The sequence below is a fragment of the Grampus griseus genome, assembly GCF_964374135.1.
Source record: "Grampus griseus genome assembly, chromosome: 6".
In the NCBI taxonomy this organism is placed as follows: domain Eukaryota; kingdom Metazoa; phylum Chordata; class Mammalia; order Artiodactyla; family Delphinidae; genus Grampus; species Grampus griseus.
This window is the reverse complement of record NC_139000.1, coordinates 95,654,633-95,942,990: the sequence shown is the minus strand read 5'-3', so window position 1 is coordinate 95,942,990 and position 288,358 is coordinate 95,654,633. Positions and strand designations below refer to the sequence as shown.

Sequence of the window (288,358 nt, the reverse complement as noted above, 5' to 3'; positions counted from 1 at the left end):
AGAGAGTCAGACTTTGAAGGCTAGCAGGATTTCACGGCAAGACTTCAACAGGACCGGGGGAAATTGAGACTCCACTTTTGGAGGGCACACACAAAGTAGTGTGTGCACTAGGACCCAGGGGAAGGAGAAGTGACCCTATAGGAGACTGAACCAGACCTACCTGCTAGTGTTAGATGGTCTGCTGCGGAGACAGGGGTGGCTGTGCTTCACCATGATGAAAAGGACACTGGCAACAGAAGTTCTGGGAAGTACTCCTTGGCGTGAGCCCTCCCAGAGTCCACCCTTAGCCCTACAAAAGAGGCTCCAGTGTTGGGTCACCTCAGGCCAAACAACCAACAGGGAGGGAACTCAGCCCTACCCATCAGCAAACAAGCGGATTAAAGTTTTACTGAGTTCTGCCCACCAGAGCAACACTCAGCTCTACCCACCACCAGTCCCTCCTATCAGGAAACTTGCACAAGTCTCTTAGGTAGCCTCATCCACCAGAGGGCAGACAGAAGAAGCAAGAAGAACTACAATCCTGCAGCCTATGGAACACAAACCACATTCACAGAAAGATAGACAAGATGAAAAGGCAGAGGGCTATGCACCAGAGGAAGGAACAAGATAAAACCCCAGAAAAACAACTAAAAACTTCCAGAAAAAGATTTCAGAATAATGATAGTGAAGATGATCCAGGACTTTGAAAAAAAATGGAGGCAAAGATCAAGGAGATGCAAGAAATGTTCAACGATCTAGAAGAATTAAAGAAAAAAGACATAAAAGAATTAAAGAACAGAGATGAACAATACAATAACTGAAATGAAAAATATACTAGAAGGAATCAATAGCAGAATAACTGAGGCAGAAGAACAGATAAGTGACCTGGAAGACAGAATGGTGGAATTCACTGGCAAGGAACAGAATAAAGAAAAAAGAATGAAAAGAAATGAAGACAGCGTAAGAGACCTCTGGGACAACATTAAACACAACATTCACATTATAGGGGTCTCAGAAGGAGAAGAGAGAGACAAAGGACCCGAGAAAATAATTGAAGAGATTATAGTTGAAAACTTCCCTAACATGGGAAAGGAAATAGCCACCCAAGTCCAGGAAGCTCAGAGAGTCCCAGGCAGGGTAAACCCAAGGAGAAACATGTCAAGACACATAGTTATCAAATTGACAAAAATTAAAGACACAGAAAAATTATTGAAAGCAACAAGGAAAAATGACAAATAACATACAAGGCAACTCCCATAAGGTTAACAGCTGATTTCTCAGCAGAAACTTTACAAGCCAGAAGGGAGTGCATGATATACTTAAAGTGATGAAAGGGAAGAACCTACAACCAAGATTACTCTACCTAGCAAGGATCTCACTCAGATTCGATGGAGAAATCAAAAGCATTACAGACAGACAAAAGCTAAGAGAATTCAGCACCACCAAACCACCTCTACAACAAATGCTAAAGGAACTTCTCTAAGTGGGAAACACAAGAGAAGAAAACGACCTACAAAAACAAACCCATAACAATTAAGAAAATTGTAATAGGAACATACATATCTATAATTACCTTAAATGTGAATGGAATAAATGCTCCAACCAAAAGACTCAGGCTCACTGAATGGATACAAAAACAAGACCCATATATATGCTGTCTACAAGAGACCCACTTTGGACCTAGAGGCACATACAGCCTGAAAGTGAGGGGATGGAAAAAGATATTCCATGCAAATGGAAATCAAAAGAAAGCTGGAGTAGAAATACTCATATCAGGTAAAATAAACTTTAAAATAAAGAATGTTACAAGAGACAAGGGAGGACACTACATAATGATCAAGGGATTAATCCAAGAAAAAGATATAACAATTATAAATATATATGCACACAACATAGGAGCACCTCAATACGTAAGGCAACTGCTAACAGCTATAAAAGAAGAAATCGACAATAACACCATAATAGTGGGGGACTTTAACACCTCACTTATACCAATGGTCAGATCGTCCAAACAGAAAATAAATAAGGAAACACAAGTTTTAAATGACACAATAGACCAGATAGATTTAATTGATATTTATACGACATTCCATCCAAAAACAGCAGATTACACTTTCTTCTCAAGGGTGTATGGAACATTCTCGAGGATAGATCACTTGTTGGGTCACAAATCAAGCCTCAGTAAATTTAAGAAAATTGAAATCAAATCAAGTATCTTTTCTGACCACAACACTATGAGATTAGAAATCAATTACAGGTGGGAACATATGTTTATGTATGACTGATTCACTTTGTTATAAAGCAGAAACTAACACACCATTGTAAAGCAATTATACCCCAATAAAGATGTTAAAAAAAAAAAAAAAAGAAATCAATTACAGGGAAAAAAACGTAAAAAACACAAACACATATAGACTAAACAATATGTTACTAAATAACCAAGAGATCACTGAAGAAATCAAAAAGGAAATCAAAATATACCTAGAGACAAATAACAACAACAGCATGACGATCCAAAACCTATGGGATGCAGCAAAAGCAGTTCTAAGAGGGAAGTTTATAGCTATACAAGCCTACCTCAAGAAACAAGAAAAATCTCAAATAAACAATCTAACCTTACACCTAAAGGAACTAGTGAAATAAGAACAAACAAAACCCAAAGTTAGCAGAAGGAAAGAAATCATAAAGACCAGAGCAGAAATAAATGAAATAGAAACAAAGAAAACAATAGCAAAGATCAATAAAACTAAAAACTCGTTCTTTGAGAAGATAAACAAAATTGATAAACCATTTGCCAGACTCATCAAGAAAAAAGGGAGAGGACTCAAATCAATAAAATTAGAAGTGAAAAAGGAGAAGTTACAACAGACACCACAGAAATACAAAGCATCCAAAGAGACTACTACAAGCAACTTTATGCCAATAAAATGGACAACCTGGAAGAAATGGACAAATTCTTAGAAAGGTGTAACCTTCCAAGACTGAACCAAGAAGAAATAGAAAATATGAACAGACCAATCACAAGCACTGAAATTGAAACTGTGATTAAAAATCTTCCAACAAACAGGAGTCCAGAACCAGATGGCTTCACAGGCGAATTCTATCAAACATTTAGAGAAGAGCTAACACCTATCCTTCTCAAATTCTTCCAAAATATTGCAGAGGGAGGAACATTCCCAAACTCATTCTATGAGGCCACCATCACCCTGATACCAAAACCAGAAAAAGATGTCACCAAAAAGGAAAACTACAGGCCAATATCACTGATGAACATAGATGCAAATATCCTCAGCAGAATACTAGCAAACAGAATCCAACAACACATTAAAAGGATCATACACCATGATCAAGTGGGGTTTATTCCAGGGATGCAAGGATTCTTCAATATATGCAAATCAATCAATGTGATACACCATATTAACAAATTGAAGAAGAAAAAGCATATGATCTTCTCAATAGATGCAGAAAAAGCTTTTGACAAAATTCAACACACATTTATGATAAAAACTCTCTAGAAAGTGGGCATAGAGCGAACCTACCTCAACATAATAAAGGCCATATACAACAAACCCACAGCAAACATGTTTCTCAAAGGTGAGAAACTGAAATCATTCCTATCAGATCAGGAACAATACAAGAACGTCCACTCTCGCCACTATTATTCAACATAGTTTTGGAATTCCTAGCCACAGCAATCCGAGAAGAAAAGGAAATAAAAGGAATACAAATTGGAAAAGAAGTAAAACTGTCATTGTTTGCAGATGACATGATACTATACATAGAGAATCCTAAAGATGCCACCAGAAGACTACTAGAACTAATCAATGAATTTGGTAAAGTTGCAGGATACAAAATTAATGCACAGAAATCTCTTGCATTCCTATACACTAATGATGAAAAATCTGAAAGAGAAATTAAGGAAACACTCCCATTTACCATTGCAAGAAAAAGAATAAAATACCTAGGAATAAATCTACCTAGGGAGACAAAAGACCTGTATGCAGAAAACTATAAGACACTGATGAAAGAAATTAAAGATGATATGAACAGATGGAGAAATATACCATGTTCTTGGATTGGAAGGATCAATACTGTGAAAATGACTATACTACACAAAGCAATCTACAGATTCAATGTAATCTCTATCAAATTACCAATGGCATTTTTTACAGGACTAGAACCAAAAAATTTTAAAATTTATATGGAGACACAAAAGACCCTGAATAGCCAAAGCAGTCTTTTTTTTTTTTTTTAAATGTATTTATTTATTTATGGCTGTGTTGGTCTTCGTTTCTGTGCAAGGGCTTTCTCTAGTTGTGGCAAGTGGGCGTCACTCTTCATCATGGTGCACAGACCTCTCACTATCGCAGCCTCTGTTGTTGTGGAGCACAGCCTCCAGATGCGCAGGCTCAGTAATTGTGGCTCACGGACCCACTTGCTCCGCGGCATGTGGGATCTTCCCAGACCAGGGCTCAAACCCATGTCCCCTGCATTGGCAGGCAGATTCTCAACCACTGCACCACCAGGGAAGCCTGCCAAAGCAGTCTTGAGGGAAAAAAATGGAGCTGGAGGAATCAGACTCCCTGACTTCAGACTATACTACAAAGCTACATTAATCAAGGCAATAAGGTACTGGCACAAAAACAGTAAGATAAATCAATGGAACAGGATAGAAAGCCCAGAGGTAAAGCCATGCACCTATGGTCAACTAATCTATGACAGAGGAGGCAAGGATATACAATGGATAAAAGGCTGTCTCTTCAATAAGTGGTGCTGGGAAAACTGGACAGCTACATGTAAAAGAATGAAATTAGAACACTCCCAAACACCATACACAAAAATAATCTCAAAATGGATTAGAGACCTAAATGTAAGACTGGACACTATAAAACTCTTAGAGGAAAACATAAGAAGAACACTCCTTGACATAAATCACAGCAAGATCTTTTTTGATCCACCTCCTAGAGTAATGGAAATAAAAACAAAAATAAACAAATGGGACCTAATGAAACTTAAAAGCTTTTGCACAGCAAAGGAAACCATAAACAAGACCAAAAGACAACCCTCAGAATGGGAGAAAATATGTGCAAATGAAGCAACTGACAAAGGATTAATCTCCAAAACATACAAGCAACTCATGCAGCTCAATATCAAAAAACAACCCAATCCAAAAATGGGCAGAAGAACTAAATAGACATTTCTCCAAAGAAGATATACAGACTGCCAACAAACACATGAAAGATACTCAACATCATTAATCATTAGAGAAATGCAAATCAAAACTACAATGAGGTATCACCTCACACCAGTTAGAATGGGCATCATCAGAAAATCTACAAACAGGAAATGCTGGAGAGGGTGTGGAGCAAAGGGAACCCTCTTGCACTGTTGGTGGGAATGTAAATTGATACAGCCACTATGAAGAACAGTATGGAGGTTCCTCAAAAAACTGAAAACAGAATTACCATATCACTCAGCAATCTCACTACTGGACATATACCTAGGAAAAACCATAATTCAGAAAGACACATGCACCCCAATGTTCATTGCAGCACTATTTACAATAGCCAGGTCATGGAAGCAACCTAAATGCCCATCAACAGATGACTGGATAAAGAAGATGTGGTACATATATACAATGGAATATTACTCAGCCATAAAAAGGAACAAAACTGGGTCATTTGTAGAGACATGGATTGATCTAGAGACTGTCATACAGAGTGAAGTAAGTCAGAAAGAGAAAAACAAATATCATATATTAACACATATATGTGGAACCTAGAAAAATGGTATAGATGAATCGGTTTGCCGGGCAGAAATTGAGACACAGATGTAGAGAACAAACGTATGGACACCAAGGGGGGAAAGTGGCCGGGGCGTGGGGTGGTGGTGTGATGAATTGGGAGATTGGGATTGATATATTTACATTAATATGTATAAAATGGATAATTAATAAGAACCTGCTGTATAAAAAAATAAAATAAAATTGAAAAATTCAGAAAAAAAAGAAAATTAGGAACTTTCCATATTTTATAGATACAGATACAAAAATTTTAAATAAAGTATTGACAAATCTGATTCAGGAGTATATTAAAAGAATAATAATTGTCATTAAATAGTTTTAGCCTGGATTTTTCTAAATTAGATTTTTGATCAGGATTTTTCTAAATTAGAATGTCAGGATTTTTCTAAATTAGAAAACCTAATAATATTAACAGATTAAAGCAAAAAATATGATATATGAAGTTATATAGGAAAAACATTTATATAATTTATATTAATTCCTAATAGAAAACAATGAGTAACAGCAGTAATGACAATGAAACTGCTTAGCAAGTACTAAGTAGAATGTATATTGATAAAAGGTATGTGTTATATGGCACTATAAGTCTTAAACTTGGACAGAGATAAAATTTCCCAGGATCATTCTCCCTCAGAACTGTACAAGAATTTATAGCATAGACAAAAAAAATGGAAGATGATAAAAGTTTCTAAAGAAATTGTCAACATTTTTTAACTCTATTATTTGCCTACACATAAAATCCAAAGAATCAAGACATTAGAATATAATAATTCTCCAAGTTTGTTAGTTGTAAGTTCCATGCACAGATATCAATAGTGTTACTGTAACTAGTCATAGCATTTGAAAACTGTAAAAGAATCTTTTCAAAACAGTTATCACGTATTTGTGGCCAGGATTTAATATAGAAAAATCATAAAGAAAAAAAAAATGAATAAGCAGAGTGAAATAACATGGTATGCAACGGAAAATTCAAGGTTATAAAGACATAAAAATAACTCCATACTTATTGATAAATCTAATATAATTTGAATCAAAATTTCAAGATAATATTTATTTAACAAGGTTGTTAGCAAAACTCAGAAAATTCTGAGATAGAAGAACAAGAAGTTCATATATACATGTATATACACACACACATGTCTCACAAACATATTTATTACAATTAAAAAGAATTAAAAGAATTTGATCTTAGCACAGAGAGTAAAAATATATGCCAATGAAACAAACTACAGAGTCCAGAAGCAGCTACCTTTCTATATGATAATGGATATATGATACAGGTTACATAGAAAATCAGAGAAAAAAGATGGATGGACTTTATAGTACATGATGCCTGAGCAGCTGGTTTTCTGGTACCAAAAAAGTAAAATTGTACCTCAACTTCAAACCATCTTATACAATAAATGCCAGGTGGCCAACATAAATGTTAACTACAAATCTTTAAAGTGATAAAAAAAGAGAATATTCTCTTGGCTTTGGGGTAGAAAAAGATTTTTTTTCTTTAAGCAATAAAAATAAAATCACATATCATAAAGGAAAAGAAATTTGACTACATCAACATAAAAACTTCTGTACAACATAAGAAACAGGGATTAAGATAAAAAAACAATTGGTTATAAAATTACATAGACCTATGTTCACAGATACACCAATGAGTGCAGGTAAAACTGGTGAAATCTAAAGATGCTCTTTGGATTGCAACAATGTCAATTTCCTGGTTGTGGTATTGTACTAGAATTATGAAGATGTCACCATTCGGGGAAGCTGGGTGAAGGGTACACAGTTACCTCCCCTGTCCTTTTGCTTTTCAACACCTGTGACTCTACAATTATTGCAAAATAAATAACATATTTAAGAATTGATGAAAAATGATATTTGCAGCATAGGTAAAGGAAAAAATATTGACATCCAAAATAAAGACTTCCTAAACTTCAGTGAGGATTTTTTTTCTTTGAAATAAAGAAAGAGAAAGAGTGGGAGAGAGAAGGGACTGAAAGGGGGGAGGCAGAGCATAAAAGGAAGGAAAGGAAAGGAAAAGAAAAGATAAAGGGCAAAAGTACCAGCAGTTTAAGAAATAGAAAACTTAAATTAAAAATATATTTAAAGATTCTTAGACCCATTGGTAATTAGAGAAATGCACGTTATAGCAATAATGAGATTGTAATTTTCGTTATCTGCTCTTGCAAAAACGAAAGAATTGGAGAGAATCAAGCATGGATGAATTGGAGATAAAGGAGCTCTCCCACGATGTTGGTGAGAGAATAAACGGAAACAGCTACTGTGCAGATGATTTGCCTATGCAGTTTACAGGTGACTATGCCCTAAAATCCTCTGCTCCAGCAACCAGACATCTTCCATGATCCAGGCAAATGGGCACTGGGGTGTCCTTGGAGGCCACACCACTCGTCTTGGTGCCTGCATGCTCTCAGTCCTCACAAGGTGATGCTATTCTAGGTGTCCTGGTGTGTTCTTGACACTGTACACTGACCCCGTGGCAATCCTACTTCTGACTGGGGCAAAATGATATAATATGTATTTGTTTGAAGACAGTTTGCAAAGAGCAGGAAGAATATAAAAGAAACATATTTGTGCCTGTGTATAGATACCTTGAAGCCATCACTGGCCTCAGGTTTACAAAGTCTCATCCAGAATTTAGCTAGCGTGTTGTCTTTCCTCCAGACACAGTTATCTAGCTGGACCTGAGTGTAAATCATTTTGTTATATTTTCCATGGCACCAACCTAGAAAACAAAATCATGCTCACCCCAACTCTGTTACACTTTTGCCAACACTACCTCCTGTGGAATTTTCAGAACATATTACAAATTAGTAATGAAATAACTTGGCATTTGAATCTACTTGGCCTCAGTTTTGGAGACATCATGGGATTGATAGGCACTGTGGCAAACAGGATGGTCTATTTTCCATACAGAGTGGAACCACTGCTCAGCAGCTGTGCATTGTTTGTCATGAGCAACGTTCATTTATTCTTCAAATAAATATGATGACCATATTTAATAATAAACATAAAATAATAAAAATAAGCCATATTTATTCACCGAATAAATATAGTATTCATTCAGCGAATACCATAAGTCAGTCACTTTCTAGATGTTTGGTAAACACTGATCAAAATAAAACTCTTGCTGCCTTGGAGTGAAAGTTCCACTGAAGGAAGATGGGTGGTGAGCAAACACCCAAAGAAATGTCAGATGTCTAGTGCTATAGGTGCACAGGGGAGGGCCAGGGGGCATGACAGTGGTGGGGTGAGCTTGCTGTTGTTTCATAAGACAGTTGGGAAAATCCTTAATAGTAGGATAACCTTTGAGCAAAGAGGTGAACCGAGTGGGAGACACTCTTCTTAGTATTTATAGATCAACACATACTCAGGAAAGGCAGGCAGTCCCAGTTTTTAGGCTAAGTCTGCAAATATTTAATTGGACAAAAAATTTAAACCTTGTCCCTGATCAGAATTTAGCATTCATACCACAATTTTCTAATCCCCACCATAGTGGAAAAAAAAAAAAAACCCACCCTGGGACCAGAGGCTGTGAGCCCCGTCCATCAACAACTCAGGGCTCTAAGTTTCCAGGGCTCTTTGATTCTGGGTCTTTAACAAAGTCACCACACCCTCTGGATCCTGGTCTCTTCATCTCACAAATAAGAGGATTAAATCCTACAGGCATACAATGCTATGATTGTATAACTATTAAGTATGATGAAAAAGGAATAGAAAAGATGATTTTAAAAGGCATAACAGAATGGCTAACATCAAAAAGACCACAAACAACAAGTGTTGGCGAGGATGTGAAGAAAAAAGAATCTTGTGCACTCTTGGTGGGAATGTAAATTGGTGCAGCCACTATGCAAAATAGTATAGGAGTTCCTCAAAAAATTAAAAATAGAACCACCATATGAGTCAGCAATTTCACTTCTGGGTATTTATCTGATGAAAACAAAAACACTGACTCAAAAAAAAATCTGCATCCCCATGTTAATTGCAGCATTATTCACAATAGGCAAGATATGGAAACAACCTAATTGTCTCCTGATGGATTAATGGATAAAGAAATGTGGTATATATACACAATGAGAAATTATTTGGCCATAAAAAAGAATGAAATCTTGCCATTTGCAACAGCATGGATGGACCTTAAATTACGCTAAGTTAAATAAGTCAGACAGAGAAAGACCATAAATACCAGATAAAATACCATATTATCTCACTTATATATCTCACTTATATAAACAACAACAACAAAAACTAACTCATAGATATAGACAGATTGGTGGTGGCCAGAAGCAGGGGATGGGGTGGTGAGAAAAATGGGGGTGGGAGGACAAAAGGTACAAATTTCCAGTTATAAAATAAATATGCCATGGGTATTAATGTACAGCATGATGACTATAGTTTAAAATATTGTAAAAAGGAGGCATAATCTTCTTAGCAGAAGTATTTACTTCATAACTGAACAGAAAAGGGATAAATCTCAAAGCAGTGTCCACATTTCTTCTAGCTCATAGCGTGATACACAAACTCCTTCTCCCACCAAGTGCTGTAAACCTTTTAAAGTGAAAAACAAAGAGAGGAGCTGGCATTAAAAGAACAGACCCGTTAGAAAAAGGAAGGTGCAGGTGAGAACAGAAAGACAGAAACATGGAAATTCCCCATGTTCTTATTCTTCTAAAGATCACGGCCAGTTCTCCCCAAAAGCATCTGTCCTTGGTGCTGCCCAGCAGGTGAGTCCATCCCAAAGGCCTGTCCTCACCCATCCTGACAGGATTAGACAGAAGAGCAGGAACCAGCCAATTTCCCTGGATGAGCCTATTTTTGACCATTTTACTATCTGCTCCCACAAGTTTATTCTGAGCCAAAAGATCAAAGACAGCAAATAATCATGTTACCAGGCACAATTTTTTATAATAACAAATAAAATACTTCCCCAGTGAAAAGTTTGATCACACCAAGTAAGATTCAGTGCCTATTTAAAATGACTGACCTTGGACTCTGTGTTTAACCTCGCTCTGCCTCAGGGTCCTCATTTATAAAATAGCAAATAATGATAATAATAGCTTACCTCATAGAATTGTTACATGAGGTAAGCAAATTGAAATACCTTATATATTTAGAACAATACCTGGGATATTTTAAGCAACATATCAGGATTCGTTTTTATATTTGCAATTATATCTGCCCCCGAATTAGAAGGCCCTCGTGTTGGCCTTCTCATTTCTCTTACATGCTTACAGAAATCTAGAGAGTCTATTTGTTCATTGATTCATGCATTTGCATTTATACAGGCTGATGTAAGACACAGTTCCAGGGAAGTGAAACCCTCATTCTGATGAAAGAGAAGAAGAACTTATAAGGATGGTTTTATAAAGCACAGGACTGAAGGGTTAGGGAAGGCTGCTCTGAGATTTGACTACTAAGCCCATATCTGAGGGATAAGGAGACTTTAATCAACACAGAGGAGTGGATGGATGGCAATCGGTAGAGAATTTTAAACAGAAAAGTCAGCAGAGCATAGTCCTTGTAGAGGAAGGGGCAGGGAGTGACTGAAGACTGGAAGGCAGCCCATAAGACTGATACCAACTGAGGGATCTGGAGAGGCACAAAATTGGGCCCCACAGCACAATGAAACTGGTGGCCCATTGGCCACAAACAGCTCGTGGAGGTGCCTCTGAATTAGGGCATGTATACATATTCGTAACAGGTAAGAGTTTAGCTAAGCTGGGTGTTGGCTGTAAGATTTGATGAAAGAGAAAATCTGAGAAAGCAAGGGCTTTGCTAAATAGAAAAAAGAAATTGTGTATCTATTCCAAATCCTGCCCATCAGGCACCAGGCACCAAGCCAGCATTCTCATATCTGTTTGTACAATGCACATGTTATCATTACACTGGTAAATTAAGTGATATGTTTGCCTTATTTCAAATCACTAAGTTTTATATTAGAGTGATATATTCATACCACTTTGCTCATCAAACCAGAAAATTCATCATGCAAAGTCCATTTTTTCACAGCACATCTAAATCCTTTTCTCTAGGCAACAAGCCTGGTCCATGTTAATGCAATTCCTTTAGACATCAGTGCCAAGCTAGAAAATCAGAGCATGCCTTCCGGGGACACCGAGCACATGATGGTAATGGCTTTCTAAGATTACTTGTTTTTCACAAAATTGAAAAACTTGATACAAAACTGTGTGTTATAGGACACTAGAAATCTTTATATAGGGCTTCCCTGGTGGCGCAGTGGTTGAGAGTCGGCCTGCCGATGCAGGGGATACGGGTTCGTGCCCCGGTCCGGGAAGATCCCACATGCCGCGGAGTGGCTGGGCCCGTGAGCCATGGCCGCTGAGCCTGCGCGTCCGGAGCCTGTGCTCCGCAACGGGAGAGGCCACAACAGTGAGAGGCCCGCATACTACAAAAAAAAAAGGAAAAGAAAATTAAAAAAAAAAAATCTTTATATAAAATTGAGCACAATAGTAGCCTATTTATCCAGTATGAAAGCCCAGGTTCTTTTCTTAAACAACTCCTGAATAAAAAGAAAATGAGGGCTTAAATTTAATATCAGATCCTAATATTAAATGTATTATAAGTGTTGACACAGAGAATTGACTCTATTCTACAACTGTCTCCAGGTACAGGAATATAAATTCAAGGCAATATGCATTGGTAAGTTGGCATTTGGTGTTTCTGAATTTTCCATACTTTCATTTTTCTTGAACTAATTTTCCAATATATCATATTATTCTTTTAATTAAAATATATAACCTAGATTAGAAATAATCGCTTATGAGTTATGATTTTATCTTCAGAATAAGTCAACCCAGAACCCAATAGAAAAAATGCTTTTATCCAAAACAGTTCTCTATTTTTGCTTATTCACTAAAAAAAATTAATTAGGTATTAATTCTCATGGAACTATATTAGAGAGTGAGAAACATATCTAAAACATTAGTACAAAAAAAAAAATCCTAAACATTAGTAAGCAGTCATCTTCCCCAGCATATTTCTTTTGTCAGTGTGAATGAGATAGAGTCCTAGGCAGGAAAGCAAGGAGAATGTTTTGTGTAAATTTAAATGCTGATATATTTTTAAAAGGTACAAATGTCTTCAGAAACACATGAAAAATTGAAGGGCAGGGTGACAAAAGACATGTAAATTTCATTATATGCCTTATATTTATATCAAGGGGTTGATAGAAATATATTTAGAGTTTGGGTTTTTGATTATTTGGATTTTGAGAGATTAGGAAGGAACACAAAGGAATAAAGAAATGTTCTTTTTTTTCTGTGATCCTCATGAAGTTTCTTAATATGGAATCATTGAAATGTCTGTTTCATCAGATAGATAGTTTCTATTAGATAGATAATAGAGAAAGAGAAGGAGAGAGAGAATGATGTTAGATAGGTAGATAAATAGATACATACATACATAGATACATAGACGATGGACACATAGAGATTCCCTTTGGATATACATAGTCATCTCCTTTGGAGGTACAAAAGGAAAATCCCTGGGCCAATGCCACCTTGAAGCAAGATCAACATCCTGTTGGCCTTTGTCATTCTCCTACCAATAGAGTGACCAACACAAGGCAATGCAAAAGGGGCAAGGGGGTCATCTCTGGTGTTCCTGAGAAGCTGTTCACAGCAAAGCCTCTAATTACCATGACTCACAGATGGAAGAAGCTTACATTGACCCTCCAAGTTTTCTTACTGGTGTGTTGCTATATTTTTGTCTTCTTTCGGGTGACCTAATTCCCCTTTTTCTCAGCCAGTGGTTCCCCGCCCCCACACACTAAAAGGGAATGCAGCAGGGACAGGTGTCCTCCATATCCCTGGATCCTCCCTGGACCCCACAGTCCAGAGGTCCAGTGGGTGGGGAGGTGGCCCCAGTCCTAGTCCACAAGCATCTTCTCCAGTGATGCAGGCAGTCATGGACCACAGCATCGCCTTTCTCCAGGCTCACCATGACCCGGCCTTCAGGAAGCCAGTGTCCCCTTGCAACCAATGCCATCAACTGCTCAGGTCATGACATTGTCGACCTTTCTGGTAGAGGAGGCAATCTCCCCCGGGCCTGGGAACCGATCATCTGAGCTTCTGTACTGGTCAGGGGCCAACAGGTGCCTCTGTGCCACCTTAACAAAGCATTTTCTTTCTCCTAACCCATCCCTACTCTTGTGCTTAGTTAGATGTGAATTTACTTTTGAAGAGTATATTGTTTTGTGCATGTTTTTGGAAAAGCACTGTGCTATACATAAACCTCATTAAAAAAATATTTTTAGGTTGTGTTTTTGGATTAATTCGCATCTTATTTCGTACTCTTGGTTATTCCTTCAGTGGTGCTCATTGGTGCCAAGTCAGAGTGTGTGGTGCCCACCTGGGCTTCCCTCTGGCCAGTTCAATGGCTGTGACTATTCACTTAACTTCTCTGTACCTCTTGTGTCTTTCCCTATATGGGAAGATTTGTAATATATTGTCTTCAATGAGCTAATACATATATGAATGTATTGTATATATCATAATACATATAGGTATTATAATATTATATATGTGAAGATACACATATATATATACTAATAATATACATATTATAAATACATGTATTAGAACAGTGCCCAGTATATATTAAGCACTCTGTACTTACTAGCTATTATCATTTCTTCTTTATTCTCTACAGACCCTATTTTGCTTATTTATTCTACTATTGAAAAATCCTAAGTTGGCCCAAGTCTTCCCTACAAAAGAAAATAGTGTGTTGAAAAACTTTGCCAGGTCTTCTGTGGGCCCTGGGCCATAACAACTGCACCTCTATGCTTAGTTGTGAGATTTTTGGGTAGTGGGGTTAATAAATACTCATATATCCTGACCAGGTATAACAACTTCCTGTCCAGGGAGGCTGGACCAGTTAGCAATTTCACGAGTCATGTGTGACTGTCCTTATTGCCCCACATTCTCACTGATATTTAACATGATTTGACATTACACTTTTATTTCCATTAGGATGGGGATAATTATTTGTAAGTTAGATCATTTTTATATGCTTATTTTTCTCTTGAGTGTCCCCATCTATAATATGCCTATTTGTATATCTTCCTAATTTTTCTATTGGATTTTATGGCTGATTTGTAGGAATTCTTTGTATTAACCACTTACTAGTTTTAGTTATTGACCAAGTCCTCCCGACCTGACACCTTTGAGTTTATCATGCCTTTCACTAAATAGGAGCTACAGTTCTAATATTGTCAAATCTAATTATATTTTTTATTCTGGTTTGTGCTTTGGGGTCTTGATCAGTGAATCTTTCCCCACACAATATCACAAAGTTATTTTACCACATTTTTCTTTACTTTTTGTTCAGTTTTATGTTTACATTAAAGGTTGTAATTAATTTAAAATTTATATTTGTACATGGCTTGAGATTGAAATCTATTAAAAGCTTCTACCAACTAGTAACACTGTTTCTCTCTAAAATATTTTCTTTTAAAATTTTTTCTAGGGAATTCCCTGGCGGTCCAGTGTTTAAGACTCCATGCTCTCACTGCCAAGGGCCTGGGTTCAATCCCTGGTCAGGGAACTAAAATCCCACAAGCTGCACAGTACGGCCAAAAAATAAAGAAAAAAAACTTTTTTCTAAAGAGATAATTTTGCACATATGGAAATTTAATCCTATTATTATTTCTTTACTTTACTAAAAATGAACATGCTTTACTTCCCTGCTGAAAACTCTTCAATTGCTAACAGTATTAGTTATGATAAAATCCATACCACCTACCTTGAACTTCAAGGTCCGCATGATATAACTTGTGAGTCACTCTCTGGTCTTGTCTTCTACCATGTTTCTTATTGACATGATATTCAAGTCTGATATCTGGTAAATATTTAATACACATCTCATTTAAAGATAAATAAAGGTGATGCTAAGCTTTTCCTGCAGATTCAATCATTTTTGATCTCATGGACGTGTCAGTTGAAAATAAAAAGTGTGTCCTGATGTCCATGTACTAGTGTTGGACTTATTTTGGTTTAGCTCAAAATGAACATCTGGTCCGACACTTTAGTCTTGGTGCCTCCAGTGCACAATCATGTTAAGGAACAGAGATCCCAGGAAAGTGTACCTCTTGCATAATAAGGATCGTGATAATCTAGGTCAGACACCATCTCTCCAGGACAGGCATACTTTCACACTTTTAATCTAACCTTGCCCTGTCTGTTCCAAGTGACCTAGTGGCTTAAGCCTTTGTATACATCAACTAACATGGCTTGATGGCATCTGCCTCTTCAATCACCCCACCACCTCTCCTTGCTCCCTTCCCCAAGGTTTTCATGATGATAATGTGACTTTGGGTACCACTGCCTACGCGGAGAGAAAATACTGATAAGAGAATATTAATATACTGTCTACCTGATGGTTTGCTTTTTTGATGTAAATTATGAAATTAGTATTATGGTCGCTACCCTGCTCTCTTTAGTTCCATTCACATTCAACTGTGAAAATTAATAAATTCTGGGTATAATGAAAAAAATAAATGTCTTCACCAATAAACCAGTGTGCCTGGTGAGGAGTGCCCTCCACACCACCCACAGGATCCTTCCTCAAAGAAGCACGTTTCTCTCTCCTTGATATTTCTGCTTTATCTTTTCTCTTGGTCACTTTCTGGAATGATCCTTCCTTGCAGTCCTGATACCCTCCTCTACCTGAACTTACGTTTCCTGGGCTTAAACCCAATGGTTTTCCTTCAAGATCAGAAACATCTGAATGAACATTCAAAGCACGTATTCTTTTTGTTATAGTTTAAATTTTATGTGATGCATTGTCTTGGTTACTTCAGGATGTAATTGTTTGAGTAGTTCAAAAGGGGTTTCTGTTGGTGACACACATTAACATGTCATAGGAGTGACTAAAATGTCTACATTATGAATAGGAGGAAATTCAAATAGATGAAAATGGATAACATAATGTTTACATCTCAAGAGAAATTTATAGTAAGTATGCATATCAAAAAATGATCTCTTTGAAAATATTCAAGGCTCACCAGATACATAAAACTTTCCAAGTTTTGTAGGTGATAGAGTTGAACATTCCTAGATTTGCAAGTTTAGAAACCAAGGTTTGTGATGTCAATTTTTAACAATTATCATCTTTTCACTGTATGAGTGTGTGAATTTCACCCAAATAAGTCTAGAGTCTCTGTTTTCTTGGGATGGGAAGAACATCAAGAACGTGACAAGAGAAAGAGAAGAGAAACATTGGGAAACATCCAGCTCTTACTCTATGGAACACAGAGGAAGAGTCCAGAGAGAATTCCCTGGTTCCTCCTTCCCAGGCAACAGGAAGCTCAGCTCAGCAATAGTCTTATAGGCCCTTCATCAAATGAGCACTGTCCCAACTTCACTAAGTTCTTTTCACTTTAGCTTTAGTTAGTCAGTTTTCATTTTTCCTTCCTAACAGTATTTTACAGAACACTTGATTTGTCACTGCCTCCTTGATCCTGATTCTGGAGACTTTGAAATAGAAAGAGAGCTAGAGAATGGAAATATATTCATAAGATTACTGAATAAGATGAAAGGTTAAGACTACCTTTTTATTAATATATTCTTATTCATCAGAATGCATTCATATAATATTCTTTCTATTGAAGAACATACTCAAGGATACATATACATATATGTAAAAGAATATGTTCTTTAAGAATATATTCCTAGTGTATACATTATTTGTGATAGACTTATAATAAGCATTCAGCAGTGACAAGAATATATTCATAGGAAAACTCTATTAAGAAGAAATGATCTATTTCACCAGCACATTCATATGGACAGACTTTTCTTATGTCCCACCAGCTTGCCTCTCTCTTTTTTAGCTTCCAGCTACAACCACAGCAAGCTGGTGCCAATAAATTAGACATTCTTTAACATGTTCATATGAAGAAAATATGAAAATGAGTGAAAAGAAACACATTCTGCAAATGAATCATTCAACAGATTGAACATTCAGTGGACTGGCTTTGTCTTTTAGCCCAGGTATGAGCATGTGAGACCTGCTACTGCAGGACCTGCCATGGCAGGGAGAGATAACCCCAGAGCAGAAACTGGGGACAGTTGGCCAGATGGCGAAATGGCAAAGTCTCAGTGGTCTGAACTCAGCAAGCGGGAAAGGCAAGCTAAGTCAGTAGGGAACTATGGTTGGCACCATCCAGACATATTCCCAAACCCAAGAACAAGCAACAAAATATGGTGAAACCCTGGATGCTGGAAGCTACCAGGGCACCCAGTGACTAGGATATGTCCCAGGGGACATCCCAGGACATAGTGACACTGGAGGCCCCTCTTCATGTCCACAACCCCGATAACATATGGAAGATTCATATTCCTGCTTTAAATACACACATGAGTGTGGGGGGAAGGGAAACTGCCTTGAGTCTGAACATTACCTCACTGCCTAGAGCACTTTGTAATCAGAGCAGACCAGAGATGGATTGGATTGGCCATTTAGTTACTAACTTTGATTGGACTGTCCAAAGTTACTAACTTTGGGTTTTCTGCTTACCTAATGCATGGAAGCTAAGATGACAAATCAATATTAGACAAATAAAGCAATATGAGCTCTTTTAGTGACCCCGTTACACAAGCTCATCTGTATAATTTTCTGATGCCACTAAGATGCCACATATTCCTCTAAACATTAGAAAAGATTCCTAAAGTAGAGCCTGAATTACTGTTTTCCATGGAGGATCATTGTTAAACTTTATAATAGCCCTGTTTCCTTCCAAGTCCAGGCTATGAACGTTTAAATCAATTTAAGATGATTTAGTTATATTAAATGGTTTCCATTCATATTATCTGCTGAGCTGGAAGTAAATAAGTCTTTTCTATCCCACAGGTAGTCGTAAAAAAGCAGAAGCATTTTTTAAAAATTATTGACCTTGATTTTTTTGTTTGTTTACTTTGCCAGGATGCTTCCTGGAATTTGAAAAGAAAGTTTTCAAGAAGTGTTATTTATCTTTATGGTAATATAATTAAACTGTGAAGATGTTTTGAAAAAACATATAAAAACATACAAAAATAATTAAGTAGATATCATGTACTCCCATGCTGCACTTTCCTACAACTATCAACATGTCAGCTCTTTGAGGAAATGTGCCCATTATCACGCAATTGTTAAGCAATTTGTGGTTCAACCTAAGATCAATGCTTTATTGAAAAATAAAATTGTACATCAACATTATCATTTTCACTACAAATTGGTTCCATGCTTGTAAAGTATGGTTGATATGACAGCGATAAAAGTGATCAGTAATATATGGTGACAAGACTGATTCTGTGTGTATCTGTCCCTTGTCAAATCAACCAATAGTAACTCTTCACTACTTTTTTGCACCACCTATTCTTTTCTGTTCAAGGGTATAACCAACCACGTCCTACTTAAATCTGAATTCCTAAATATATTCACTTTAACTTACACTGAGTTAGGTTTGTTTGAAATTTATTCTTATGTATGTTCACGTTCTATAATTGCCATGTTATTTTTAAAAAATATAAATTATCAGACTTGTTATGCAGCATGAAATAAACTACATAGAAAAATATCTTAACCCCAGGAATATTTACTTTTACATCATCCATCGAAATGGTTACTAATAAGTTTCTGATCAAAAATCTAAAACTATCATCTTCCTCATTATTCCATAATTTAGAATATGCATCAATATTTATACTAGCTGCATAAAGCAATGTATAGTCACACGCACTTAACATCTGTTTAAAACAAGTGATTTCAATTGAAAATAAAAATTCATCTAGGTATATGGGTGGCACTAATAAAAGAACAAAATTTATTTTCCTTGCCTTGAATTTCTAAAAAATATATTAAAAGCTTAAAGCATATCCTGAAGTTTAACTGGAATTTCTTCAGATGAAATGACTGTGCTACAAACAGAAAGTGTATAATGCTGTTCAAATCTCAAAAGGCATCTGTGTGTAGATTTTCTCTTGGCCAGTTCAGTATTTATACACCACATATGCTGCATTGATGTGAAATGAATGCTCCTTATCTTCTTGACTGAAACACTTAAACACGTCTGTCGGGTTCTTCACAAGTATATTTTTACTCATTGATTGATGAATATAGCCATTTTCATTTACCTGTAACTGTCAAGACTCACAACCAGTGTTTATATCAAGAGAATGCACCAACATAGAAAGTAATTCCATCTAAAAAGAAGAACTTTATCTCTGTATTTATGAAATTCCCTTTGTTACAGGATTATTTTTTTTAAAAGGTAAAATTATTTTTCTCATAGGAATACAAAGTGAACACGTGGTAGAGATTTTATTTAGCTCATTAATTAATAAGGGAGCCAGCAAGATGTAATAAGCAATTTGAAAAAGAATCCAAAGAGCAGACAATGTAAAGAATATTAAGAATGCTAAAAGGAATTTGCTTAATAGATGTAAAACTGGCTGAGGAAAATCAATTGCATTTCCACTGGACAATTCATTCGTGTGTCTATGAACAAGTATCATTTGCATTGCTGTAAGTTATCTACAACCCACAGAATACGCATAATAGCTCAAAAGAATGAAAGAAGGCAGAAACTCCAATGGAGGTGCCGTCAGGGCAGCCAATTCAAAGCCATTTACAATTTTCCTGACACCTTGCTCTTGTAACTATTAATCATCATGTAAGTGTAAATAAATTGCATTGTTTGGCTGCTTAAAGAGGTGATTCAATTCCTAAGAAAAATATCACTCAAATAAATGTGTCTTTTAAACATCCCTGTCAGAAATTCAAATATAAATTTCTTTTAAAGAAATGTACATTCACTCATACAGCTCAATAGCAAAAATTCTCAAACAGTCTTATTAAAATATGGGCAGACGACCTGAATAGAAAATTTTCCAGGGCTTTCCTGGTGGCGCAGTCGTTGAGAGTCCGCCTGCCGATGCAGGGGACATGGGTTCATGCCCCGATCCGGGAGGGTCCCACATGCCGCGGAGTGGCTGGGCCCGTGAGCCATGGCTGCTGAGCCTGCGCGTCCGGAGCCTGTGCTCCGCGAAGGGAGAGGCCACAGCAGTGAGAGGCCTGCGTACCACAAATAAAAAAAAAAGAAAAGAAAATTTTCCAAAGGAGACATATAAGTGGTCAATGGGTTCATGAAAAGAGCTCAACATCATGGGTCATCAGGGAAACGCAAATCAAAACCACAGTGAGATGTAACCTCACACCTGTTAGAATGGCTGTTATCAAAAAGAGGAGATAATAGTATTGGTGAGGATGTGGAGAAAAGAGAACGCTTGTGCACTGCTGGTGGGAATGTCAATAGGTACAAGCAACTATGGAAAATAGTTTGGAGGTTTCTCAAAGATTAAAAATAGAACTACCATTTGATCTAGCAATTCTACTTCTGGGTACTTGTTCAAAAAGAAAAAAAATAAAACACTAACTCAAAAAGATATTGGCACCCCTGTGTTAATTGCAGTTTTATTCACAATAGCCAAGATATGGAAGTAACCTAAGTGTTCATCAATGGATGAATGGACAAAGGAAATATCTTATAAATCTATTAAATGGAACATTATTCAGCCATAAAAAAAATGAAATCTTGCTATGTGTGACAGCATGAATAGACCTTGAATGCATTATGCTAAGTGAAGTAAGCCCGCATTATGCTAAATGAAGTAAGAAAAAGTCAAATACTGTATGCTCTCACTTATATTTGGAATCTAAAAAAAAAAAGAAAGAGAGAGAAAGAGCTCAAAGGTACAGAGGACAGATAGGCAGTTGCCACAGGTTTTCTGATTTCAGCAGCTTTTTGTCCATCAATGCCACAAAAGAACTTTCCTCCGTGTAGCATCGCACAATGGAGGGAAAGTGCACAGGCTGGAAATATATTGGGGTTACATTAGAGTAACAAAGAGGGGTAGAAGAAAAAACTCTCAGGTACTTATTTTCTAAAGTCCGTTTGTTATCAAGATCATAGACATTGGAGATCATCTAAAGCTTCACGTCATCATCAATGATTTGGCAGACTAAGACCTGGTCTGGATATCTTGGGAAATCTGTCTCATCAGATGGCATCTGCTTCAATTCTGAGAAATCTTTACTTTCAGGTCACCAGGTGATGTACAGTCAGAGATTGGTGCTTTCTTTAGTTGTGTCATGTGAATCCAAGAGTCTGTTCCCTGGAGTATGGCAGCAAAAGGGTTGGTTAGCAGTACCTGATAGGGGCCTTTCCAGCAAGAGGTTGAAGAGAGTCCTTCTGGAGGTCTCTTTTTCAATGGACAAAATCACCAGGTACAAGGTATGATGCATAAGTACTTCATCTTCCGAAAGCACACTGTGAAGAGATTATTCTACCAAAGCATAGTTATTTTTAGTAGAAGCAATTAGGCCTTTACAATACTGGAATATCTCTTCTTTTATCAACTATGGGTCAAAAGAAGCAGGAGCCAAGTGCCTCAAGTGCCCTGTGACTATGTCAAAGGGTAAGAGTTTATGAGTTCCAAAATGGGTGGATCAGGTAGATCTGAGATTTAGAAGGCCCAACAGCATTGCTTTTGGCCAAGGTATTTAGAGGGCCTTCACAAATTTTGCCAGTTGAGTCTTAATAATGCCACTAGTGTGTTCAACTAAACCAGAGGATTGAGGATGGTAAGCATGGTGAAAGTGTTGTAAAACCAGCCACACAGCACAGACTTGTTGCAGCAACTGGCCAGTGAAATGAGTTCCTTGATTACTATGATGTTTGAGAGGAGTTGCCCAGACAGGGATAATCTTTTCCAAAAGGACTTTGGCCACAGAAGATGCAGTGGCCTGCCTGCAATGGAAGGTTTCAACTTAGTGTGAAAACTTACAGACATGGATATGTATATCCATGAGAGAGAAGAAATTGTATGAAATCCATTTGCCAGATTCCTAGTGGCCTAATGGTCTATTAGGCAGTTTAACATATCTGGGAGCAGTATGAACAGGTTTCCCTGGGTTGCATTTCAGACCAATGGGACAACTGAGATAGGCACTTGTTAATGTTTCCCCACCAATATTGATTCATGAATGCTATCGTTTTGTCAGTAGACCAATGGTTTAATGTATGTACAGTGGTGAGGAATGGTAATATTAAATTCTCTGGTAGGACTAGCTTGTTATTTGGTCAGAACCAGAGCTTTCTTTTTTTATCAAACAATTGTTGAATTTCCAATATTGCTTTTCCTTTTCTGAGGCCAACTAGGCTTCTATAGCCAGTTTTTTTAAGTTTTCATTTGGGGAAATATCCCTTTGGACCATGACAGAGCTTTGGCTGCTGTCAGTTCCTTTAAGGGCAGAAATCCTTGCAGAAATGTCAGCAATGTGATTTTCCTTAGCTTCCAGAGAGCCAAGTTTAGAATGCTCCAGAATCTTATTAGTAGCTAAAATGGCAGGTAGAAATATTACATCCAATAATTCCTGAACATAAGGGCCATTTTAAATTTAATTTCCGCTGTAAATAAGGAAGCCACGTTGCTTCCACAACATTCCAAAATCATGAGCTACTTCAAAAGCATATATACCAAACTATCAGTATAAATATTGGCAGTTTTGCCCTTGGCTAAAGTGCAGGCCCATAGAAGTGTATAATTCAGCCTGTTGGACTGAAGGAGTAGCAGGTAAATATGCTGTCTCAACAACCTTAAAAGAAGTTGCAGTAGCATACCCAGCTCATTTGCCATTGTCACATCTTAAATAAGAACCACCAGTGAACTACGAGGAGTCAGCATTACTGAAAAGAATTTCCTGCAGATCATGAGTCAGGTGGTGATCCATCAGGATTATGCAGTGGTGCAGGATGGAGGGGAGAAGATTAGTAGTGTTATGGTTATTACAACATAAAAGAGTTAATGAGGAACAGTTAACAAAAGGAAATCATAGGAGGTGAAGTACCTGATGGAGAAATGTTGAGTGTGATAAGAATTCAGGAAGGCTTCTGCCTGAGGTACAAACGTGGTTGAAAGGGATCCCACAATGATTTTCTCAGTGGCCTTGACCAAAAGGGCAGTGACAGTAATGACTCTATGGCAAGGGTATCCCCATGTACAAGTCCAGTTGCTGACTATAATATCCTAGGGGTTGATGGTGGTCCCCATGTTTTTGGGTGAGTATCCCAAGGACATTTCCTTCTTTTTCATACACGCAAAGGAAAAGGAAATGTGATAATTGGAATGCCCAAGGGCACATGGGTTCATCAAACTCTCCTTTGAGGCCTTAAAGTCAATGTCATCTGATTTTTCCAGATAAAATTGGGCCAGGGTTGTTATTCTTTAGTAAAATATACAGAGATTTGGCCATAAGAGAGAATTTGGAATCCAATTTCAGCAATCATCACCTAGCCTGAGAAAACCGCATGTTTGGGTTTTAGGAAACTTAGGACACAGTGAAGCCTATCTGGATCTAGGTGTAGCCCTCGTTCTGATATCAGATGCCCTAAATATCAAAACTGGATTTGGGCAAACTAATTTTTCCTTGGTGACCTTATGTCCCTTTAAGGCTAAACATTTTTAGCAAGTGGATACTCTCTTCCTGTGAGGAGACTTGAGAAGGAGAGCAAAGAAGCAGATCATCCTATGTTGCAACAAAGTAGAGTCTCTAGGGAACTTTGTATCATCCAGATCAGCCTTCAGGGCTTGTGATAAATAAGGACTCTCAGTAAAACCCTGAGGCGTTAATGTCCAGGTAAATTGTTTTTCTTCCTGAGTGAAGGCCGAAAGGTATTGGCTAGCTTCATCAACTGGAATACTAAAGAATAAAATGCCTAAATCAGTTCCAAGTGGAATAGATGTTAGTAGCATATGAAAGTTAGGAGCAGCATGGTGTCATAGGACAACAATGTTTTTTATTGTTCAGAGGCCCTGGACAAACCTCTACCCTTGGCACTTAGGTTTTCTCACCAGTAAAATGGAAGGGTCACAGGGACTAGTACAAAGTAAAATGGGACCTTAAGCCTTGTAATCTTCTATTATTAGCTTTCTCCCTTGAAGGACTTCTTTACTTACAGGGTATTGATTAACTCTAGGAAGAAATTTTTGAGGGGTCTATTTAAATTTGGATGGGAGGTGCACTGTGGATTTTGCCAACCTCAGTTGGAGATTTTCGTTCTAAGGAAAATGGTAGCTGATTCAATAGGGACACATGATCAGTGTTTCCAGAATCAACTCTAGTACCATCAGAGACAGAAAAAGTAAAAGATGTCAAAGGATCATTTAAGTCACCTGGTTGGTTACTTAGATGACTACTATCAATTTCTAGAACTATTTACCCCCTTTGGGAGAAAGAAATTTTGGCATGATACTTCTCTAAGAAGTGTCAGCCTAATATATAAGTACGGGCAGAGGAACAAAGGAGAAAAGGGTGTGTATCTCTCAAAGGGCCTAAACAAAAGGTAATAGGTTCAGAGACAGGAACCTCTTGAGGTTCATTAGAGATCCCCAACATTTGAACTGTTTTAGTACTCTGAGTCAGGGGCTGTTTTATAGTAGTGGGGTTGAGCGCCAAGACTGTGGCTCCAATGTCAATTAGAACTGGAAGAGATTCATCCGAATCTGGAGAAATATTTATCCAAACTGATTAAGAGGAAGGATTGGAAGAGACTCTATAGCTCCTTGGAGCCCCTCCATTGAGAATTGGGAGTACGCTGGAAAGGCTTGTTAGAGGGCCAAAGGCACATAAAGCACTTAAATTTGTGACAATCTCTTTACCAATGTCCTTTGCAACAGTAACAGAAACTGGGAGGGTTTTGATCTGTTTAGGAGCCTTCATTTGCTAGAATTGAAGATTAAGAATCTTAGCAGTGTTTTTTGTTGTTGTTGTTTGTTTGTTTTTAGGTGACTCAACTAGACTGTGAGAACTGATTTGCCAGATTAACTAAATCTGGAGTGGATATGGTTCCCCATTCCATCATGGTCCTTTTTACTAGAAGGGGGAGGCCCAAGTTCAGCCCATTAATAAACATAGAGTTAAAAGCTACCTGGCTGGAATCAACGTCTGAAGGAAGACCAGAGTTTTCTTTAAAAACAATCTGAAGTCAATTATAATGGTCATGAACAGGTTCATCAGATTTTTGTGTGTGAGCCTGAATTTTGTTCTAGTTATCAGGCTTTGGAAAAACCCTGGGAATTTCCTGATGAAATTGCCTGGCACTGCCCAAGCCTGATCATGTAACCAGGCTGGTCTCCCGATTGTAAATAATTCTAGAGACCTTTCAGAATTTTCCCAGTGATCAGTTTCACTGAATGCTGCGCCTGACCTTCACTGACAAGCATATGAACCAGCTGATATAAGTCAGAGAAACCAGGTTAATAAGTGTGAATGACTATATTAAATTCCTCAGCAAGTCTGTGAGGATCTTCGGTTACTTTCAGAAAATCTTTGACTATGGCTCACAGTTCAGCTTTACTCCAGGAAATATAAGAAATGAAAGGTTTAGCCTCTGGGTGCTCAGAAGGCTTTATGTTAAAGGGAGAGGTCCGGGCTTCCCTGGTGGCGCAGTGGTTGAGAGTCCACCTGCCGATGCAGGGGACGCGGGTTCGTGCCCCGGTCCGGGAAGATCCCACATACCGTGGACCAGCTAGGCCCGTGAGCCATGGCCGCTGGGCCTGCGCGTCCGGAGCCTGTGCTCCTCAATGGGAGAGGTCACAACAGGGAGAGGCCCGCGTACCGCAAAAAAAAAAAAAAAAAAAAAAAAAGGGAGAGGTTCTGATAAGTTCAGAGGAAAAGGGAGTGGGGAGAGTTTCAGAGAAAAAGGGAAGTTTGATAAAAGAATTAGTATGAGCAAACTGAGTGTATAGATGAGGTGGCAGCAGCATAGAAGGAAAGGAGGAAGATGGTGCTGGAGGTGAGCCTGAGACAAAGAAACCAAGGAAGGGGAGCTTGACACTTCAGAAGCCATTTTATCTTTCTTTAATTGTTTGTTTGCCTCAGGTAATCTTAAAATCTTATTTTTTTATTTTATTTTATTTTTTTTTTTGCGGTACGCGGGCCTCTCACTGTTGTGGCCTCTCCCGCTGCGGAGCACAGGCTCCGGACGCGCAGGCCCAGCGGCCATGGCTCATGGACCCAGCCGCTCCGCAGCACGTGGGATCCTCCCGGACCGGGGCACGAACCCGCGCCCCCAGCATCGGCAGGCGGACCCTCAACCACTGCGCCACCAGGGAAGCCCTAAAATCTTATTTTGTAGAGAGGCAATTTTAGGCTCAATAACATTTGGAAACCTTTTTTGAAGGCATTGAAATGGGCATTCCATTCAGTTTTGGAAATTTGAGAGCTATGGTTATTCAATTTACTTATTTTTTTAAAGTAAGTTTAGGGATTTCAAAAGTTTCTCATAATGGCCATTGATATTCTAAATTGCCTTTGGTCAGGTCAATCCATTTAGTAAGAAATGAACATGAAGAATGACAATAGTTTTCAAACAAAAAAACTGGTCATGGTCCCTGAAGGGGGGCGGGCACCCTCAAAATATTTATATAACTAGAATCCAACTTCTCAGAGGTCTTTCTCTACAGTAAGAGAATAATTTTTAAATAGCCTAAACATCTCAAATAGGCCAAATAGACTTTAGGCCTAAAACCAGTCAGTTTTCAGGGAACAGTCTGATCCCAGAGGAGCCAGGCTGAAACTGCTCAGCACAGTTCTGATAAAACAGCCCCTATTCCAAAGGGAATTTGGCCTAAGGCTGAAAGGGCACAGTTCCGTGAAATAGCCCCTGTTCCCAAAGGAATGGGTTGAAGACAAGCCAGCTCCCAGAGGAACAGCCCCTGTTCCAAAAGGAATGCGCCAAAGGCTAGCAACGTCCAATTGGAACAATCTGATTTCAAAATCAGGTCAAAGTGCCAAATGAGTACTCACATATAGAACAAGGCCTTAACCAGAGAGGAAAAAAACCTTAAAATACATCCCGAATAAAACCTGAAAAGCTTCAAGATGCAATGAGGGCCAAAGCTTGGATCCGGGAGGAAGATTTACCTCCAAACCCCAGTGTTGGCAAGAAAAGCAGTGACCAACAAAGGGCTCAATGTGGGTACTGCACCTGTTTGCTCACCAGCCTTGGAGCATTTGGGGGTCTCCTCTGGATTCCTGTATGGGCCACGAAAATGTTGACCTATAGATGTCCAGTTATTTTTCCAGAAAAAAATTAAGTTTACTCGGGATCAACAAAGAATTGCAATTTAGGATTAGTAACCATAGCGAGACATGTGAAAGTCCCCCAGCAAAAATGAAGAGGAGAACTCTTTTATAGAGGGGAAAAGGAAGTTGGGAGGGCCATAGTAAACAGAGGGCATTGGAGGAATTGAAAGTTGAAACTACGGTTGCTTTTCATTGGCTGAGTTATGACAGTCTGTCATTGGCTGAGCTCTTGCAGGGCAAAAAGAGGAAGTATTCCTTCTTCCTCTTGGGCTCTGTTATCCTTGTAGGGTGTGAGAGCTCCCCTTTCTCGTCTCCAGCTCTATTTTAATTGAGGTTTCTGTTTATTAACTTTTTACAACATTTTACCTGGAAGTTTTGATTTTTCCCACTCTCAAGAGTCTCCATTCTTCTGTCTGACTTTGAGTCTCTGCCAAACACAAGTGTTGGTGGCTGACCTCCTTGCTCTAGCAAGCACTGAATAAATAGCCTTTGGTTGTTCTCATTGGGATGATGAATCTTAGAGGAGTGTAGGACCTGTGTGTGTGTCCGTTTCTCTTTACCAGATGGCTTGCTCCTTTGCTGTCTGGGGACATGTCTAATTTACCTTGGCATTAATGCTCAGCACATGCCAAGGCAGTGATAAATTTTGCTGAGTGATGGAATACACACATGACTAAGAATCCAGAACTTTGCATTCTTAAGTCTTTTGATTCCTAAGAGTAAAGAAACAATTGTCATTGGCCTGTTGTACCTAACTGAGGTAAAGCAGGTAAAAGGAAGAAGGAAGTAGAGAAGTAAAACATTTGTTCTGGGGATGGATATGAAGCCAAATCCAGCCTCTGTACCCCGACACTGAATTAATTCTCGGGGACAGAGTTTTGGGTGAAGTAAAAAAGAATAGCTTTATTGCTTTGCCAGGCAAAGGGGGCTGAAGCAGATTACTGCCCTCAAAACTGTGTGTCCCAACCTGCAGTGGGTAGTGAGGAGTTTTATAGTAATGGCTCAAAGAGGGCGTGATCAGCTTGTGGACATACTTCTGACTGGTTGGTGGGGAGGTAAATGGGAATGAGCATCATCAACCCTCTGGTTCCAACCCGTCTGGGGTCTACATGCTTGTAAGCAGCAAACTGTTAATCTATCCCACCTGGTGCCGGTTTCAGTATCTGCAAAACAGCCCAAAGATATTGTTATGTATATCCCTAGGGTGAACCAGGACCCTGCCCTAAGGCTGCACTATTGTTTCTCTTGACTGTTCCTTGCTGGTCTTCCCCTCCCTTCCCTACTTAGTAATTGTTTGAATCTGCTCCTTGGAACTAAGGGAAGGTCATGGAGGCTGAATGAAGCCTATTTCCTGTAATCAAGAAATGGGGGACATAGAAAGGCTTTTGTGCCCAGGAGCCCTACAGGGTCCTGAGGCTCAGTATCAGAATGGCTAGGAGGGGGCAATTAATGTGACTGTGACTTTTGCTAGTTGGACTATGGATGTAGCAGGTCCAGGTTTTATAAAGCCATTTGGGGTTCTCTGTGAAGCAGGCAATAGAGATGTGTATACACGCCTTGGAACAGGCTGGCACACGTGGGAGCCTCAAGCTTAAGCTTCCTTAGGCTCCAGGTGAATCTGTCTCTGGATCTGTTGATGGCAAAGATGAGTTGTAAAACTGTAGCATGTCCCTCACAGCCGACAGCTTCAGTGTTAGGAACTGTTAACTTTTCACTTGAGTTAAACTTAGTTTTTTTTTTTTTTTTTTTGCGGTACGCGGGCCTCTCACTGTTGTGGCCTCTCCCGTTGTGGAGCACAGGCTCCGGACGCGCAGGCTCAGTGGCCATGGCTCACGGGCCTAGCCGCTCCGCGGCACGTGGGATCTTCCCGAACCGAGGCACGAACCCGTGTCCCCTACATCGGCAGGCGGACTCTCAACCACTGCGCCACCAGGGAAGCTCTTAAACTTAGTTTAACTCAACTGAGGCATATTAAAAATTTTAAGACTTTATTTCAGCAAAAATCAATTTGAATACAGCAGCATTCGGTCTAGCGGATAGAAAGGAGCTCCTAGGAGCTGTACAAAATGAAAGACTTTTCTAGACGGAAGGAAGTGGAAACAAGGAAGTTATAATAGGCAAAAAAAAAAAAAAAAAAAAATCAGGTTTGTTATAGTAAGGTGTAAGGGGATGGCAAAGGGTTATCAGGCAGATTACCCCTAGTGCTGACTAGGCAGTTCCTGACTGACTGGTTTAAGATTCCATTTCTGGGAGAGTTGAAACGGTAATTAAGTCTTGGTTTGGTGAGATGGGGCTTAGCACAAACAACTCCATTTTGAGTCTGTTGTGTTTTTATCAGAACACTGAGCAGCAATCCAGGATCCTGCTTGAAAAAAATCTCTTAGGGGACAAGAGGAGCAGCCATACCATGAGCAGATGGCATTAAACAATTTGTTGAGCTCACTGGACTCCATTTCCAATGCTATATTTAAAGTCCCAGAGCTCTTTTTATTTTTCATTTTTATTTTTTTATAATCTGGACTGCTCATTATACTTTACAAAATGTCTTGCCAGGCAACATTCAAAACTGTCCTTGTGTTATCTCAAATACAGAATATTATCCTGTGGCCTGGAGAGGAATATTAGAATAGAAAAAGGCACTGGGAAATTAAATTAAGCTGCTGTAAATCCCAATTCCTAACTTGTAATTTTTCTAGCCACTCTTTTCATTGCTTCTTCACTGTTTATAATGACAATTCCAGAGCTCAGCTGCAATGTTGTCACTGCTTTGGGAAAGTTTTGATTTTTTTCTTTGCATCAACTGGGTTGTTTAATTACATAAAGCTCACAAACACAATTCTTATGATAAAGACACATGCACATGAAGCAAGGACATACAAGAAAGATTTTTAAATACCTGTTTTGCTTAGGGTTTTACCTCTATCCATAATTGCTCAAGGAATAGTTATGAAAAATACAGTCTAGGGATCTTGTAAAAATTAAGTTTACCTGTTTCTGCACTAAACTTCTTAGCTGCAAAGTCTGAGATAAGGTTTCCTTTATTTCATATTTTTTGCATTAGGCTTTTCACACGAAATTTTTTCACAATGACATGTAAAAAAATAAATAAATAAATTAGAACTGCTATGCTTATAATGAAGAGAAATTCCCCAAGCTCATAAAGTTCTACTCTCAGTTCTTCTAGCCAGATGTACCCATTATGGTAAAAATGTGTGCTTCATTGGAAAATTAGGTGCTGTTTAGAGCACATTCTTCCAGGTTATGTGACTAATTCTGTGCTTGCTCTGATCCTTTTATAGCCTCTCAACTATTTAACATTTGGGAAAGGTTTTAATAGCAATGTTAAATAATTTTCATCTATAGACATGCAAATAAACTTTTTAAGGTGGCCATTCAATTGACCGACCCGCTGTGGTGAAGGGGAACAAAATATACCACCCAAAACATGCCTCTTTGGCATAAGGTTTATCTTGAACTGATGTGTTTTTTTTAAACAGCAGACACAGGAAAAGCTCTGAAAACTGGTAAAAGTTACGCTTTTGTAAGAATCATTTACATTTACAAGGGAAATCTCCATTTGTAAGGGAAGAGGAGGATAACTAATCTCTAGAAACTCTTATCAGTGGAGAAGTCTAGGACCTAAATCTGCATAACAACCATGCCCTCATTTACTGTGCCTTGCCTGATAACCTCCCATAACTGGCCTCCCCCGCCCTCCAACGTCTTTCTTTTTTCTTTAGCTGAAGATGGTATTTTAGGAGGTAACTTGGGCCATTTGGGGGACTTACTGTTTTTCTGAGTATGAAAGGAGGTATAGAGGAGGTATACATGTCATTAAACTTCTGTTTGTTTTTCTCCTGTTAATCTGTCTTTTTTTTTTTTTTTGTCGGTGGGGAGTTTAGTTAAGAACCTAGAAGGGTAGAGGGAAAATTATTTTTCTCCCCTAAAGTGGAAAAAGCCAGTTTTGCCTCCAGTAAAAAATTTATTTCAATATTCCTGATGTATGAATATGTCTATTTTGGGATTCCCCTTTGAACCAGTTGCAACATTTTCCTACTTTACTCATTAATACTAAGTTAAATAAAAAATTTAACACATATTTATGTTATATCTTCACTAGATATATGATTTTATCTTTTCACCTTGTTTTGAAAATCGTCTTTAAATCCATTTTATAACATATATAGCTTAGGTCTTCTAGTGATTACAAATGCAGCTTAAAATAATTTGGTTCTTTTACTATTTCTTAATTTTTTTTCTTTAGATAATTCTGAAACTCCTCTCCTAAAATTTGAGACTTATTTTCTCTTTAGTTATTACTCAGAGTTAGCCAAACTCAAGGGTAAGGGCACAATCTTCCCGTCTGCCAAGTCTGTCTGTTGCCCTTCCAGGGCCCAAGAGTGGGCTTGTCTAACACTCGAAAATGAATTGTCTGAGGAGACATACATGCTGACAAAGCAAGAGACTTTAGTGGGAAGGGGGACCTGGGTGGAGAGCAGCAGGGTAAGGGAACCCAGGAGAACTGCTCTGCCACATGGCTTGCAGTCTCGGATTTTATGGTAATGGGGTTAGATTCTGGGTTGTCTCTGGCCAATTCTGATTCAGGGTCTTTCCTGGTGGTGCATGCATCGCTCAGCCAAGATGGATTCCAGTGAGGAGGATTCTGGCAGGTTGGTAAGACATATGGACTAGAGTCTCTGCTCTCCTTTTGACCTTTCCCGAATTCTCCTGGCTGGTGGTAGCTTGTTAGTTCCACATTCCTTACCAGGACCTCCTGTTGTAAGATAACTCATGCAAGTGGTTATTATCTTGCCTGGCCAGGGTGGGCGGTTTTGGTCAGTGGTTCCCCTAACATATCCAAGGCTTTAGACACCCTCACTTCAGAGCAAGCCCAGGACCACCCTCACTTTGTTGCCAAATGCAAGTTCATGCGCCTGATGCACAGTGAGGCCGAACAAATGGAAATGTCAGAGTTTGGAGCAGAGAAAGCTTATTGCAGGACCAAGCAAGGAGAACAGGTGGCTTATGCTCAAAAACACTAAACTCTTCAATGGTTTTCAGGGAGAAATTTTTATAGGTGAAATTTGGGGTGAGAACTGCAAGTCAACTGTGTGACTTTCTTCTGATTGGTTGGTGGTGAGTTAAGAGGCTGGTGCTCTAGGATCTTTTGCTAAGCCTGAAATTGCCATTCTCCACCTGCTCAGTTTCAACTTCAGACCAGCTTGTTACAAATTTTGGGGTCCCCATGATCACCTTCTGGTTTGATAACTCACTAGCACGATTCACAAAACTTAGAAAAACTCTATACTTAAGAATAAAGTTTTAATCGTAGCAAAAAATACAAATTAAAATCAGCCAAGGGAAGACCTATGCATAAGGCAGCGATCTGAGAGGTGTCCAAATGCAGAGCTTTCCAGAATGCCATGACTCCATGACTCCCATGAAGTCATGGATGACGACACTCCCTCACAGCCACAATGGTGACAATATACACAGACTATCACCAACCAGGGAAGTTCTCCCAATCTTTGAGTCCAGAGTTTCTATTGAGGCTTCATTACTTAGGCATAATTGATTTATTCATTGCCCATCTTGTTGAACTAAATCTTCATCCCCTCTCTCCTCCCTGGTGGTCATGCTTTATCACAGTGCCCAAGGGACCCACCCTAAATCACCTTGTTAGGAAAAATCATCCAGTGTAGCTCCAGGAGGCCACCATGAATAACAAAAATGCTCGCATCACTCAGTGAATCACTCAGAGTAGAAGTTAGTTGGGAACAAAGGCCATACCTCTCTTTGAGAAAAGCCATATTCCTTATTACATATTTATACTGTTTATTTTTATAACTTTAAGTAATAAACATATCTGTTTTTCTCATCTCTAGACCTCTGAAATCCCAGAAGGTGAGATGAGAAAGAACACAAGTGCCCTTATAATCCCTTCCTCCTCTTTCGCTCCCCCCCCACATTTCAACTTCTTTCAGCTATATCTTAGACTTTACTTAGTCAAAGTCTTTAAAATCTATTTTATTATATAAGCATTGGGTAATTATTTTTTTCTGATCCAAACCAAGTTATTAGTATTACAACTGCATGTAAACATTCTCTGCTATAGAGCCTCATCAAATACTCCTATGTTAATCTAAGGTCATGACTCCTGGCTACTCAGAGAAAAATGGTTCTAGCACCAAGGTAAATTAGATTTTCTCATTTTCTACTACTTACTCAAAATTACACTTCATTTTAATTTGCATCACATTTGCAACACTATTTTCTTTTTCAGATTTTTTTTCTCTAGAGTTTCTAATTATTATTCTTTTTCTCTTTTTGACAAAGATTACTATGACTTCAACACATCATCAAAATTATTCTGCCTCTCAATCCCATTTTTTATTATATATCATCCACTTAATTTTTAAAGATGCTTTTTCCAGGGAGGGCCCATCTAATCTTCACGTATCTTTGTTGTTTTGAAATTTTATGAGGATGTTGAGATTTCAAAACAATAATAAGATGTGGGAATTTTTTCATTCATTCGTCTGAGAGGAGATAGGAAAGGGTAAGGTGTTATTTGTAGTCAGTCATTACTCAGTGTGCAAAAAGAGTGGGAATTCCTCAACTATAACTGGTATCTAGAGTACCAGTCTTAGATAGGTTCAACACTGTCACCTCTGTTGACTGAAATAAAAACACACAACATGAGAGCTGTGAGTTTCAGTTTTACTTGGGAACTTACTGAAGACTACAGCCTGGGGGACAGCCTCTCATATAGCTCTGAGGAACTGCTCCAAAGAGGTAGAGGGAGAAATCAGCATATATGTGATTTTGGAGAAGGAATATGTGCAATCAAGCACACATCTCTGTAGAAGGATGCTGCTAGTCACAAGGCACAGGTATCTTAGTTAATGATTTTAGTGTTTTCCTAAGTATGGGAAGGTGCAAGAAATTGGGTTCATAAAATTTTCCCCTGAAAATATCTAACTATCTGAAGACTTGTTCTGCCAGTTTTCCCCGAACAGTGTGCCTCATTCCTGATCTTCACCCTGAACTCCTTTTAGGGTGTGTTGAAGGTCAGCGACTGCAGTAATGACTCAATCTTTGTTGAGCTGGATGGTGAGTATCAATCCTTAGTTGGTACCTCTTAAATCGATATCAAATTTTCCAGATTCGGCCTTTTATTGTTTTTGTTGACAGTGAGAGAACCTGGGCAATTGACTCAACTTTATCCTCTAGCTCAACTAGTAAATTCATGTTTAAAAATATTTTCCAAGTGCAATTTTTTTTTTTTTTTTTTGCAGTACACGGGCCTCTCACTGTTGTGGCCTCTCCTGCTGCAGAGCACAGGCTCCGGACGCACAGGCTCAGCGGCCATGGCTCACAGGCCCAGCCACTCTGCGGCATGTGGGATCCTCCCGGACCGGAGCACGAACCCATGTCCTCTGCATCAGCAGGTGGACTCTCAACCACTGCGCAACCAGGGAAGCCCCTCCAAGTGCAATTTTAATTTCTAACTATTTTCATTTTCTTAATATCTTGTTTGGGAAAGTATTTTATATATGCAATATTTCTTTGAATCGCTTTGAAAATACTAATTCGAATTTTAAATAACACAGTTCTTCCTGTTTCCTGAATTATTGATCTTTCCTTAGGGAATTAGTTTTTTATTTTCCCTACCTTTGTGTTTCTCTTTCATCTTTTCTGCATATATCTAGTAATCTCTGGTTGTACAATTATTTATTTATTTATTTATTTATTTTAAAAATATTTTGTTGCAGTGTTTTTCTTTTTTATAAATTTATTTATTTTATTTATTTTATTTTTGGCTGCATTGGGTCTTCATTGCTGCATGCGGGCTCTCTCAAGTTGCGGTAAGTGGGGACTACTCTTCGTTGTGGTGTGCAGGCCATTGCCGTGGTGTGTGGTGTGCAGGCCATTGCCGTGGCTTCTCTTGTTGCAGAGCACAGGCTCTAGGTGCACAGTCTTCAGTAGTTGTTGCTCTAGAGCTCTCAGGCTCTAGAGCACAGGCTCAGTTGTTGTGGCACACGGGCTTAGTTGCTCTGCGACATGTGGGATTTTCCAAGGCCAGGGCTCAAACCTATGTCCCCTGCATTGGCAGGCGGATTCTTAATCACTGCACCACCAGGGAAGCCCTATTTATTTTTAATCAAGGATTAGAAAGCAAATTGAGAAGAGAAGAACTGAAATTACATTTGCCCAGCACATCATAAGATTGATATGCAGAAGAAGGCTGATGCAGATAATGGGGAGACATGGTCCCCAAGTCCCCCACGAGAGTTGTCACTGAGTAATTATAAGTGGGGTGGCACAGGTTTCCTTTGCTGTGCTGAAGGGAGAATTTCCCCCAAGAATCCTTTCTCTAAGTTATAAGTCTTCCTGGAAACCCTGTTGATAGAGGCTGGACATAGCAATAATAAGGCTTGCCTTAACTTCTCTAACTGAGGTACCAACTCTTTGGAAATACTACACCTGAAAATCAAGACTATTTACCCAGCCCATCTTACTGTCTACATTAATGTGCCTTCACTATTCCACTGTCTTCATCAACGTAGTTCCAAGAAACCCTTGACCAGGATGATAAAAGTTGCAATGAATTTTATGAATTCTAAGAACTTCCTGAATGACTCACTGATCCACTACAGCCATCCTGCAAATTCTGGATGGATATACCCCACTAGGTCACATCCATTACCATGTTGCTCTTTAGGCTGCAGAAACTCAACTGCTGAGCCCCAATTACACAATCACCACTATAAAAGGTAAACTCCTCTTTGAATACATTTTCACAGAAATATGTTCATGGCAGAATGAGAAGACATACATAGGTGTTCATTCTACCATTTTCTACCAGATTATTCAGTGATGGGCCCAGAGTTTGTGAATTTGCCATAAGTTAAATTTTACTTGGATTTTAAAGAGATAAACTTATGTTTAAAGATACCAACTAGTATTTTTCTAAACATAAATTTCCAAGTTTACAATTTCCAAAGCCTAGATATTAAAAAGTAAGCTCACAACTTTTATGCAGTTCCATTTCATTGATTCATCCTGGAGGCTCTTGGACTTATAGGCCCCTTCTCTACTTTTTTGCACCTTGCCCTCTGCTTGAGAATAACCAGTGTGGATGACAGCAATGAGTTTCTGTGCCCTCTGGCCAGTGGGGAGCTCTGTCAGGAGAATAAAGAGAGGAGGAGAGAGGTCTAGGTATCATTTTCCTAGTTCTCTCTCTGTGTTGTTGTCTCAGGCTGTGTCCCAAGATAGAAGGTCACTGTTGTTCTCAGGTCGCCTGTTCTATGCACTCTTCCTCTTTCCAGATTCTGATAATCTCTCCCCATGGGCCTTCTGACTAGGGGTCATGGCAGCTTTACTGCTTCCAGCCTTGGGTCCCTGTACTGTCCTCTGTGGCTTCCCTGAAGCCTGCCTATACTTTGTAATTAGATTTTTTGTAAATAAACACTCCTTGAAGAATCTTCCCTGGTGTGTGTCATCTGTTTCCTGTTTCCCACCTGACTAATACAAGACCTTAGTTTGAAATAAAAAATATTGTTTACCTGCACTACAAGAAAGTCATGCCATTGGGACTAGCTGGGTAATGTTTATAATTTATTTATTAAATAATTATGATGTTTTTACTCTACATAGCATTAAATAATATCTATATTTTTATGTTTATTCAACTTTGGTGTATGTATCAATGCTAGACTAATGTACTTATTATTACATGATAAAATGATGATTCTCTAAGTATCTTATTTTTTTTTTTTTTTTTTTTGCGGTACGCGGGCCTCTCACTGCTGTGGCCTCTCCTGTTGCGGAGCATAGGCTTCGGACGCGCAGGCTCAGCAGCCATGGCTCATGGGCCCAGCCGCTCCGCTGCACATGGAATCTTCCCGGACCGGGGCTCGAACCCGTATCCCCTGCATTGGCAGGCGGACTCTCAACCATTGCGCCACCAGGGAAGCCCAGTATCTTATTATTGATACAAGGTCTAATCACTTGTACTATGCCTGCTGAATCACAGAATGAATTGTTGTCTTTTTGTGATTTTATTCACCTCACTGTCATAAAATTTCCTTATTTAGGATCTGGGATTCTGAACTGCCTAACAAAGTTAAGATCAAAGCTAATTCTTAAGGTGTTCCTTACCATCATATGATGCTCTACAGGGATCAGATCTCTGCTGACCACACCAAATTGAACAACAAACCTCAGTTCACATCCCAGGACACTCTGTCCAGCCCTTACTTTATCCTGCTTAATTTTTCCTCAAAGCATTTATAGCTATCTGACATGTTATACATTTGTTTATTTAAATTTATATTATTCCCCTTACTGCAATATAAGCCTCATAAGATGAGAGGTTTTGTTTTGTTCCTAGCTCTATCCACAATGCTCACTACAGTTCTTATTGGTTACTGCTTCGAAAGTACCTGTTCAATAAATAAATAATCGATGTGGCTTTGGAGCTTAGGAATGAGATCTGGAGAGATACATAGATAAATAGATAGATAGATAGATAGATAGATAGACAGATAGATAGACAGACAGATAGATAATTTTATTGTTATCAGCAAAGAAATGGTGATTGAAAGTTCAGCTATAAATCTGACTCAAAGTATCTGTGAAGGCTGAAGATAGAAAAGATAGAAAGATAAAAGATAGAAAACAGGGGAGAAAGAAGGCTGTAGGGGTCCTGAAAAAGGGAGACCAGAAAAGAAGAGGAAATCTGGAGAGAGTGCTGTCAAAGAAAATGATGTCATGAAATGAAAATTTTGAGAAGGATGAAATTGACATCTAATTATTAAATGCAGCAGAAACACCACGTAAAGTCAAAGAAACATCCATTGGATGTGGCACTGCCACAGTGAATGTTGACTTAGCACAGTTCCAGGATTCCTATGCACTATCTCAAATTCCCCTCCCTTACCACTGCATAGGGTAAGAGTTGTTGTGTGAATGGGGAAGGGCTGATCTAGATCTACCTCCTGTTCCATGTGTGGGCAAACAAGAAGGTCTTCCAAGTCTGTGCACAGGTGAACAGGCAATAAGCTGGGTCACTCTGAATTCTTCCCATGCCATGGCTGGTGGTTTTGAGTACCAGTGGGGCCTGGAGGCAGGAGAATGAGTGAGTCAGAGGAAAAGCACATGTGAAGAGCAGACCCACAGCCACTGCCAAAGAGATAGCAAGAAATAAATGTTTATTTTTGTAAGCCCTGAGGTTTGTGAGTGGTTTATCGTGACAGCAAAGCTGATTAGTGCACCTTAATATGCCATATTCTCTTACTTTAATAACTATTCAAAAGCAGAAAAGAAAGCACTTAGCCAAGTAAAAGCCAGGTTAATAGGGTTCATTGCTAAGGTCCTAATGATCAGCAGGAACCCTGATATGATCCCTTATCAATTATTATTGAATATTCTATGATCTATATATTATAGTCCATAATAGGATTTATGGAAGATCCAGCACTCTGCAGAGATATGATTTTAAATTATTGAAAATATAGACTTCCACTCAATTACAATAAGACTGAATGGTTAACAGTAAAATCAGCAAAGGGCAGGCTTGCTCTTCACCCCTCATTCTTCCTTCAAACTCACTCTGCAAGTTCCTATCAAAATGAACTTAGCCAACTATCTCATGCCAGCTCCAAGTAGCTGAATTTTACTGGATAAAATTAGAAAAGCTGAGTGACATCACTGTAATTAATTCACAACCATCTTAAATGAGCACTCAGAAGTGCCCAGAAATCCTACTACGTTGCTGTAGTAAGCTCTATCTCCTATTAATACAGAATAAACTTTGATATATTGTCTAATTTTTTCAACTATCCCAACCTAAAGTCACTTTTACCTACATGAGCTGTCCTTGTTTCAAACTTCACTGAGAAAAAACTTTGTCATATTTTCAGTAGCACAATAACACATCTATGTGTGCCCTTACCTTCCTTTCTATTTTTCCAACTTTTATAAAAAGAAACATTTCATCTCAGATCAAAGGACAGTCCTAACATGTCCCACCTTGGAGTGCAGGACCCTCATCTCTCCTGCCTTTTCAGGGAATATGTCCCATTGAATGCTTCAGTGACAGAGGGGTGAACATCTCCTATGTGCCATGCACATTCTAGGACCACAAAGCAACAGTGAGCCAGACACTTGAGGCCAAAGAAGAATGATGTGAGTCTTGGACTGGAGTAACTCAGTAGATAGCAGTGGTGTTGACTGGTGTAGAAAATATTAAGGACGTCAAGACAGGGGAAAGAGGAAGCCAAGAGTTCCATTTGGATGCTTTTATATTTTAAGTTATCTTTTTGACATACAAATGAACATACTTGTCTGGAGAAGTTCAAACTGAATTTATTGAGAGGCAGTGGAATTACCCACAGAGAGAGTATAGCTACATGAGAAGATTCACAAGTGGCACTGAGGGCTTCTGACACTCAGCAGTTACATGAAGGGGACTCAGCAAAGAAAACTTAGAAGGAGCAGCAAGACTCTAATATGAAAACCAGAATCTGGTGAGCAAGTTATTCTGGACTTGCTGAATCCAGATGATATGAGTATTATCACTTAGAGTTTAGCATCTCTGTCGGCCTAACCCAGATTTCAGATGACTGGTAATAATATTATTCAAGTGTTTCAAGATTTTTCCTAAAATCTCATCAATCCAGATTGCATCCAACAGGCATACTATAAATAATTTATAAGAATTGCTAATATTTGAGAGCTTAGTTAGAAATTACAGTCTTTTGCAACCCATATTCCAGGAGTAGAGAAAGTATTTAAGATGTTGGAATACAAATCATTCATTAAAAAGTAAAGTAAGCCAAACTGTAATTAACACAACCAATTGAATGCATTCCATAACTCATGACACAGTCTAATAGCTAACCAGGGCAGTTATGCTGTTTAGAAATGTATATGTTATCTTTACTTCTAAATCTGAGTTTATTGTTTAGATACTGCTTTCCCTGACCCAAATAATGCAAATTTTATAGTGTCCTGTAAGTAGAGAATAGCACTAAATAGACATATAAATAATCTGCTTATTAATTAATAAATCCCAAAAAATTTTGAAGCCTGACTAATAAGGACGTACTTTAAATTTTATTATATCTACATAGAGAATGAGTATATCAACAATGAAAAATATATTTTATTTATTGCATCAAAGAAGATATCGCAGAAGGAGAGGAAAGGTCAAAATGACATAGTAGGAAGACTGTGAGCTTATCTCCTCCCATAGACACATCAAAATTACTACTGTTTACAGAGAAACTATCAATGAGAACAACCTGAAGACTAGCAGAAAGAAATGATATAAAGAAGAAACTACAATGAAATGGGTAAACACTCAAGCTAAACAGAAAAAAGAATTTTTAAAAACATTATGACAGGCTAAGAGACCTCTGAGACAACACTGAGTATACTAATAGTCACATTATAGGGGTCCCAGAAGGAGAAAAGAGAGAGAAAGGGGCAGAGAATATTTTTGAAGACGTATTAGATGAAAACATCACTAACTAAATCAACATCTTGGTCCAGTAAGCACAGAGAATCTGAAACATGATCAACCTAAAGAGGACCACACCAAGACACATTTTAATTAAAATGTCAAAAATTAAAGACAAAGAGAGACTATTAAAAGCAGTAATGGAATACAACATTGTAAATCAACTATACTTCAATAAAAATATTTTTAAAATTAAAAAAAAAAAATTAGTATGGGAAAAGCACCTAGCTACACACAAGGGAACTCCCATAAGACTATCAGCTGACTTTTTAGCAAAAACTCTGCAGGCCAGAGGGGAGCAGCACAATATATTTAAAGTGATGAAAGGAAAAAACCTACAACTAAGAGTACTCTATCTGGCAAGGCTATCATTCAGATTTGAGGGAGAGATCAAGAGTTTTACCAGCAAGCAAAAACTAAAAAGCACCATGAAACCAGGTTTACAAGAAATGTTAAAGGGACTTCTCTAAATGGAAAAGGCCACAACTAGAAATATGAAAGTTACAAAGGAAAAATCTAATTGATAAAGGCAATTATACAGTAGAGGTAGTAGATTAGCCACTTATAAAGCTAAAAAGACAAAAGTAGTAAAATCATCTATATTCACAATAAATATTTCAGGGATGCACAAAACAAAAAGATGCAAAATATGATGTCAAATACATTAAATGTTGGGAGGGAGGGGTAGTAAAAATGCAGGGCTGTTAAAATGAATTCCAACTTAAGAGATCAGTAGCTTAAAATAATCACATGTGTACATATGTAGATTGCTATATATAAACCTCTTGGTAATGACACACTAAAAATCTATAATAGATACATACACAAAAATGAGAAAGGAATCAAACATAATACTAAGGATAGTCATCAAATCACAAGGGAGGAGAGCAAAAGAAGAAGAAAAAACAAAAAAGACTACAAAACAATCCCAAAATAGTTATTAAAATGGCAGAAAGTACATACCTATCAATAATTACTTTAAATGTAGATAGACTACATTCTCCAGTCAAAAGACATTGTGGCTGAATGGCTACAAAAACAAGACCCATATATATGCTGCCTACAAGAGACTAAATTCAGCCCTAAAGACACACACACAGACTGAAAGTGAAAGGATGGAAAAAGGTATTCTACAGAAAAAGAAAAAGAAAGCCAGGGTAGCAATACTTATATCAGACAAAATAGACTTTAAAACAAAGATTATAACAAGACACAAAGAAGGACATTACATAAAGATAAAGTGATCAATTTTTATTGGAGTATAATTGCTTTGAAGCAAAAAAGAAGCAACAAAGAAGATACAGCAATTGAAAAAATATATATACCCAACATAAGAGCACCTAAATACATAAAGCAAATAAATAACATACAAAAAGGTAGAAACTGACAGTAACACAATAATAATAAGGACTTTAACACTCCACTTACATCAATGGATAAATTGGCCAGACAGAAAATCAATAAGGAAGCATTGGCCTCAAATGATGCATTAGTCTAAAAGGACTTAATAGATAGAAGTAGACCTTCCACAGAAAAGCAGCAGAATATACACATTCTTTTCAAGTACACATGGAACATTCTCCAGGATAGGTCACATGCTAGGTCACAAAACAAGTCTCAGTAAATTTAAGAAGACTGAAATCGTATCAAACATGTTTTCGGGCCACAATGCTATGAGTCTAGAAATCAATTACAAGAAAAAAAAAAGCTGTTAAAAAAAACACAAACACATGGAGGCTAAACAATATGCTGCTAAACAACCCCTGGGTCACTGAAGAAATAAAAGAAAAAAGCAACAAATACCTGGAGAAAGATGAAAACAAAAACAGGACAATCCACAACCTATGGGACACAGCAAAAGGAGTTGTAAGAAGAAAGTTTATAGTGATACCAGCTCACTTCAGGAAATGAGAAAAATCTCAAATAAACAGCCTAACCTTACTCATGAAGGAACTAGAAAGGGAAGAAACAAAACCCAAAATTAGTAGAAGGAAAGAAATAATAAATATCAGAGCATAATAGACTAAAAAAATAGAAGATAATGCAACTAAGATCTGAAAAGATAAACAATATTGATAAACCTTTATCCTGACTCATCAAAAAAAAAAAAAAAAAAAAAGGATAAACCCTAATAAGTAAAATCAGTGGGAGAAGCAGCTCTAAAGCTGGTAAAGCTTTTTGTTGTCTTATTTCAAGCCAATCCATGCCCCAAGTTCCTTGATGCAACAGGGCCACTGGCTTTGGTCTGCCCATTATCAGCTCTGCCTGCATGTCTCTGGGTTTGAGTGTTGCTGGCTTACACAATTTTCAGGTGTTCTCACCTGCCCTTCCGATCAGATGGGTCCAGGAGACACTCTCCACAGCAAGTGGGGCTGTATCTCGGTTCCCTTCCCTGGGCAGGATGGAAAAAGGCTACTCCAGGCCTCTCCCATTTTGGGGAGCCAAGAGCTACCCTCAGCCTTGACTATGAATTAATCTCCCTTCTGGTTATAGCCACGGAACCCTCCATGCCTAGTACTGGCTTTATTCTGGGATTGATCAACACTGCCTACCCACTTCTTGGTTTTTGCATTGCTGGTTACACAGCTTCCAGAGGCTTTCACCAGCCCTCTGGCCAGATGGGGTCAGGAGACACTCTCCCTAGTGGATGGGGCTATGACTCAGCTCCTTGCTGGGTTATGGGCAAACCAGCCTCCAGGGCTGGCAAAATTCTTCCTTTGAGGACCTGAAGCAGGCAGTTCTGCACCCCAATGGGTTCTCTGGTCAGAGTCTGCCACCAAGTTGGCTCTGCAGATTAGCAAAGCCACTTGTTGGGATTATTACTTAGGCACTGCAGGTATGGACTCAGTCTGCCAAGATCCATGTGCTGGTTGTTGTAAGCCCCTACCCCCTTTCTCTGATCATAGTCAGACTCCCAGTGGTTGAGCTCTGCAAATCCCCTACAATCCCCATGGGGGTGAGACCACAGTGGGGACTCCCACAAAGCAACCCACAATGCTGGGTGTGCTGGTTGACGCCCCTGGACTCTTTTCCCACTAGAGGAACAATAGGCTCAGGGTAGACCTCTCTGTGTGATGCTGCCCTGTCCTGTGAGAGGGTCAATGCAGTCAGTGCTCCTCTTAACTTTCTAACACAGTCGGTCTTGGTCTCTGTGGTACAGGGGGTGCTTCAGCCTCATTCCCATGTTCTAGGATCCTCTCAGTCATATCTTGTTCAAGAATAGTTGTTAGTTGCTCTTCTTGCAAGGGGAAGTGAAGTCAGGAACAATCTATATGTCCATCTTGGTGACATCACTCCTGGCAGTTATTAAAGGTAATTTCCAGAAAGGAGAAAATCATGACTCTCATAAACATAAAATAAACATGCATTAAAGATTTTGTTTAAATACCATATGTTAACGTACATATGTGGAATCTAAAAAAACGGTACTGATGGACCTAGTGGCAGGGCAGGAATAAAGATGCAGATATAGAGAATGGATTTGAAGACACAGCAGGGGAAGGGGAAGCTGGAACGAAGTGAGAGAGTAGCATTGACATATATACACTACCAAATGTAAAATGGATGGCTAGTGGGAAGCTGCTGCATAGCACAGGGAGATCATCTCGGTGCTTTGTGATGACCTAGAGGGATGGGATAGGGAGGATGGGAGGGAGGCTAGAGGGAGGGGATATGGGGATATATGTATACATATTGTTGATTCAATTTGTTGTACAGCAGAAACTAACACAACATTGTAAAGTAATTATACTCCAATAAAAATATTTTTTAAAAAGGTTTTGTTTAACTTATTAATTAAATGAAAGAACCAAGCAGAATGCACAAATGGAGGCAAAACAGTTTTTTCATAAGAGGGCTGTCCCTCCAGACATTTCATTTGCATGTCTATAGGCAAGAATTATTCTGCATTGGTGACAGTCACCTACAGCTTGCAGACTTGTACAATAGCTCCTATAGAGTCAGCATCAGGTTACCCAGAAAGTTGTCCTATGCAGACAATGCACACTTTTCCACCGAGGCACACACTTTCCCACCGAGGCACACACTTTCCCTACACAGCCCACATCTCAGAAATGCTCATGAGTGAACCTAATTAGGATGCCATGTGGGACCTGCTGTCCTCTGTACTGCGTCTCCTCCTGTATCCCTTGGCTGAGGTATCAGCAGGTAGCCAGTGCAGCAGTGAACAGGTGTGATATTGAGTGGGTCTTGTCTGCCTGCCCTCCAGGCTTTAAAGATGACAGGCTGGTGCCTGCAGGGTATGAAGTCTTCCACAGAGACCCTCCAAAATCTGTGAGAAGCTCCTGGGGTCCCTTGAGATGACAGATGTTTGAACACTTCCAGATGACACATCAGAAGTGCTTCTGCTTATAGTTTTGGTCACTGTTATGGAAGGAAATTCTAATTCCTTTAGATATCAGTCTCTCGAAGGAAGGCGCCATGCAGTTTCTCCCAGCATAACATCCTCATGGTAAATAAAGAAAACTACAGATTGGACCTCAGTGTGCAGAGAGTATTAGCAGCAATGTACCAGTACGTATGCCTAGCACAGCTATAAAATGCAGATGATGATGTATGAAATATTCACATGCATGCAGACCACATGATGGCCTTACAATGAGTTCTTTCACTCCCCAGGGTTTTATCACAGATGTCTAGGTCATGTGTTCAGAAGACATATTATAGGATTTTTTAAAAAAAATCAGAATAATTAACACATATGTTCTGGGGGTGAAGGGGGGGCACTAGTGTTAAAATTGTGCTTTACTTAGTCTCTTCAGTACTGAGTTGCTAATCATTCTGCATATGTTAAAACCAAGAAGTAGAGGAGATGCATGAGAGCATGCCTTTGTCTGGATACCTACAGTTTTTTTGGAAGAAAATAAAATTATATGTTCGACTGATGACTAGGAAAGTATCAGAAAGCCTTCCAACAGAAAAGTTTTATTCTAAATAAGCAGCGCTTTATGACCAGGAAATTGATCACACAAAACCTATGTTTAAATGATTTTAACCTCATTATGTAAGTAAGCCCAAGTCAATAATAATATTGAGGTCTAGAAATGTAAAGTGACCATTCATTTCCTTTGTGACCGTTCAGGGTTACAGCACATGGACACAATTCAGTTTGCAAGAGAAAATGGTTATTATGAACCATATTTTACAGACCACATTTAAAATGTAAATTCCCTACCAGTAATTGTGAGACACTGAGTTGGGGGGAAGGGAGACAAAGCAGCTTTCACCTGTTTATGAGAAAAGAAGAATGAATTGTCAATTTGGAAAACGAAGAACAGGAAATATTTTTATACTGTGGATGGTCCGCTTTGCATTACCGAGCACCTACCCTGCTCTGCCTCTCCTTCTCTGGCTTGGACAACCAATTATCAATCAGAAAAGATGCAGGTAAACCTCAGCTCCAGAAGGCGGACCTCTTCCTCTCTTTCACGGGGGCATGAACTTTCGAAATCATCAACAGCATAAAGATTCTGAAGCATCTTTGCAGAACAGATGACAGTAAGAAAAAATGCCAGGTATTTTGAAAAAGTGGATGAACAAAGATGGAAATAATCATTGGAGGGTCTCAGACTTCTTGATCTGCTTTCTGGTTCTCTTCCCGCATTTCTGTCCATACCGCTGTGCTACATTTACCATCATTTCAAGTGGTTTCCATGTCTCTTTAGTGACATTATTGTCACGTGGGTTCTCAGTAGCTTGGTGAGCAAAAGAATCCCTCCAAATCATGCTCTGGAATCCCCACATTGGACACCCCAGGAATCTTCCAACTTCCTGGAATCTTTACAGGCAATGACCTGGACTAATATGTTTATGAATGCACGCAATTATTATTATTTTTTAAAACCATACTTCCTGTGATGCCTTGAATTCAAGCTATGCCTCACTGTATTTTGTCTGCATACTTCTCTCAGCCAGAAAGTGTCGATTCATTCTACTTCCTACAATGAATTATAATTGCCTCTTTCTGTTTCTATGTATAGTTCTTTACGAATTGAACTTCCACTAAATATAAATTATTAAGATATATGCTCGAGGGTATAAAATAATGAGTTGTATTGCAGGTCCTACTCACCCACCTCTAAAAATATTCTTGAAGAATACATGCATCGTTGATACAGTAAACCAGGAGTAACTCTAATATATAATTTGTGCTAGATCAGATGTCAGCTGATATTAAATAACAGGTGATGTTAAATGCCAAAAGTATAACAAAATTAAACCTAACAGAGGAAATGTATTTTTCGTATGAATTAGGAAAATGTCACTTTTTTCAGTGTTAGTAGCAGAGCACTTTTGTCATGATCACAAACTGTCAGAAACCAGGAGAAACAGAGCAGCTTGTGGGAACACTGCTGGAGGACCACTGACCTAAACCAAGCACAAAACACACTGGAATGTATGTTTCCTAAATGGCAGAGTGAGGACTTTGGCAAACTGCTCTCCCATGAAAAAACAGAAAATGTCAGTGAGACATTTAAATTTAACTATTTTTGAGCTCTGAAAATTAACCAAGCCACAGAACAAACTGAAAACCACCTGTCCAAAAGAAACTACTAAACCTTGGTATGATAATGGTATTTGGAGTGTTTTAATTCCCATCCTCCCCCCAACCCACCCCCAGCTCAGTGGCATGATAGTCATTGACAGTCTCACAGCCAATGGAGAGGATTGAACTATTTCGGAACTTCATTTAAAACATCCCCAATGGCACAGTCAAAATTTTCTCTAAATGTCCAACTTTATGGAAAATCTCTAGCTCCAGGCTTTTGTGACTATTTGATTAAACTCAGAGCTCAGATCAAAAGGGAGAGGGAAGCAAGGAAGGATATGCCCTATCCCCAGTGTATTTCTGAAACCATAACAATCTTTTGGGGACATTGTAGCTGTTTAAGTCTATTATTTCAGTTGAGGCAAACAAGAGCTTAGCCGGCATTTTTAAAGGAATTTCTGGAAAAGAAGATAACAAGAACTGTTAAAATCTTCATATATTCCTGAGTATCTAAAAAGCTGGGTACAGGTGCAATAATTTGTGCATGACCAATAAAGACTTGGGAAAGGAGAAGAAACCAGTCACTCAACCTTGAGGCCCTGCACAAGCAGGAAGTGAAAGCTAGGCTGCTTTATAAACTTCTTGAAGTTTGAAGGCAAGCCTTCTCACATAGATTCCCTTGTCAAAGAGTGGAAGACATACAGATGAGGAGTTTGAGGAAATCTTGTAGATCTTTGGCTGACCAATAAATTATACTAACCAGCAGTGGCCCCTAGGAATATTGGCCTAAAAATAAAAACAAAAAGTTTAAAAAAAGTGAGAAGGGAACTCAGTGGCCACACACTTCAGGGAATATAGAATCTGTATTAGTCCAGAATAGTACCTAGATAAATAAGCATCAGTGAGAGAAACAACAACAATAAAAACAGAAACCTTGCAATAGTAAGAAATTCAGGGAAGAGTAAAGAATTTGATACCATACTTGTTACAATATAGTATCTGTAAGGTTCAGTTTTCAACAAAAGATTATGAGACATGCAAAGAAACTGGAAAACAATCAACCACAGAAAATCTCCTGATATGACCTAGTTGTTGGAATTAGTAGACAAAAAATTCTATCAGCTATTATAAATACATGCAAAGAATGTAAACCAAGCAAACCACATCTAAAGAATTGAAGGAAAGTATGATAATAGTGTCTCACCAAATTGAGAAATCAATAAGGACATAGAAATTATAAATAAGAACTAATAGAAGTTCTCACTGCAATTAAAAACTCACTAGAAAAATTTAATAATGGATTTGAACTGGAAGAAGAAAGAATAATTAAATTTGAAGATAAGTTAAGTGAGATTATCCAATCTAAGGAGCTGAAAGAAGAAAAAATGAATAAAAATAAACAGAGCCTCAGAGAGATGTGGGATACTGTTAAGTATACCAACATATGCATAATAAGAATTCCAGCAAGAGAAAAGAAAGAAAAAGGTACAGAAAAAAATGTATTGAAGAAATATTGGCTAAAAAGTCATCAAATTTTATTAAACAATCAAAATCTACACATCCAAGAAGCTTAACAAACTCCAAGTAGAATAACCTCAAAAAGATGTACACATCTACATAGAATAGTCAAATTTATTTGCTCATAATTGCTTATTGAAGCTTTTTTATGATAGCTGACTTAATGTCTTTGTCAGATAATTCTAACATGTCTGCCACCTTGGTCTTGGGATCTATTGATTGTTTTTTCTCATTCTGTTTGGGATCTTCCTTCATTCTTGATATGATGGATGATTTGCTACTGAAACTGAATATTTGGGGTATAAATATAATACCTCATAAATATAACGAGAATGTGCATCTTCTTTAAACCTCCTATTTTAGCTAGCTTATTTTCACACTGGTCATATAGAGTAAGTGGGGAATACCAGCTTAGTTCTGGCAGGTGGAGTAGAAGTGCTTCCACTCAGCCTCCATTGATTTCCCATGAAGGGTTCTTTTTACTCCTAGGCAGGGGTGGGGTTCTGACTCCACACTAGGGTCTCTATGATACCTCCCTGGCTGAGACAGGTAGAAGTATCTTGTGACTTCTCTCTCTATGGCCTCCAACAGCACTGCTGGGAGTGGGGAGTGGTCTTGTTTCCACAGGCAGGTAGGGAAAGTCCTGACTATCCACCAGACCTCTTTTTCCATCACCCCTGTGGGGGCACCATACTACTACTGGGTAGGGGTGAAAATCCAGCGTCCCATGTGCTTTCCATGATACCAACAGGTGGGGATGAATGCTGGGACTGCTTAATGAACCTTCTCTGACACTACACTGGTGGGGAGCATGGATTGGGGTAATTCATTATAGCTTTGTGAGGGTAGATGTCTAGGATCTCCATGTGATATTTGGTAGCATGTTTGAGGATGGGACTACAGATTTTTCTGTGATGTTGTCTGGAGTAGAGCAGTTCTTGTCTGAAAGTTTTCTGTCTTGTAGGCTGCCCTTCCTGTGTCCTTTGGCTAGAGGGAGTAGGCTTTCATTAGCATGTGTGTGTTTTAATTGTTGTAAAAAAAAGCACAACATAAAATTTCCTATCATAACCATTCTTAAGTGTAGCATTCAAATTGAGTAGTATTAAGTATACTCACCTTGCTGTGAAACGGATCTCCAGAACTTTTATATCTTATAAAACTGAAACTCTATACCCATCAAAAAACTCCCTTTTTCCCCCTTTCCCCAGCCCATGGTAATCACCATTATAATTTGTTTCTATGAATTTAAAAAAATTTGACACTTCATATACACAGAAGCATAGAGCAGTCATCTTTTTGTGATTGGTTTATATCACTTAGCATAATGTCTTCAAGATTCATCCATGTTGTAACACATGACAAAATTTTTCAATGATACTGAGTTTTTGAAAAGATCAACAAGGTTTTTGTTTGTTTGTTTGTTTGTTTTTGCGGTACGCGGGCCTCTCACTGTTGTGGCCTCTCCCGTTGCGGAGCACAGGCTCCGGACACGCAGGCTCAGCGGCCATGGCTCACAGGCTTAGCCGCTCCATGGCATGTGGGATCTTCCCGGACCGGGGCACGAACCCGTGTCCCCTGCATCGGCAGGCAGACTCTCAACCACTGTGCCACCAGGGAAGCCCGAAAAGATCAACACGTTTTTAGCTACATTATGTAAGAAAAAAATAGAGAAGACTCAAATAAATACAATCAGAAGTGAAAAAGGGAACATTACAACAAATACCACAGAAATAAAAAGAAATATAAGAGAATACTATGAAAAGTTGTATGCTAACAAATTGGATAGCCAAGAAGAAGTGGAAAAATTCCTAGAAACTCACAATTTATCAAGATTGAATCATGAAGAACTAGAAATTCTACACATATCAATAACTAGTAAGGAGATTAAATCAGTAATCAAAGACCTCTTAACAAAGAAAAGCTAAGGACCAGATGGCTTCACTGGAGAATTCCACCAAACAATTAAAGAAGAATTACCACTAATCCTCTTGGAACTCTTTCAAAAAAATTGAACAGGAGGGAACACTTCCAAGTTCAATCCATGAGGCCAGTATTACCATGATACCAAGGCCAGATAAAGAAACTACAAGAAAAGAACATTACAGACCAATAGCCCTGATGAATTTTGATGCAAAAACCCTCAACAAAATACTAGCAACCTGAATTCAACAGTATGTTCAAAGGATATTCACCTTGACCAAGGAAGGTTTATTCCTGTAATACGAGGATGATTCAACATATGAAAATCAATCAGTATAATATACCACATTGTCAGAATGAAGGACCAAAACCATATGATCATCTCAGTTGTTGCAGAAAAAGCACTGACAAGATTCAACATTCCTTCCTTGGGTATAGCCTTCAACAAGCCATCATCTAAACCTGTCTTTTATATTATCTTTGTCTGGCTTTGCTATCACAAATGTGCTTTTTTATCCTGAAATATTTTGTGTTACATTGGAGGAACTGTTCCTTGAATAAGTGAAGAACTTGAGTCCACCAGGACTTAGACTTTTTGTGAAAAGATTTTTGACTGCTGATGTCTAGGACCCTCTTCCTGCCTGGGACACTTTATCTAAGAGGAAAGGACCACACAGCTCCAAACACTCTGTAACACCCCACTGCTCAGGTGGGAAGGAAGAATCAGATACAAAGGATAGCTTTTGTATAAATGCCTCATGTGACTCTGTTCCCTGAACCCTTTAATCCCTTTAAAAAAGGGTTGCTGGATAGTTGGAGCTGCCAATGGCCAGCTGTCTGCCCCTACATACAAGGGCTCAATGCAGAATACTAAGGTAATTTTCTCCCAGCCATGCACCTTTGGCTCTTTACTAGTCTTCTAAAGCAGAGTCTCTCTTTTTTAACCGTGCCCTTACCCTCTTCTCTAACAATGTAAGAACCTAGAACAAATTAAGTTGAACGGTATGTAATTACCATGTCATTAAGTTTATCTGAATATTAATAGATTCACCATCTTATTGACGTATTCATTCTTTTTAAAAGTTCTACAAGAACACTATTATTATTGTTATTATTATTTTGTATATTCAGTTCTTATTCTGATTTATTCACATATTTAACTCTGTGCACCTCATTTCTTCTTTCATCTCAGACCCTATAGTTCCTAGGAATGCTTTCTTTGCGCTTGTTTTACATCTTTTGGTGACATCCAGTATGGTAACCATTAGCCACATGTGGTTAGTTAAATTTAAAGTAATTAACATTAAACAAAATTAAAATTTAGTTCCTAAGTCAGAGTGTTATCGAATGAATCGGGTCCTGCTGCTCACCGCTTACAAAAACTCATAAACAGTAGAAAGGAAAGTTGTCTTTAATCAGAATGCCGGCAATCTGGGGAGATGGTGGACTCTGTCTCCAAAAAACCACCTCTGGGGTCTTCCCTGGTGGCGCAGTGGTTGAGAGTCCGCCTGCCGATGCAGGGGACACGGGTTTGTGCCCCTGTCCGGAAAGATCCCACATGCCGCGGAGCGGCTGGGCCCGTGAGCCATGGCCACTGAGCCTGCGTGTCCGGAGCCTGTGCTCCACAACGGGAGAGGCCACAACAGTGAGAGGCCCACGTACCAAAAAAACAAAAACCAAACAAACAAAAAAAACACCTCCGAAGAGTCTGCTCAGCCATGAAAGTTTTAAAGGAGAGAAGTGAAGTAATCTCAGTTAATTACTGAGATAGAGGGTCAGAGCCCTCGCCATCCCCCACTGCATGCAGGCTCGTGGACTTCTTGTTATCTTCCTCTGGATGTTACCTTGTTCACACAGTTTGGTCACACAGTTTGTTTCTGGGATTACCGAAGGGGAAGCTAGGGAAGAGATGTGGTCATCCGTTAATTACATATTCTTCATTCCTACTTCTTTTGATCTACAGAAAGAATCAACAAGATAGGCAAGGTATTGTGTGATTAAAAGGTTTGAAAGGAGTGCTCCTGGGGGAGAAAAGTAGAGCATGGGGGTGACTGGTTAAAAGTTAGTTACAATATAGTTTTGCTAAAGTGGCAAGGAAAGGGGCTTCCTGCAGAGGGCGGTTTCCTGTGAAGAGCTGCTTACAAGAGCAGCCGTATTTCACATGCTCAGTGTGGCTGGTAACTACTTTTCTATCCTCATAGAAATTTCTACTGAGCAGCACAATTAATTAAAATTTCATTCATGAGGCTCTTAATGGGACAGACTTGCTCATTTTTTGTTTATCCAAAATATCTTGACTTTGCCCTCATTTTTCAAAATCTTCTGAATATACAGTTCTAGGTTGAATGCCTGCATTTGCATACAAGAGAAAGGTTGGTACTTTAGTAATCATGCAGCTTAAAAATCTGATCCTGGTGTGCAGGCCCCAAATGGGGGGGGGCAAACAGGGCCTGGCCCTCAGGTGTCCTTGCTCCTGTAACTGTGAGTTTCTCCTGATGTGGAGGACCACATTACTCTCTCTCTCTCTTTTTTTTTAATTGGGGTAGAGTTGCGATACAATGTTGTGTTAGTTTCTGTTGTACAATGAAGTGAATCAGCTGTATGTATACATATATCCCCTCCCTCTTGGACCTCCCTCCCACCCTCCCCCCTACCTCATCCATCTAGGTCACCACAGAGCACTGAGCTGAGCTCCCTGTTCTATACAGCAGGTTCCCACTAGCTATCCGTTTTATACATGGCAGTGCACATATGCCAATCCCAATCTCCCAATTCATCCCACCCCATCACCGTGTCCACAGGTTCATTCCCTACATCTGTGTCTTTATTCCTGTCCCGCAAATAGGTTCATCTGTACCATTTTTCTAGATTCCACATACATGCATTAATATATATTTATTTTTCTCTTTCTGACTTACTTCACTCTGTATTACAGACTCTAGGACCATCCACGTCTCTACAAATGACCCAATTTTGTTCCTTTTTATTGCTGAGTAATAGTCCATTGTGTTACTTCTATTACTTCTCTATGCTCATAGGTATAATGGTCCAAATGTTTCCAGCATGGAGATAAAATTGCAATTAACTTGTTTCTTTCTTTTTTTAATGAATGTGTATTTTTTTAAAATAATTAATTAATTTTTGGCTGCATTGGGTCTTCATTGTTGTGTGTGGGCTTTCTCTAGTTTTGGCGAGCAGGGGCTACTCTTTGTTGCAGTGCATGGGCTTCTCATTGTGGTGGCTTCCCTTTGTTGCAGAGCATGGGCTCTAGGTGCGCGGGCTTTAGTAGCTGTGGCTCGTGGGCTCAGTTGTTGTGGCTCGTGGGCTCTAGAGCGCAGTCTCAGTAGTTGTGCCACACAGGCTTAGTGGCTCCATGACATGTGGGATCTTCCCGGACCAGGGATTGAAGCCATGTCCCCTGCACTGGTGGATTCTTAACCACTGCGCCACCAGGGAAGTCCCACTAGTTACTTTCAGTGGATGCAGTTTCCCCATGGGGCTTAAAATATTTGAATCCACAGCTCATATTGAAAAAATAGCCAAATAATCTATTTAAATTCCATTTCAGCTTACTTGATATATATGACATCTCCAAAGTATCAATTGACTCAACCAAAGCAGTAAATTATAATAGCATATACTATGGGCCAGGGGCTGTGCTAAGCCCTTCATATGGGTTGGTTAATTTAACTTTTTGTTAGAAAAATCTATGTGCATCATTAACCTGAAACTGGGAATATCACTTTGAATTGATTACCTTAAAATATTATTTCCACCCTTGTCTCTAAAGTGGCTTAGCAATCCTACCTTTCAGCAGTATGCATGAGAAACATTCTCATATTGTTTCTATTTCAGTTTCTAATACTTTACTAAATGAAAAGATAACTCCTTGAGGGTAGTTAATTTCATGTCTCAGGACAGAGTAAAGCAAGATGTTATGGATCATCATGTGGTGAACAGAAAGCAAGGATCCTTTAAAAAAAAAAAAAGAGTCCGGAAGAATTCTGGAAGAATGATGGAGTCAGGTGACTCCATTTGACTCAATTTGATGAGACAAGAGAGAATACCAATTATCATATTAATTATAGATCTTCGAGCAAGTTGAGACTGTAAAGATCCATTTAATGAAAGCTTGATATGATGGAGATAAAATATAGTTGTTATTAAAAATTATTGTAGAAATAATTCTAATTAGATTACCAATCAGTGAATTTTCTGCTTAATTTAGTTTATCTCTGTATTTAAGGAATTGTTATAGGCTTATGTATAGAAGTAGGAGAGGCTGAATAAATGAAATTATGATGAGTTTTTTTACAAAAGTAATTTATTACCCCCAAACAGAGGTTCTGAAAATCACATAAAATAACCAAATAGCTATCTGGTCAAACAGCATGGCAAAATAATGAATTCACAGTCTATTCATAAGACACTGGAAGACACAGCCAGTACATGTCCTGGCCGAAAATCTTTGGCTGGCAGCTGAAACCTTGCACCCTGGCTGGTCTGAGAGATGTATTTTTATTCTAGGTGAAGCAAATTGTTAAATCTCCTAGAAGGTATGAGCATAAGTATTGCTATAACCTCAGCAAAGTAGAAACATTGAAAACAACACAAATGAATATAAACCACCTTGTCAATGGCTTTGTAATAGGTTGGGCATAAGTGTTACAAAAATTTTTGTCATCACATTCATAATTTGAGTGTTCTTTTTTCTGATTTTAAAGTTAATTTAAAAATTTAGGAGAAACTGACATATTAAACATTCTAAGTAATAAAATGTTTAAGGTAATTTGATGATGGTTTTAGTCAGCCTGATTTTATTTATACAGCTAATTTTTTAAAGTAATTTTATTTATAAATTAAAGTAATTTTATTTATAAAGCTAATATTTATAAGCTAATTTGTATATTGTGGAAGTATATAAAATGTTCAGAAAAATTCTATTTGATAGATTCATATGTGCTTAAAATTTTGAGCAGTAAAGAAAACGGGTATTTCTCTATACACATTAAACATTCTAGGAAATATTCAAAGAATAAATCTGGCACCAGTAGGTAGAAAGTCTTGCATGTGTGTGTGTGTGCCAGTGTGAAGAAAATGGGAGCAAGTCAACTGTTAGAAGTGTCAGGACCTGCATTGCACTGTGTCTATCAGGAATTAATTATCTGTGTGACACTCAGCTAAGCAATGAAAGCCCTTGTGCTGCAGGTGTCTGATCTGTAAAGAGGGGATAATTATAAACATTTTACCTCATTGGTTGCTTTTAAGAATTAAAGTCAAAGATTAGTTATGCAAAGTGCTACATTCGGTTATAGATGTTCTATGTTAAGAAATTTCTTAAATGTTAGGTAGTTTATAAAATTTCATTTTTCAAATCTAAAGGGCAAGTTTAGACCTGAGAGCATTTGTAGTTACAAAGTCAGTGATAAACTCTGAATCAAGCATCTCATCCTTTTGTAATAGAGAAGAACAAGTCGGACTCCATATTATATCTTCCTTTTACTTTAACCTATGTGCTCTGTTGCCTGTGCTTGGTCATGTTGGCTCTGCACATTTTGTAAAAGAATGTTGCCTATAGCCTGAAATATACAGGATAGCCTGTATTCTCAAGGCTTTGACCTTTAAAAGTATAACACTTCTCCATTTATATAGAGATAAAAAGTTGCAGAAGAGAGGATAACATTTGTCTTGTTAGCTGTTTATAGGAACATCATGACCTGACCCGCATGGACAGAGGCAGGAACAAAGGATTCCAACACCAAGAAGTTTGCAACAACTAACCATGCCCCTCCCGCACCTTGTCTTCAGAAATGCTTTGCTGAAACCCTTCAGGGAGTTGTGGGTTTTTGGGCACCAGCCACCCATCTCCTTGCATGACCCTGCAATAAACAGTTATCTACTCCAAAACTTCAGTTTGTTTGGCCTCACTGTGCATCAGGCACACAAACTTGCATTTGGTAACACTTTTAACACAAACAATAATACAGTAAAGTGAATATACATCATTTTTCAGTCATAATCAAAGGATGGCAAATGTACTGCATTACTAGTAATTCTGAAACAGAGGTTTCATAGGAAGTAGCAGCTTATTTTCCCAGCAATGTGATCTACGTATGATAAATTCAGTCACACATCTTAGGCACACACACCTATCTTCCTAAAACACCACCCATACTTGTACTAAACTTACAGCACATATTAGTGGCTGATGGTCTGATGAAACTTTCAGCAGTAGCTAGCAGGAGCTGCACCTGTGAGAACTTGTACAGCAAAACGAGGCTCAGGGAACCGAACTTAACTACTAATAAATGGTTGTTACCCTGGACGAAGCAACTTAGACTTGCTTAGAAGGCCTGTGAAGGGAGAGGAAAGGATTGGATGGCAGGATATTTAATGCTCCTGCCAATAGACAATCTCTATGATTCTGCGAATATGAATTGTTTTTTGTTTTAGGTAAAAATATGATTTTTTTTCTGAACTTAAATTTGCTAAACCATTGTTTATGAATACTTTCATCCTTTCAAAAAGTGATAATAGTCATATGTAGGTTTAGGTAGTCCATAGATCTATCATTAAAAATATTTTTATTCATCTGAAGTAGTAAGTTATTTTCAATGTGCACAAAATCTATTAATATCCCCCAACCTATAAATGTGCCCATGGGCACTGTGAGGCTGTGGGTATACATAAACACCAAATCCATTTCCTCCACCACTTTGTGTGCAGACCATTTTATGTCTATCACTTTCTTTTTCATTCTTTCTTCCATGTTGCCACTCACCATAGACACACTTTAAAAGGGAAAGTGACAGCCGGGATCTATTGAAGGTACGGAGGGACTCAAATATTTTTGTACATGGATTGCAAAACAGTAGATTAAGTAACCCAATACACATGCTTTTATTTAACATATGTCCATTTCATCTCCTTTGTTTAAAGAATGGCTTGATAATCCAACTGCATAGTCAGACTTAATACTAGATGGAAAGTGCTTCAATCATATTTGTCTTCTTTCGAGGCAAAGACCATGAGAATCATATTTTATTTTTAAAACTCCATTGAAAGCTATTATCTATCAAATGTTCTACATGAAAGAAATTGAAAAAAAATCCAGAAGTAGTGTTTATTTAGACAAACAGAATATAAATTCCCCAATATGTTTTTCTACATTACTAAATAATACTGGGGAGGTAGTGGGGGGAAGGGTTCACTTCATAAGGAAGTAAACAGAAATTCCTAAATTCTAGTCCCAATAATGAGTGTTAATTATATGCTATTTTCCTTTTTTTATTTGAAAATAAAACTTGAGGAATTATTATTATTTTTGAACTTTTATTTCATAGAAGGATGTTATTTGGAATCTGTATATATATAATTAGTGCTCTAGAAACCCAACTGTCTGGGGAAAATCATGTTTAACTAGTTATGAGTATTAGTAAACATTCAACAAATAACTTAGTGATTGTTAAATTATTGTTCTCTGGCAAAGGTTTAAATATCTATATTGATAGGTATTTTAACTTGTAGTAGTAGTCGGTAAATATCCATTACTTTGTGTTTCACTTTTTGTATGATAATTTAAATACCACCATAAATAATATTAACAGATCACGGCATTCCCTATATATACCGTAGAGATAAAGTAATATACACACCACTACAGAATGTATACATTTGCACATTTTTTAATATTTTAAGGGAGAAACAATATAATTTCATAGTTCAAATTTCATTCAATTTTTCTTAAAATATTTTCCTAATTTAATTCAAAAATGTTATTTTATTAACAAATAAGCAGGAAAAATTTACAAATCAGTCAGGGACAGTGGATGAGGCATCACTGAAGTTTGGTAAAAATATTTTAAAGTTTTCCCTTTAGAAAAGAGAGCATGGTGCAGTGGATTTCACTATCTATAAATTTGTAAAATTTCAGGTACCAAAGTGATGCATTCTTTTGGAACATAAGGTGATCACTTGTTAAAGTTGCAGTGATTTAATGATGTTTACACTCAGCTATGCATCTAATGGAGCCTGTAATTTTTGTGTTGAATCCTTCCCCAAACTGCACATTCCTTTGGGAAAACAACTACATATATGTAGTTTTTCATTTACCAAGGTAGGTCCTTTACATATTGCTAGAGTGACATCCTAAACTTTTTTCATCCTTTATTTAAAGAAACTTGAATATAGATACAATATTATGGTAGATGGACTTTAAAGGGGTCCCCATGATCTCAGCCTGCTGGTTCAGGTCCTTATATAATCCCTCCCCTTGAGTATGGGTGAGACCTGTGACTTGCTTTTAACCAACAGAATATGGCACATGGTATGCGATGTCATTCCCATGATCACATTACATTATACAAGACTTCCTCTTGCTAGAAGACTTGCTCTAGAGTCCCTCTCTCTCCTCTGCGAGCTTTGAAGAAGCAAGCTTCCATCAATCCTCCAGCAGTAAGGAATGGAATGCTATCAGTAATCATGGGAGCGAGGAGGCAAATCCCTCCGTAGCTGAGTTTCCAAGTGAAAACACAGCCCTGGCAGACACTAGATTGCAGCCTTGCAGAAGTCTCAGTGAACCCATGTCCAGATCCTGACCCACAGAAACTGTGAGATAATAAATGTGTGTAGTGTTAACTCAGTAAATTTGTGGTAGTTTGTTACACTGTGTAGAAAATTAATACAAAACCATAAGAAAAATTTTTTGAGAAAAGACAATATAAAGGATCTCTTTTCCCATTCTTTAAAAAGAACACAGAAAAGTAGGCATACACTCAAATGTAATAGCAAGGCAAAATGCATATAAATCCAGATAGTCTTATTGTGGTCAGAGTAAGTACCTGGCAGGCACATGGCAGGTGGGATATAGAGAAGGCAGTGCATTTTTATTATAACTGGCTTTTCAGCACAAATGGTGACTCCATGCAATTATCTAATGACCACTGCCACAAAAGTAGTTATTGGATCAATCCCCAGAGTTAATATGAATTTTTTGCTCTCGTAGTATTCAAATATACCCTACTTAAAATGAACTAGTTGATTTTGGGTGCTCTATTGGAAACGTATCTCAAGATTCTAGAATCTTGACTAGAATGACAAATTTAGTTCAAATCATATAACCTGTATCTTCCCTTAACATAAGCATCCTTCCTCTGATATTCCAAGTAGTAACAAGGTGAGAGGATAACTCAGGGAATGTTTTGCCTAGATCGGCTCAAAATTTAGAAAGGAAAATGAAAATATTTGGTTCAAATATGACTTCTTCCCTAATAAATGACCAGACCATCACAGGAAGTCAAAGGGTTGCTGACATAACCTTCAGAAACAAAAATCACAGGACTACAAAGAAAAGTGAAGCGACTTAATCACCTCATATATAAAGGAAATAAATTTAGGATTATATTTCATTCAGATGTGGATGGAGGATACATTTCCAATGTTAAACATGGAGTTTATATATGGGCACAAGTTTAGTTAGAAAATATACATTTTTTTGTGAGCTCATTAGGTGATCGTTATTACAATTTACAAAGAGTATAATGACAAATTACAAAGAAAGATAAGCAAATTATCACAGATTGAAATCCTTTACACATTTTTCTACCTATGAATTCTCTGTTCTGTATCTGAACTTACTAGCAGAATTTCATAGCTGACATTCAACACTCATTTCGTCACTAAAATGTATCAAAACTGATTTAAAAGAGACAAATAGTAAAAACAATCAGCCAAAAAAATGTTTTTCAGGTTTCTAATGCAGTTTTGGCCACTGGGCTCTGGTTCACAGGAATATGGGAATGCAGCTGAAGGCCATCCAAGAAGCACTTCCCGGTTTATAAATGTCAGCAGGTGATTGATAAAGGAAGCATAATGGAGGTTTCCACGAGACACAAAACATTAGAGTCCAACTTTGACTTTCATAAACTTCCGTGTTGAATTTTTAAGAGTAGGGCCACAGCTCAAATTCTTATTCTCACTTAAAACCCAAAATAATTATGCAAAATACATTTCAATTTTAGAGATCAAGTCAGAACAGTCAGAAACTGCTGGACAGTAATTAATGAGCACACCTAAGTCACTGTTACATAAGTAGATCAAGAAGTAGCACTGAGCAGAGCCTCCAGGGACCATGCGTGAGCAAGTTGATGGCGCTGCACACCCACCGTCTGTCCCAGGAGGCCAAGAGGGGGGGCTTCATCCACTGTGAGCCTCTGGCTTAGCAAGACAGTCACATCATCATAGTAATAAGTAAACGACCACTGCTGATCAGAAGAAATACTCTTTCTGGCTTTCACTGACTGTACTTTGCATGTTGAGCTCACTTTTCAGAGCAGTCTCAGCATTGTCTCCAGTTTTTGGAATGTTCGACTCATTTTTTTCATATAGCCATCTCTGTTGATAAATGCGTACAGCAATGGCAGTGATGCAGAGCAAGATAAATATCACAACTGCTATCACACCTACAGAGAAAGGAAAACACAAAGTCAAATTATAAACTGTAAATGTCAGCCTAACTAGAATCTACACTAGCATCATTTATCATCAGAAAATTTGAAACCAAGTGGTGTTATAACATTAAGTGTACTTCTAAGTCCATGCAAACTTTAGACACAGAGGTTTTATGCCTTAATTTCCTAAAGACATATCATGATTGGATTTCAGTGAATGTTTTCACTCTAAAATGCAGAAACACAATGAGGTCTCTTAGGTTATGCCTACACTTCATGCTAATTGAGCAAGCAGGTTTTTATTATTTTAAAAGTGTAGAGTGTGTAGCCCCACCACAGAGTGATTAAATGCTTATGTGTATTTTAATGAAAATTCAATTAAATTTTAATACTGATATACTGTTGAACTACAGTAATGTGGTGTGTATCCCATCTATCTCTATGAGACCAACAGAGTCTTAAGTGATTGCTGCCTCTGGGGGGTCCACACCTTTGTGTGATCCCCCGTGACCTGCTTCTAACCAAAACAATATGACAAAGGTGATGGGCTGTACCTGATTATTTGTAAATGATTACATGATTATGTTATATAAGCTTGTAGCATCTGTCTTGCTAGAGTCTCTTTCTTCCTGCTGGCTATGAGGTGGCAAGAGCCATGCTGGGAAACCCCACATGACAAGGAACTGCAGATGGCTTCCAAGTGCTAAGGAAAGACTCTGTCCAGGAGCCAGCAAAAATTCAGAAGCTCTCAGTCTTACCTCTGCAAGACACTGAATGTAGCCAACAACCATGCAACTGAGGAAGTAGCTCCTTCCTCAGTGGAACCTTTAGATGAGACCCCAGCCCAAGACCCCTGATGAGGCACCTTGATTTCAGCATTGTGAGACCCTAAGCAGAGGACCTAGCTGAGATGTGCCCAAACTCCTGACTCACAGAAACTGAAGGATAATACATGTGGATTGTGTTAAGCTGCTACATAGGTGGTAATCTGTCATGCAGCAACAGATAACTAATATACCATTTTATAAAAAATTGTAGACATATTAATAACATTCAGTTATCTGTAATTAAAAGGAAAACATTTCTCTTGTTGGAAATGTATTGAAGACATTAGGTTTGCCAGCAGTTCTCAACCTTGGCTGCATAGCAGACAATAACTCAGAATCTTTTGGTGGGAGGCCTAGGTATCAGCATTATTTTAAAAGCTCTTCAGATTATTTTAATGCACCATCAGTGTTGAGACTGTCAAGCTAAGCCATAGGAATGTTTACTCAAGCTATATCACATTAGTGAAGAAGGAATCCATTCTGAAACAAATAGATAAAAAGAAGCATTCACTAGTTAATATAGTTTTAAGATGACTGACACAGGCATTAAGCATGAATTAATATCTCCATTTAACAAATGTAAGCAAACATATGTTACTGCTTAGTTGTATAAATCAAAATTTGTATTGCAAAATGAGGGTTCTTCATTATACTCTGGGACAGACATAAGCAACTGTAATGGAGCCCAACAAACTCAAAGCTTGGTTGGGTATAACTGGTCACAGAGATTCCTGGGCACATGCTATCAGGAACCCAGACCCCTTCTTACCTGAGAGGAGGTAGCATATTTATTATTTTGTGAATATTCTTAAGTATTCATAAGTAGAATATTCATTACTTTCAATATATTTTGCATCTCACTTGGGAACAAACAACACAGTTACTTTAGTTATTTTTATGTCTAGCTACAGGACCTTGCTTTAAGAGCTATATCATATCCAATTTTAGTGTCAGGGACCAGTAACTCTCAATAACATTGATCAAGCCTCTTGATTATATGATGACTCTCACTATTACACTGACCCACCTACACATCCAGGGTTTTCTGTATGTGATTGATCACGTCTAACTCTAGCTTGTTTTTGTTTCATGAGGTTTGGTGGGATCCTAGAAAAACTTCTATCTCTACCCCCTATCTGATGAGATTGAGAAAATTTGAATAATGCATCTGATGCCTTCCATAATCTTCCTATCAGCAACTCCAGTGTAAGGGTGTTTTTGACAAACGCTCATGTCTGCCTGTGTCTCTGTCTATCTACACATCTGTCTCTTTCTCTATGCATCCACCTGCCCATCTACAATATGGATCCCTTGGCAAGAAACCCTCTGTGATCTCTGGCTTACCAAGTCTGAATATTGCTTAGGTTGATTCTCCTCTCCTATAACACTCCCTTTGTTTACAAGAGGAGAAAATAATGATGCAAAATGCAGAACATGGAGAAATCCACCTATTGGGATAATCCTTTAAACAGATCAAATATTTCACATGTGGGTGCAGTCTGTGATCAATTAGAAAAAAGTCTGATAATTCTTTTTGGAAGTTCCAAATACACTGGAAGTCTGTATACTCAGTGACTGACAAAGCACCCAGCAACCGGCCACCACACAGATGGAAGGCAGGTTCAAGTGAATTGTAGGGCCTAGTAAACTGAACCATTCTGTCCCTAAGACCTTCTGTGCTCTCATTCTCCATCCCATGTATCAGGAACCAAGTAGGATTTCTCAGGGGAATGATATTCAGCAAGAGCAATAAAACTCTAAGGACCACATATTTGTTCTATCATCAATTTGACTATTATCTCTGGTCTTGCTAATAAAAGGGAACAAACTATGATAATTTGTGAAATTTTGAACTTGGATTCCTACTTTGTAAATGTTAATCACATTTAAGTTGATTTATTTTCACTTAGCTTTGGCATTATAGTGAAGTCTTCTCATTAAAAATAAATTAGAATGATTTAGGATTAAGGTTTAATTTAAATTTTAAAACAAAAGTTAATCCTTTTAGATATGCATTCTAAATAACATTTATGGTTTTTATTTGTTCTTGGAGTTATAAAATGGAGGTCATATTCCTCACTCATTACAAAAATAAAAGGAGTTGAGACAGAAATGGAAATGTTAAAATTCTTACATAGATATGGTCAGCACTTTAAAATGTCTGAATACTTTCCTAATCGTCTGGAGAAAACTGGTGTCTGGATGGATACAGACGAAATGAACAGATCCAATCTGAGCAGGTGTGTAGCCGGCCTGAACAGTGGGCGCCCAGTCCTATCACCCAGCTCTAGCAGTAATTACCTCACTTTGAGGTAGCAAGGAATGGAGAGCAGTTTAGTTCTACTCACCAAGCAGAGTTTGCAAATTACTCACATTCCAATAATCTAATTAAACAAATTAAAACGTTCCTTGAATGATAAGGAGGGAGAATTGAATATTAATTTTTTTGAGTCAGACCTGGATAAATTTTGCTTCAAAGGATATATTAGAAGATATTTAAGATGTGATTACTTTTACTTCTTCAAATATATATATATATATATGCATATAGATGAATGGATTTATTTGATGGATATCGCTTTCTATCTATCTATCTATCTATCTATCTCTCCATCCTAAGATAAGCTTGATGCCAGACACAGTTTTATATCTTTATGTTCAGGAAAATGACAATTTGCATAGTTTAGGTGCTTCTCCCAGTATGTTTTATTTTTAATCTTATTTTTAAATGTTTTGGGCTAAGGGACTGAGAGGTCCATGGCTATTTTAAATCAAAGAAGTAAAAGTAAATGCATCTTAAATATGTATATCTCCTGAGAGATACTAATGGCTGTATTCAAATGAAAATCCTCTTATTATTCTGTAGTTTGGCAACCATCCTTTAAAAAGTGTTTCAGTGGAGCCATCGATTCCTTCTAAGTATCTCCAAAGGGGCTGAATTCGGTACAATCACGTCAAGAACATGAGCAATTGTATGTGGCCTGCCACTGCCAGTGATCTCACAATCAGCACGGATTCTCACGGATATGTTTTGGACTTTGCTAACAGTGACAACAACGCCAAGGACGAGGTCATTCGCGGCCTCGTTACCTCCAATGACCGCGGAGTCACTTCTGTTCGCATTAACTAAGGGCTCTCCCTCATCTGTTGATCCAGAACGACCTACAGTAGAAAAAGAATGACAGAGGAGAGTGGAAAGGAGAACTTTTGAGAAATCCACAACATTTGAAAGAAGAGCAGACAACGCAGAGACAGAAATGAATTTGAAACGAAGAACCGAGAATGGAAAGACTAGGGAATGGGGAAGGTGTACGAAAAGAGGACTTTTGGAAACCTCTGGGATGAAGACTGGGTGGAAGACCGCGGTCAAAGGGCCACGCACCTGCGCCGCCTGAGAGCGGTCGGGTCGCCTCCGGCGCTGGAGCGCCGGGCCCCGCCCCCTCCGCGCAGCGGGACGCGGCGGCCACGTGTCCGCGGACAGTGACCCGGGCGGGCCCGCCCGGGCGCAGCGCCGCCTTCAGCGGGACGGCGGGACCGAAGCGCACAGCCGAGAGGCAGCCGGTGAAGCCTAGCGCGCCAGCCCGCTGCGTGTCGCGGTCCGCGCCGGGAGGTCCTGCGGGCAAAGAAGTGGGACACACCGTTAGGGCTCAGGAGCGACTGGCGGGGACGCAGGAATAGCCTGAGTCTGCGCAGCAGTGATGAACTGAACTTCCCTCCGAGCCCTTCGTGTTTAGGAAAGAGCCAGAGTCGGTACCTGCCGCCTTGGTTGATGCCCTGCGGGTGCTCACTCCCCGTGTGAGTCAAGCGAAGCTTCTTTGGATGCAGTCACGGGGCACTGACGAATGAAATCCTCCGCCAATGCATTTTTCAAAATATTTTTAACAACATTTGTGGCCAGTAATTTAGGTCTCCTGGGTTGGGGGACAGCAGCGTTCTGGGAATCCCTTCTTGCAGTTTCCTCACAATTAACACCTTATTCTGGCTGACTGTTCTGAGCCCCACAGAGAGGGCCTCTCCGTAACTGCAAGTGCTGCCCTGGGAACTCCGCACCACACTTCCCTTCCCCCTCTTCACAAAGGTGGTCTCTGTCCCGGGTCCATAAATCAAGGCTTTTGCCCCCCATCAACCCCCTTCTGATCCCCGCCCTCATCCCCAACTGACAGAAGTTGGTTATTAAGACCGAAGAAGAGCAGCGACGGACACAGGAGAGAACATCAATTCGTTCACTTCAGTTATGATTACATCCCGCAGTGCGCTTGCTCAGTGGGCACGAAATCTGACCAAAGGCCCTTAGCTGTAGACTTCAAGTTTAAATGTATCAGTCTGGGAAGCGTCCATGTCCCCCACAGAGGAAACCACATAAGTATGAGGCAACTTTGGCATCTGCTGTCAAACTCCCTCTCACTTCACCTTGTGTAGAAAGGCGCGTTGCCTCCTCTTTTTCAAACAATCATCAACAGCTACCAAGAATTTACCAAATGATTCCCATAGGCTGGGCATTGTGCTAAGTGATTTATAGACTCGTGAATAGTGGCATTTGAACTCTGAAGCCAGGGGTGTGTAACCACACTTCCAGCTAGCCTCGCCTGGTGCATCAGTTACAGAAGGTCACTCTCCTTGGATCATCCCTCTCTCATGCAACATGTGGAAAGCCCGTGGTGGGCAGTGTGTTTTATTCTTGCCTCCCCCTTCACTTAGCTTAATGTCTGTTACATAGGATGCATGCAATATATATTTTATAATCGAAGAATAAATTTAGTCCCATTACCACCCTTCTGTGGACAGTTTGGGTATTGAAATTTTTAAAAATGTGTCCCTTTCAAGGTGTGACCTGAGAAATTCAGAGGACTGACCTTGTGATAAAAGATTACTTGCATTGGCTCCGGACAAAAATGTACATCCATAGTTGGCTGCCATCTTATGCCACTGAGTTTTACTGAATGTCGTGGTAACTAAACACATCCTCATTGTCGCTAAAGTTAAACAACATACCCTGAAGCTTCTATTTGAAGGATAGCAGAATATGCCACCCCCAAATATGCCATTTTGGCATAAGGATTATTTTCTTGAAAAACAGCAGGTACAAGGACACTGACATCCGCTTTCTGTTCCTGAAAGCAGGAGATAAAACTCTTATGGGAAAGCTGCCCTTTTTGTACCAGGAGGAAAAATACATTTTTATGACCAGAGATGAGGAGACCAGCCCAGAGAAATCTGTACATACAAACCTTGTTAAAATAACCCCTATCTTCCTTTCATCTCCTCGTACATTTTAGTTGCTTTTTCACAATCACCACTCTCTGTTCAACCTCATATATAAACACTTGGACCTATCTGCGTTTTGGGTCTTCATTTTCCTGTAGGGACTCCCATGTACATTTAAAAATCTGTATGCTTTTCCCCTGTTAATCTGTCTTATGTCAATTTAATTCTCAGGTCCAGCCATAGACCCTAAGAGAGGAGAGGTCAAGTGTTGCCTCCCATACAAACCCATGGGGTGGATTTCCTGAATCTTATTACAGGTCTCACCGTTTTTCCTATTAAACTTCATCTCACTATTTCAGTCTATAATTCCTGGAAACCAAATATTCTGTATCCTTATTTCTTCTGGCTTGGAAAAGAGCTGTACCTTCAAGAAAAATGGCCTAACTTTGAGATTTTCAGCAAATGTATTGGGAGTTACTTGGGCTTACAAAATTCTGTTCATGATTTTAAAGTTGCAAAAGTAAATGTTTGCTATGGAAAAGACCTCTAAAAACAACTAAAATTGGGGGCATGCATTTGCATTGTTATAATCATAATAGACATCTATCTGACACATATAGCTACCTTGGCCAAGTTGATTATACGAGACATCAAAGATCTTTATGCATGTGGAATTTCAGGTAGCTCCTTAAGTACACTGAAGTAAAATGAGCTAGGCACAACCCAACTAAAGGATTATCAATTAAAAGCGTAGTTTAAAGATGACTTTACTTTTTAAATTTTGCATTCAGATATTATCTATTTCTTAAAGAAAGGCACCCTTGCTTATGCATACTTGAGAGAATGTCAAGAAGAAATAAAATGGGAGACACTGCAATAGTAACACAGGACTTTTGCAAGGCTAACATCTGAAAAAAAAAAATTACAGGTAAAATAAAAGTTTTAGTTGTTGGACAAATACTAGCTTTCCTGTTCCTGGTCAAAGTCTGACCTGAGCACTACTAGGCAAGGGTAACAGAAGGAATCTCAGGCAGACATTTATCATAATGAATTAGGCCAATTTTGTGGAATTCATTTTTTAAAGATAACCTAACTTCATGTCTTTAGATAGTGTTGTTACTAAGGAAAGAAACATCAGTAGCATATCATATTGCATTATATTTTCCTGTATTTCAAGACTGTACTTAATATTTATACATATATGTGGATTTGTGAGAGTGAATGTGTATGGGTGGATTTATATGTACCTGGAGAGCCTATCATTAATCATGTAGCTGTAACTATGTTATGCATGTACATGTGGGTATAAATATACATTGAAAGGTTTGGTGCTCAGTTTCCTGTCAATTTTCCATCCTGAGGTCATGGTTTTGATTCACTTTTTGCTTGGAGTAATTCTCTAGTATTTTCTTAAGATGGGAAACTTGATTAGTATTTAATCTCAATCATCTTTCCTTGTCATCCAAAATATCTTTTTTTAACCTGGTCAGATAAATTATATATTAGATGTATGAGTTGCAACCATTCTTCTTAGCAGTATACCATTCTCTCATTTTTATTCTATTGCTGCAAATGAGAAGTTGGATGCTGATGTCAATATCATTATTTTCCATTTTAGTAACTTCTGTCTAGAAAGTCTGGAAGATTTTTCTCTATGGTTTTGTAATTCACGGATTTTCCCAGAATTTCCCCAGATGTGTGTCTTTTCTCATCAGAATCAGTGAGTCCTTTCAATCTGCAACTCAGGTTTTCCTTTAGCTCGGAGAAATTTTTTTAATACATAAGTATTATCTTTGCTTCTAATTCTCTTTCTGGATCTCTATTCATATTAGGTTTTCTAGATCTAACTTCCAAATGTTTTATTTTTCCCTCCTAATTTCTACATCTTAATCTTTTTGCTCTGTGGCTTGAGACATTTCATCTACATGATACTCCATGCCACTATTTAAGGATAACCAGTGATGATTTTCTCCTTTAGATCACCCAGTGAAATTTTGAAAAATCATATTTATTTTAATTACTAGAGTTGGTGCTTGTGTCTGTGTGTGTGACTTTATTAAAATCTCTTTGAGTGCCAAGTTTCATCCTAGTTGTCTTCCATCTTCTTCAATAGCTCTATTTTTTTTTTTTTTTTTTTTGCGGTACGCGGGCCTCTCACTGTTGTGGCCTCTCCCATTGCGGAGCACAGGCTCCAGACGCGCGGGCTCAGCGGCCATGGCTCACGGGCCCAGCCGCTCCGCGGCATGTGGGATCTTCCCAGACCAGGGCACGAACCCATGTCGCCTGCATCGGCAGGCGGACTCTCAACCACTGCGCCACCAGGGAAGCCCCAATAGCTCTATTTTGATGCAGGAAATTTTATTTGTTGTTTTTTCTTCTTTCTCTACCCCTACTCTTGCTTTTAGATTCCCTTAGTGGTGGCATCATTATTTACTTATTTATTTATTGGGACTGCTTATTGGGACTCCATGGTTAAGGATGTTATACGATACACAGGTCCTGACACTGTGGACAGTGCAGCTTCTCTGCCCTATAGTCAGCAGCAGACCTGCATTCAGACTATCTGACTTCTTATAAAGCATAGGAAGAGGTCTCTCACCCTCACCCTCACCACGGTAGGAAGGATGTGGCCCGATAATCCATCCCTTTCTCAGCTCCAGGAGGAGCAGAGAGGATGGGGACCGTAATGTGGAGCAATGTTGACCTTCCCTTTGGAAGTCTTGAGTTCCCTGAAAGACAAACTTTCCCCAGGATCCACGGTCTTCACATACCACCCTAAGACTTTGCTGTGTACTACTCCTCCAGTCCAGAGGGCAAACTCCTACCCCAGCTCTCTCATTCACACTTTCCTGCCTCCTCTTGCCTGCTGGGCTGGCCCTATAGTTCCTAGGTTCAGGGGCACAAGCAAGTTGAACCGGGAGTAGAGGCAAGTCTTATGGTCCAAGTGGCGTTTCCCAGAAACAGGTCCACACAAAGTCAGCATCCGAATTAAAAGAACTGTACTTTTTTGTTATTGAGCTGCATGAGCTGCTTGTAAATTTTGGAAACTAATCCTTTGTCAGTTGCTTCATTTGCAAATATTTTCTCCCATTCTGAGGGTTGTCTCTTGGTCTTGTTTATGGTTTCCTTTGCTGTGCAAAAGCTTTGAAGTTTCATTAGGTCCCATTTGTTTATTTTTGTTTTTATTTCCATTTCTCGAGGAGGTGGGTCAAAAAGGATCTTGCTGTGATTTATGTCATAGAGTGTTCTGCCTATGTTTTCCTCTAAGAGTTTGATAGTTTCTGGCCTTACATTTAGGTCTTTAATCAATTTTGAGCTTTTTTTTTTTTTTTTTTTTTTTGCGGTACGCGGGCCTCTCACTGTTGTGGCCTCTCCCGCTGTGGAGCGCAGGCTCAGCGGCCATGGCTCACGGGCCCAGCCGCTCCGTGGCACGTGGGATCCTCCCGGACCGGGGCACGAACCCGCGTCCCCTGCATCGGCAGGCGGACTCTCAACCACTTGCGCCACCAGGGAAGCCCCATTTTGAGCTTATTTTTGTGTATGGTGTTAGGGAGTGATCTAATCTCATACTTTTACATGTACCTGTCCAGTTTTCCCAGCACCACTTATTAAAGAGGCTGTCCTTTCTCCACTGTACATTCCTGCCTCCTTTATCAAAGATAAGGTGACCATATGTGCATAAAGACACAGACCTACTGAAGAACGGACTTGAGGATATGGGGAGGGGGAAGGGTGAGCTGTGACAAAGCGAGAGAGAGGCATGGACATATATACACTACCAAACGTAAGGTAGATAGCTAGTGGGAAGCAGCCGCATAGCACAGGGATATCAGCTCCGTGCTTTGTGACCGCCTGGAGGGGTGGGATAGGGAGGGTGGGAGGGAGGGAGACGCAAGAGGGGAGAGATATGGGAACATATGTATATGTATAACTGATTCACTTTGTTATAAAGCAGAAACTAACACACCACTATAAAGCAATTATACCCCAATAAAGATGTTAAAAAAAAAAACAGAACTGTGCTTAGAAAGACAATGAGTGCAAATCTATCTTCCCTGTTAGCTGACTCCTGAAATTCCATCATTAAGTTCCTTCCTTTTGGCTCAAAAATTTTCTTCCCTTTAAAGTGTAAAGAGAAAAAAAAGATGGGGGAACCTTAGGAGAATACTTAGTGCATTATTAGAAATTTACACATCAGGATGAAAATGTCTGATAAACCTCTAGTTTGAGAACACAGGCATCAACAGAAAGTAAGGGGAAATCAGGTGCAGTTTCATGCTAGGAAAGAAGGGGAGGGGAAAGTGGTTTGAGCGTGGATGTGAAGAAAAGTCATGTTTAGGAAAAAGTGAGCTAAGGGCTGAGGATAAAGTTCACTTCTACTGTAATTTTGAGTAGAACCCCTTAAATCACTTTGGATAAAAACAGATTTAATACATTTTTTCTCTTAAAAAATGTCTATGGTACGAAATCTTGAGAGCACGATCACATTTCCAACAATCTAGGACATAAATATTCTCAACTGTCTCAGGTATTGGGTAGTGTTGCCTTTAAAATATATTGCCAAGGCCATGCATTCCAACACACGAGATGATTTCTTGTTTTGTGAGGAACAAGCATGTTAACAAAAGGTTCACAAGGAAAAGGAAGGAACAAAGAATTAAAATGTGTGTGGAGAGCTTTCTGCTACCCACAATGAGCAGTGTTTCTGAAAGGCACTGGCAGTAAACAGTGGAATAGCGAAAGGAGCATTTCCAAGATTCCCTGAGGCTCTCATCTACAAACAAGAATCAGGAAACAGGGTGAATTGTCCATGGAATTGCAGGAAGCAATGAAGAGCATCAGAAAGGGTAAATATGTAGATAATTGAAGTGAATATCGACTGTTTAAAACAACAGCAATAATAATGTCTTGTGGAAAAAAATAATATGTAAAAGTAAAATACATGACAACAATGGCAAAAGGGGTGGAAGAGGAAGTAAAATGGAAAAAAAATAAGGTTTTTACATAGTTTGGGAAGTGTACAAAGTAGTATATAATAAATCAAGGATGAATAATTAATCTTAAGAGTAACATAAAAAAATACAAAGAGGTACAACTATAAAGCTAATACAGGAGATTAACAGTCCCAAACTGGAAGCAATCCAGCTGCCCATCAACATAAGAATAAACAAACTGTGGTATAGTCATGCAATAAAAGACTACCCAGCAACGAGAGCAAGTGAACTACAATTACATGCAACAACATGGATGAATGTTAAAAACATTTTAGTGAATGAAATTGGCTAGACTGAATATAAGTATCAACCTGCTATTTATTTTGGAGTTGATGAAACCAGAGTGAACTTCCTTTATGCTAGCTAAATAAATTACATAATTAGAAAATCATGCTAGACAGACTTTTTCAGTCTTGTCTTTCGAACAGCTCAGGGTTGGAGGGACCTGATTTTCAGAGTCAGAAAGAAGTGAATTATTCCCTCTCCCCGGCACCCCACCCCACCACACCAAACTATTCCTGGCACTTGCAACAAATACCTGGGAAGAAATCAGGGGTGATTTGGGACCCTAAGCACTTTAACAAGCACTCCTAGCAGGTATTTACTGGAAGAATATTCTTTAGTAAATTATATCAACTCTTCCTATAATGACATTTCAATAGTCTCTGCCACTCTTTCACATGACAAGGAAATAATGTCAGAATCTACATGTGTGCTGCTTTTAGCTCATCAGCTCTTTTTAAAATTGTGACTAGGCTTGTCCAGCCTTCTCTTGATGTGCCCTCACTCCATCTCAGAGGTCCTTAATCCTGGGCCTTTCCAGTTCTCCCCCTCTATTTCCCATCAAACCCTGTTCTTGAATAAACTCATTCACACAAGAGAATAAATGTCCAATTATGACTCAGTGTTCTAACTCTCCCAGGTACATGTGCAGAAAAGGCATTAGCAAAAGAAATAAATCTCTAATGGATTTTTTTCCTTATTTTTGAGATTCATTTCAGATGCCATAAAATTCACCCTTTTAAAGTGTACAATTCAGTGGGATTTTTACAGGGTTGTGATACCTTTCCCAGTAATTGCAGGATCTATCACCCCAAAAGAAATCCTGTACACATTAGTGGTCACTTCCCACTCTAACCTCCCTCCCAGCCCCTGGAAAACCTAAACTACTTTCTGTTTCTATGAATTTGCCTATTCTGGACATTTCATATAAAAGAAATCATACATTGTGTGGTCTTTTGTGTTTATCTTCTTTCATTTAGCATAATGTTTTCAAGGTTCATCCACGTGGTCCCATGTATGAGTACTTCATTACTTTTTACGGCTAATATTCCATTGTACATCACTTTTGTTTATCTAATCCTTAGTTGATAGACACTGGGGTTGTTCCCAATTTTTGGTTATTATTAATAATACTGCTCTGAAAATTTGTGTACACCTTTTGTGTATGGATATATATTTTCAATTCTCTTGGGTATATACCTAGGAGTGGAATTTCTGGGTCACCTGGTAACTATGTTTAACATTTTAAGGAACTGCCAAACTGTTTTTCCACAGCAGCTGCACAATTTTACATTCTCACCAGCAATGGACAAGAGTTCCAGTTTCTCCATGTCCTCTATGACACTTGTTACTGTCTGTCTTTTTGATCATAGCCATCCTATTGGTTGTGAGATGGTATCTTGTGGTTTCGATTTGCATTTCCCTGGTGACAAATGATTGTGAACATCTTTTCATGTTTGTATTTGTATATCTTCTTTGAAGAAATGTCTAGTCAGATCCTTTGGCCATTTTTAAATTGGGTTATATCTTTTTACTGTTTAGTTATAAGAATTCTTTATGTATTCTGTTTAACAGATACAGGACTGGCAAATATTTTTTCTCAATTTTGTGGGTTGTCTTTTCACTTTCTTGAGAGTGTCCTTTGAATTACAAAAGTTTTTAATTTTGATGAGATCCAATTTATTTTTCTTTGCTGCTTGTGCTTTTGAGAATCCATGATCTAACCCAAGGCTTTTAAGAAAACTTCTCTAAAAAAACCGTTGCCTAATCCAAGGTATATGGTGTTAGGCAGGGGTCCAACCTGATTTTTTAAACTTGTGGATATCCAGTTGGGCCAGCACCATTTGTTGAAGAGATTATGTTTTCTCCATTGAATGGTCCTGGCGCCAATGTTAAAAGTCAACTGACCATGAATATATAGTTTTACTTCTTGACTCTCAATCTAGCCCACTGACCAATATGTCTATCTTTTGCCAATACCACACAGTTTTTACTACTGTAACTTTGTACTAATTTTTGAAATCATGAAGGGTCAGACCTCAAACTTTATTCTTCTTTTCAAGATTGTCTTGCATTTCCATATGAATTTTGGGTTCAACTTGTCAATTTTTGCAAAAAAAAGGCCATTTGGATGTTGATAGAAATTGTGTTGAATCTGTAGACAAACTTGGGGAGCACTGTCATCTTAGCAATGTTGAGTCTTTCAATCCATGAACACAGATACCTTTCCATTTATGTAAGTCTTACATAATTCCTTCCAACAATGTTTTGTTGTTTTCGGTGTACATGTCTTGCACTTCTTTTGTTACAGTTATTCCAAAACATTTGATTATTTTTGATACTATTGTAAATAGAATATTTATTCTATTATTTCATTCTTCATTTTATTCTTGTATTGTTCATTGCTAGTATATAGAAATATAGTAAATTTTTGTGTTGGTCTTGTATCTTTTCCAAAACTGTTTATTAACTCTAATAGCTTTTTTCATGGATTCCCTACTAGATCATGTCCTTGACCAACAGAGATAATTGTACTTCTTCCTGTTTTATCTGGATACTTTTTACTCTTTTCCTTGCCTAACAGCCCTCCTTCAAATCTTCACTACAGTCTTGAACAATAGTGGTAAGAGTGGACATCCTCATCTCATTACTGATCTTAGGGGAAGACTTCCATTATTTCACCATTAAGTGTGATAATAGCTGTAGGGTTTTTGCAGATGCCCTTTCCATGTGAGGAAGTTCCTTTCATTCCTAGTTTGTTCAGTGTTTTTATTATGAAAGCATGCTGAATTTTTTCAAATGTTTTTTCTGTGTCTATTGAGGTGATCATGTGTTTTTTGTCCTTTAGTCTATTAATATGGTACATTACATTGATTTTTATCTGTTGAGCCAACCTTAAATTCTTGGGATAAATCTTACTTGGTCACGGCATATAATAATTTTTATATGTTACTGCATTAGATTTGCTAATATTTTGTTGAGGATTTTTTCATTTACATTCATATTCCTGAAATTTTATAAACTCTTTGTGTCTTTCTATGTGAATTTCTTCTAAATGAGATAAACTCTTAGGCAGAGCATAGGAAAGACTAATATATGTCATATAAGTCAATGGAGTTTTTAATATCTAAACTCTAGTCTCTCTATTCAAATCTCAGTAGGTAATTTCCATGAATGATTTATGGAGCTCCTTTTCAACATACAATTCTTCAGTGGATTTTCTTTACCCCACAGATAACTGGCCTACTAAGGTTTACTCACATGACTATATTGATGTGAATTGTACTCTCCCCCAGGAAGAGATAGGAAGACATATCTTTAGTCTGCACACTTCAAAAGCAGATTTTTGTTTTGCTTTGATATTTTGGGTTTGTTATTTTTGTTGTTTTTTTTTAAATGCACAAAAAATGAAATGAATAGAATACCAAATATACAAAAGTCTTTAGAGAAACAAAATTTAGCAAAAATGCTAGGGCCCCTTACTTGATATTTTAAAGCTCTCATACTTTGGGAGTATAAATCCTATCAGAGTTAAAACTACACAGAACACTAGAAATCTAAAGATTTACATTAAAGTAGGATTATACTAAAACTATTTTATAGTAATTGGGAAAACTTAACCTGATTGGTCATCACTAATAAGATCATTGAAGAATGGAAAGAACAAGAGCATGTTAATTAGAAGATGATGTGGAACCATTCTTCCATAGCACACTAAGGTAAATAATAATAATGACTAGTTATAATAATGACTAAATAATAATAATGACTAATGATTAGTTAATCATTAGAACACTGTTTTATTGTTTGTATCTCGTATTATACCACAAGTGCTTTGAGGGCAGGTACGGTAGTATATTTTGCTATGAGGCATTCGAAATGTCCAATGAAATATAAGTGCATATTAGGGACCACCAAACATTTCTGAATGAATGGATAAGTCAGTGAGTCAAAATAGCTAACAAGAAATAAGTACTGGATAACTTGTCATAGTTTGGGACTATTTTATTTGGGAAATTAGTAGCTCCTTATTAGCCAATCTGTTGGTCTACTTTACTATAAGTTAGTGAAAGGCAGTTCTGCTTATACTCGCCAAATCTGAACACAAAACTGTAGTCCTCTTGTACTCAGTAACTGATTTGAGAGTGGCAGCAGAACAGAAGCCATCCTAAAATAAAGTTATCTAAAACATGAAACATTTAATTAGCCTTTGATCAAGATATATACCTCTAGGTACAGATGAAATGGATATTTACAATTTTATTAGATTCAATTGCTTCAGGCTATAAACTTCATTGCTGAGTTTCAACTTTAATTTCTGTGGCCTGAGAGAGATGTTTTTGAATATATCACCCTTGAATAAAAACATTAACACCTTCAGTTCCATGCTACTGTCCTCTATATATTAACTTATAGGAAAATAAAAATTTATATAACAAAATTTATTATTCTACTTTTTTATTAAAACAATCCCCTCATATAATGCAGTTCAATGATTAAGTCGATTTTTGTAATCTATTGCCTATATCTTTATAGATCATACATTTGAAGCCGAATTGTCCTTAAAAATATTCCTCTGTCAATTTCACACTTACTGATAGCAACTTTCTATTCATACTTTGGGTCACAGACATTTCTGAATATGCCTCATCTCTCCTATCAGATGCTGGAGTCACTGAGGGCATGAAGTTGTGTGTGGTCTGTGTTTGTTTTGTTTATTGACCATATCTGTCCTCCAGGCTGGGAAAGAGTAAGCACGGACTTCTATCTGGTAGTGGAGGAGGGATCAGATCTGGGGGCAGACAGAACCATCATTCTACACACAGCTTGCACCCACTCGACAAAAATTCAGCTCTGCGGCTTGCACATCCCTTGGGTGATCAATTACTCACTGCTCAGACCAAGGATCCGTCGGGCCAGAGAGTAGAGCTCAATATCAGATAAAAAAGGGAGCAAATTCTTCTCCATTTGGATATTAAAAACAATTATAACTGTTGGGCTGACAGCCAAAGATAGGGTTCTATCTCACTGTTCTCTAAAGCTCAACGTGGTCTTTGAACTTTTAGGAATTTCATAATCTCTATTTAAACATATACTGTTATTCTCATGGACAAAAGTTGAAGGAGCAGTATTCCTTTGAATTGTTTTTTCAATTTGTTTTTGTTTTTTGGGGGTTTGCTTGTTTTTCCAATTCTTTTAAAATTATGCCACTATTTTAAATAGAATAAAAAAATCTACTAATATCATGAAAACAGGGATGTCAGAAATGCCTGAGAAACATCAAAACCACACATTGGAGACTGGAATACTCACCTCTACAATGGGTTGTGATAGGTATAAACATCTCCCAGCACTCAGTGGGAAACAAATGTTCTCATTTTTATTTCTGTGGTAACTGCACCATTACTATCTCACATGTGGGGAGTGCGACTAGAACAATGAACCACAGGAAAGGACCTTCAGCACAAGCTACCACTCTGTCAATATATCATCAAGGCCAGAGTCTTCATCTACCTTTAAGGCATGATTACAATGCAGGACCACCGCCGCTTCAGCCTGAAGTTGTTATTCACTATACCATGCTAAAACTCTATTCTTACCAGTGAAGGAGCACTGGATTAATCTGCCTTTTTAACAGTTGGGCTGTTTTAACAGTTAGGCTGCAGCGTCTAAATGTTACACTTTTTGCGGTACGCGGGCCTCCCACTGTTGTGGCCTCTTCCGTTGCGGAGCACAGGCTCCGGGCGCAGGCCCAGCGGCCATGGCTCACGGGCCCAGCCGCTCCGCGGCATGTGGGATCTTCCCGGACAGGGGCACAAACCCGTGTCCCCTGCATCGGCAGGCGGACTCTCAACTACTGTGCCACCAGGGAAACCCTACACTTTTGTTATTACCATTTACAAGAGCACCCTTGGAGAGCACTAGCATTCATAACATTTCCTCTGTCTGAAAAATAAGAAGTCATCATTTCATTGCCTATCATCTGTTTGAAAGACGTGATCGCTTTAATAGTTACTATGATTCTCGACATATTTTGAACATCCATTCATGTGCCTTTTCTAACATTCTCAAGTTGGTGATGTAACATATATCTGTGGGGTAGAAGAAATGACCAAAAGAATCAATGTATAAATGGCTGAACACCTAATAAGTTTCCATCGATTACTTAGGACGAAATATAGCCATATGAGTATCAAGTACCAGAGGAGGAATAATAAACATGCCACAAGAGGATTTCCCCTAGATATCATTTAAATAGCAATAAAACATACAGTTTATATATAATCAAAAATAAAAGAAATAACTTTCAATATCTGTTTTTATTGCAATGTAATTCTTGGTGACAAGGGGAGAAAAAAGGCATCAAGAGTTTGATGTCTAAATAGTAAAGTATGCTTTTTACTTCGGCATTTTTATGGAGCATAACTGGAAGCCATAAAGGATGTCTGTAGGATATTTAGGCTGTGATTTTCCAAGAGTAGCTGGGAGCAATGAACACATTTTACCTCAGCTCACAGGCAAGGCAGGGCCCAGACCACAGCCCAAAGCTTGCTTGCTAAGAGAAAATAAGCAGCCTTTTCTCTTCCTTCTTAAACATAAATCTAGATTTATCATTAAAATGATTTCTGCATTTGACCCCTGATTACTACAGAATTTGTGAACTTATATCTGCTTTGATTTTGCCTTTCCTGAATTGTTAGAAAAATGCAAAGTTTCATTATGCTTGATTGCCAAGTGAGAGGGTAAGTGTGGAGGCATTTTTCAAGGAACGCCCTTGTTCAACTCGCAAGCAGCACTTACTTGTGATTATATGCACACTCAGACAAGAGTACAAGCTTCTACCTTGACTGTCACTCACTGGGAAATCATGCATATATCAAGGAGCTTCTTTCAGCATGATGAATGCTTCCCGTGTCTGCAAACTAACACTTCCAATCCCAGTCACTGGGCGGTGGGGGGAGGGGGCTCTCTTTCTTCCACTTACCTAAAATTGTCCCCAACGTGAGGGATTTGACAGCATTGAATTCTGTCCCTGAAGACAGGATGACTTGTCTCCTTGCATTCTGGTTAACCTATTAAATGTTCCACATGATATAAACATCAAAATGTCAAGCAATTTTGATGATAAGAGGATGGGAATCAAAGGAAGACCAAGAAAAATGATAAAAAAAAAATAAGCCATATGTTCCTACTATCACAAAGGTTAAAGGAGAAAAGTGTATCATAAACAATTCTTGTAACACCTCAAATTCAACTCCACCTCATTGCCTATCCCATTCCCCTACATTTGTCTTTATGATTTAAGTATCTATAATTGGTACAATCCACAAAGAAATGCAAGAGCTACTTTGAACCTCAAAGTTTTTACTTATTTAGAGGAAATTTGTAACATGAGCAGAAAAATGTATTATTCATACAGATTCAATATAAAAGATTATTCTTCAAAATCCAGTGACAATGTGTGACTTAAAGACTCCAATGTTTTTCAAAATGTATTCCCACTTTAAGCAAGATCTTGCTTTTTCCCTTGTGTTTAAATTTCTGTAGCATTTGTTCTTTTGTAACCCAGTGGGAATAGGTTCCCACTGAAATATCTCCAGTAGTCACTATGATAAACTATGCAATATTTCCCAACCAAATAAAGTAAAACCAATGAAGACAGCTTTGTATTTTAAGTGGTCAAATATTAATAATAATTTTGACAGTCTCTTGCTAAACAAACAGACATTGCAAAACAAAACAAAACACATCGACCTAGCAAGACTTATGGAAGAAGAGTGCCAGATGTGCATTTCTTTTACTAGGATTTATTATCAAATTTTTGCTTTAGGTCATATATTCTGAGCATCACAATTTTGATTACTGTTGTTGTTGTTGAATTTACAACCTTACCTCGACAAAGACCACTGCTGCTTCTCTGTTAATCTTCACCTGGTGAAGCTGTCCATCAGCCAGGTTTTTAAAACCAAAGTTAAAAACATCAGGTTCTCGGTGTCTGTTTAGCTTATACCTGATTTGCAAACTTCCTAAAGAAGAGAAAAATGACATTTTTAACTGAAATATAATTTTATAAAAACCGCCAATGCAGGTTCTAAGACACATTTAAAATATATATATAACTTGAATCTATGGAGCATTTACTCAAGTGTACAATAGTCACCTTTCCTGGACTAGTAATCATTTATGTGATGTTCTGGGGCCAAATTCAGAATTCAATTACACAGTCTTAAAAGTCAAGACAAATGGTCTTTTTCCAAGTTCTTCCATTTTCCTTAACCAGAGGAAAAAGTCTAAGTTAAGCATATGAAAATGCCAAGCTAGGCTTGAAGTTCATTATTCATGTGGTGTTCATATTATTAAATGGTAAAACCTCAAGCAACGTTATATTAACATTCAGTTTCTATAAGCATAACTTCTTTTAATGTGACTTATGTTAATGCATTTTAATGTATCACTGACATTCACACACACACACACATATATATATATATATATTTTTTTTTTTTGCAGAACCAGAAATGTTTTCTAAGGTTTCTGCCATAATCAAGAAGCAGCAAAAAGAGAGAAGTGAGTGATTTGCTACAATATCCAAATCTTCCAATCCACACACTGCTCTCCTTCATAGATGCACCCTCTACCTGGTAACTCTGGTACCACCTGTAATATATCTTATCAGTCAGTGATCATAGAAATCTTTTCCAGAAGTTAAGTTTCTCCCTTTTATTCTCCATGAGAAAAGGTTAAAGCTTGATTTTGCTCTCTAACTTGGAACGTCTTGGTTCTGTTCTCTTACTGGTGACCATGGGTTAGGTAACTGTCTTCCCACTTTTCTTTGTATGCAGATAGGGCATAACTGAGTTCCCAAACACTGATGGGTAAAGAGCAATCATATTTATCTGATGCTCATGGAAATTGGCTTTCTATATGGTTTAATGCACTTCTTTACTTCCCTTCCAAGAAGGAGGAAATATTTTCCATGCATAAAATATCTTCTTTCAAAATGAACTGTGACACTAATTTATTCACATGCAGAAGGAAAGACTCCCTACCAATAACAAGAAGCACAGTTGAACATCAGATACATGAAATGATCAGATATTTATAGAAGAAAGCCATCTTAATTTAATCACTGAAATGGTAAGGCTAGTGAGAAACATTTGGGGTTATAATGAAAACAAACCAACCCTAATAACATGGGTGTCACAGGGATGCACTTGTGTTTTCTTGTTTGTAGTTTAGCATTGAAAGGGCCCCCTCCTTATGGTCCTGATTTCTCCTAAGTCAGTCTTCTTGTTCGTGTGGTGAAGATACTCACCATTCGGGGCGAGGATAACTGAAAGGTATTCCTCATAGAAGGAGCTCACATAGAGTAGTAAGCTGGGCATCCCTGTGGTCCGGAAGCTCAGTGTGGCCATTTCTCCTGTCAATGTCAGATCCTCATGAAATAAAGCCACAAAGGAGCTGGAGTTCTTACTGAAGGTGTCATTGTAATGTTGAAAGTCGTAAATCACTGAGGAGCCAGCTCCAAAATACGCAGAAATTTCTGGAATGACATGCCTTTTTGGTTATATTAGCAATATGTAAGTGCACATGTATTGTTTTATGGATATTTCTGTATATTTAAAGAATATCTCTAATCCTTAAATATCTCAAAAGAGAAAATAATAATGGTGTGCTTTGCTGCTTTTTAATTTAAAAATTTAAGATGAAAAACAATAAAGTATAAATAAAAAGATAATCTCTCCATATTCCCATAACCCAAAACTGAGTAACAATATTTTATTATTACCTCCAAAAGGCTTCATCTTAGGATTACAGAAAATTAAATGTCCAGTGTAAACATACAGTTAAAAGGTTATTGCTCTCCTCAAAGTGTTGCATTGATGACCCTCTGAGAAATCCAGAGCGGGTGACATCAGATCTAACAGAAGCAGTCAACGGCCTTCAAAAGAATAGAATCATACCTCCTGCCAAGTGAAATGGAGGCATTTGGGACAGAAACAATTCTACTTCAGCTAATTACAGAGAACTGCCTGATCTTTTCTTTACAGTGTCAAATGCCAGAAACGTCTTCATAGAGTTCAAATGTTCCATCCTTTCCCTGTAAGCTGCTCCTCGCTCACACTCACCATTCTCGCAGAATGGCCCATCATACGCAGAGAAGGTGCAGTCACATTCGATCCCTCTGCGTTTTTCTCTACACCTCCCTCCATTGCGACACAGGTGTCCATAGCTGCTACAGTGTCCTGGACACCCTGGCTCCACTCCTGGCGTCATTGTGGCTCTTTCTTCCAGATCCAGGGCCAGCCCGTTCAACCTTAGAGACCGAATGCATCCCAGGAAGCCTCTCTGTCTGCTTGCTGTTCCACCTACAAGGGAAACACTGCAAATGCAAACACGTTCCTGGGTGTCTTTTTCAGGATTTCATCTTCACTTTGAACAGAGGCCAAGGTTTTATGAACAAATATAATTCTGAAAACGTAGGCTGTGGTCAAAAGTTAAGAATCATCAAATGGCACTGAACAGACCATTAATGAAAATATTTTTTAAGTTGAACTTGGTAAATATTTGTTCTAAAAATACTTCTTCAAGTTATATTTAGAAAGACATTTTTTTACATTGTTCCTTTCTTTCTTTTTTTTTTTTGCGGTACGCGGGCCTCTCACTGTTGTGGCCTCTCCCGTTGCGGAGCACAGACTCCGGATGCGCAGGCTCCGGATGCGCAGGCTCAGCGGCCACGGCTCATGGGCCTAGCCGCTCCGCGGCATGTGGGATCTTCCCGGACCGGGGCACGAACCCATGTTCCCTGCATCGGCAGGCGGACTCTCAACCACTGTGCCACCAGGGAAGCCCCTACATTGTTCCTTTCTTAAAGAACAAAATAAACACCATTGATCCTTTTTAAAGTTTAAATTTACAAACAATGACATGCATAATAAAGGTTACATAGTTGAAAAATCTTTGCGATGTAATATATATTATAAATTTGTAATATATAAATTTGTGTATGTATTTAATATAATATATATTACAAATTTGTATATATATTTATATAGCATATCTATTACACATATATAAAATACTAATTCTTACTTAGAAGAGCTCTCACTAATAAAGCTGTGAAAAGGAACTGAGGCAAGAACAAAGAAAAAGAAGGCAGAAGGGGTAAAACCAAAATTTAGCACCTCAGACCTTTCATACTCCATCCTGGTGGCTCTGAGGTCAGGTGGTATAACATTAACCAAATAATATATATCCCCCTATATTTCTATCATTTCTCATGTGAGCATAATAAATATGGGAGCACAGGAGTCACTTGGAGTGTTTGCTAAAAACAGATTTTGGATTTATTCCAAAAGATTCTGATTCAGTGGGCCTGGGGAAGGTACCCCAAATCTGAATTTTCAACTAACTCCTCAGGCTTTAGAAATATTACCATAGTGGAAACACTAGTTCTAGGTAGATTTCCATCCAAACTTTGTTCCTAGAAATTCCGCTAATTAATCCTCAGGACTATAAGTCAGAAAATAGAATTATTTAATTTGATTTGCAGTTTGATAATTTAAAATGAAGCCTCAACTCAGTAAGAACTAACTGTGCTTGAAGCTGTTTTATGGTGCCATGGGCTGTATACATACACACACATACACACACACTTAAATTCACTGAATAGCATTAGTTCCTGGACACAGCAGTAGGTATCACCGGGCAAAGCAGACTGTGTGCTAATTTGTGATTTATATCAATTTTTCATTGGACTGTGTCCTTATTTACTTTAAAATATGTGAGAAAAGACCAAGTGAGAGCTATTTCGTTAATCTGCTTAGTTTCCAAATTAGAATAGAGTTATCTAAAAAGCAATGTAGCAAAAGTTGTTTCTCCCTTTGGGAAAAACAAACAATAATAAAGAATAAGCATGTAAGTTAGAGGGAAGACTCCCACTACCCAGAGCTTTAATCTTTAAAGAATGGACAGCAGAATAATGAGCCAGCTCTGGGTCTAAACAAGGCATTTGCAACAAGAGAGCAGCGGAGGGAGTGCAGGACTGAGAGGAACCAGGTGCTGGGCTGGGGAAAGTCCTGCTGTGTCCAGTCACACGAGGCTGCCTCAGCCTCCCTGGGCTCCTATGGCCTGTTTCTGAGGGGACTCTGGAGGATTTTGTCCCAATTACGGGGCTGGTTCTCTAACTATACTGAGAAGTGAAGTGAGAGAAATGGATAAAAATTGCTATTTGTTTTATAAATAGTATGGATAAGAAGTAATTGAAACAAACATAAATCGTCTATGATATTGCGTGCAAGCTTGGGAATCAGTCCAACACGAGTTTGGATTTTCCTTCCAGTTGGGTTTCTATGGTTAAGTCCCTTGATGTCTCTGAGCCTCCATGATCTCATCTGCAAATTGGGTACAATAATCTATAGCAGAGATATTTATATTAAATGAGCTCTTGGTACATAGTGTCTGTGTGGCTGAACCACACTGACTCCCTTTTGTCAGCTCCATCTTAGGCCCGCAGTCCCACCCCCTCCTCTTCCTGGGGGACTAAGCTTTAGCTTACTCACACGGAATGCATCCCAGCCAGATAAGTTCCTTATCAACCTTTACCCTTGCCTTCATCTAATATGAAAACTGGAAGAGTGCCTTTTGCTGATGCAGATGGTCATGAGACCCCCCTTGGGGAGGAAAAAATCCCGATTCCTAACCATGGGTGCTTCTCACTTGGTAGTCAGATTCTATTTTTAGTTTTGGCTCCTTTAAATCCCCCAGGAGCCTTTTCCATGGCACGAAGTGCAGCTGTGAACATCTCTGGCTCATCGTCCCCTGGATGTAAGTTACCCACAATAAACTTCATAATTGCACTTTATGGAGTTGCCTGCTTCGATTTTCAGTCCCAAAGTTCCTTCTCAGTTCAGAGGATTTTATTCACTATCTCTGCCTCCCACCAGGGCCGATAGTAGTCCCTGTGGCAATTACTATTATCACTACTGCTGTAGCTGTGATTTTCTCTCTGTCCACCTCTGCATTCACAGCACAGCTCAGTTACAAGCCACTAGCAGCACTCACCCACGAAGAGCTGGCTGTTGAGCTGCAAGCGGGCGTGCCCATCAGCTGGGGCAGTTTGGGTCTCCCTAGGGAGCTGATCCACTTGAAGGGATGCTTCTTTAACGTTCCGTTCTGCCCTCACATGGTGCCACCTATTGTCGTTAAAGGGAGTGGGGGACTGCACCGTGACCTCACAAGGCCCATTCCCCACATCAAAGGAAAAGGTCACTTCTGCAGGGGCTGGAAATAAAGATAGGAGAGCTGGTCAAATTCATTCACAGGGGAGAAAATTTGGTCTTGAGTAGACATGAAAAAAGCACCATGACATGCTCCTTATGAAAGAAGACCATGATATTGATGCAGACAAATGTCAGTCTGAGCTGGTAAAAAAAAAAAGCAAAAGCAAAAAGCAAAGCTGACTTTAACATACTTCTTCTTAGAGTTTACTATTCATCTTGCTAAGCCCTAAGCAATAGAGATATTTACCTATAAAAATACAACTAACATTTTATCTGACTTCATAGGTATAAGTGAGTTTATTTAAAGGTGGTTTAAATCTTAATATAGTTTTAAAAGCACTATGTGAAATTCACAAAGTAAGAAATTAAGCTTTGTCTACATACATAAACAGTATGACTAGTCAATTAAATCACATAATTTTGTGATTTAGTCAGCAGTTATTTGACCAGTTTGGTTTAATATCCTGATTGCACATAGAATTAAGACAACAAGGAATTGTATAGACTGTTGTATGTTTCGTGAATCACTGTTTTACTTTCTATTAAAAATAATTATTTAAAATCATAGAATTTTAGCATTTAATCAAGAAATACAACCGACAAAGGAAACATGGCAATACATCAGAAATTACGTTACTAACGAGGTTATTGTTAATGAGTACCCCATGGCTTTGCCCAGGGTGGGCAACTCACCTCGCAGCTCTAGCCTGATGAAGTCTGTGATCCCCAGGTTCTCTACAAACACCCCCGAAAAAGCTGTGGTCTTAAAAAAGAAAGACACATCAGCGCTAAGCTCTCCTCGGAATGTAGGGAAATGAAGGTATGAAGTCTCAGTATTGAAGGAAGCTGAATTCCAAAATGAATCTGTTTACAAGAAGAAAAAAAAAGTGAAAATAACAATGAAACAAAACAAACAACAATTACTTTTTATATTTCTAGGATTTTTACCATTCATTGCATTATTTATCTTTAAAAGCCTTCATTTTGTGGTTCTTCTGAACATGTAGCCATGACATGAATGTCCAAATAGTGATTCTTTTGAAGATTAAGAACCTGGACATGGTTGCAACTGAGTGGAGGGACAATCACTTTGGAAGTGACCCGTGTTTTTTTAAAAACAATATTATTTTTTTAATTATCATCAAGTAAAATTGACTTTTTAGGGACATACAGTTATATAACTTTTAATACATTTGTGGATTTGCATAGCCATCATTAAAATCAGAATAAAAGACAGTTCCATTACCCCAAAAACCTCCCTCTTGCTATTTCCTTATAGTCACAACCTCCAACCACCCTTAAGCCCTGGCAATCATGAACTAGTCTCTGTCCCTATAGTTTTGCCTTTTCCAAATAGCATATAAATAGAGTCATGCAGCATGCAACCCTTTGAGATCGGCTTCTTTCACTCAACATAAAGCCTTTGAGATTCATTCGAGCTGTTGCATGTCAATATCTATTCCTTTCTACTGCTCTGTAATATTCCAGATAAACTGTGGATCTGCCACAGTTTATTTGTCCACATTCAAGAACACTAGGGGTCTTTCCAGATTTGGTCAATTACACATAGAACTGCTATAAACATTCGTGTAAAGGTTTTTGTGTGGACATATGTTTTCATTTTTGTAGGGTAAATTCCCAGGGGTATAATCCCTGGGTCATATGGTAAGTAAGTTTAACTTTATAAGATACTGCCAAACAGTTTTCCAGAGTGGTTGTACCATTTTTAATTCCCATTAACAATGTATAAGAGACACAGTTGTTTCATATCTTCACCAGCATTTAATATTGTGAGTATATATTTCTTTTATTTTAGCAATCCAAATTGGTGTGTAGTAGTATCCCGTTGTGGTTTTAATTTGCCTTCCCTAATAGGTAATGATGTTGAACATCTTTTCATGTGCTTATTTGCCATTCTTATATCCTCTTTGGTGAAGTGTGTTTTTAACTTGGAGAGAACTGACATCTTTCCTATATTGAGTCTTCCAATCCATGAACACAGTATATCTCTCCCTTTAGTTAGATTCTTTGATTCCTTTCTTCAGTGTTTAGTCACTTTTTGATGAGTTACAGATCTTATACATGTTTTTGTTAAATATGTACCTAAGTATTATATTCTTTCTAGCTACTGAAAATGACTTTGTCTTGTAAATTTTGGTTTCCATTTATACATTGCTAGCATATATGACTGATTTGTCTTCTGTTGACCTTGTATCCTGTGACCTTGTTGAGCTCACTTAATAAGACCTAGTAGGGTTTTTGTTTTTGTTTCTGCCGGGGGGGGGGGGGACATTCCTTGAGATTGTCTACGTAGGCAATCGTATGTATATACGTGTGAATAGAGTTTTCTTTCTTGCTTTCCAGCCTGTATGCACTTATTTTCTTTCTTACATTATTGCCGTGGCTAGGACTTCCCATATGATCAAAGTGGTTGAATAGATGTGGTGAGATTGGATATCCTTATCTTGTTCCCATCCTTAGGGGGAAAGCATTCAGTTTTTCACCAATTATTATGATGCTAGCTGTTTTGTACAGATACTGTCCTATTAAGTTTAAGAATTTTCCTTTTATACCTAGTTTGCTAAGAATTTTATTATAAATGCTATTTTGATGTAAATTATCATGTTGAATTTGTTATCATAATAATTCAAATTATAATGTTCATATTAATTGATATAGAAAAAGCACCTGGAGTGATTTGTCTTCCTTAGACTGTTAACGTGGTAGATCAAACTGATCATCTTCCAAATACTGAATCAGTCTTGCATCATGGGATAAACTGCAGTTGGTGGTGGTGCATTTTTAAAAATATTCCTGGATTATTTGTTAATGTTTTGTTGAGGATTTTCGCATCTGTGTTGGTAATAACATTATCAGTAGTTATCATTTTTTTGCACTTCTTCATCTAGTTTGGATATCAAAGCAATGCTCTCCTTAAAATGTTGGAAAGAATTTCCTCTTTTATTTTCTGAAAGAGGTTGTGTAGATATGGTATTATTTCTTTGGTAGAATCATCAGTGAAACAATCTTGGTCTGGATTTCTTTTTCAGAAGGTTTTAAACTACAAATTCAATTCCATTAATACTATTAGGTCTATCCCAGTTGTCTGGTTTATCTTAAGAAAGTTTTGGCTGTTAGCGGTTTTTAAGGAATTGGTCCACTTCATCTATGTTGTAGAATTAATACGTGTAGAGTTGTTTGTAGTATAGTTTTATTATACTGTTGATGTCTGTGGGGTCTGTAGTGTTATCCCAACTCTCATTTCTCATATTGATCATTTTTATCTTCTCTTTTCTTTGGATAGTTTTCTTAGAGGTTTATCAATTTTATTAATATTTTAAAAGAATCTTTTTTTGTTTTTATATACTCTGATTTTAATTTAATTGATTTCTATTCTTTATTATTTCCTTCTTTCTGCTTGCTTTAGGTTTATTTTTCTCTTCTATTTCTAGTTTGGTTTTTTTTTTTGGTGAAGTCTTACATTATTGAATTGAGATCTTTTTTCTTGCATAATATAAGCATTTATTGCTCTCAATATCCCTCTAAGCACTGCTATAACTGCATACTACCAATTTTGATACACTGTACTTTAATTTTCATTCAGTTCAATATATTTTATCGTATCTATTGAGACCTTTCCTTGACTCAGGTATTATTTGACAGTTTGGTGTTCAATTTCTAAGTGTTTTGAGACCTTCTCACTATCTTTTTTATTTATTTCTAATTTAATTCAATTACGTCAAATCTTGCATTTTGTAAGATTTAAATTGTTTAATATTGGTTAAAGTTTGTTTTATGACACTAAATATGCTGTATCTGGGTTAAAGATTCATGTGCATTTGCAAAGAATGTGTATTCTACTGTTGGTAGAGTATTCTATAAATGTCGATTAGATTCATTTGTTTTCTGGTGACATTCAGGTCTTCTATATCCTTGCTGATTTTCCCTCTATTAGTTCCATAAGCTAATGAGAGAGCAGTATTGGACTTTTTAATGATAATTATGAATTTCTCTATTTCGCCTTTCCACCCTGTCAGTTTTTGCTTTATGTATTTTGAAGCTCAGTTATTAGCATACACATTTAAGATTCTTCAGTCTTCTTGGTCCTTTTATATGTATTCATTTTCTTTGCTTGCAAGCAAAAATTTTAGTAAAAACTCCAGATTTCTTTAAATTCATGTTTGTGTAGTATATCTTTCTCCATCATATTCTTTTATTATGTCATTATATTTGAATTGAATTTCTTATAGACAGCCTATAGTTGAGTCACAGCAATCTGTCTTTTAATTGGTTTACTTAGACCACTTACATTAAATACAAATGTTGATATGTTAGTTCTATCATTTTATTATTTTTTCCTATTTGTTCTATTTTTTTGTTCTTCTGTTTTCCTTTTTCTGTCTCCTTTTGGGTTATTTAAACATTTTTCAGTATTCTATTTGTATAGCAGTTTCTTAATTGGTTCCTTTAAGGATTACAATATATATACTTACCTTTCTTAGTATGCTTAGAATCTATGTTTTAACCACTTCAAGTGATTTGTAAAAACTTTGACAACAATTTTGTCCTTTTACCTACTCCTGTTTATGTTGTTGTTGCCATGTGTATTATATCCACACAAAATTAAAACCCTGTGACCCTGTGAAATAATGTATTTTTTGCTTTCAACCTTCAGATATATTTAAAATAATAGGAGAATAATCTATAAATTTACCCAGTTATTTACCATTTCTAATGTTGATTTTTTTATTCCCAAAGTTCAAAATTTCCTTCTGATATCATTTCCTTTCTATCTAAAAAAACTTCCTTTAGAAATTCTTTTAAAGGATGGCTTCAGGCGATGAACGCTTTCAGCTTTCTTTCATTTGAAATTTTAAAAAATTTTACCTTCATTCCTGAAGTATATTTTTGCTTAACATAGAATTCTGGACTGACAATTCTTTACTTTCAGCACTTGAGAAATGTTTTGCCACTTCCTTCTGACCTCTATATTTCTGATGAGAAACTTACTGTCATTTGAATTGGTGTTTCACTATAGGCAATGCATCATTATTCTCTCTAGCTGATTTCAAAAAGTTTCTCATTGTCTTTAGTTTTCACATCAGTTTGTTTATGATATGTCTAGATGTGAATTTCTTTCAGTTTATACTGTTTCAGGTTCATTCAACTTCTCAAGTCTCTCTTTTGCCAAACTTAAAGTTTTCAGCCATTAGTTTTTCAAATATTTTTCAGCACCAGCACTCTTTCCTCTCTTCTTCTGGAAATTCAATTAAATGAATGTTATATCTTTTATTATTAACCCACAGGTCCCTGAGGCCCTGTTCATTTTTTTTTCAACCTTTTTTCTTTCTCTTGTTCAGATTGAATACTTTCTATTTATCTATCCTCAGTGTCATTGACTGTTTCATCTCAAATCTGCTATTTAACCCATCCAGTGCATCTTTCATTTCCATTACCGTACTTCTTATTTCTAAAGTTTCCATTTAACTCTCCTCTATATATCCTATTTCTTTGCTGAAACTTTTTCTTTTTCTATTTGTTTCAAAAGCATTTATTATTACTTGTTAGAGTTTTTGTGTAATAGCTGTTTTAGTGTCTTTATCAGATAATTCTAACCTCTGTGTCATTGGTATCTGTTGATTATCTTTGCTTATGCAAACTTGGATTTTTCTGGTTCTTTGTATGCGAAGTAATTTTGGACTATTTCCTAGATCTTTAAAATATTATGTTAACAAACTTTGGGCTTTGCTTAAATTCAAAGTGCATGTTGATATTTTCTTATTTTGCAGGCAGTTGTCCTGGTTAGGATCTGGCCACACATTCCAACCTGTCCTCCGTGCATGGTCCATGGTTCCTATGGCTGTCCAGTTTTCAAAGCTTTTGCAGTACTATTCAACTCTGCCTCACTTCTGCACCACTCAGTGGCCAGTCTGAGTCCTGGATGGTAGCCTCTTCAATTCTCAATTTTGGTCTATAATTAGGAGCAGATCCAGGCATGTGTAGCTCTGAGGTGAACCCAGGACTTCATAGACAACTTGTGGCATCACTCTCTTGAACTCTTCCCTCTCTGTGCTCTTCCAGATACTTTGCAATTCCCTGCAGCTCCCTTTTCAATCATACAACCAGAAAACTAGGACTCTATTCAGCCTGATTTATTGTGCTTTCCTATTCACTCCTGCACCTGTACATATGTCCATTGCCTAGTGATGGGTGAACAGAGAAAGAAAACAAAAGTAGCATGAGTCTGCCACTGTCGTAGAGTCAGGGCTCCCCTGTCCAGAGCAGAAGATGCCTTTCCTTGGAGTTCTGGCTCTTGTGTGTTTCTGAGGCAGCTTCTACCACTATTGCCATGGGGCTGCCTGGGAACTGGAACCTCAGAAAACAGAGAGAAGGGGAGAAATGAGACTACCGTGCTCTCTCATAGTTAGGAGCTCCCTGTCCCCTCCTCCAACCAGGACTAGAGGACTTCTCTTGGGACTCTCTCCATCTGGGACCCAGCGGCTGAGAGATACTGGAAGAAAAAATAAATGGTGAATTTTGCTTTCTCTTCCCTGCTGCTATTTGCTTTCCAGAGTCCTGAGATAACTGCTTCATGCATTCTGTCCAGGTTTTATGGGTGAGTTCAGTGAGAGAGACGGGGTGGGTTGTACTTGCTTCACCTTATCCAGAAAGAGAACTGTGGTTTGCATATTTATGTTATGAGTGAGGAAAATAACTATACTATCATCGAGTCAAGGCACGTTCATAGGCTTTCTACATTTTGACTATCTGCATCTCAGTATTTTTATTATCTGAAATAGGACCCTCTTTTTTTTCCAATAGCAAGGTTCAGAAATGCCAGGGTTCCCTCACATGGCAACACCTCCTATGGGGCCCCAGGGAGGGTTGTGGTTCCACAGGCCCCACTGTGGTACTGCCTGGCTCAGAGGGCAACATGGCTACTATGGCCTTGGTGGACATTGTACTTTGGCCTCTCCTCTGAGATGAGTGCCAGAAGAGAGTTTGGGGCAGAGGACTGACGTGACCTGATTTTATTCCCTCTGGCTCTTGTGCGGAGTATCAGCTAAGTGGGCAGAGACAGTAGCAGGTAGGTCAGTTATGGGGCCACAGCAACAATCCAGGTACAGGTGGTAATGGAGATAAATTCTGGATCCATTTTTGCAGTTAGAACCAATAAGACTTGCTGATGAATTAAATGTGGGTTATGATAGAAAAGAGAAGTTATGAGTGACTGTATTGTTTTCAGTCTAAGAAGCAACAGGAAGAATGGAGTTGCTATGCATTGATTTGAGGAAGGTTGGTGTGGAAATGCTTTCTTTTTCTTCTCTCATTTTTTTGACAAGTTGGGTTTGAAATGCCAATTGGAATGAAGAAGTACGGAATAGCCAGCTGGATGCAGGAGCTGGGAGTTCAGGAAGACTAGGTATAGGTATAGGCGTGGAGGTCACTGATGCCCATGCCGTATTTAAAGCCATGAGATGATGGGAGAAGATCACCAACTGAGAGCAGAGAGGAGAGAGGGCGGAGCATAGAGCCCTGGGGAACCCCAACGTTATCCTGCTGGCGAGGTGAAGGAAGGTTGGGGAGAGGAGGGTAGGAAAATTTTGTGGTATGCTGGCCACCACGTAAAGAAAGTGAATTAAAGAAGTTTGAATCATGGGAGGAATCCAAAGTTGCTGACAGGTCAACTCAGATGATATCAGGGAATAGGAATTGGATTTAGAAATGTTGAGTTCTCATTGGTGACAGGAAAAAGCAGTTTCTGGGGAGCAATGGACGAGATGGAGGAGAAAGACTGATATTCAAGAGAGAGTAGAAGTTTGAAAATTAAAGATAGAACTCACATATTTTATTTCAGTTATTTTGGGGGCATGAAGGATACACAAGATGCAGTTGGAGGGGTAAGTGGAGTTAGGAGCATCGAGACTTCCTGTGTAAAAATTCAGAATTGTCAGAAGGCATTAATGACTAGATACACTTGATGGATTCTGTCCTCTCATTTTCTCCTTATCTTACCAATTTCAGGCACCTCAGCATTCAGCAAAGTGCCTTATACTTAGTAGGTACATATTAGATGTTTGCTGAACAAGTGACATATTTCAGATGATTCCATGAATCTTTGCAGCACAGTCTCATGTAAATGTCATATAAAAGATACCTCTACATAATCCAGAGGTAATATGTTTTTTCTCAATTACATTAACAATATACACTTATTTTATAGAGTTAATACATTCCTAATGAAGTACAGATTATCAGTACAGACAGTGTTTTTATGAACACAGGCAGTTCGATTTCTCTTAAAAGATTGAAATGTATTAGCAGGGATGAAGACAGTTCCTCTTGCCACTACTTACTGTCCCCCGAGCAGAGCAGAGGCCCCAGTGTATAAGCCACTTCAGAATGTGGTCGCCCTGTGTCTCTCATCACAACCTGAGTGACCGGCAAGTGCTTCTTATGGGAAAGGACTACTGTGTTGCTGGTCCTAGAAAACAAATACAACCACCTTAACATTATTCTGAATAATGTACAGAAGAGTAATAGTCTTTGATTGCAGTTCAAGGGGTATTAAGCTAAATTTGTAAGTACATAACAGTAGGGAAATCAAACATCTCATCTGAACACTTACAAACATACTAATATATTGAATGAGGTCTTCTGAGGACCAGAGACCTTTGTTCATCTACGTGACCATAGAGAAGAAAGCAGGCAGGTCCAAAATTATGGTCATGGATACAGGCATGAGATTACATTTCAGTGCAATTAGCAGCTCATTGTTCTTTCCAATTCAGCCACTGTGTAATACTTAAATGCAGAATTTACAGAAGCAACAGCAATCTTCCTTCATTAAAAAAAAAAAAAAAAGAAAGACAAAAAACAAAACCACCTGACTGACAAGACTTAGGTTTTCAATACTTGGACTTTTTCTTTTTTTTTAACTAAAGTTTCAGAAATTCCTACTGTGGTTATGAGGCATTTCCTTATTTGTTGAAGCCATAAATTTAAAAACAAAATCAAAACAAAATACTGATTCAAAACCATGATGAAGATATGATACAATATATTCTTAAAATTAATAAATGGACTAATGCATGGGAAAGTGCTTTGCCGAAGATTGTCACCATCCATTCATTCGACAAACACTTATCATGCTTCTATTTGCCAGGCCCTGTGTGTTGGGGATGTAAACATAAAACCCGCCATCAATGCCCCCCAGTGGATGTTATAAATAATAACAATACCAATAATATCATCATGCAATATTAATATCTATGGTTTAATACAATAGGATTGGAACAGGAGCCAGAGGACCTGGCTGGTAAGTTGGTTGTACAACCACCGTCCTCTCTGGACAAAGTAGGAAGGTTTTTCTATACCTTGTATAGGTATTTTTCATTGTATACTTCAATTACATACGTACTTCTGATTTATGAACAAATACTAGTTTGTCTAATTTATTGTTCTGTGTAGAACCTAGTAAGTTTTAATTCCAAATAATTACAAAGCCACCACTCACTCTTGTATATACAAGTTGAAACATTTGAAACTGCCACTTTTGCAGGTCAAAAAATCAGCTGTTTCACATGGTTCAACCTGACAGCTTTCCTGCAAAAAAAGTCTTCCTAACTTAATAGTTAATCATTCCAATTCTGCTAGGCATCGAAATATTCTTTTAAGTTAGAAAATGTAAAATTATTAAGATTTTTATTTTGTTTAAAAATTTGAACAAAGTGACTGGCAGTGCATATGGTAAGATATGAAAAATATGAAATAAAACCCTAAAATTTAAGAAACAATTTTTAAAAATCAGATTGCATCAAAACATCAGACTGAATTAAACAACATGGCTTTATCTGGTGAAGCCCCTGCAACTCCTGCTGTTAGAAGTACACAGGCTTCATCCCAAGCACATAACACCTGACTTTGTTGGGAACGGTATTCACAAGCTAGAAGATGTCACTGGATTATGCAGGAGGGGGTCAGTCTGGAAACTTATTTTGTTATAAACACAGGGAGAGCACACCAAATCAATTCCTGGTATTTAATATCAGTAAACATTACAAATAGTATTTTAATTCCCGTGATTGCTATTTTGGTAGAACATCTTAGAGGAAAAATGTAAGTGCATAAGGTCTTCATTAAGGATCTTTGAATTTTAAGGAACATTTTTTTTTTTTTTTTGTGGTACGCGGGCCTCTCACTGTTGTGGCCTCTCCCGTTGCGGAGCACAGGCTCCGGACGCGCAGGCTCAGCGGCCATGGCTCACGGGCCCAGCCGCTCCGCTGCATGTGGGATCTTCCCAGACCGGGGCACGAACCCACGTTCCCTGCATCAGCAGGCGGACTCTCAACCACTGCGCCACCAGGGAAGCCCTTAAGGAACCCTTTAAAAGCTACACTTTCTATATAGCAAAAAGCTACATTTTAATTCTGTTTTTAACATTGACAATGCATTCACAGCCCTGAAAAAAACTTTAAAAAAATCATAATGCATGTAGTGTGCATTAAGGCAGATAGCATCATAAAGTCTTTTTGTCCTTTTGTTGTTTGCAAAGTACCTTCCTGAATCTGAGAAAATTTTAAACTCTTCTTATTTAAAAATTCTTTATTTGTACAGGTCATTCCCACAGTCCATGCTTTATGTAAGATATTATACGCCATGTTCACCAGACTCATTCAAAACTGCCTAATTTTTAGTTACATCTGTTTTCTTCTTGCTTCTCAATTGTTTCCAAAATCTGTAAAGATTGCATGAATATCTAGGTATGAAAATTTCTCACAAACAGTTTTAAACATTCAGTAAGAGAACTTCCAAATCCACCTTTTTTTGGTTTTAGTTTCTAATGCTCTAGAAATTCTTCTGAGTTTTTTTGTTTGTTTTTCAGTAGACTTTTTTTTGAGGTATAATGGAGCTTTGACTACTTTGAGTTGTTGGGAAAGCTGCAGGGGAGAAATACTGGGTCAACTTTAAGTTTTATGATTGCTGGGGAGAAGGAGAGACTGGCGACAACATAATTTTCATCACCCAGAATTACACATTTTGAAAGCTCCCAGGCTCTTTTTTGGGGTTAGCTGTTCTACTGGCTCATCCCTTCGGCAAACTCACACTGTATTAATTACTGCGGCATCATAAGACTTATTCATGTCTGGTAGGGCTGGTCTCCCCACATTGTTTCCATTTTCAGAATCGTCTTAGCTATTCATGTACCATTCTTTTCCAAATAAATTTTAGAACCTGTTTGTCACTACCCCCCAAAATAAACAAATGTTTAGCATTTGTTTGGAATTAAATGGAATCAAGAAAATTATTTGGAGGAGAGATGCTTAGTTTTCCTATTCATGGCAGTGGTGTGATGCCTCCATTTATTTAGGTCTTCTTGTATTTTCATAATAAAGTTTTATGATGTCTTTTTTACGAAAGTCTTGCATATTTTTGTTATCTTTATTCCAAGGTACTATACCCTTTTGTTCCTTCTGCTAGTAGTTTTTATATTTTCTTATAGTAACACATTTTTGATAAGAATCCAGTTATTCTAAGGTTCAGTAAGTAGCCTTACCAAACTCTCATTAATTTCAATAATATTTCTGTATATTCTCTTAGGTTTTCTTTGTTGAAAACGATATTTTCTATGAGTAATGTATCTTTATTTCCTTGTTTCCAGTCTTTCCAATTGTGGTTTTGAATTGCCTCATGTATATTTTTTAATCTTTCTATTATTCATTTCTCACCTAATTGCATTGTAATCAGAGAAACTGTTCATAGGATAACAACTACTGTAAAATTTTTTGAGTTTTGCTTTATGGAATATTGAGAAAATCAGTTTGCAAAAATGCACTACATGTGCTTGAGAAAATTATGTATTCTACAATTTTATGTTCCCAACAAATCAAGTTGTTAATTTCATTTGAAAATATTCTATCTTACTAATTTTTGTTCATTTGATTACCAATTACAAACAGATGTACATTTAAACCTCTTCTTACCATGGTTGATTTGTAAATTTCTTCTTTCAGTTTTGTCAATTTTTTTCTGTATACATTCTGAGTCATTTTTATTAGAAACATAGAAGTTTATTAGCATTGTTTTTTTTAATAGTGAAATTAAGCAATATCTTATAGTAATAGTGATCTTTGTCCACATTAAACCTTAAAATTTTACTTACTTTTTCGTATATTTGCCTGGTAATTTTTTTTTGGCATTTTATTTTCAATATGCCTAGGTTTACAAACAAGATATATTTGTTTTTAATTCAATATGACATCTGGATTTAAATGGTTATTTTTGTCATATTTATTGTGCATGATTACTCACACAGTTTTTATCTTGTACTTATTGCTTTCTCTTTTTTTAAATTCTCACTTTCTATCTTCTTTTGTATTAACTAAGTTTTTAAAATCCCATTTTTTCTTTCTTCCCTCTACTGATTTGAATATTACATGCTTTGTTTCTATTATTTAGAGGTTACACAAATTTTAAGACATAAACTTTAAGCAATTTAATTCTAATAAATATTTACAAAACAAGTTTTAAATTTCAATAATATTTTTATTTCTAAACATTCTTTTAGTTCTTTTGTAAACCACAATCATCTCTGTTAATAGGATCTGACTGTTTTCTCGTGTTTCAAATTCATACATACAGTTACATGTTATCAGTGTCTAGTATTTTCTTTTAGTTTTTAACCTCTGAGTTTACAATTTTTTTTCCTCAATATTTCCTCCTGCCTCTGAGACCTTCCTTATAAGATCACTTTCTTTCATTCTGAAAACCATTCTTAAAAATTCCGCTTGTGGAGTCTGCTAGTGGTAAATTTCTTCAGTGTCTGTTTGTCTGGCTTTTAATTTTATCCCACTTTTTAAAACATCAGCTGGGTAAACACTGGGAGTTTGACAGTTATTTCACTTCCGCCCTGTGAGGGGTGTGTCCCGCCCTCTGTGGGCTGGGTCCTGGGCTGTTCAGGGGGGTTCTGCTGGCTGGCTGTCTTTCCTTTAAGAGTCTTGCTTTCATCTCTGCTCCTTTTAACATTCTCTTTGGTGTTCTTTGATTTCACCATGGTGTGTCTAGATATGGATCTACTTTTATTTATCCTGCTTGGAATTCTAATGTTTTCTCAAATCTGCACATTTTTCTGCTATTTGAATATTTCCTTTTCTTAGTTGTCTCAAATCTTCTCTTCTGAAACTTTAATCAGACACATTTTCTTTTTTTTTTTTTTTTTTTTTTCAATACACGCGCCTCTCACTGTCGCGGCCTCTCCCGTTGCGGAGCAACAGGCTCCGGACGCGCAGGCCCAGCGGCCATGGCCCACGGGCGCAGCCGCTCCGCGGCATGTGGGATCTTCCCGGACCGGGGCACGAACCCGTGTCCCCTGCATCGGCAGGCAGACTCTCAACCACTGCGCCACCAGGGAAGCCCCCAGACACATTTTCAATCTTCTCCACATGACTCCTCCATGTCACTGCTTTTCTCGATCCCATTTTGCTTCTCTGTGTCATTTATTTACACATATTTTCCATTTCACCAATTTGCTGATCACTTGTGTCTAATATCTGATCCAACAAATCTTAAATTGGGTAAATATTATCATTGGCTAATATTCTTTTGCAAATCACAATCATCTTTGTTAATAGGATCTGATCACTTTCTCATGTTTCAATTCCAGTTTTGATCTTTCAAGCAGCTCACATATTTATTTTATCTTATGTTTTGAATGTATCCATGATCTGAGACTTTTAGGCATCTCATCTACACTTTGTGGTTTCTTCTGCCTCCCACATCTGTCCTCTGGTGTTGTATAACCCTGGATTGTGAGCTTATTTTTGGTGGCATTTTATCTGTGGGAATCCTGTGAGGTCTGTGTGAAGGGGGAGGGCAGGCCTCCAGTGAGAATCTCATGTAATCCTATGATGAGCCAGTGGTGCTGCCAACCTGTGGCTATGTTAACTTAATTTGAGGACCATCCAAGTCATATAAATTTGGGCTCCAAATCTGTGTGAGGGCAAGTCTGTAGACATGAGTTTTCAGGGAGCTATTTTTTTCTACCCAGAGTGCCTACTGGATGATTTGTCCTTGTCTACCTTTTCTTTGGGTATGCAGCCTTCTGAGATCTCCAGCTGCATGGAGAGCTTTGTATTCTGTATATCCTCTTTCATGGACTCAAGGCCTTGTCTGGTTTCCCCTGTGTGGCCATTTAAGAAAACGAAACTGGCAATTAGGAAGGTCAGCAAACAGCCCTGGGTCAGCCAAGGGGTGGTCATCTTATTAACTGGATTAACTTAACTTTAAGAAGTCAGATATTTCACTTTCAGTGAATGGGAAACATTAATTCCTATTTTGTCTTACTAGAAAAAGAAAATGGACATGATTAGTTACTCACAAGTAAACAAAAATAGCTACCTAGTATTTTAGGCTTCAGATTAATGATATCATACACATCAAAGCTTATACTTTTAACTTGCTAGGGAATACTTTAATTTTTTCTCTTTATTATACTGTGGTGTCCAATGTCTGCCTAAGGTACATCGTTTAAGCAATAAAAAAATTACAGTTTGCACAGGGAAATTATATGGAAATCACCATTCGTTCCGGTCAGCATCACAGTTGCAGTAATATTGAGAATCAATGCAGTTCCCCTCTAATCCACAAGTACATTTTTGAGCATCAGGCAGAGAACCTCCCCAGTAAGTGTGTGTTTCATTGGTTCTTCCAACCCACCAGCTCACTGGGGTTCCATCTGAAAGACAAGTATGAGAAAGGTGACACCTACTTTGCCCCCCACTACCTGCCTCCCCAATATAGTTCCTTTACTTCCCTCTATTTAAAACATAGAGAGACTACTTTAAAAGTGAGCATATTTTAACTGTGCAATAGGATCATTTTTAAGAGGACTTCCAACTGTTTAAAAATATATATTTTAATGTCAAAACTTACGTTGTCACCAAATTTTTTTCTTTTAACAGAAAATGAGCATGTAGTCCCTAACTCATTCAGGCACGATATTTACAAACTTTTCTTGAGGACTCCACTTACATAATTTCTTTGGAAATAACTTTCAAGAAAGAATTGTCATCAAAATAAAAACCACAGTAATTTACACACTGAATCTAAAATCTGTTTCAGATCCTAAAATGCCATTAAAATGTTTAATGTTATTATAAGAAATATGGATTTCTTTCACTTTATTTATTAGCTAAAAACACTGGCATGTGTTTAAGACATGTACTTCCTAGCAGGTCCTAAAAGTTTCTTGGAGACGTGCTTCTTCTTATACTGAATGGGTTGCTCTGTATTTGGAAACTAAAGAAATGGCACTGATAAGCCTTCTTCATGCCTGACGTGTCTTCGGCTTGAGCAAGTCCGAGACAACTACACCAAGTTCTTCAGCTCATTCCCCTCCTCAGTGCAACGTATAATTAAGTGACAGGGCCAGAGGCTGCCTCAGCTCTGCAGGACTGCTCATCTACACTAAAGATGCTGCTGAGGCCCCAGTGTGGGATTACAGTATACCTGGGGGAGGATGATCAGAAAAGATGGCACACACAGGAGGGTGGAGGGGAAACAGTCCCTAGTAAACAGAAAATCAGGGCAGGAGGGGAAACGGAAGTGACATCAATTCTGCAAAGATGCCTGTCCATTTTCATGTGCTCTTTCAAACTCTTAAATTGTCCCCATCAGGCCCCCACTAAGAATCTGAAATAACTTTCTCCCTAACTTACAATTGTCACTGCTCATTATGGCTCCCTGTTCAATGAGACTTCTGCTTCTGCTGACAACCTCTCAGCTGGTAAACACATGGACTGCATTCATTACCACGCACTGCAGGCCCAGTGGGTGACACGTGTGCCAAGAAATCGATAACAACCATCTTTTTTTTTAATGTGTTGAAAACATCTTTAGGGGGTGGAAAATCTTTTTAGTGTATTATTTAATAGGTACTTAATAGACATTTTTCAAAATTCCATCTTAAAAATGTAATTATTCAACATCCTCTTTCATCGACTTGAAGAGCAAAGAAATCGTTATATGCCAATGTGTTACTGTGTGTTTACATTTTTCTCTCTAAAGTGAAAATCATTAAGTGTTTTTTAAAGGTACAAAATGCATGTGGCTCCATTCAAGATTCCTTTGAGTAACTTAGAGAATTTGCATAAGAAATAATTAGGAATAATATGAAGAAGAATTAGAGGCTGAAATGAAAAGGAATAGGAGAGATATCAATGACCAGGGTGCACGGCTCTACTTCCTCAATTATTTTAGGCCATAGTTCACTGTCCTTCTCTCCAGCCACAGCTACAATCCTCAATGACCTTAAGCATTCATAGTATGGCAACCAAATGGTTTCCTAGAGTCAACACTTACTGTCACACAACTTCCTCTTTAGCCACCTGTAATCATATCCCCTGAAACTATATGTAACACAGAGACCTTAAAGATGCTGAAAGAAAAATGTTTCAGAACCTAGCAAGATCCTAGGCCCTCTGCTCCTCCCTGGCCCTCTTGGAAAACAAAACTTACACAAGAGCTGCTGCACTGAGGCCCCAGACTTGCTATATCTCCTCTCAAGATTACCACCTCCTCAGTCTCCTGATAACTTCTGAGAATTTGAACAGTGGAAAATTCTTGAGAGAGAACTGAATTTTGACTGACATTCCCCAATCTACCCTATAAAATTCCTAAGCTACTTGTTCCCCACATTGCAGTCCCCTTGTACTGTTTTCACATTGCAACCTTCTAATGAGGGACCCAGGCTTTGGTGTGTTCACTCCTTCCACACAAGAGTAGCATCAAAGCTCTGCACACCCATTTGTGTCTATTGATAATACCGAGCAAATTAGTGCAACAATTTTAAGGTGTATTGGGCTACACTATTTGCCTGCCTCAACTCAACCTTAATTAAACACTTCTGGAAATATATAGGTCTGTAGTGAATTTGTTTAAATTAAGTTTGTACTAACAATCCTCCAGTAGCAGCATATAAGAAATGCAAATAACTTGGCATGTATGGTTAATGAAGGCCCTTATTTTGTTTTTTTAGCAGGTGTTTATTAAGTTTACAAGTCTTTTCTCTTTCCATCTTTCCCCCCAGCCCCAATTAAATACTTGTTTAAATATTTGTTTTTGTTGCTGCTGTTGCTGTTTTATATATTTATTAACATATCGAAGGGCTAACAATTGAGCAACCACATGCAAATCAATAGGCAGACACTGGCCCTCCAGGCGGGAATCCTTTGCTGATCTGGGTCGTGTCCAGGTTCTGGAATAGACCATCTGCTAGTTTGTATGCGTTTGCTCCATGACTCACTGGGTGGTTTTGTTTCATGACTTTGTTAGTGGTTTGTTCCAACACTACTCTCTCTTTGCCTCGTTTTCCCTGGTTAGACAACCCATAACAATAATTTACTCTCCTGGAGGCAGCTTTCTCATTCTTCTGGGAACATACAATTTTAGCTCAGTGATCTATTTGGCATCAATCAACTAACAGTAAGTACTAACTAGCACTAACTATAAATTCAATAAACTGGAGAGATGCAAATAAGTAGCCTTTACTTCATGCCATTTATAGATGTGGTGCAATTAAGTTCTGGCAAGGTTAGTGTCTTAGCTCTGAAGACTCGAAAAAAGATAAAATGATTTCCTGAGTCCCATAGCTGCTGAGTGACAGGGACTTGTCTAAGTCCTAAGAGCTTGAACTCAGAGAACCTGCCTACTGCCCTCTGCTCATTCCACTCCCCAGATGCCTAATCAGAGAAGGGGCAGGTCAGCCTCCAGAAAGCCAAGCAGTTTCATGACGGCAGTGAGGTTGCACATTCCAACAGAATGGGATTTTTCAAAGGAAAAAAATATAAAATTAAACATAAGAATTTTCAAAAGAAGAAAAGATATGAGAAATAAACTAGTAGCACTTACGTTGTGTGAAAGAGGCGGGGATACCAACATTGTTCCCCAATTTACAATTAGCCAAGACACTAATTGCATCGTCTATGAAAAAGAATCTCATGGAATAATCACCTCCAGATCACTAAGCCATGTTGTCGTTAGCAATCCTTCCCGAGATAAGACAGAATTAAGATGTCCCTGCCCTTCATGGCAGATGAGCACTGAGCATTCCAGGGGCCTCCTTAGGAGGCTTTTACTGCTCAGTTGCCCAGTTGAGTCTAGGGAGAAACTTCAGATCATTCCTGGCTTTGAGCAAAGACCTTGGTCTTTGCTCCAAAGAAGAGTATCCCTGTCACTTCAGATGTGATCCGGGCACTATGGGCACACATTCTCATGCATCTCTGGCAGGCCATTGTGACCTGTGGGGACTACAGCCCACAATGTCTGATTACTCTGATTACTCACCATGGGGGGTTGAAAGCCTTGACTTCTTGCAGTGGAAAGTCAGCTTCTGTTGGCAGTGGTCCACGTAGTCAATTATGGCCTGGAGCTGGTCCATGCTGGCTGTGTACTTGAAAAACACAGGATGGGGGCCTTCTCCATTTGAGCTTTTGACACTAACCAAGTGGGAGCCATTGTGGTGCACTGAGGTCCATGCAGTGTCTGGTGGGCAGAAGAGGGGTTGGGAGGGAGAAAGTAGACTGTGATGAGAATGGAATCACTAAACATAAATATGGAAATCAGAAGCATCTTTTATCTGAATTAAGGTTTTTATTTTTGTAGCAATCAGATCTCTTTGACATTGGAATCAGCGAGTGGAATTCTTAAAATGTTGACAGTAGGGATTCTCTTTATTGAAATTTGCATTACCATTACTATAGTCAACATTGTCAGGGGGTCAATTTTTTTAATTCTGTATTATAATACTCAAAGTTATAAACAGAACTTTTTGGCTTTTATTTTTTTCTTTCCATTACTATAAGAGGAAAGCTAAAGATTATCGTGTATATACTTATGTTTGTAACAAGCATATTCCTCATCTCACTGAGCATCTTTTCCTCTGATAATCAAAGAAATGTATACAAGACACATTTGAGGAACAAGCAGCCCCCAAAACCATTATTTTGATCATGCAAAATAATGGAAAATAAGTATTTTTGACAAAAATTGACTAATAATGTGTCAGCAACTCGTTCAATGGCCAGCAATAAAAAACACAGAGCCTTGGGGTATCTAATATAACAATTCCTAGCAGTAACCATTGCTACATGAATGTCTGCTGGAAAATTCTGGCATATTTCTGTTACATGGATTACCTATATTTTTCCAAGAGATTTAAAAAACAATGCACACTTCACAATATTTATAACAGAAGAAAAACACCTTGACTTCTTTTATCTTCCCCAAAATAACCTCCCACCATGAATGTATAGAAGCTCCCACAGTATAAAAGGCCCATGGCTCAGTGGCTAAAAGGCTGAGTTCAAGCTGCCTTAATTCAACTATACTTATAATGTCATGTCATATAACTTCCTCTGTAATATGTATTTGATAAAATGATCAGTATCCACACAAACTTGCCATATTACAGGGGCAGGAAACAGCCTTGTGTTTATTTTTTATTATTTTTTAATAGCTAATACATGAGCAAGGTTCAAAAATCAAAACAATGCTGCATGGAACTCACTGAGGGGTCCCCTGCTCCTTTCCTGCCCTGAGAGTTTGGGTCTGGGAAAAACCTACAGCCATGCTGGTGTTTGCAAACCCTTAACACATCAAATACATCCAGAGATCCAGGGAAAAGAACCCTAAGGGCCATGGAAAAACCTACGATTCAAAGCCTATGGAAAAGAACATCACAAAATATGCAAAAACTAGCCAGGACAGGAACAAACTGTGAGTCAGCATGACTAATGCAGTTTTATATTCAATTAGGAGAAAAGACTTAACGGATCACCTGTCTCTGTGCTCACTAAAGGGGGCTGTGAGTGTTCCTATGGCAACTTGAAATCCATAGATTGTGTTTCCCCTTAATCATGTTTTCACTAGACATTTTATATTTCAACATTTTCCTGGAAAATTACTTAAATGCGTCTGGCATTATTTTTGGTAATTACCTACTCCCATTCACCCTCAGGGTTTCTTCCATCAAATGAAATGAGGGTACAGGGAGGCATGCAGAAGGCTGTGTTAGGCTTAGGAGTTCATCAGTTCCCATGCCACTGTGTCATTTATTTTCATGGCTTAGAGCACAAAGAAAAATGATGTGCCTGAATAGTTCATACAGGCTGGTGGTCAGTATGATAAATGTATGGTCTTGCATGGTTAAGGTGTAATAATAGAAATCTTTTGAAGTGGAGAGAAGGGAAAGGTTGAAAAGAACCTCAAAACTGCCCTTCTGAAAAAATACTTTAAGTGGTTGCCCTTTCTAGAAATATTATTTAAAAGACCGCAACAAAGACACATTATGTTTCCCTAATATTCCACAACATATTATTTCAAAACTATGAGTAGAAAGGAACCTTTGACATGACACATAATCTTAGCCTTCAAGCACGAGGAGACGGACTAAGGAATTTAAGTGACCAACATGATGGAAAAATACTTAGCTGTTACTCACGGTAGTCTGAAGCATAATTTTGGATCTGAGGTAATTAATTTTAATAGTGGTCAAATTTAAACAGGAATTTTGAACTATCGTTGAATTAGACCCTATCAGAACATGTTCATCCAACTCACTGGAGCCTCTCCTCTGCACAGGAGCAGGGTGGCCATTGGTGGCACCTGGTTGACCGTTTGCTCGGACAAATGAACCTGCAGCCAAGTTAACTTGCTGGTTTGGTTTGGTAAGCAGGATATAAATAATGACATTGACTTACCATATCATATGACATCCACCTCCTTCTGTTTGTTTTGCCAACTTAGATCCACTTTGCAATTGGCAACACTTCCTACACTTTATAATAGACCTCTGAACTATACAAGGAGTCTTTCATAGCAAAACAAGTGGTTGGATGGAAAAAGAACCAGATCTTTATTCTACAGATTCAGGTAAACACACATTGAAAGCATATCTGCTATGCTTATTTCAATCTCCCTGAGAAAAAAAGACTTCACGAAAAATAGGATGCCTTTATATTTTGTGGGACCTTCGCTCATGATCTGGAAATTGACCTTGAGGAAAGTAAAGGCAAAAATCCCTTCTCCCACAGATGCCTGAAATGAAGTCCAATTTGTGTCCAAACACCACCTCTTTGGAAATGAAGCCAGCTGCCTCTGTTTCTTCTGATGGGAAGAGGGTACACATTCTGAGAAGACTGGGAAGGCAATATGCCAAATGATTTAACGTGTCACATCTATCTCCACGTAAAGCTGGTCAAGAAGATGCACTCAGGATGATAAATAAGGACAGACTGATGTAAACACTAGCAGCCATTCCTGGATCCACAAAAATAATCTGAATTCTACAATAGAGACCCACAACAGCCTTCTCAGAATTTCTCCCCCTGTGTTACTATCCAGGGAGAAACACTGTTATAACCTTTTATCCAGCCCAACCCTCTGGCCACACAGATAAGAGAAATGGAAGTCTAGAAAAACTCACTTGCCCAACTTCACAAAACTATGTAACTTTGCCACACATTTCTAAGCAACCCAGCGTGAGTCGCTGAGCTTTCTGAGTAGGTAAAGTTCTCAAAGAGTGCTGAGGTCTGTAACCTTCCCAGAGTGCCTTACCCATCTGAGCCCTCTACTATATTTCCAATGAAAAACCTCCAGAAGAAAACAGAACTAGATCCTGGGCATTTATGTGCCCATAGTGCTGGTAATGGCCAACTGCGCTGCTCTGAATGTCCAGTGGGTGCCCTGAGGAAGGCAACGGTCAGCTCTCACCTGGCCCTGCCCTAGATCTCAGAGGCCCTGGGCCCTGCCATGTCATCTGTTTGTCAAAGCCAAGGATGACTGGTGTGTGTGTTTTATTGAAGGGGAGAGATGACAGCTCTAAGCAGACAGTCTCCAGGCCCTGGGAGGGCCCAGAGGTGGCACTCAGGCCAGCCCCACACCTGTGGGTCCCTCTTGATCAATATTTGTATGAAGACCCTCATAAAGGCTGCCACAGATCTGGGGCCTTGAGGCTTTTCATGATTTCTTTTAATATTCTGAACACAAGAAAATGCTATAAGATACAACTGGATATCCTCAAGGGAATGCAGCTACTTCACAGCCTACTTCCCTAGGATTTCAGAGGGTGATATTTTCACTTACTAGGTCACACTGAATACAATTTTGTGTGTCTGCTCATTCATAAGGGTAGACATCTGCTATTTAACATGAACTGACACTTACTCAACACGACATATATTGTCTTGAGGCAACATGTACGTGTGCTTGGCCCTGTGCCTAAAACCTCCCAAGAGCTCAGTTACTGGGAGATATTATTAGTGCTTTCCCTTGTTTATCAGCCTACCACACAGCACAAGCACAAAGTAATTTCCTCAGAGAGTACATTATATATGCAATTATAAAATTAGATATGGACAGAGTACAGGGTCATGGTCAATAAGAGATATGGGTTACAATCTATGGTCTTGGAAAAGTCAAAAAAATCCTCTGAGCCTCCAATTCCATATATGGTAAATGGGGAAAGTGTACCAGGCAGCATCTAAAGACTGAATGCTATTGTCTAGCCACCTTTGAATGCTAAGGCAATGAACCAAGCATGCTGCTGGCCTAACTGCTCTCTGAACATCTATATGTTTATTGTTCATCAAGACCATTCACTTTGTCCACCCGTAAGGCCAGGGCAGACTGTGTGGCTGACAGAAAAGCAGGAAAATAAACTTTCCTGAAGTTTTTGTCTTTTTTCCCTTTGGGCACAGTGACAGGACCTGCTCTAGAAATTCTGCATTGCCAACCACACTAGGCTGCCTGTTTTAGGAACTACCTTTACAAGCTGCAGGACGCCAGCCAGAAAATGTACCCCCAGTGGGGGCAGGAAGGGTTCTTTCTAGGCAAAAGCCAGGATAAAAGAGATGCAGGTTCATGGTGTATGAATCAATACCCATTCTACAGAGGGCTTTTAAAAAAATGACATGAGTTATGTGTAAAGCAGTTGGGCTGACTGCCCTTTGCTAAAACACAGTGCTGGAGGCCTGACACAATTTTTTAATTTTTTTTTTTTTTTTTTTGCAGTATGCGGACCTCTCACTGTTGTGGCCTCTCCCATTGCGGAGCACAGGCTCCGGACGCGCAGGCTCAGCGGCCGTGGCTTATGGGCCCAGCCGCTCCGCGGCATGTGGGATCTTCCCAGACCAGGGCAAGAACCCGTGTCCCCTGCATCGGCAGGCGGACTCTCAACCACTGTGCCGCCAGGGAAGCCCCTGACACAATTTTTGACACAGGGAAAAGGATGTTTAAGAAACATAATTGTGTATATTTTAACCCCAAAGTCCTGATTTATCCCCCCGCTTCCCCTTTGGTAACCATAAGTTTGTTTCCTATGTCTGTGGGTCTGTTTCTGTTTTGTACATAAGTTCATTTGTATCATTTTTTTTAGATTCAACATTTACGCTCTACTATATATAAAATAGATAACCAACAAGGACCTACTATATAGCACAGGGAACTATACTCACTATTTTGTAATAACCTATAAGGGAAAAAAATCTGAAAAAATAGATATATATGTATGTATTACTAAATCACTTTGCTGTACATCTGAAACTAACACAACATTGTAAATCAACTATGCCTCAATAAAAAAAAAGAAAAGAAACACAATTGCTTGGTTTGCATAAAGGCAAGTGACTCAGCAATAATAATGAGTAAAAAGTTCTGGATTATTAACTTGTTGAGTCAATAAATCAAGATCTGAAGGTGCAATGGGCAGGGATGCGAAGACCCAGTCCTCAGCTTGTTCATCAAGCCTCTAGGTGATTTTTATGGACTGGAAGTTGAATCACTGCTCTGACTGCAACCTATCTTCTTTCTGTGACAATCATTCTCACAATGCAAGGTCTGAGAAGCAGTTTCTGAACCTCACCACTATGAAAATAGCCAACAGCTACCCTGGGTTTAGGGTGGGCACAAACAGTTCTATCTCTCTCAGTGAGTAGAGCCATTGGCCTTCCTCATCTTGTCATCAAAGAAGTTATGTTTTGTTTCTTCTGTTTAGAAAGGGAATAGGTCTGTCAACAAATTGCACAGGCAGTCCATTCAAAATAGCTTACTATTTTGTCTTGTTTTGGTTGTCTCTGTACTAAAGGTACTAAAAAATACATGCAGAGTGTGTCCTAGTACTACATTTTTAAAGGCTATTACCAAGGATATAATTTTCTTTTTTCATTCTGAAATCTGATTTTTTTTTTAGGCAAGTTTATTTATTTAACATCTTTATTGGAGTATAATTGTTTTACAATGGTGTGTTAGCTTCTGCTGTATAACAAAGTGAATCAGGAATACATATACATATATCCCCATATCCCTCCCTCTTGCGTCTCCCTCCCACCCTCCCTATCCCACCCCTCTAGGTGGTCACAAGGCACCGAGCTGATCTCCCTGTGCTATGCAGCTGCTTCCCACTAGCTATACATTTGGTAGTGTATATATGTCCATGCCACTTTCTCACTTCGTCCCAGCTTCCCCTTCCCCCTCCCTGTGTCCTCAAGTCCATGCTCTACATCTGTGTCTTTATTCCAAGGATATAATTTTAACCATTGGTTTAGAATTCTGTTTTTTGTATCTTTTTCCAAGTGTTAGTACTTGTTTTTTAATAATTAGAGGGTGTTTAATTGTCCACAGGCATTGCAGCATCATGGAGAAGGCAAATTTTTCATAGTGGACATATTTCCAGGTTGGAAGAACAGAATCAGGACCCTAAGATCTTCCTCTATCAATAAGCAGGTTTGTCAGGGGGTACCTCATATGACCCCTGGGCAGTAAGGACCATTTAGCTGTAACTTTGGTTCATTCCTTGTATTTTCCTCAGGAAAAATCTGGATTTAAAAAATTTTTCATTAAATATTTTGTTGTGTAGCTGCTGGAGGTAGTCACTGGTCTTTGGACTGGCCTGTGTGTTTCTCTGTCTACAGCACATTGCCTTCCTTACGATGTTGAGTTTAATAAAAATCCTTGGTGTTTAATAGTATTTGGAAATCTTCACTGAAGCAGTTAACTCCTGCTCTCCATCTTGGGTATGTATGTGTGTCTCATGATCCATTTGATGTTCCATCTCAGTCATAATTATGGAACCCTTACGACATTGATCTTTTCACATAGAACAAGAATATACTAATTTCAGGAGTTTTACATGAGAGATAGGCAACTATAAACTTCTCTAAAAACCTTTAATTACCCAAAAGGCATTGTGATACAATAATCTCTATGTAATGTTTGTTCATTTGCAATGTAATATGAAGATATATAGTTATGAAGTATGCTTTAATAATAGACATTTACACATCAATATAAATCATTAAATTATTAGCAATAATTTTCATGAATCCCTACACAAACACATACACACACATACACACCTTACAGCTCTTAACACTTTCCAAGATTACGTTAGAGAGTTTAGAAGATAATTTAGAGAATTAATGTCTCATACTTTATCTTAATACATGTGAACCATTCCTGTTGCATTTGTGGATGCATCAGAGCCACAGGGATTCAGTGATGGATCATTAAACCTCACCCACAGCAACCTATATAAATAGGAACAACAGGATAATTGCTTGGACCGTGAAATGAGTAGCGGCACCAAAATTTTACATCTGCATTGGTTTTATTTCTCCATTCTGTGATGCCCTTTGTTCCCTTTCCATTTTAATTTTTTGGATGATAGAGTAGCCTGTGCCTGCTAAAACCAAAGATCCTCAGCTAAACGACAGTGCTTTCTAAACCCATGTGCACATAAGCATCTCTGCAGAAGCTTAATAATAATACAGTCTCTCCTGGGATGCTACCCTGCAGAATCTGGCTGTGGAAAGCAGAGCTTCTCCTTGGGGAACAAACACGTAGGGACCTAGAGAAGCTCTATCCTGCTGGATAGTGTCCACTAGTGACAGTAAAGCAAACAGGAGTCCTCTGGTCAGGTTAAATGAATTTGTAAAGTCACACTCCGAATTCTATTTTTAAAAGGTTGTATTGCCAAGGATGTTATAACCACCCAGTAGGCTTTAAGAAGATACATTACACTTGTTTTATAACCAACAGATCTCCACTATCTAACTAAATGACCAATGGGCAACCCAAACTTCACATATTCACAACTGGAATCCTGGTCTTCCCTTACAAACATGGTCCTTCCCAAGAATTCTCCGTCTCTGTGAGTAATACCTGCACCTTCTTTCCAGGGCTTGGATCCAAATACAGGAGCCCTGCTTGATGCCTCTCTCTCTCTCCATCGGTTAGTCCACCGGTTCTAACTCAACATTTCTCTCCTCCTATTCCTCTGCTCCCAGCCTGCTACCCACCATCACCATCTTGGCTCGATTACTACAGCAACGTCCTAACTAGTCTCCTTGCTTCCTCTTGGTGCCCCACGATGGTTAAAGGCCCAAACTGCACAGCTGGTGTGGATCCTGGACCAGCCACGTGACTTGAGGAAAGGCCACCTTCTCGTCCTTCCACCTGAGTCTGTCCAACATGCCAGCTCCCCATGGCTGCAGGCCTTCGGCACTTCCCTCCTCCCTCCCCTTGAAGGCTCCACCTCAGGTTTTCTCAGGTTGCTTCTTTGATGTGGTTGGCACAGATATCACTTTCCAACTGCGTCCTTTCTTGATCCCTCTATTGAAAACTGTAACCCATCCTTCTACAGTCTGTGACCCTGTTCACTGCTTTGTTCTTCACAACACCTGTTACCTTGCAACATGCCAAGTATTTGATTCGCTTCTGTCAATGATCTGGCTCCCCACCCCAGAAAGCACCCCCCACCAGGGGAGGGAGGTGTTCAGATTCACTCCCTGATGTGGTCACAGCCGTGCCTGGCTCAGGGCAGGCGCTGAGTACACGTGTTCAGTGTTGTCAGAAGTTTTTTTGCAACTCTTCAGTTTTGTGCCTTTACTTGGACGTTTCTTCAGGTCACCCGGGGAAGGATATGATTCACATCCTCAGCAGACAGTTTTCAAGGCCATCGTGTGTATAAACTGACCAGGAGGGTTAATCAACAGATTTCACCTTTTCCCTCCCTTATTTAGAGGTTCTTTCTCATCTCTAATGTAAGAAAAACCTGCTTGTATATCATCAGGTATTATTCTAAGTTACCTGAAATCAAAAGCTGGGCATCTGTTTTTACTGCCTCTTTGCATTTTGATGATAACTACTCTTCTCTCTGGTGGTAGGGGCCAAGATTCGCTCTGAAAAGGTAACAGCAATTGCAGGGAATCAAAATACATCAGCTATGGTATCAAATTAGCATTAAAACAAAACACCTTTGAGATAGTTACACATTCCAAAGGGGCTTTATAAATATGCACAACTAAAGCTTCATGGGGAAGCCTAGACCGCGTTCACTAACATGACTAAAATACTTTTCTTTTATTACAAGCATAAACTGCAGAAGATCGGGCCCTCAGCTCTCAGTTATTCCTCTTCTCAGCAAATACCTTTCCTTATAAACGTGACCTCAGCTTGCCAATAGTTAACTATTAAAAAAATAGCTTCAGTCATTGAAATGTCACTCATTTTGGAATGTGCCAGTTGGGATTATTTCTACCTTTCTAGAATCTTGGCATTTTTCAGTGTGTATGGAACTCTGCTCATAGAATTAACCCAAGACAATATGTATGAAAATCTTTAACATGCCCTAGACTTCTGTGATAATTAAGAACTTAATTGATAAAGGGAAATGTTTTATTGGGATGCTAGCAACTTTATTTAGCTTTCTTTGTCCTCGGCATTTGCTTGAGCCATGGTAATGAAAGAAAATCAAAGCAGGAATTGAAATCACTTGAAGGCCTCTTATAAACCACTGGAGTGCAGTATATCTAGAATGATCCCCTGGGCTGTTTCCTCACATATTTCACTGATCACACATTTTTCAGTAAAGGTAAACCAATGTATTTAACTCTGTCATCACACTTCAACATTTTGGTCAGTATTTATGACAAAATGTTTACCCCAAAGCCCAAAAGAGCCATACTCACACCCAGTGCAATGCTCTGCAAGTTCTTGCATTTTCTGTACCAAGTTTGGGGGTAGTTTTGGGGCTGGAAGATATATTTGACTGAATTCAGATCTAATCATACGATTAACCACTGCCAAAATGCTCAGATTTCGTTTCATGTATGAAATGGTAGTAGGTAAAAAACCACACCAGGATTGTAAGCTACTCAGAAAGCATCATCATAAATTTATCCACAAATAATTCCCTCCTCGTGAGAATTGCAACCCTGTCAGGGTGACATGTAGCCATAATAACAGAAGAACAAAATTATAACTAAGTTATAGTTGCCTTAGAACCATTTATAGTTGATTTTTTTTCTGATCATTAGCTCAGAATTTGCAGAGTCAAATTCTGTGGTTGTTGAAGTACATGTTAGGTCTACACTGCTAGAGTAACAGAAAGTTTTCTTGGAGGTTTGTCCTCTTTTTATTGGTAAAATGTTATGCGAGCATGGAGGAAAAGTTATGGGTACAGACACACATAGATACAGGTACAGAAGAGGTATAAAGAATTTGTATCAACTCCATCAGGGCAGTTGTCATTCATTAAAGTGGATGCTTTTGTCCTTTGTGGTCCTATACTGTAGGCGGAGATGTTAAATTAAAACATTTCAAAGAATTAAAGGCATCATAAACAATAAGTCGTAAACAAGTCCTTTACCATATAATTAGGTTTCTAAGGAAAATAAAATATTATTTATACAGTTGCACAAGAATAATATTATTACTTGAAGTATATACACTTTAGAAACATTTATTATCTCCTAGATAAACTCATGTGATTACAGATTCAAAAGAATACAAATGGATGCTTTCATAAATTTGAAAAGTGAATATTCTCCTAAGTCTTTGGCATTTATTGACATGGACTAAGAAATAAAGTTTATCCCTTTTTGTTTCAGATTAATAAGCAAAGATTTATTGTTAATTTTGCACAAAGAAAGAACATAACGTTTAATTACCACCTCTTAACTATTTTAGAACATTATGTTTAATACGTCTGAGCAATCATATTACAATTACAATCAAAATGCATATCTACATAACGCTGCCACTAGGTAAACTCTACTTTCCCCATCTGGGTTTTTCATGCACAGCAAGTATTTACTGAGTTTAACTGTCATAAAAAAGGCTTATTAGCATACCTGTCATGTTGCAATATACAAGGGATGGTCCCAGCGGGCCACTTCCATCTGAGTCGATATAGTAGAGCCCTGAAGAGTTTCCTCTGTGCCTGTGGGCTTCACATGACTGCTCGTAGACAGCTGCAAAGAACACGGGTCTCAGACAGGAGCTACAGTGGGATGGATCCCTCCATGTTGTGAATTAAGTGATACTTTCCCCAGTGACACTCATTCTGCATTGCTCTCAGGCACATTTTCTTTAGAGGAGTGTTTCCCTGTTTCAATCAGATAGAGTGAAGATTCTGAAGCACAGGGTGAAAGATTTTAGGAGGGATCACTGTGGGACATGTGGATCTGAATCCTGTATGTTCTAGAAACATAGGATTCTTTTCAAAATTGTGATAACTGGATTTACTCTTGTCTAATTCTTTTTTATTTCATAATATCTAAGCACCTGAAGTGCATTGGCTTAATCTCCCTAAATCATCTGCTTTTATCTAAATAATCATGTTATTTTATAAATTACTCTAATTATACTCTTTGTTTACTTAAAACAATTTACATATGAAATGCATTTTTTTCAATGAGATGAATTTCACAAATCAGCAACTCTTCTTCATTCAGTTTTTAAAGTTTGCTTTAAAAAGAAACATCCTTAAATGCTTTGCAAATGATAATTCAAGAAAATCGAAGAAATATATATAATATATATGAAATATCTCTTTATAGTTTCAATTTATCTTAATTCATAATTGAATTTTCTACATGTACAATAAATGTTTCTCTGTGTACAAGGCAAGTGATTAGCATCTGCAGATGATGGACTCAATATTCAGAAGACATTTAAATGAGTGATCAACCAAGTAACATCTCCAGTGTGCATCACTCGCTGCCTTGACAGGAAAAACCCTTTGAAAACCTGAAAAGCCGCTAATGGCTGCTGGGACAGAAGTGCAGCACTGATTCTGGCAGAGTGATGGACTGGATCGTTAAGCCAGCTCTAACGATCAGATTTGGCAACCACACAGACAGACTCAGGTGGTGGTTAGGCAAGATCCACAAAATGGAGTGATCCGAAGAGGCTATGGCTTTATGCCATGCTACAGTGACTGGATTATCTACACTTCTAACTTTGCCTATTTCAAATAATCAACAAAAACCCAGGGAGAGATCGAGGGGCTGTTTTTCTCTCATCTCAAAGAAAAAGAACATGAAGGGAATGCTTTTTGTCCAGAGATTTTACAAAGGTAAATATCCTTTTGTTAAACATGGTCAAGTGTCAAATGTACCAGACTGTCCCAAATCAATGGCACGGCTACTACCATCTACACTGTTGGACACAGAGACAACATGGACTGCTTTTCCACCATGCGTGCATTTTGGCTGCTCATGTTTACACTCCTATAAATACATACATATGCTCATGACCACCTAGAAAAGTGTCCAGAGGGATACACGAAAATTGATAGCAGTGTTTGTGTTTGGGTTGGGGCTGGAATTGCCTAGGAAACAAAAGTAGAGGAGGAATGACTAGGAGAAAGCTTGCTTTAAACACGAATGCACACGTGTATTGATCGTGCACTTAGACCCAAAAATAATGGTCTGGTGATCATTTATTTTGATTTGGCAATATCTCATCTTCATGTAGCTTACCAGTTAGATGATCCCAATAAAGTCAATTCAGTTATTAGACCAAATCATGGGGCACAAATGAAACACCCTACATATATATATATATCTGTTAGTTTTAAAATCCGAGTTGTTTAGAATGATGTTTAGATCACAGTTACTGATAGCATTTTAGCCATATTTCTTACTCATTAATATTCAGTAGATATCTGCTTCATATAAGACACCTTGCTAAGTATGATGGAGGACACTCTAAGGAAGAGATCACCCCATTCCTAACTGTGACTTGGCCAAGTCACTTAGCCTCAAGTTTCCCAGATGTCCAGCTCTTTTCAAATGAAGAGTTACTCCGGGAAATTCTCATCTGGCACTAGTACAGTAAATAGAGTTGCAGGTGGAATTGCTCTGGTTGAACTTATGGGATGTTTAGGGCATAAGTCACCTCCCTTTGTCTTCCAAGGTGCTTTGAGCTCCTCTGTGGAACCTTCAGGGCTGAGGACACAGGGCTCTCATCCCAACACTGATGCCTGCCTCACTGGGATTCACTTCCCATAAAGACAAATTTATGCCAGTCCAAACTCTGCTTTTCTCCCATATGTGGAAATAAAATTAAATAATTCACAGGGAAGAGTTCTTAAAAGTGCAATGTATTCTCCCAGTAGGAGGGACTGAACATGGTGAGATCTGTGAATTTTCATATCATGCTGTCTCTCTCTAAAGACCCAGAGAGAGGAATGCTACCAGAGAAGGGATTCAGAAACATCAGCAGTGACACACAAATAGGGAAAAACGAAAAGAAAAACATATACAAAAGCCAATAATTAGAAGACCAAGGGCATTTCAGAGGCTCTGTCATAAGCTAATGGATTAACAGTCAATAAAGTTTTGTTAGCTTTAAAGTTGAAAGAATAATTCTTCAGAAAAGAGACTGGTGTTCTAGACAGAAGAAACACCACTAAGAGGAGATGGAGAGTGTGACCCTGGGTAAACAACCTAGCCTCTCTCGTTCCTCAGGTGTAAAATGTAGATAAAAATACATTTACCTCCTAGAGTTGTTTTGAGGATTAAAGGAGTTGAAACATGCAGAGAACTAGAATCGTGCAAGTACATGGTAAGTTCCAGTAAGTTCCATCATCATCATCATCATCATCACCACCACCATCATCATCAGAGAACATCAAGATTGCAAGGAACCTAAGCATTTGCCTGGCTTGTCACTGATGTCTAGAAGCCCTACCGTGTTAGCTGCCATCCTGTACTTCTTCTGAGACTTTTCTTGTTTAATTTTATAAATATTGAGAATCTAGTAACTCATGCTTTTTACTTAGGCAGACAGGACTTGAGAACTAAAATTAGATTCCGTTCGAGGAAAAGAACAAGATATAATATCATGAGTTCTAGATTTAATTTATACTTTGACTATATTTTATTTTCCTATGCTTATTTTCCTTTGTCTACTATTTTTTCTATCCTATGATATATGTATTTCTGTTAGCTGCCTTATCATCAATAGGAAATAAATTTGATTAAAAATAAACCAGACAAAAATTAATGTCTAAAATAATTATTTTTTGTTGTTGCTTTCTAGCACATGGTTGCACACACACACATATACACAAAATAATGGAAAGAAAAATAGAACTACATGGAAGTCAGAACAGAAAGGAGAGTGAATGAAGTGTGAGGCTTACAGGAATGGCAGGTTGCACCGATGTAACCAGTGTGTGCACAGTTGCAGGAGAAGGTGTCCCAGGACTGGGAACATTCACCCCCATGTTCACAATAGCTGGGCAAACACCTAGAAGAAGACAGACACAGCACTATTTCCCACACTTGGTCATGATAAATGTGTATCTTAATATTCATACGTTGTAATGAAAACAGTGACTTGATCAGAAAAATTTCAACATGAACAAAAATTGTTGGGTCTGTCATCAAGGTTTCCAAATGTAATATCAATCATAGACTAAAAAATCCATTAGATGCTACCAACTGTCATGTATTTGTGACAGACAAATTTTCTACACATCTCATTACATCAGAAAATGTGTTTTCTTTTTCACAAATAAGGCAAGATTAATTTCATACATGACAGGGATATAAATTGCTTGCAATGGCCATAGACAGCACATTTCCCATCCCTGCTTCCATGTCCTTGCAGTGTGAACTATAGATACTTCCATCAAAAAGTATAGCTTACTTCACCTTGAATCTGGGTTGGGCATAGGACCTGCTTGGATCAATGAGGCATTAGCAAAACACAGCAGAGGCTAGAAAAGTGCTTGGGCAGTGGGCTTGCTCTCTTGCTGAGTTTTGAACCCTGAAAGCACAACCACATGAAGAAACCTGGGCTTGTTCAGGTTGTCTAGTCACCCCTGTAGGTTCAAACCACAGGACAAGTGAATGAGGGGATTATAAGTCAACCAGCTGCCAGCTGATCCCCCAGGCAACCACAGATGCATGAGAGAGCCCAGCAGCAAATACAGAACTGTGAGATAAACAAATTTGTTGTTGTTTTCAGCTAGTAAGTTTTAAAGATAATTTATTGTGCAGCCAAAGCTAACTGATATATGTATACCACATTGTAATATGTTACCATGTTGACTTAGTACATAAGGAAACATTTTAAAGAGAAGGAAGGAAGTCAGGAAAAAGGAGAAACTCTTTATCCATATAGCATCACAGTGCCAGGGGTTCTGAATGTCATCTACTTTAGATCAGACTGATGATGCCTCTAGGAATTAGATTTAGAGATCACTTAAGACTAAGGGATTTATTGTTATTTTTTCCCCCACATAATTGAATAAACCACAAAATCACTCAGGTAAACCAAATAACCACTTATATCTCATGGACATTGTTACATCTCACTTTTTGAAATTGAAAGTTTAATATTTGTTTATAAGATTAAAAATTTTAATTGCAAGAATGTTACTTAATTTTTTTATTATCAAAAAGAGGTGCTATTCTCAACAAAATAATAGAAAATTGAATCCAAAAATGTATAAAAAATACATAAAACATAATTGAGTAGAATTTATTCCAGGTATGCAAGGCTGCTCTAAAATTTGAAATAAATAATTTGAAAATTAGTATAATCTATCACATAAACAGGCTAAAGAAGAAAAACCATTTGGTCACATAAATAGATGCAGAAGTATTGGACAAAATCTAACACTGATTCACGATAAAACAAAAATAAAACCAACCAAACAAAAAACCTTGGCAAACTAGTAATAGAGAGGAACTTCCTCAACTTGATTAAACAAACAAACAAACAAACAAACAAAATCTCCAAAACTCTACAGCAACATTATATTTAATGGTGAGAAACTAGATGATTTCCTCTAAGTATGGGAACAAAGCAAAGATTTGCTCTCACCACTCTTATTCAAACATCATACTGGAAGTCTTAGCTAATGCAATAAGACAAGAAAAGGAATAAAAGGTACAAAGATTGGGAAAGAAGAAATAAAACTATCTTTGTTCACAGATGACATGACTGACTATGTGGAAAATCTCAAATAATCAACAAAAAACTTCTGAAACTAATAAGTGATGATAGCAAAGCTGCAGGATTCTTTCTTATAAATGAACAATGAACAATTGAAATTTAAAATGAAAACCACAACACTTACATTAGCATTATCCAAAAAATAGAATACTTAGACAAATCTAACAAAACATATACAAGATCTATATGAGAAAAATTACAAAACTCTGATGAAGGATAAAAAAGAAAATCTAAATAAGTGGAGATATTCCATGTTCATGGATAGTAAGACTCAAAATTGGCAATATTTCAGTTATTCCCAATTTGATCTATAGATTCAAGGGAATCTCAGTGAAAATCCCTGCAGGTAATTTTGTGGATATCAACAAATTGATCCTAAAGTTTATATGGAAAGGCAAAAGACCCAACAAAATATTGAAGAAGAAAAAAGTCAAAGAACTAATAACAGTACTCAACTTCAAGACTTACAAAGCTACAGAAATCAAGACAGTGTGGCACTGGCAAAAGAGCAAATAGATTAATGGCACAGACTAGAAAGCCCAGAAACAGACTCACACAAAATTAATCAACTCATCTTTAACAAAGAAGCAAAGGCAACTCCCTGGAGAAAGGACAGTCTTTTTAACAAATAACTGCTGGAACAACTGGGTCTCCACATGCACAAAAAATAATAATATAAACACAGACTTTACATCTTTCTCAAAAATGAACTCAAACTAGATCTTAGAATTTTAAAATGTAAAATGCAAAACAGTTAAACTCTCAGAATATAACATAGGAGAAGATCTAGGTGACCTTGGTTTGGCAATGACTTTTCAGATACAGTCCACAAAAGAAAAAAATGATAATTTTGACTTCAGTAAAATTAAAAACTTCTTTTCTATGAATGACATTAAGAGCATGAAAAGATTAGCTATAGACTAATGGGTAACTTGCAAAACACGTATCTAACAAAGGATTCATATCTAAAATATAGGAAGAGCTCTTAAATTCAACAATAAGGACATAACCAATTAAAACCCAGGGCAAAAGATCTGAACAGACACCTGGCCAAAGAAGGTATCAAGATTGCAAATAAAAATATAAAAAGCTTCCCAGCATCACATGTCAGTAGAGAAATGCAAATTAAAGCAATGAGATAACACTACAGACCTATTAGGATAGCAAACATCCAAAACACTGACAACACCAAATACTGGCAGGGATGAGGAACAACAGGAACTCTCACTGACTGTTGGTGGGAATGCAAAATGGAAGACAGTTTGGCAGTATCTCACAAAACTAAACATCTTCTTACTAAATGATCCAGCAATTGTACTCCTTGGTATTTACTCCAATGAGTTGAAAACTTACTTCCACACCAAAATCTGCACGTAAATGTTTACAGCAGCTTTGTTAATTGCCAAAACCTGGAAGTAACCAAGATGTCCTTCAGTAGGTGAATGGACAAACTAGTGGTACAGAATATTATTTAGCACTAAAAACAAATGAGCTGTCCAGCCACAAAGGACATGGAAGTATCTTAAATGCGTATTACAAAGTGAAAGGCTACGTAGAGCATGATTCCAACAATCTGACATCCTGGAAATGGCAAAACTATGAAGAGAGTAAAAAGATCAGTGATTTCCAGGCCAGGGGTTGGGGGAAGGGAGGGGAATTGAGAGGTGAAGCATGGGAGATTTTTAGGGCTGTGAAACTATTCTGTATGATACTGTAATGGTGAAGACATAACATTATGCATTTGTAAAACCCCATAGAACTGTTTAACACAAAGAGTGAACTTGTAAACTATGGACTTTGGTTAATAAGAATGTATCAATATTGGTTCATCAATCGTAATAAATGTACAACGCTGATGCAAGATGTTAATAATACAGAAACTGTGTGAGAGGAGACTGGGAAGAGAGGAGATAAAGGGGAGCTCTCTATACTTTCTGCAAACCTAAAACTGCTCTAAAAAATAAAGCATATTAATGAAAAATGTTCATTGTGAGGGACTTAATACAGGCAAGTATATAAAACTAAAATGTATTGAAATTCTCACCTTAGAGAAGGAAAATATGTGTGTGTATAGATTTATAAATTTATACATAATTTTATATAAATGTTATATTATTTTTCTATTATTGCCATAACAAACTACCACAAAGTGTATTAAGAAAAAGAGAGATTCACACCAATGATAGGATCTGTGCTTAGAAGACAGGACAGTATAAACATGTAGAAATACCCAGAGCACAACATACAACCCTGTTTCATCCCAGTCGGCTCCCCAACAGCCACTTATCTGCAAATCAGAAAAGGTAAAACAAACATCGTTAAAAGGAAAGTAGGAAAAACAAAAGATGAAAGGGAGCATCTGGCTATTTTATGATATTTTTTTCTCCTCTAATACTGCACAAATTACACTCCCAGACACTGAAATTCCAGTAGATCTAACCAAAGAACTATTTTGGTTTTCTTTGGAAAAATATGGGAAAATTTCAACTGTCAGTAAGAACTGGAAATAGGCAAACTCACCTTTACTTTAAAAAGAAATAAAATGATATATAGTAGAGTTTTTGAAATTTTTCCTGGATATGCTTATTTTTAATTTCTGACAAATTTCAGAACCGTTTGTCAACCTTAAGATTGTGAATTTCAAAATCAGTTTGGGCCAGTTGGGATTCACATGTGGAATAAATGGTGCCCGACTTATTTATCTTTCTGGAGAGGTTTACTAGGTGAATGCATAGGATGGGGCATCCATACCTTGACAGTCAGTAAATTGCTATAACAGTCGAAGAACAGGACAGTCTATAGCAAAGTCACAGAGTATTAGGAGTGGTGGTATTTCAGATCATGTTACCTAAGAATCCCATTGGACCGAAAGGGTGGCTTGATCCAAGTAGGGTCCATCCCCTTTACCCCTCGCTTGAACAAAGTAACTTCTTGCCCTTCTTTTCGACACGTTGGAACTCTCTAAAATCATACTAGAATAGATTCCATACTTTTTAACGCAGTGAAAATGACTGCTTTATGATAAAGAATATCATAGTTTACCTAGAAATGTTTTGGGATAAGATTTTTTTTTTCATAAATAAGAACTTAAAGTTTGTGGTAATTAATTTTCTTCTAAATGTGTTATTTTCTATTAAAAAGAACCCCAAGATGTATGATGCACAATGTCACAGTTAGCATCTAGAAGATTAATGTTGGGTCAAAGGCAGTGGAAGTGAGGAAAGTGACCCCATCAGCACCATCCATGGCTGGGGGTGCTCTAGACAGCAAACACCTGAGCCTAAAAGGAACCTGAAAAGAGCTATGTAGCCTGAGTTACATGACATGAAATCCCAATGTCCAAAACCCCAAGGGTGTAAGACACGATCTCTCCTCACTGCTATCCCCTCCCCACAGCCTTGTCCCAAAGGACTGCACTGCCTTCTCTATAAAGTGTCAGCCGAGCCACAGGAAGACAGAGCGTGATGCACAAGTCCTTATATGGCTCAGGAAAGTTTCCTAAGTACCCCTAGGATTTCAAACATCTTTTCAGCATTTGCAGTGTGAGGAATGCTGCTATGTATCATGAATTATTCATTCCTGTGCCCAATGGATAGAAGTTAGAAAGCTAGCTGCATTTTAATAATAAATCTCAGATTCACTTGAGCACATTAGGACTTGCTCTGGGCAGGCAGAGTGGTGGGCTGGGTGGATGGCTGCGTACAGTGCACAGTGCCCGAAGACAGCCCAGGTGTGAGTGTCTGCTTTGCTGCACTTTTAAGTGAATCTATTTCATGGTGCATTGGACATGCAGTTAGTAGGTATGGACTAAAGGTTGAGAAAAAATGAATATTTTTAGTATTAAGAAGAATGGAGAGTAAGGACATGTCTTTAGATGTTGAACCATAAAAAATTACAAGTAGTGACTATATAGGCCATCCAAAGTGCCAATAGCTATTTTTATAACCACTTACAAAGTTGCCATGAGCCTCAATTTTATGGAAGATAACTTAATACCACAGATGTCTCCATAGACTAGTACAGATATCTGAAAATCGTTTAAAAATGTGATGTGGAAATTTTTCTATTTTAGTCACACACACACACACACACACACACACACACACACACACGTTGGTTTTTTGTTTTAGTTTTGAAATAAAGATCTTTATGCACAAAGGGGCAACCTTTATGTGAGATAAATATTGTGATTACACACGTGCTGTGATGGAGTTCTCCAAGCACTAAAATAACTTTCTGTGAGCTTCCCGACTGAAGTGACAACCAGGCTACTGACAGTGAGCTGTGACTTCCCACCCTCCTGACCCACTAAAAGTCATTCCCATGGGTGAGAGGATGTACTCTACCTCCAAAAGAGCATCTCTAACCCTCTCCCAATACCAAGATTCAGGGTGCCAGAGCTGGCTGCAATTATAACTTGCAGATGATGTTACACTTTCTATGCTAAAAAAAATTTTTATAATCTGAAAATTAGGGTTGAAAGTTTTGTCTAAATTCTTTAAATCATTTTTTTTCCTCTACAAATGAATAGAATGTGAACATATGGCCATGGACATTTGCATTAAAGAACTCAAGTTCTTGTGAGTCAATATTTTACATACTGGGAATTTATGATCTTCTCATACACTGCTAAATTGCACTGTAACTTGTAGTTAATTGGACATGACAGGGAAATTCAATTAGTGTTAAATTTGGATTAGATTTACTCCACAAAGGACTCTGTGCAGTGTGAACTTTGGAAAGGTGCCCGTATATGGATGTGTGAGGATGTCTGAAGTGTGTATATTTACTCAACACGAACTTAATGCACTCCTACTGCAGAGAAGTCAGACATACCAGTCACAGAAAAAAACTTGAATGTGTGATGGTTAAGCCATCACTTTTAGCCAAAATTACTTAAAAGGCAGACATGACTAACAAATAACTTCAGTAAAGTTGCAATTCTTAGCAATTTTAATATGCTATTGCTTTAAAGTTTTGCCTTTTTTGTCTTCTTCAGTGAAGTGGTACCATGTTCAGTATGTGGTAACTGAATTCTCTCTATTCTTTACTGTGTTTCAAACATCACTAGAAATCCCCAAAGCTTCCACCTTTCTCAAAGGAAGAGTTATTTTTCATTTTTCCTGTAGAATAGGGAGTGTAAGGTGAATGCAGCTGACCACATAGAATTTTGATTTCCGGGTCCTCAATGATCTCTTTAGAATATTCTAATCTGTTTTGTGCAATGTTCGAATTTTTTAAAGTATATACTAATCAATAATTATAATAGCATCAGTAGTATTCTGTGTGAATTAAGTAGCTTGGAGGCATACACAAGGGAAATTCATGAGAGTGTGTCTTCTAAGAAAATATCATTGGAAAGAAGCAATTATTTAAAGTTTGTCATTTTTGTTTTCAATGTAAAAATAATTTTTCCCTATGGAATGGATATCAGTAATGGAGAAGGGGCAAGAATATGCTCTTTTCCAGCGGTTCATTTGTTTTTAATCTACTATCAAAAAGTTGAAAACATGCATGCTGACATGAGATTGCCTACCTGTCTGTGAGGCCACAGGTGTCTATCTGGAGGTCACGGTAACTCCCCAGCGCCCCCTGCTGTATGGAGATGGGATCCACCGCTTTGTCACCAATGGAGATGAGCCTCAGGCAGCCCTGAAATCCATTCAGGGGACTTGCACATCCAGGGTCAGAGCTGTTGTCAGGACAGCCTGAATGAACATGGAGACACACACAGGAGAAAATAAACAGTTATGAAAAAATATCGTATGGTATTTCTCATATGCAAAAATTGCTACCTCCCCCTGTTTGCAGACACCTGAAGATTAGACTTCCTACACCATTTGGGAAGGTCACATTACCCATGGATAGGGTGGTGGAGAGCTGACAAGAACAAAATTTCTTGGTATTGGTAACGTGTAAAAATAATAACTAAAGCCAGGCTTATGGAGAGATGAGAGGAAGGGAAGATGTGAAATCTGACAAATAGAATTACTGTACATTTAATTTAAGCAGTTTGATTTCTTTTTTGAAAGCATACTCAAGAAATCACTCCTTTTAGCATGATGTTAAACTAGATGAACTAAGGGCATGTGATAGTAGAATGAGAAAAAAAGTTACAGGCATAATAGGACTTGCTAAATTTAAAATGCCTGAAAAATAATTTTAAATTGAGAATTGACCTGGACACCCTCCATTCATATAAAAACTTAAATATCATCTGTATGTGCATGTGTGTGCAGGCACAGGCAATATTTTAAAACACTTTTGATAATAACTGGTCTAAGAAATCTAATAGCAATTTATATTTACTTTTCTTTTTTTAATTAGGAACTTTAGTCAAATATCTTTCAACATTAACACATAGACAAATTAACAATATCTCATAATGATATGGCATTGCAAATAATGGAGAAAAATAAGCAACACAGAATATTCTATAAAAAAAAAAAGAAATGAGTTTTGATTAATTTCAAAATTAAGAGTTAAATTTTACAAGTTCTGCTACAGCCATTAATTGGTTTGCTGTAACTCACCAACCACAATTCTTATAGAGTGGTTTTGTTTTATCCTCCTAGGTTTCCTAAGAGACAATGCTCTTATGATTATGAGCAAGCACGTGGCTTTGAAATCAAAATCAAAACAAGATGGGGTCCAGAACCACCTTCTCCACATGGGGGGCCAGCAGGGTTTTGAGTGCCCTCCTACCCTCCACTTAGTTGTCCCCTAAAGGAATCACAGGTTCTTAAATTTGCCTACGGCAAGATTGGCAATGTAGGAGAGGAAGGGGAAAGTTAGGGAAAGAGCATAATATGGGACACTTTACAACACACCTGGCTCAGGCTTTTCAAAGTCAGTATCAGAGGGAAGAGGTGGAATAGGAGACTTTTCTAGATTAAAATAAACTAAAAAGACATAACTGTTTACATTGCATGAAGCTTGATTGGATCTTGATTCAAATGTTTAAAACAACCATAAAAACATCTTGGGGACAATTGCGATGATTATAGATTTGGTATTAGATTATTTTAGGAAACTATTGTCAAGTTTGTTAAGAGCAAAAATGATACTATGTAGGAGAATATCCATATTTCAGGAGATGCATGTTGAAATATCTCAAAGTGTAGTGTCATGATGTATGTAGCTTATATTCAATGGTTCAGGGGAAAATGCAAATATAGAAAAATGTTAATTATTGAACCTTAGTGGTATGCATATGGGTGTCCATTGTACTTTGCTTTCCACTCTTCTTTGTGCTTGAAACTTTTCATAATAAAAAGTGGTGAAGGGAGTTAGGTGATCCTCAAAAAATTAAATAATTAAATGACTCCCCCACCACCACCATTTCCCACTCCTTTTTGGATTAAAGAAAACAACTTATAAAGAAAAAAAGAAAGAAAGTTAGGGTAGGAGGATGCTGTCATTGTGAAACGTTTCTGTAAAAGGCAACAATTTAGGGAAATCTGCTGTACAGAGCCCAGACTCCCTTATTCCCCCCTTTTCAAGACTGAGGTTCTCCCCAGGATCTGCCAGGCTGAAGGGAGCTGACTCTCATAAGGCTGTGCCCCTCCGCAGGGACAACAGTGCCCAAGAATACAATGGAATGATGCAGTGCAGTGGCAGAGACCCATTTTCTCAACTGGGACCTCCCTGAAGGGCATCCCTGCTTCAGACTCCCCCTTGGCGTATTCAGAGACTTCTGTTGCAACTGCACTGCAGTTCAACTTGTCCCTCTGCCCATCCCAGCTGCTCTTTCAAACTTCCAGGTGTTGTTCCCAAGAATTACTCCCACTCAAACACCCACATGCAAATCTCCCATGCAGAGGCAGCTTCCTAGGGAACGCAACCAACAGCCCTACATAGGACAAAAGGTAAAAGCATTTACTGAACTGAGTACTTCATTTTCATGTGCAAATATGAAAGAAGCACAACATTTTTAATAATTAACATTGTTTTAATTCCCCAAAATTGTCAAGTAAATTTTGTTTCACATGAAATTTACCTATTTTATTTATGCTTTGCTTTATAAAATTGTGTTTCATTTACATTATTTCCACAACTGTTTTAACTTTTAGATACAATGTTATAATTATTCATCTTTTTGCTTTGCATTTTCCAATAATTTAAATAGTCAGGAATACTTATGTTAATATTTACAGACTGGGGTTTGAGGTTATTTTATCAGATTCTTATTTTTAAAATCGAATGGAATAAGTAATTTTATAAAGTAAAGATTTTGCTCATTGTACTTATGTGTTTTTCATTCATCTCTCTTTGTACTTCTGTCTTGAAATCACTGATGTACTTTCAAAGAGCAAAAACTGAAGATAGAGCCTCTTCTTGTTCCTCCATAATAGATGCTAGCTTTCTACCTAAGAATTTTCATAAAATACACACAGTTTACCTTTACTTTTCTTTCAGTGACTGAGGCTTTAATGTTGTGTATTTCTGACAAATAGAATTCAAAACAAGCCAAGGCCTGCATCAGGTTGAAACCATTAAAGGCACAATGAAACCTCATAAATTAACCTCAATGGGATTTTGACATTTCAAATTTAATGTTATGTCATAAAGAACTGTTTAACTCTACAGCCTTCCTTTACCATTTTCTTGTCTTATGTGAAAATACACACATTTAATTTGTAAGAAAATTACTGAAGTGTTGGATGTATCTGGAAAAACTTGATATATCTTTTTTTTTAACATTTTTATTGGAGTATGATTGCTTTACAATGGTGTGTTAGTTTCTGCTGTGTAACAAAGTGAATCAGCTATACATTTACATATATCCCCATATCTCTTCCCTCTTGCGTCTCCCTCCCACCCTCCCTATCCCACCCCTCTAGGTGGACACAAAGCACCGAGCTGATCTCCCTGTGCTATGGGGCTGCTTCCAACTAGATATCTATTTTACATTTGGTAGTGTATATATGTCCATGCCACTCTCTCACTTCGTCCCAGCTTCCCTTTCCCACTCCCTGTGTCCTCAAGTCCATTCTCTATGTCTGTGTCTTTATTCCGGTACAGCCCCTAGGTTCATCAGAACCATTTTTTTTTTTTTTTTTTAGATTCCATAAGTATGTGTTAGCATATGGCGTTTGTTTTTCTCTTTCTGACTTACTTCACTCTGTATGACAGACTCTAGGTCCATCCACCTCACTATAAATAACTCAATTTCGTTTCTTTTTAAGGCTGAGTAATATTCCATTGTATATATGTGCCACATCTTCTTTATCCATTCATCCGATGATGGACACTTAGGTTGCTTCCATGTCCTGGCTATTGTAAATAGAGCTGCAATGAACATTGTGGTACATGACTCTTTTTGAATTATGGTTTTCTCAGGGTATATGCCCAGTAGTGGGATTGCTGGGTCATATGGTAGCTCTATTTTTAGTTTTTTAAGAAACCTCCATACTGTTCTCCATAGTGGCTGTACCAATTTACATTCCCACCAACAGTGCAAGAGTGTTCCCTTTTCTCCACACCCTCTCCAGCATTTATTGTTTCTAGATTTTTTGATGATGGCCATTCTGACTGGTGTGAGGCGATACCTCATTGTAGTTTTTTTTGTGACACGCGGGCCTCTCACTGTTGTGGCCTCTCCCATTGCGGAGCACAGGCTCCGGACACACAGGCTCAGTGGCCATGGCTCACGGGCCCAGCCGCTCCGCAGCATGTGGGGTCTTCCCAGACCGGGGCACAAACCCGTGTCCCTTGCATCGGCAAGCAGACTCTCAACCACTGCGCCACCAGGGAAGCCACTCATTGTAGTTTTGACTTGCATTTCTCTAACGATTAGTGATGTTGAGCATCCTTTCATGTGCTTCTTGGCCATCTATATGTCTTCTTTGGAGAAATGTCTATTTAGGTCTTCTGCTCATTTTTGGATTGGGTTGTTTGTTTTTTTACTATTGAGCTGCATGACCTGTTTATATATTTTGGAGATTAATCCTTTGTCCGTTGATTCATTTGCAAGTATTTTCTCCCATTCTGAGGGTTGTGTTTTCGTCTTGTTTATGTTTTCCTTTGCTGTGCAAAAGCTGTTAAGTTTCATTAGGTCCCATTTGTTTATTTTTGTTTTTATTTCCATTTCTCTAGGAGGTGGGTCAAAAAAGATCTTGCTGTGATTTATGTCATAGAGTCTTCTGCCTATGTTTTCCTCTAAGAGTTTGATAGTGTCTGGACTTACATTTAGGTCTTTAATCCATTTTGAGTTTATCTTTGTGTATGGTGTTAGGGAGTGTTCCAATTTCATTCTTTTACATGTAGCTGTCCAGTTTTCCCAGCACCACTTATTGAAGGGGCTGTCTTTTCTTTTTTTTTTTTTTTTGCAGTACGCGGGGCTCTCACTGTTGTGGCCTCTCCCGCTGCAGAGCACAGGCTCCGGACGCGCAGGCTCAGCGGCCATGGCTCACGGGCCCAGCCGCTCTGCGGCACATGGGATCCTCCCGGACCGGGGCACGAATCCGCACCCCCTGCATCGGCAGGTGGACTCTCACCCACTGCGCCACCAGGGAAGCCCTGTCTTTTCTTAATTAAGAAAATTCTTGCCTCTTTTATCAAAGATAAGGTGATCATATGTGCATGGGTTTATCTCTGGGCTTTCTATCCTGTTCCATTGATCTATATTTCTGTTTCTGTGTCAGTACCATACTCTCTTGATTACTGTAGCTTTGTAGTATAGTCTGAAGTCAAGAAGCCTGATTCCTTCTGCTCCATTTTTCGTTCTCAAGATTGCTTAGGCTATTCGGGGTCTTTTGTGTTTCCATACAAATTGTGAAATTTTTGTTCTAGTTCTGTGAAAAATGCCATTGGTAGTTTGATATGGAGTGCACTGAATCTGTAGATTGCTTTGGGTAGTAGAGTCATTTTCACAATATTGATTCTTCCAATCCAAGAAGAATTGGATTCTGTTTGTATCATCTTTAATTTCTTTCACCAGTGTTTGATAGTTTTCTGCATACAGGTCTTTCACCTCCTTAGGTAGGTTTATGCCTAGTTATTTTATTCTTTCTGTTGCAATGGTAAATGGGCGTGTTTCCTTAATTTCTCTTTCAGATTTTTCATCATTAGTGTGTAGGAATGCAAGAGATTTCTGCACCTTAATTTTGTATCCTGCTATTTTACCAAATTCATTGATTAGCTCTGGTTGTTTTCTGGTAGCGTCTTTAGGATTCTCTATGTATAGTATCATGTCATCTGCAAACTGTGACAGATTTATTTCTTCTTTTCCAATTTGGATTCCTTTTATTGCTTTTTCTTCTCTGATTGCTGTGGCTAAAACTTCCAAAACTATGTTGAATAATAGTGGTGACAGTGGGCAACCTTGTCTTGTTCCTGATCTTAGTGGAAATGGAGAAACTTGGTATATCTTTATACCTTATAGGTGACTTCTACTAACCGCACTTAGTCACTAAGAATGTTAGGATAAAACATAGGAAACATTAAGTCAATACATAGCTTTGTGGAATCACTGTTATTCCTTTTCTGTTTTCTTCCTTTTCTCCATATCACCAGCCTCAAACTCATCCAAAATACAATGTAGTATCTAACTACATCTGTTAGAAGAAAACAAAACCATATCCAGTTGTCACGGGGAAAGCTTTCTGAAAGCGAAACTTTAAAGAAGGAAAGTTTGAGCGCTGAGTGCTCAATTCTCAGTTATGACATAAAGGTCAGGAAGTAGGGTATCACAGCCCAAGAGAAGCTCAGGGCAGGAGACACTCATTTGTCCATACAAATGGCTGCCCTGAAGCCCTGGTGGTAAAATGGCAGAGGACCATTCATCAATGACCTGATTTGGGATGGAGAGTGAAATGGACATTGAATAGTTATTGCTAAATTAATGAAAGATATCCATCATGACTGAGGGACTCAGAAGTTTAAGTACGTCTGAGGATGACAGATAAATTGTCACTATGTCACTGCACCAGAATGGGTCCTCAGATGAGACTTCATTAGACTTGTCATAGGCTTGTTGGCCTGCTGATGTTTCACAGAAGGACACTCGGGGATTTTGAACATAGCTTAATAGTCCCTGACTCTGCAGTTCAAGTATGCTATTGAGTAGTACAAAGATTCCATAAAAGGGAATTTATTAAGAGCTTAACTTTCCACCACCCTTAATAGAAGGCAACAAAAATCTGTGTACAGTATACTACAGTGAAACTGCTGTTGAAAGACACATTACAAAAAAAAGCACGGACTAAGAAAAGGCAGAAAAGGAAAATGAGATATCTAGATCACAGATCTCTCATGGGACGTTTAAGAAATGCTGCTATTAGTATACAGATGACCCTTCTCACAGTAAGAAAGCTGTGCTCTGAGACTGCCAGGCCAAAATAGAGACTTCCAGGTAGCCACAGAGCCCTGGTTTATGCTTCTGTCCTGAAATAATCACTGAGATCATCTCCTCCATTTGCTAAAGTGTCCTGAAATTATACGGTCACCCTAACTAATAGCAAGCTGTACTAGTCTGCTTTTACAGTGAAGCATTGCAACGAAATCTGACTGATCATATAATGATAATTGGAAACTTGCAGTTGACTATCCATTAGGAAAACCAGTAATGGGAAGGAAACCTGGTCAAGGAGTATTTCAGAACACGGGGTATTGTTTTCTGTGAAAAATCAGATATCATTAACTGGCTGTCACCTAGTTGACCCAGGAACACTGGCTTTATTAGTCCAAATATTGCTAGAAAGCATGGATTGGATGAAGTTCACTTCCATGTCAACATCACACATATTCTGGTACTGTCAGACACTAATCAAAAAGATAAGTAAACAGATACTGACATAAGCTACTCCTTGGATTGAATAATTACCCAGATATTGGAGTTTTCAGGGTAGAGCTTCCACTCAAGCTGTAGCTGACCTGTCTTACTTTACCCAGAACAGGGCTGGAACGTCCAATTAATTATGGAGACAAAGGGGCCCTGAGCAAGGGTTCTACATGTGCATAAAACTTGTGACTACAATAAATCTATTGAGAATCAGAACTCCATGCCTGTTGGTCCTAGACCTGCCTCTTCTGGTTTTCCTTGAGTAAAAATAGTATCCACCTTTTTATTTAACATTAGTAAATTAGTGTGTTTTGGTTTTGTTTGTTTTAGTTTGGCAAAGGCATTACTTGAATTTTTAAAATAGTATATATTCTTTCTCTAGGAAAAAAAGATGCTGCTGTGTCGATATAAAACGTACAGTTGACTAAGTTCGTTTGACTCAGTGGCTGAAACTGTTCTGTAGGAATCAACTGGATATTTATAGCCATGCGTATAGAGGTCACTCTAAATTTATACATTGGTTAGGAAGAAAGTGCTGTGACTGCAAGTTCTGTTTTTGCCACTCAGTGCCAACACAGAATTACATCAGAAAAATAGGAAAGTTGTAATGAAAAAAAGTCATTATACTGTCTCATGGAATGTTTAAACTTTGTAATTCCACTCATCTTAGGGACACTTTCTTCTTGGAAACTATATTAACAAGACAGCCTGCACATCAGCACAATTTTACGAAAATACACAAGAAAGGCTCCTTATACATTTTTCAACACATTTCCTCTAGAGCTCTAGGGTCCTTTCATAGATATTAGTGGAGCCAACGGCTGGGTCTATGTGCACAACCAATGTGACAACTGGATTCTTGAGCATTCATTCATCTTAACCATTGGAGCGTGCCACTAAAACCATGACACTGACTGTTGTCTCACTAAATTGACTGTACTTGTTAGGAATGTCAGATAGTTTGTGCATAAGGAAAATTTAAAAATCACTGGCAAGATGGTTCTTAGCAGCTATACCAATATTTATAGCATTTTTATAATAAAAAATGGGCACAATCAAAATGTCTATTAACATAAAATGGTGCAATAGGTGTGTAAAACATGGTATAATATGCATCAAAAAGCATACAGCCATGAAAATTGATTAGCTATTCATATCTACATGGCTGGACCTCAAAAACTAATGTAGAACAAAAAAAATGCAAGTCACACAAGAATTTATGCAGGAATATCCTATTTATAAAGTTAAAAGCAAGGCAACACAAGACAATTTATTGTTTAAAGTTACCTACATACATGATAGATTACAAAGAAAAACAATACAAAGATTGGTTTAATAAAAGCAGGGTAATACTTAACTAGGGGAATGAAAGTCTGGAGGAGCAAGGGAAGATTCAAATGTGTTGTAGTGGTTAATTTTGTAGATGAGGGGATGCACCTACATATACTCTTTTAGGAAACAATAGTAGTCTTCTTAAAATGTGTGCATATGATTTATTTCATAGTAATGACTGACTCATGTCACATCAGTATGTAAATATTTATGGAACGTACCTACTCTCACGTAGCTGTGCATTCCACATTCTGAGTATGTAGAATGTTCAACATGAAAGATGATTCGAAAAGTACTTTTTTTTTACTTTTTAATACAAAATGTTAAAGGTATTTTATTTAGTGTCATTAAACACTAGAGCACAGATTGTTCTTTCTGTATCATTTAGTGCTTCAAAATCTTTTAACCTTTAAATTAGAGCTCTTGGATAAATTCTTTATTTAGTTTTGAAGGAATCTGTTTCTCTCCAGAGCTATAAAATCCATCAGAAGTGTAAAGTTTGAAAAGAGTATCTGGGTCAGAAATGCGTCACATTTAACAAGCAAGGAAAGAAAGCATTTCTGATCTTTTAAAGCTGCTGGCACGTTTCCACCTTTCACAGGAAAGGTTGCTTTAGGGGACTTGAAAGATTAACCAACCTGATCCATGGTTGATGTGCTTGTTGTCAGTTCTCAAGGGAGAATTTTAGACTCTCTTGTTGGGCTATCAAGCTATCTCCACCATGATTCCAAACTTATTTTAGAAAAAAACACGTATAAAGTGCAAAACAGCAATAACGTCAGAGAGGACTTCAAGCCAAGATTAAAAAATAAATCTTACAGGTGACAGTTCTAAGCTTCCAGCGGCTCAGGATTTTTCACTCGAAGGCCCCAGGGGTGGAGATTTATTACCTTCAGAAGTTCCCCCTCCCTGGTGGAAAAGATCCTGGATGGACTCGGGCAAAATCCACTAAGCAAGCAAACACCCATACACTACAGTCCCGGGGAGACGGCCTGGTGCTGTCTTGGTAAAATCCATCACTAAGCAATGAGTGACATATTAATAGCCATTAAATTAATTCCTTCCTCTGTTGTATATAATGATGCCCTTTGTACAGGCAGTGGGAATAGAATGTTTCTTAAAGCGCAACCACCTGGGGATCTTGGTGAAATGCAGATTCTGGTCAGGAAGTCAGGGACAGTGCATCTGCATTTCTAAGAGGCTTCCAGGTAATACAGATGCTGCTGGTTCATGGACCACACATTGAGTAGCCAGGATCCAGGCAGAAGAGAAGCCAACAGACAGAAGAAGAACACCCACATGAAGCAATAAACTTGACACATAAAATCTGAAGGAAAGGTTACAAGGGTCACTTGGCATTAAGAAAATTCCCTATGGCAAGGTATTAAGGGTGAGAGAGAGAGCAATGACCTGCAATATTGTCTGCACACAGAATCACCCAGAGAGCATCAAGAAACCTGTTGTCCAGGTCTCGGGACCAATTAAATCAGGATTTCTGGGGATGCAGCCAAGCATCAGAATTCTGAAGCTTTCTGGGTGATTGCAATGTGCAGCCATAGTTGAAAACAGGTGCTGAATTTAAAACCAATCTTATTACGTGCACTTGTAAACAAAGCCAACTAGTAGACTGGCATTTGAGACCATCATTTATCATCTTTGTCCACTCAGCATTCCCAATGACTACAACTGAAAGAGAAAAATCATTCTTTGGTAATAATTTTCATTTAACAACATGGGTTAGAAGGCAGGAGCTAGAAAGATAATGATGGTTTGATTGCCAGTGTAGCTCAGTTCCTTTCACTTACCCCCCAAATAATAGGTGTCGCCTGAATCAATCTGCCCATGCAGGGAATGAGCCATGGAGGCTGCCTCACCGTCCACCATCACACTCAGGTGATTCCCTTTTGCAGATAAGGACACAGAATGCCACTGCCCATCATTCAATCCAGCACCTGGAAGTAAACAAAATGGGTTAAAAGAGATTCCTATAAACCCTACAGATGCCTCTAAACAGAGCAAGTACTTGAAAACAATACACCTACCTTGGACCACCTGCCACAGACCACCAAGAACTCACCTGAACCTCACCCAGGTCATTTAGCTGGCTGGGCAATGGAGAATGCACCACGGAAGACACAAAGAGACAGAGAGAGGTGTAGGGTAGATGTGGGCTTGGCTAGGGGGCTCTAAGTAGGCAATTAGGTGATGTGGTATGCTGGTCACTCTAATCTAGAGGAAAGTGCTACCCATGTCAATAGGAAGAGGGGGTTGTTGAATAAATTTTGTAATTGCAGAGGGTCCTTGCATCTTATCCACCACAGTCATGGACTGGCCTGTCTGGTACTTGTTTATGTAATAACAAAAATTATTATGTTCAGTTAGGAATATTACAGCCTATATGCACACTGCCAGGGGTGTTTTTCACTTTCTCATCACTCAATTTAGTCAGAAATGTGCAAATAGAAAAGAAAAGAAAGAAATCAGAAGGAAAGGGGTAAAGAGGAAACAAGAGTGGATCGCCCAAACATTCTACCTTGGAAAGTGCAGCATTGGTTTCTTCAAGTCTTAGGGCCTTAATTGAATAAAATTTCCATGAGTGAGCCTGAACAATCATGAAATGATAAAATATTTCCAATTACATGGCATTGGACGTATTTCAGTCTCATCTAGTCCATCTAGTTTGAGATGTTGAGAAGTACAGGTATTTTCCAAAAATATAAGTTATAAAAATAAAAACTTTTTCTTACTTTCGTATATTGTCATTATCTATAATAATCTGGGTAGACTATTTAGAAAAAAATATACTGGCAGTCTTTAAAAATAATAATTTAAGTATTAATAAAACATGAAAATTCATAGAATATAAAGTTATAAAAGCATTACATTAAAGTATGTGTGTGTGGGTACATATTCAAGCATTATATAAACATGGAAAAGAGTGGCAAGAAATATTCTTAAATATTAACCTTCATTTTTGGATGAGGGAATTGTGTTTTTCATTTTATGTCATTTTTACATTTTCTATTCTTTTTCCAAATTTGATACAGTATATCAAGCTATTATTACATTATTATTTAAAAAAAAAAGATTATCAGTCCTTTAAAAGCAGCACTGTCTCTTGAATCCGTGAGAAGAAATATCTATATTTTCTTCAAGTGGTGGAGTTGAGAATGGCCAATTAGTTGAATTGTTGACGAGCTACCAACTGTGCATGACTCTCCTACAGACTTACCTGCTGCGTCTTCTATTGAATGAAAAACCTATGCTGTGTCATGCAGATAAATCCATAAGCAGTACTTGTCCCAGTACACTCACCCAGACAATTTGTGTTAGTTTCTACTAGGTTATTTTGTGGACACAAACAACCACCAAGTTTCAATGAGTAACAACTAGGGTTTGTTTCTTGCTCTGGCCCTAGGCCAGCTGGGTCTCTGGCCTCTGTGTTCCAGGCGCTTATTCATGCAGGACCAAGGCTAATGCACAGCCCCCATCCCTGTCTCACGACTTAGAGAAAACGGCACTTGGGAGAATCTTGCTATGGCGTTGGCAGCTTCTACTCAGATGTGGCCCAGGTCCCCTCTGCTCACATGTCATTGGCCAAAATAAGTCACTTGGCCAAGGGCAAGGGATTCTTCCCCTTCACAGGAAGTCACTGCAACTCCCACAGCAGTCCCAAGAGATGCATGTTTCAATTAAGGGGGAAGGGGGGAGGGGAATAATCGGAACCTTAGAAATTATGTTGGTCAACAGGGAAGGGGGTCATAAAGAAATACGTTTGCTCACTGAAAAACAACAGTGGGATGACTGCTTGATTTTTTGATGCCATGTGTGAGCATGCTAGTCAGCTGGCATGACTCTAATCTGAGCATCTTCGGGAATGTCCCAATATATTTAACTAATATATTTTACGAATGATAAAGGTACAGCCTGTTTACAGCTCTGTAAGTTTAGAAGTCAACCTGTGAGAATTAGAAGTTATGTTAGAGCCCAATGGAGATGTTAGCCACCCCCCACCCCGCCAAATATGGTGGTATTCCTGGGAGAAAGTTAACCAGTCCTATCTAATTTAATATCATATTTTGGTATGTATAGCCCAATTGACCATGTGAATCCATGTCTCTCAAATGCTCTTCAAACCAGCTTTTTTTTTCCTGCTTGATCTCTCACTAATGACTTTGACATGGACTCAAGATCCACCTGAATGGGAAATGTTTCTAATATGACACAGAAGGTCAAAACTCCTGTTGTGAAAACAGCTATAACTTTGTTTTTCTCAGAAACATTAGTTATGATACTTCCCAACACTTTCTCACTTTCAGGGAGGGGACAGTTTTAAAGTCACTAGTTACTTCTACCACATGCACATGTACACACAATAAAAATGTTAGACGCTTGCTTTTTGTTTTATATTTGTGAAGCCAGAAACATTTTCAAAAACTCAACATTGGTTCATGAAAGATCATGAGAAAAGCCGAGAACTAGAATATGGAGGATTTAGGTTAGACACTTAAAACATATATTATGAAATTGAAATATAAAGTTTTGAAAGAAGTTCTGTAATCCTAGAGCTAAAGAGAATGAACAACCACAACAACAAAAATCTCTAAATGTTCCTTCCAGTCTTATCATTTGGTGTTTCTCTTAAAGGTTACATAGTATACCTGTCAGTATGATAACTATGTCCACTTAAAATCTGTCATTAAAACCCAGTATTTAGTTTGATTTTGCGAACTATTTCCTCTCTCTCTCCCCCTCTCTCACCTTCTCGCCCCTCCTTTGTCTCCCTCTCTCCCTCTCTACCTATCTAGCATATAGAGTTATTTCATGGGAGAACTTGCAGAAAGCCCTCAGAATATCTCCTTCAATTTGTAATAGATGCCATTCGCCTATATAATACAAGACTGTTCTTAGAAAAAGTGGTCATTCTAATTTAAAAATAAATGCAGGCATTTATATTCATTTTCTCCATCTATCCATTATAATTCTCATCCTTTGTTTTTCTTTAGTGTGGTTTCAACGCGGCTCACTTCTGATGAAAGGGCAGCCTGTTTCCCAGGCAACACTATTGTCAAAGGTTGGATGGAGACCAGAGAGTAGATTTTGTATTTTTGATTTGTGCTACTATGAAGATGATGCTAGTTCTATTACACTCCTCCAGCCCCTCGAAAGGCTTCAATCTGGGGGGATGCCGTGGTTGTGGGACTAGTGTTGAAATATTAATAACCAGAAGTTGTTAATAAACAGTGCTGTGCTAAGAGTTTATATATGTTATATCCCTGGATTCTCACCATAACTCATATTAGTGTCATTTTAAAGATGAGGACACTGAGGCTTCAGGAGAAGAAGTGGGCTATATATCAAAGGGGCAGAGGCAGACTTAGAAACATGCATGGGATGGGAATCCTCTGATACACCCCGCTCACTTGCTTAAACCACGTAATCTATTCTAATAATAGGAGATAATGACCACGGCAGTAGAGACAATTTGGCAAAGGGTGGAATTGTGTCTTTTCTTACATAAAGGGAACTCCATCGGTGAACACGCACGCTCATTTTCTCCCTCTTCCTGTGTTGCTCCCACATTTCCTCTATTTCCACGACCCTTCCCCACCTAGGCTCAGCCATATGAACACGCATGCACCAGATTATCCACTCTTGGTACATTTCTCAATCTCTTCAGAACTATCTTGAGGTAACTACTGGGAAAAATTATCTAAAACCTGGAAATACGTTAAAAGATGTCTTTTCAATGTCATTTAATGAAATTTAAGTTTCAATCTGATACATGGGTTGGGTACTTGATACAAGATTTAAAGTGGAAAAAAACTGCAGCCTGTTTTATTTTTCAACTATTTCAAATGTATAAAAGATTCCCCTTTATGTGCTACTTAAGCAAGCAGCAAGCATCATGAGAAATTTCTCTTTGGTTTTGCTTCTGAAAAATAGCACATTACACTGTAAAACCTTAAAAAGTGGTGCAATAAAATATTTATGTGATGTGTCAGCGCCAGCTTACAAAAACTTCAATAACTAATATATACGTGTGTTGGGAGAAAGGGTGGTGTGTACCCATGTGAAACAACACTAAAAAGCTATCTCTTTTAGCTCATATTACATGTAAATTATAAATCTACACAAACCAAGATTTAGGCAATTTACTGAAGCTGAGTTGACACTATCAACTCAGTTCATTTGCATGCTGACCATCACATATGTTTTATTTATAAAAAGAAGGCAAAATTTAATTTTCATTCCCAGCTTTTCAGTCCAAAACTGATTACCATAGGTCAGGCAAGATATTCCTTTCACATTCAACATTCAGGGAATGACATGTCATGGTCCTGCTTGGGTTTAAATTTTATCACTTTTAAATGCAAAGCATCCCTAAAGTTCAAAAGTAACATGACTTAGAAGTGAGTCTAGAAATAAACAGGTTCTTCTCAGAAAACTACAGAACATTCACCCAGTTAGAAGAAGCCTTATCAAAAACAAGTAGGTACAAAGGAAGCAGCGGCTCTGATGTAAGAGGGAAAAATAACTTACATTATTTTGAAAATCAATGTGTATATAGGTTTAAAAGGCAGTTCAAAGAAATCTATTTTCTCAAGACTACTTGGGATTAGGCTAATGTCTTCTAGCACTTCAAGTTTACTGCTAGTTACTGACTACAAACTTATAATCTTTTTTCATTTTTCATTTTATTTTTTTATTGAAGTATAGTTGATTTACAATGTTGTGTTAGTTTCAGGTGTAAAGTGATTCAGCCATATATAAATACATATATTCATTTTCAGTTTCTTTTCCCTTACAGGTTATTACAAAATATTGAGTATAGTTCCCTGTGCTATACTGTAGGTCCTTGTTGGTTATCCATTTTATATATAGCAGTGCATATCTGTTAATCCCAAACTCCTAATTTATCCCTCCCTCTCCTCCCCCTTTGGTAACCACAAGTTGATAATCATTTATTTTTAAACTTTTTGATAATTATGCTTTGATGTAGGTAAACTTCTGTCACATTGACTGACACACCAACAGCCTGCAGTTACCTATTTCAAAGGAAAAAAGAATCTAGTTCCCTCTAGTGGGATTATGAATATCTCATGGATTCAGTCATTCATTTACTTTAGAGATCACCAATCTTAGGTTTACATGTAAGAAGGTACAGTCATGTCAAATACCTATACATCATCACAGAGAAGATGTTTATTACCTGCTGTGACGTCCCTTACTGGATGTCCAGGCTGGGAGAGACTCAACTTGAGTTTTCCATCATTAAGAACAAGGATGAAAGCTCCTGACCTGTGTTGAAACTGACTGGTCAGCAACAGCCCTGCTCTGTTCCACGTTCGAAATTGGAAGATGGCAGACACTCTGTCCTCTCCGGAGGTGCCTGGCAAAGCCAAGTAACTCCTGGAGCTCAGGAAAGTCATGGGGACAGTTTGCGGGTGCGAGCAGGAGAAGGACACATTTCCCTGTGAATACAGTGAAAGAGGCTTTAGGAAGACACAGGACGGATGTTTCCATTTCATTGACAACAGATTTTCCAAAATTTACAGAATTTCTTATCAATGATCCAGCAATCTAGGCCTTTAAAAATTAGGCTTCCCCATGAAACTTAAATCCAGATTTACCTTATAGGTCCCTCTAAGCACTGTTCAGCTGGGCAAACCTATTTCTGAGTCTCTTAGAAATTGTCCATCCTCTCCATTTCTCAGCATTTGCAAAGGAATCCCAAGCCACATCTCTCCCAGGCCTAATGCTGGGTGTGGGATACAAGAGTAGAAGAGACAGTTTTCTTCCCTTGAGGTACTAGATGTTTTTATCCAATGTGAAGGCTAGCACCAAGAATAACTTACACCAAGAACTTTCTTCTACTTGCCTTGGTTATGTAAATGAGATTATAAGTGTGTCACTCAGGTAACAGGTACATCTTACTCTAGGTAGGAGATGCGCTTTTGTGCGTCTGAAGAAAAGGATATGGACAGGCTGGTCCTGCCACAGGCAGGCTGGTTTTGTCTCCAAAGCTCTCACAAACCAAGTCACCGAGGGCGATCAGTCAGCCTAAGATCTGACCTGCCTAGCACGTTGTTTTTATTTTTTATATAATTCTGTTTTTAAAGACGCTTTTAATCCCTAGGATACTTCTATTGCTTCAGGAACAAACTTTTTTTTTTTTTTTTTTTTTTTTTTTTGCGGTACTTGGGCCTCTCACTGTTGTGGCCTCTCCTGTTGCGGAGCACAGTTTCCGGACGCTCAGGCTCAGCGGCCGTGGCTCACAGGCCTAGCCTCTCCGCGGCATGTGGAATCTTCCTGGACCAGGGCTGAAACCCGTGTCCCCTGCACTGGCAGGCAGATTCTTAACCACTGCGCCACAAGGGAAGCCCTCCAAACTATTTTTAATTATAGTGTCTGGATGGGAAGGACTTAATGTAACTCCAACTAAGATCTCTACAAAAATTTTCCCTGGGATTAAAAACATTTTCATAAATTTCAGATAGAAGAATAAATGCCTAAACATTGTCCTTTCTCTCCAAAAACTACAATGCAAAGAAAAACAGTGAAGCAGAACTTAACTTACCAGATAGCAAAGCATACTATGAAGTCACTGTAATCAAGTCACTGTGTTATTACTATAGGAATAGACATAGCAGTGGGACAGAATAAGGGACCCACAAAAAGATCTGAGAATATATGTAAAGTTAGTATGTAATGAAATTCAACTATGTGGGATAAAGTTTGGGTTAGTTACTAAATAGTGTAGGAACAAATGGATATCAATAAGGCAGCATATAAAAATTAAACTTGATCATATATCACATAAAGAATAAATTTCAATCAGACTTAATTTTTAAAAAATTAAAAATAAATAGACAAATAAAACCAATTAAAAATTCTTACAAGAAAATCCATGAGACCATGTATAGGTTATAGAATTTTAGAGACATTCCAAAGCTATAAAGAAATACACAGACCTACTGACCACATACAAATAAAAATATTTATATACTTAACATATATAATATTTAATATAAAATTGATAAATCTGGAAAAAATATATGGACTATGAATGACAAAGGATTATCTATCAAATATAAAACTCTCTTGTAAATTAACAAAAAGTTAAAAAATAAAATAAAAAATAGGGAAAACAGTAAGACTGAACAATGATCAGAAAAGCAAATCCAAATGGACAAGAAACAGGTGAAAAGATTATTTAATTCACCAGTAGTCACATAAACATGAAGTAACAATGAGATGTTAGTTCATGTTCCTTGAGCTGGCAAGAGTCTAACAGATGTGGAACATGTGGCTGCCTGAGATGTAATGGAAGGGCTCTATCATACTTTGCTGGTGGGAAGTGTCATGTTATAGCTTTTTGAAAGGCAATCCAACAACATTTATTAAAATTTAAAACTGTTTCAAACTTTCAACCAAGAAATGCTACTTTTGGAACTTTGTTCCATCAAAATGAAAGCCCCCAGTATCTGAAAACACATGTGTAATAGTGAGCTTATAGTTGTAAAAAAGTAGAGATAAAGCAGATGCCTTGGGTAGGAAATGACTAAATAAATAATGGTACACTTTCATAATGGAAAGTGACGTAGAAATTCTAACGTGGAACTATTCCTGATAATTGAAAAGAATTCTTACAAGGTATAGTTGAATTAGAAAATCAAGATGGAAAAAAGCTTATATAAAATGATTTTCTTTAAACAATGCCAAATGTGGAGGCATATAAATTCATAAATACATGTGTGAGTATGAGTGTACTTATCTATACAGGATTCCTTTATAGATCAGTATAATATTATGGACCAAAGAAGGAAGGACAAATGCTAGCTTAGTAACATCTCAGCTTGATGGAGGGACTAGCCATGTGGAAAGAAGGGAGAAAGAAGGGAGAGGAAACCAATCAAAGAGAAAGACATGGACTTCCCTGGTGGCGTAGTGGTTAAGAATCCGCTTGCCAATGCAGGGGACATGGGTTTGATCCCTGGTCTGGTAAGATCCCACATGCTGTGGAGCAACTAAGCTCGTGTGCCACAACTACTAAGCCTGCACTCTAGAGCCCGAAAGCCATGACTGCTGAGCTCACGTGCCACAACTACTGAAGCCCACATACTCCGCAACAAGAGAAGCCACTGCAATGAGAAGCCCGTGCACCGCAACGAAGAGTAGCCCCCACTCTCGGCAACTAGAGAAAGTCTGCATGTTAGGAAGAAAGACCCAATGCAGCCAAAAGTAAATACATAAATTAATTAACTAAAAAAAAAAAGACTCTGCATTAAAAAGCTTTATATGATTGTACTTTAACATCTTTGTGAAAGTATTCATCTGTTTCCATACCTATATAAAAATTAAACCAAACATGAACGAAAAAGTACAGTAGGCTCTCTTTATGCCAGGATCTGCATCCTCGTATTCAACCAACCAGGAAAATATTTAGAAAAAATATTCCAGAAAGGTCCAAAAGGCAAAACTTGAGTTTGCCCTGCACCAGCAACTATTCACATATCATTTGCATTGTATTTACAACTATTTATATGCCATTTACATTGTATTAGGTACTATAAGTAATCTAGAGTCAATTTAAAGTATATGGGAGGATGTGCCTAGGTTATATGCAAATGCTGTGCTATTTTATACAAGGGACTCGAGCATTCTTGGATTACTCCAATCGGGGGGTCCTGGAACCAATCCCCCAAGGATACCTGTACATATGATTTGTACCTTCCCTGCCTTCAGAAGAGGTATATTTTAAAGTTGAATCAATCCAAAAAAATTACAGCTCCCTTTTCTCTTGAACTTGCATATAGACTTTCTTACCATGATGAGGACCTGTGGTTTGTGTTTCTTGGACAAATCAATGATATCCACCCCATTATAACAGAGATTTTCAAAGCAGCCATGAAAGTTTTTATGTGGGAAAGCCACTGATTTTCTATGTCGAGGAATCCCTCCGAAGCTGATCTTAGAAAGAAAAAAATGACATAAATAATATTGTTTAATGATTTTCTGAGTATCTGCCTAAACATGTATGATTAGCAGGTACAGTGACAATTGTCTCAAATCTATTTGGCATTATTTTACCTTATCGTGTTAATTTCAAATGAAGCTTCATATGCAGATATACCAATGTTTTATTTATTACATTTAGATAAATAAGTTAAATATCCTTCTTACAATTTGCTGCTCATATGGCTCTGTGTCATTTTTATTGATGAAGAATGCTGCATCTTTATGTCCACGGTAAATCTTGATTTGTGTGACAATGCAGCCTACTGTGATGATATTCTACTTTATAAACCAGCCTGTAGGATCCTGGTCTTTGCCGTGACTCTGATAGGTTAGAATAATAAAGCCATTGATAACATCTTTCAAAACCAGAATCTCCAGCTGGTCTTTGCTGCTGAGGACACTCATACCAAATGAATGATGAAATCTGGCTTGCTGAGAGAGGCACTGAGCAGAACTGGCAGAACAAATGCTGCATTTCAGTGTAGGTTAGACACACATAGGCAACATGCTGCAAATATTGTTAGGCCTTTAAAAATCCCAAGAAACAGTATTCTGAGTTGTGTGCATTTGGCTTTCTGGTCACTTAAAAAATCAGGTTGGAATAGACGGTGATTACTTCTCCAAGTTATCCTAGGTAGCTATTCCTGTTTAGGATTGCCCTAAAACACAGAAATCTCCAAGGTAATATTCCCAGCCAAACACCAGATGGAATACAGAAGAACAGTGCAAACAATTGCATTTAAAAATGTTCCTTGTTTTATTGGTAGCTCTTCAGGTATAGATTTCCTAAACTTAATGACTATTTACTCTCATGTGAAGACTAACATCTGTAAGGGATAAAATGTCTCAATAGCTCAAGCATGCGTCTCCCACTGTGCAATTATCACCCATAGGGAATATTTTACCAGAATTCTGAATTACTAGGAAAGGGAATTTCTCTATGTAGTAGTATTTTCTCTAGAAGTTTACTTTGCATTTAAGTGATAAAATCTGTAATACTTAAAAAGTCATTTTCACACCTTATAATCCAGATCCACATAGCTGGACTCTCCCTTTGCCCGAAAATGATGAGTGTGTGTGTCCACGGTGAAGTTGACATCTGTATCGAGGAGCTCAATGAGGACAGAATGCCAGTGCTGGTCGTCCAGCAGACTGCCCAGCATGAGGGCATCAGGGGAGGGCAGGTTAGCATCTCCTGAAAAGAGAGGAAGGGTAAAGGCACTGTTCCATCCAGTTCAATACCAAGATTTCTACAATATTTTGAAGTTCAGCACTTCTCACAACAGTTACACTTTCCTGACATCATTTTATCCCATGAACTGGTCAGCTGCTTTTATCTTAGTCCTAAATACAATCTTCTTTTGATCTTGAGTAACATATTCTATCTTACTTGTTTTATTATCATTATGCACTGAATTTTCATTTTTCTTGAAAATATTTTCTTCCTAGGACCTCATTCATAAGACTACTTCAAAAATTTATGATAAGCCACTCTTGTCTTTATCATATTATCAGGTTATTTATTGAGCATCTGCCACTGATCTTATACAATTATCAAGCTATAAAACTTTTTACATAAAGGCGTACTCAAGATACACACATGTTGTTCTTAGTATAGCTCAGTTGTAGGTGACCGTGTTTCCATTTGCCTGGACAGTTCTGGTCTTCAGAGTAATTATTTATAGGGTCTGCTTTCTTCCTTAAAAGATTTTTTTTTTTTTTAATCTAAAGAAAAGCAGACTGCCACATGCAGTGCCTCATTTGGATGTGTCTGGAGTCTTGGAAGCTTGACTACCCTATGTTCTCTTACAAATGGATCTTGAGAGCTTGTTTGGAGGTTCTAGCAGGGGAGCACAGCTACTCGTATAGCCTTGACTGAAGAACGGTCCTTCTCTATTGGGGAAGGTCGTCCTCTTCGACCGAGCCCACAGCTTTGGGAGGGATGCACATGGAGCAGTGAGGGTGGAAGGGGACACCTGCCTAGACAGCCAGATCAGCCGAATCAACCCTGGCAATCAATGGGGTGACAGGTGTCACAGCCAGATCGCCCTCACATCCAAAAGGATTCTGGTTTTAAATTAACTGTGAAAAAAATCATTATAAAAAGATATTTTTGTCTAAATAGTATTTCCAAAAACACCACCTTGCAGTTTTTTACCTGAATTAAGGAATAAGATGAGTTTTCCTTTAACTAACTCCAGGGTGATATGTTTACCATTTGGTCCTTCTCTGTGGAGTAGAATCCCATTGTTCTCTCTGGTTTTAAATTTCAAAGAAATAACTTCTTTTGTTGGATTCATGGATTTCTGATTAAATGTGTACAGCAAGGAACTTTTCCCATCAAAATGAACCATCTCAGATCCTACAGTGGAAGACATTAAAAACCGGTCTAAGTATAATGTGTTCTTATTAGTGCATTGACATGTGTAAGTCAACATACACATACACATACATAGCATATCTCTGATTTGTTTAATGCAGGGGGAAAAATCTCTACTGCTAATTTTCTCTTGATACTGGTAGTTGATATATCTAAACTCCACTCTTAACCTTTTCTGACATTGTCCCCAAAATGTATCATCTAGAAATACTCTCATTGAATAATTCTAATTGCTCTTGTCTTTTATTGGCCTATTTTCATCCTGTAAATAATAAAGATCAGGAAAAAAGCTGAAGTCCATCTCCCTTGAATAAAGTCTCCTTGCATGTTTAACAATCATTCAACATTTCTGTTTTTCTGAAAAGTTATAATAGTTCTCACACACTGGTAAGAGGTAAAATACCAGTGTCACTCAATGTAAATGGCTTAATTGTTTCTGAACAAGCAGCATTGACTTTTAACAATTTCCACATAAGCAGTCACTTTGATATACTTTTGTCTGTCCATAAAAGACACACATAAAGACACCAGACATACTAAATACTACCCTAAACTCATATTAAAATGTCTTCAGTTAACAGGATGTATTTTTCTCCCAACATTTCGGCCCAGTGACAGCACAAAAGGGCACACCTATTTTGTGTTGTACCCTAAGCATACTATGAAAATTGTTCTGCTGCAGCAGGCCATTGCTACACTGCTGCCGTGTTCTCTCGACTTTCTGACAGTGTTCTATCTTTCCAACTATCAAGGTCACTTCCACTCAGTTTATATTAAGTAGTTATATTTTATCATTAGTATAAAAAAGACAGTGAAACCAACTGAAGACAGAACAAGATACACACAAAGTCATTTCTATTACCCAGAAAAATGTCATATTTTTCCTATTTCACAAGTAAAAAGAAAAGACATAATTGTTCTTTAATTAATAATACATTTGTGTCATAAATAAAGGTCTAAGAGAAAGCCAATAAAATATGAAGCTGATGTCTTTCAAGCCAATGATAGGATGTTGTTTGTTTAATTTCACAAAAAGTTGCGACTAATGTATACTTGGACCTGCATTTTATTGAGATTAACTAAAATATTTCCAGAAAACACTTTATGTTCACAACTTAGAAGAACCATCCATTTTATGCAGCTACCTTTTGAAAATTCAGAAGTTTGATTCACATACATAGTGTAAAATATATAAACACCGCACTCTGTCTATAAGTTGTGTAAGCAAATAATTATTCTTCATTGCATAATTAAACATGCCTGATAAAAACAACTCTGTCAAATTCAAATGATGTCCCTTAGAGTATTAGATGACAAACTAATGAAAACTTGATAATAAAGAATTTAAATTCTTTCACATTTTTGCAGTACAGTTTATGTGTCACTGAAAGGCAATGATAATAATTAAGGCTTATTATTGCAGCTAGCTAATAAATTTTTTTCCGTAAATGATTTTGCCAGGGTTATTTTGATCGAATAATTTTTGTCCTCATCTTCCCTGTTGCTGTTTTGCTTTGTAATAGTAATATTGGTCTTCTTGGGATCAGAATCTCCTGGAGTGTTTGTTAAACACAGATTGCTGGGCACCATCTCAGAGTCTCTGTCTAACCAGGATTGGGGTGGGACCTGAGAATTTGCATTTCTAACAAGTCCCCTAGTGATGTTGATACTGCCTGTCTGTGACTATATTTTGAGAACCACTGCTCTAAGGCACCTAAATTATATTTCCTGGAATATTCCCCTCAAGCAAAATGGAGTAGTGAAAAATTTATTAGGTGATAGAAACGCAAAAGAATGGCCTTAAAAAAACTCTTTTGTCCTAATGTTTTGACTTTCCTTCTAATGTGATCACTAACACTTGTACCTAGAACAATTAACCACATGTGAGTCATCCAACTATATCTTATGAGGCAGATTCAACATGTATTTTGACAGATTTTTTATACGCCTCAAGTGACTAAATTATAATATAGATAGGTAGCCAACTGAGTAAAGCAAAACCACTTAAAAATAATGTACTTTGTAACAGTTCTGAGATTTTAACTAAAATCTTAAATGATAATAAACTTAAGCTCAATTCAAGAGGTTTAATAGAGATAGATAAAATTCAGGAATTGCTTTTGGAAGTCCGGAATGTTAAGCTTCCCATATCCCTCTGCAGCCTGTTATTGTACAGTCCCAGGAGCTAATTTTTAAAGATTTGTTGAAAAACGAGCTTAAAAACCAAGAGTAGGTGGCAGAGAGCACATGTGCCTTCAAAGCCTAAAGTATTTGCTGGCCAGTCCTTTACAGAAGAAGTTTACCATCCCCCAATCTGCAGAACCATCCAGTGATGATTGCTGTGCTTGGTTTCTGATTGTTAAGCAGTAAGAATGAGCTCACAACCAGACATTTTGTAATCTTTCTATGATTGAAAAATCGAAAACCCTATTTTATATAGGAAATCACAAATTTCATTTTTTTTTGACTTTTGTGTTGTATAATTCAATACACTTTGTGGCTATTCTGGAATATATATTTTATAAGGTAAAGAATAGGTCAATACTTCAGATCCTGGTTATATATTTTTTGTATAATATTAAAGATTGGTTTCTATATAGACAGTCTTCCATAGCTTCAAATTCTACTTTGGCAAGCATTTTGCTTTGGCGTAATATAGTTTTGTTATTAAAAGACCATTTTCTTTCCATCCTCCCTCTCCCCCAACCCCAACCCAATTTGCATCCATTCCACAAGTACAGTTTTATTTTCAGTTGATATTGATGTAGCACCTTCTAAGTATCACAAACTCTGCTGGATGCTGGGATAAAACATGGCCAGACATGGCCCAGCCTTCCTGGAGCTGATGGTTCTTCCCTCACTTTCTCACTTCTACTGTCGTGAAAAAACATATTGCACCTGTGATATCCTAGTGTCTTATTGTGGGTTGCTAGGAAACTACAGTGACAAGGAAATAGCTTACAGCCTAGGATGGAAGTAGGAGAAAGAAAGGCTCTTCTCTAGTGAAAATGTTTGAAAAGAATGCAAAATATCAAGGTAATCTAGGTATCGTATCATCATACAATACCCTTCACATAAAATTTACACAGAGTCATTGGAAAGTAGCCAACAATGCTTCAAAAAATAGGCTACACTGTTAATCAAGAAGCCCTCCAGTCAAGCCCACACAATAAATAAGAATATGCATTATCACAAGATGATTTCTAACAGGAATGTTTAGATTGGAAAGTCAATTATAGGCCTCATCATAGAGAATCCATTTTATAAAATGTCATTTACTAACAAATGTTCATAAAGTAACCCGAATATCTGAAAACAAATTGGCAAGTCAGTAAATACAATTTTAAAAAATTAGCACTATTTTACTCAAACATGATTTGTAAAAGCAATAGATTAAAAAGTGTAAATTAAAAAAATATACTCATATTTTGGGATAGAGAGTATTTTGCTCAGTAGGTCATCAGCAGTGAGCTCTCCAAGTGTGGATGAGGGAGAGCCCCAGGTGGCCCCTCTTGAGTTTTTAATCTCCACTGAGTAGAGGCTTCCTTGACCCTCATATCATTGACCACGGAGTGACCTAGAGAAGCCAACTTTCAAATCTCAGAGGTCACTGGTAATGAATGCTAAGGTGACCTTGTTTCTATCGGTCCACTAGCATGAGATTTTAGCTATTGGACTGTTGTAAGAACAAATAAAATTGTATATGTCCATAAATAATATAAATAATCCACCATATTTATTTGAATGAAACCACCAAAATAATGCATTAAACTACCACTTAGCATCATACTTAACTTTTATAAGAAACCCTCATGAAAAATGTTCTTGTATGTAATTCAACTATTTAAATAATTGGGGTACTTGACACAGAAGCCACTTATTATGCACTGAAATAGGAAGTGATAGTTTCCCCTATTGTAAGAGTACAGAACCTACATTCTAAAAAAGAGTAGGAGGAAATGTGATACTTAGTTGAAAGTAGAAAGTGTTTTACCAATTTTACATGATTTTAATTTATAATCATTAGTTTTATTAACTGAGGCTATATTTCGATAACCACATCACTAACAATATTATTAAAGTAAACCCCACATATACTTGCCAGTTAGGGAAGGAAATCTATTTTACCAGTAGTGAGACTAAATTTGTGCTGATATATTTACAGCCTCTGGATCTGTTCCCACAAAGAGCCCTTCATAACACAGAGTAGTAGCTCAGAGAAAGGACTGTGGAATTGTCCTATAAGGTTTTGAATACTGGTTCTATAGTGGAAAACTTACTTAACCTCTCTGTGCCTCAGTTTCCTCAACTGTAAAAGGATAAAGAAGTCTCTCCCACACAGCACTAATATGATTACTAAACAACTTAATATCTATACAGTGTGTAGAGCAGTGCCTGAAACATGGCAAGTCCACAATGGGCATTAGCTACATGATTATTGTTAGAGCAGTGGGCAAAGAAAAGGAGGTGCAACAACAGTTAAACTGCATTGATGACTTCTGCTTCTGACCAAGATGGAGTAACAGGGGCCAGATTTACTCTCTCACTTGAAGCAACCCCCCCCCCAAAAAAAGAAGGAAATAACATAAACAATAGTTTTCAAGATATTTGACTTCAAGCAATAAAGGAGAGTGATGTTGCAGAGAAGAGAGACAGACAAGATAAGCCCTACAACTCCTTGGGGCACTGCATTAGAGAGTTTCCATCTCACAGAGCAGGAAGGAGAAACTGGGGCAAAGCCCAGCAGATTCCCTGAGTAGAGGAGACAGAGTCAAGAGCCTGGTAAGAACAAAGCACCTGAAGTCCATAGGCAGAGGTTGGAGAGGAAAGAGATGAACAGAGAGAACACTGGTGATCTGCAACACACCCTTCTTGAGCTTTCAGCAAAGCACTGATCAGTGCATGCAAGTAAGGAAACTCATCAATGCTGGGAAAAGAACCATCTGAAAGGATTAATTGGGAAGTAGTGCTAACATGCACATGGGGTTGGGAATAGTGCCCATTCATATCATCCAGACTGGAAACCTCATAGTTCACTGTCCTTGGTTAGAGTACTCAGAAGGTTCTTACCTCAGTAGTGAGCCCTAGACTAAACACTGCTCTGGTGTGAGCGAACGAATTTTAAAAGCAAGAACTAAAAGGATCAAATCCCCTTCAATTCAATGTTTCCTGAACAAAGTTCAAGCATATAAGAATACAAAAATATCCAATAAACTAAAAATCAAAATGTCTGGCACTTAATCGAAAATTTCCAGGCATACAAAAAAGGTGGAAAGTATGACTCATATTGAGGAAAAAAATCAATTGAAACTTATACAGAATTGACACAGATTATTATTAGCAAAGAAGACAATAGGGTAGTTATTATAACAGCCATCCATATGTTCAAAAAGTCAAACAGGTACACAAAAGATACTAAAATTTGAAAATTCAATGTCTGAGATGAAAAAATACACTGTATGGGATTACTGGCAGGTTAAACACTGCAGAAGAAGAAATCAGTGAACTTGAAGACAGCAATAGAAATATTCTAAGGAATTAAAAGGGAAAAATAATAATTTAAGAAAATAAATAAAACATCAGTGAGGTGTGTGACAAAACAAAATCAAGCAACCTAATATGTGCTTTAACTCATATATGTGGTAATTGAGTCCTTTAAGAAGAAGAGACGGGGGAGGTTAGAGAAAATATTTCAAGAAACAATGACTGAAACTTTCCAAATCTGATGAAAACTATACAACCACTGATCCAAATAGCCTAATGAACTCCAAACACAAGAAACAGAATAAAACAAAACCAAAGAACACCAGAAACAAATTGCTCAAAACCTTAAAAGCAGCTAGAGAAAAACAGATATGTCACACTCATAGAAACATAGACACAGATGGCTGTAAATTTCTCACCAGAAGAAAAGCAAGTGAAAAAACAGCAGAGCAGTATTTTGAAAGTACTAAATGGAAAAATGTCACCCTAGAATTCTATATTGAGTGAAAATAATTTACAAAAATGAAGGTGAAATAACAACTTTTTTCAGACATACAAAATTTGAATGAATTTCTCACCAGCAGATCCACACTACAAGCAATATTAAAGGAAGTCTTTGAGGCAGAAGGAAAAGGATACATGGAAATATGGATTAATACAAAGGAATGAAGAATACCAGATTTACAAGGAAATTATCATGTAGATTTTAAATGTCTTTTAAAAATAATTGAAAGGGTGAGACTTCTAAATGGCTGAGTGAGAAGCCTGGCAAATCCTACCTCTCAAAAGCAATGATAAAACTTGAAAAAAAATGTTAAGGATAACAACTGAAGGACACTGGAAACTGACCACAGACATATAACAGATCTAGAATATATTCAAGAAAATATATTCAAGAATATATTCAAGAAAATCTACTGAACCTCAATAAGGACAGTGGGAATCTGTGTTCTTTCAGCTAGAGGCTGCTCCACCTCCAGCCCCTCGGCACTGAACTTCTACTGTGCTTCTAGGGCTGCGGAGCCAAGCACATGGAAAATTCCTTCACAAGGGACACTGTCAACAACAGCTATCTCCGTGACAAGCAATAAGGGAAGGCCAACATTGCAGCCAGCCTGAGAGTTCAATGCTGTTGGTGGTAAAGCACTGATAGGCTGACCAGCCAGACACTTAACAAATTTAGAGGAATTTGGAGGAATCAAATTTGTACCAGCGGTCAGGGAACACATCCCTGATGAAGAGATATTTAAGCGGAGACCTGAATGATGGGATGTGGACAGACAGGTGAAAAACTTGGGAAGAAGTATTTCAAGCCAAGTAAACCACTTACACAAAGAAAAGAGTTTGCTGGGGAGTCTTGAGTTGCATTATGTGGGTGAGTTGAGTTGGAGAGATTTGAAACGACTTAGGGTATAATTTGGAGATAGCATATTCATAATTTGATATTCTTTAGATGTGTAGGGACACATGTGTCAAAGGTGACTCCCATGTGTCTAGTGTAAGTTCCTGTGAATGATGGAATCATTAGCCAAGACAAGGAAAACTAGAAGAAGAATAGGTTAAGGGGTGGGGTGAGTCAGGTCAAGAAAGAAATTTGAAACTCATTAAGTTTTATGTACTTGTGAAAGAACAATGTTCCTGATAAGAGATTGATTCCGTTTTCTTAATAATTGGTCCTATTGTCCAACTCTGAGGTTTTTCAAACATCACAGGTCATTTCAGGATTAAAATTCTGGTAGCAAATTATAACATTTTAAGTGCCTAGAAGTTATTCCTTTAGACTAATTTAGTTACTATAACCCACTTTGTTTTGCTGCACTTTATTAGATGTGTATTGGTATGTCTTTCAATATTTACTTTCAGCAAAAGCCTTAGATGTATTCCTTTAGATGCAATAATTTGGGAGGTGATTAAAAATAAATCAGTGAGTAATTGTGTAGTAACTTTAATTGAAATTAAATAAATTAACATAGCACTAAACAAATGTCTATTACATATAAAAATATGAGAGGCTGTTCTGTTTCATATGATTTTAGGGTTAATATTATTTTAACTTTAATATTTTTCTACTTAATATCAGATAAAACCATAAGGCTATATTATCAAAGTTTAGCAAAATTTATCGTTTTTACCCTTAGATAAAAATCTATCTTCTATTTATACTTGAACATAAATTGAGAATGAGAAACCTGTGCCGAAGTTTAGCTGGTCTACAAAACATAGACATTTCCCCTCACCTGCACTGGCTTCCTAGCACCTGGAGGACAGAAATTGTGCCTTACTCATTTTATTCAGCTGGGGGCCTTGAATGGGGTAAAAGTTCTGTAAACATGTATTGAATTGAACTGACACTTTTTCTAATTGAGTTTGAGTATTTTCTACTGTTGCCATAATTGGAATGGATGATACAGATCAGCGTTCTCTCATATGACTAAAGACCATTATTAACTTCCAGAGTTTTTCTTTGTCATGGTGACTATGTCTCCTTTCATCCTATGTTCTTCTGTTCCTATTAATGCATTTTCTAAACTGAAATCTACTTAGAGCAGAACCAGTACTGAACAGAAGGAAGTTCCATATGCAGACTTTTCTCTTGATATTCTCCCTAAATATTTCAAAATACACATTATTTTTATAGAATGTTAACAACAGGTTTATAAATATTGACACATGTTGATGTTATATAAAACCTCCATGTTTTTCACTGCAACAGTCTATGTATTCTTTTTTTTTTATTGGAGTATAGTTGCTTTACAAAGTTGTGTTAGTTTCTGCTGTACAATGAAGGGAATCAGCTATATGTATACATATATCCCCTCCCTCTTGGACCTCCCTCCCCACCCCCATCCCATCCATCTAGGTCATCACAGAGCACCGAGCTGAGCTCCCTGTGCTATACAGCAGGTTTCCACTATCTATCTATTTTACACATGGTAGTGTATTTATGTCAAACCTAATCTCCCAGTTCATCCCACCCTCACTTTCCCTCCCTGTGTCCACACATCTGTTCTCTACGTCTGTGTGTCTATTCTTGCTCTGCAAAGAGGTTCATCTGTACCACTTTTCTAGATTCCACATATATGCGTTAATATGCGATATTTGTTTTTCTCTTTCTTACTTACTTCACTCTGTATGACAGAGTCTAGGTCCATCCACATCTCTACAAATGACCCAATTCCATTCCTTTTTATGACTGAGTAATATTCCATTGTATATATGTACCACATCTTCTTTATCCATTCATCTGTCAGTGGACATTTAGGTTGTTTCCATGTCCTGGCTATTGTAAATAGTGCTGCAATGAACACTGGGGTACATGTGACTTTTTGAATTATGGTTTTCTCAGGGTATATGCCCAGTAGTGGGATTGCTGTATCATATGGCAGTTCTATTTTTAGTTTTTTAAGGAACCTCCATACTGTTCTCCACAGTGGCTGTATCAATTTACATTCCCACCAACAGTACAAGAGGGTTCCCTTCTCTCCACACTGTCTCCAGCATTTATTGTTTGTAGATTTTTTGATGATGGCCATTCTGACCAGTGTGAAGCGATACATTATTGTAGTTTTGATTTGCATTTCTCTAATTATTAGTGATGTTGAACATCTTTTCATGTGCCTCTTGGCCATCTGTAAGACTTCCTTGGAGAAATGTTGAGTTCTTCCGCCCATTTTTGGATTAGGTTGTTTGTTTTTTTTTTGATATTGAGCTGCCTGGGCTGTTTGTATATTTTGGAGATTAATCCTTTGTCTGTTACTTAGTTTGCAAATATTTTCTCCCATTCTGAGGGTTGTCTTTTCATCTTGTTTATGGTTTCATTTGCTGTGCAAAAGCTTTTAAGTTTAATTAGGCCCCATTTGCTCATTTTTGTTTTTATTTTCATTACTCTAGGATGTGGGTCAAAAAAGATCTTGCTGTGATTTATGTATTCTTTTAAATAAACAAAAGATTTTAAAACAAGCAATTATATGTTCTATTCCCTCTTAACCAATTTGATTTTCAATGCCTGATTTGACACAGGACTACAGTGCCACATGGATGACTTGTAGATCCCCATGGGGCTTACCATTCTGTGCCTATCTAGTCCAGGTTTCTAATAATTTATGCACTCTTTCTCTCCTTTCTTCCCTATTCCTTTCCTGTCTTCCTTCCTTCCCTCTCTTATTCAAACAATAAACACAATGATAAACATAAAATTACATTACAGTAGTGGGGCTAATACAACACAATATGACAAGGAACACTTGAGAATGACACAGAGCATGAACATGGGGAGACAAAGTAGATGACAGAAAAGAAAGGACAGAAGAGACCCAAAAGATGACTAACAACCTCGTTAAAGAAATGAGGGTAGAACTGGGGATGATTATCCAGATGTGTGGGGCTTCAGATACCTGTGTCAAGGATGTCAACTTGGAATTGGTCAGACAGTATGTAAATGTTGTTGAAAACTTAAGAAAGTGGATGAAAACTCAAAAAGAAACCCTTTTAGAGTGGAATACGAAGCCTAGAATAAGTACATAGGGAATGCTGACATTGGATGGAGGGGACTGCTAGAGAGAGGCAGGGCAAGGGAAAGGAAGGAACCCCATGCCAGACACTAGCCTTGGTATACAGGTCAGCAGGGACTCTAAGAAGACCCCATGCACTCCATTTCTACTCTAGAAATGGGGGAAGGGCTTTTCAGTTAGTGAAAATATATATGCCAAGCCAAGAAGCCATGAAAATATGCAATTTTTACAGGAATAGTAAATATCATTGTAAATGGAATGTTAAAAGATGAAACTGAAAAGAGAAGTTGCATATAAGAGACATTAAATGCCAAGATAAGCAATTTGGACATTCTCTCACTATCAACAGAGCAGTGGAAATACACATCAAAAAAGATAATAAATATCACTTTGAGCTGTAAACCATATCACACTAAATTACTGCCAAAAATAAAAATGCAAAGTGCTACACTTGAGTAATTATTAATAATAAGAATGAAGACAAAACAGAGCCACTACTATTGAGGAATGTATTTTGTGTTGTTTTACAAATAGTGGTGATTATTTTCTGTTTGCATTTTTATGCTAGGAGTCCCTTATGCCCAACAGCTCGTGTTTGCTGAATTTAGGATGCACGCAGGTTCCATGACAGCTGCACAGCCAACTGGCCCTTCAGGGGACCAGACACGCAGCTTTGATCTTCCTGGTACCGACCTCTAACCCAAGAAAGTAGAGTAATATCTCCTCACGAAGAACGTCAAGTTAACGGCAAATCCCCATCAAAGAGCATGTTCTGCTTTGAAGTCAGTAAACCTCAAGTTGTTTCCAGAGTAATGGGAGAAGGAGATGTTAATTTCATGGGATCAAAGAGAAACTCTAAATATCAGGTGTCCTAGCCATTGCAGCAGTGAGCACACCAACAGATCCCAGAAACAAAAGGATGAAGGTTAATGATCAATGGAAAGAGGGAAAATAGATTCACAGCAATGCAACACCATCTATGCTAAATGTTCCATGGACTCATAAATACTAGAGAGCAGAGGTGGGGTTAGGAAGCAGAGCCAAAGTGGAACAGGTCATTAGGAAGGGGTATGAAACAGAGGCTGAATGTGACCCTTGAGTATGGGATGGGTGGCTTGGTGAGACTCACCTCCAGAACCATCCATTGTCTGTTGGGTTACCAAAGTGGAAATGAAATCACTGCTATTCAACAACATGTCCACCCCCATCCCTGTACCATGAGAACACTAAATTCTTGCTCCCACAATTTATATATGCTGTTTCTTCCTACAAGCACCATCTCTGCCTCCTGTCTCACTGCCCATGCCCTCTACGTTGAAAACTGACTGCTGGAAATGTTCCTTTTCCCACCCAACTGACTGAATACTCTATTCCCCATGCCCCATGGTCATGTTACAACATTTTATATTTGTTTTGTACAATTTTATGACTTCTCATAAAATCCTGACAAAGAAATAAATAATTTTAGAAGCGTCCCCCACATCCAATACAGTTCTCTGCAAATAAATAAATTCATATATGACAAGTGAGGGAATAAAGAAATCAATGTCTGAATAGTATGGTAGTTATGAAAACAAAATTAGGAAAAAAGACAGTTTTAAATCTTAGATTCAATACGTAATAGCTCCAGGAAACTTCTTAATTTCTTCAAGCTTCAGTTTCTTCTTTCTCTGAAGCAGTGAGATTACTACTATACTGAATTCATTTGGTTGGTGTGGGAGATGAATGAGAAAATGTCTGTAGGAGGTAGGATCTGACACATTAAATATCCTGTATACGGTAGATCTTATGGTTACACTTTTCTGCAAAGTTAATGCTCTGATCAGGTACAGAATGAGGCGTGACCAAAACCCCAAGATGTTCCCATCCAATGTATTCTTTGGATTATTCTCCAGCTTTCTAGAATATTGTTTTTTAAATTAATATTTTCATTTTGTGTTAATTTAAGAAATACCAATATATTCTGGACCTTCAAAATGGCAGCTGTAGAGTTGATCCCCTATATATTTCACTGAATGCTTTTATGCCCATGTTTATGCTCACATTGGCTGCCAGCTCTTTTATTTTTATCATCAGTGGGGAAGAGGGAAGACATAATACATAAATGATGTTCAAAAGAAGGTTCCACAGTGATGCAAGTAGAGGGAAAAGTGAGTCATCATGGGGAACAAGGAACACGAGGACACCTGCACTCACCTGAATTCCCACAGGAGGATCATCCCAGTGTCAGAAGACAGCACCATCAATCACAATAAGTAACTGTTCTTGATTTGAACTTTGTTCATTTTATGAACTGCCTGCTATGAAACAGATATTCTGCTAAGCTCTGCGAAGCTAAGATTCTAAGGCTCATTTCAGGTCCTCCTCTGAATTCAACCTTAAAATAACTATAATATTATCAAGACTTTCCATAAACCCAGTTCTACACGCACAGGTATTTAAAAGGTTGAAGAAGTCAAGTTCAGTTTTCAATTTGGTGTTTAGAACACATCACTCTGTCGTCGATTTCCATCAGGGAATAAACACCACTTACTGTATGCACATCCGTACACTTCAATCCTCATCCCAATCCTGCCCTTGGGATTCCAGGTTAAGGGGAGGAAGCGCAGGAATCTGGCTTCGAAGGGAGGCTGGAGTCTGTAGTGCACCACGCTGTCTGCATTTGTGTTTCCTGGAAAACCCTGGGAGAAAATGGAGAAAGGCGTCAATGTGTCTGCAGAATATCGTCTTCCTGTTGTCACCGCACATGCTAATGAGCAATCAATGGTTCATTCTGTTAATATGCAAATGATGCTTGCTTTTGAGAAACTCTGCTAACATTTAAGAGGGATGTGACAACCTCTCTTCAATGCCTGGATTAGTGACCATCATCTAAATTTTCCTTATTTGTAGGGTAGTTTAAGTTTCAACAGCAAAATTAAAGCAGCTGTAAACCTGCTACTTTTGAAGGCTTGCTTTTAGAAAGTTACTCATCCCCTAAATCATTTCCTAGCCTCCAAGCAGTCAAGACACTCACAAGCAACCTCACAGCCAGGACAATCAAGCACAATGGTAACCTGCAGGTTTTGCGAGAAGAATCCTAGATCCAAAAATTTGAGTGCTGGGGGGAACCTGATCAGTGTTCTAGTTCAAAACCCGTAACTTATAAATGCAAAACTCAAGCCTGAGAAAATGAAAAGATTCTGTGGAGGCAGGACAGCTATTATCCAGCATGGCCAGGACAAGATCCTGGAGCTTCGGATTTCAATCCCTGTGTTCATTGCGTGTTGTCAGGCTGCCCCAAGTCATCAGCATTTAGGGGTGCTTGGGAGAAACACATCAATGCCACCTGCTACAAGACAGAGGTGTGCTTTCTTAGCTACAGTCATCTGGCTTCATGATAGAAGGGGTCAGCATGAGAGCAAAGGAACTTGTTATAAGGAGTGTGACTTCTTTTTCATGGTGTTCTTTTTAATGTAAGTATCAGCAAGAAGGGAAAACAAAGAATGCATGATGTTGTTGTACATATAGCATCTTAACAGAAAACATTGCCCCATCTAAGACCTGACCAGTTTAAGCTCTGAAAACAGAGTAAGGGCTCTCAGGTATGGGTCTCTTCTGAAATCTACTGTCGAATGTAAAAACTATCTAAATTTCACCAATTTTTTGGAACCCACAGTGAAAACATAAAATGTTTATTTTGGGATGGGTCACCTTCAAGTCCTGCACTCTTTGATTTCATAAATTTTTATTATCCAGAAGTCAAAGGTGTTCACATAATAGTTCTCCATTTAATAGTAATAAAATGAGGGAACAAAAGGGGTCGGTGCTTTCTCATGCTCACTTGCACTAGAGGGACAAACCCACCTACCTGCCATGGAGTTAACACAAACAGCCAGATATAATTACGCAGCCCAGGAACAAGACTCTTTAGTTCTACCAAAAATGATGCTTGCCTAGTTATTTAGCTTTGTGAAATGCTGAGCCAGGTTTAACAACCAGACCAAACAAAGCCAGTAATCAATTTTGTGAATCATGACCCCCCGGGAGATTTCCTTGGTATAAATAGATGGAACTAAAAAAACCCAGAAAACTCAAATGTAATGAGAGTGCATGTCCCAGACATTATAAAGAAAATGGTTAGATTATAAGCCTATAAAATTCCTTACACTAACTCATCAAAATTCCAGGATAGAGAGTCTTGTTCCTACTTTACACATGAAAATGCTGACTTCCCCAAGGTCACAGAGGTAACAAGATGGAGAAGAATTTTGTGGAAGCTGGTTGCCACAGGTTAACTCTGCATAGGACTGCCTAGGCCACTGTTGAAACTCTGAACCTAGAGTAGGGCTGCTGAGGAAGCACTGGTGGCTCTTTGCTTCCATGGAGGACTTTTCTTCCTGTTCCTATGAGCTTCATTTTTTCACTTGTTAGAACAAAGCAAGAGTGGGCCTTTGTTCCCAACATTCTATGCTCAGCCTGCACATTTATGTCTGTTCTAGAAACACCAAAGCAAAATTATATAATCCAAATAATAGATTATGCCACATTTTTAAAAGACAAACATTAGCTTAGTAAAAACTATGAGATTATTTCAGCAATAAGCCCCAAATGTCTGAGTGGCATGCTAGTAGAGATCCCTTCTACTCCAAACTCATTTCATTTAAATTTCTGTATCTTTAAAGAAATGTATCATTTATTTATATTCAAAGGAACTATTGATGGTTCTATATAGGACAAAAATAATGTAATTTCTTGAAATTAGAATTAATTAAGGTAATCACATAGGTATACATGTATGTATACATAGGTACATACATTTCAAATATTTGATTGTGATTAAAATCACATATAATGAATGTTTTGTGTGCAGATCTCAGAAGTTGTAAAGAGTGTGTTCTTAATCTCCTCTATTCGTATACTATTAACATCGATTATTCTCACCTGAAATATTTCTTGAAGCGTACTCTGTCTCAGAAAACAAAGAGTATTCTGTATTAAATTTCATTAAAACAAAAAGAGAAATTCCTTTTGCTGTAGGGCATTGTCATCACACCAAGCTGAAGTACAGTTTTCAGAGTTTGTATTCAATAAACAAAATACTTCAGAAAGAAGTAATAATATACAAGGAAAATAAAACAATTTAAGTAGCACTCCTAGGAAATAATTTCATTATGTAGTTTATCCTGAGGTTTACAAGTTTTGTCAGCTACTAAAATAAATATCAATTTTACTTCTTACCTTGAATTACAACCTTAGAATTGCAGCAAATGTAGGAGGCAATGTTCCTCTCCTGACTGTTTATCTGGATGTCTTGGACATTGAACCTTGGATTCAAGACGGGATGCAGAGTCTGACAGATGAGCTCTCTCTACCAAATGCACCAGTAATAACCAAAACACCAGCCACAGCCACAATCACAGCATCCACCCCTCCTGGAGCATTTACCTCCAGGTGCGCAGTGGGTGGGTTACATTTCAGACATTATCTCACTTAATTAGTACTCATCTTTAAAGTAGGTTTTACCAAACTGGTTTTGTACACAAGGGAACTGTGACTTGAAGCAGATATTACCAGCTTAAGGCCACGCCCTAGGCAGTGGTGGAGATGGGAAAATGCTGCTTATACCCACATCACCCTGGGGTCCAGTGTAAAGACAGGGAGTGGACATTCTTGAATTCTTCTTTGGAGCACAGAGGCAGTGAAAAGAGCTTACCTGATATTGGCACAACGATTGTGAACACTTGAAAGAAAAGATGATGTAGGTCAAAGATTTCACTTTCATTGAACAAGAGAAATGAGTGAGTGCCTCCATGGTGGTGTTTCATTCATTAACCAAGAAGTTTGTTTTAACGCGTGAAAAAATGAAGCTCGTAGGAACAGGAAGAAAAGTCCTCCATGGAAGCGAAGAGCCACCAGCGCTTCCTCAGCAGCCCTACTCTAGGTTCAGAGTTTCAACAGTGGCCTAGGCAGTCCTATGCAGAGTTAACCTGTGGCAACCAGCTTCCACAAAATCCTTCTCCATCTTGTTACCTCTGTGACCTTGGGTAAGTCAGCATTTTCATGTGTAAATTAGGAACAAGACTCTCTATCCTGGAATTTTGATGAGTTAGTGTAAGGAATTTTATAGGCTTATAATCTAACCATTTCCTTTATAGCATTTCTCTGTTAGCTATTACAGAATTAAAAAAGCAAACCAACAAAACTCTTTCCACTATTGATCACCAGAACCACTTTAGCTTGATGTAGACTCAATAGTCAATAGCTTAAGGACATCCCAACTGAACGTTTTATCCACTATTAAGAACAAACATTGTTTGATAAAGTTTTCAGTTTCTACAAGCATGTTTTTTTTTTTTGCGGTACACGGGCCTCTCACTGCTGTGGCCGCTCCCATTGTGGAGCACAGGCTCCGGACACGCAGGCTCAGCGGCCATGGCTCACGGGCCCAGCCGCTCCACGGCATGTGGGATCCTTCCGGACCGGGGCACGAACCCATGTCCCCCACATCAGCAGGTGGACTCCCAACCACTGCGCCACCAGGGAAGCCCTACAAGCATGTTTTTTAGCTACGTGCGAAAGTGACTAGAGTCTGTGGCTTGTGGTCCACTCACATGCTATAAACGTATTTCCAAAATAATTTATTTAGAAATTGATGATGCTGGGCTTCCCTGGTGGCGCAGTGGTTGAGAATCTGCCTGTCAATGCAGGAGACACGGGTTCGAGCCCTGGTCTGGGGAGATCCCACATGCCGCGGAGCAACGAAGTCCGTGAGCCACAACTGCTGAGCCTGCGCGTCTGGAGCCTGTGCTCCACAGCAAGAGAGGCCGCGATAGTCAGAGGCCCGCGCGCCACGATGAAGAGCGGCCCCCACTTGCCGCAACTAGAGAAAGCCCTCGCACAGAAACGAAGACCCAACACAGCCACAAATAAATAAATAAATAGCAAATTAGCATCATACTTAATTCTGAATATTAAAAAAAAAAAAGAAATTGAGGATGCTTCTGAAAAGCTGCCAAGTCCTCATTTAGCTTGTTTAGCAATCACATCAGTGGCATCTAAACAATCATGAGAAAGGATCGGTACGAGGCTCGTGTAGGGCCATGGTTTCTAGTGTAATGTTGAGTCATCACAATGCTGTACTGAACGACCTTCAGGATGCCTATAATGCATTTATCAGTTTAAGGTTGAAGTATTTGTGACTTAAGAAAGACTTTTACATCAATTCTTCACTTCAAAATGTGAGAGGCACTGCTTATAGCAATAGGTCTCAATGCATTAAAAATAAATGAGGATTGTCTCTACTCTCTGTCACCAGGAAATCAGGGATTCATAATTCAAGCACACTGTTAAGAGTATTTTACCACCTCTGAGGTAAGGGGTAGGATGTTGTTGGGATTCAAAAGGCACACAGAAATCCCCAAGTTCTAATTCTGGCCTTTTTAATTGCTGGACCGTGAAGATCTTAGACAAAACATTTTACCTTCCCAACTCTCAGCTTCTTCATGAGTAATGTGGGAACAGTAATAAGTATTATTGTTAAAAATAGTAATACTCTGTTCCTGTTATTTCCAGAGGTTCACAGACCATGAAAAAGTATACTAAAATTACTTCCTATAATCAGACAATGAAAAAGTTGTACTAAATTGCTTTAAAGCAAATGGTCTTGTTAATTATTTTTAATATTTTCTTGAACTGCAAAATACTACAACATTTATACATGAATAAAATTGAGGAAAGTATCCTTTCACTTTAGTTTTATCGAGTGAACTAAAAATTCAGTAACACGGTTTGTGATGCCAAATATGTGACCTTGTTACAGGGAAGAATCAAATCTGACTACATGTTGAATCTGCTTCTTTTACTTTAACCTTTGCTTCCTGTTGCTTTTGTTCACTAAAAGGATATTGTCTATACATAATGGCCTGCCTCGGGGAACCCTGCCCCTCTGCCTGAATGTTAAACCAAAGTGCCTTTGTTCAGGGAAACATCTGGACTCTGTCCACCTGTGGATGGCTGCAAGAAAGAAGAAATTAACACATCCCCTCCCCGAGGCCGGCCATTCCAGGGGATATTTGCAGAACTTATGGCCTTTTTACTTTACTTCCTCATCTCCTCCCCCTCTCTGTGCTATAAAAGAAACTGGCATCCAAACCCTGGTAAGATGGTTATTTTGAGACCTTAGTCTGCCATCTTCTCTGTCTGCTGGCTTTCCGAATAAAGTCGTATTCTTTCCCTCAATACGTCATCTCTGATTTATTGGCCTGGTGTGCAGTGAGCAGAACGAACTTGGACTCGGTAACAACCTCAGTTTATCCAGATGCGGGTGCTTTGTACCAGGTGAACACTAAAGTTTTCCCTTGTGTAGATAAGTTTACCTCAACACGTTCCAGAAGGTAAAAGAATAATCTCTCCTTCGGCTTGATTAATGTAAGCAAACATCTACCTAAAGTGCACTTAAAATATTTGCTTTCCAGACATTTATGTAATATATTCTGCCATGAAAATCTCAAGTTGTGGTCAATGTGTTGGAAAAAGTATGCACTTAACCAGTATTTCCAGTTTTGGTTTATGGCCTCTTGGTGGAAGCAAGTCATGAGAGTCAAAAGCAGAGACAACCATCTCTGTGTGTCCCACCACCTTCTCCTACAGCAAGAGGGAATCCACCTGCCCCATGGCTGAGCACAACTACACCACACAGGAACTCATAGCGCCTGGCCCTGAAATAATCCAAAACCCAGGGCCAATGCAGATATGTGAAACTGGGTCCTAAATGCTGCTTTTAATTGACATGCTTTTGTTATCTGTATTGTTTAGACAGCTGCAACGTAAGAAATATTATTAAAATCAAGTATTTTTCAAACACGTTGCTAAAGTTATAGGCTTTTACTTTTTTTTTTTTTCCCTCCTGCTTGAAATATTATTAATCTAGGATGGAAGACAGCTCACCCTTCCTATGCAGCAAAAGTACAGCTCAAGTTTCTCAATACTCTTTCCTTCCCAATCTTTCTAAATGATCAGGAAGAAAACATTTTAGAAGACATATGGGAACATATCTTTTGCTGGCAAAGATGTTGAAAACAGAGAAGAAGTCAGAAAAAAGTTACGTCCGATGACATCAAGACCATATTTTGAAATTGTTACCGACCAGGGTTCTTGGCGTCCTTAAACTATAAAAATTGATCAAAGGCCAGACAAGAAATTCAGGCAAGGCTTTATTGGGGCCCCTGCTGCAGCAGGGCAGAGCACGAACAAATAACAGGTTCCTTTGTTTGCTTGCTCCCTAAGGGGGGGCGAGTTTGTTCCTTATATGGCAGTGGTCCCCAAACCTTTTCGGCACCAGGGACCAGTTTCATGGAAGACCATTTTACCATGGGCCGGCAGGGGGTGGGGTGGGGGGATGTTTCAGGCAGTAATGTGAGTGATGGGGGGCAGCAGATGAAGCTTACTTGCTCCTCTGCCACTCACCTCCTGCTGTGCAGCCTGATTCCTAACAGGCTGCGGCCTGGGGGGGTGGGGACCCCTCTTATATGGCATGAGGGTAGGGGTGTGTCCAGGGGTCAGGCCAGAAGGGTGGCTTAGGTGGTTTGCCCTGTGGGACTCGAGGGACATTGTTCCAGCTAATGATTAAGAACTCTCCAGACAATAGGGGCTTCTTAGACAATGGGTGAATTTCCAGGATGTCCGGCCCCCTTCCGAGAAGGAGGGAGATAACAAAATGTAAAAAAGGTGTCTGTCAAAGACCAATCAGGCAGCTGGGGAGAAGGAGGGAGATAACAAAATGTAAAAAAGGTGTCTGTCAAAGACCAATCAGGCAGCTGGGGACAAGTTCCCTCTCTGGTCCGAGCCTAAGCCGGGACCAATCAGCAGGAGAACACAACCAAATCTATAATTTACATACGGGGAAGTGGGAACCTATAAAACTGACATATTCGCGCCCAAAAGGGTTCCTTCTTCGACCTCCTGCGTGAGGACCAAGGAACCCCGGTGCACCGGCCTTCAATAAACCTCTTGCGTTTTGCATCGACTTCCGACTCTTGTTGTTTCCTGGGTGAGTCGAAACTCCTAGGAGACCGCGCAGGTCTAACAGCCCACCCCTTAGGTGGTGTTGTGTGCAGGGGGCACATGCAGTATCCTGCTTTTGCTCTGGGCTCTTCAAAAGTGGCAGTTGGGTTTTTTGGTCTCTTTGTATCTTTTGTCCAGAATTTGCCCCCAATGAGATGCACATAGTTACTTTGAGTCCCATACAGTTTCTTTGCATTTTGTTGCTCGAGGAGAGGTGTGTCGAGGTGCAAGCACTGCAGCACTGCAGCAAAGGGCTCCAGGTCCCAGCAAAGGGTCCCAGGTCCCAGCCTGTCTCAAAATCAATATATGGCTGTTGAAAACAATACTAGAACACTGCAAATAAAAGTATGTTATTTGATGCATGGCACAAATTGAGTTCTGACAAATGAATTGGCTTCTAAACTTCAAGCGTAACACAAAAGAAGAAAATGAAGTATGGTTAGTGTTATAAGGAGTGCCTCAAATGAGTGTTGGATAGTGGGCATATTCTATTAGCAGCTTCAAGGAATTAAATAAATTAATGAAATTAAAGGAATTAAACTATTTAACTGTGAGTCTAGACTGTTTTAGGAATACTGGGAGAATAGCACTAACCCAGTGGCCTCCTGTATATGTTGAAAATAGTAATATGCAAATTGGGTGATTTGTACAAAATTTAGGAAGATTTCTCATTAAGAAGTTCCATTGACTTAAGGTGATACCAATATGTGTTTAGTTCAACATTAAACTACTTCAAATGGTAGGGAATTCCTTTAACCTACAGTTATGTTGAAGCCCTAACCCCAATTACCTCAGAATGTGACTGTATTTGAAGAAAGGGTCTTTAAAGAGGTGATTAAGGTAAAAGGAGGCCATTAGGATGGGTCCTAATCCAATCTGACTGGTGTCCTTATTAGAAGAGGAAATCTGGACACAGAGAGGCACCAGGGAAGTGTGCACACAGAGGAAAGACCATGTGAGGACACAGCAAGAAGACAGTCATTTGTCAGCCAGGGAGAGAGGCCTCAGAAGAATCTAACCCTGCCAACACCTCGATCTGGGACTTCTAGCCACCAGAACTGTGAGAAAATACATTTCTGTTGTTTAATCATCTGAATGTGGCATTTTGTTACTGCAGCTCGAGGAAAATAATACTCTTAGCTTCTGGATTGGCCTGTGGTGGCCTTGCTGAGTGACTTGGATCAGTGAGTCCCTTATGGCTCTAAAGAGCCACAATCCATTATACTCATGACCCTCAGGGTCTCACAAGGTTTGTATGCTAGGTGGGTGCCACGTTTGCTACCGCTCTCTAAGTCTGCCTTATTTCCAAAGTAGTTTAAATTTCTCCTCAGATCATCACTGACCAGTCTAGTTCTGGCAAGCAGAAGGCACTCTCAGTGGCATTGTTGAAATTCAGGAGTTTTTCAAGTTTAATTGTGTCTGCCAGTTGAATTCCTGGAAGAGTATGTGGCTGAGAAGGACAATGATGGTGCCTCCTAGCTAACTCAGACCATCCTTAACCACATTCCACACTGTCCGTGCCTAACAGACACTTGTTAATTGACTCAATTTTCAGGGCCAGTTGGTCATTTCTAGGCCTTTCCATTCTTTCTAGTGCTGGCTCCTTGTTTTTTCCTATAGAGAGGCCCAGTTCAGAGGTGTCCTCTATGAGTCATCACTCTTAAGGACTCAGGGAAATTACACTGAGTTCTTATTTTTGAAATGTGGCATCACTTATTTCTGAAATATGACAGATTAAACGCCTTACAAGGGAATGACCATTTCTTAGTTAATGAACGAAGGGCCTTGGTCGTGCCCTCCTCAGGAGCAGAGCGTCCAGAGCTTCAGAAGGACTTGGTGTGTTCTGTCCACCTTAGCACAGGACAATGCTGGTATTTTCATGTAAGAAACTAAGGGTGTTAAACCAGATCATCTTATTAAAATAATAGAATATAAGATTGAAGGAAAGCTCCGAGGTAAGAAAGACTGAAGGAAAGGAAGAAAAGAAATCAGAACCAAAAGAGATAACAGTGATAACATCGCAGGCCTGAGTCACCATCCTGAGAAAGGCTTGCTGGTGTCTAGGAACCTGGATTTGGGGAGGGCTTTCACCACTCCCAGAATTGATAAGAGTGGCTCACTGCTGCCTAAGATGTTTATGCAAACAATGTGGTTGATGCTGAACACTTGCATTCCTTCTGGAATCTGGGATTTTGATATGTGCCAGGGAGAGGGTGCCTCCATGATCATCCCCCATAAAAGCCTGGATTCCTAGGCTGAGGCTAAGCTTCCCTGGTTGGCAACATTTCACACATGTTGTCCTCATGGCTGGAGGACTTAAGTGTGTCCTGTGTGGTTCCATTGGCAGAGGACTCGAGGGAGCTTGCCTCTGGTTTCCTCCAGACTTTGGCCCACTTGCCTTTTCCTTTGTTGACTGTACTTTGTGTCCTTCTGCTGTAATAAATCACAGCTGTGAATATAACCCTGTGCTGATCCCTATGAGTCCTTCCAGTGAATCATGGAGCCTGGGAGTGGCGTGGGGGACCCCAATACAGGAGTGATCACGAAGAACTGCCAGAGGCAAAGAACCCAGAGCGGAATGCAGCCTGGAGACATTCCCTATAGGACACAAGTCACCTCCATGAGAACTGCACAGAACAAGCTCTTAACATAGCATCCTCCTTTCCACCTGTCACAGATGGGCCTTTCATACTAACAGGAGATCTGTTCTGCATTTCCACACTTTCAAGTAACAATCACAGGTCACAGGAAGACGCATGACACAACATACTTATATATTCCAAGCACTTTATCTAGTAACAGGGCAACTCTACGAGGCTTTCTCAAGACTTGGCTTTTTTGGTGATTTCACTGTTTCTGAGAATGAGATTATTATCTTGCGCTCAATAAAACATACAAATAAATAAATGTGTTAATGTCTTTACTAACTGTTAGATTTTGGTAGACTAGTATAGGCTATGTGTGGTAGGATTAATTCTTAGATTTGCCAAAGTCCAAAAGAAGAGAACCAGGGAAGCATCAAACTTCACACTTCTTATCACAAGAAAAAGAATGTGCAATAATGTGAAGTGATGCTTGTTAACTTAACTTATTGTGGTAATCATTTCACCATATATACATATATCAGATCATTATGTTGTACACTTTAAACTTACACAATATCATGTGTCAATTACATCTCAATAAAACTGGAAAATAAATTTCACGCTAATGGTAGACATCTTGAACAAAAATTCCATTTTTAAATCATTTGTGAGGGAGAGTGAAAGCCACTGAACAACTTAACCCTTCTGAGACATTCCATATGGATTTTTAACCTCTTTCAAGAAGCTAACTGTCCATTTTAACATTAGGGAGAAGTAGACAATCCTGCAACAGTGGAATGAAAAATTCCTCCATTAAAAATTTTCTTCTCACATCAGAATATTTAGATTTATCCTACACTGTGTTTATAAGGGAAACATACTACCACAAGATTTTGCTCTCATTTATGCAAAAAATAGTAGCTCTCTTACAGTGTTTGTCACAATTCTGATTTCAGAGGAAGTGTTAACTTAAATAGGATTTAGCCAAATTCGTTTAAAAATATGTCAAGATCGGGACTTCCCTGGTGGTCCAGTGATTAAGACTTTGCCTTCCAATGAAGGGGGTGCAGGTTCGATCCCTGGTTAGGGAGCTAAGATCCCACATGCCTCAGGGCCAGAAAAGCAAAACATAAAACAGAAGCAATATTGTAACAAGTTCAATAAAGACTTTAAAAATGGTCATACATATTTTTAATCTGTGCAAACACTCATGAGTTGTCTTCACGCATTTTAACAGAAATGGAATCATATTTTGCAAATTATTCTCCAACCTCCTGTTCCCATTTAAACCACTCAAGCCCTATAGATCTTTCCATGTCAGAACATCTCAGTGTTGCTCATTCTTTTTTAACAGCTGCATGGTGTTATACTGAATGGACTTAAAATGATGTACCTTTCTGATATTGATAAGCTTCTAGGCAGTTGTGGGGCTTTTGGTTTTGTTTTTTTTTCATGTAGCTAGACAAGCCCCTAGTGATTAGACATGTGGAAAAGCTAAAGAGAGCATGTTGTTCCAGAGAAGTTCACATTAATATACAGCAGAGACTCTTCTCTCATGATTGGCTTCATGTCTCTCCAGCTCTGATAGATAATATCATCTAAACAAATATTTTTTGGGGGGTTTACCCATTTCTAGTGGGGCTGCACTTCTGGTTCCCTAACAACTTGCAGCTTCTGATCTGGGCAGAGTGAAGAACAAAACTAAAGGTGATGGTGGAGCTTGTGCCTAGGATGACACCCACTGGATTGAGAGAATGAAACAGCCACTGAATGATGCAAGTTTGACCCTGGGGATGTCAGAGGTTTCTAAGGGAGCTTTTAATGGGCTAGTATTACAGGGTCACTTTTAAAAAACAGGTTCTACTTAAGTTGGACTGCATCCTTCTGCATATTTCTTTCTACCATCCTAGTTTCCTTCCAAACCAACGGGATGACAAACCATGCTACAATAACATGAACACGTCGGTTTATATGAGGGAGTGGGGAGTTTACCCTTATCTGGGGAATTCTGAAATAGAGATTCCTGAAGGCACTATTTCTACCTGAATGTTTTGCACACTGCTAACTAGTTACTTCTTAACTGTATGAGAGAGGAGTTTTTCTATGTACCATTTCAAATCAGAATCCAGTGGTATTTTACCATTAGGCAACAAAAGATCATCAGTTTCCAAAATTTAGTGAAATTTACAATAATTGAAAAAAATTTTGTGCTAGCAAAAGTATCCAAGAGAGAAGAATCCAAGACAGGAGCAAATATATTATCAAATTATTCATGAAATGATAATGATGTTGTGTGTTTGTGGAGTGCTTCCCATAAATGATGCCCTGAGCCAAGCACTTGGCTTAGATCACCTCACTTAATTGTCTCGACAGTGTAATCACTCTCACCTAAATATGAATTCAATCAGTCTGACTGGTTGAAATGCAAGGAAGAGTTCACTGATGTTCCCTGGTTTATAAAGAAAATTGCTTGTTATTACTTCTGTTCTGGATTATTTCACAGACATTAGACCGAAGTTTTAGAAGAAAATTCCCCATTTCAGTTTAGCAGATCTTCCCGTTTTTATCATGTCTTAGTTATAAAAATTTCAGAAATGCAAATATATAATGTAATATAATAGAATATACTCTTTACAAAAAAATAAAAGCAAAGATTTATCTCATTCACGAAAATGCTAAAAAAGCAAGATAGCAGAATTAATGCTTTAAACTTAACACCTGACTACTACAGGCTAGTGCAGATGAATAAACGTCTATAGAAGACGAACTATAGGGACTTCTCTGGTGGTGCAGTGGTTAAGAGTCCACCTACCAATGTAGGGGACACGGGTTTGAGCCCTGGTCCGCGAAGATCCTACGTGCTGCAGAGCAACTAAGCCCGTGCGCCACAACTACTGAGCCTGTGCTCTAGAGCCCACGAGCTCTGCAACATGAGACGCCACCGCAATGAGAAGCCCGCGCACCACAATGAAGAGTAGCCCCCGCTTGCCACACTATACAGAAGGACTATATGATGAACAGCATCAAATTTATAATCATTGGGCAAACTACGAGGTACGATTTGAAATATACTAGAAATGGTCAGTGTCTTTCAAAATATCCCTTCTAGTCTTCCCCACAGTGTCTAAGGGGCCACCATGGCATTGAAATACTGATATACTGTGAATCTCAAAGACTTTTCAATCTTAAGAAGTGTCTTTCTGAAATGGAACTACCCTTTGTGGCATTCTTTTATTTTTTTAATTAATTAATTAATTAATTAATTTTAAAAATAGATCTTTATTGGAGTATAATTGCTTCACAATACTGTGTTAGTTTCTGTTGTACAACAAAGTGAATCTTTTAAGTCAGGGTCTCTCATCCATTTATTCATCCAACAATATTACTTGAACCACAATTGTCAGCAGGCACCGTGTAAGGCTCTGAAGAGGACAGGGGACAGAGGCAGAGCTTTCCTAGAAAAGCTCACATTTTCACCTCCTTTATTCTCACCTGAGAGCAGCTGGCACAGAAAGAGCAGGAGAAAGTGTTGATGTCCGAGTAGGTAAGAGGGAAAGGACAGAACACTTTCTTTGACCACCTTACTATGAGCTGCTGTGGGCTGGCTCTGCGGACAGAACATAAAACATGTGGAAAGACTGTGCCTGGGTAAGTGGTTTCTATGTGGACTATTTCTAAGACAGTGTTATGCTCTTACAATTTCCCACTTTCATTTGTATAACTGTCTCTGCTCTGAGTACATTTCAGAGAAAAATCTTAAGTGAGCATTCAAGTAAAGCAATGAAAATGTACTGCAGTGTGATCAAGCGGGTATTTTAGCGATTTATAATTATGCCTCTAGCATATAAAATGCTCCACACTTCACAAGTTGGGCTTGTTAGGAGGCAGATAAATTCATGAATATGTGCAGTCTCTATTATAGCTCTATCCTGGACTATTTTTCTTAAAGATTTTTATAGCTGCATATGAGGTGATTTTAAGAAAAATACTTTGACTACATTTTTCATTTTAAATACTCACTACAAATTGTGTAGGAATATTCAAAGATAGAATTCTCCTGTTCACCTCCTGTCTTGAAGAAGATTTTACTTTGTGTTTTTGAGTGACATAAAGTCACTTTGACTTTGTGTTTGAAAGTGACATAAGTGTGGTAGGTGTCCTGATACAAGGATGGCATTTTCGGTTCCATGCCTGTTTCTCAAAGGTTCAATTAAGCACAGAGGACCGGGTGACTTCCTTACTGTTTCTGTGTGGGCTCCGCCTGTCCCATCACTGAGTCTGCCTGTCATCCTCGTGCAAACTGTTACAGGCCCCATGGGGTCTGTGTCCTGGCTTCCACGTTGGACCCATTAGGAGAGCCCTGGGGGACCATATGAGTTGCCCACAGGGTCCTACCTGAGCTCAGGGGAGTAAAGGGGGAGATTGAGGGCAGTGAGAACTCTCAGCACTGCTGCCCCTGGGCTCCCTCCCTGGAGGTAGTGATGAATGCCCAGACCTAAGAGCCTTCTGCCCATGTTTGCTGCACATATAAACTTAGTGAGGCAGTGATGAATTTGTGGAGAAAACAATATTTTTTTAAGTCAGAAGAACTAAATTAGAGTTCCTGACCTGTTGTGATTCCAACTTTGTATACATCTCTTACTCTCCATGAACCTCCATTTTTCTGTGCAAAAGAGAGGTAACAGTGATTGCCCTGACTACCTCCACACTGGAAGATGTATTGGTGTTTTATGTACAATGAAAAACTATACAGGAGTTCCACGGCCAACGGTTTGTAGAATGAGGCAAGGTAGAATAAAAAGTGACAGAAGAAACAAGAACAGAAAGACGAGGTGTTCTTTTCTTTTAAACAATAATGAATTCACTGAGGAGTCTGAAAAGTGCCAGGAGCTGGGTGCTGCAGAGGCCAGCGGACACCATGGAAACCTCAGCGGGATGACCAGTGTTTCAATGTTGCATCACCGTTAACTAATAGGAAGCCAGTTTCCTCTCCCTGACTTTCAGAGAACTAAGGATTGTATATTTTGGAAAATAAGGTTGAAAATGAGAATAAAGGGTGAAGATGATTGGACTGCAAATTTTTAAAATAATTTCCTATTTTCCTGCTGCCTCAACACCCAGGGGACCAGGTGCGTGGGTGTGCCCAGGCTGGTTCCTGCCGCAAGATTCCCTTTTTTGCCCTCCCCGACTGTGACCTAGACATTCCAAGAAACAATGAAATCTCCTCAAGCCTTGTTTCTGCTCCACCCAGACCTGCCCAAGGTCCTCACTCTCTCTCGACTCCCCACCTGCTAGGTGGCTGCTGCATGGTGAGGTGCGCCCTGTCTTCTCCTCTAGGACCTGTGAGTATAATAAACCCTTTCATTTCTTTTGCAGAAATATTGCAGTGGCCCTTAAAGACCCTACAAGGGGGACTTACTACCCCATTTACAATGATACTGGCAGCAAATGGAATTTTAATTCCAAATATATGCAGTTTGGGAAAGCTAGACGATTTCCTATACAGACTATCTAGAAGGTTCTGTTGGCTCCTAGGCACCCAATAAGCTATTAGAGAGTCTGTTTCCTGGACATTGGCTCACAATAGCTCAATTTCTCAGGCCCCACCTTTATTTTCATTCTCCCCATTTACACTGGGTGCTTATAACTATCTGCCATGGTTTATGACTAATAAAACCCTGTTGTGTAAAGTGCACTAGAGTGAGGACCTTGCACAACAGGTGATTTAGGCATAAGAAGCTATCCTTCTGCTATATTCTTTTGAAATACTGAATACTTTTTTAAAACATGAATTACAAGTTGTCAGGGATGTCAGTCATGTATACGCAGATATGCAACTAAAACTGTGCAGGTGTATCCCTCAGATTGTTTAGTGCTTACAATTCATTTTTGAAAGACATTTTGTGCTATGTGAATGTAATCTAACATATAATTTTGGTATGTTTTACGAAAGGGACAATCATACTTCCCACTATTATTTAATTAATATGAAAAGAGTTAGTTTGGCTTTTGCTCAATTTTGAATGTGATTTTTAAATCTCATTTTATTAATTTAGATGAACTATAGAACTATGGTATATCATAGTATCAGCAATTCTGAAATCCTCAATGCAGTTTAACTTTCAACCTGTTCCAAGAGGATTTAAGGGCATCGTAATGTCCCAGGGCTGTAAAAATTTGCTTGTGGATGCATTAAGCATATGCTTATCTCACATACAACTTTTCAGTCTTAGAATGAATGGTTTTTGTGAATTAAAAATTATTCTGCAAAAATTAGCATAGCTGTCCTTGCCTTTAAACATCACTCTGGTGAGCTGGTATTAGGAATAATGAGAAGAAACTTGTATCAACCCTGCCCCCCACCACTGATTAAACTACAATATGCTCTATACGCCATGAATCACTTCTTTTAAGAAAGCTATCTTATCGGATGGCAGCCGCTTATACCTGGAAATGTAGAAAATACTTCACTCACACCGTTTACGGAGACTAACTGATGAGGAAACACCCAAGGCAGAGACAAATGAGACGGAGCTGTGCCCTCAGGGATGCACAGGCTGGGATGCAGGAAGCAAAACTAGCACCAAGTGGCCCCTGACCTGACGTGATTCTGCAGGGAATTGCAGCAGATACGTTTGCTGGGAAATCAGGCAACACTCAAGGAGGAGGAGGCTGCAGATTTGTAATTTAATAATGAGGAATTTAAACTGTTGCCACGAAAGGAGGGGCATTTCTAGTAGAGCAAACCTCCATGCAAAGGCCCGGACCTGGAAGAAGGCGGCGCACTCTCCGGACAAGCAGGATGCTGGGTGGAACTTGGCTGAAGTTTAGGAAACAGGATGGTGAGAAGAGTCTGGGGAGTCAGGTCAGGGCCACTCTGTGAGGGGCCCTGAGTGTGAGAGTAAGGAAGTGAGACCACAGTCTCCAGGCAAGGGGTTGCCCAGGGAGGCACAGGGGAGAGGGGGGAATATGCCCACCTTCTCTGGGGGAAGATGCCTCCCCCCTCCCCCGGCCCCACAGGGGTGGGAGGTGAGGCTGGGGGATTTGCTTCAGAACACAGACGGGAATCTACTGTTATAGACTGCATCTGAAATGAAGAAAATTAGTAATCAGTAATGAGTTAAAATAGAGATCATTTGATTTGGAATTAGACAAATCCTTAAAAGGTGCTACATACACATGGAAGTTCATTTATCTTCTGGTGCAGAGTCAGGTTTTGGTTTTAGTTTTGTTTGTTTTCCCTTTTTTCTAACCAGCCACAATGAAATCAGGGTTGGGGTAGAGTTCTCAGTAGCAGTGACTCCATTCTGGAGGGAGAGGCAGTGAGCAGCGTCTCACCTCCTTGCCTGGATGCAGTTCACCAAGCTCTCAGGCAGGAGGGCGAGCACCCTGCCGTCTTCCGCGGTCCCGAGCCCTCATCCTTCTCCAGCCCGAGGTCTGAGAGGTGAGCGGTTCCTCCTTCCTCAAGGGCACAGCCCTGTCTTCCCCTCCTCAGGAGTCTCTCCTGGGATGAGCCCTGGGTGTGGGGCCCGGAGAGGCTGCCCCCCCGCAGCTCCCTGTAGTACTAAGGGCTCCTCCCAGCGTTTGCCAGCAGCTTCCGTGCTGGTGCTTGTTAGGGCCGCTGGGCTGGGAGGACGGGACCCACAGAAATGTGTCATTTAGTGAATCCACAAAGTGGCATCACTCAGCCTGGGTTGTTAGGATCACATCCAGATGGCCCTCAGGAAACATCCAATAGAAATTGGTAAGTGTCGGTCACCTGAAATGCACCTAGAGAGAGGAGATTCTGGGGCCACTTGGAAGGGAAGGGTTTAGGGGACTGGCAGAGCCAATGACAGCCAGACACAGGATAAGATAAGGCCTGGGTGGGTCAATAGGGAGACATTAGATGAAGTCATTAAAGGAGCTCAGGGTCAGGTCTGGTTTCTAACTGTGATACTAATTTTTTATCAAATCAAATCCTGGCCACGTACTTCCTGTGTGGAGTGAAGGCTGCCTTAGAAACTGGCATGTTTTTATATCTACAGTACTTCTCTCACTTCCTGAACAAGTATTGGCCTGGGAGCATTGTCAGTGCCCTTGAATTTTTGTGGGGTGTCCAGGCATGCAGTGTTCCATTTCCAGCAGCATCTGGAGAGATGGACACCACCCTCAGCAGAGGGAGCAGAGCTGTGTTTGAGAGGAAGCATCTCCAGTTATACAAGGTCAATTGGTTCTCTGTAAAAAGTGATACTATCCACATGCAGTTTAAAAGGCCCTTGTAGACATCACACATAACAGGTTGGCAGAGTAAAGACTCTCTTCTTCCAGCAGTGACGAGAATATGTTCCTGTTTTGATTTAAGTACATAACCAGAAACAGACTAAAAAGGCATTATAGAAACTATAGAAATGAGTCAAAGATCTACAACAACCAAGCGAACGCACAATCAAAAAAAGTCACATTTAAAAGGGTAGGAAACCTGCGGCATTTTTTAGTCATTTTTTAGTGCAGCTTGAGGAAAGTGGCAGCCAAATCCCCAGCCCCCTTTTGCAAACCTGAGAGAGATCAGACTGATCTGCAGTGTTCTAACCTGTCTGCGGGCTGCCTAAGGATTGGTCTTTTGACATCTAACTCAGAGTTCAGACAAACAAAAATGGCTCAGATCTCAGAATAAGGGAGCCATGGGAAGCAGCGGGTATGATTTGTAAAAACAGTTGCAAAGGTAACTATAGACCCACAGACACCAAGGGCAAGAGATTACTGATTGAGGAGTACAATAGAACAGCTAAGGCCCCAAGAGTAAGCAAGAGTGAGACCCTTAGAAAAGTAAGACATTTAAAAGCAGATGTATAAATAGGAGAACTGGGGGGAAAAAAAACACACGCACTGGTCCAGAGACAACACAGGCCTGAAAAGACCCTAAGACATCACATTAGGCTGATTACAAAGGTCTTCCCCTGTGGAGAGCAAGTATAAGAAGACTGGGAGAGGTGGCTGTTTTTTAAAATGCCCAGTTTCCAACAAAAGATCACCAGGCATACAAAGAAACAGTAAAACTAGGCTCATTCAAAGGAACAAAATAAATATCCAGAAACCATACCTCAAGAAACAGGTTTTGGACTTACTGGAAAAAGATTTTAGAACAACTATCTTACATATGCTCAAAACGTTAAAGGAATACACCAACAAACAACTAAAGGAAATCAAGAAAACTATGAAATGAAAATGAAAGCACAGCTTACCAAAACTCATGGGATGCAGGGAAAGCAGTACTTAGAGGAAAGTATAATATAAAAGCTTACACTGAAAAAGAAGAAACATATCACAATCAGCCACCTAACCTTACACCTTAAGGGACTAGAAAAAGAAGAACAAATTAAATTGAAAGCTCAAAGAAGGAAGGAAATAATAAAGATTAAGACTAGAAAAACAGAAGAAATCCATGAAGCCAAGAGTCGGCTCTCTGAAAATCAACAAAATGGACAAATCTTTAGCTAGACTGAGTAAGGAAAAGAAAAAAAAGAAGACTCAAATAATTGAAATCAGAAATAAAGACAAAGACATTGCTACATATTTAACAGAAATAAAAGGATTATAAGAGATTACTATGAACTAAAAAACTGGATAATCCAGGTGAAATGGATGAATTCCTAGAAACACATAACTTACCAAAACTAAACCAAAAAGAAACAGAAAATTTGAATAGACCTAGTAAGGAGATTTAGTTGGTAACCAAAAGTTTCCTGGCAAAGAAAATCCTTGGACCAGATGACTTCATGGATGAATTCTACCAAATATTTAGAAGAACTAAGAAGAACCAACACCAATCCTCTCAAACTCCTACAAAACTTAAAGGAGAAGGAACACTCTCTAATTCATTCTGAGGCCAGCATTTCTCTGATACCAAAGCCACATAGACACTACAAGAAAAGACAACTGTAGACCAACATCCCTTATAAACAATGATGCAAAAATCCTCAAGAAAATACTGGTAAATCAAATTTAGCAGCATATTAAAAGGATTATACACCATAACCAAGTGGGATTTATTTCTGGAATGCAAGGGCGGTTCAATATACAGAAAACAAGCAATGTCATATACTGCATTAATGAAATGAAGGGGAAAAGCACAGGATCATCTCAATTGATATAGAAAGAGCACCTGACAAAAGTCAGCACACTTACATGATCAAAGCACTTAAGAGACTAAGAATAGAAGAAACTACCTCCACATAATAAAAAGCCATATATGAAAAACCCACGCTGAACATGATAGTTTTTGGTGGAAGGTTGAAAGCTTTCCCTCTAAGATCAGGAACAAGACAAGGATGTTAGATTTTGTCGCTTCTGTTCAACATAATACTGGAAGACTTAAACAGAGAAATTAGGCATGAAAGACATCCAAATTGTTAAGTAAGAAGTAAAATAATCTCTGCAGACAACGTGATTTTATATGTAGAAAACCCTAAAGATCCCCACCCCCCCACAAAATTGTTAGAACTAATCAGGGAACAATGTTTCGGGATACAAAATCAATACACAAAAATCAGTTGTAATTCAATACACTAGTAAGGAACAATCCAAAAATAAAATTAAGAAAGCAATTCCATTTACAACATTATCAAAAAGAATAAAATACTTTGGAATAAGCTTAGTCAAGGAGGCAAAAGACTTGTACTCTGAAAACTACAAAACATTGTTAAAAGAAATTAAAGACAAAAATAAATGGAAAACTGTTCTGTGCTCATGGATTAGAAAACTTAATATTTTTAAGATGTCAATGTTTCACAAAGTGATCTACAAATCATTTTCAACAAGGGTACCATGTATTCAGAAAGGACAGTCTTTTCAACGATTGGTGCTGGGAAAATTGGATATTCACATGTAAAGGAATAAAATTGGACCCTTACCTTACACCATCTACAAAAATTAACTCAAAATGGATCAAAGTCCTACACATAAGACCTAAAACTATAAAACACTTAGAAGAGAACATAGTATAAAAATTTCATCACATTGGATTTGGCAATGATTTCTTGGATATGAAACCAAAAGTACAGACAACATAAGCCAAAATAGACAATATAACATATAGCTATAAATGCTTACATTGAAAAAGAAGAAATATCAAAACATAACAGAATTTAAAACTTGGATACATCAAAGAACATTATCAACAGAGTGAAAAAGGCAACCAATGGAACAACAGAAAATATTTGCAAATCATATATATGATAAGGGGGTTCATATCCAGAATATATAAAGAACTTTGTACATCTCAACAACAAAAAAATCAATCTGATTTTAAAATGTACAAAGTACTGCAATAAACATTTATCTAAAGAAGATACACAAATGCCCAATAAGCACAGAAAAAGATGTTTGTTAGGGAAATACAAATCAAAACCAGAGTAAGATATTACTTCACTCGCTTTAGGTTGGCTATTTTTTTTTTTTAATGGAAAATAAGATGTGTCGGCAAGGATATATAGGAAACTTCATGCACTGCTGGTAGGAATGTAAAACAGTGCAGCCACTTGCAAGACCGTTATGGCAGTTCTTCAAAAAATTAAAAATAGAATTACCATATGATCCAGCAATTTCACTTCTGGGTATATATCCAAAAAAGTTGAAAGAAGGGTCTCAAGGAGATATCTGTACACTCATGTTCACAACAACATTATCCACCATAGCCAAAAGGTGGAAACAATCCAAATATCTACCAACAGATGAATGGATTAAAAAAATCTGGGATATACATACAGTGGAATATTATTCAGCCTTAAAATGAAGGAAATTCTGACACATGCCACAACATGGATGACCCTTGAAAACATTACGTTAAGTGAAAGAAGCTAGTTACAAAAGAACAAAAATTATATGATTCCACTTATATGAGGTATCTATTCAAATTTATAAAGCCAGTAAAATGGTGATTGCCAGCACCTGCAGAAAGAAAGGAAATGGGAAGTTAGTTTTTAATGAGTAGCAAGTCTCAGTTTGGGACGATGAAAGAAGTTCTGATGGATGGACTTGGAGGGCATTGTGCCGAATGAAAGAAGTCAGACAGAGAAAGACAAACACTGTATGATATTACTTACACGTGGAATCTAAAACCTATAACAAACTAGTGAATATAACAAAAAAGAAGCAGACTCACAGATATAGAGAACAAACTAGTGGTTACCGGGGGTAGGGGGGCAAAAAAAGGGTGGGGAGTGGGAGGTACAAGCTATTGGGTGTAAGAGAGGCTACAAGGATGGGTTGTACGACACGAAGAATATAGCCAATATTTTGTAATAACCGTAAATGGAGTGTAACCTTTAAAAATTGTATAAAAAATATACACATTCAATAAATATTAGTTGTTTTACCTCTCAAAAAAGTTCTGAAGATGAATAGTGGGGTGATAGTGACACAACAATGTGAATGTACTTAATGCCACTTAAAATACTTAAAAGGATAAATTATATGTTATATATATTTTACCACAATAAAAATTTAAACAAAGTAAAAGTGCATTTTCATTTAGGTGAATGTTAGCAATGAGACCCAGACTGATACAATGAGAAACAGAAAGTTTCCTGCCTATGAACTCCCTGTGGTAAAGGGAAACTCTACTCATCCCAGCCACGGCTGCAGATTTCCTGGACACTCTGGGTGGCTGCCACCAGGCTCATCCTCAATTTCATGTCAGTGACACAAAGCCCATTGCGACTGTACCCTGTTTGGTGTCACACAGTGGCAGGACACGACAGAATTTCTCAGTTCTTACCAAGGGAATATAGTCATCATCAACTTCACACAGTGAGAGTCTCAAATTGCCCACAATCTTATCTAGCTCTTGCCAGCAGGAACACTTTTTTATCTTAAGGTAATGAACGCTGAATCATTAATACAAATCAAGAGCTGGACGACGGAAAGTTACACACCCATGATTCAATCAAGATAAACGCCGAGAGTCCACATCCTCCCAACCCCTGTGATGTGGATGCTTATATTACCCAGCTATGATGAGCCAGTTCTGACTGAAACTGCTTCCCACTGAAAATGGGGAGCAGAAAGTCTCCCAGGAGATTGCCTGTTAGGCAGCCTCCCCACTGTTTCTTGGGGAACACAGTGCAGTAAACAGATCATCTCAGGGGGCTGTCAAATAGACAAAACAGGAGTGAAGGTAACAAAATCAGCCCTTAGCAAACAACGTAAACTGGCATTAATAAGAAGAAAATGGTGATTGAAAGAAAAGTATTACTTGAAAGTAATAAAGCCAAAATCAGGAGAAAAAAGCAGAAAGCAAAACCAAAGTAAGTGTAAATGAGAAAATAAATTAAAATGAAATTTGAAAACGACCTAACAACTTTTTAATAGAGAGAACTGAATCCACTCAAGCTCTTCAGGCTCCAACCTGGAGGCAGGTAAAGTGAGGTGTGAACAATCAAGGCCACTTGCTTCTGTTCTGCAGGTGACAGCTGAGCTAGGACCCTTACCTGTGCACCTCTCCCCTGTGTCCTCCTTTCATCCTTCCTCCCCTTCCCTGGTTGATTCTTGGCCTAAGGTAGTGCTTGAGGACCAGGCATTGGGTTCAGATTGATTTAGGGAATAATATACATCTTGATGCATCTTGAGGGCTTCCTATGACTGAGGAAAGGACCAGTAAAGGACAAAGACTCAGGAAAAACTGATGTTCAGAGAGGTTGTGTCCAGATAAGAGTGCAGAAAAGCAAAGCCTGGCCTAGAACTGCTCTGTCTCTCATTTCCCTGAACCAAGATGCCCCAGGTCCTGAGCTGAGCAAGTCCACACCCCTTTATGAAGCAGGGGATGCGTTTTGTCCAACACTGAACTCCTCATCGCTGCCTTCCAAACCTGGCAGGAATATCTGTGTCTATTCTACATCTCACTCCTAGTAGGGAGACAGAATTCACAGAGGCACCAAACAATCCAGCATCTTTGTTTCTATGTGGAACCTTGAGCAAAGACGGCAGACCTCTAAGAACAGAGCCACAGCCTGGGCTGGGATAACAGCAAAACCACATCACATAGATGTCCATTCAGGATCCTGAGGTCAGCAGTTCTCCAGGTCTTTTCTGACCACTGCCTTTGGGCGCACCCTTACCTCCTAAACCCAGCCCTAAGGTGACCCAGACTTGCCTCTGCCCCACCAAGAACACGATTGCATTGTAAAGTCTTCCTCCCTCTCATCCTCTCTTTCTTCTGTGTGCTCTGGGAATCTATCTCACTGCAGGTAATTAATAATATAATAATAATAAACAGGAAAATGAAGGGCTACTTTAATTATACGTTAGAATATTCCAGAGTAACACAGAAATTGACCATTGTGTAACTCTGAGCCTTAGTTTCTTCGTCTGTAAAACGAAGACACTCATGGAGAAAGATTAAATGATATGACGCACCTGACATGCTTATAACCATGCCTGGCTCACAATAAACACTCAGCAAATGTTAGACACCAACCACGGTTCTTCACCTTGGCACAAACTCCAGCCTCCCTTTCTAGATGCCACTCCTTGTAGTACTCAGGAGTGCTGTTTGCTCATTTTCTCACATTCCATTTGCCATGGAGTCCAGAAGCATTTCTTATCCATTTCTGGTCAATTCCAGATTAATCTTCTTCTTCCCTTACAAAAAGTGGGCACAACAAACAGAATGAGAAAGTGCCTCTTTTCCTTTACGATAAGCATCGTTTGCCTATAGCCACCTCTGTCCTTCCAGGCCACTGTCATGTTCACGTTGAGATATATTGGAGTTCTTACTCTGGAACCTGTGAATATGAACTTATTTGGAAATCTGGTCTTTGCAGAAGTCACCAAGTTAAGATGAGGTCATGACAGTGGACCCTAATCCAATATGACCTGGGTCCTTATAAGAAGAGAAGAGACATGCACAGAGGGAAGATGAAATAAAGACACAGAGGAGAACACCCCATGACAGTGGAGGCAGAGATTGGAAGGATGATCTACAAGCCAAAGAACTCCAAGAATTACTGACAACATCATAAACTAAGAGAACGACCTGGAAGAGATTCTCCCGGGACCCTTGCCCTGCCCGTGCCCTGCCAAGACATTGATTTTGGACATCCAGCCTCCAGAATTATGAGAGAATAAACTTCTGTTGTTTTAAGCCCCTCATTTTCCAGTACTTTGTTACAGCAGTCCTAGGAAACTAATACAGGGATAGATTTAATTCCTTTCCGTTTAAAGGTGCCCTGTACTGTTTGACAGGGGAGGGTTTTCAAAAGACCCTAGATATCACAGTCAGGCTCCTTTAATAAGGGATTCATGTATTTATTATTTATTTAATCTAAGGATAGAAAACCTATTGGCGATATAATTCACTGACCATTTCACTTATTATTACTTGGGGATACATGGATGAAAAAAGTGTTGCCACATTAATTTTGCATTCCATTCTGACGACATTTTTTGGTAACTCTCAAATTTTCTTCCAATATGTAGGAGCTTTTCCTATGTCTGAATTTTCCATCAGTGGGAACTTTAGCTAATAAAGCGTTTGCTGCAGCATACACAAGAGCTCCCCAGGGATCTCTTTCCACCGCTCAAGTAATTTTTCTCTTCTCTCTCTTCTAAAAAAGAAGGATATTGAATCATTAAAATGTTCAAAGCTCTGAGAGGAAGATAAGCCATTCAGGTTGAATGATTAAGAACATTAAAAAACACAGAAGAGAAGACAGGAGTTCAAATCCAAATAAACTTCATTTGTCTAATGCACATCGAACATTATGTATTTTGAACTTCTCTCCCTTGGCCATATGTGTAGTGTGAGGCTAAGTTCTGGTATTTCCACCGCCTGCCCTTCTTCATTCTTACTCACAGCTCCTTCTAGAAAAATGCCCTGACCTTTGACTCTTCTTCAAAACTGCTCTTCCTTATCTCTTAACTGATCCCTCCTCAAGGACAAAGTGAAAGGTGGATTATGCCAATAAAATAAGCAGAGGGTTTCAAGCATACCACAGGGTAATTGGGAAAATGACTGGAAGATGAGTCATGTGCTTCAGGTCTGGAGCTCACCCTATAGGTGTTTAGGGTGCATGGCAGATAGATGCACTCCTGTCCATGCATCCAAACCTCTGTAATATAATCTCAGAGACAGCTTATCCTTTTATATGCCAGAAGAAAGTCACCTCACCATAAAACTCTTAGAAGAGAACATAGGCAAAACATTCTCTGACGTAAATAGTACCAGTGTTTTCTTAGGTCAGTGTCACAAGGCAATAGAAATAAAAGCAAAAATAAACAAATGGGACCTAATCAAACGTACAAGCTTTCGTACAGTAAAGGAAACTATAAACAAAATGAAAAGACAACATACGGACTGGGAGAAAAATATTTGCAAATGACGCAACCAACAAGGGCTTGATTTCCAAAATATACAAACAGCTCATACAACTCAATAACAACAACAACAACAAAACCCAACTGAAAAATGGACAGAAAACCTAAATAGATATTTCTCCAAAGAAAACAAAAAAATGGCCAACATGCACATGAAAAGATGTTCAGCACTGCTAACTGTTAGAGAAATGCAAATCAAAACCACAATGAGGTACCACCTCACACCAGTCAGAATGGCCAGCATTAAAATGTCTACAAATAAAAAATTCTGGAGAGGATATAGAGAAAAGGGAACTCTCCTACACTGTTGATGGGAATGTAAACTGGTGCAGCCACTATGAAAAACAGTATGGAGGTTCCTCAAAAAACTAAAAATAGAGTTGCCATATGATCCTGCAACCCCCCGCCTGGGCATATATCCAGAGAAAACTATTATTAGAAAAGATACATGCACCCCAATGCTCATTACAGCACTATTTACAATAGTCAAGACATGGAAACAACCTAAATGTCTATCGACAGATGAATGGATAAAGAAGATGTGGGGCTTCCCTGGTGGCACAGTGGTTGAGAGTCCGCCTGCCGATGCAGGGGATGTGGGTTTGTGCCCCTGTCCGGGAATATCCCATATGCCGCGTGGGCCATGGCTGCTAAGCCTGCACGTCCGGGGCCTGTGCTCTGCAACGGGAGAGGCCACAACAGTGAGAGGCCCACGTACCGCAAAAAAAAAAAAAAAAAAAAAAGATGTGGTACTCATATGCAATGGAATACTACTCAGCCATAAAAAAGCATGAAATAATGCCATTTGCAGCAACACAGATGGACCTAGAAATTTTTTTTCACATCTTTATTGGAGTATAATTGCTTTACAATGGTGTGTTAGTTTCTGCTTCATAACAAAGTGAATCAGTTATACATATACATATGGTCCCATATCTCTTCCCTCTCGTGTCTCCCTCCCTCCCACCCTCCCTATCCCACCCCTCCAGGCGGTCGGTCACAAAGCACCGAGCTGATCTCCCTGTGCTATGCGGCTGCTTCCCATTAGCTATCTATCTTACGTTTGGTTGTGTATATATGTCCATGCCTCTCTGTCGCTTTGTCACAGCTTACCCTTCCCGCTCCCCATATCCTCAAGTCCATTCTCTAGTAGGTCTGTGTCTTTATTCCTGTTTTACCCCTAGGTTCTTCATGACATTTTTTTTCTTAAATTCCATATATATGTGTGAGCATACGGTATTTGTCTTGCTCTTTCTGACATACTTCACTTTGTATGACAGACTCTAGGTCTATCCACCTCATTACAAATAGCTCAATTTCGTTTCTTTTTATGGCTGAGTAATATTCCATTGTATATATGTGCCACATCTTCTTTATCCATTCATCCGACGATGGACACTTAGGTTGTTTCCATCTCCGGGCTATTGTAAATAGAGCTGCAATGAACATTTTGGTACATGACTCTTTTTGAATTATGGTTTTTTCAGGGTATATGCCCAGTAGTGGGATTGCTGGGTCATATGGTAGTTCTATTTGTAGTTTTTGAAGGAACCTCCATACTGTTCTCCATACGGGCTGTATACATTCCCACCAGCAGTGCAGTGCAAGAGTGTTCCCTTTTCTCCACACCCTCTCCAGCATTTATTGTTTCTAGATGTTTTGAGGATGGCCATTCTGACTGGTGTGAGACGATATCTCATTGTAGTTCTGATTTGCATTTCTCTAGTGATTAATGATGTTGAGCATTCTTTCATGAGTTTGTTGGCAGTCTGTATATCTTCTTTGGAGAAATGTCTATTTAGGGCTTCTGCCCATTTTTGAATTGGGTTGTTTGGTTTTTGGTTATTGAGCTGCATGAACTGCTTATAAATTTTCGAGATTAATCCTTTGTCAGTTGCTTCATTTGCAAATATTTTCTCCCATTCTGAGGGTTGTCTTTTGGTCTTGTTTATGGTTTCCTTTGCTGTGCAAAAGCTTTGAAGTTTCATTAGGTCCCATTTGTTTATTTTTGTTTTTATTTCCATTTCTCGAGGAGGTGGGTCAGAAAGGATCTTGCTGTGATTTATATCATAGAGTGTTCTGCCTATGTTTTCCTCTAAGAGTTTGATAGTTTCTGGCCTTACATTTAGGTCTTTAATCCACTTTGAGCTTATTTTTGTGTATGGTGTTAGGGAGTGATCTAATCTCATACTTTTACATGTACCTGTCCAGGTTTCCCAGCACCACTTATTGAAGAGGTTGTCCTTTCTCCACTGTACATTCCTGCCTCCTTTATCAAAGATAAGGTGACCATATGTGCGTGGGTTTATCTCTGGGCTTTCTATCGTGTTCCATTGAGATTATCATATTAAGTGAAGTAAGTCAGATAGAGAAAAAGAAATATCAGATGCTATCACTTATATGTGGAATCTAAAATACAACACAAATGAATTTATCTAGGAAACAGAAACAGACTCACAGACATAGAGAACAGACTTGCAGTTGCCAAGAGTGAGGAGGGGTGGGGGAGAGATGGATTGGGAGTTTGGGAATAGCAGATGCAAACTGTTATATATAGAATGGATAGACAACAAGGTCCTACTGTATAGCACAGGGAACTGTATTCAATACCCTGTGATAAAACATAATGGAAAAGAATATGAAAAAGAATGTGTATATATACATAACTGAATCACTTTGCTGCATGGCAGAAATTAACACAACATTGTAAATCAACTATATTTCAATAAAATTAATTTTTAAAAAAGAAGAAAGTCACCCAAAAAGGTTTTCCTTAAGTTGAAATAGTACTTATTCTTATCTATATCATCTAGAAGCTGTATTAGGAATATATTCACTGTGGAAATGACTTAGAATCTACTTACATGAAGGAAACTCAAGTCTAAATCCCAATTTGAGCTGAAAATCTCAAGTAAGTAATGAGCATATTTTTATATTTTTTATGTTTAATAAAAAGGCCATATAAATGGTTTGACTTCTAACAGTTACTACACAGATCTTACATTTGACATAATTTATGTCGAGTGTATAATTTGGGAAACAAGATCAGCACAAAAGCACCATGAAAGAGAAAAGACGATAACTGAAAGCATTCCAAACACCAGCACAGAGAGACTGGGCATCGTATAGTTCATGGTCATCCAGAAAGACATCTGGGAAATGGCACCATTTTAGAAGCTGTTCACGTGGCAGAGACATGGCTTAGTGAATACTGCCTCAGTTTCCCATGAACCTCCCTATGTGCTACAGGTAATGCAAAGGGTCCAGGATGGATGATGCTGCAGGCAGTGGGCTGCTTTAGAGGATCAAGCACCATGCTTGGGAGATTCACTGCTCTTATAATGAGAAGATGCAGACCTGCTCCTTGTCTGGGGGAGGTTGGCCTCTCATCTTTCAGGACTGCTGTTTCTCTAGCACACCCTGAGAATGGCCTGGATAAAATGCAGCTAGAGCCTTCACTCTTAGCCTATCCAGAAAGAGCACACAGGCACTCAAGGTCCATGTGGACTGCAACTCCCCACATATCTGGAGGGTATTTCAGTGGGTAAGGGAACCAAATAAAAACACTAGTTAGGGGAGGATGCAGAGAAATTGGAACCCTTGTGGAAATGCAAAATGGTGCGGCCACTATAAAAAACAATATGAAGGTTCCTCAAAAAAAAGTAAAAATAGAATTAGCATAAGCTCCAGCAATTCCTCTGCCAGGTGCATGTTCAAAACAACTGCAATCTGGATCTTGAAGGGATATTTGTATGCCCATGTTTATCACAGCATTATTCACAATAGCCAACAGGTACAAACAACCCAATTGTCCATAGATGGATGAATAGATCTCTTAGTCCATTCAAGTTGATATAACAAAATACCACAGACTGGATGGTTTATAAACACTAGAAATTTATTGCTCACAGTTCTAGAGGCTGACAGTCTGAGATCAGGGTGCCAGCAAGTTTGGGTGAGGGCCCTCTTCTGGGTCTCAGACCTCTGTTGCATTCTCTCATGTTGGAATCAGGTAGGGATCTCTCTGGAGCCTCTTTATGAGTCACTAAGCCCTTTCTTAGTGGAAGACTTAGTCACTTCCCAAAACCCCCTACCTACTAATACTATCACCTTAAGGGGTTAGGATTTCAACGTATGAATTCTGGTGGGAAACAAACATTCAGACCATAGCAACTGATAAACAAAATCTGGTGTATACATACAATAGAGTATTATGCAGCCCTAAAAATAAGGAAATTCTGTCATGTGCTATAATATGGATACTCAAGGACATTATGCTACTTGAAATAAACCATCACAAAAGGACAAATACTGTATGATTCCACTAATATGAAGTATATAAGGTAGTCAAAATCATTGAAACAGATAGTAGAGAGATGGTTGCCAAGGGCTGAGGGGATGGGGAGGGAAATTTGTGTTTACTGGGTTTAAGTTTATTTTACAAGATGAGAAAGATTTAGAGATCTATTCCACAACAATGTGAATATACTTAACACCACTGAACCGTACACTTAAAAATGGTAAGGATGGTAAATTTAATGTTATTTTTTTTACCACAATTAAAAAACTAGTTTGTATTTCCTTTGTTTTTTTTTCCTCTAATCCCTTCAAAACCTGGTATTGAATTGAACAGCAATATATGCATGTAGTTTAAAATACCATTCATCGCGTACTCATGGCATATCTTTACCCAGAATGAGAAATGCTATTAATAATTTCTCTTTTATACTTCCAGAAATAGTCTATATATATGTACATGCACATATACGTATATGTTCATCTTGGAAATTTCTAATGGAAGCACAATAAATACATCCCTTTTTCTAGCTGTAAAAAAAAATGTTTCTTATATCTCTTATCATGAATAAATGTATTTGATAATCTTATACACACGAAACTTAAATAATGTTTTAAACCAACGTTACCTCAAATAAATAAATAGATCAATTAAATAACCTCATTGTTTTCAAAGGAATGAATTCCATATAATATTATATTATTCCATAAAATGGAGTATCATAATTTATTTGTGTTCACCTACTGACAGAAAACTGGATCTTGACTGTAAACAAGGCACTTAGTTTTCTCACAGGCACTTTCTGTGCACCTCTGTGTGTTCCTGTAGGACTAACTCCTAGAAGTGGAATTGTTACTTGGTGTAGACGATATACTGACAGGACTTAGAAGCATTGTTCCTTTTGCACTGTCATCTTCAGCGCTCTAAATAGTGGGTGCTTTTGAACACTTAAGTTTATATAAATTGTCCTCCAAGGACGTGCATAATGCTGTGATAAACATGGGTGTACAAACATCTCTTCAAGATCCTGCTTTGGGTATATACTTTGGGCATATACCCATCTAATGCCATTTTATGCTCCTACCAGCACTGTCTGAGAGTGCCTGCTTCCCACGCCCTAAGGAAGAGGATACCCATCCTGTATCATCACTTTATTCATCTCTAACATGAATCCTCTGTACTGTGGTAAGGTGGTTTGAGTGTGGGCCCTGCAGCCAGACAGCTGGGGTTCAAATCCTTGTTACATCACTTAACTAGTTCTGTGATTTGAGGATAGTGAACTTGAACCTTTCATGCCTCAGTGTCCTTTTCTGTAAACTGGGCATAAGAGGGCTGTTGTGAGGATGTGTTTAACAAATATGTCTAAAGCACAGGAAGCAGTGTCAGGCACTCACTAAGTACTCAGTATAACACTTCTTATTGGTTTAATATTTTTCTTTAAATTGATTCTCTTTTTAACCTTAGTTTTATGCTAAATGCTATGTAATAATATCATAGATCAGATGTGTACTATTTATTTCTTATTCTGAAAGACATCAAATTACATGCATACATTTAAAATGAAAAGAAAGTTTTTCTAGGACACAATTTGAAAAGGACTGTCCTAAGCAAGAGTATTAGCAAAGGTTTTGTGCAGTTCAAGTGTGAGAGGTTACATTGTGTCACAATGATGTTGTAATTTTTATTTCTTCATACTGGATCCATACCTCATACCTTAAACAGATACAAAGTAGACTAGACCAGGGGTAAGCAACCTAAACCCAGAACCAGCTGGCTGTGTGGCTTTTTAAGTAAAGTTTTATTGGAACACAGCCACACTTGTTCATTTACATATTGCTTCTGGCTACTTTCACACAACAGCAGAGTTGAGCAGTCACAACAGAGACTGCATGGCCTACAAAACCCAAAATATTTATTATCTTTTCCTTTATAGAGAAAGTTGGCTGGCCCCTGGTCTAAACCAATATTTCTCTCTGTCTGAGACCCTTAAACATGCTTGAACAGCACCCAGCTTCTCAACTGCTGCCCTTATCTTAACTACTCTGAAAAAGTTTGAGGTTTGCTGATCAGAAATTCTCAGCATCTCAGAGTTTTGAGACTGTGATATTAATATTAAAAAAAGTACTCAAAGCCTGTTTTCCTCTTTTGCAAAATTTAAAAATTTCATCATTGCTTTTGTCTATACAAATTTATAAAATGTGGTCTGCATCAAAAGCAGAAAATTGTTCTAACTGTTAAGTGGCATAGGACTGCAGAGTGCAGAAACCATAGGAGTTATCAAGGGCTGTGAACACAGCAGTGCTCTAAACACTCCACCTCCGCTGTGGGCCATTTTCTCAAGATCCCAATTAGTTTGGTACCAAACCACTTGAGTCTTTTATGTCAAAACAACAGACCCAAGAAATCACCCATGAACAGCCTGAAGGACACACCATATCTGTGCATTCTGTACATTTACATTTTGTGTGCAAATTGTAGACTTTGTAGACTTTGTCGTTCCCTATGAGACCCACTATTAGTACAACATCCTATGAAGCTAAGCTGCCAGAACTGCAGTCAAGAGGAAGAATTTCCATGAAATCCTGGTGAGATGCTCCCTGAGCTGTCCTGCCTTTCACCTTCCTAAAACTTGGCTCAGCAACACTTCTTTTCAATGAGTCTGCTGCCGGAGCACCTTTTTTTGTAAAAATTCACTTTTTCCATCATTTACTTTTCTTGATTAAAAACAATATATTTGCCATCTCCCAAATGAATAAAAAATTCTACTTATAAAGCTATTTCCCCCACAACTCTGCCATACTCTGCTCATATTACTGTTTAAGATTTACCTTTTTCATAAAATATATCCTAATTTCCATATATCTCTAATAACACCACTTCTGCAACTACTTCATTCCATGAAAAGTAAAACTGTAATTTGTAAGATGTCTCAAGAGTTGCTATTTATTCTGCTACATATTTAAAATTCTACTCACCACCACATCCCTCCCTCCCAACCTGATAACACGTGGCAATTCAAATGAGCAAAATCGTTACTTTTGCAAAGCAATAAAGTAGGTACAAAGGATATTGGGATAAACAAGCTGTAGTCCCTGATGCCAGAACTGATGTGAAATAAGCACGAGGTGAATAAATATGGCAAGAGAAAAGTAACACTTGAGAAATAAAAATGAAAAATCCTAGGAGTAGAAAAAGAAGGGAGTGTCTACACAATGTTAGTACAGCGTAAAGGGGATATGAGTGAAGGTTTTCAGGTTGGGAAGGACTGTAATCGACAAATGGAAGGAAGGATGCTCCACAGCCACTGAATGCAGCTGGCCCTGGAAAGAGGCAGTTGTTACTGCATCCTAGATTTCCAGGGACCCATCGGTTACTTTGTGGTAGCAGCTCAGATGTCTCATTCACTTCTCTACCTCAACCTTTTCAGCTGCTCTGAGAGTTTTTGACAGACCAAATCCAGCTTTTATCTCTATTGTCACTGAGACCTGCAATGAAGGGCAAATGGAACCACCTCTCTCTTGGGTTCAGTAGGGCATCATCTTTGTACAACTTTGTGGGGAAAAAGTGTTACGCCTCTTGTTACACTTAGGCTTGGCACCGAAAGCCTCCCATCACACAAGCAGCATCTCACAGTGGGCTAAGTTTTAACTTAACTAACCATCTGGGTTGAGGTCTGTTAGAGAGTAGCAACTTTTCCTTAACTCAGTCTAACAACTCCTTATTGAGAATCTGTAATAGGCCTGGCCCTCTGAGGAGATTAATCCCTAACCTAATGGCTCTCAGAGTCCAGGAGGGGGAGACATGTACAGAAAATTCAACTGTGGTCCACAGTGGTAAGTGCAATCAACAAGACTGTCCATGGTACAAAGTCACTGCCTCGGGGAACAATGTGCTTGACGTAATGAGGTGAATGGTTAGGAAGGAGAGGGCCGTGTCCCTGACAAGGCCAAGTACATGGAAGAGATCGATACAGAATCATTGAAATGCTGCTCCTATTCTGACCAAAACCACCCAGTCTCAGAGCCAAACTTGAAATCAGCAAGCCTGGAGCTGGCACAAGCCCCAGACAGCCAAGGCACACTCTGCAGACCCTTCTTTGCAACCTCCTACCTGACATGGGGCTTGGCTCTGTTGAGTCATCAACTCATTAGCAATAAATGTATTAACCTAGACCTGAAATAAACCAACATATATTTAAATGACTGAATTAGCAGGAATCTCTGTCAAGAGAATTTCCGCTCCTTCTACCAATAGAGCTTCACACTTAGCAGAGTGTCTGCTTCCTTACATACAAACCCTCCTTATCTCTGAGTCCAGTTTTTCTTATTATGATTTGACACTGTTCTTATCCCTCTTTATTTTGAAACTACACAGTCATATGATCTTTCTATTTATACCAAGTAGACATAATTCTTTTAAACCTGAATCCAATATTCTTTATTAAACTGATTATGCAATATTTCAAACATCCCCCCAAAACAGATAGACATGTGCTGATAATCTAGATTTATTTTAACAAGGTAAATATTTTGCCATATGTGCAACAGTTCTTTCTCTTAAATAAATGAAGTGGTGCAGGTATAACAAACGGTCCCCATCCCAACGGCCATGCTTCCAGTACTTCCCTGTCTTTTTTCTGCCCTGCAAATTTGGGGTCACCTTTGTTGCTCTCTTAGAGCACTGTGAGATTGTTGTGAATCTTTCAAAACAATATTAATGAGCCTCATTAATTAGTCTACTTGGTGTTCTAGGTTGGAAATGATCTAAAGAAGAACAAAGTTTCAAACGATTTGCTACGTCTACCTTATATTCATTTAAGGACATACTGCTACCTATTGTTTCAAGGTGAAAGAAATCTATTAAATAGAATTATTTCTACTAGAACTTATGTTTATTTCAAGTAATTTCTTTTCTTATTTTTCTCAAATATATTTTGCCAGGCCTTTCTTAGAAGAATGCCTTTTTCACACAAAGGGCCTGCATAGGAAGAAAAATCCACTTAAATTCAAAATGCATCTTGAATAACAATTTCCATCTTCAATTCATAAAGGATATAATGAATTAGAGTTCTGAATTAGAGTTCTGATGAGTTTTTAATATGAAGAATAAATTCCTATTGAATGCAGAGTATAGAGATTCAGGAAATATTATAGTTCTCAAAGATAGGACTAACTTTAACCACTTGATTGTTATTCACTGATAACAATGAGAAAATACCTGGGCTCCACCCCCCTAGGTTGGTGACTATCAGGGAAAAAGAGGGTGTCTTGCAGTCGAAGGGCACTGGAGCAAGGTTCCTGAGGTCCTGTTAACAGAGAGCATCACCTGTTCAGGCTAACACGTGCGTGGGATAAGCTGCATCCTGGAGCAGGGGGCACAGTCCCCTCTGATCCAGGCAGCTAGAGGATAGTTAAGGGGCAAAACAATTTCCCCCAAAGATGGGACTTGGTTCATCCCAGTCAGTGCTTCTCACAATCTAGCTTGTACTGGAATCACCTGCTCATCTTGTTAAAATGCAGATTCTATTCAATAGGTTGGGGTGGGGACTGAGATTCCATATTTGTATCAAGATCCCAGGTGATGCTGCTGGTCCGTAGGTTACATGTTGAGTAGCAGGACTCATAGCAATCTAGGTCCTTTAATTCATAGAGAAAAAGGGAAGGCGAGAAGTAGAAAGGTAAGATGTATAAGAAGAGGAAAGCAGAGAAATAGAAAAGAAAGCAACAGGTCATGGAGAGAGAGTGAAAGAGAGAGAGAGAGAGACAAGGAACAGGAAATCTGATAATATGGCCCTCCCAGCATCCCTCCCTTCTAAGTGCCCCCATTAGGGTGGACATAAAGTCTTTACATGGCCCCACCCACCAATCCAGGGGCTTCGGTGCTAAGTGTAGGGTGGGCTGGGAGCCGTCCTGATCAGATTAGCTCTTCACAGGTGGTGAGATCTGAGACTCCCCTCAGCCAGAGCCAAGTAAGTCTGAGCCTTTCCTCAGATTTTTGAACCAATATAGGAAAATGAATGCCAGAAGCAAATCCACAGAAGACACAGGGCAGGGCTGCCTCTTAGTTACACACATGCCAGAGACCCAGCTAAATCCTCCCTTCTCCGTGTGGTCGGATTCCCAAATTACCTAGACTGATTCAAGTTGATTTTCTAGAATTTGTAACAATACAGATAGAAGAGGGATATAGGGAAAAATGGAGAGAGGACAGAGAAATAAGGAGAAAAATATTTAATGATAGGTGAAAAAAATAGATAAGGAAAGAATAGAAGGATAGAGGAGAAGAGGGAGAAATAGTAAGATGAGAATGAAGACAAGGTATTGATAAAATAGAAGAAAAAACACCCAGGAATTGCAGGAGGAAAGGTCCCCATGGCCAACAGGGACCCAGTGGTCCCTGGGCCAGAGGAGCCTCAACAGAGGACACCATTGCAGTGGACACCATTAGCCACGGTCTCCCGAGAGGAGAGGGCTCTCATAGCATCAGCCCATCGTTCCCAAACAACTGGAATGGGGAGGGAGAAGAGACAGAGTCAGGGCAGGCAGGTGGCCTGGGAAGGACAAGGCTTGCTATAGGGTCCAAAGAAGACCAAATAGGTGTCCGGGAGGGTAGTGATGGAGCTGCCCCAACACCCCTCTAGAATACTGCCAGCGCTGTAGACTGCCCACTCACGGACCTCTCCTGCCCACCAGGGAGGCTCACAGAGCCAGACTCAGAGCAGGACAGTGGTTGGAGCCCACACCTCTCCCCAGCCTGGTCCAGAGGCCCCCAGGGAGCTCAGAGCTCACATTAGCTTGCAGGTAAGAATCCTGGTTCGCAAGCGCTGCCCCACAAAATTCTTGTAATGAATCTAAGAGTCAAAGTAGATTGATGTAAGTGTTTGCTGACATATTCTCAGGGAAACAGTAGAAAATAAACATCAGTGAACTTTGTCAGGGATCACTGATCTGTTGCATTGCTCACTTCAATGCTGTTCTATGATCCTCAGTGTCCTAAGACTCTGGTTATTTTCTGATTTAGTCGGGCTGAAGTTGCAAACTCATCTTCTAAGTCCTATAGATGTTTAGCATCAAGCTTGGTCAAGCCACCTGGTTTACTAAATGACGGATATAAACCATGATTGTTCACATCGTATAGGAAACGCACCCCTTCTAAACTTGTTCAGGGATACTTCTTCCACTACATTTCAAGTGAGGACATTTACTCTGCACATCAAAAGAATTTGTATGTCCTGAGATGTAGTGCATCCCTTGGTGAGAGATGGTGATGCCTTTTCTGTCATGTAAGACACATTCCTATATTTCCATTTAAATAAAACCCTTTTGGAATGTATTTCACAGATCTGAGTATTTAATTTATTTGGTTATTTTCACATAGAAATCCAGTTCAGCCATGGAAGCAGTAACTCATTAAGAAAAAAATATTAAAGTGGAACACATCACCAGTGAAGAACATAATTTCTTTTTTTTAAGAAAATTAATTTGGATAACTAACCTTCAGTAACTGGACCTGCAGTCCTCAAATCCTTTAATCAAAGACTTTGTGGCTAGCCATGTCTCAATTTTATAATTTTGAGAATTTAGAGAGGTATACATTGCATTTCACATATTAATTAATATTCCATGGCAAACATGTGGCAAACATATGGACAACTTGCCCAAAGTAACATAAGTAAAGACCTTTTGTCTTATTATCATCTCATGTCCATTTTCAGTAAGGAGTTAGGATAGCCCTTTCTCAGTTTTCGGAATTTGGAAAGAGTTAACATGTATTAGTGGACAAAGTTAGCACAGACAGCAGATAGACCCAGAAGAACAAGAAAAGTCATTAAAAAAAATTACGACAGGGAGAATATCCACAAAACTTTTAAGGCCAGAGAAGGAGTGCTTGATTTGGACTTTCTTTCTTTTTTTTTTTTTTTTTTTTTTTGCGGTACGCGGGCTTCTCACTGTTGTGGCCTCTCCCATTGCGGAGCACAGGCTCCGGACGCGCAGGCTCAGCGGCCGTGGCTCACGGGCCCAGCTGCTCCGCGGCGTGTGAGATCCTCCTGGACCAGGGCACGAACCCGTGTCCCCTGCATCGGCAGGCGGACTCTCAACCACTGCGCCACCAGGGAAGACCTGGACTTTCTTATAAAAGTAGGAGGCTTTCTGAGAAGAAAGCCAATACACGGTCTTCCTTGATGGGGGTCAAGGTTACATCAGCAAGGCCACAAGCTGGGGACACTGCTGTGGGTGAGAGCTACACTAGTGATGGCGGGGCAGCAGCCTCTCAGGGGAGACACCTGTGACACACCAACTGCGAGCAGGTGCTCAGATACCCCTGCCACATGACTTCATATGACTCTGGAAAACATCTTCAGATCCAATGAGAAATGTGTTTGCTGGGAAAGGATACCAAATGCAGAAAGAAAAAAAAAATCAGAGGTGTATAAATACAGTGGGGTGGGCAGAAAGGCCTCAAAGATGTCCAGGCCCTAAAGAAAGGAACTGTGAATATGTTACTTTGCATGGCAAAAGGGATTCTGCAGATGGGATTATGGTTAGGAAGACTGTCCTGGATTATCCAAGTTGATCCAGTCTAACCACATGAGCCCCCTTAAAGTAGAGGACTTTCTCCAGCTAGAAGAAGAGGAAGTCAGAGAGATGCAGCAGAAGGAGAACAAGAACAAAGAGCGATTTAAAGATGAAAGGGACTTGACCCGCTGCTGCAAGAACAGGCCACACAGAAAGCATAAGGGATGTGGGAAACCTCTAGGAGCAAAGACCAGCCCCCAGCTGACAGCCTACAGGAGATCAGTGTCTCAGTCCTACACCCACAAGGAACTGAGTGAGTGTGTATGCAGGAGCATCAGGAGGGCAGTCCTGACTGCTGCCCTCTGAAAGGCCTGCTTGTAAGGCTGGCCCATTCCCAAGACTCTAATGATAAAGGTGGCTTACTGTGCCTAATGTTTGTTCAAACAGTATGGTTCATACTCAATACCTGCCTTCCTTCTGGAAGTCTGGAATTTTGTTACATGCAAGGCAGAGGGTGCCTACATGAGCAGCCCACAGTACATGAGCTCCCCTGGTTGGTAATATTCCATGTGGGTTGCTATAACTCACTGCTGGGGGATTAAGCTAGTCCCGTATGACTTCCCTGGGAGAGGACTGTAGAAACTTGGGCCTGATTTCCTATGGACTTTACCCCATGCACCCTCTTCCTTTGCTCCTTTTGCTCTGTGTCCTTTCACTGTGCTAAATCATAGCTGTATGACTACACACTGGTCCTGTGAATCCTCCCAGCAAATCATGGAACCTGGGGAAGGTTCTGGGAATCTCCAGACACCTTGAAGGATAAGTCTTCCCCAGAGCCTCCAGGAAAAATGCCCTAAGCAGAGAACCCAGCCAGGTCTACTGTATTTTAGACCTACAGAACTATGACATAATAACTCTGTCTTGTATTAGGTCACTAAATCCATGAAAATTTGTGGAAGCAGTGATAGGAAATTAAGTAAATGGCATCATGAATAAACATATTACTTTCACTAATGAAGAGTATAATATCTCAAGGAAATTTTTTAAAATCTTAGATTCATTCTCAAGTTAACATCAGCAATTCATATCTAAAACAACCACCTGAAGAAGGGGTAGAACCTCTGGTAAGGTGTATGGTTGACTTTTAAGAGCAGCTGACATTTTGTGAGAGGTCTGGAAAGCAGCCAAACCAGCCCAATCTTTTTAAAGAAACTGTGAGTATAATGTCAGAATCATCAACTAGTGTGATTTACTGCTGTCAATGCCAGTTTGTCTAGTCGGGCCCCGATTAGGAGATGAATTCACTTAACCCAGGGTGGTGCACGCGGAAGACGTGAGGATGAGCCCTTTTCCTAAAGGAGCTCAAAATGTGAGAGGAGAAACACCTGCACTGGCGCTTCAAGGATCACTAAGCTGAGACCAAGGGCTACAGAGAAGCACAGAGCAGGGAGTTAAGGAAGGCATCCTACCAGAACGTAGATTCCACTCATTCGTTTTAATTCAGCGAACATTTACCAACGTGCTTGCCCCAGGCACAATGAAGTGCTGGGGACACAGGGAGGGATGCAAACTCAGCAGGAGTGTAAGGCAGGCCACTCTACCCATGTTTACTGTGTGATAGGATGGATAGGATTGAGGGGTCCACTTCTGTCCTCACCTGCATGATCTAGGATTAATAATGCCACTGTATTCTTGACCCTACTTCCCTAAGGGTGCCTGATCTTTAAAGAAATCAGCAGATGGTGATGCTTACATATGATTCCTCTCCAACCTGATTAACTAAAAACAAGAATTTTTAGAGTTGCTCAATCAGATGGGATTGGAGCAGGGCGAAAATATGAACCTTAATTAATACAATGAAGAATAAGTAGGCATTAACTATTAGTTAACTAATTTTGAAAAATAATATTTAATTTTGAACAAAAGTTCCCTATGTAAGTAGATGTTTCACTAAGCTTTAAGTTACTTAAGCAATATTGACCTTAACCCTGCTTTGGACTTGGTGTTCTTAGAATGAGCACAGCATTAATATCTGCTTCTGATCATACACATGGCAACTACTTGTTTGGAAACCCTAGGTCAGCCAGCCCTAAAAGCACTCACATATCCCCTCCCACTTTGTTCTTTTATCTAGTATTAGACAACTAACTAGTTTTTCTTGATTCAATTTGCATCAACATTTATTGACTAACTAATAAAAGCTCCAGGGATAAGAAATTAAGTAGAACACAATCTATTAAGTTATAATAAGTTACAGAGTTCTAAGGAAATTCAAATGAGGGCAGTTACCCAACGAATATTATCATTTTGCTGCCTATTAGTTTTATAGATAAGCTATGTGCTAAGACATAACAGCTTTTTAGCTGACAATTTTCTTCTTACCCTGAATTAAGAAAAAAAAATTTTTAAGTTATACAACATTCTTAGCCTAAATTAAATGGAAGATACACTGTGTATTTTTTATTGTGGTAAGATATACATAACAAAAAGTTTAGCATTTTAGCCACTTTTAAGTGTACAGTTCTGGACATTAACATTCACATTGTTGTGCAAACATCACCACCCTCCATCTCAAAACTTTTTCATCTTCTCAAACTGAAACTTTGTCTCCATTAAAGCACTTACAGGCCATTCCTCCCTTCCCCCGGCTCTTGGCGACCCTCTAAATTATATTTTTAATAAGAAGAAAAAAGTAATCTCTTCTCCACCTGATGAATCTTCTTCAGGCCACACCCCATCAGCCAATTGCAAACCTGCTGCAGACCTTTACAACACTCCACTTTTAGAGCTTCTCATTCAGAGCAGACTGTGATTTAAAGGTATGAAATGCTAAATATATAATAAATTACATATATTTTAATATTCAGAAAGTTAAGCAAACAAAATTTAATTCTTCTAAAAGGAGCATGGATATGTAATCAGAAGTAGAAACTATGTCCCTGATATAAAATAGTTATGATTCCAAAGAATCCTAGGGATCTATTGTCCATAAATTACAAGGGGCCACATGGTGCCCAAGTTCCTGTTGGAGAAGGAACTCAACACATCCCTCAACAAGTCCTCCACAGAGAGACTCTCCATTACATTTTTTTTTTAACATGATCAGGGTCTTTCAGAAATTTCATTTTATCAGAGGGCATAGAGAAAATGAACTTGCTTTATTTAAAAATGCTGAGGCAATATAAACTATTGTGTTTGTTATAAAACAAAAATAAAATCAGTTGTATGTGACTTATTTATTCCTTAGGCTTCACACTATTTAAAGGAATAATGGGAAGACATTTTCAATATTTCACTACATGATAAAATTGTTTTACTTATTTCATGAATTAGCCATGGACGGTGTATTCTGGAATGTCACATGTGGCTTACATTCAGTGGAAACATTTTCAGGTAACTGAGGAGGCTCTGTTTCTATACTTGATCTGACAGATGGGCAGCAACATGCAGTAACCGGCATAATTCATACTCCGACAGACTGCTTTTCAATAAAGCACATACCCAGATGCTCTCCTCTCGTCGATATTGCTTCCAGTTCCTCCCGCCATCGCTGAACATCAGGAGGTAGCTGGTCACCCAGTCGGAGCTCCCGTATCCTCCCTGGGTGGCCACAGCTGTGACCTCCATTCTTTCTCCAAGGTCAATCTGCAGCCACTGGTATTTATTTGACACAAGGGGAGACCAGCCACCAGCCCCTTTTTGTGGGAATAAAAATAAGAAAACCGGTAAGGACAGAGAAATCTTTGAAATCTATATTAACCTGTAAGAATGGGATCATAAATAAGATTTATGAAAATCATAGTTTCAAATTCTGCATTATATAATGCTTCATAATTATACAGACACACTCTCTCACACACACACACAAACACAAAATAAGAACACAGGCTAAATGTAAATGGATGGAGCCTATATTAATTGTTTTGTTTCTTAGTTCATAACCCCTGACTCTCTGGTATTGGGGTGTCCGGCTAAGTGAAATTGCTTAATGGAATAGGTGGACAACTAAACACCGTGCCATTACATCAGTGCTTGGAACTAGTGTCTTTATGGGCTTCAATGCATGACTTGCCCTTTGTTGGACATAAAGGAAAATCAAGCTAGAATACCTTAATTCTGGATTCCCAGCATGAGGAGGTACAATGTTGAATGTTGGGATAACAGAGATGGCTATGTCATAGCCCTACACTCAAGGTGCTGACAGACTCATAGGAGAAGCAGACATTTCACAGAACGATTTGAAATGCAATATGGGAGGGGTGGAGGTGAAAGTGCTTTCTGTGTAGGGAGGGAGAGTTCTACAAAGGCAGCAAGGAGGGTGAGAGAGAACCCAGAGGAAGTGAATAAGGAGGAGTTTCTCAGGTATTCAAGACAATAGGTGCAGAGTGGAAATTACTGTGCTTTGTTTTCTCCAGTGCCTGTGAGAAACCGAAGAATTAGGGATACCTGTGAATGTATTATTGATATATTTTGTTCTTCTAGTTTAACAGAAACATGGGTTTTGAATTTGGATTTAGATGTCATATTAAATTTTCTGAATTTAAATTATTATGCAATATAAAAATTGGGAAATAGGTTTGAAATGCATTCTGGAACTGATATTTTGCTAATTATCCGTGTCTAGAAAACAGTGTCATGTACACAGTCCCTAACACAAAAAAGCTAGCTTTAAAAAAATTATTCCCCAGGCTTCCCTGGTGGCGCAGTGGTTGAGAGTCCGCCTGCCGATGCAGGGGACGCGGGTTCGTGCCCCAGTCCGGGAAGATCCCACATGCCGCTTAGAGGCTAGGCCCGTGAGCCATGGCCGCTGAGCCTGCGCGTCCAGAGCCTGTGCTCCGCAGTGGGAGAGGCCACGACAGTGAGAGGCCCGCGTACCACAAAAAAAAAAAAAAAAAAAAATATATATTCCCCATTGTCCTGTCATCTATTTTGAGGCTCTCATAATAAGGTCTGACACTTTAGACAACATTTATTATCTTTTTATTCGGGGCTATTATTAACATCCATGTCCTGATAACAAAAGCTGTTACGACCAAGTACATGTCAGGCGGTGTGTGACATGGCTACAAGACAGCTCAAAGGAAAATGGAAGTGGAACACTTACATCAGGGTGTGGAGGTGAAACTCGCAAGTGGGCACATCTGTTGTTTCACTATGTCCTCCACTAACTGCACTACATGTATAACCCTTAGCAAAATTTAAAGCCTACAAATTCTTTAAAACTCAAATTCTTTCTAAGATTTCCTCATTTCCTGCAATCTTTATTCCAAAATTTCCTCTCAACCACAAGCACAATGTCTTTTCCTTTGATCCACATCTTAAATACGCCACAACTCTGGTGGTTCTGTAATGTATTTTTAAACTTTTTATTTTGAAACAATTTCAGATTTACAAACGAGCTGCAAAGATGGGATAGGGAATTCCTGTCTAAGTTTTACTCAGTGTGTCCTAATGTTAATATCTTACATCACCATGGTATTTTTTATCAAAACTAAGCTATTAACACTGGTACAATGGTAACAAAACGACAAACTATTTTGATGTCTCCAGTTTTTCCCCTAGCTCCCTTTTTCTGTTCCAGGATCCCACATTGCATTTAGTCACCTTGTCTCCTTAGTGTCTTCCAACCTGTGATAATTTTCAGTCTTTCTTTGTCTCTAATAACAAGATTGATCACCACCCAACACCTCCCTGCTACTTCTACTGATTTATGCAAAGGTCCCATCTTATGTTTGATGAATGATAAGTCCTTCTGGGTTCTAGCTGAGGGTTAACTAATTGTCCCAAGTAACATTACTCTGCAACTGCCTGTAATTTTATAATAATTGCCAAAAGAAGTCAGAAATTAGGTGTTGGCATTTAGCTGATCATTTTAACTTAAAGGTTCTACATTTGAAGTTTTATATGAATCAGTTTAAATCTCTGAGAAACTGCTAAATGTCCTGTATTCTTAGTTGTAAAAATGTACTGAAGATAGTTTTTCTTTTTGCATTTCACAATCTTTCTCTGTCATCTTTAATTTCTCTTGAAGCAGGAAGTATCATTAACATGGGTACCACATGTACAGAAATGCAAGAGTGAAAAGCATCAGCATGCTTCCAGCATGTTGCCCTGGGACCAGCCTCTCCCACAGATGCAGCCACATCTCTGTCAACCACTCTTCAACATCTGCAGGTAATCAACCTTGAACATTTCATATTCCTTACTGGTGGTGAGAAGGTGCTACTGGTATGCAAATTAAGCTATCTGATTAAGTAGGTACCCTGATAAAGCAATGAAACTGCAGAATTCCCTGTGCTGCAAAGCAATTCATTTCAGCTGGATAACACAGCCATGGCGTAATCCCCAGACCCCTGTAGGGTGATGATGTGAGTTACTGTGCATTCGCCCATGCACACAGTCCACTGGGGTAGATGCCTTTTTTTCTAATGACTGGAAAAAGTGGGAAATGCACAAATATAACCTGAGGACTGTTAGGGAGCACCAAACAATTTTACTGAGGGGTAAGGGAGATCACTGTTCTGTAATGGAAAACAAAACAAAATACACTGAAACAACATTAATGTGGGTAAGCTTGAGCACAGCCACCCCACCAGCTGGCAGCTGCAGAGCAGTGGTTCTGAAACTGATCAGCCTGCATTATTAAATGTTGCAAATCTTCAGTAAATTCCCCCTGGGAACCAATACCCCCTGAAACAGAGCCCAGGAATTTGCAATTACTGTTTTGGAGTCACCAGTGCTGAACCCACAAGAAAAGCACTTACCCTCCCACCCAGCTCTTCCCCTGACCGCATCACAGACTGTCTTTTTCCATTGTCACCCTCCTGTCTCCTGCCTCAGCCCCTTAGTTGAATAAAGTGTCACAATTTATACAAAGGAGAACATGTCCAGAGGGTCTGACTTGCACAGAACAAGGTTCCACAGCTTGGGACACTGAACACAAAACATCCCTCCCAGCAAAGTGTGATAGGTATGCTTTAGGGCTGCAATGAGAATTCAAGAAGCTGTGTTAGAGCATCTAGCACAATACTTTCTCTCCCAAACACGATCACAAGACGGGAGACAGTCATGGTGAAAGAGGGATGACATCCAGAGCGTGGGGCATTGCAGTCTTTTCATTACTGAATGGCCCGTTACCTGCCACTTTATACTACATAAAGGAGAGAAAATGAGGAAAGCCAAAACTTGTCACAAGCATGTGATGTGTTCAGGACCCTCCCAGATGCTCTAAGTGCTACGTCACAATTCCTCCACGCACCAGGCAAGTGGGACAGGTGTTACAATCTCTGCTTTGCAGACAAGCAAAAAACAATCATTTTAGGTTCGTGTGAGGGTATTTTATTAAAGCTTAGCTCCCTTTTCATTCTCTACCCCTTCTAAGAACATATCCCTGTGATTTGTCAGTTATTCAGTATTGTTTGCTTATCAATAGCCAGACTGTCTTTTATACTGATATACTGGCAGATATCTTGGAAGGTTTCTGTCTCTAGTTATCCCTGTGTGATTGTTTCCCCCACCTTTGGTTGGCTCAGACACAGGCAGTGACTTGTGTCTCTGGGGAGAGGAAAGGCTGAACAGGAAACTCTCAGCTAGGGCCCTAATTATTCTGGTCACTGATCAAGATGAAAATGACCCCTACTCCTGGTGGCCACGGGGCATGCACTGTCATAATGAGTATCAGCTTTGTGCAGAGGGGGAAATTACCCAGAGGTGGAAATTACCCAGAGGTAAAAAGGAGAATAGCTCATGCTTTCTTCAAGTTGGAACAAGGTCCAGGGCAGAAAGATACCTAAGGGAGCAAAGTCAAGTGGGATAATTTGACGTGAACAGATTCACCTATCTCCAGGGCATCTAAATGTCAAACAAGTAAATGGCTAAATTGAAATGGTAACCAAGGGAAGTTTCCCTCCAAGATCTTCATTACATTGTCTCAGATGGGAGCTCATCAAGCTCTGTGTATTTCTTTCTTCACTTAAATGCATCTTAATTCACCGAAAACTCATTCCAGATTCCAGGCAGGGCTGGGTGAGTGGGGACAGGGTGAGATAAGCAGGAGTGACAGATGTTCCCAGGAAAAAGGGGCCATAGGGCGGCAGGGCCTGGGGATGCTCCCTGACCATCCCACTCAGAGATCTCTGGGATGTATATATTGACGTTTTTGTCACAACCCTGCCTACATTGCTGAGGGAAATTTAAGCATTTGCTCCAGCTCTGATTTCTTAAGGAGCAATTCCAACTATCTACATATACCATTTCTGGCTATCAGGATGTAAAAAATGCAGAAATCCTCCCTCTGGACCTGTCTAGGTAACCTCTGATTCCCTTTCTGCTATGCAGTCTGCTAGCAGCCTGAGCAGGACAGAACAGGTAGTTTTCCAAAAACTGCATCCATAATGAAAAAATCACACACAGCTGCCTAATTGTAAAACAGATTCCTGTACTAAATGCAGACATACCCTATAATGGTTTTGTAAACAGACAATTAAAAATTAAATAAAAATAAGTGTGTTAATTTGTGATTCAAATTAAATGCCAGTAATATTAAAGGAAAAAAACACACTGTGACTGTTCACATGTGACTCCCTTAAGTTCTACGTGTAGTGTCCCCAGTGACCACTTTCAATGCCCTTGGCATTTAACATTCATGGCTGCAGCTCTTTCTGCATAAAATAAACAAAAATCCACTGCTACTGTGTGTTTTGTTTTGCTTCTCTCATAGACACTCCTGACCAAGTTTTAAAGAAACACACAGTAGAGAGGCATTCGGATCTGAGTTGATCTCAGGCTTTGCAGTTCTTATTTGTTTGAAGTTCTGTATTGACAAGACTATAAGATGATTTTGCTAATTTCTCACCTTAGAAATAAAATAAGAATTGCCCGGCAAGCCTATAAATCATCCAGACATGTACTAAATACCTCATTCATGACTGAATAAAATGTATGACCAAGTTTATTTGTGCATCTCCTGTGAAATCTTCATGTTTATGAGAGATGCAGCTCTGAGATCTTGTCTAATTCTATAAAAGCATCATTGTGCATCTTTCAGAGGCCCCCTGAGTTATTCAGAACAGGTATGATTCCAGATCATCCTTGAGGCCACTCAGAATAGCTGCATCTCCCTCTGATATGTAGAGAACAATGAGGAATCCAGGATGCCCAGAAGGGCAGGAGGCCAGGCACGCTGTTCCAAAGCCCCCACCACTTCCCAGGGACACACCGTTACTCTTCTTAAAGCAACGGCTCCTTTTTCTTTTTAATTAAATTCAGTGTAGGATCATGTCAGGAAATGCAAGGGTGAGATGCTCAAATAAAACCATGAGTACTAAATTATCTATCCATATTTGACTGCTCACTTAGCCAGAAGCCTTTGGAAAAGAAGTCCATTGATCGTAAAACGTACATTTTCTTTAGGGATGTTATGTAGCTGAATTCATTACAATTTGTAAGCACACTGTGAAAGCCTTGGATAAAAAGAGATATGTACAGACAAGCTGCTATACAAAATAGAGTAGTAAAATGAGAATGCAAAAAGGATGAGGTCTAAGCGTCACAAAATATAAATACTACTGACAAAGGTCCATTTTTGGGGGGTAGGCATTCATCCCCAGCAAAGTATGGCATTATTTTGTGTCGGAGAAAAGCCTGCTCCACTGAATTTCCTTGGAGGATAACCCTGGAAATAATCTAGGCTCCGACAATTCCCTTCTCATAAATCTTATTGATGACCATTTGCTGGCAATCAATAGGGAAGGAAGATATCAAAACAAACCAAAAAATGGATGATAAGCAAGAAGAAAGGTAGCAGATGAATACTAGCTAATATGATGAACCTGCTGCTTTCTTCAATTTCATTAAACTCAGTATAATTAATTTTTGAGCTATAAGAAGGAATATGAACTAAAAATGAAAATAACTCTGTCTGTGAAAGAATCAGGGTAGATTGACAAGAAAGACAGTTGCAGACTCACCGTCTCTGCGATTAAGACTTGCAAAGCCAGGGCCGTGGCTGCTGGACAGCTCTGAGGAGCTGCTGAAGGAAGCCCGAGGCAAGGCAGACGCCAGAGGAGCATCACAGCTATCTGGGGGGAAACACCACGTTTGGGTTAATACACTGATTAAAGCTTTCCTGTCTTCTCTTCCTCTCTTCTTCCTTCCCTTTTACTTTCCTTTCCTTCCTATTTCCCTGCCACCCTCCCTTCTTTTCTTCCTTAATTTCCTTTCTTTTTAGTTAACAGGCTAGGAAAATGCTAGAGCCTGTGGCAAACATCAGTCTTGATCAGAGGTGTGTTAGTAAATGTTTAACAACAGGCTCTTAAGGAAAATTTAAAACCCTGATTGGTAGCATTTGCCACTTTCTATGGTGTAAATACTCGTACCATGGCCAATTCAAAGCTATCAACGTGATGTCACTGACCATGAAGTCGGAAAAAGAATGCACACATCACATCACTATATAGTATTTTCACCACGCAGACACAAGGTATGTGAATAACCTCAAGAGCACTGATAACAGCAAGATGACATAAAATAAAGTAGGAAGTGGTGAGTTTTCAGAATGTATTACTTTTGTTTTAATATGATTTAATTAATTACGTTTCTATAATTTAATTATTAATAATGATTGTATTTTCCTGCAAATTCATGAGAAGTTAATGATTGGCTCTTGCTAGCTGCTAAAAATTGGTTCCAGCCCATCACTCCTAAATGGGAAAATATTAAAAGTATTTCCTTGAAACTCAGAAAGAACACTTTCACAGGCACCACTGTTTCTATTGAACATTGCACTGGAAGTCCTATCAGTATGTATGAGAAAATTTAAAAATTAAAAGCACAAAATAGGGGAAAAAAACCCCAACTGTTATCGTTTCCAGATGATATGATTATGGAGGTAGAAATTCTGAAAGTCACTGGCTAGCTTAACAATTCATTATACAAAAGCTGATAGTATTTCTAAACTTATCCATAGTTAGAAATTAAATTAAATAGAATAGCAAATACTAACAAAACATATAAAGTATCTAAGAATGAATCTTACAGAATTTGCAGGACATTTATGGAGATGATTATAAAAATTGCATTGAAAGACATTAAAGAAAAACTACATAAATTCAGACTACAATGATTGCAAATAGGAAGACTACTTTTAAGGTACTGGTTTTCCCTAGCTTGATCTAAAGATTCATTAGAAGTTCAATCAAAGCTCAGGAGGGTTTTTCACAGATCTTGAAGCAGTGAACCACAGAGCTCAGGGGTTCTTAACATGTGGTACAAATATGATATAGGGGGTCCGTTGAGATGAATAGAACAAATTACATCTTTATTTTCACTAACCTCTAGCTAAAATCTAGCATATTCTTCAGTCAAAAATGTAGACAAACCAGACTGTATTCACCAGTGCCCGTGCATTTGTTACCAACATAAGTTACAGATATTTTAATAGCAATCGTTGTCACAGATATCTAGAAATATTGTTTATGGTCCCCTTTACTTCAAAATAACAGTATTTATTAAAGTCACCACTAGATCTTGTTTTATAATGTGCTAATAACTAAGAAGACATTATGTTACAATTTCTAGTACATTGATATCAGCATTTCAATATAACTATTTACTTTGTAACCCTATGTATACATTTTATGCATTTACAAGCATTGCTGTGAGAAGGGGTCAGGTTTCAGCAAAGTGCCCGAAGGGTCTGTGGCACAAGGAAGAGCAAACAAGCACCCGTGGTGTGTGCACTGCAAGTACAAAGCTGTTGAGACATTACTGGGGCATTATTAGCCATTCAGAAAATTCCAGAAGATTGGGATCATCCACAATCCACAGTCAGCTGTGCTAACTCGAATGTTAACGTGACAATTTCTCAGGGGTGACAGCCTGTTGAGCAGACCAGGCCTACATCATTCCCCCTTTAGGTAAAGGGGTCCCAGGGATCTAACTAACCTGCTCAAAGTCACAGAGCTGGTTGAGGGTAAGTGAAGATTATCTCCATCAACTGTTTAGCTTGGGAAGCCTGCTCCTTTCCCAGCCTCCCCCACCCCCCCAGCACGGCTTCCTTTCTGAGTCTCCCCAGACGCTCCCCACTCAGTCCCCTCTGCTCACATCTTTCTCATCTCACCATATTGGGGTCTCTCCTTTCTGGGTTGGAAACAGTGAGGACCAAGTGTAGATCCTGGAGGCAGACAGGGTGTGGGCATGGCATTTACCAAGCTGCCTACTCTTGGGAAGTCACTGGCCCTCCCTAAGCCTCAGTTACCTCATCTGTACAATGAGGATGTCACACACCTGAATCACACAACTGGACAAAGGGGAATCACACAACTCATAGGGTTTCTATGAGGATTTAAAGTGTTTGCTTTTATTATTTTCAGTATGGTAAGACAAGTCATCACATAAGCTTCTTCAAAATATTCTATAAGGACGTTTTCCCTATAGAGAGATATAGAAGGCAGCATTCAACGTTCCAAGCCATATTCTCATTTTTTGTTCTTTCCTCAAGAGAAGGCATATGAATCTTAGTCTTGAAAAAAAGAAAGAGTAAGATGTACTTGCTCTTATGAAGTCATCTTTGCCTTTGAGAAACAATTTTAAAAGTGATCATTTTCTTTACAACCCTAATTGGTTGTTCCAACTCACTTCCACACAGTCAAATTTGAGAATGCACGTGATCAAAAAATGTGACCATGTCCAATAAGGTACTTGGAAAAGAGCGGCTCTGTGTTTGGACAGTATTTTCTGTACATTCACTGTGTTTTTAACTAAATTACATTCAAGTAAGGTGAAGTCTCAGATGCCCCCCAAAAATCTCCTTAACCGTTGTTTTCAATCTGAAATGTCTATATTTTATACTACGATTTCTGGAGCCAAAATTGTTAAGACACAATTTAATTTTCTTTTTCTGGAATCATTAAAAAATATTTGATTTCCACTGAATATTATTCTTATCAAAAGTCTGATAGATACTATTTCTATCCAAAAAAAGAAAGGCGAATTCTGAAATGCTTCAAAGCTACAACAATTATGCATAAATAATTGTTTTTAACAAACGAGATGGCAAAACAACTGAAAAGTACAACTATTTACCACTTAGGGGGAAAATGAGGTGAGTACAAGTAATAACCTTATAAGAATTAACAAATGAAAATAGACAGATAATATTACAGTTAAATAGGCTAAAGCAAGTTTATTTCTCTTCATAATAACACTCACATTAATAAGAAATTATTCTATGAAATAATCTCAGTTTTGAAATGCGCTCATTCCTTCAAAAGTTCAAATGTACTCAGAGCTCAAATGTACTCAGAAGCTCAGAAAAGCTTAGGAACTCTAAAGGGAAACTGATGATCCATTGTAATGTGTCTTATAGAAAATACAAACACACCATAATGATTTTTTTTTTCTAACATCTTTATTGGGGTATAATTGCTTTACAATGGTGTGTTAGTTTCTGCTTTATAACAAAGTGAATCAGTTATACGTATACATATGTTCCCATATGTCTTCCCTCTTGCGTCTCCCTCCCTCCCACCCTCCCTATCCCACCCCTCCAGGCTGTCACAAAGCACGGAGCCAATATCCCTGTGCCATGCGGCTGCTTCCCACTAGCTATCTACCTTACTACGTTTGTTAGTGTGTATATGTCCATGACTCTCTCTCGCCCTGTCACAGCTCACCCTTCCCCCTCCCCAAAACCTCAAGTCTGTTCTCTAGTAGGTCTGCGTCTTTATTCCTGCCTTACCCCTAGGTTCTTCATGACATTTTTTTTTCTTAAATTCCATATATATGTGTTAGCATACGGTATTTGTCTTTTTCTTTCTGACCACCATAATGATTTATGTATGATTCAGATCAGAGTGCTCAGAACATCCTTGTGTGCATGCTTCTATAATAAATTCTTATGTATTAAATAATCAAACATTGTCTCAGCAGCTGTACCTATTGTAACATCATTTTAATCAATAGCCTATTGTTTGTCCTGCCAACAGAACAGCTTTATACTGAAATTATTAAACAATATTTCAGCTTCTGTTTTTAAAAATTATATATTTTTTTTTCTCCAGGTAAAATCTTAGAAATTTGGAACTTCCCATAGCTGGGGAAAACATAGTTGCCTTAATCCTCTCGATCTAAGTGACACTATCTGGGTGTTTTCCAAACGCTTGACCTCCTCCTAAAACTACTTAAATCTGCCCCCTCCATAAATAAAAAACAGTCCCAGACAAACCTCTTTGGATTACTACAGCTCATGGGTGATGCGTGCTCTTAGTTTCTTCAGAACATTCGAATCCAGTTTATACACAACTGTATATAAATGGCATCTTTCCAATATGCATTATGGTCTAAACTAGGCTAAAAATTCCTCAGCAAAGAAAATGCCACTTAACTGAATTCACTGATGAGCTCTAGTAGTTTTCTGGTAGCATCTTTAGAATTTTCTATGTCTAATATCATATCATCTGCAAACAGTGACAGTTTTACTTCTTTCTTTTCCAATTTAGATTCCTTTTCTTTTTCTTCTCTGTTTGCCATAGCTAGGACTTCCAAAACTATGTTGAATAAAAGTGGTGAGAGTGGACATCCTTGTCTTGCTCCTGATCTTAGAGGACATGCTTTTAGATTTTCACTGTTGAGTATGATGTTAGCTGTAGGTTAGTTGTATATGGCCTATATTATTTTGAAATATGTTCCCTCTATGCCCCTTTCTGGAGAGTCTTTAATCATAAATAGGTGTTGAATTTTGTCAAAAGCTTTTTCTGCATCTATTGAGATGATCATATGGTTTTTCTTCTTTAACTTGTTGATGTGGTGAATCACAGCCATTGATTTGCAGATACTGAAAAAGCCTTGCATCCCTAGGATAAATCCCACTTGATCATAGTGTATGATCCTTTTAATGTATTGTTGGATTTGGATTGTTAGTATTTTGTTGAGGACAGATGAATGGATAAAGAAGATGTGGTATATATATACAATGGGATATTACTCAGCCATTAAAAAGAATGAAATAATGCCATTTGCAGCAACATGGCTGGACCTGGAGATTATCATACTAAGTGAAATAAGTCAGACAGAGATAGACAAATATCTATTAAAAATTTTGAAACAATAATTCAAATAATTCTTTTAATAATATAATAATAACCTTCCAAAACAGAAGGCACAAAGTCCAGAGGGCTTCCCTGGTGAATTCTGCCAAACATTTAAGGAAGAAATCATGCCATGTCTCCATAATCCCTTTTAGAAGATAGAAGCAGAGGAATACTTTTTAACTTATTCTATGAGGCTAATATTAGCATAATACCAAAACCAATCACAGATATTACAAGAAAAGAAACCTACAGACCAATATTTCTCATGGACACAGATGCAAAATCCTCAACAAAATATTAGCAATCAAATCCAACAATGTATAAGAATTACAGGGAATTCCCTGGCAGTCCAGTGGTTAGGACTCCATGCTTCCAATGCAGGGGGCCCGGGTTCAATCCCTGGTGAGGGAACTAGTATCCCACAAGCCACACGGTGTGGCCAAAAAAAAATAAAGTAAAATAAAATAAAATTTTTAACAAATAGATTTGAAATAAATAGAAGAAGAATTACATACTGAAACAAGTGGAATTTGTTCCAGGTATTCAGGGCTGGTTCAACATTCAAAAATCAGTTTATGTAATCCATCACATCCACAAGCTAACAAAGAAAAATCACATGGTACTATCAATAGATGAAGAAAAGCATCTGACAAAATCCAACACCCATCCATGGTAAAAACTCTTGGTAAACTAGGAATAGAGTTGAACTTTCCCAAATTGATAAAGAATATCTACCAAAAACTTACAGCTAACACCACACTTAATGGTGAGAAACTTGAAACTTTCCCCACAAAGGTCAAGACTAGGCAAAGATTTTCCCTCTCACCACTCCTTTTCCACATCCTACTAGAAGTCTTAGTTAATGCAATTAGACAAGAAAAGGAAATAGAAGGGATACAGATTAGGAAAGAAATGTCTTTGTTATGGATGACAAGATCATCTATGCAAAAACTCCTGGAACTAATAAGTGGTTATAGCAAGGTCACAGGATACAAGGTTAAAATACAAAAGTCAATTGTTTTTTTATATACCAGCAATGATCAAGTGGAATTAGTACTCTGAAACACTATGCTATCTACATTAGCACTAAAAAATATAAAATACTTAGGTATAAATCTAACAAAATATGCATGAGATCTATATGAGGAAAACTACAAAACTCTGAGGAATTAATCGAGGAAGAACTAAATAAATGGAGAGATACTCCGTGTTCATGGACAATACTCAATATTGTCAAGATTTCAGTTTTTCCCAATTTGATCTATAGATTCAAGGCAATCTCAATCAAAATTCAGGCAAGTTATTTTGTGGATATCAACAAACTGATTCTAAAGTTTATGTGGTGAAGCAAAAGACCCAGAATAACCAAAACAATATTGAAGAAGAACAGAGTGGTAGGAATGACACTACCTGATTTCAAGACTTACCATAAAGGTACAGTAATTAAGACAGTGTATTGGCAAAAGAACTGACAAATAGATCAGTGAAACAGAACAGAGAGCCCTGAAGTAGACCTACACAAATATAATCAATCGACCTTTGACAAAGTAGTGAAGGCAATACAATAGAGCAAAGATAGTCTTTTCAATAAATGGTAATGGAACAAATGGACTTCCATAAGCAAAAACATGAATCTAGACACAGACTTTTCACCCTTCACAAAAATTAATTCAAAATGGTTCACAGATCTAACTGTAAAGCACAGAACTATAAAACTCCTTGAAGATAACATAGGAGAAAATCTAGATGAACTTGTGTTCTGCAAAGACTTTGTAGATACAAAGCCACGATCCATGAAGAAAAGAATTGATAAGATGGACTTTATTAAAATTAAAAATGTCTGCCCTGCAAAAGGCAGTCAAGAGAATGAAAACACAAGCCATAGGATGGGAGAAAATATTTGTAAAATACACATCGGACAAATGACTTTTATCCAAAATATGCAAAGAACTCAAACTTACCAATAAGAAAACAAACAACTCCAATTAAAATATGGTCCAAAGCTGACTTTAACAGACACCTCACCAAAGAAGATACACAGATGAGAAAGAAGTATATGAAAAGATGCTCCACATCATATGTCTTCAGAGAAATGCACATTAAAATAACAATGAGATACCACTACACTCCTATGAAAATGGTCAAAATCTGGAACACTAATGACACCAAATGCTGGCAAGGATGGAGAGCAACAGGAACTCTCATTGCTGGTGGGAATGCAAAATGGTGCAGACTTTTTGGAAGACTGGTCGGTTCTTACAAAACTAAACATATTCCTACATGCAATCCAAAATCTGTTCCTTGGTATTTACCCAAAGAGATTGAAAACTTATGTCTACACAAAAACATGCACAAAAATGTTTATAGCAGCTTTAGTCATTAAACTCCAACGCTTGGAAGCAAACAAGACATCCTTTAGTAGGGAATGGATAAACAAACTGTGGTACATCCATACAGTGGAACATTAGTAATAAAAAGAAATGATCCATCAAGCCATGAAAAGACACAGAAGAAACTTAAATGCATATTACTAAGTGAAAGAAGCCAGTCTTAAAAGGCTACATACCATATGATTCTAGCTATATGACATTCTAGATAAAACAGAATTGTGAAGCCAGTAAAATGATCAGTGGTTGCCAGTGTTTAGATGGGAGAGAGGAATGAATAAGAGGAACACAAGGGATTTTAAGAGCAGTGAAACTATTCTGTATAATAATATGATGCTGGATACATGTCATTATACATTTGTCCAAACCCACAGAATGTACGACACCAAGAGTGAACCATAAACTATGGACTTGGGGTGACTATCATGTGTCAGCGCAGGTTCATCAATTGTAAAATAAAAAAAGTTATCAACATCACTCTGGAGAAGGATGCTGGTAATGGAGGAGGCTAAGCATGTGTGAGGGAAGGGGGTATATGGGAAATCTCTGTACTTTCTGCTCAATTTTACATAAACCTAAAACTGCTCAAAAACTAAAGTTTATTTTTTAAAAAGGGCAGGGGGGGCTTTCTCTTTATCAACTACCCTGAGTATTCACTTAAAAATAAATGCTATGATTTAAATAACTTACTGAGAAAGAAGAGAAACTTTCAGGTTTCTTTTCCCCCAGTTATACATCCAGGAGCCCATTTATAAAACTTAGTTCTATCCCTTCATGGTTTTAAAACTGTGCAAGGATGTGTGACTCTACCAGCCTTCAGAGGAATCAAATATCTGGAGGGAGAATGGTTGTAGTTTTTCATGGATTGTCCTCCTTCAGCACCCTAAGCAGACAAGGATTTAGACCTGTTTTAAAGGTCAATTTTAATTAGCCCAATTATTATTCCCTCATGACTGCTGAAAAATTATATTCAGCAAAAGGAACAGATTCCCAGTGATGGGAGTGTTTCTAAAATTATAACTTGTGCCAGTTTAATGAATCATACTGCTTCTCATATAGGAACAGCACTGTTTTTTTTTTTTTTTTAAAGAACCACTATTTATCTTTATTTCTTCAGCTTCTATCACAGTGCCTGGCACATGGTAAGCATTTGATAAATGTTTCCTGAATTAAATTGATCACAAGTCCAAAAGCAACTTTCTTAAATCTCCATATCTAAGTTATATTTCAACCCTGAAATATATTGAGCTTAAAACATTGAAACAGCCAAGTTTCATCCTAACAGAAAAATCATGCAGTCTAATTTCCAGGCTGGGTGTGGGGTAGGTATGTGATAGTGGGACCCAGGAAAATATAGATAGAGAAGAGGGGTTCTCACTAATAGGAAGGGACTGCCAATGAAGTATTCATTTCAGAAGGCATTCTCATTCCTGCTTAAACAGGGCATGTCAGTAAAATTCAGCAATCCAACACACTCAGATATTTTTCAAAAATAATTCACAAATGGAAAGATTAGAACATGCCTGTGTTAGAAGTAACATCTCTAGATTTATCAAGATTGTATAATTTTGTGCAATGAAATTCAGGGGAGAAATAGACACAGCAGTTTTTCAAACACTGATACCCAAGGGGCAATTCCCCATCCCTGCCCCTGAAATTCTGATTTAGTGAGAGGATTTACTTGTGTACTTAAGGAAGACACATTCTGTTCTTCAGAGAAGGAAATGTACAACACTTGGGGCAGGAGCTGAGAGATCTCTGCAGTGGATGAAAACCTCAACTGTGCCAGGAGAGACCCTCAACGTGGCCACCAGGAGTATGCACTAAATTGCAGCCCTGGTATCTGTATTATGTTCTGTGGTTATTAAACCAGGATTGGAGAGTTGGGCAGTGTAAAAGACATACTTTCAAAAATCTGAAGCCCTATCACGCTAGTGCCCAGACAGATGCACTTGGGAAACTCAGCTGTTGACTCATATTAGTATTGATATTACTTTAAATATTTAGTTTAAAAAGATTTTCACTATCCATAGCTCATTAACTGGAAAACTTCCTTGCTTGTATATAAATCTGAAATATCCATCTAAGGGGCAAAATCTAATATTCCACACAACTTACTCAAATTGTTGAAATAGTCACAGAGCAATGAAATATGCAGTTTTGGGGTGATGTCAGTACCATGATAGTGTGAATCGTTCCTTTTTTTCTCTCTCTCCTTTGATTTACAACTATTAGGACGTCCATAACCAGAAAAAAAAAAAAGCATCTATCCACAGCATACACCGACATCCAAGAGATCCATCCACCTGTGCATCCAAAGTGGGTGGACTGGACCATGGAGTAGGTAGCAGAGATCGAGAGAAGTGGCTGCAGAGCTGGTGGCAGGAGGCTGTGACAGCATAGAAGGCGGCTGCTGTTCTGGCAGCAAGCCAGCACAACCTTTCTGGCAGAGGAGGTGGAGGATGAAGGCAGTGACTGGATGTCTGTCCAGCTGCATGTGTTACAGCTGGCGGGACCAGTTTCTCTCTCTGAGGAGATACTGCAGTGAATGCGCAGAGGGAAAGGAAAGGTAAGTAGATAGACAAAGAGAACTGAAGTAAAATGTCTCCTGCTGTCTGCCCTTGGAGGCAAGGGGACCGACCACCCAAGGACCCCTGGGACTCCGCCCCCATCCCAACTTGAGGATACCTCTACCAGGCCATGGACACCCACAAAGCCCCAAGTGCTAAGTACATGAACCTCCCCCCGTGCCCACATTCTGCCACCGCGCGTTGTTTTTTTGTTGTTGTTTTTGTTTTGTTTTGTCTTAACTGTGTGGGTTCCCAATCTTAGAAGCCGCTAGTTAACGCTGGTAAGAGAAACCAAAAACTTGTGCCATAGCGCCACCTTCTGTAAAGGAAGGCTCCTAACTACCAACCTGTTGCATTCTTAGGATCAAAGTAAACAAAGTCTTACCTAAATAAAAATGGTGTTCCATTTTTTATTTAGGGAATCATGGTAATACGGTATGGCAAAAAAAAAAAACAAAAAAAAAAAACAGACAATTTTCCAGCAACTAAACCCAAAGGTATGGAATATTGTGATCTAACTGATAAAGAGTTTTAAATAGCTGTTATGAAGAAATTCAATAGAAAACTCATAAAGACAATGCAATGATATTAGGAATGAAAATAACAAGCAGAAGGAATACTTTACCAAAGAGATAATTCTAAAAAAGAATCAGAGATTTCTGGAGCTGAAGAACTCAATAAATGAGATAAAGAACGCATTACAATGCACTTGAAATAGAGCAGATCAGGTAGAAGAGAGAATTAGCAAGCTCAAGGACAGAAATATAGAAATAATTCAGGTGGAAGAAGAGAGTGAACTAAGATTTTTAAAAAGTGAAGCCTATGAGAAATATCTGATTCTATTGGAAAGGGAAACGTAAGAATAATGGGCATCCCAGAAGGAGAAGAGGGTGGGAAGGGGACAGAGTTTATTTAAAGAAATAATAGCTGAGAAATTCCCAAACCTGGGGATGGGATGAATATACAGATCCACGAAGCTAACAGAATATCTTGTTATCTCATCACAAAAAGAGCTCTAAAACACATTTTAATGAGGCTATCAAAATTCAATCATAAAGAAGCAATTTTAAAGGCAGCCGGGGGTGCGGGGGAAAGACAGCAACCTACAAAGGTACCCCCATTAGGCTACAGTAGATTTCTCAGCAGAAAATTTTCCGGTCAGGAGACAGATAGTGGAATGACATATTCAAAATATTGAAAGATAAAAATTTCCATCTAAGAATACTCTATGTGGCAGTTATCCTTCAGATATAAAGGAGAATTAAAACCTTTCCCAGACAAACTAAAGCTGAGGGAGTTTACCACCACTAGACTTGCCTTATGAGAAATGTTGAAAGGAGCTCTTCAAGCTGAAACAAAAAGACAAAAGTACACAAAACTCTGATTAAGATGATAAATACTCATAATTAGAATACTGTAAATCTTTTTTAGAACAGTATATTAAATTCTTAACTATAATATAATGGTTAAAGGAAAAGAGCGTTAAAAATAGCTATAGATACTACAACTTGGTAATGAAATCACAGCATAGAGATAATTTCTAACATTAAAAATATGAAAGGGGAAGAGTAAGTAAGCAGATGAAACCTTTATAGGTGAATGAAGATAAACTGCCAACAGCAGGAAAGGGGCTATTTTACCTGTAAGATGTTTTATGTAAACTTCATGGTAACAACAAGCAAAAATCTAGAGCAGAAACATAAACATAAAAAAGGGGAGAGTGAGCAAATCACCATGGAAAACCACCAACTTATAAAGGCAAACAGAAAGAGAAGAAAAAAGGAACAACAGAGAGACAAAATAAGCAGAAGGCAAAAGATAAAATGGCACTAGTAAATTCTTACATATCAATAATCACCCCTAAATGTAAACAGATTGAACTCACCGATCAAAAGGCACATAGTGGGTGGATGGCTGAAAAACCAAGGTCCAGCTCTATGCTCTCTACAGAAGATTCATTTCAGCTCTACAGGCACATAGGCTCAAAGTGAAAGGATGGAAGATGATATTCCAAGCAAATAGAAATGAAAAGAAGGTGGATATAGCCATCCTTGTATCAGACAAAACACACTTCAAGCCAAAAAAGGTAAGAAGAGACAAAGAAGGTCAGTAAAGGGGTCACTACATGAAAAAGATATAACAATAATAAATATGTACGTTCCCAAAACCTGATCACTGAAATATATAAGTATGTAATAATAGATATTAAGGAACAAATAGACAACAATGCAGTAATTGTAGGAACTTCAATACCCCACTATCAGCAATAGATAGATTGTCTTGACAGAAAATCAACAAAGAAATGTTGGACTTGAACCACACCTTAGAACAAATAGATTTAATAGACACATATAGAATATTCCATCCAACAGTAGCAGAACACACATTCTTCTCAAGTGCACATAGAACATTCAGGCTGGATCATATGATAGGTCACAAAACAAGTCTTAGCAAACTTAAGAAGACTGAAATCGTATCAGCTATCTTCTGTGACCACAATTGGCATGAAACTAGAAGTCCACAACAAGAATGAGATGAGAAGATCTACAAACATGTGGAAAGGAAACACACGCCTAAACAACCGTTGTGTCAAAGAAGAAATCAAAAAGGAAATAAAAAATATCTCAAAACAAATGAAAATGAAAATACAACATATCAAATATCATGGCATGCAGCAAAAGCAGATCTGAGTGGAAAGTTTATAGTAATAAACACATTAAGATGTTAGAAAAATCTCAAGTAAACAACCTAACTTTATACCTCAAGGAACTAGAAAAAGAAGAAAAAATTAAGCCCAAAGTTAGCAGAACTAAGGAAACAGTAAGTATCAGAATGCAAATAAATGAAATAGAAACCAGAAAAACAATAGAAAGGATCAAGGAAACTACAAAATGTTTCTTCAAAAAGATAAACAACATTGACAAACCTTTAGTTAGACTAAGGAAAAAACAGAAGAGTGAAATAAATAAAATTAGAAATGAAAAGAGAAGACATTACAACTGATACTACAGAAATACATAGAATCATAAGACACTACTATGAACAATTACATGCCAATACAACCTAAATTAAATGGATACATTTCTAGAAACACAAACCTACCATGACTGAATCAGGAAGAAATAGAAAGTAGGAACAGACCAATAATGAGTAAAGACACTGTATCAGTAATTTAAAAATTCCCAACACAGAAAACTCCAGGACCAGATAACTCCCCTGCATAATTCTATCAAACATTTAAAGAAGTAATACCAATCCTCCTCAAACTCTTCCAAAATATTGAGGGGGAGAAAACACTTCCAAACTTGTTCTATGAGGCTAGCATTACCTTGATAGCAAAGCCAGATAAGGATACCACAAGAAAAGAAAACTATAGACCAATATCCCTGATGAACATAGGTGCAAAAATTCTCAACAAAATATTAGCAAACCAAATTCAAGAATACATTAATAGAAATATATACGATGACCAAGCGGAATTTATTCCTAGGATGAAAGGATGGGTCAACATATGCAAATCAATAAATCCAACACATCACATCAATAAAATAAAAAATAAAAATCAAATGATTTTTTCAATAGAGAAAGAAAAAGCATTTGACATAAAACAACATCCTTTCATAATAAAAACCCTTAACAGACTGGGTATAGAAGGAACATACTTCAACATAAAGGCCATGTATAACAAATACAAGGGTAACATTATACCTGATGGAGAGAAATGGAAAGTGTTTCTTCTGAGACCAGGAACAAGGCAAGGATGCCCAGTCTCACTACTCTTATTCAATATAGTACTGGAAGTCCTAGCTAGAGCAATTATGCAAGACAAAGAAATAAAATATATCCAAATCAGAAATGAAGAAGTAAAACTGTCATTATTTGCTGATGATATGATTGAACATATAGAAAATCCCAAAGAATCAGCCAAAAAACTATTGAAATTAACCAACGATTTCAGTAAATTGGCAGGATACAAAGTCAACATACAGAACTCAATTTGATTCCTCTACACTAATAATAAAGCATCTGAGAAAGAAATAAAGAAAACCATCCCTTTCACAATAGCATCAAAAACAATAAAATACTTAGGAATAAATTTAACCAAGGAAGTGAAAGATCTGTACAATTAGAACTGCAAAACTGCTGAAAGAAATCAAGGACACAAACAAATGGAAAGACACAAACAAAATCAAAGAAATTGAAGACACAAACCAATGTTCAAGCATCCAAAGAGTTAATATTCTTAAAATATCAATAGTTCTAAAGCCATCAACAAATTGAACATAGTCCTCACCAAAATACCAAAGGCATTCTTCACAGAAATAGAAGAAACAATCCTAAAATGTGTGTGGAACCACAAAAGACCTCAAACAGCCAAAGCAATCTTGAGAGAAAAGAGCAAAGCCAGAGATACCACACTTCTCGATTTCAAGCTATACCACAAAGACATAGTAGAAAAACAGTATTGTACTTGGGGGAAAAAAAGACATATTGACCAAGGGAACAGAATAGAGAGCCCAGAATTAAACCCTGGCGTATACTGTCAACTAGTATTCAACAAGGAAGCCAAGAATACCCGGTGGAGAAAGGACAGCCTCTTCAATAAATGGTGCTGGAAAAATTGGAGAAACATGCAGAACAATGAAAGTAGATCCCTATCTCACACCACTCACAATAATTAACTCAAAATGGGTCAAAGACTTAAACATAAGACCTGATGCCATAAAAATCCTAAAAGAAAATGTTAGGGGAGAAGTTTATTGATATTGGTCTTAGCAATAATTTGGTGGGCATGATGCCAAAATAACAAACAATAAAAGAAAATAATCAAAACATGGGACTACATCAAACTCAAGAGCTTCTGCACATCAAAAGAATAAATTAATTAACAAAATGAAAAGACACCCTACAGAATGGGAGAAAATTTTTGCAAACCATTTATCGAATAAGTGATTAATATCCAAAATATATAAGGAACTCAGTCAACTCAATAACAAAAAACAAACAAGCTGGTTAAAAGATGGGAAGAAGGAGTAAATAGTCATTTCTCAGAAAAGGACATCGAAATGGCCAAGAGACACATGAAAAGATGCTCAACATCACTAATCATTAGGGGACTGCAAATCAAAATCACAGTGAAACATTACCTCACACCTGTTAGAATGGCTATCATCAAGAAGACAAGGACCAACAGATGCTGGTGAGGATGTGGTGAAAAAGGAACCCTTACACACTATTGGTGGGAATGTAAATTAGTCTAACAACTATAGAAAGCAAGATGGAAGTTCCTCAAAAAATTAAAAGCAGATCTATCATATACTCCAGGAATTCCACTTCTAGGTATACATCCAAAGAAAATGAAAATAGGATTTTGACAAGATATATGCACTCCCATGTTTATCACGGCATTACTCACAATAGCCAAGATATGGAAACAACCCAAAAGACCATCAGTGGACGAATGGGTAAAAAAATATGTGGTATACATACACCGTGGAATGTTATTCAGCCATGAGAAAGGAAGAGATCCTCCCATTTGCTACAACATTATGCTAAGAGAATAAGTCAGATAGAGAAAGACAAGTACTGTATGATGTCACTTACATGTGAAAACTAAAAGTTAAACCTGTGAAAAACAGAATAAAATGGTGGTTACTAGGGGATGGGGACAGGGACAAGAGGGATGGTCTTTAAGGGTACAAACTTGTAAGAATTGGTAAATAAGCCATGAAGATCTAACGAACAGTATAATAAATAGACAGTAATACTGTACTATAATTATATAACGTGATCATGTGTATTATAATTATATAATGTGATATTACTTCAGCAATCACATTAACAATATATAAATGTATCAAAGTAACAATATTGTATGCCTTAAACATATGCAATGTTACAAGTCAAATTTATTCAATAAAAAAGTGTGCAATTTTATATTTTTCTGTTCATACATTGTTCACATGAATTACCAAAATACTGTAATTGCCAAGTCACATAATTTCCTTCTACAAATGTTGCTTCTATATAAGTTGCTTCACGGAGCAAGGACCTAATAAATATTTTTTGAGTGAATAATTTATTTTGAAACTTTAGAGATATTTTTTTATCCTTCAATTTTCTCCACTGAAAATTGGAGACAAAATTATGTATTTCTCTCTGTATTATATGATTGTAGAAGAGTTAAAAACTGCTGCACAAATTTTTTAAAAACCTGTGGTGAACATGAAGGGGTTAGACGTTCCTTTATATTTACAGGAATGCTTCTTCTAAAAGTCCATGTGACTTTAAAAACTTACAAAATTTAACAAAAATATAACACCTATACTATAATAATTGATCCATAAATACTATAACAATTGTTGAAATTTTAGGACAAGATTTAAGTTACACAAGAATTTTTTACACTATGTTTGGTAATTTGGGCATTTTCATTGGAAAAAATTTAAAATAAAATAACTAACATAATCCAAAGCTAAAGAGTCATTGCATTGTAGTAGAATGAGAAAACAAAATACACATCATTGCAAAGAAATATGTATTTGGTGCTTTAAATAATCAACTGGGAGTTTCAAAAAGCTTGTCTGACTATGGATAAAACTCCATTCATATGCTGTCTTGCAACTTGGAAATACTTTCCTTTTGTCCATCCATCTCTCCCCCTCTCCCCCTCTCCCCCTCTCCTTCTTCCTTGTCTTCCTCCTTTCCTCTCTTCCTTCTTTTTTCCAAGAGATTCAACAGGGAACAGTTGTCAAAAAGATGTTCATAGCTGAAGGCAGCAAGTACAATCGATCCATTCAAAGCTCAAGTACCTGTTAATGATCCCTCCATAAAATACTGCTTTTCTCATTTTCCCGGAAGGGAAAAAAAACAAGACAGTAATTTCTTTGCAGAGTTCCAAGAATATACACAAAATATATAGGGGAAAAAAGAAAATTTTATATTTTGGAATTTGGATGCAAATGATACCTAAAGTCTTAATACAATTAATTCCTGGTAAATATTTTCAGGTTTAATCCACTGAGGTACACAATTATAATATAGCATTGCTGTTTAATGTAATGTTTACCTAAAAATTATTTAATTATTAATAGCAACAGCTCACTTAAAACTCGGGTCTCTGCCCAAAAAGTTTCCATAAAACAATCATTATGTTTAATTGTTCATGTTTATCCAAAATACAGGCCACTGCCATTACAAGAGTAGAAAACTCAATCATTTTAGGAAGTGTGTGTGTGTGCATGTATGCACACGCATGCGCATGCACACACATTTAACAAGTAAATAAAAAATTAGATTACTCTTGAATAAAGCAGTGCATTCTCAGGTATCTCATTAGATACATATATAAAGATACAATAACTATTTGGACTTGAAAACAAAGACTATTACAAGAGACAAAGAAGGAAACTACATAATGATCAAAGGATCAATCCAAGAAGAAGATATAAAAATTGTAAATATTTATGCACGCAACATAGGAGCACCTCAATACATAAGGCAAATGCTAACAGTCATAAAAGGGAAAATCAACAGTAACACAATCATAGTAGGGGACTTTAACACCCCACTTTCACCAATGGACAGACCATCCAAAATGAAAATAAATAAGGAAACACAAGCTTTAAGTGATACACTAAACAAGATGGACTTAATTGATAGTTACAGGACATTCCATCCAAAAACAACACAATACACTTTCTTCTCAAGTGCTCATGGAACATTCTCCAGGATAGATCATATCTTGGGTCACAAATCAAGCCTTGGTAAATTTAGAGAAAACTGAAATCATATCAAGTATCTTTTCCGACCACAACACTATGAGACTAGATATTAATTACAGGAAAAAAATCTGTAAAAAATACAAACACATGGAGGCTAAACAATACACTACTTAATAACCAAGAGATCACTAAAGAAATCAAAGAGGAAATCAAATAATACCTAGAAACAAATGACAATGAAAACACAATCACCCAAAACCTATGGGATGCAGCAAAAGCAGTCCTAGAGGGAAGTTTATAGCAATACAATGTTACCTCAAGAAACAAGAAACACCTCAAATAAAAAACCTAACCTTACACCTAAAGCAATTACAGAAAGAAGAACAAAAAAACCCCCAAAGTTAGCAGAAGGAAAGAAATCATAAAGATCAGATCAGAAATAGGGGCTTCCCTGGTGGCGCAGTGGTTGGGAGTCCGCCTGCCGATGCAGGGGACGTGGGTTCGTGCCCCGGTCTGGGAGGATCCCACGTGCCGCGGAGTGGCTGGGCCCGTGAGCCATGGCCGCTGGGCCTGCGCATCCGGAGCCTGTGCTCCACAACGGGGGAGACCACAGCAGTGAGAGGCCCGCGTACAGCAAAAAATAAAAAATAAAAAAAAATAAAAAAATTAAAAAAAGATCAGATCAGAAATAAATGAAAAAGAAATGAATGAAAGAATAGCAAAGATCAATAAAACTAAAAGCTGGTTCTTTGAGAAGATAAGCAAAATTGATAAACCATTAGCCAGACTCAACAAAAAAAAAAGGGAGAAGACTCAAATCAATAGAATTAGAAATGAAAAAGGAGAAGTAACAACTGACACTGCAGAAATACAAAGGATCATGAGAGATTACTACAAGCAACTCTATGCCAATAAAATGGACAACCTGGAAGAAATGGACAAATTCTTAAAATGTACAACCTGCCAAGACTGAATCAGGAAGAAATAGAAAATATGAACAGACCAATCACAAGCACTGAAATTGAAACTGTGATTAAAAATCTTCCAACAAACAAAAGCCCAGGACCAGATAGTGTCACAGGCGAATTCTATCAATCATTTACAGAAGAGCTAACACCTATCCTTCTCAAACTCTTCCAAAATATAGCAGAGGGAGGAACACTCCCAAACTCATTCTACGAGGCCACCATCATCCTGACACCAAAACCAGACAAAGATGTCACAAAGAAAGAAAACTACAGGCCAATATCACTGATGAACATAGATGCAAAAATCCTCAACAAAATACTAGCAAACAGAATCCAACAGCACATTAAAAGGATCATAAATCACGATCAAGTGGGGTTTATCCCAGGAATGAAAGAATTCTTCAATATGTGCAAATCAAACAATTGATACACCATATTAACAAACTGAAGGATAAAAACAATATGATCATCTCAATAGATGCAGAAAAAGCTTTCAACAAAATTTAACACCCATTTATGATAAAAAACCCTCCAGAAGTAGGCATAGAGGGAACCTACCTCAACATAATAAAGGCCATATATGACAAACCCCCAGCCAACATCTCCCTCAATGATGAAAAACTGAAACTATTCCCTCTTAGATCAGGAACAAGACAAGGGTGCCCACTCTCACCACTATTATTCAACATGGATTTGGAAGTTATAGCCACAGCAATCAGAGAAGAAAAAGAAATAAAAGGAATCCAAATCGGAAAAGAAGAAGTAAAGCTGTCACTATTTGCAGGTAACATGATACTGCACATAGAGAATCCTAAAGATGCTACCAGAAAACTACTAGAGCTAATCAATGAATTCGGTAAAGTTGCAGGACACAAAATTAATGCACAGAAATCTCTTGCATTTCTATACACTAATGATGAAAAATCTGAAAGAGAAATTAAAGAAACACTCCCATTTACCATTGCAACAAAAAGAATAAAATACCTAGCAATAAACCTACCTAAGGAGACAAAAGACCTGTATGCAGAAAACTATAAGACACTGATGAAAGAAATTAAAGATGATACAAATAGATGGAGAGATATACAATGTTCTTGGATTGGAAGAATCAACATTGTGAAAATGACTATACTACCCAAAGCAGTCTACAGATTCAATGAAATCCCTATCAAACTACCACTGGAATTTTTCACAGCGTAGAACAAAAAATTTCATAATCTGCATGGAAACACAAAAGACCCCAAACAGCCAGAGCAATCTTGAGAAAGAAAAATGGAGGTGGAGGAATCAGGTTCCCTGACTTCAGACTATACTACAAAGCTACAGTAATCAAGACAGTATGGTACAGGCACAAAAACAGAAATATAGATCAATGGAACAGGATAGAAAGCCTAGAGATAAACCCACACATATACAGTCACCTTATTTTTGATAAAGGTGGCAAGAATATACAATGGAGAAGAGACAGCCTCTTCAATAAGTGGTGCTGGGAAAACTGGACAGCTACATGGAAAAGAATGAAATTAGAATACTCCCTAACACCATACACAAAAATAAACTCAAAATGGATTAAAGACCTAAAGGTAAGGCCAGACACTATAAAACTCTTAGAGGAAAACATAGGCAGAACATTCTATGACATAAATCACAGCAAGATGCTTTTTGACCCACCTCCTAGAGAAATGGAAATAAAAGCAAAAATAAACAAGTGGGACCTAATGAAACTTAAAATCTTTTGCACAGCAAAGGAAAGCATAAGCAAGACGAAAAGACAACCTTCAGAATGGGAGAAAGTATTTGAAAATGAAGCAACTGAGAAAGGATTAATGTCCAAAATTTACAAGCAGCTCATGCAGCTCAATATCAAAAAAACAAACAACCCAATCCAAAAATGGGCAGAAGACCTAAACAGACATTTCTTCAAAGAAGATATACAGATGGCCAACAAACACATGAAAGAATGCTCAACATCATTGATCATTAGAGAAATGCAAATCAAAACTACAATGAGATATCATCTCACACCGGTCAGAATGGCCATCATCAAAAAATCTACGAACAATAAATGCTGGAGAGGGTGTGGAGAAAAGGGAACACTCTTGCACTGTTGGTGGGAATGTAAACTGATACAGCCACTATGGAGAACAGTATAGAGGTTCCTTAAAAAACTACAAACAGGTCTACCATGTGACCCAGCAATCCCACTACTGGGCATATACCCTGAGAAAACCATAATTCAAAAAGAGTCATGTACCACAATGTTCATTGCAGCTCTATTTACAATAGCCAGGACATGGAAGCAAGCTAAGTGTCCATCATCGGATGAATGGATAAAGAAGATGTGGCACATATACACAATGGAATATTACTCAGCCATAAAGAGAAATGAAATTGAGTTATTTGTAGTGAGGTGGATGGACCTAGAGTCTGTCATACAGAGTGAAGTAAGTCAGAAAAAGAAAAACAAATACTGTATGCTAACACATATATATGGAATCTAAGGGAAAAAAAAAGAATGGTCATGAAGAACCTAGGGGCAAGACGGGAATAAAGATGCAGACCTACTAGAGAATGGACTTGATGATATGGGGAGGGGGAAGGGTAAGCTGGGACAATGCGAGAGAGTGGCATGGACATATATACAATACCACATGTAAAATAGATAGCTAGTGGGAAGCAGCCCTATAGCACAGGGTGATCAGCTCAGTGCTTTGTGATCACCTAGAGGAGTAGGATAGGGAGAGTGGGAGGAAGGGACATGCAAGAGGGAAGAGATATGGGGGATATGGGGATATATGTATACATACAGCTGATTCACTTTGTTATGATGCAGAAGTTAATACACCAGTGTAAAGCAATTATACTCCAATAAAGATGTTTAAAAAAATGTCCATATTTGCAAAAAAAAAAAGATAAAATAACTATTTGGTATTATTTTCACAAGGTACAGCGAAACATTTCTTTAAAAATTTAACTGAAGAGGGTGTTTTTTTCTCTTTCTGTACGAAACTTCCAAACTGTGCTGGTGTACAGCACTCATGTCAAATAGAAGGTGAAACATTTTAATTCTGCAGCAAGTAGAAATTACAAATTCACAGGATTTGTTGAATTATACCAGGTATGGAAATGGCCTTTTCTTTCGTATACCTGACTACATGTATATTATACATAAGACTAAATATAAGCATTATGTAAGATTATAGAACTTAAAATTAGTTTATAAAAGATACAAATCTGTTAACCTAAAGGGAACTCCAGATTTTTATAGAAAATGCATGATAAGATCCAATTTCATTCTATTTAAAAATCTGAGAAATAGACGAATATTTTAATCACTTACAGGAAAATGTTTGAGTTATTTATTAGCAACAATAATTGGTGAAAATTTCTACATATAATAGTAAGATGTTAAGGGCATGAATCACATTGTGTCACCCAAATCCACCCAGTGGTGCTACTCATCATCCTTAACAGTTTTCACAGGCCTGCTTCCGCAAGCCAACAGTAGTCTATAAAAAAAAATATATTGGGTAAAAAGAAATCCACATGCTTAAATAGCCTCATACACCTACTCTAAAGTACAAACTTTCTTTGTTTAACCAAGAATATTCTCACTACCAGATGAAAGAACAATGAATGAAAAAACATGCAATCATAATAAAACATTAAACAGAAAATAGGACTTTTTCTGAGGAGGAAAATCAGTTTCATGATTTTGAAAAGTACACAAGATATCACATTTAATTTATTTTCTACTGATCATCCTTCTGTTTATAATGCAATACTTTATCTCAATTTTTAAACAATGTCTATGGTTAAATTTTACCTATTTCTCAAAGAATATTAGCAAGATTTTAGTCCCCCTCTTCATCCTCTCCAGTCATGTTTTATGATGGTTTAAATAATAGTTTCTAGTAAAAAAGTCATTTTCTTTCAGAACTTATATTTATTTTTATATTTCTTTTTGCTTCTGGTATTACAGCTCTGCTGAAGTCAAACTAGCTCTCATTCCATTATAGCAAATCAGTTTATATCATTATTTTTGGTGGTTTAAAATGTGACCATGTTTCTAGGTATTTTTTTTTTTAATTATTGTTTTCCATTCTTCTAACTCAGCACAATATGAGCTTTTATAATTGAATTACATTATTGCTTTTCAGTTTTAAGAAATTTTATTTTTATGTTACTAATTTTTTTAAATTTATTGAAACTGGTTTTATGGTTAAGTAAAAATGTAAATATTACACATGTAATTGAAAAGCCTGAATAATATTTTCTAACTGTTATATATATACCCTTAAAATCAAAGTTGGAAATAATTTATTCAAACTTCTATATCCTTATCACTTCATTTTATTCTATTTTATGCTTATTTGTCTATTTTTCTCAGTTATTTTCTCCTCCCCTCTCTTCTTGCTTTCTGTTGAACAGACTGAAATCTACCCCCATCCCATTCCATTTTTCCTACTGGTTTGAAATGTATATGTCCTATTACTCTTCTTTTAGTGGTCATCCTTAAAATTTTACACTACATTCTGCTTAACAATTTAACAAAGCCTAAAATTAAACAAAATAATGCAGGGATCTTAGAATGCTTTAAGTCTGGTAAGCCTTTTCCAACTATATTTTCAATTGATCACTTAGATTTACTTTGTCTTCTTCCTTTCATTTCCTTCAACTTCATAAAGATGTTACTGTACAAACAGTTTTATTACTGTTCAAATATGTGATTATACCTGAGGACCTGCCATTTGTTTCTAGCTACTAGATTATAAGTACTCATAACTGCCCTCTGTAATAATTTTCTTTCTTGCTAAGTATATCCATTAACACTTCTTTAGTGAAGGTTAATTCATCTTAAATGCTCTTTGATTTTATATTTCTGTAAATGGCTTTATCTTACCTTCATTCTTGAAAGAGAAAGAAAGAGAAAGTCAGAGTCTACAATCCTTGGTTGGTAATTATTCCCTCTCAGAACGTTAACAGTTCTTGTCTCTGATTTTGTTTGTTTATTTGTTATACTTATCTTTTATCTGTTTTTAACATCTCTTGATTCTGGTGTTCTACAGTTCCAATATAAAGTGTTGTTTTGGGTGGGAATTTATTTTCCTTTGTATTACTAGGGATTTGAGAGGTTTCCTGAATCTAAACATTGGTGACTCTCTTCAATTCTGGGCAATTCCCATAGATTATCTCTTAAGTATTTCTTTTTCCCACATGCTCTTCCTTCTAGAACTCAGATCAGATACAAAAATCAATCACTGTACCCTGTCCCCTAACCTGGCTTTCATATTTTCCATCTCTTCATCTCTCTGTGGTGCATGCTGGTTATTTATTTCAAATGTGTCTTCTAATTTGTTGAGTCTCTCTTCACCTGTGTCTAATCTGCTGTTTCAGCATTCACTAAATTCTTTATTTCAGTGATTACATTTTTCATTTCTCAATATTACTCTTTTTCAATTCTACTTGATCATTTTGATAGTCTCTTATTCTTTCATTCTTCTAATCTTTTATTTCTTTATACATATAAAACAAATTTTATATCCTAAATCTATTTCAATATATACATTTATTTTGGTCTAATTCTGTAGTTTATTATTTCTGAGGATTCTTCCTCTTGCATTTTATGTTTTTATTTTTATTGTGAGCATATGTTTCCTGGAAATGGATCTGTAAGAGCCTAGATGACTGTATTCAACAGGAAGACAAGACATGGAGAGAAAGTGCCAGAAGTAGAGGGAGGGGTAAGTGAAAGTCCTGATGGAAGAATTCCAGTGTAGCTAGGTGGTGGTTGTAGTTTAGGGTCAGTTAAAGGAGGGACTAGGAACAGTAAGTGAAGGGAAGGGACCTTTCAAGGAATAAGTGTGTGTGTGTGTGTGTGTGTGTGTGATGTGAGGGAAGATTCAAAAATCTTTACCCAGAAAAGCAAGATCATCAGGTAAGTGGTCTTTAGAAAGATTTTTCTGGCAGCAGGATAGCAGCAAATGGATCAGAAAGAGGTGAGGTAGAGACAGGAAAATCATGAAGACAACAATAGTAAATGCCAGGGCTTTCCTGGTGGCGCAGTGGTTGAGAATCTGCCTGCCAATGCAGGGGACACGGGTTCGAGCCCTGGTCTGGGAAGATCCCACATGCCGCGGAGAAACTAGGCCCGTGAGCCACAACTACTGAGCCTGCGTGTCTGGAGCCTGTGCTCCCCAACAAGAAGGCCACGATAGTGAGAGGCCCGCGCACCAGGATGAAGAGTGGCTCCCGCTCGCCGCAACTAGAGAAAGCCCTCGCACAGAAACGAAGACCCAACACAGCCAAAAATAAATAAATAAATAAAATTTTAACAAAAATAGTAAATGCCAGAGATTTAGAGGGTTTGAATAAGTCAGTAATGGGATAACTGCAGAAAAGGGGACATGAGAAAATTTTAAGAGATGGGGCTAAACCTAACCTTTCAGAATCAAACAGTAATGCTCTCTTTCCAAGGATCCACACCAAAGTTTTCATACTCATTCTAAGGGAGATGACATTCCAAAGCATACAAAATATGTTTGACTTGGACACTAACACTCATTTCACTATCATAAATGTCAAACAATCCATACTGATGGTCAGATACTATATGTCTTAGAAGACTTCATAAAAAACAGCCGGATAACAAGCAGTATATGTTTCAGAGGCATATTGTCTTGATCTGGGGAGTCCTTTTCAGCTAATGGAAAAATATATGTCTGGCTAATGGTTTATCAATTTTGTTTATCTTCTCAAAGAACCAGCTTTTAGTTTTATTGATCTTTGCTATCACTTCCTTCATATGGTCACCTTATCTTTGATAAAGGAGGCAAGAATATACAGTGGAGAAAAGACAGCCTCTTCAATAAGTGGTGCTGGGAAAACTGGACAGGTACATGTAAAAGTATGAAATTAGAACACTCCCTAACACGATACACAAAAATAAACTCAAAATGGATTAAAGACCTAAATGTAAGGCAGACACTATCAAACTCTTAGAGGAAAACATAGGCAGAACACTCTATGACATAAATCACAGCAAGATCCTTTCTGACCCACCTCCTAGAGAAATGGAAATAAAAACAAAAATAAATAAATGGGGCCTAATGAAACTTAAAATCTTTTGCACAGCAAAGGAAACCATAAACAAGACCAAAAGACAACACTCAGAATGGGAGAAAATATTTGCAAATGAAGCAACTGACAAAGGATTAATCTCCAAAATTTATAAGCAGCTCATGCAGCTCAATAACCAAAAAACAAACAACCCAATCCAAAAATGGGCAGAAGACCTAAATAGACATTTCTCCAAAGAAGATATACAGATGGCCAACAAACACATAAAATTGCTCAACATCATTAATCATTAGAGAAATGCAAATCAAAACTACAATGAGATATCACCTCACACCGGTCAGAATGGCCATCATCAAAAAATCTACAAACAATAAATGCTGGAGAGGGTGTGGAGAAAAGGGAACACTCTTGCACTGTTGGTGGGAATGTAAATTGATACAGCCACTATGGAGAACAGTATGGAGGTTCCTTAAAAAACTACAAATAGAACTACCATACGACCCAGCAATCCCACTACTGGGCATATACCCTGAGAAAACCATAATTCAAAAAGAGTCATGTACCACAATGTTCATTGCAGCTCTATTTACAATAGCCAGGACATGGAAGCAAGCTAAGTGTCCATCATCGGATGAATGGATAAAGAAGATGTGGCACGTATATACAGTGGAATATTACTCAGCCATAAAAAGAAATGAAATTGAGTTATTTGTAGTGAGGTGGATGGACCTAGAGTCTGTCATACAGAGTGAAGTAAGTCAGAAAGAGAAAAACAAATACCATATGCTAACACATATATATGGAATCTAAGAAAAAAAAAAAAAGGTCATGAAGTACCTAGCAGTAAGACGGGAATAAAGACACAGACCTACTAGAGAATGGACTTGAGGATATGGGGAGCGGGAAGGGTAAGCTGTGACAAAGTGAGAGAGTGGCATGGACATATATACACTACCAAACGTAAAATAGATAGCTAGTGTGAAGTAGCCGTGTAGCACAGGGAGATCAGCTAGGTGGTTTGTGACCACCTAGAGGAGTGGGATAGGGAGGTTGGGAGGGAGGGTGACACAAGAGGGAAGAGATATGGGAACATATGTATATGTATAACTGATTCACTTTGTTATAAAGCAGAAGCTAACACACCATTGTTAAGCAATTATACTCCAATAAAGATGTTAATATATATATATATATATATGAAACTGAAAGAAGTTAAAGTTGCTAGTGACAATTTAATCCAAATAGCTTAATCTGAAAAGCTTTATTGTTTAGAGAGATATAATATTACAGAAAGCTGAAACATATCAATGTACTGTTAGAGTTTCTAATTCTATGACATAAACTTATCTTTAAATATTCTTCTTTTGTAATATTGTCTTAATCTTGCAGTAGTAGTGATAATACTTTGAATAATGGAAATACCCAGTATAAATGTCTTTCCCTAAAATTGCTTATCTGATTATTCTACCCAAAGTCATGGACGAAAGTTACATCTCTGATTTTACACTTGAGATTAACAGGAGCAATAGTAATGGCTAAAATTCACTGAGGACTTGCTATGTTCCAGGCATTATTTATATGTATTAATTAATTTAATCTTCATAACAGGTCTATGAGATGGGGTATAATTATTACTTATATTTTTGGAGACAAGGAAACTGAGACACAGAAAGGATAAGCAAATTACCCAGGGTCACACAGCTGGCATTAATCAGTGGAAGCAGAAACCTAATCCAAACATTCCTTTCATAACCACTCCACTCCACTGCCTATCTGAAAGTGTGACTCATTATGTTAGTACATCTTGTTGAATTTTATAGTTTCATGCTGTTTGAAGGAGTGCTGCTGGAATCATCTTCATTTATATACCTCCACTGTGCCCTTCTACGTAATTCTGAAAATACAAACAATCTTTGTTTGAAAATAGAGATAGTCTTAAAGTGACAGCATGTGCATTTTGTCATGCCTTTGAGCTAGCTAGTCATAAAACTTCTCAAAGATAATAACAGGTTTTGTTGACAATAATGGCCAGCCATAAATAGACTCAGAAATCCCTCACCCTAGACCAGGGGGTCAAGTCTGCAAGCACAATGGGAGCTTCCACTTGATGTTGCAGGTTACTGGACACAGAGTCCATGGTTCTCACTCCCAGAGGCAGCTGTGACCCAAATGAATTTAGCCTCATGGGTGTCAAGGAGACAACTGGACACCTACACTGAAGTGCAATGGCCACCTGTGCACCTGCAAGCCCTCTGCCCTGATGCGCAGTGAGCCTTTCCCACCTGGATTAGATGCTGCTTCAAGTATCAGGTAGACACTATGAACCAGGCTTGGGGAGAATGCCAATTACACACTGCCCCCAGGCACCTCTGTTTCAGGCTCCTCCTGAATATGGAGCCTTGCTGAGATCAGACTTGATCAAGATCTCCCTAGATATAGTCATCTTGCCTAATAATACCTGCCAGAAGGCCTCCACTTTGCTGCTTGTTGGTCTTTGGTAGTTCCCCTGACACCTGGCCTTTTCAAGCTCTCCCTCAGGGCTTCCCAGCAACTCTTAGAACAGGCACCGTGCTTTTTATCAAAGCCTTGGGTCAGAAATTATGTCAGGCATTTTCCTACTGGAAGAAAACAAAACACTCAAAATCAGCCAATGGATCGTTCCATGAACAAATCAGTTGGCTAGTAGAAAGCTCAGGGATAGTCACATAAAAATCCATTTCTATTAGGCCACCTAAAAAATGATTATAAAATACACAGGGGGATTCTACAGATATTCTATATACTTTCAAGGTAGCATATTTAAAATATATTAATTTCTCCATTTATTTGGTACTTACTGAGTACCATCAGCAAAGCACTGTAGGAACAAAGAAGCGTGATTCTGTTTTCAGGAAGTTTAAAATCCGATCAAGGAGGGAGATATGTAACCAAGCATCTATTCTATGAAGCCAATAGGAGCCTGAAAGCTAGTGCTTTTCATAACAGATGTTAAACTAATTACCTAAATGGATTGTGCATTTTGCTTTCTTGTCAAAGTGATGCGGTCAAAGCATCTGGTCAAGGAACAAGTTGCCATCATTTCCTGGCTCCACCACTGATCACGAGGGCCACCCTTTCCTATCACAGTAGCTGGGTAAGAGCAGTCACAACACAGACAAAACAGTGAAAGTCAGATCTGGGGATCTTGCTGGATGTTTTGGGAAAGAGAATCATTCACCTTTTTACTTATCCAACAAATATGTATTGAGAACCCACTGTCTTCCAGGACCATCCCTGTGCTCTGGGGATTAGGAAGTAGGAATAACAACAAAAAAGAAAGAGGAAGTCTCTGCTTTCTTGGAGCTCAAGTTGAGGGAATAAACAAATAAATACACGCTTAGTGCTTCAGGGTAATAAGGATCAAAGTCCAAATAGAAGAAAGCATTCTCTCTATCACTGCGACTAGGAAGGTTGACCTTGGACATGGAGCTACCAAGCAGATTCCTGCCTGAGCATCAAGCTGACGCTGGGAAGACAGAGCTGAACGATGAAGAGAGGCTGATCCTGATGGCACAGGCTCATCTGGATCTGACCTTGCCTGAAATGAAATGATGTGAACCAACAATTCCCAGTTTTGTTTAAGTCACTTGCCAATACCCCAGTCCTTCACACTCCCATTTCTTATTACTGCACATATAATCAAACAACCAGTAAGTCCCGAAAGTGTTCTTTGTGTGCAGTGTCACTTTTTCATTCTCACTGCCATCCTCCCACTTCAGTCCCTCTTACACCTGGGAAATGGAATAACAGTGGAAGACCTCAGGGGGATGGATCCCACAGGAAGTAGTGAAGGAGGAAGAACACCTCTTTGGCTGGCCAAATCCACGTTAAGTCAACCCAGGAAGTCATTCGGCATCACCTCCATCTATGAAAACGGAGGAAGACGCTCATGGCGGCTCTGGGAATGTTGATGCTGAGGGTTGGGAGGGAGGCCTTGGGAGGGTGGGTAACCCAGTCTCATCCGTAGGGAACTGGGATCGTGATTAAGATACAACATATGGGGCTTCCCTGGTGGCGCAGTGGTTGACAGTCCGCCTGCCGATGCAGGGCACGCGGGTTCGTGCCCCGGTCCGAGAAGATCCCACATGCCGCGGGGCGGCTGGGCCCGTGAGCCATGGACGCTGAGCCTGCGCGTCCGGAGCCTGTGCTCCACAATGAGAGAGGCCACAGCTGTGAGAGGCCCACGTACCCCCCCCCAAAAAAAAAAAGATACAACATATGTCCTTTTCATGCTCAAATGCGCAATAGCCTGAAGGATGTATCTTCCCACTCCTGTTTCACCTTGCAGCAATATTCATGAGGAAAAGGAACTTTTCCTAGGCAAACATGCAGCCTATCTTCCAACAAATGAATCCTATCACTTAGAAGAAGAACAAGTGAAATCAGCGATGCAAATCTCCCAAAGATCAGGTTTTCAGGTTTCTTAAAATAGATCAGTAGTTCATCATGACAAAAGAATAGTAAATAATTATGATCCAAAATTTATTCTCATAATCTGGAAAATCAATATTATGTTTGTTAACCTTGTACCATAGCTCAAAATAGATCATTTGACTTACCTCTAATAGGTAATTGACTCTGAGATCTGTCAATTCTACTGTGTTCTATGCCAGGAAAAGTATTTTCCAGAAATGTTCCTTGTCACTTTAAGAAAGCAAAGAGTAATTTGGCGTTTGCTCCTTTAAACTCTCTTATACATACCTTAACTAAACTCTATTCAACATATCCTCTTTCAGTCTCCCAATTTTTTTAACCCCTCGAAATGAGGGCATGGTTCACACCATAGAAAAGGATGTGCTCTGAAATGTCAAGGCTCACAGGTTTTCTTATCAGAACTTCCATGAATCGGGACTTCCCTAGTGGAGTAGTGGTTAAGAGTCCGCCTGCCAATGCAGGGAACACGGGTTCGATCCCTGGTCCCGGAAAATCCCACATGCCGTGGAGCAACTAAGCCCACGCACCACAACTACGGAAGCCCTTGTGCCTAGAGCCCGTGCGCCGAAACAAGAGAAGGCACCTCAGTGAGAAGCCCGCGCACCACAACAAAGAGTAACCCCCACTGGCCACAACTAGAGAAAGCCCGTAGCCTCAGTGCCGCAATGAAGACCAAAAATAAATTAATTAATTAATAAATTAAAAAAAGAAAACTTCCATGAATTAACACAACGTTGCAGAGAAGCCTAAGAATCACAGACACACAGCAGCTAGCCAGCTTGATGACATTACACAGCTATTTTTTTTCTTTTTATGTTGTATTATTATACTTTTAGTGTATAGCAATGTCCTTATTCTCAAGTTCCTAATCATCAAAGACACAGCAAACGTAAAGCTATATGACAAATCCTTAATTTTGATAATCTCCAAATATTTGAACAGATGTCTATAGAAACATATTATTTTTCTTACATCAGCCAAATCTGAGACATTAAAATAGTTAACAGTTCTTAAAATATTTTCTTCCATAATAGTTTATAATAGTTTATATTAAAATTACTTTCCTTGAACTGAATTAAATTACTGAATTATTTTCTAGTGCTAATCAGATTCCCTTTATTATATCTACTCACCTTTAAATCAAAATCCTACCAGCCATTCCTTAGAACTATATTAACAGGAACCAGGACCTGGGAAGGCCTCAGAGGCAGGTTAAGTGCTGCTGGTTCTAAAGGTGGCTGCATACCAATATCCTAGAACCTCCGACATAATCTCCAAATATTTGAACAGATGTCTATAGAAACATATTATTTTTCTTACATCAGCCAAATCTGAGACATTAAAATAGTTAACAGTTCTTAAAATATTTTCTTCCATAATAGTTTATAATAGTTTATATTAAAATTACTTTCCTTGAACTGAATCAAATTACTGAATTATTTTCTAATGCTAATCAGATTCCCTTTATTATATCTACTCACCTTTAAATCAAAATCCTACCAGCCATTCCTTAGAACTATATTAACAGGAACCAGGACCTGGGAAGGCCTCAGAGGCAGGTTAAGTGCTGCTGGTTCTAAAGGTGGCTGCATACCAATATCCTAGAACCTCCGACACGTGAAGGTAATAGCTTCAACTGGATCAGGGCAGATGTCTTTGTATTTCCTGATTGCTCACGTGCTCAGAAATCCAAAGTGGAGAATATCTGTTCTGCATGGTAACAAGTAAGAAATAGCTCAATCCCACAAAACTGGATTGTCACCTAATCCAGTCTGTGCCTCTCTTACAACTATTGACAGTGGTTTTTAATTCCTTCAGCAGGTCTCTCTACCCAACCAGCCTCCCTTAAGACACACAAACCTACGTACACACACAGGGTTCATTCTGCCACTTCTCCCACCAATTCATCACTCCGAGAAAGAGTATATTTAGCTTAACGTTATCAAGCTCTTTGGTTGCCTGAGGATTTATAAACGTTAAAATAAAAACTAATTACAACCTTGAGAACTGCAGGTGGCACCCGGTCTTATGTCTCAAGGCAGCAGGTCACTCCTGCATTCATCCAAGCAGCGATGTCACTGCTTGCTCCTAAGCTCCAGAGAAACCCTCTGTTGGGTCTTGAACACCCCAAGTAATGAGATGCTACTGAAAGGAGCATGTGGGGACCCTAGGTCTACGCCACAGCGTTAAGTGGCTTCTGAGGTTATCGAAACTGTCACTGATTCCAAACAAGGTTCACCAGCCCCTTCCTCCCACAGTGGTCCAGTGAACACGTGGCATAAAAATTCCTTCTCCACAGGTGACAGCCACTAAGACCAGAGATGGAACCACAGGTGATACAACTTAGGAACACATAAATTTAAATATCTGATACACCATTTACCATATCCCTAAAATGACACATCCAAAAGTATCATATTTGCCAGTTTAAAAAACAAACATTTTTTAAGTTTCTCTCCGTGAGTTAGCTATACCTAGCACATCCTCCATGAGTATCTTTTCCTGATGTACTACCAAGTAAAAACTTAATAAAAGCCATAGCCTAAATAAAATATATCATTTTTTCATTTGTGATTAACAGCCTTGGAGGGAGGGTTTTTTTTTAAACTGGTCCACTAAATGGGCATATATTTAAAAAAAATTATATAGTTTCTAACTTTAAACTACTCAAAATTTCAAGTACTTTGTGTTTCAATACTATTTCAAATCAGCACATTGAAAATACCCACTACCAGGAAACTAAGGAGAATATTTTTATTTTTTATTGCTAGCCAGACTCCCTATATTATTATTGAAAAGTAAAGTTTCTAATGAACCAGAAAGGAAATTTATTGTAAAGCAACACTCAAACTAAGCACATGTATTATCACACAAGGTTATGTATACACCTACCAGACATGTGCAATCTCTATGTCAGAGCATTATTTTCAGAAAGTTAAAAACACAACACGTACAAATATAGAACAAATGCATGTCAGAGAATCATAAACTCATTAATGACTAATCCAGTAAAAGCGCATTTTGAGAAACTAGGAATTTACAGGCATTTATGGAGGAACGTTAGAATGAGATTTGCTAGGTTACATAAAAACTGATCAATGTCCTTCAGGGCAATAAAACCTTTGTAGTTACCATATGTCCCTGAAAAAACAAAAAAAGAAATCATCAATTTCAGCGTCTAAACTCCAATCAAATAGTAAATGACCAAATCAGACATGGGTGCATTCTTCTAGGTAATTAAACAATCGTGGGCCTATTAAACAATGTTCCTGCATAATGTCAAAAGGTCACTCTATCATACCCTCTCTTTTTTTAACTTTTTATTTTACATTGGAGTATAGTTGATTTACAATCTTGTGTTAGTTTTTACAGTATTTACAAGTTGTGTATAACTTTAACTAGCACAAAGAATTTAACCTTATGCCATAGAGCTCAAACTGGAAAAAACAAGTATGATAGTTTGAAGGAACATATTACATATGGTTTACTGCCTCTCAGAAGTAGGTAGACATAAATAATTCAGTTTTTAAAAGTTAATCAATACGATACAACAGAGTCTATAGCAATCAGCACTGCAGCGGGCCCCAGGTAGGCAGATGGAGTGGGAACACTTTAGAAGTTGCTCTGAAGAACTTTGTATGTTGAAGCCAAGCCTTTAAAGTCTCTGAAAAGTAAGTGGGGAGAAGATCCAGAGGTTGATTTCATATTTGTTTTTCAGGATTAGAATTAGAATTGCAGGTAAACCCTGGATCTATTCATTCCAAATTGTTTGAACTCTTTTATACTTTTATAAGTATACTTGTATATTCAAATTCTGATTTTGATTTAAAGGGAAAAATTCAAATTTCCTCAGTTAATTGAGATTTTTGTTAGTGAATATGTCCTTTATTTAGTCCTTTTGAATGATTTGGGGTTTTTTTTCCAAATCAACTCAAAGGAGCAGACATTCTTGAGCTCCAGTCTTCTCCCCAGAACAGGCTTTCAGGCGTGGGAGAGTCACTGATAATGTGTCTTTAGGATCATTTTGTTTGTTTGTTTGTTTGCTTAAAGAGTCTCCCCCAGTTGCATAAGCTTCAGGACCCTCACAGCTCTAGCCTTGCCTGTCACTCTGTGTTGATAGTCACATGGCCTTTGTAAGTTTTTTTGGAGAAAAAAATGTTGTTTTCCCTAAGTTTTCAAAAATATTCTGACCTCAGTGTTTCTGGGAAGTTTATTCAAATATGATTTTTTTAAAAACACGGTCCGTTTACCAGTTTGTTGAAGACTCTTCCCAAAAAGTCCAAGCTCCAGTGCTTACTAAATACTTCTCTCTATATTCTATGCTCATTTTCCCCAACATGTTTCACTGAATCACGAATGGATTCCCCATTCACCTGCTCCAGGGGCACATCCTCTGATAGGCTCCCTCCCTAAACCAAGGAACATATTACATATGGTCTAATGCCTTTCAGAAATAGGCAGACATAAATAATTCAATCTAAATATCAACCAAAATACTGACATTTTCTTATTCAGATTATATCTCTTCTTCCTCCCCAAAGATCTGAAAATTCATAAAGAAACAGTAGATTCACAGGGATAATCCTGATTAACTTGGAGGATTCGACTCACTCTAGATAACCACTAAGCACACTATTGAGGCAAAAAGAAGCCTGCACCAATTAAAGCAGTAGTAGGATTTTAGTCCATATTACCCAATGTGAAAACTTCTTTATGGACTGTATTGTCTTAGCACACATGGCATTACTTGAGATTGACTGTGCTCACATAGCAATAGAATATGCTGATGACACTTAGCAAATAATTACAAAGAATCTCTGCCCATTGAAATGACAGGAGTTCTGACAAACAATATCCTTGAGAAGAGACATGTGATAAACACACTATTAGACATTCACTTAAATCAATTCTCACGATTTTATACTTCTTAGCAGTTGTAGCATTATGTTCAGTTCCTCCATTCTGCAATGCATATATTTTTATACCAAATTCTTAAGGTTCATCATGTTATTGGGTTAGGATAATTTATACAACAAGTGTCTCACTATTATACTATATATGTTATTTTTATTTTAAAAGAATAATATTGTGGATAATATCTATTAGAGGATCATATTAATAAACTTTCATTAAAGATGATACAGTAACACTTTAGCACATAAGGAGCCATTGCTCCAGTGAAGAAAGGATTCAAATCTGATACAAATCTTCAAATTGAGGTGCTAATATATTTGCCTAGATCAAGCACTAGGTATTACATGAAGATCACATGTTTGTCTCTCATGTTGGCCAACAAAACAGGCTTCATCTGCTCCCCCAACCAAGGGCAGAGACCTCTCATATATATGCAGGATGTAACAGGGAAGAGACCTTGTTGGATAAAAACAAATCCTGATTACCACTCCTAGAACAGTGATTCAAGTTGTGTGCCCCACCTGTAGTGGGCCAGAAATACATCTTTTATTCTCACAACAAGAAGGGCACTTTTGACAGGGGAAGGAAACAAAAGGAGACTTCTAGAGAAAATTACAAGTACTGAGATTTAACAAGGTGCGGATGAGTGTGTAACACTCACTAAATTGAACCCCTGGGTCTATAAATGTCATCATTTACATCAAATAATCACCATCAACAGCGGCTGAAATGTCTAACACTGGCTTCAGTCCTTTTCAGAGACTTCAGTCCTTTTTCTATTCACTGGGGAGTAGAGTTAGGGAGGACAGCAGCTACTAGCTATAGCTTGTACTTTACTTATATGGGGAAAATAATTCAGCTGTAAATTCCAATTGTATTGTTCCTTAATCAGGAAAGAGTGAACATTACTCCTCAAAGTGACATGCGATCCAGGAGACAGATTTACAACACTAAATATGCAATCAAAATATTGACATTTTCTTATTCCGATTATATCTCTTCTTCCTCCTCCCAAAAAGATCTGAAAGTTCATAAACAAATAGTAGATTCACAGGGATAATCCTAAAACAGAGAGCTATTGCCCTCTTCCACTTGTGGCTCATGGTAGGAAGTGAGCAAACCAACCACTGTCTGCACAACAACTTCTGGAAAACAGGACTCTAACTTGGAATCTGTATTCTAACTTCCCTCTTGCGTTCCATTTAAGAGGATAACTCCATTAGAATAACACTTTCATCTTGACTAAATACAAAGAGTTCTAGAGGCAGACCAAGTAGAGATGCACAATTTTTAAATATCAGGTCCTAGGCCATATTTTAGAGGATGCTATCCATTCAACTTGTTTTATCTTCAAAAAGACAGAGAATAAGAGAAAAAAAAAAGCCCATGTTTTTGGCTATTTAGAAACATTACCCTCGCCCTGTGTAGACTCCTCCTGACTTAAAATTTCCCATTAATTATAAAGATTCATGTCAAAACATGGATAATTTCTGAGATGTCAAATGTTTCAACCAAGTTCTGTATGAGAGTATGTCTTATGCCAGAACCTCACCCAGGTTGACCCCCCGTCTGACTAATTTACTACTGAGAACCAGTTGTAAATAGAGGGAAAATGTCACTGTATCCTTTTGGGGAGAAGGTCTTTACCTTTTTAAAAATTTACATACAGTTCTCATTATTTTATCAGGGCTTAAGAATATTTCATTTTTGTTAGTTTTAAAGTCTTGTCTGAAAAGATTACTTGAGTTCTTAAAACACTTCTTAGGAATAAAAGGTTAGCAATCAAAAGACTTGAACAAATGCTGATGTTCGTGATTTCTTGTTGGTAGCCTAAATCCCATCCTGCTGGCAAACTCCTCTTTAGAATTTCTCAAATGATGGGACAGGACTAAAAGAACCCTCTACCTTGATTTATGTAGTAACAAATTTCAAACACGGGTTTGAAATACCTTGCTTGTATATACATCTACACATACAAACAAACACCTCCCAAATATTCGAGAGTTAAGGAAAAACCCAATTGGTCAAATTAGCTAATCTAGACTATAATAAGATTCATTCACCATTACTTCTACTGCTACAAAGGATACTGTCAAATGATATTAGCCATCAATTATCAAACACAGCTTGTGTAGCCTCTATGAAGCTTTAAGTCTGCAAAGACATTTAAATATATACTTGACACTTGAACAACTATAATAGCCATCTTTGTGGTGATCAAGGACTCTAACTGTAGTATCTAAAATGTTCTTAGCCATGCAAATTTACATAGGTACTTTTAACTTACTGAACTTTTAATGAGTACTAAACACATCTAAATAAAACAGAGGCTGAAAAGTGAAAACTAGCATTGACATTTGAAGAGTCAGCCAGAGACCCAGACAAACTGAGCTTAGAGATATATCCAATTCAGAAAAGGATATCTGCCTGGATATTCAGACACCGAGCACCTCAGAGCATGTGACTCTTAAAAAAGATGCTCAGTATGAAGAACATGATACCTCTGTGGATTTCAGGGAATAAAATACAAACAGAAAATAAAGAAATATCAAAATAACTGATCTTGCAATATCCTGTAATCACAACTAAGGAGACAAGAAAGGCAGCACAGTGCTCTTCTTCTAAGGGAAGGATTTTTGAAGCCATGTTTCCTTTAAGTAAGAGTGACCTCTGGTGACTTTTTAATTGCACCTCAGTGTACTATGTTAAATTATTCTACAATTCTTTTATACTAGCAAATCATTTAGTACTAGTCATTTTTAATTTCTTAGCAAAGTGATAAATGCTTTACTGCAGGACCTAAGGATTTCATGTAAATGCCCCTATTTTAATTAATTCATGGAAATTGTGCCCAAAGCTAAATTAAAATTCTGAAACACAGGGCAGTATTTTCTTAAAGGAGACTAAGGCTCATTTTCAGGAGTGACTCATATAATATGGCATTAAATGAGCTGATACTACATGATGACAACACAAACTTATCACAGCCTCGGGGCATATATGGATGAATGCTGGAAGGGTAACTATTTGTACAAAATGCTTTTCACTTTAGCACAAACTTCCCGGTAAGGGCAGAGTTCCCCAGCCCACCCCACCCCCGGATAAAACTGGATACCCAGCAACAAGTTCGGTTTCTAACGTGCCTACTAGCACTTTCTTGAAATGCATAATAGCTTGCCTTACTCCCTACAACCTGATTTTTAAAAAATTCTTGAGGGGGATGGGATGTGGATGTAGGACTAAGGGAACTTTCTTAAAATCCCTCAAGGAAAGAAAAGTCCTATGATGGAGATTTCAATCTGAATAACACTTCGAAAACTTTTTCTAATTTCCAGATTAAGATGCCTTGAGGTCCGCTGAATCAATCTGGCTAGCATCTTTAGATCAGACTCACATTGCCAGTCCAGAACTGAGAGGTTAATACATCTTCACTGAACCAACAAAATCAGAAACACAGCACATCACAATATACAAGCATGTGCACTTGCAAATGCACCTGAATGGCAGGTTATGTTTTTCCTTTAAGCAAAAGCCTTCTACTTCTGAGGGGTCTATCCTTCTCCTAATTCTGGGGACTATCCAGGTTTGCCGCCTGGGCTCTGCTGCGGAGCCTGCCCGCCGCTGCAGCGCCCGAGTTCTTGGTACCCGATTCCGCAGGGCGCCAACTGCAAACATCTACGCTAACGGAGGACACGGCCAGGTCGGCCAGCGATTTCTTTTCTGACATAAATCCTGCAAAATGAATTCATAGTCAAAAGAAATAAATGACATATTGGCATGCTCTTCTCTCCTCATCTCCTGCAATTCTCGCTCTGGTCTCTCTCTGACTCAATATTCTCATGTTAATTTTAGGTTTTACTAGAACTTGAGCTTTCGCAATGAATATTCAAAACAACAGCACACAGACGAAATTCAGCTCCAGACAAGTTAAAACAGGCTTTGTGTATTACAGACTTGACAAGTGGAAAAACCATTGTAAACCATCCTATCCAAGCGTTGGGACTTTGCGATGTTTTTTAAATGCCTCATTTTCAGAAACAGGCCAGTGATTCCATTTGTAAAATTCAATTATTTTTTTAAAAACACGAATTCTAAGTTGTCAGTATAAGTTTTAAAAGATTTGCTGTACTCACAAGTATTCCCTGCTGCTAATGTACTCCAGGGCTGGGCAGACAAAAGAAAGAGCATCCTGAGGCAGGCTCCCGCGGCGGGGTCCATGTTCACAGTCGCCGGGGCTCCCCACCCCAAAACCCACGGCGTCCAGACAGCTGCTCTGAGCCGGGGTCTGCAAGCTCCCTCCCGCTCAGGGTTGCCAGCGCTCCCTCCTCCCGACTCGGCGAACCCGCGTAGCCGGCGGGGCGGGAGCCCCAGCCTGCAGCCACACCCCCACCCCCACCCCCACCCGCTCCCGCCGCGCGGCGAGCTCCACGCGTCCCGGGCGCTCCTGGCGGTGGCGGGAGGAAGTGCGAGTCAAGTCGGTGAAGGTCTTCAACCTGCGCTTGCTCCGAATCCAAATCCGCGGTCCTAGCTCCTTCACCTGCAGGTTTCCCACTCTGAACAGCTGAGCAGTTCAGTGGACTTCAGTCTGAGACCGAGCTTCACCACGCTGATGATGCTTGAACATTAACACTGATGCTAGGAAAAATGTGAGTTTTTTTTTTTTTTGGTTGAAAAGAAGTTAGGACAAGTAACTAATCCGGTTTGAGGAAAATATTTACATGTACTGAGAACTGTTGTAAAAAAGACTGTTTTTGTTTTCTCAACTCATTTAATGATTTATATTTAAAAATAAAAACCTAAAGAACCTTATTATGGTAATCATTTAGAAATATATACGGTTATATATACAGTGTTATGTGTCAAAATACATCTCAATAAAGCTGGAAAAAAATAAAATTAAAAAATAATTAATTAAAACACCGACCCGACTTCTACTATAATGTCAGCATTTTATTATGTATATTCCTACTTGGAGATTTGAGAATTGTGGTCAGCAGATATATAAAACTAAAAACTGGCATACTGGGAGAAGGAATCTTACTCCAAATATCATCACGGAAGTGACCTTATGTTAAGTAGGTAAATTGAATACATTTAATTGAAGAATGAAGAGTTTTGAATCAACTTCTATATACTGTATGTGTATTCCTTTCCATTCAAATTCTTTAATACAATTACCCAAAAGTTCATATTGAAAAATGATGGAATATAAAAGTCATCTTAAATAAATAGATAAATGGATAGATAGATAAATTGTTTCAGAGTATACAGATAGAGGCCTGATGGCCCATGGAGGAAGAAGGATTTCAAGATCCATGACCTTGAGGTAAGTCACGTGGCCTCCTCTACTTCCTAAAGAGGCTGCCAGCAGATGTAAATGAAGGAGGTATGAGCATGGCATCACTAGGATCAATACTCTCCTAAAACTGTGACCAGAGTCATGACAAATGTGCTGAGACTTAGGAACAGGGTCCAGGCATTCTTGCCCCATCCAAAGTGATCAGAATATGAAAGTAACTTTAACGTTGAGCAGGGCATTATATGCCTGAGAACAAAGCAGAAAACGTGTTTTTATTATTTCTATTCTGCAACCTGGGTAAAAAACAAAAACAGGAATAGAAAACGTAAATAGCTTGGCAAGGCCACAGAATTTACAAGTAGAATTTGACCCAAATATATAGATTCTGATCCCAACGTTCCAGCTTTCTCCACTCCTACTCAGGGCCCCTGGGAGTCAGGAACTCTTCCCACCCACCCCATCAATCAGCAGTCCTGGGAAACACTGAGCAAAGCTTGCTCGGAGGGTGCATTTAGAACCTTGAAAAAAGCCACAAGTGGTAGAGTGACCTTCATTTATTAGTCAGACATTTTCCCAGTGCCTAATACATGTCCCAGAACCTGAATATTTTATTTCTAATTTTTAAAGCAAAAATAAATTAATGATTTACATTAAGTGTCTAATATTTTTTAAAGCCTATACAACAGTCTGTGTGTGTATGCTTGTGTGTGTGTGTGTGTGTGTGTGTGTGTGTGTGTATAAACTAAATAAATGGTCACAGCATTCCTTTGATGTTACTATGCCCATTTAATGGATAGATAGACTAACCTCAGAGAGTTTAATGGATATGTCACAAAGCAAGCCAGACTTGGAAGCCAGGTCAGCTGAGCTCTGAAACCCCTTCTCACCGGCCCTCCGGTCTCTGAAACAGAAAAGTTGTCACCTGTGAAAACTCTATTCATTTGTTCATGGGAAATCCATTTAAAATGGGTTAGAAGGCGCCTCAATAATTGATGTCAATTAAAACCAAAAAGGACAATGCTGGTAAATTACTTGAGCAGACATTCAGGATGGATTTTCACAAGTCAGAGATGAAACAGCACACGAGGAATTGAGATTTGCCGGCAGATGTCCTTGTGCAGTGCACAGCATTGACCACTGGACAGCACTGGGACTATTACATGATCTTCCAAGACAAGGGCAGCCCCAGGTGAGGAGGCTTGAAGAAACCAGGCAAAGCAGGGCCCAAAGCAGGGACTTGCTAGCAGACAGCTGATGCGACTCCTGGTTTTACCCCTTTCCAGCTGCCTTCTTTCGCTGGAGACCTCGTGGCTTTGTGCTTCTCTTTTCTTGTTTGTAGAATGGTGATGATAGCCGATCATAGAGCCATTATGAAATTACAGGTCTGAAACCCCCACAGAGGGCTGAAAACTACTGAGCATTCCATGTACCAGCCCCAGAGCTGCCCTGGGTGTTGGTATCCACCTGTGAGACCCCTGGCAGCTGCTCAGCATCTGTGATCCTCAGCTTCGTTGTCTGTTTCATAAGATAATAGAAGTCTTACCAGCAGAGAACTGATCCAAGGGTTACAGGAGAAAATGAATGTCAAGTACTTAACACCATGCTCATCCACAGGGCACTGGATCAGGTAGGCTGATGCTAGAGCTCCGGGCTCAGGGGAGAAAGGATGCCTAACGGGACCACCAAGGCCTCCAAGCCAAATCCCTGCAGGTCAGGGGCAGTCCGCTGCATTCTGTGACCTGTTTCCACAGCCCTTTGCTCTTTTATATAAGAAAGATAATAGGTAACCAACAAGGACCTACTGACATTCTGTCATAATCTATATGGGAAAAGAATCTGTAAAAGAATGGATATATGTATATGTATAACTGAATCACTTTGCTGTACAACTGAAACTAACACAATATTGTAAATCAGCTATACTCCAATATAAAATTAAATTAAATTTTAAAAAATCGAAAAAAGGAAAGATGAAAATGTGTAGATATAATCTTGCACATTTCTATAAGTGATGATTCAAACCCCACAAATCACGCACATGCATGTATGTATGTGTCTGCAGAGTTCACACCAAACACAAAAGAGAACTTGAAATCAGCACGAGTCACAAATAAAAGACAAGAAATCAAGTTCCGATGTTCAGAAGTGTGTGGACCCTCATATGTGTAAGTGCAGACAGGCTGCCTAGGAAAGTATATTCTAAGTGAAACTACACCCTTGGCATTTCCTGACCAAAGTCTTCTGTTTTCCTGCTCACCTGGGAGCAGTCCCTGCACTCAGTATTCCCTACCCTGAGAAGAGGAAAGATCAACTCACCCCACCCGAATGAATTCCTTTCTCAATGCTCTCCATAGATCAAAACATGACTCCATTCATTTTTCTTCTTTATTCAGCAGTTTTCTCCCTGTAAATTATTTCTGCATGTTTTATCTAAATCTGGGAATGCATTTAACGTTACTCTTGTAATGGGAACAGATTTATCATTAAATCCTCTGAAAGAATACTGTGAATAAAATATAATAGTATTTCTATTAGGAGTCATTTTTCCCATAAGCCCCCAGGCAACAAATCCTGAAGAACAGTTATGGAGAGACAGACTGCAGCAAGAAGAAATGTCACATGTGTGATATAAAACACACACTGCACAGCATCTTTGCAGGTTATCGCTGATGAGCTGTGTTCCCTATAACTAGCCCTTGGAAGCCCTGGTTTTAACAACCAAAGGATTATGCATCTAATTACAAAAATCTCAGTTAGAGACTAGTCAGCCTCATATTGTTACCCGAAAAACTAGGTTCACCTCTTGGTGGGTGTCGAGCCAAAACACACAACCAAGACAAAGAGTGAGAGAAAGAAGGATTTGTTACTTGCAGCAAGTAAGTGGAACACAGGGATCTTTCCCAAAGCAGTGTCTTCCCAAACAGCAAAACTGGGGAAGTTTTAAGCTAAGGGTACATGTATATTCATGAAAGGGCTTGGGAGGTAGGCAGAGGCCAGGCTTTAGTTGATTGAAATCCGGAGGAGCAGAAAAGGTCAACGCCATCATCCCTTAGGTTCCATTTGACCTGGTGGTTGAGTCCTTCAGGCTAATCTTTACCACGGAAACAGAACTGGAAGTCTTTACAACCGATACATTATTACTATTACTACTTCTCTTGCCTGATAACAGTCAGCATTCTTGTTTTCCCTTAAGATCCTTAATTACTGAGACCTGTTCAAGGGCAAACACTCCGGCCAGGCTTAGATCACAAAATGGCTTGGACCAAATTAATAGGTGTTCTCTTATGTCCAGAAAGCCATGCCTGGTTTTCTTTCTCCATAGACCCCCTACCTTATCTGCTTATAATATTTCTTTCCAATTCAGCCCATTTCAACCCAGTAGGACTTTGGGGGACTAACGCTGGTATCTAAGATAGAATAAACCACAACTAAGAACTTGAAGTATAAAAGCAATACTGCATGGTATTTCCCAAAGTGCTTAATAAACATTTCACAGGATTGCACATAAACAACACATTTTTCCTGACATTCTGGCACAAGTAGAATCAGAGATGCTTAACATTAAAATGAAGTGTAGAGTCAGCTGTCCAGCATTCCACCCAATTCAAGCACCACCGTCTCCAATATCATCTTGCACACATGTCCACTGCTGGCAGCAGCTGAGGTGTGTACATATAGAGAAAAGGGAGATTCTAGAACTTCCTTCTATCATATCACAAAGAAGGATAAATTCACAGAATCAACTACATGAGTGTCCAGGAAAAAAAATTCTTTTTTTTCTTTTAAACTTTTTTTTTTTTTTTTTTTTTTGTGGCCTCTCCCGTTGTGGAGCACAGGCTCTGGACACGCAGGCTGAGCGGCCATGGCTCACGGGCCCAGCCACTCCACAGCATGTGGGATCTTCCCGGACCGGGACATAAACCCGGGTCCCCTGCATCAGCAGGTGGACTCTCAACCACTGCGCCACCAGGGAAGCCCTTAAACTTTTTAAATTGAGATATGTTATACCCTTTAAACAAAATTTCTAATTTTATGAAAGGCATAAAAGGTAACAATTTTTCTTTACTTCTTTGGGGTAGGAAGAGGGAGGCAGAGTTGAGTGTATCCTTAAAAGTTCTTTTCTAATTTAAAATTAAAATCAACATCTGATCTTGACATAAGAATTTTTCTATCGAGGTATAATTGACATAGAACACTATATTAGTTTCAGGTGTACAATTCAATGATTTGACATTTGTGTGTATTGCAAAATGAACATCGCAGTAAGTCTGGTTACCATCAATCACCATACACAGTCACTGATTTTTTTCTTTTTTCTTGTGATAAGAACTTTTAAGATTTACTTGCAGCAACCTGTAAATATGCACTACAGTATTAATAACTATATTCACCGTGCCGTACATTACATCCCCGTGGTTTATTTATTTTATAACTGGAAATTTGTACCTTTTGAATCCTCTTCACTCATGTCACCTACTTCCCACCCCCATCCCCACCCCCCAAGTCTGGCAACCAACTATCTGTTCTCTGTATTTATGAGCTCCTTTTTTTTCTTTTTAAGATTACTCATATAAGTGAGATCATAGGTTATCTTTCTCTAACTTATTTCACTTAACATAATGCTCTCGAAGTCCCTCCATGTTGTCACAAATGACAAAATTTCCTTTTTATTAAATGGCTCAATAGTATTCCAGTGTGTGTATCATATTTTTTTATCCATTCACCCATCAATGAACACTAAAGTTGTTCCCATGTCTTAACTATTGTAAATAATTCTGTAATAAACATGGGTGTGCATATATATTTTGGAGTTAGCGTTTTCATTTTCTTTGTATAAATACACAGAAGTGAAATTGCTGAATCATATCGTAGTTCCAGTTTTGATCTTTTGAGGAAACTCCATGCTATTTTCCATACTGTCTGTACCAATTTACATTCCCACCAAGAGTGCACAAGTGTCTCCTTCTCTCCACATCCTTGCCAACACTTGTTATTTCTTATCTTTTGATGATAAACATACAAACATGTGTGAAGTGATATCTCATTGTGGTTTCGATTTGCATTTCCCTGATGATTAGTGATGTTGAGCATCTTTTCCTATACCTGTTGGTCAACTGTATGTGTTCTTTGGAAAAATGTCTATTCAGATACTTTGCCCACTTTTAATTAGATTGTTTGTTTGCTATTGAGTTGTGCGAGATCTTTTTATATATTAGATATTAGCCCATTATCAGATACATGATTTGCAAATATTTCTCCCATTCAATTGGTTACCTTTTCATTTTGTTGATGGTTTCCCTTACTGTACAAAAGCTTTTTAGTTTGATGTAGTCTCACTTGTTTATTTTTACTTTTATTGCCTTTGCTTTTGGTGTCATATCCAAAAACTCATGGCCACGACCAATGTCCAGGAGCTTACCGTGTATGTTTTCTTCTAGGAGTTTTATGATTTCAGGTCTTAAATTCAAGTCTTTATTCCATTTTGTGTTAATTTTTGTATGGTGTAAGGTAGTAGTCTAGTTTTATTCTTTTGCGTGTGGCTGTCCAGTTTTGCCAACACCATTTGTTGAAGAGACTGTCCTTTCCCCACTGTATATTCTTGACTCCTTTGTGATAAATTAAGTGACTGTATATGTGTGCGTTTATTTCTGAGCTCTCTATTCTGCTCCATTCATCAGTCTGCCTGTTTTTATACCAATACCATACCATAGTTTTGTAATATAACTTAAAATCAGGAAGCATGATACTTCCACCTTTGTTCTCTCTTAAGATTGCTTTGGTTATTCAGGGTCTTTTGTGGTTCCTTACACATTTTAGGATTTTTTTGCTTTGTTTCTGTGTAAAATGCCATTGGAATTTTGATAGGGATTGAATTGAATCTGTAGATTGCTTCTGGTAGTATGGACAGTTTAACAATATTAATTCTTCTCATCTATGAGCCACAGAATATCTTTCCATTTATTTGTGTCTTCTTCAGTTACTTTCATCAGTGTCTTATAGTTTTCAGTGTACAGGTCTTTAACCTCCATGGTTAAATTTATTCATAGGTATTTTATTCTTTTGATGCAATTGTAAGTGGTATTGTTTTATTACTAGCGTATAGAAATGCAGCCAATTTTTGTATATTGATTTTGTATTCTGCAACATTACTAAAGTTGTTTATTCGTTCTAACAGGTATTTTTTGGTGGAGTCTAGAGTTTTCTATATATAATATCATGTCATCTGCAAATATTGACAATTTTACTTCTTCCTTTCCAGCTGGATGTTGCTGATTTCTTTTTTTTTTTTTTTTGCCTAATTACTCTGACTAGGACTTATAATACTATGTTGAATAAAAGTGGCGAGAGTGGGCATCTTTCTCTTATTCCTGATCTTAGAGGAAAAGCACAGAGTATGACATCAGCTATGGGCTTCTCATATACGGCCTTTATTGTGTTATAACAAATTTGATTTTATTGCAAAGAATTGAATCTAAATTCAACCATAAGCATTTTAATGATTATCATTAAAAGTCTTTTTAAATTGAAAACAAAACTGAGAACTTGTAACAGTGCTGGATAATTAAAAAAATACACCCTTAAGGATTAAGTTTATTCCATAATTCCAGTGATATTTTTTTAGGCTGAAGTACTGGTGAATGAAGTACTCCAATGCAGAGGAATCTTGAAAATACTCTGAGTGAAATTCGTCAGTCATAAGGAACCATATATTATATGAGCCCATTGATATGAAGTGTCAAAAAGGACAAACCTATAGAGACAGAAAGTAGATGAGTGTTTGCTTGGGGCTGTGGGAGATGGGAGACTTGTAGGCTAGAAAAAGAAAGATTTCTTTCTTTGGAAATTGATAAAATTTCCAAAAATTTTTTTACCAATAAAATTGATAAAATAGATTGTGGAGATGAATGCACAACTCTGTGAATATACAAAAAAAATTGAATTGGACACTTTAAGTAGGTGAATTGTACAGTAGGTGAATTATATCTCAAAGCTGTTTTTAAAAAGGAATACAGAAACTCTAGAAAAACATTGAATCCATTGACATCTACTTTACCACACTATTCCAAATAGAAATGTAACTGAAAAATGGGACTTAAAAAACATAAGCAGCAATATCTGTTATTTACTGCCATAATAACGCTGTGAATCAACCAGAAACCTCAGTGGCAGACACCACTTTACTGGGCTCAGGGGTCTCAAGACCACACTCCTGGCTCAGCAGGTATTCTGGTCTCCTGCTCACCTGCCTTGGGGAGGCTGTTGTCTGCTGATGGAGAATGGCCCCATCTGAGATGACTGGACTTGTGTATCATTGAGCAGCAAACAAACCCAGGCACCTCTCACAGTGGTGGCACAGAACTAAGAGAAGAAGCAGAAAAATACAAGTCTGTTCTGATCTTCATGTGTCACATCAGCTGGCATTCCACTGACCAAAGTACATCTCATAACCTAACTCGGGATCAAGGGTCAGGAGAAGAGATTCTGCCTCTTCAGTAAAAGGAGCTGAAAAGCCATGTGGCAAAGAGGGTGAATCCAGGAGGGTGAAGAATAAGGACCATTTAGACCTCAGTCTCTGCCTAGCACAGCATATTCGTGATGGAAGAAAATTGAGCAGAAATTAAATATTTGCCACCTGGCAGCTTCACTTTCTCGCCATTTTCACTTAAAATTGTATCAGAAACTTTGAAATACCTTTCTTTCTGTTTCATCTTTATTTAGATAATAGAAACATTTAACATTTTTGTAATTTAGTTCAGATAATGGCTGCATAATTCAAGTAGATTCAAAAGCAAATAGAATCTAAATTATAATAGCAAGTTTTGATAGAAATGCCACTGGATGATACTGTGAGTATGTGACATGAGCTGGATGACTTGCTTTTTTCTTTTGCAAAGATAACTACTTTTTTTTTTTTTTTGGCGGTACGCGGGCCTCTCACTGTTGTGGCCTCTCCCGTTGCGGAGCACAGGCTCCGGACGCGCAGGCTCAGCGGCCATGGCTCACAGGCCCAGCCGCTCTGTGGCATGTGGGATCTTCCCGGAGCGGGGCACGAACCCATGTCCCCTGCATTGGCAGGCGGACTCTCAACCACTGCGCCACCAGGGAAGCCCGATAACTACTTTTTTAAATGCTTTTCTAGATGTTCTTGTCTTATCACAGAAATACATTCTTATATGTACATGTATAATTCGCATAGAGAAATGTTAATAACAACTCCCTACACACACACACACACACACACACACACACACACACACACACACACACTTCCGTTGCTCTATTGTTATGTCATTGACACAATGGATGATAACTAGTTTCCTTCATGTCCATACACACATTTATAGGATTAGGTTCATTTTCCTTGTATTGTGATTACAATATGATGTTATTCCTCAGCTTGAACTAGATTAAAATTTTGCTTTTGTATTTTTCATTTCCATGTGGAAAATGAACTCTTATTTTTGCCTGTCAGTCTAAAACCACTTTGAATCATAAATTGGTCTCCTAAGACCTCTTTTTTTTGTTGTTGTAACCTTTTCTACATGGTGGACTTTATTAGTTACATTATTTAAATAACAAATGCCCACCTTATTAAGCTGGGTGCTTTAATCCACAGCTACAAATCAAAAGAAAGAAATGATTATAACATTAGAGTTAAAAAACAAAAAGCTTTGGTTGATTTTTTTGTAAAGAATGATTTAAAAGGAATCTAAAGTCGCTCCTTTATTTGGAGGCTTAAGTAATTGTACCTGCCAGGTAATAGACGAGAGGGATGCCTCTCACTTACCACCCCCTTTTGTGTGTTTCAATTACAGGAAAGGTTAATGGTGCTGAACAGCTGAGGTATGAAGGCACCTTTCATTATCTTCCCCTCAGAAGTCCCCAGAGCCCGTTCACCAACCCTCCATGTTTATGGGAAAAGACACAGTGTTCTCTCACAGCTCAGAGTACATGAGAACCAACTTCTCACAGTCTAGCAGATCTTTGCCAGCGTTTTCTGGAAAACAATTCTGCCCCTTTCAGAGCCAGCGTGCCATGTAATTTGAACTCAAATACCAATATCATTTAGAATGACTGAAATAATACCTTGATCTTGTGACTTGTATAGTCTCATTCTTCTAAATTTTAACTTTAATGATGCTTATTTATTAAGCAAGTACAGAGTATATGGGCAGAATTTTTCTTTGAATTTTTTATATTGAATGAATTGAAATAATTGGGATGTTAAAGGACTAGGGGATGATAATGAACATGTATGCACTGAAGCATTTACTCTGTACTAGGTAGGTTCTCTTCTGTATCAGATCATAATGCCACCAAACGTTAAAATTTAAAACAATCTATAGGTGTCCCTTTATGACCCCTCTTCTCTGAATATCGTCCTCCATGTTGGCTCCGTCAGGATTCACTTACCTAGAAACAATAGGTAACCTGTGACCAGGGCAGATGTTCAGGGAATGGAAAGGAAATTATGGCTCCACCAAACCTCTCTTGCACAAGTACAGATGTGTTTGTATTTAGCCTGAGACAAAAACTTTGTTCCTTTTCCTTCATTATTATTCCTAACATGCAACAGAGGCAATTGTAGGAAAGGCAGCGTGGCCCTAAATTCCCCCTCAGCTGGTCTTTAAGAACTTCAGCCATTTTCCAAAGAAGATTTTGATCTAGGGAAGGACGTCAAGCTCCAAATTAAGGTGGAATATGTGGGGAAAAGGTCACTGGGATAGGGTTGCCAGGTAAAATACACCATGCCCAGATAAATTTGAACTTCATATAAATATGCAGTTTGGGAGACATACTTACAATCAACAAATATAAATCTGGCAACTTAACATTGCACTGCACCACCGTACAGATGACAGATGATTTTAAAAAGGAGGGTCATGGGGATTATAAAAAAAGAATGTGAAACTCAGAGTTTTTTCTAGGGTAAGGGTCAACAAACTGGCATGAGGGCCGAATCTGCTTTGTTCCTGTCTAAACAATGTTTCATTGAAACACTGCCACACCCATTCATTAAGTACAGTCCAAGGCTGCTTTCACTCTACAGTGGCAGCCTTCAGTAGTTGCAGGCCCACAGAGCCTAAATATTTACTATCTGGCCCTTTAACCAAAAAAAAAAAAAAAAAAAAAGTCCCAGTTAAACTGCTAAAATTACAATTGTCATTCTAAATACTCACTATTTCCCATCTCTGATGAAAGGCTTCTTTCCATAGGCATGTCTGATATAAAGCTGAAAATATGTAGGCTTTTAAATAAGTAATAAATATTATTCTACTCAATGGATTTAAACATGAGGCAATATTGTCACTTTAAGAAAAATAAAAAGAGCTTTGATAATTTTTTCCATATGTACACATTTGTGTTTCACAACTCCAGACCACCTAATGCAAACTTGCATTTCTCAGCAAAATGAAGCAGAGAATATTACAAAAGACTCAGGGATGTCAAATCCATCCACCAGCTAGATCTCCAATTATCAGCACAACATTTCGTGCCAGATGTGGCTCAATGTGGCTTAAAGAAGCAATTGTTTAATTCTCATGTGGAGAACTATTGTTCTGGAAGAATGAGGGCATTATAGGATTAATCTCCAAGTAGTAAGAAGAAAAGCTAGGTTTACAAACTCTGTATGACTCTATATGGGCCAGTGAGTAGCTGGAAGTAAGCGTTCTATTGGAAGATAGGATTTTATTCCTCAGGAAACCAGCACACTCCTGGGACCCTGGGTTGAAGCCATTTGATGGGTGGATAGCATGAGAAAGTTCTGGCAACCAAAGTCACCCCATGATGCTGATGCAGACAGCTGGCAGAGACAAGATAAAGTTCACACAGTGACTTGAGGCTTTAAAACCTAGTCTGCAAACAGAAAGTAGAGAAGAAAATTCTATTTCTAATCTACCAGTGAAAGATGTGCATTTAATTTTCAGATTATGAAAGCATCGAAGGAGAAAGGCTGTGCTGTCATGAATAACAGTGCTTCAGCCGCCAGGACTCCACTCAGAGGCTCAGTGATAAGTGAGAGTGAGCCCAGACTACTGCCAATGCCATGGCCACAGACCGAAGAACACACAGGGAGGGGTTTCCTAATTGTGTATGGTAAATAACCCTGCATGCAAATCCTCCAAGCCACGATCTGGATAGTGTATTAGAGCAAAGAAGAAATAAAGAAAACAGGCAGGTTGACAGTGAGGAGAGAGGACCAAATCAGTTTCAATAGACTTGAGGTTCTGTGGACCTAGGGAAGGAGATGGTACAGAGCCCAACAGGAAAGGAGACAAGGAAGGCATTGGAGCTCTGCTCCTCACCAGAGCTCTCTAAATCTCACTATCCACATTTTCTTAAAATTTATTTATTTTGATTTATTTTATTTTTGGTTGCATTGGGATCGTGGGCTTTCTCTAGCTGCGGCAAGTGGGAGCTGCTCTTTCTTGCGGTGCGCAGGCTTCTCATTGCGGTGGCTTCTCTTGTTGCAGAGCACTGGCTCTAGGTGCGGGCTTCAGTAGTTGTGGCTCGCAGGCTTAACTGCTCCGCAGCATGTGAGATCTTCCCAGATCAGGGCTCCAACCCGTGTCCCCTGCATTGGCAAGTGGATTCTTAACCACTGCACCACCAGGGAAGCCCTCAGGATCCACATTTTTAATATGAGAATAAAATCACGTGTATTTTATAGAAACACTTCCTGGAAAATGGTCATGGCTAGAAATATCATGAAACTTCAATAAATGGCTTATATTTAAAATTACTAACAGAAATAAATATAAGAATCTAATAAGAATATGTTTTATAACCTAATGCATTTTGTTCTTCACTTTATTTATTTTTTACATCTTTATTGGAGTATCATTGCTTTACAATGGTGTGTTAGTTTCTGCTTTATAACAAAGTGAATCAGTTATACATATACATATGTTCCCATATCTCTTCCCTCTTGCGTCTCCCTCCCTCCCACCCTCCCTATCCCACTCCTCTAGGTGGTCACAAAGCACCACCGAACTGATCTCCCTGTGCTATGCGGCTGCTTCCCACTAGCTATCTATTTTACGTTTGGTAGTGTATATATGTCCATGCCACTCTCTCACTTTGTCACAGCTTACCCTTCCCCCTCCCCATGTCCTCAAGTCCACAGTAGTGGATCCTTTGGTCATATGGTAGTTCTATTTGTAGTTTTTTTTTTTGTTTGTTTTGTTTTTTTTTGAGGTACGCAGGCCTCTCACTGCTGTGGCCTCTCCCGTTGCGGAGCACAGGCTCCGGACGCGCAGGCTCAGCGGCCATGGCTCACGGTCCCAGCCGCTCCGCGGCACATGGGATCTTCCCGGACCGGGGCATGAACCCGTGTCCCCTGCATCGGTAGGCGGACTCTCAACCACTGCGCCACCGGGGAAGCCCCTATTTGTAGTTTTTTAAGGAACCTCCATACTGTTCTCCATAGTGGCTGTACCAATTCACATTCCCACCAGCAGTGCAAGAGTGATCCCTTTTCTCCACATCCTCTCTAGCATTTATTGTTTGTAGATTTTTTGACGATGGCCATTCTGACCGGTGTGAGATGATATCTCATTGTAGTTTTGATTTGCATTTCTCTAATGATTAGTGATGTTGAGCATTCTTTCATGTGTTTGTTGGCAGTCTGTATATCTTCTTTGGAGAAATGACTATTTAGGTCTTCTGCCCATTTTAGGATTGGGTTGTTTGTTTTTTTGATATTGAGCTGCATGAGCTGCTTGTAAATTTTGGACATTAATCCTTTGTCAGTTGCTTCATTTGCAAATATTTTCTCCCATTCTGAGAGTTGTCTTTTGGTCTTGTTTATGGTTTCCTTTGCTGTGCAAAGCTTTGAAGTTTCATTAGGTCCCATTTGTTTATTTTTGTTTTTATTTCCATTTCTCTAGGAGGTGGGTCAAAAAGGATCTTGCTGTGATTTATGTCATAGAGTGTTCTGCCTATGTTTTCCTCTAAGAGTTTGATAGTGTCTGGCCTTACATTTAGGTCTTTAATCCATTTTGAGCTTATTTTTGTGTATGGTGTTAGGGAGTGTTCTTGGATCACTCATTTCTATACCAAAGATTTGATCTATAACACCATGGTCTCTAAGCTGTAGTTTATATTATGTTTGCCACAAGTTGCTGTGATGAAATGTTACTGTTTTTAGTCCTATAGTTCCTGTAGTTTCTTGTTGCAGTGTTACAAACTAATGTTTCCCCAAAGTAATTTTTGTATGAATAAACAAATAAAAGTGAGAAGCACTCCTATGAAGCCCTTATTAAATATTAAAGGATAAACAGTTTTAGTTTAAAAATAAAAGAATTATAATTTTAAGTGCAAATTTTTATTTATTTATTTATTTTGCAATACACGGGCCTTTCACTGCTGTGGCCTCTCCCATCGCGGAGCACAGGCTCCGGACACACAGGCCCAGCGGCCACGGCTCATGGGCCCAGCAGCTCCACGGCACGTGGTATCTCCCTGGACCAGGGCACGAACCCGTGGCCCCTGCATCGGCAGGCAGACTCTCAACCACTGTGCCACCAGGGAAGCCCTTAAGTGCAAATCTGACTAATTGTGCTTTTCAAAAGCTACTGTCAAATATTTTCCACAACAGTAAATCTAAGTTATGATAAAAAAGTTCCTTGTGAAATCACACCTGACAAAATGAACTGTAATTAAGTATAATATCTCCAATTTAAACACATTCTTAAATAATTATTTCAATTTAAAATAAAGAAATTATCAAATGGGGTTGGAATTTGTCAGTTGGTTATCTCTCCATGAAGCACCGCTAAGTTTATTAAACCTTCATTAGCGAGTGAGAACACCACCTTGGCAGAATCTTGGCAGTAGTCAGAAGCAGGAGTTGTGGGAACATATTTACAAGATTAGGGGTCTGAACTCCAATGGTTTAAGGTGGATTTTCAAGATGGGAATCTGACTGGGTTTGGGCAAAACTCATGACATAATAGTTTTGATTTTGTGCTACAAAGGCAACTCAGTAGAGAAAAGATTGTCTGTTCAACAAATAGTCCTGGAGCAATTTGATCCTCGTGTAAATAAAAAATAAGTTTTCATTCATGTTTCACACTTTATACAAAAGTTAGCTCAAAATGGATTGTAGACCTAATTGTAAAACCTAAAATTATACAACTTTTACAATAAAACATAGGAGAAAATCTTTGTGACCTTGGGTTAGGCAAATATTTCTTTGATGTGACACTAAAATCACAATACATAAAAGAAAAAAATCAATAAACTGGACTTCATCATGATAAAAATATCTGCACTTTGAAAGAAGCATTCTCACAGTTAAGAAAATTGAAATAGGAGCCATGGGCTGGAGAAAATACTTGTAAGTAACATATTTGGTAAAGAACTTGTATCTATAAAGAACATATAAAGAACTCTTAAAACCCAGTAATAAGATTTGAACAAACCAAGAGGAGATTGAATTAGTGATCAAAAATATCCCAACAAAAAAGTCCAGAACCAGATGACTTCACTGGTAAATTCTACCAAACATTCAAAGAGGAATTAATACCAATCATTTTCAAATTTTTCCAAAAAATAGAAGTGGAAACACTTTGAAACTCATTTTAGGAGGCCAGCATTACCCTGATACCAAAACCAGAAAAGGATGCCAAAAAAACAAAATCAATAAATGGCTCATATAATTACTAATAAAAATAAATACAAGAATCTAATAAGAACATGTTTTATAACCTAATGCATTTTGGGTCACCCATTTCTTTCCCAAAGATTTAATCCCTGATGAACAGTAAACGTAGTTGCAAAAATCCTCAATAAGACATTAGCAAACAAGATTCTACAGTAATTAAAAGAATCATATACCTGAGCAACTGGGATTTATTCTAGGGATGCAAGGATTGTTCAATATCCACAAATCAATCAACGTGGCACACTGCATTAACAAAATGAAGGATAAAAATCATATGACCATCTCAGTAGATGCAGAAAAAAGGCACTTGACAAAATTCAACATTCATTTAAGATAAAAACTCTCAACAAAATAGGTATAGAGGGACCATACCTCAACATAATAAAGGGCTTATATAACAGGTCCACAGCTAACATCATACACAGTGGTGGAAAGCTGAAAGATTTTCCTTTGAGATCAGGATCAAGACAAGGATGCCCACACTTTTATTAACCAAGGAGGTGAAAGACCTGTTCACTGAAAACTATGACATTAATGAAAGACGTTGAAGAGGAAACAAAGAAAAAGATATTTTGTGCTCATGGGTTGGGAAAATTAATATTGTTAATATGTCCATACTACTCAAAGCAATCTACAGATTCAGCGCAATCCTCATCAAAATTTCAATGGTATTTTTCACATACATAGAACAGAAAATTCTAAAATTTGTATGGAATCACAAAAGACCCCAAATAGCCAAACCAGTCTTGAGATAGAAGAACAAAGCTGGAGACATCAGGCTCCCTGATTTCAAATTATATTGCAAAGCTATAGTAATAAAAACTATGATATATATTGGTATAAAAAAAGATACATTGATTAATGGAACAAAATAGAGAGACCAGGAATAAATCCACACGTATATGGTAAATTAATTTGTAACAAAGGAGTCAAGACTATACAATGGGGAAAGGACAGTCTTTTTAATAAACGGTGCTGGGGAAACTGGACAACCACACGTAAAAGAATAAAACAACACCACTGTCTTCCACCATACACAGAAATTAACACGAAATAGATTAAAGACTTGAATGTAAGCCCTGAAACCAGGCTTACATAAAACTCCCACATGAAAACATAAAAAAAATCCTTCTTCACATGGATCTTGGCAATGATTTTATTTTTGGATATGACACCTAAAGCACAAGCAACAAAATAAAAAACAAACAAGTGAGTCTATATCAAATTAAAAAGCTTCTGAGGGCTTCCCTGGTGGCTCAGTGGTTGAGAGTCCACCTGCCGATGCAGGGGACATGAGTTCATGCCCCGGTCCGGGAAGATCCCACATGCCGCGGAGTGGCTGGGCCCGTGAGCCATGGCCACTGAGCCTGCACGTCCGGAGCCTGTGCTCTGCAACCAGAGAGGCCACAACAGTGAGAGGCCCGTGTACCACAAAAAAAAAAGAAAAAAAAAGCTTCTGAGCACCAAAGGAAATAATAAACAAAATGAAAAGGCAACCTATGGAATGGGAAAAAATATTTGTGAACCACACGTTTGATTAGGAGTTAATATCCAAAATATGTAAGGAACTCATGCAACTTAATAGCAAAAAAATCTAATAATCCAATTTAAAAATGAACAAAGAATCTGGAAAGACATTTTTCCAAAGAAGGTATTCAAATGGCCAACAGGTAGCCATAAAAGATGTTCAATATCACTAATTACTGGGAAATGGGAATCAAAACCACAAGGAGATGTCACTTTACACCTGTTAGTATGGCTATCACCAAAAACATAAGAGATAAGCATTGGCAAGGATGTGGAATAAAGGGAACCCCTCTGCACTCTTGGTGGGAAAGTAAATTGGTATAGCCTCTGTGAAAAGCAGTATGAGGTTACTCAAAAAATTAAAACTGGAACTCCCATGTGATCCAGCAATTCCACTTCTGGGTTTTTAGACAAAGAAAATAAAAACAATAACTCGAAAAGATATATGCACCCCATGTTCATTGCAGCATTATTTACTATAACCAAGATATGGAAACAAACAAAGTGTCCACTGATGAATGAATGTATAAAGAAAATGTATATATACACAATGAAATATTATTCAGTCATAAAAAAGGAAAGAAATCTTGACGTTTGAGATAACATGGGTGGACCTTGAGGGCATTATGCTAAGAAAAATATGTCAGATAGAGAAAGACGAATACCATATGATCTTACCTATGTATGGAATCTAAGGAAAACAGAAACAAACAAATAAACAAAACAAGGTTCTAGATTTAGAGAACAAATTAGTGGTCGCCAGAGGTGAGGGATGGTGGTATGCATGAAATAGGTAAAGGGGATCAAAAGGTAAAAACTTGCAGTTATAAAATAAATAAGTCGTTAGAATGTAAACTACAGCACTGAGACTATAGTTAATAATACTGTATAGCATATTTGAAAGTTGCTAAGAGTGTAAATCTTAAAAGTTGTCAATACAAAAAAAACAATTTTGTAACTATGTAAGGTGACGGATGTTAACTAGAATTCTTGCAATGATCATTTTGCAATATATACAAATTTTGAATCATTATGTGTACACCTGAAACTAATATAATGTTGTGTGTCATTATACTTTAATTTTTTAAAATAATAATACAAATAAAAAAACCCACCTTTTGAAAAAGTGGCCAAAAATTTTGAATAGACACTTTACCAAAGATATATGTAACGTAATTTAGCACATAAAAAGCTATTCTATATGATAGTCATTAGGGAAATGCAAACAAAAGTCACAATGGTATTCTTCTACACACCTATTAGATGGCTAAAATTAAAAAGATTAATGATAGCAAATGTTTTGTTTATAATGCCTAACCTGGAAACAACACAAATATTTATCAGTAAGTGAAAGGATAAACAAATTGTGGTAAATCCATATAATAGAATAGTCTATGATAAAATAAATACATTATAGATAAGTGCAAGAATGTGGATTAATTACATGATAATTATGCAGTGGAAGAAACCAGGCAAAAAACAATATATACTGTATGACTCTATTTATATAAAATTCTATATGCAAATTAACCTGATATCTAATGGCATCATGTCTAATGGTCAGTTGATGGGAAGAGCAAAGAGGGGTGGGAGGGCAAGTTTATAAAGGAACAATAAAAATCTTTGGGGAGATGGATATGTTCATTATCGTGATTGTGAGGATGGTGTCCTGGGTATATATATAGATTTGAAAGCATCAAATTGTACACTTCAAATATGTGCAGTTTATTTCAAATCAATTATACGTTAATAAATCTGTTTAAAAAAAGAAAATATCTCCCTACAAAAAAAGTTAAAATATTAGGTAATGAGCATTATTATTTTTCCTGAGTTTGAATCCCCAAATACACTTTGTTAAATGGTACTTTTCAGTAAAATATTCCAAGATGTCCTCCTTGGTCTTAAAAAAACAAACTTCTAAGGCACATTTTAAAGGGTCAGATAACGCACTCCACTCTGTGAACAAGTGTATCTTACACTAAGAAAAACAAACCATCTAGTATGCTAAGGAAAAAGGCTTGCAGACTTATAGACTAAAATGGAAACAGGAAGCTCATTGGAATTAACCAAATGTCTATTGAGAAAGAGCAGACAACATACAGGAACCTTTCCTCTTTGTAGGAAAGTGGTGGAATAAAATAAAATAACTTCACTAATAAACATTCAACAAATCTTCCAGAAGACAGAACAAAAGCCATCCTTCCTGTCTTTGGATAAAACAGTCTTCTCCACATACTTGAAAGAGTTGAAAGATTAGTGAAGGGGACCAGGAGGACATGCCACCTCAAAAAATGCCACTTTGGCATAAATATGTTTTTGAGCTGAAAGCAATTGAAAATCAGCAGACGCAGGAAGAAATCTTCCCTCCCCTTTGCTCCCTAAAAGCAGGGCATGAATTTTCCCTGAGACCGTGGCCCCCTCTCCCGAACCAGGAAGAAGAGAGTGACTCTTGTCACCAGAGGTGGAGAATGGGCACTGAGATGAGTCTACATAAACAAACCTTATGAAAATAACACTTATCTCCCATCAGTTTCCCCATATATTTCCTACTCACTTTCCTCCAAACCCCCTTTCCTTTCTTAAAAATGGAATATAAGCCTCCAAGTCTAACTACTTCTTTGAGTTTCACTTCCTTCCTGTTGGACTCTTTCACACAGAAAATATTAATTTAAAAAATTTATGTTTTTTCTTCCATTATTCGGTCGTTTACTTTGCAGGCCCCTAAGAATAAACCTAAGAGAGTAGAGGAAAGAAATTTCCTCTCAGACATTAGCAATGAAGGGGAAAAAGTGTTTTAGTAGTGACATGGGAATGAACTTTGGAGTTGGTCAAATCATCACAATGGTCACAACAGTCATCTATGCTGAGCAACCCTCCCTTGGTATTCTTGTCCTGCCTCTATTTCTCATGATATCTGGTAGCACTGCAGTGCCCAGGAAAGTAATGAGCTCTCTCCAAGGTGAGGCCTATATGCAGATATTATTTTATAAACTATTTCCATAATCTTGTTCAAGGTAAAGCCATAAAATTCATGTTCTAAGTTCGAAGGCAGCTTAGCTCACAGAGAAGACCTTTGAGAAAGCACAACATGCTTACGGATCTCTGGCATGGTATCAATGTCAGCCTCTATACTGTGTCAAAAGCAATTCTGCACTCCCTCGTATTGACCAAACATGGGTAAAATACCTCTTCTGGTGCTTGCTTCTCTCTGATGATGTAGCTACCTGGGAACCTGTAAGAACTCACTAATACTATGCTTTCTAAGAGCAGTTTCTCCTCTCACTCAAAATTGTCCCCCACACGTTGTAGTTTTTCTTTAATCGTGTGGTTAGCTTCAAGATTAGTTTTTTGGTGTTTGGGTTTTGGGTTTTGGTGTTTTTTTTACAATGGGATAGCTTCATAATATATCTGAGAATACCCTTCCCAGTAATTCTAGTCTCCTTGATATCAGTAAGATATGGAAGAGAAAAACCTTTGTAAAATGGTGTTGAGGAAAATTATCCAAAAGCCTGAAAAAAGCTAAAGGGGCTTTTGCTTGTTCTTTCTTAGTTATGCTAGGGTTTGATTATTAGGCTTGCCTGCGGATTATCTGAATCTCTAGGCATGTACCTTTGCATCTTTGTTTAACTTGTTATTTACTATTGATAAAGGTATGCTGTAATTCTGAAGGGGTTGATGTTAATTTGTACCTTGATTTCTGTCAGATAGCAATACAAATAATCTCTGTTCGGTAGGGATGCAAATGATTCCTTTCTGATGGAAAATACAATTTCCAAAATTCAGAATGTTACCTGATTTTCCCTACAGAACATTAGCTATTTTTTTATCTAAAATCAGTAATCCTATTTAAGAATTCTTCCAGCTACTATAAAAGCTTCTACCCCATCTAGTTCTTTTGGATCAGCACTACCATCATGCCAGTTCTCTTATTAATGGGTTCATTAAATCTGTAACATATACTCATTCTACATTTGCATGAGAGTCATGAGTTTAATTTATGAAAATGATACTTTGACAAGGAGCAATTAATTGTGAGTAGCACAATGTGCACCAGTCAACAAACCATGGGCACACAAAGTAAGGGCTACCTGCACGGACATACACACCAAAAAAACAGTTACTTTCAAATAGTATCTCTGCTCTCTTTTCCCTGCTTTTATTTGGGTTCATAAGGGCTCAGATTTCCCAATATCTAGTAGATATGTTAAGTTTCTCTGTTAAAAATATGTAGTCTTATATTTTTTTATGCTCATATATTATTTTTAATCAAAATTTTGGACTCTGCCCTTTTCCATAGGATAGTTAATGCCTAGTGATTTGAGGGTGGGTCTGATAACAGGCTCCCATCCAAAGCTGAGATTTATTCTGGAAAGTTTAAGCCTACAGCTCCATACTGTAGGTGCCCTTACACCTACAACACTGAGGTGTCCTTACTCACCACCACCTCCCTGCCCTGCTTGTTCCCGCTGTCTGTCTGGAGAGAACCCTGGAGAGAACCTCCACCACTGCCCCACTCTTCCTTCTTTTTGGTCTTCCCCCTTTCTTGGGGAGATTGCTTGTACACTTCTGCTTTTCCTTCTCCCCTCCCTTTGCCCCTCTTTTACCAAGTCTAATCATACTCCTTTGATGGGACTATTTCCTTTGCAATCAACTTCATAGTAGTTGTTTTGATTAGTGGTTATTGGCACCATTCTCCTATCAAAAAGAACTAATCAAACACTTGACCTGGTGGGTGGGGATCAATTCCACTATGATGAGCAAAGGAGAGCTGAAAGGACACTGATTTCATAAATGTACTCGTGAATGTTTTAGTTATAAAGAGTTTTGTGTCCCTATACCATTTAGTAATTGTAGGCCTGTGAAACTGAATTTTAAATTAACAAAAACTGCATTGTTCAATTCAAAGGATATATTCTACTTGCTATTTTGTACCAAAACAAATGTTGAACTGGCACCAAAGATGAATAACACACCGTAACAGCCCTCAACGAGGTCACAGTCCAATGGAGTTGATAGGCATGTACATATAACATGAAAGATTTCTTTTACAAATATTGCAGAGGTATAAACCAGGTGAAATTAAGGCATAATTAGGGAGAAACACATGATTTAAGAATCTAAAAAGGCTTACTGGGGGCATTACATTTGCACTGGGCATTCAGTAATCAACTGGAATTTGGTGAGTCAAAATCTGAGTAGGGAGAAATGATATCCAGATGGGGAAACAGGCTGTTAAAGAACTGAGAGTCTCTTTCTTTTCCAAGCCCCTAAAAATGTAACCTTTAGTGATAGTCATTACATAGATGTGTTATTATTCAAATGACTTATTTTTACTAAAAAATTTTTTTAGAATTGACTGAGGCTGTATGTAAATTAGATTCCCTCCAAAATGTCATCATCTTTCGATTTCGATCAAAAGAAGCATTTCTAACAACAAGGTCCTACTGTTTAGTACAGGGAACTATATTCAATATCCAGTGATAAACCATAATGGAAAAGCATAGAAAAAGAATATATATGTGTATAACTGAATCACTTTGCTGCACGGCAGAAATTAACAAAACTTTGTACATCAACTATATTTCAATAAAATTTTTTTAAAAAGAAACATTTCTAAATGTGTGCCTGGTTAAAGACATACAATGAAAACTATGATTTCCCTAATTTCAAAACAGTGTTTATCTCCCCTCTACAGCCTCCTTCTCTACCCACTGCAGTATGAGAAATATCACCCCAAGAGCAGCCAGGGACTAGAGCAGGAGGTGCAGCTGTGTGGTCTCCAAGAATACACCAAGTAGAAGCAGCATGAACTTGTGTAGAACTTCTAGACAAATGTGGAATATTTGGCATTTTCTTTCGTCTTCTCAAATTGCTTCCAAAATCACCCATGTTCTACAAAATGAAAATTTCAAAGGTCACGTGGAACCTAGAAGATGAAAAAACAGAAGAAGTGGCTTTGAGTCCCAGTTTTAACAGCTGACTCTCTAACCTTTGGACTTTAATTGGTGAGATGAGATTTGGGTAAACGGAGTGGGCAGGTACACACCTGGATTGGGAGCTCTAGGGAGAAGCTGGTGCTGTATAAATAAAATTGGACCCTATCAGAGAATGCAGGGTTATGGGAACCTACCTATTAAACTTCATGGAAAGGTTCAGGATTATAACAGATCAACGAGGAAAGTGTGTGTGAAGAGAAAAAGAGCAGAGCCCAGGGCACAGGACTCATTCACAAGGTATTTCACCATGAAAAGAAGGTGGGGTAAGGGGGAGTAGAGGAGGGAGAATGGCAGCAAGACCCTTGAGAAGGGAGCTGGTGAAGGAAATCAGAAGATGCAGTATCCTGGAAGACACTGAGAGACTGAAAATACAAAGGGAAACTGGCCAGACCACATACAAAGCTAGAACTCTGACCCACAACCTGCAGTGACCTGCCCAGGAAACCAACCACTTACGTGTAATAACCAGCCCAACAGGGCAGTCTGCTATAAGTCAGACTTTTAACTCTATAAGCAATACAGGAAGCCAAACAATAACTTCTTTACCAAATGCTTAGGGCTTGATTAATAATTGGCAGCTTCCCTAATTTTTGTCCCACTTCCATCATCGGACCCACCAGAGAAAGCCAAATATGCTCCCCTAAGTAGTCACATGGGATGCTCCCCCTGCTAGTCAGGTGTTTATCCACACCAACAGCTTCCACTCAGGGCCACCTGTACCTTCCCTTTCTTCCACTAGGAAACTTGCCTGCCCCTCTGTCTACCTTTGAGTCTCTGTCAAACACAAGTGACAGTGGCTGACTCGCTTGCTTTAGTGAATCAATAGCTTGTTCTAATTTGGTTGGTCTGCATCTGTTTCCACAACACAACAGATAAATGTTTTCAGAAGGTAAGAGTGTTGATGGGCTGAGTAAGATGAGGGAGAAGTAAGCCCCTTGTGCTTGGCAATATGGTTAGTCATTGGTGACGTTGTCATTTCACGTGAGTCCTGGAACAAAGACCAGACTTGAGTCAGTTGAAGAATTAAGAGAGGTCGAGAAGGTTGACACAACAAACATGGACAAATATTTCATGAACATTTTACTCAGAAAGGAAAGAGAATTTGGACAGGAAAGGATTGAAAATATATGTTTTATTTGTTTGTTTGTTTGTTTTACTGAATGAAAGATTCTTTAAATTCTACAGTGCTTTACAATTTTCCAAAGTTTCACTCATATGATTTTATATAATCCCATAACAACCCTTTATGTCCCCTATCCCTATAATGCCTCTTTTCCCTTCCCTCTCCACATTGGTAACCACTAGTTTGTTCTCTATATCTGTGAGCCTGCTCCCTTTTTGTTTTATTCATTACTTTGTTGCATTTTTTAGATTCCACATACAAGTAATAACATAGAGTATTTGTCCTTCTCTGTCTGACATTTCACTGAGCATAATGCCTTCCAAGTCTATCCATATTGCTGCAAATAGCAATATTTCATTCTTTTTTATGGCTGAGTAGTGTTCCACTGTATATATATATTCCAACAACAACTTTATCCACTTACCCGTTGATAGGTACTTAGCTTGTGTCCATATCTTGATAATTGTAAATAATGCTGTTATGAACATTTTGAATTAGTGTTTTTGTTTTATTTTCAGATATATACCCAGGAGTGGAATTGCTGGGTCATATTGTCGTTCTATTTTTAGTTTTTTGAGAAACCTTCATACTGTTTTCTACAGTGGCTGCACCAATTTACATTCCCATCCACAGTGTATGAGGGTTCCCTGTTCTCTATATCCTTGTCAACATTTGTTATATTTTTTTGATAATGGCCTTTCTAAGCAGTGTGAGGTGATATCTCATTGTGGGTTTTGATTTGCATTTCTCTGATGACTAGTGATGTTGAGCATCTCTTCATGTACCTCTTGCCCATCTGCATTGCCTCTTTGAGCATCTTTTCATGTGCCTGTTGGTCATCTGCATTGCCTTTTTGGAAAAATGTTTATTCAGTTCTTCTTCCCACTTTTTATTTGGGTTGTTTGTTTTTTATTTTTTGATGTTGAGTTGTATGAGCTGTCTATATATATTGGGTCTTAACCCCTTATTGGTCATATCATTTGCAAATATATTCTCCCATTCAGTAGGTTGTCTTTTCGTTTTGTCAATGGTTTCCTTTGCTACGCAAAAGCTTTTAAGTTTAATTAGGTCCCATTTGATTATTTTTGCTTTTGTTTCCTTTGCTTTAAGAGATGGAGCTGAAAACATATTGCTTCAATTTATGTCAAAGTGTGTTTGGCCTATGTCTTCCTCTAGGAGTTTTATAGTATCCAGTGTTACATTTAGAAATTTAATCCATTTTATGTTTATTTTTGTATATGATATTAGAGAATGTTCTAATTTCATTCTTTTACATGTAGCTGTCCACTTTTCCCAGAACCACTTACTGAAGAGACTGTCTTTTCTCCATTGTATATTTTTACCTTCTTTGTCATAGATTAATTGTATGCAAGTTTAGTTAGTTCTGGGTTTTTATTTTGTTCCATTGATCTATGTGTCTGTTTTTGTGCCTGTATCATGCTGTTTTGATTACTGCAGCTTTGTAGTACAGTCTGAAGTCAGGGAGCATGATCTCTCCAGCTCTGTCATTGTATCTCAAAATTGCTTTGGCTATTCAGGGTCTTTTGTATTTCCATACAAATGTAAAACATTTTTGTTCTACTTCTGTGAAAAATGCCATTGCTATTTTTAATAGCAGTTGCATTGAATCTGTAGATTGCCTTGGGTTAATATGGTCATTTTAACAATATTAATTCTTCCAATCCAAGAACATGGTATATCTTTCCATCTGCTTGTGTTGTCTTCAGTTTCTATCATCAGTATCTTAGAGTTTTTGGAGTACCGGTCTTTTACCTCCTTAGGTAGGTTTATTCCTAGGTATTTAATTCTTTTTGAAGTGATGATAAATGGAATTGTTCCCTTAATTTCTCTTTCTGATAGTTTGCTCTTAGTGTAAAACAGATTTTTTGAAAGATGGGAAATACTAGATCATGTCTATGCCATGATGGGAATAATTCAGTTTAGAGAGGAATATTGGTGATTCCAGAAAGGGCACAACCAGTTGAAAACATGATGGTGTTAAGTGGGCAAGAGGCCCAGAGCAGAAACCAAAAGATTTGTCTTTGACAGGAGGAGAGGAATGTCACCTTTAAAGAGGGTGAAGATGCCTGAAGTTGGCAGTAGTAATGGAGGACTCGTTGTGGGGAGAAAACGTTTCTATTTTCTTAGTTAAGTATGAAGTAAAGCCACCATCTGAGAATGAAAGGGAGGCTAGCTGGTGGGATGTTTTCACAGACATTTAGAAAGCAACTTACTGGAAAGTGTAGTAGGATCGCACAGGACAATTAATTGTCCATTTCTTATTAGTGACCAAAAATTTAAAGTCAGATTGATCAGTCCAGGGATGAGATTTGTTCCATCTTCTTTTCTTCCAAGCTCAGAAAGTTTCACATTGGTGTTAGGTAGGGTTGGGTTTAAGGGGAGGCAAATATATGGAGGCAGAAAGGATCTAAAGGGTTAAGAGTATTTATAAGGAAGAGCTTATAATGTTGTATAATGGAGTCTAACCTGAACAAGGAGGGAAATAAAGGCAAGAATTGTTGAAAAACAGTCACAAAGTGCTGGGTCTGGCTTCCCAGTGAGATAGGAAAATTGGAGGTAGGTATTCTGAAGATTTTGAGCTGGAAGGATAGAAAATGTAGTTGAAATGTGGACTATTTAATAAACATATTTTGGAAATGGCACATATTCTGGTGATGATCACAACTCTAAGGGTGTGATACAGTGGAAACTGATAGAGGAGGTAAGGAAATGAAAGGACAAGGAATTAGCATAGACATAGACACTTGACATCATAATTAAAAGTATTATAGGCTATATAACAAATAATGATCTCAGTTCCAAAACTCAGGAGTGCAGAAAATGTTACAACAACATTCTATGTTTTTATTTTCCATAAATCCACTCAAGTAAGATTCCAGGCTTCCATGGCCAAGGTGGGAGAAGGTGAGACCCCCATCATTCTTGCCCCTCCCTCCCTCCAACCAGAGTCACACCAAGGTTCCAGCTGCTCTTGCAATGAGTTCTAATGAGTCCCCTCCTGCAGGTACAGCCTCTGCATGTACACACACTGCCCATCTTTTGAAATCTTGCTACCTTCTCAGCTTTCCTATCCCTCTCTCCTCTTTCTCCCTTAACTGCTCAGACACCAGACTTGCTCCTGAAGACTCAGTTCAGGCTTCTCTTGCATTAAGCCCTGCAGAGAGACCCAGGCAAGGAATTACAAACTGGGTTACCAGAATAAATGAAAGAGGAGGGGAAAATGCAGGAGAAAGAAACAGAAATTAATGTTTCAATAAATTATTTTAACAAAATTAGTATAATCTTGGTGTTTGTGAGTATATATGGTATACTTTGAATACAGGAGGCATACTCCAAAATGTAAGTTGGCGTCCGTTTAGATAAGTGAATGAGAGCTTTTGAAGTCTCATTATGGCTTTTCAAGTGCCTGTACAAAACTCTAAGCACATAATGGCTACATAATCAAATATGATTATTTATTTTATTCATTCATTATTTTTAGTCCAAAAGTCATTCTTTCCTACTGACAAATTGATAGAAGAAAACTGAAAAGAAATGCCATTTACTTTAAGCTTGTATTCAACTTTAGTATTTATGATAATTACAATATATCCATTCAATCAAAGGAAGCTCCCCACAAAGGAAGGAATTATAATTTAAAAAAGAAACCCCTTCATGTCCCCTGTTTCCTGTTTGTAAAAACAATAAAGGCTTTAGTCTCCTAGGTCTTCCCTGAGTCCAAAGAGAAGGCTCAAGCAGTTAATAAGACAATAGATTCACAGGACTCCTAGCTCCTCCTGAAGGGATATGAATAACAATCTGATGCATATCTTTGAGTTGTTCCACAGAAACTAAGACCCCCACCCAGGTGGAGGATGGTGACTACACCCTGATCATAAGGGTGTAGACCCCAGACTGGTTGGAACCAGAAGGTTGAGATTCTGGAGACATCACCCTGTTACCTCACTAACAACCAATCAGAAGAAAGTCACATACCCTGCAACCCTCACCCCTAATTTTGCCTTTAAAAATTCTTCCCTGAAAGCCATTAGGGAGTTCAGGCCTTTTGAACACAAGCCACCAGTTCTCCTTGCTTGGCCTTCACAATAGACCTTTCTCTGCTCCAAACTCAGATGTTTCAGTTTTTTTGGCCTTACTGTGCATTAGGCATATGAACTTGGGCTCGACAACACTACCATGATGAAAGAAGGAAGGGTGGAAGGAAGGAAGGGGAAAGAAAAATGAAAAGAAAAGAAAATTAAGAAAGAAAGAGGAAGTAAGAGAAAGAAGGTAACCTAGATACAGAGGGAAGAAGCAAAAAACTGAAACAGAAGTCCACAATTTGACCCAAATGGAAATGCAAAATTTATTGAAAGAACTTATGCAGCAAACAGATAAAATGGTGCTGATTGGCTTTTGTGCTTCTACAAAATAGGTTTTGAATTAATTTTAACATATTCTGAAATGAACCTTAATGGCCTTAATCAATACTGGGTCTGAGACTACAGTTACACTTGGGGTTCTTACTAAATTTAAACAAGGTACCAGCTCTAACCTTGGGAAAATTATTGAACACACAATAGAGGAGACAAGTTATATCTCACCTTAATCATAAGACCTATTGTCTTGCCAAAATTTCCCCTAGTTATCATGCCTTTTTCCCTAAAACAACTCATAGTGGGCATGGACATTATGATTCATTGAGTAATAAAATTAAATGAAGACTGGCACTTACAAATTGTCATGACAAAATGGGACCCTATGGTCCATCTCTTCAATCAAAATAGTTAATATGTCCCAATGTAAATGAAACTCAGCCTTCAAGGATTATCCCCACTAAGTCACCAGAGAACAGCCCAGTTTGTCCTGTTCTTATGCTTGGAAAGAATGAATGGTGCTTCATGATGGATTACCACAACCTTAATGCCATGGTACCATCCATTAAATCCCCTATGCCCAATACTATTGAAATTACAAACTCTATCAAATCAGAAACTGGTAATCATTTTGCTAATAGAGATGTGGTCAATATGTTCTATTCAGTGTCTCTTTCAAGCCCCTTAGCCAGTTTGCCTTTATCTCCATAGGGACACCTTCATTTGGCTACCCATGGGGTACCTCACTTGCTCTGTCATTTTAAGTAATCTTTACAAACAGGATCTTAACTGCATCCAACTTTCTCAAAGAGCACAATTATGTCATCACACTGGTGACATCCTCCTCCCAGGAGATTCATTTAACACACTCATTAAGGATTTTCTCCTATTCCATAAGTCGCCCTTTCATTTTGTTGATTGTTTCTTTTTCTGTGCAGAAGCTTTTTAGTTTGATGTAGTCCCACCTGTGATTTTTGCTTTTGTTGCTTGGATATTCATTATTCTTTTTCTCTAGAACTTTCTTCACTACATTGTCCTTTTTATTTTCACATGTATTTTGCAATCATATTACCAACTTCTTTGGAAAACCCTGTAGAATTTTTATTGAGTTTCCTCAAGCCTACAGATCAATTTAGGAGAACTGACATTTTGAAAACATTAAGACTTTATATCCATGAACATGGGCTAAATCTTCATCAAGTTTGTTTATATGTATTTCATTAAACTTTTTATAGTTTTCCACATTCAAGGATTCCACAGTATTGCTAGTTTTATTCCCAGGTGCCTTCTTGTTTTAGTTATAAAGATGTATTATTTAAAACTATGCATTCTCATTGTTGCTGTTGTATAGAAAAGCTACTGGTGTATGTGTATTAATCATATGCTCTGTCATTTTTATAAGCTCTGCTTTATTAATTTTAATATTTTCAACTGTAAAATACCTATTTCACTTGGTTGTTATGAAGTTAAAATGAGGAAAACTTATATAAGCTATCTGGATTTGTAAGGGTACACTATTAACTCCCGGTTTCCTTTGCTCAGAGATATGCCCCTTGGTTGGTGCTAAATGAATTTAGGAGTCCAGGGCTCTGGAAGGACTCTCAATTAAGTATTCATTTTTCCAAGGCAGTAAAAAAAAAAAGCAAAAATTGTGTGCCCTTTTACCTGTGAACCTCATACCCTATAAGGTTGGCTGAACTGCAGAAGTCTTTGTCTTTGAGTCATGTGCTTTGGATTTCACCAAATGAGCTGAGCCTCTAAGAGTAACCATTCACCAATCTGTACTAATTTCACTGAAATACCTTTCTCAGAACCCAGCAGGGCAGCATGACTTGATGCATTCTTCCATACACATTTGCATACAATGAATATAAGATCCACATTTCAAAAGTTTACAGCCTTTTTTCCACTTTTTCACACATAAAACACACAAAGGAACCCAAAACTCAAGAGACTGCATAAAAGAAAAAGCTTTTATCTTTGATATTACAGACTTTTCAGAACCAAAGAATAATAACAGTAATAAAAACATCACTTTAACTCAATATCAGCTTTCTTACAAAGAAATACTGTATAACTGCATGTGAGGATAAGAGTAACAATGAAGTATGTAGCAGAGTAAGGGAGCGAGGTTTTAGACGTTACAGCCCCAAATTTGTCTAATGTATCACATGTATATTGAAGACCAGAATACAGACTTTTCATCTCTTCAAACTATTCTTCCTTCCAAAGCCAAATTTACTGATTAAAATTTCAGTGTCTTCAGCATAACAGTTAATTATAGATTATTGATAAACATGAATTATTTTGTACATTAAGATTCAATCAAGGACCATGGTTATCAGGGGTTCTTCCCAAGGAACATCTTTGCTCATCTTTGAAAATGTTAATGGTTTATGCTTTTACAAGTATTATATTAAGAATCATCATCATTGAAATCAATACAAGTTAATATGTAATTGGCTGACTTTCAAAGCTAATAATATTAAAAAATATTTTTAAACTACATAAATAGTTATAGTCGTCATAAATACTGATTATTTTAGTTAAACAAAAAAAACAATGTTTCTGCTTTAGTTGAAAACAAATTGAAGAAAAGCTTTTTATATTACATTCAAAATTTAATTATAAATACAAGTTTGTTATGTAAGTATATTTTTATAATTTTTATATTATATATATAATTATATATTTTTATTTTACAGAAATATTGTGATACTCCAGAATTTCAAGTATTAAATAGAATTCACTCCTCTAAGGTTTTACCATTTGAGGCCGTTAACTCACTGACCAATGTGAAAGGCAGTAAAACACTTTTTTTGTAGCTCTTCTTGTCACCATTTTCCTTCTCAAAAATGAAGTCTCTAGCTTGTTTTCTCTGTTTTTCTATAAAGAAAACATATATACAAGAAATACTATATATATATATTTGAGACACATTACAATCAATGAACCTATATTAATACATTATTATTAACTAAAGTCCATAATTTACATTAGAGTTCACTCTTTGTTCTGCATATTCTATAGGTTTGGCAAAAGTATAATGATATAATCCACCATTATATATATGGCCTTAAAATCACCTATGCTTCACCTTCATCCTGCCCTTGCCTCTAACCCCTGGCAAACCACTGATCTTTATGCTGTCTCCATAGTTTTGCCTTTTCCAGAATGTCACTTAGTTGAAATCATATAGCATGCAGCCTTTAAGATCATTTCTTACACTTTGCAATATGCTTTTAAGTTTCTTCCATGTCCTTTTATTGCTCATTTGCTTGTTTCTTTAAATGGCTGACTAATATTCCATTGTCTGGATGTAACAGTTGTTTACCTACTGAGGACATCTTGTTTCCAAGTTTTAGCAATTCTGAATAAAGTTGCTATACGCATTCATGTGCAGGTTTTTGTGTGGACATAAGTTTTCAACTCATTTGTGTATATATGAAGGAGTGCAACTGCTGGATTATATGTTAAGATTTTGTGTATTTTGTAAGAAACTGCCAAACTGTCTTCCAAAGTGGCTGTAGCATCTTGCATTCTCACAAGTAATGAATAAGAGTTCCTGTTGCTCCACATCCTCATCAGCATTTGGTGTTGTCAGTGTTTGGATTTTATCTAATTCTATAGGTATGCAGTAGTACATCACTGTTGATTTAATTTATGATTTCCTAATGACATATGGTGTTAAGCATCTTTTCATACACTTACTTGCCATCTGTATATCTTCTTTGGTGAAGTGTCTCTTCAGTTCTTTGTCCTTCTTTTAATTGGTTGTTTTCTTATTGTTTAGTTTTAAGAATTCTTTGTATGTTCTGGAAATCCGTCCTTTATCAGATATGTTTATGCAAATATTTTTATCAGTTTGTGGCTTGACTTTGCTTTCTATTAACCGTATCTTTTGCAGAACAGAAGTATTTTATTCTAATGAAGTTCTGTTGCATTTTATATTGAGTTCTATGATCCATTTTGAGATCCATTTAATTATGAAAAGTATAAGGTCTTTGTCTAGATTCATTTTTTTTTTTTTTGCATGTAGCTGTCCAGTTGTTCCAGCACCAAAATTACACACGGAGAAATAGACAATCTCAATAGGCCTATATCTATTAAAGGATTTGAAACTATAATTAATAACCTGCTGAAAAGAAAGCACTAGGGCCAGGTTGGTTCACTGGTGAATTTTAACAAATATTTTAGGGAGAATGTATGCTTATTCTCTAAAAATAGAACTAGAATGAATACTTTCTAACTCATTCTATGAAACCAGCATTATCCTAATACCAAAAGCATACAAAGCATTACAAAAAAAAGGAAAAATTCAGACAAATGAATGTAGTTGCAAAAATCCTGAACAAAATATTAGTCAATCAAATCCAACTATGTATGAACAGAATTATACACCATGGGCAAGTGGGATTTATTCCAGGTATACAAGGCTGGTTCAACATAAGAAAACCAACTAGTGTAATTCATCATATAAACAGGTTAAAGAAGAAAAACTATATGGTCCTATTAATAGATACAGAAAAAGCATTTGACAAATCCAGCATTCATTCATGACAAAACTTTCAGTAAACTAGAAATAGAAGGGAACTATTGCAACTTAATAATGAGAATTTACAAAACACCTACAGCTAATATAATATTTATTAGTGAGAAACTAGATGCTTTCTCACTAAGATTAAGAACAAGGCAAGGATATCGCCTCTTAACACATTTTTTCAACATTGTCCTAGAATTCACAGCTAATATAATTAGACAAAAAAAGGAAATTAAAAGTATATAAATTAGAAAGGAAGAAATAAAACCGGTTTTGTAGACGACATGATCATCTATGTAGGAAATCTCACAGAATCAACAAAAAACTTTGAGAACTAATAAGCAATTATAGCAAGGTTGCAGGATACATTTTTCACCTATACAAGTTAATTGCTGCCCTGTATACCAGCAATGTACAACTGGGTTTTGAAATTAAAAACACAGTATCATTTACATTAACATTGAAAAATGAAATACTTAGGTATAAGTCTAAGAAAATATGTATAATATCTATATGAGGAAAAACTACAAACCTGTGATGAAAGAAATCAAATAATTTAAATAAATGGAGAGATACTACATGTTCATGTATAGGACGATCAAAATTGTTAAGATGTCAGTTCTTCCCAACTTGATCTACAGATTTAATTAATCCCAATCAAAATCCCAAGTAATCTTGTGGATATTGACAAACTGATTCTAAAGTTTATAAAAACCCAGAATGGCTGACACAGTATTGAACGGAGAGAACAAAGTTGGAGGATTAACATTACCCAAAATCAAGATTTACTATAAAGTTAACAGTAACCAAGACAGTGTGGTATGGGCAAAAGAACAGACAAATAGATCAATGGAACTGAATAGAAAGCCCAGAAATAGACCAAGACAAATGCAGTCAACTGATTTTGACAAAGGAACAGAGGCAATATGATGAACAAAGATAGTCTTTTCAACAAACAATGTTGGAATAACTAGACATCCACATGCAAAAAAAAAAAATGAATTTAGAAACAAACCTTGCACCTTTCATGAGCATTAAGTCAAAATAGAGCACAGACCTAAATATAAAACACAAAGCTATAAAACTTCTGGAAGATAACATAGAAGAAAATCTTCTAAACTACAACACTCTGGAAAAGGCAAAACTATGGAGACAGTAAAAAGATTAGGGGTTGCCAGGAATTAGGGACAAGAAAAGGAATGATGAACAGGTAGATTACAGGAATTTTTAGGGCAGTGAAACTATTATGTACGAGATTGTAATGGTCAATACATGTCATTATACATTTATCCAAACCTATAGAATGTACAACACAAATAGTGAACTTTAATGTAAAATTTAATTAACAACAATATATCAGTATTGGTTCATCAATTGTAAAAATGTACCACTAATGCAAGATGTTAATAATTGGGGAAAAGGGAATGGGGCGTTGGCAGGAGAATAGAAAAATGGAATCTCTGTATCTGCTTAATATTTCTGTAAATCTAACACTGCTCAAAAAAATAAAGTTTCTAATTAAAGAAATAGTGGCAGAGAGAGTTGTAGGTTTGTAGCAAAGTGCTGATTCATGAAGGTTTTAGAGATTTAACAAAAATGCAGTAAGTGATTGCTTAGGGCTAGGAGCCTTGTGGGGATAGTAGGGTGATAGGTATGGGATTTCTTCTTGAGGTGACAAAAATGTTTTAAAATTAACCGTCGTGATCATAGCACATACCTGTGAATATACTAAAAACTACTGAATTTTACACTCTAAATGGGTGAGTTATAATCATATGTGAATTATATCTTAATAAATCTGGCCAAAATATTAAATGGCCTAGATCTGTGTTATTAAATTAAATAAACAGCACTTAATAGTTTTTCTATTGCTGAAGTGTATGCTGTAAGGTTCTAACATCTGACTTCTTCCCAGGAACTCAATAATGTTTAAAAGTATAAAATTTCAGAGTTAATATCATTTTTTTACAGATTTCAATGACAAGAGAATCACAGATGCAAGGGCCAAAAGCCATTAAAATAGTTTCCTTCCAGATCACGGACTAATGAATAAGATTTCCAAATGTCAATATTAATGACATGGAAAAGTATACAATATTAATTTGGAGTGAAGCTGTCAGCATTTGTTTTTGAATGAAAACAATTACAAAACCCTCTTCCCCAAACACACACATACAAATGCAGAAGAGTGAATCCTCCTTCGTGAAGTTACCAACTCAGCAGCCTTCAATGAAGGGCATACAAAAGATGGAGCGCACTACAAATATCCATGTTGCCACCACCTCAATAACAGAGGAGTGGCTTTATCATCGGAAGTAATCGAAAGAAAGAAAGAACAGATGGACGTCTGGTTTATGGGGACTCACACAATAAGCATCACCCTAGGTGGAGGGCTTGCCATGAATAGAAATTAGGTGTTAGAAAGAAGAAACATGAGAGCAACAGAGAGGAAGACGGTTTGGAGAAGGGATACTCAATTATTTTATTCGGTTGTTTTATTTTGTGTTATATGTCTGACAAACTGATTGCACAGAATTGCATTCTCTTACTGAGTGAAACTAATTAGTGTAATTATTTTAAATTGAGGCTATCTTATAAAAAAGCTGAAGAACTAAAACCAAAAAAAAATGATTTCTTTTGATTCTTTTAAAATGTCCTATGAAAACCTAGCTTTTAATAGGGACTTTAGATCACTGTTATTTGGGGTATTTTGTATACTCTCTTCTATAGTTTCTAATTCACCTCTGTTTCATCAAGTGAAAAATCACATTTCATTGTACTTGTGCTCCATTTGTGCTCCATATAATATCTTCCCACCCTTGTTTTAGTATTATCTAAGATCTTGGGAGGTTTAAATCAAAAACATGTGGATGGTTTTGGACTCTAAGCTTGGAGCATCAACCAATTATGTTTGAATTCAGGAGACTGAAATAGCTATTGGCAACAGTGTAACCAAGAGAGGAGATCCCTTCTTACACCTCACACATGTACATTTCGCATGAGTGCCTTTACTGTAGCTTTATGACAAAGATGTTTAAGCACGTGGCAATTAAAAAAAAAAAAACACTTTGGTGCTCTAAATTCTTGTCATATTCTTCAAACTTATTGTCCTAAAAATATTTGTATAAACAACTGAATTTCAAAGGCATATATTTAAAAGCTTTCTTATTATATATGCATATAGATCAACTTCTTATACACTGTAAGCTGTAAGATGGAAGAATTTCTGCATCTAAGTGCATGCTTCTTTTCTTAGACATATTTGCACAATCATTGCAGGCTAAAATTGATGGTGCTCCTGAATGCAAGTTCCCTATAAGGTAAAATTCAGTTTCCTGTACTTCATTCCTATAATCTATAAATATTGAAATGAGGTAACTAGAAGGTAAATTCATTTAAAATTTTAACTCAATTATTTTTGTAGCACATTGAATATTGTTTATTAGCATATATATTTTAAGGCACTGACTTATCATAGGAATGATTCCCAGGGTGAAAACATGTATGTGATGTTTTAGAGAATAAAACAAAATTATTTTTATAACATATGTATATATATAAATGCATATATTAGCCAATATCCATTTGTAAACCTTTATTCTATTCAGACTTAATATTCCACTTCCAAAAAGATATGTCCATGTAAAGTTAATAAAGCTCAACTCTTAAAATATGTCTATGTTTAAAAGACATAAAGCTGCACTATACACCAAATTCAGTTATTTAAATTTGTATTTCATATATAAATTGGACTACACTGCATTATGTAATACTCCATAGGTACTGAATAAGTAATAAAAGCTAAAAATAATATTTATCTAGATGATATTATTGACCAGAAGGTATGTCCTGAATTATTATAAATATTTCAAGAGGAGGAGGATTATCTATAAAACCTTTTTATCTGAAGTCCTGGGTCTTATGATATGGATAGAACTTTATTTAAACATGTATAGTTTCCTTTGAAGAAATTGGTAAGAAACTCTTTGAAAAGAAGAAAAAAACAAAACAAAACAACAAAAGCAAGGGGCAATTTAGAACAGTTTATGTTGCTCTTTGTTTTACTAGATCTTATTTAATTTAAAATCAATTTGAAATCTCTAGTAATATGTAATGTTTACTTAAGTAGAAGCAATCAGACAAATAGTGTTTTAAGTACAGATGTGCCCAGCCACTCTGGTAATTCATTTTAAAGACGCCTTAAGATAATAGGCTGAGATTTCCAAATAGATTTAGTTACAGGAGGGCTAGCTAACAAAGTCACTTCTAAAAGTTTGTGCTCTGATATTACAAACACCAATATAAAATATTGCCTATTATCTTTAGATCTCAATTTTGCATTAAGTTTTGGATGTATAACTGTAAAAAGCCACTTTATAATTCAGTGATATTTGGGGGCAAACTTAATAATATTTTTTCCAGAAAAAAATATAATGGAAGCAAAAAATATCTATTCAATTGGAATTTTTAAATTTTAGTCACAAAATTAATAGAGGCACATAGTTTAAAAAGTCAAATAGCACTAAAATGTTTACCTTGAAAATTAACTTTTCACAGAAGCTGTGGAACTTGGGCAAGTCATTTTCCTGTCTGTGCTTCAGTTTCCTCATCTGTAAAATGGGGATAATAATATGTCAGATTCACAGAGGTGCTGTGAGGATTAAATGAATTAACATGTGTGAAAGACTTGGTACAATGCCTGGCCATAGCAGGATATTTATAGATTCAACTATTATTATTACTGTTCCCACCCTCAGAAGTAATCGTCTCGATTCCCATAAACAGTCTCTGTCTCTTTCAGAACAGAATTTTTCTTCCTACTCTCAATTAAATGTAAATCTGTTTGAGGGGAAGCACAGGATATGCATTCATATTTAGTTGAAGTTAAAATTTCAAAATTTGGAACACATCTACCTGATTCCTTTTTCTCATCCTTCTTGATAGAATATGGAATGCTTGTTTTCCTGTTTATCTAATCCAAAATATTCAAAACACTTTCAAGGTCTGTAGAGAACAGACTTGTGGTTGCCATGTGGGGGGGGGGTGGGGGGAAGTACTGGGAGTTTGGGATTAGCAGATGCAAAGTCGTATATATAGGATGGATAAACAACAAAGTGCTACCGTATAGCACAGGGAACTATATTCAATATCCTGTCATAAACTGTAATGGAAAAGAATATGAGAAAGAATGCATATATATATATATATATATAACTGGATTACTGTGCTGTATAGCAGAAATTAACACAACATTGTAAAGTCAACTATACTTCAAGAAAATAAATTAAAACAAAAAACTCTTTCAGGGTCTGAATAATAATCATCTTTCAGAATTGAGCCTGAATTTACAGCTGGACTTACACATATATCTTTCTATCTCAAAATATATTTTACAGAGGTAAGTCATTGTCTCAGTTTTTGTTGTTACTTATAAGATTATGTTTTGATAGAGTTTGTATGGAAATACCATGTGGCATAACTGCCTATTTCACACCCTAGGAGGTGGGAAGGGTATAAGGACTCATCATCAACCCAGATTGTCATCT

The 288,358-nt window shown here is 38.1% G+C and overlaps 1 protein-coding gene across 1 annotated transcript; it reads right to left on the bottom strand.

Moving 5' to 3' along the window:
• Window positions 1-61,686: 61,686 nt before the first annotated feature.
• On the bottom strand, window positions 61,687-249,498 carry LOC309823944 (contactin-associated protein-like 3; the record flags this gene model as incomplete). Its single annotated transcript, XM_082656618.1, has 24 exons — window positions 61,687-61,880; window positions 65,786-65,857; window positions 66,078-66,308; window positions 80,162-80,249; window positions 81,070-81,203; window positions 82,493-82,720; window positions 83,307-83,546; window positions 86,242-86,460; window positions 87,153-87,323; window positions 94,817-94,944; window positions 101,037-101,193; window positions 104,802-104,999; window positions 115,646-115,765; window positions 118,945-119,051; window positions 126,304-126,475; window positions 136,689-136,835; window positions 142,097-142,358; window positions 145,714-145,857; window positions 146,925-147,100; window positions 148,064-148,267; window positions 160,814-160,961; window positions 203,577-203,770; window positions 210,044-210,154; window positions 249,414-249,498. 24 exons carry the CDS (start codon window positions 249,496-249,498, stop codon window positions 61,687-61,689), a joined length of 3,930 nt encoding a protein of 1,309 aa, XP_082512744.1.
• Window positions 249,499-288,358: the final 38,860 nt, after the last annotated feature.